The sequence below is a fragment of the Microcebus murinus genome, chromosome 21, assembly GCF_040939455.1.
Source record: "Microcebus murinus isolate Inina chromosome 21, M.murinus_Inina_mat1.0, whole genome shotgun sequence".
NCBI lineage: Eukaryota > Metazoa > Chordata > Mammalia > Primates > Cheirogaleidae > Microcebus > Microcebus murinus.
This window is the reverse complement of record NC_134124.1, coordinates 6,880,486-7,124,278: the sequence shown is the minus strand read 5'-3', so window position 1 is coordinate 7,124,278 and position 243,793 is coordinate 6,880,486. Positions and strand designations below refer to the sequence as shown.

Here is a 243,793-nt window from a genome sequence, read left to right as displayed (position 1 = left end):
GCTCACAGCAACCTCAATCTCCTGGGCTCAGCGATCCTACTGCCTCAGCCTCCCGAGTAGCTGGGACTACAGGCATGCGCCACCATGCCCGGCTAATTTTTTGTATATATATATATTAGTTGGTCAATTAATTTCTTTCTATTTTTGGTAGAGACGGGGTCTCGCTCCAGCTGGTTTCGAACTCCTGACCTTGAGCAATCCGCCCGCCTCGGCCTCCCAAAGTGCTAGGATTACAGGCGTGAGCCACCGCGCCCGGCCTGATGAGGTGACTTTTGATGGGACACTTGAAGGAAATGCTAGAGCAAGCACGGCCTAGAGCGATGGGCAGTCTTCCCTCCCTGAGCAACACTGTGTTGGGAAGAAAGGACACCTGGAAGGACACCAAGCACTGCAGATGCTGTGGGCAGATCCATGACTTGAAGGCAGCGAGAATGACTCTGGCCCTTAGATGTGGTTTCATAGTGGACTTTATTGGGAAAAGTTAGTGTAAAAAACATTCAAATTCATAAAATTTAAATAAGATAGATAGTAAAATTAGACCTTATAGCTATAGTAATTGCTATACTAATCACAAATAAGGTAAAGTCTAAATTATTGCCTAAGCAAACAGTATTTTGTCAGGCTTCTGCTGCAAGCCTAAGGCAGGAAACATTGCAATTATTAGAAGTGAGCCCAATGATGAATTTGCATTTGAAGCTAGAAGAAAGGGAAAAAGCATGTTCTGATTATGGCATTCTGACATTCTAGCCTGCAAAAAGCAACTTTATTAATGTCCTGCAGCAGAGTACATTAGTAATTGTAACCATGCATTAAAATTCTCATTTCATGTCATGTCATCAAGAGTAATCAGATTTCTTCATGATACATTTTGTTTAAAGATCTTTCTAGGAAATTTCCTTCTCCAAAGACTGCTTCCTAAGATGCCCAGATTGCTCACCATGGGTCATCTTTGGTTATTTAGAAGCAGTCAAGCTGCCTGCACCTGCCACCCTCTTCTGAGCTGAGGTCGAGTCAAATTCTCTTCTCTCAGACCCAACCACCACCACTAAGGGAATTGGCATCCCAAAGTGGCCAGAGTGTTACAAGTTAATGTGGGATTCTCTTTGGTTATGGAATTTTTACTTAAGCATATAAAAAATATAGCTAGAAATATGCTCCTGACTTCTAAAAGCATTTTTGACCAACTTAAACACAAATATGTCCTTGCAAAATGTACCACCTGGACAAGTTCAAATCTGACTATTTCCCTGTGGAATCTAACATCAGTGTTCTATTTAGCAAATTCATTTCAGTGAAGAACAATGACAACTCTTCAAGGGCCCTAAAGGGTGGCGGCACCTGGCTCAGGCAGACTTAGATACTGTCCATGGCTTTGAACTCGCTGAGGGCCTGCACTGGGTTCACATGCTTCTTCTGAGATGCCCGTTTAATCTTGGTCTGTGTCTCATCCTGTTTCTCTCTCTTCACCAAGGGCTTTTTCTCAGGTGCCTTCATCTTCCATGACACCGCGGGAAGGTTGAGGGAAGCCATGCCCTGAGACTTCTGGTATTTGGTGGAGGCGACGTAGGATGCCTTCACTGTCTGCACCACCGCATTCATCAAGTTCTTGGCTGCCTGGATCAGGGACATGGCGCTGTCCACCTGAGAAGCAGACAGGGGCATGAGCAGTGCAGGCCTGAGGTCCAGCAGGCCTGGCAGGAGTGCCCCCCACTGCCTGGGCCTGTCCCCAGAGCAGCCTCATTACAGATTAGCCCTCTCAACGGCTGCTCTTATCCAAATTGCCTGCTCTCAGATCCTTCGAAGAAGAAAAGGGAGCAACAAGGAAAAAGCATAAGCACCTTGCTCGCCCCCACCCCTCATTTATTCAAACCAGCTGGATGGGGATCTGTACCTTCCTTTTTGGCTCTGAGTGATCCCAGTGCTAGAAGCACAAGTGCCATGAATAGCTAGGGAGGAGGAGCAGGGATGGAGAAGGCCAGCCGACGTGGAACACCTGACAGCTGCCCCGCAATGGTCTCCTCCCTTCACTTGGAGAATATGGAGAACTGGTCCCTAGAGACCAGGAACATTTATGGTGTAGCAGATGAGCAAACGGTATCAGTAGATGCAGCATAAAAAATACTTCTTTTAAAGGAAATTCAGTGGGATTAAGAGAAGCCATGGGGCCTCAATGGACTCCAGTACACTCCGCAAAACAACTTCTTTTCCCTGCCCAAGATGAGAAGGGCCCAGGACTGTGACCTGGAGAAAGGCACAAGAGGGCTACCGCTTGGACCCTTTGAGGGCCGGAGGGGTTGTGAGAGGGCAGCCTATCTGTGTCTACTTTTTTTGAACAGGCTTAATTCCCCTCTGGGGGAAGAAAGGCAAGGAAGATAAAAATACTCTTTCCCAGCAAGTGGCCAGCCCTTGTAATGGCTCCCAGCTGCCACCAAAAAGAGCTGCAGTTCAGCAAGGAGCAGACAGCGTGCGGACCATGGCCTCCAGGGACCGAGACACAACATGGGGTTTGCACACGCTCCCAGTCCAGGGCAGCTGCGGAGCCTGTGTGGACAAGAGGCTGCTGTCCTTTCTGACAGGGGTCAGCACGTTCACACTGACCAGCCTCTTCCACCCACAGCACTTACCCCCGAGACGACGAGCTCCCCGCCGAGATTCTGCACCTCGGCCTTGACTTTGCTGCAGATGTTGAGCTGGTGGCAGTAGAGGGCGATGCGCTGCAGGTAGGCCAGCAGGTCCTGCTTGCAGGCCGAGTCTGGGCACTGCCGGGAACACAGGCTTAGCACAGGGTACCCCAGGCCTGGCCCCAGCGACACCCCGCCCCCAAGGCTCTTTCTGAATGCCTTTGTGTGGCACTAATGTGCTTCCTCACTTCTGGCTGGAGCAAAGGGTAAGAGAGATGAATTATCCGGTTACCTGCGCACTCTGGTGCCTCGTCTGCTCTGCCCGGGCATGGAGGCAAGTGAGATGACGAAGTCACTCACCGAAGCCTGTGCTGCACAGTAACGACCTGCTGAGCCTGCCTCTGCCTCAGTCCATGACAGCAGGGAAACCACCACTGCCCAGGACTCTACCTCTGCCCCAAGGGCACGTGGAAGCCCGCGTTCCTCAAGGGGATGAAAAGCCTGAGCAAGCGGGAGCCTGGTTATGGGGAGAAGTCAGGATGTTCTGAGCGAGGGAAGATAACCACCCAAACAAACAGCTCTTCTGCTCGGAGGTATTTATCTGCTCACTGCCATGCACACAATAAATGCCTGGTGACAGGAGACACCCACTCTAGGCCAAGGTGCAGGACAAATGAGTAAACCAAAGCAAGAAAAAGAACACCTGTGAATGGTGGAGTCCCGACCAGTCACAGAAAAGGGCAGCCCCTGCCCAGTTCCTGTCTTGCTGCTATCTTAGGCTTTACCCAAAGAAGGAAACACAGAACATCTCTCAAGTGTTTACAGAAAACATTTTCTTCCATTGCAGTTGGGGCACAGTAAATAATAACAAAGAGTGGTGTAAAATGAGGCCTTGGAGACCATATTGGAGACTTTGAAATTTTATCTAGGCAGCCACGGCAGAACCATTTCTGATTTGCATTTTCAGATGACAGTGTTAGTGGCTGTGTGGAGAATGCAATGAAGAAAGAGAGAGAAGGAAATCAGTGTGTGTGTGTGTGTGTGGCGGGGGGTCAGGAGTCCAGGCAAGTGGCGTTGGAAGTCTAGACTGAGCTGGTGGTTGCAGCCAGGAAACGACTGGTTTGTGTCAATATCCATCTGGCCAGTAGAAGCAACAGGGCTTATGATTACTGGACTTCGTGAAAGAGAGGAGAGAAAAAAGGATGACTTCAAAATCTTTGGCTTGAGTACTGAGGGACAGCTGTCACTCATCCTGTGACCCAGATGAGGCTGAGAGTGGATGCTTCAGAGAAATGAGAAAAAGCTTCCCTGGTAAGTCTTGGAGCATTAAAGGAATGTGTTACAAAATTTTGAGGACTAGGAACCACATTTTTGGACCTATGAGTAAGAGGGATGAAGGTGGGTGGTTGAGAATGCACAGTACCAAGGAGGTAGAAGCCTGTCCCCAACTGGGCATGTCTGCCTTAAAGCACTGGCTCAATGGACCCTGTTGGGCCCCGATTATATGTGATGAACCCTTTAGAAGAGACTCTTACACATCTGGTTCCATTTTAAGAGGGTTTACAGAAGCAGCTCCTGCCCAGAGTGGAAGTTCTGGAGAGACTAGACATACACACCTGCTCCCGAGATGGGCTCACATGCACACTGGGCCTAGCTCCTAAGATTTGTCAAAGAAGAAACAGGAGTAAAGAAATCCTTAAAAGTTTATGCTGTTTAAGTAGGTTAGCCAGGTGAGAACAATGTTTAGAGAGGAAGGTCAAGAGTGCTGTGGCCCATGAAGCCCATCATCATAGCCACCGCAAGAAGGGACCAGGCTCGGCTGCCTGAGCTCTCCAGGAGCTTAGAGACCCACGTCTGTCACTTACATGGTCTGCGATGGTACGTCCAAGCTTATCCATCCTGGATCCTGCCTCAGCAATTTTCTTGGCGGCACTGATCACATCTGATGTATTTTTGAGTGGTCCTTTACCTCTGAAAGGAGAGAATGAGGATAATTGTACATGAAGCCCCTCATGTTGGAGATGAGTGCAAATTAGGAGATGTCTTCAAAGCAACACGGCCAGGAAGAAAGCCGCCCGCCTGGCAGCCTGGGGCACTGCTCACCGGGTGAAGTCGGTCATCTCCATCATAATCATGCACATCTGCTTGGCCAGCACGATGATGTCGTTGCCACTGTCATCCCATTTGGACACTTCAGCATCCAGCTTGCTCTTTTCTTCCTGGAAGCTGGCCACCTGTTCCGCAATCTTCGCTTTTTGCTCCTGGGGAAGCTGAGCCATGATCGCCTACAATCAGAAGTACAGAAAGCTCTTACATAAAGAGTATGAAGTTCTCAGAGTGCATTAGCCAGGCAATCTATGACATAGGTAGGATAATGCTTTAATAGGTTTCATTTTGCCTGAAGGGCTATTTCTTCTCATTTTTTCGCAGAAACTTATAGCAGCCTGAATTTCTGACCCACTTTCAAGAACAAATATCAGTGTAGAGGAAAACAAAGTATGAGGGGTAGAAGGTTAATGTGGAAGCTTTGTAATCACTCCTGTGCAGGGTGATAAGCTAGCATAACTTAATTTTTTTTTGAGATAGGGTTTTGCTCTGTCTCCCAGGCTACAGTGCCGTGGCGTCAGCCTAGCTCACAGCAACCTCAAACTCCTGGGCTCAAGCAATCCTGCTGCCTCAGCCTCCCAAGTAGCTGGGACTACAGGCATGCGCCACCATGCCCGGCTCATTTTTTTTTCTATATATGTTAATTGGCCAATTAATTTCTTTCTATTTATAGTAGAGACGTGGTCTTGCTCTTGCTCAGGCTGGTCTGGAACTCCTGACCTTGAGGAATCCGCCTGCCTCAGCCTCCCAGAGTGCTAGGATTACAGGCATGAGCCACCGCGCCCGGCCTAATTTTTCTAGACGGTATCTTCCTCAGGCTGGTCTCAAACTCCTGGCCTTAAGCAATCCTCCCACCTTGGCCTCCCAACGTGCTAGCACTACAGGTGTGAGCTACCACACCTGGCCTATAACTTAAAAGTCTTATCATCTGCCTCCTGTGGTGGCGAGATGAGTGGAGCCTTTCCCTGGTGGGCCCTCAATGGACATTTCCAACTTTTCAAGGTGAACTGAAAGTGGTTTTAGAATGGAAATTTTGAAAAAAGAGGGCAGAGGAGAATTTGCCAAGGAATATCCATTTTAGCTACCTGACGTGGCATTTAAACTGTATTGAAGCAGCACTTGGAGGCCTGTTGCCCACCTAAAGCCCACAGACCCAGGGCTGGGGCTCCTCCCTCTCAGCTTCCCAACATGCTCATGACCAAGTAGGGCTGAAAGTAGGGATATGCTTGCTGTGCAGGATGGAATTCCAAGGAGTGAAATAAAAGACTCCTTAGAAATATTTCTTGGCATCCTCCCAAAAACATAAATGCTATTGATTGAAGATTTAATGACTCAAATGAATGCAGTGGCGTTAACTGGTATTCTTGAATGTACCACTGTTATTTTTTTAAATCCATGAATAATTAAATAGTTCATACCCATGGTATCATTGAGATGGGCAAAGGCAGCAATCTTTTTCAAATTTCACAATCCTTTCAACAAATGTTGCATTGACTAAAATCCCAGGCCTTTCCTGACCCATAAAGCAAAGCCCAAGGGCACAGCTAAGGAGGCCAATGTTTCTGTCCCCTACAGTTGAGAAGACACTTTGGAGGAACCTACAGTTCACTAGCAGGTGCCACGATGTCAGTAACTTCAGCCTGAGAAAGGACAGAATGCTGAGAGTTTTTTCCTGGAAAAGAAAAGGGCAAGGCCTGCAGGGATAAGGAGGGTCTGCAGAAAAGCCACACTGCCCCACGGAGGGCCTCCTTACCCGGGCGCTCTGGCCAGCTATCAGCTGATCATCTTCCGTCTGGACGCTTGTCCTGCTTCTGACATCGAAATCTTCTGTCTCAAAGTCAGAGTCGTCCAACTCCTCAGGGGTCTGGCCACCAAGAGAGAGATCATGAGTCAAATGTATCCCTGGGCCACTCGCCAGAGCCTCTTAGCCAGGGGCAAGGAAGCTCGAAATTCTGGATTTTACTTGCAATGTCCCAGTTGGGTGGGTGGTAACGTTACAATTGCTCATCCTCCGTCCTGGAGCCTCTGCTCCACTGGTGCCTGCTGGGCCCCACACCAGCCCTTCCCTCAGAGCCTGGTTTCTTTCACCACGTGCAGGGCTCAGTTTCTACCATGGAGTCAAGATTCTCTTTGTATCATGTACGGCTTTCACTTTTTAATGTCCTTCCCCAACACTGCAGCTTAAGACAAAGATGAAAATTGTCCTGGGTGGAAAAGATGCTGACTTAAATAAATTAGTATCAGGCCTTCTGTGAGGGTATGAAGGCTGCTTAGAGGAACAAAATAGGCAATGTTTTTCAAAGTATTCTTTTGACTTTTATCAAAGGGAAAGAGGGAGAATATGGAAGGTAAGGGCTCAGTAAATACCAAAGGGACTGATTACTGGTCCTAGCTCTTTGCTTTAATTATGAAATAAAACTCGTATTTTGCACAAACTACTAGCCTCTGGTGATTAGCTACTGACTTGAAACATAATGTCGCTTTCTGGCAGTCGTCAGTAAGGGGGCAGCAGGCGAAACAGCTGGGGTTGGCGCCCAGCCCGCAGGCTGGCCTGTGACAGGGAGGGCAGTGAGGCGAGTCCCTCATCTGCCCAGGACCGAATCCAAGCCCAGCCCCAGGACTTGCTGTGAGGTTAAAATGAGGGGACATGTGAAAAGCGCTCTGAAACCCCAGGAGTGTCTAGGCCCTGTCCCGGGATGGGATGAGGCAAGGGCAGTGGGCGGTCACACACAAGGCACCAGAGAGCCACAGACAGCATATCAGCACAAGGTCCTGGGGTCCTGTTGACTTGGTGGTACAAACCACGACACCAGCACTGGCAACGTTAATGGCGTGTGCCGAGTCTGTTACAGAGCTGTTCAAAGGAGTGCCCACTAACGCCATCTCTGCTTCCTGACCTCCCCACAGCCCATCTTGGACCCAAGAACTGTTCTTGCCAAGAAAAACTAAATAACTCTTTTTCTTTTATTCAAATATTTGTTGAGTATCTGTGTGCCAAGCACTGTTCTGGGCCCCAGAGATACAAAGCGACTGACAGGCAAAATCCCTGCTTCCACAATAGTCTAATGGGAGAAATGACAACAAACCAAATAAGTGAATTATATGACATAAGAAAAGTGATCAGTGCTATAAATAAATAAAGGGGGAAGGCACCCTCAAAGCAGTGCAGTGGCAACATGGAGGGAGCTGTGCATGGAGTGTCTACCCGAGAACCGGATGAATAGCAAGGCGACCACAGAAAAGGGACTCAGCTCACTGCCTCATGTCCCAGGCTCAGCTGGAGCCCTGTGAGCAAAAGGGAGAGTAGTAGGAGAGGAGACCAGAGAGGTGACAGGTTTAGGTCCCAAAAGACCTCATAGGCCAGTGTAAGGACTGCATGGCACGGTGGCCTTTGAAGAGTCTGGTGCAGAGACAGCATGAGCTGAGTGAAGCTTACAGCAATCACGCTGGCTGCCCTGGGGACAATGAGACTGCGGGCACCCAGGGATCAGATTAGGGAAATGAGCTGATAGGTGCTGGGAGCTTGGACAAGGGTGAGAACATGTTCAGATTCTCTACTGTGAAGGTAACACCAACAGGATTTGCAGATAGAGCAGATGTGAGGTGTGAGACAGAGAGAAATCAAGGGAATCCAAGGCTTGGGCCTGAGCAAGGGAAGACGGAGCTGCCATCAGCTAACCTGTGCCAACGGCATGGAGCAAGCTGGGGTTTAAAAGGTCAGGAGCTCATTCTTGGGCATGGTAAGTGTGAGAGGGAGCAGGCAAGTTGGCTGGACAAGTTGGAACTCAGCGTCAGCCTCTAGGTGGGATTCACAAGGGAATGAGTATAGGTGGAAAAAAACAGTCGGACTCCACAACAGGCCGTGTTAATCAGCAGGCTCAAAATATTGGAGAGAAATCAGCAAAGGAGACGGGGTGAGGGGATTTTCTTCCCCTTAAAATGGGAGAAGTAACTGCAGGCCTGGGTAAACGTAGAAGAGGCAGGGGGATCTATTCAGAGTGTCCCAGTGCAAGGCTGGCCGCAGCCAGGAGCACTGCTAAGGGCACCCATGGTGCTAGAGGAAGCAGAGTACATGGCGCGGGGTGGGGGGTTCTAACAGCCTCAGTATCCTCAGTGAAATCAGCAGCAAGGCCAGATTTGCGGGGTGAGGGCCTGCTGCGGGGCACCAGGGGCCCACGTGCAGCCTTACTTCAGCGACCCTAGTGAGGATGGCTGTGCTGATGCCTGCTGCGCTCAGCAGGCGAGAGGCGGAATTCACCAGCACTGCTCTGTGTAAGGCAAGTGCGAGGAAGTCAGACAGGGCAAAGGAGTGATTACACTGCTGAACTACAGACTCAAAGTCATACAAGGAGAGAACCAAGGACCTGAACAGGTCAGAGTGACAATGGGAAGGACACACCAAATGAAGACCGCGGTGGATTCAAAGGATTATTGGGAGTCACAGCACTAGAGGGAATGGGCTAAATGGTGAAACTGGGAGGGGTGCAGACAATGGCGTTGCGAGGGCTGAGGTGTGGCTGTGGAGGCGAGGCTGAAGTCAGGGGAGGACAAGTCATGAAGAAACTGAGAGGCCCAGGAGTTGGAAGGATGATTGTTGAATTAAGATAGGAATAGTGTCAGAGAGCAGGACAGTAAGCAAGGAGGACCACAGGTGCTTCACAGGCCTCTTTCCTTGCTGCAAGCCCTCCGAGCTGACCACAGGCTTCTTCCCGGAGCAGGTGGGACTTGCATTTAGCTATGGGGAGGAAAGCCCGACACTTGGCCGTGAGCCTGGGAGCGTCACCAGGCGCTGCCACAGTCCCTAATCCTCACCCTGAACACCCTGGGGTTCTGGCATCCTGTCTGCCTGCAGCCTCTCAAGGAGGGGGGCACTCCATGTGAAAAATCACTTTGACCTACGGTAACAAAATTCTCCCTTCTCTGAAATTAGCTTAAGAACTCTTTATTTTCTGTAATTTCCTTTCTTACTCAAACTGAAGCCTCACATCATGGAGACTGCCCTAAATTAAATCGTCAATTCATGCTAGTTCCCCTGCTCAGCCCAAGTTTGAGCTCTAACTTACAACTAACAGTCATTTTAGACAACATAATTAAATATATCTCATTCTAACAGCTTTTAGATTCATGGTTTTAATATACTGCCTCTGCATCTGCTGAGCTCCAGAATGATGCATTGCTCAAGTTTAGCAAATGATAAGAAAGAAGCTGTTAAAATGTCTGAAATGCAGTTACTCACCCTTATCATCAACACGGCTTTTCTGATGTCCCGGATGCCATCGTATACCAGGCGGGAGGCATCGATAAACTCGTTCTCATCCATGGGCTGGGCAGGATCTGAGCTGAGGGCTTCCACGGCTGCTTCTACTTGCTCAGTGAAACGTGGCATAACTGCAGAGAAAAAAGGCAAGGCAGATGCCCCAGTCCAGCACACAGCACCATTCCGCCAGCCTCCCTCCATCCCTCCGGCAGACAGAAAGGGGGAGGGGGGCTCATGATGAAGAGCCTCTGCTTCTACCTATGTGAAGGGTATTTATGATTGAAATAAATTAAATATAGTATCTTAGAAAGACTAAAATCATCTTCTTTGTCTCTGGAATATAGGTTTTGGATGGTTAGAACTTGCAATGAGAACCTAAAGCCTTGTTTAGGAAGGGGACCCACATTAATTTAGTATTTATTCACTAATAAGAGACTTAACTCAGAAGTTCATATTAAATAGTATGTTCAGAATTAGTCCCATGATTACTCATGAGATACACATGAAGCAAATATGCCTGTGAAGCCTGAATTTGATCGACCAACTTCTCACAGGTCTGAAGTACCAGGACACCCGAGTTCTGACTGCTTCCTCAGCACAGGGCCAAGGCTAACAGGCTGGCCTCCCCTTCCCAGGCCAACAGTGTATGCGGAGCTCTGGAAAGGGAGAGTGTCCCTGTACCTGTGTTGGACAGCAGCTTAGTGGCTTCCAGAACCTTCTCTGTATAGACTCCTGGCTCATAGTTGTCCATCTCTGAGGTGACCACGTGAATGACGCGGGCTGCCCGGCCTCGAATTGCACCAGCTGTGCGGTCCAGCCCATCCACGTCTTTCTCTTGGAGAGCAATCACACATTTGTTCACATCTTCCAAAATATGATTCTCTGAGGGAAGAACAAGCAAAAAGCTACATGAGGGAGATGGCATTCCATGACAGTTCTAAGTTGGCATCCATCATTCACTGCATGTTTGCTTGGTGCCAGCCACAGTGCCAAAAGCTTTACATGTATCATTTCACTGAAGACACCAGATTAAATGTTCCACAGAAACTCAGCCTGTGATCACCCCCAAGAATAACAATCTTCATTCCAGGTTTTTTTTTTTTTTTTTTTTTTTTTTTTTTTTTTTTTTTGAGACAGAGTTTCGCTTTGTTGTCCAGGCTAGAGTGAGTGCCATGGCGTCAGCCTAGCTCACAGCAACCTCAAACTCCTGGGCTCGAACGATCCTTCTGCCTCAGCCTCCCGAGTAGCTGGGACTACAGGCATGCGCCACCATGCCCGGCTAATTTTTTATATATACATCAGTTGGCCAATTAATTTCTTTCTATTTATAGTAGAGACGGGGTCTCGCTCTTGCTCAGGCTGGTTTTGAACTCCTGACCTTGAGCAATCCGCCCGCCTCAGCCTCCCAGAGAGCTAGGATTACAGGCGTGAGCCACCGCGCCCGGCTTTCATTCCAGGTTTTAAAAAAAGAGAGAGATGCCCATCTTTGAGGCATAGTTGTTTCTGTGAGCCAAGCAGAAAACTCTTATCGTAGAAACCTCTTAGTAACTTCTCTTGAATAATTTCACTGATCTTAAATCCCAAAGTCTAAATTGGAACAAAAGTTCACCATAAGGCTTTATCCATCTTGGCCTTCCCCTCTCCCACTAGGAGATGCTGATGATACTCAGACAATCTATCAGCAAACCCTGGCATAGGAGAAGGTGCTAGAAAGCAGGTTTAAGTCTCCTCTGGAGGGCGCTAAAGGATGAGGCGAAATATTTAGTAACCTTGTCATGGTAGGCAGATAGGCCTGCTATGATATTTACCTTAGAGGGTCCTTAGAGGCAGAAACCCTAGAATCCTGTTAAGCTGACAATGGCTCCTGCCAGTCAGCTGAATTTGGAGGACATACCAAAACTATTTTTCCTCAAGGCAGAAAGCTACTGTATTTTTTGGGAATCCCAGAGCAAGAGGTTCACTTGTTCAACCTCATCTGTAACAGCAAAGTGGAAACAATCAAACTGTTTAAGAGAAGCATGGATAAATGAATTATAGGTACTATGCAGATCTGTAGGGCAAACCTAGAATGGGAGAGGAATGTTCTTACTGACCCAGAACTACAGAGACACTAACAAACAGTCCAAATGATGGGGCTGCCCGGATTCCATGCAGTGGGCAGGCAACACAAAGGAAAGTCCCAGGTTGTCACCTGGCCATTTCCTTCCTACTCACAAAAGAGTTTCTTCAAGACATGTAAGAATTCATAAAAGCAGCAAGACCTGCTCACTTCCTGAAACTATGAGAGTACCTGGCATCATGAGTGAAAGACTCAAGAGCCAAAACAACCTGGGAAATGCAATCTGTTTAAGAAACACATCTGAAAATGTGGTGTATGTACACCATGGAGTACTATTCAGCTTTAAGAAACAATGGTGATATAGCACCTCTTGTATATTCCTGGATAGAGCTGGAACCCATCCTACTAAGTGAAGTATCTCAAGAATGGAAAAACAAGCACCACATGTACTCACCAGCAAATTGGTATTAACGGATCAACACTTAAATGGACATACAGGAGTAACATTTATCGGGTGTTGGGTGGGGGGGGGCATGGGAAATATAACCTTAACATTTGTACCCCCATAATATGCTGAAATAAACACACACACATCTGGACTTTTTTTTTTTTTTTTGCCAGTCATGACTACCTAATGCTTTGACATGTCATTATCCAGGACTGGTTTCTGATTTAATCCACTTCCAGAAGACACTGTCTGTTCCCTCACAACCTTCTTAACATACTCAGCCAAGTCATACTTGACAGTATCTGGAAGGGAGAGAATGAAGAAAGCCACTGTGGTGCCAGACCTCTAGGCTTCCCAATGCCCCGTAGACCATGAGAACTCTCCTAAGTTCCCAACAAACTGCAGGCAGAGACTCTAGAAGGGTCTCTTTGTTTTGAGGCCACAGGTAGGATAGAATAACATGAAAAATCACAATAAGAAAGAAATAACAATGATGTGAAATAACTGAAAAAAGATTTATAGTAAAAACACCTTTCCAGGGAAAGCCAGGAAATAATAAGAATTCCTGTTAGAGAAGTGAAAAAGATATTACTGCAATATAGTTAAGACTATATTTTGGCCTCTATTAATTACAAATTATGAGACTTGCTAGGGTTTACACAATTGCACTACTGAAAGATTAAACATATTAAGCTTCTAGCATAAACAAATTTTAATAGGCTCCAAATCCATTTATTCTTGTAATTGGTTTAAATATCCCTATCATAAGCACCTTTTCTTTTATATGCACATCTTAAACATTTTTTTTAAATATGAACTGTACATACTAATTTAAACTATCTGGTACTGAGCCTGCCCACCATACAAGGCCTCGGATTAAAAACTGCTGCTTTTACTGAATCTAACTGACATGTAAGAAGTAATATGGACTTCACTATGGAAAATAAAGGAGTAAAAAGGAAAAGAAAAGATGCTGCTAACAAAGTATGAACCAATGTTTTCTCATATCATTGATCTGAAGACTCATCCCTGTTTCAGGATTGTTAATACTTGGGGTAGGGGGAGTACATCTTAGAATCAATTAAGTATGGCATTCCTTTTTGTTCATTACACAAAGTAGCCCAAACTTCCACCAAGGACTTGTTAACCTTTGTCTAGACCCCCCTCTGTGGTCTAAAAAAAAAAAAATCAATTTAGACTTTCTTGAATTCAAACTGGCTTTCTAACAGAGAATCCAAACCAGGGAAGGGTATGCCATTTTTTAGTGACACAGGAAGACTTCTATTTCAGGAGGCTGACCAAAGTCATGTTCTCTTCCTTCACAGAACAGCTCTCTAGGAAAGCCACTGCCCAGGATACAGCACCAATCCTGCTCACTGCAACTAAACCCTGGTGGGTGGGGTGGGGAGTGAGGATCCACTGGTCATGTGAAAACGTGGGGGGTCAGGACATAATCACATTAACTGAAACCATAAATCATTTTAGCTTCAATTGAATTTCCAAGGGAACTCAGCATAGGCCCACTGTGAGTAGACACACCAATCCTATGAAACACTATTCAATACAGTCTTTAAATGTAGGTCAGCTTCAAATAGGAAAAAAATTCATACCCACCCAACAATCTATATAAATATGCACAACTACATGTGAATGAATATAAAAGGATATTATGGATACTACTGTCTCTTTTTCACTTGAAAACCTTTCTACGCCTGGCCCTACAGATCCACCTCATCCATTTTAATGGCTGCATAGTACCCTACTAAACAGATGGAGGGACCATAATTTATTTATCCAGTCTTTTCCTAGAATTTTGGTTGAAAAAACTTCCCTGTACAGGTATTCTGGCAAACATTTGTGATATGACCCTGAGGAAAATTTCTAGCAATGAGATTACCCAGTTGCAAGGCATATACGTTCACAGTAGACGTGTGGTACCTAATTGCCCTCCAGGAACCATTCCACCTGGCTTCCTCCAAGAGGCTCTAAGAACCTCAGTCCACAATGTGTGACAGGGCCTGCTCTTTGTGCCTTTTGCCCTGGATATCTTTCAGTGTAGCCTGTGCACATGTAGGAAATGATAATACTTTCATATTTTATGCAGAAGACCTACTATATGACAGACACTAGTCTGAGTACGTGACATTTAACTCTATGGTGTGTTTTTTTTTTAAATCACCATTAATGAAGAAACCGGGATGTGGAAGTTCTGAGTGATTCACCCAAGCTGCACAGCTAGTAGGCATGGAATTCAGAAATCAAACCTTGTAACTTCACCACTAGCTATTATCACTAGATCTGAAGAGAGAGTCTCTGATATACAGTTTTGTGTTTTTGCTATTAAACACACAAAACCAAAAATTAGGTCCAATAATCCTTTTATTTAATGGCCTCCTAATCAAACCAAATTCTTTGGACACACTGACACTTAATGAAGGAGAATACGAATTACCACTCTTATGTGTTGCTCCAAAGTATTTAATGCAATATTGTTTCCAAGAGCATTTGGTAAAAAATGTTAATAAACCCAATTAGCTACTCCAAGCAACCACTTGCATCTTTTTAAAAAGGGAGCCAAAATTTCAACACGTGAATGAGAAAGTAAATAGTATTTCCATGGAAAACATTTATCAAATACAATTCAAATGAAATTCAAACATTCTTTATCACTTTGATAAATTTCAAACCACTCTCCTTAAGGGATCAGTCAATATAAATATATTCTTGGTTTGCTGAATGCTCTCTAGCATCCTAAACCATCTTTAATATTTACAAGGCTGCATTCTGAATAGAATAGCTTGGGGAAGAGGAGATGCTGCCCCACCTTCCTGGAGGTAGCCAGCAAGTCCCTTTTTCATATGCAAATGCCAGGGTCTCATATTTGGCATGCAGTGACCCAAGTTCCCCCTGTCCTACCTACAGCCTCATAAAATGCTGCTGTTGGGGTCTTGGTGGCTGTACCAGATTATACACAAGATGACTATTACAATTTGAGCCACAAATCAGGACATGACTTGAGATGAGTAAGACAGAACTTCTGGAACCAATGTGACACAATATCCAGGAAGAGCAGAGATGAAGCAGCAGAAGGTCCTCAGCCCTATTCCATAAATACCTTCCCCTTGGATGGGAGCTCAGTGACTGGGCAGGGCTACAGCAAATATCTAGGCCTCATGGATTCCAAGAGAATTTGATGGTGTAAAATTATTAGTGGAAATATTCCACAAAACCTCTCATACTGCATTAAAGGGCCTTAAGGCCCCAGGATATAGTAGAAAACCACCACTCCAAGGAGTCAAGGAACATTCTTATATTTCACTTAGTGAAATTCCATGAAGCCCACCTACCTGTAGCTAGATCCTGTGCTGGGCATGTGCCAGGCAGCCCCCTCTATTAAAAAACAAACCTTTCTCACTGTGGGACCCTTGAAGTACCAATGTGCCTCAGGGCCAGGGGAAACTGGCAAATGGGGCAGGTCAGGTGAGGCCAAGACATGGCTTCTTATCTAAATACCGGCCATGACTGCTGCAGATGACAGCTCCCAAGACTGTGTCAGATGAGATGGGGAGACATCTCCAGTCCACCCATATAGAGCTGAAGCTGCTATGGGTAAGGCAGGTGTGTGAGGCTACGAGAGTCTAAATGCTGAAGATTAACTGGTCGTTCCAGTAGGAATCTGCACAAGCATCTGCTTATCTCCTCCCTTCGCCCATGCTCCTAAAACACGCACCATAAAAATCAGAGGCATTATGAATAATAGCCTTTCCCTATTAATTATTTAATTACTTGACATTTCTAGGCAAGTCTGTGACAGAACATTAGAAAAACATACCAGATAGACCTCAAAAATTCAGATGCTCTGAAAACAGCACTTTCTGACAGAGAATTGTTCCACTTTTTTATTTGCTAAATAGAAACTGTCTAAACTCCTTTCCATCAACTCAACCCTCTCTTATACTCTCATACATTTGCATGAAAACTGAACACACTCACTGAACAAATGTGTATCTGTTAAAGAATGTGATTTCTCTTTATCATTCTTCTGTTTTATGTTAGATACCCCAAAGATACTGCCTGGATCCCACTAAATGTTGCTGCAGAACCCATTTTGTTCTCTGATTTGAAGACTGTTGCATGAGAGACATTTGATTTCACTACATTTTATTTTGCTATAAAAAGGACTGAAAACCCCTTGAGAACAAGCCTGAGATATATCCAACCTGATCACAAAAACAGTAACTTTAAGAATGTAGTATATGGGGGGGTGTACATTTAGATTTCAGAATTTGTTGTTTGCTTAAAAGTGTGCTGTGAAGGTGGAATGTTTTTCTCTAAACCTATGAAAAAGAATAATTCAGTATTTCATTGGGAAAAACAACAGAAGGCCAAGATTTCCCAAAAAAGCCATTGCTGCATTTTTGGCACCTGCAAAGATGTGCTTGCAAATGAGTTTTTTGTTTTAAAGTACTAGCACCTGCAATTTGGCAGCCTTGCAGCAACATGGTTCGCCCCTCTTTTTGCAGTTTAGACTGCCTGCTCTCCACTTTCCCAAGTGAAGTCAAAGCGATCAGTCCCAAGGAGAGAGTGCAAAGACAGGAGAGCATTGCTATGCGGAACACATGGTCACCCTTATATAGGTCACCGCTGGAGGACTGTGCTGTGCATGTACTTAAGCCCTGCTTCTGCTTCAAGCCCCATTGCCACTCACATCTCCCACATCCTAGCCTGAGGTTCCCCGGAGTGACAGATAGTTTCAGCCCTAGAAGAACCCAGCCAATGACTGCCCACAGCAACTGGCCTCAGGAAGTCTGGCGCTTTCAGTGAGCGAGCTGCACAGCCAAGGGCAACAGAGGCCCTGTTAAATGGAGAATGCATTTATACTTATTCAACTCCAAGGAGATGGGATTAAAATTTATCTCTGTGTGATAAACACTGAATTGCATTTGACAGACATTTTCTATATGAATGCAATTTACTATGTCATTACCAGTTTATGTTTATATAATGAAATCAACTGTTTTTGTGAGGTGAATTATCTAGATTTATTTTTTGCAAGTTCATAATTAAATGGCACTTAAATATTTCCTCTCTGTTTTCTATCTGTGCATCACACAGACAGAGAGTCTTTGGAAGTAGGCAGTTAAACTACGATCATTTCTGAGAGACAAAAGAGAAGCTCTCCAAGAAGGGAAAAAATTCTTTTAAAAAGAAACTAAAGGTGATGCTGAGAATCCATACTCCTGAGTTTCACAGGCTCACGCCAAATCACCACAGCCTCTACCAGGACACAGGTCAATGCTTTTTCTAGAAACAATAGTAGTACAAGGGGTGGATGGTTATAATGGTGTACAAGTCATGGATGGAGGATCGCATTCTACACAAGCAAGCAAACACCTCTGCCAGCTTTCTAATTCATGCTTTCTAGCATTGGGACCACCCCTGTCACAACAGAAACAACTCCAATCCCACTTCCCATTGCTCAGGAGTTGGTGGTGGCTTTTTTTTTTTTTTAATTAAAATGAAAACCAGCACAATATTATTGCTACAATAATTTACCTGCCCAGACTTGGGGGCTTTAGATTGTCCATTATTATAACTTAGACAAAAGTAATTATGCACCTCCTCACATGCTTCTCTGGGGAACTAGCTCATTACCTGAGACGGCCAAGAAGTCGTCGATGGATGTAATGTCATCAACAGCATCTGTGAGGACACGGACTTGCTTTTCCCACTGTTCTTTAAAAAGATCCATGTTCTCTTGGGCCAGTTTACTCTGTGGTTTTGCTGCTAAAGCTAATGCAGCATTGATAACCTGTAAAAGATATTAAAATTTATTGTTTACTCTTTTTCAGAGTCATGGAAATAAAACATGGGAAAATTTGGTCAGCAGAGTAGTGATGGCCTTGTCTCACATGCATTTCACTAGGAGATATGATATTAATACCATATGATCCACCACAACTATTACAAAGATGAAAGAGAGAATAGGTTTTAAATGTCAAAGTTGAAGTAATACATATTTTATTTGGAAATTATAGACAATTATAAAACAAATAAAAAGTACCTGTCATCACTCAACTCCACAATAGCAACTCAATAATTTTTAACATTAAATTCTAGGCTTTATTCATCTCACCAAAATACATAGGTAAATACATCAAAAACTACATAATTAGAATTATATGCTACATAAAAATGACTACCCTGTTTCTTCTTTTAAATACTTCTCCATATCATTAAATATATGTTAAAAACACTACTGTTTATTATTCCATGTTATGGATGTACTATGTTACTCTCCTATTGTGGGACGTCTAGGTTGTCCCAGGTACTCCCCACTATAAATAATCTTGTGATGAACATGTGACATATCAGGTTCTAGATACAGTGTTAAAATGCATTCATGAAAAATATATTTCCATTCCAAGCATTTTTTCTTTTTAGTGGAGGCATATGTGACATACAAAAAAATCATACAGAAAGTATATAATCTGTTAAGTTTTTTTTTTTTTTTTTGAGACAGAGTCTCACTTTGTTGCCCAGGCTAGAGTGAGTGCCATGGCGTCAGCCTGGCTCACAGCAACCTCAATCTCTGGGGCTCAGTGATCCTACTGCCTCAGCCTCCCGAGTAGCTGGGACTACAGGCATGCGCCACCATGCCCAGCTAATTTTTTGTATATATATTTTAGTTGGTCAATTAATTTATTTCTATTTTTGGTAGACACGGGGTCTCGCTCAGGCTGGTTTCGAACTCCTGACCTTGAGCAATCCGCCCGCCTCGGCCTCCCAAAGTGCTAGGATTACAGGCGTGAGCCACCGCGCCCGCCGATCTGTTAAGTTTTTTAAATATTTTTTTAAAAGACAGCTTTTATATTGAAATATAATTCACATATCATACAATTTCACATATCATACCATTTAAAGTATTGAAATATTGAAATACAATTCACGTATCATACAATTCACCCATATAAAGTATACAATTCAACGATTTTTTTAGTGTATTCACAGTTTTGCAACATTTACCCCATTCAATTTTAGAACATTTCATCACTCCAGAAATAAACCCCAATGTCCATTAGCAACCATTCCCCATTTTCCTCAACTCTCCTTACCCCCATCTCTGGCAACCACTAATTTACTGTCTGTCTCTACAGATTTGTCTATTTATTCTGGACATTTTATCTAAATGTAATCATATATGTGGATTTTCATATCACTTAACATGTTTTAAAAGTTCATACAGGTTGTAGCACATACCAGTACTTTGTTCTTTTTCATTGATAAATAATATTTTATGATATGGATATGTTGCATTTATTTAGCCATTCATCAGCTGATGGACATTTGACTTATGTCTACTCTTTGGCTACTATGAATAATGCTGATATACACATTTTCCTGTGTTTTCATTTCTCTGGAAATGAAGAATTGCTGAGTCATTTGGTAAACTTTTTGTGTTCAACCTTTTATGGAACTGCCTTACATTTTTACAAAGTGGCTGCGACATTTTTCATTCCCAAAAATGTGTATGAAGGTTCCAGTGCCCTATATCTTTACCAGTACTTGCTATTCCCACCCCCCTTCTCTTTTGTTAATTCTAGCCATCCTAGTGGGTACGAAGGGATCTCATTTGTATTTACCTGATGGCTACTGATGTTAGAAATCTTTTCATATGCTTATTGACCATTTGTATTTATTCTTTGGATAAATGTCTGTTCTAATTGATCCTTTGATGTATTCATTGAATAGGTGAATAATGACAGTAGTATGAAAATGAGCTGAAAGAATAATTAGTTGGATTTCTAGGTAGCAGGTGCTTATGAGTTATTAGAAACAAATGTGTTTATAATAATGCAACTTGGAAAGGAAGTAAAGACAAGACGAAACTGATGGTGATAAAGTGGAGATCTGGATGAACATGACTGGAGGCAGAGCTGACCAGAAGAGTTGGGGATGATTTTTTTTGGTGCTTCAGATCATAATTCCCAATTTTTTGGATGGGTATTCAAGAATGTTACTATCTTAGACCCTAAAGGCTGTAGAAGATAACTGATTAAAAAGGAATCAGACCCACTAGATTGGTGCCAGTATTCCTCTTCCTTCCTAAACCATTAGAATTGGTGGACTATCAATTATAGATTCACAGGGATAAGGAACTGAGCCATCCAGTTTATTAATTATTAATAGCCCACCAATTTCATAAGTGTCTGAGTTTGGACAATAATTTGTAGGAAGAGATATCCTGTCTTCCTTTCTCAGATGGTATGGTGTGGTATATCAACATTTTAATACTTATTCATTGCCTCTTTTCCTTCTTGCCATTGTTTTTCCACTAGGTGTGTTCACCATTGTGGACCACTTTCTCCATTAACTCATTAATTCACAAATTTATCAATGTATCACAGTGGAGCTAGACCTTGTAAGGCTGGTGAAAATGTTTACTAACATAGCCAAGTAATCATGGGCAGGGAATTAATTATATGTTTTAAATATTTTCTATTACAAAGAGAAAAGTGCTCTCTTTGTTCTGTAAGGTATCTTATCTCATGGGGGTTGGGAGGAGCACCCGGTCCAAGGTTAACTTGCTTATTTTGATTACAGAACTATGAACTGTCCATGACTCTTACTAAATTTGGAAGATACTCCTTAAAATACTTTAAATAATCATCCAAGATGATACTTACTTGTGAAACTCTAGAATCATTTACCTTAAAAATCAAGGTATTATTGATCAGAACGCCTACCACCACCATGAAATAATAATAGACTTTCTAGCCAATGAAATAAGATGAGAAATGGAAATAACAGAAAAAAGCTGCTAGAAAGGAGATGACCCTTGTTTGTGGAAGAAATTGAAGTGTATCAACTGAAAACTCTTAGAATTAATAAGAGTACATTAATATAACTAGAGACAATATAAATATATCAAAAATCAATACCCTTTCTATGTATCAGAAAAAAACAATACAAAATGAGAGTGTCAATCTTCATAAAAGCAATTAATATGAAATATGTGGGATTAAATCTGTAAAGAAACCAACATGACTGAAGTTAAAAAAAATAAGTAACTCTCAACTTTTCTGAGTTACATTAAACAAGCTGGAATAAATGGAAACATATGCCACGTTTAGGAGTAGGAAGAATGACACATTTATTCACAAATTAATACAGACAAAAATTAATAAATAAGAAAATCACAGGAATAGAGAGCAAAAGTAATGACAGATGGCTGAAATTCAATATAAGGCTAAAGTAATTAGACCAGAGTGATATGAAAACAGAACCTATCACATAGCAGAATTTAGTGCATGATAAAACTGACATCACAAATCAGTAGGGTACACTGTTTTTAAATTTGATGGAGTATTTAGAGAAAAGTAACATTATAGCCCCACTTCATACTTACTTCATTTACTATCTACTTTATCTATATACTAAGTCACCATATGTACCAAGTACATCATACATACTAAGTCATCATTATTCACGTCTTTTATATGCTAAGATTGTTTCTCGGTAATGAATTAAATTAAAAAGAACAAACCTAGAAGAATGTATTTATTAATTTATTGAATATTTAAATAGAAACAATTATCTATGTTTTAGAAAATTCTTTTGTATTTCCAAACAATGGGAGAAGTCGACTTGCAAATTTGACTATATTATGTCTGTATTTAAATATATATTACAGATTAAACATATAGTGTTAGGTAAATCAGTTAGGAGAACACCGAAATACCAGTAGAAAAACAGGGAAAGACATGGAGAGCTTACCTAAGGTGAAGTATAAATAACTAAGAATTAATTGGGGGAAAGTTTACTCATACTCAATTTAAAAAATGTAAATTAATGTTACTCTTTTTGCTCATCAAATTTCCAAGAAGCCCCAAAGTAGGCACTACTACCCTATTGAATGGCAACTTTCATATTGAATGGCAACTTTTAAAATGATGCTATTAACTTGAGCCCCCAGTACAGTGTTGCATAGAAGTAGCAAAGGTGGACATCCTTATCTGGTTTCTGATCATAAGGAGAAAGAATTCAGTCTTTCACCATTAAGTATGATGTTGGCTATCAATTTTTCATAGATATCCTTGATCAGGCTAAGGAAGTTTTCTTCTATTCCTAGCTTACAAAGTGCTTTTATCAGGACTGGATGCTGGATTTTGTCAAATACTATTTTTGTTTTATTTCCATCATTCTGGCTATTTCTTCTTTGTCTCCTTTGCTATCTTCTTCCACTAGTGCTGGAGTTCCTCAAGGCTCAGTCCTATGTGGCCTTCTCTTTCTTTTTTTTTTTTTTTTTTTTTTGGGCATCAGTGTATCATGAAAGGCCTTCTCTTTCTATACCCTGCCCATCCCCAGACAATTTCACCTGGTCTCGTGATTTTAAATACCACTCACTTGCCAATTACTCCCACACCTCCCACCTAGACCAGTCCTTCTAACCCCCAAAGCATATCCCAACCACATACCCAATAGATCTACTTGGATATCTCAGATATTTCAAATAGAAAATGTCCAAAACAAAAGTTATGATTTCTTGCTCCCAACCATGCTGACTGGGTCTCATGTTAAAATTTTTGATCACTCCACTTAAAGTAGACTCTTGAAGTTGCAGACAGCAAGAGAACTGTATTTCCCCTGCTACAGTCATTCTCCCCACCTCCTTCAGTCTGGGCTCTAAATGAGTAATTGTTGTATATCTTCCCCCGAAACCTATATAATGTGTCTGTCAGCATCCTCACTCCAGTTTATAATACTGCTCCCTATTTAAATGAGAAAATGAATGCAATCAAAAGAAAATGCCGTAGATTCCTATTATTTAATACCACATCTACCCATCTACTTGCATCTGTGCCTTGTACTCTGTCTTAGCTCCTTTAATTATGGTTGTTCTCTCTGCTCCCAGCTCAGACCCATCTCTCCACTTGTCTGCTCACTGGATCTCATTGCCCCTCTTCTACTCCAGAACGTTGCTCTAGTAATTTCCCCCTCTACTGAACTATTTCAATCAGCTGCAACAAAAAATCCCAAAACATTCTCACCCCATGTCTGCAGCAGAATCTTTACGTAAAATTTGAAAGAGTTGTTAACTTGCTATATTCGATTCCTTGCTTCTCTCTTGAACCCATTCTAGTCAGGCTTATCTCCCTTAAGTTGTACCTAAACCTCTCTTGTCCAAGGTCATGTATGACCTCTAAATGTTGCTTAATCCAAAGATCAATTCTCAGTTCACATTCTGTAACCACTGGACATGAATTACTCTTCCTAGAGACATTTTTATTTTTTCACTTAGCTTCTAAGATATAACCTGGTATTCTTCTGGTCTCAACCTTACTGGTCTCCTTTGCTGAATACTGCTTATGTCCCCAAACTCTAAATGTTAGAGAACCCCAGTTCAGATCCCAGACCTTTTCTCTCTATGTATACTCACTCCCCGGGTGACCTCATCTAGGCCCATGGCTTTAAGCACCACGTATGTGTGAACGAATCTCACATTTATACAACCTGTCCGGATGGCTTTCCTAGATGTGACACTGTATCTTGCATATCTAGTAATCACAAATTAACATGTCCAAAACTGAGCTCCTTATCTCTTCCCCTAAACCACTCCTCCTCCTCAAAATAAATGGCAATGTTATCATTCCAGCTGCTTAGGCTCAAAACTCTGTTCTTTTCCCCGACTCTTCTTTTTCTCTTACCTGACATCTAATTCTTCAGTAAATTCCACCTTGGAAATATATCTAAACTCTAACCAGTGCTCACCACTTCCACTGCACCCTTGCTTGGATTAGTACAATATCATCTGTCTCCAGTACAATACCATTTTAGTCTCCCATTGCTTCTGCAACAAATTAGCACAAACTTAGTGGCTTAAAACAACACAAATGTATTATTTTAGAGTTCTATAGGTCAGCAGTCTAAAGGAGGTCTTACAGAGCTAACATCAACATATCATCAGAGCTGTGTCCTTCTGCAGGCTCTAGTGGAAAATCCAGTCCTCAATCTCCCCAAATTCCAGGGGCCACCCGCATTCCTTTGCTTTCGATCTTGGCTTCCATCACCACATTCTCGGCCTGAGGCTCCTGCCTCCTCCATATAAGGACACTTGTGATTATATTCAGGGCCCATCTGAATAATCTAGGATAATTTTCACATCTAGAGATCCTTGTTCATGTCTATAAAGTCCCCTTTGTCATAAATGGTAATATCTTCACCAGTTTGGGGAATTTGGGAATGGACATCTTTAGGGAGCCATTATTCTGCTTAGCATGGCTTCCTAAAGGGCCTCTCTGCTTCTCCCTTTACTTACAGAAGTCAGAGAGATCATGTTAAAATCTAAGTTAGATAATGTCACTCCTCTACTCAGAACCCTTCAGAGGCTTCCCATCTCTCAGAGTAAAAGCCAAAGGCCTTACCATAGCCCTACAACATCCAAACTTCTGTCGGGTATTTGTCCTTCCTCAGAGCCTGTGCACTTGCCGTCCCTCAGCTGGGGCGCTCTCCCCTCAGACAGCCTCCACGGCTTGCTCTGCCATTTCCTGCAGGTCTTTCTTGTATCGCTTTCTTGAGGTCTTTCTTGCCTATCCCAACCACACTATTTAACATATCATAATCAAAATTTGTGGGATACAGCTTAAGCAGCACTTTGAGAGAAATTTATAGTATTAAAATGTTTAAATGTTACATTAGAAAAGGAAAAAGTCTCAAGTCGATGATCTTAAAACTTCTCATTTGAGAAACTAGAAAATGGGCAAATTAAACCTAAAGCAAGCAGAAAGAAGAAAATTAATAAAGAGTAGAAATGAAAGACAAATGACTAAAGCTCACTCAAGAAAAAAGAGATAACTTGAACATCCCTATGTCTATTAAAGAAATTGAATTCACCATTAAAAACCTTCCCACAAAGCAAACTCCTGGCCCAGATGGAGTTTATCAGCTACCGAGCTTCACTGGTAAATTCTCCCCAACATTTAAAAGAATACCCATGATACACAGATTTTTCCAGAAAACAGAAAAGGAGGAGATACTTTCTAATTTTAAGGTACAGAAATCAGACTTTACAAGAAAAGAAAACAACAGACCGGTATCAATATGCAAGCCTTACAAAGAGACCACAGTGTCTCTGGGGGCCTGTTAACATGCAGACCTCAGTCAAAGAGGGGTAAGGAGGTACAGACGGTAGACATGGCAGGATATAGAACATGCTCAGACTTTTAGTCAGAAGCATCTCTCTTGAGTTCTTCTATGAAATTGCTTTGTAAGAAAACTAAATTAGAGAATACCAGAAGTGGAAAAGTAAAGTGATTCCAAGGTAGATGATCCCATGATTGTGAAATAGCAAGTGAGTGACAGATGAGGCCACAGGTCTGCCCTGTCCTCTATGCTTAAGGGCTATGTATTTTCCCATCAGCCACTGGCCAGGCCGGCCCAGGTTTATGCTTATTTGACCCTTGTCAAGCATGTTAGCCATGAAAATGATCAGGGTTCCAATGAGCATAATGGGAGAAGCAACAATATGGAAGATAAATCTGGGAAGGCAGAAGAAAGAATGGATAATTTCAGAAGATACTTTTCAATTTAGTTAGTGAGAAGTACAAAAAGAGAAAAATGTAGATAAGCAGTGGCTTCAAATACTTAATTCATCCCTTGTGTAGATTTCTAAGAAAGGCCATGCATTAAACCAGGCTATATGAATTATTAAAGTGCCAGAATTGTATTAACTTAAATGTGCAATTCTCATTCTTGCATAATAAACTAAGAAAAATAAAATATTAAGTGAGATAATCTCCAAAATGCCCTCTTCTGATTTTAAAGACTCAATTGTCAGAAACCTACTGTTACTGGCAAGGTTTGGGGATTTTTCTGGTTTTGTTTCTTCTTCCTGGCCAGCACCAAATGGTTTTGAATTTAAAAACTGAAATGTTTAAAGCAGCTAGTACAGACTAAGACTTGGGCACATCCACAAGCAAGACACAATGTCTGGGCTACGTACAGTACAGATACAGGTCCTTCCTCAAAACATTTTGTAAACTCTTTCCTTATAAAACTTTGCCAGGCTGGGTCTCTCTTCTCTGATGGAGCCAGGTCCCTTTCTGATGAGCAGACTGAGACAGTGTGGCCACAAAGTAGAAGGAAATGCAAACAGAGAGCTGACCTACTTCCTTATATATTAACAATAATAGCAAACCACCAAAAAATGTGGATGTTTCCCCTCCAATGCCAGCAACAAAATATAGCCACTTTCAGGTTTTTCTTCCTCAACTTTAATATCTCAAATATTAGGAGTTAAAGTTGCTTAACTGTGCAAAAGTTGGTACTTTAGAATGGATTTTCCCATTCCTAAAAGTTAATTTGCTACAGAGCAAACTGAAAAATGATGAAAACTGCTCTAGTGGTTGCATCTATCATTTCTCTCCACTTGAAAAGAACAATGAAGTATAGGAGTCTCCAATCTGTGGGTGGGGCCACAGAAAAGAGCCCCCCAGCATGGGGGCTGCCTGGCCTGGGCATGAAGCACAAAAAGCATCCTGGAAACACTGAACATCTATCCTACACTGTGGACAGATATCAACAGTAGCCTTACTACAAAGAAACATGCAATTATTTAATATAATAATTGTTTAGCTACATGCCACAGCATGTAAAAACACTATCTTAAACTCCTGGTGAATTCACTAACCAGCCTAGTTATTTAACTAACTTGTTGATTAATTAACTTGCCTACACTCTGGAAGAGGATAACTCAGGACTAGGACTCTTGGTGCTTGTGATCACAAACCACATCAGGCTGAAGAGGAAGGAGAGGCTTCTACAATCAAAGCCCTCTTCCTCAGAGAGACAGCCATTAGCTGCTTTGAAAGAGTTCCTCTGAGTGAGACCCCATTCCTAAAACAAACAAAATTAAAAACTAGCCAGGTTTGGTGGCACACACCTGTCTCAGCTACTCAGGAGCTTGAGTTGGGAGGATCGCTTGAGCCCACAAGGTCCAGTGACCTATAATCATGCCACTGCACTCCAGTCAGGGAGACAGGAGTCAAAAAACAAACAAAAAATGGAAAGATCAGGCAATAATGGGCTGGAGTGGAGACACAGGTGCCTCACTGAAAAATAAGCATGTGCTGCTCAGTTTGTCATTACCATACCTGCAAACACCTACTTTAATTTGCCATTACTAAACCTGCCCACCCCAATATGCACAGCAGTTTGTAAGCAAGGGTAGGAATGAGCCCAGGTGGGAATAATCACACCTGGAGAAATACTTTTATCCAGGTCATATACCCAATACCAAGTATGGGCTGGGCACTGCCAGTTTTAGCAAAAGAAATGAAACTACAAAGGAGAGGGTGCAATGATGCTTTCTGATGGCAAACTCACACCCGTGTGAAACAGTCTAGCCAACCATGATTTCTGTACACCATCATTTTTATTAGAATCTACTAGACTCTTCTTGTGGTTTTTCTTCCTGGGCTTTAAGATCATTTATATAAATACTCTTGGTAGGTGTGATCAGTGTATGTTACCATCTGTTTCCGCAGATATGTGGAAGCATTGTTGCTTTTCAAGCATTTCAAACCAAAAGGAGAACCAAAGACATTAAAAACAAAGTGTTGATAGGGTAAAATGGCAAACTTGAGGAAAGAAGGCCAAATCTTTAAAAATCCACTTTAAATTTGTTTCATACAACTTGGTCATCCATGCATTTTCTGGAGGTGATTAAATCCACTGCACTTGTTATCTACACAGCTATTAATGACTAGCAGATGTCACAACTCAATTAAGGCTGGAAAAATAGGCTGGGCATGGTGGTTGCCTCTATAATTCCAGTGCTTTGGGAGGCTAAGGAGAAAAGATTGCTTGAAGCCAAGAATCCAAGACCAGCCTGGGCAACATAGCGAGACCCTGTCTCTATAAAGAATTTTAAAAATTAGCAGGGTATGGTGGCACATGCCTGTCATCCTAGCTACTCAGGATGTTGCAGCAAGAGGATTGCTTGAGTTCAGGAGTTCAAGGCTCTGCAGTGAGCTATGACTGGGTCCTAGCACTCTAGCCTGGGTGACAGGCATGTGCTACCATGCCCAGCTAATTTTCATTCTTATTTTTATAGAGACGGGGTCTTGCCCAGGCTGATCACAAACTCCTGGCCTTGAGCAATCCTCCTGCCTCAGCCCCTCAAAGTGCTAGGATTACAGGCATGAGTTACTGCACCTGGCCCCAGTATGCCATTTTAAATGGAGAAAAGTTCTTGAACTTTTACTTCAGTAGCTGCCTGAATTAAGTTATTAATATCTGTACCATAAGGCTGTTTTATGACATTACAGAGTAAAGGGACTAGCTCCAGAATCGGTTCCCTTCAACACAAGAGACCCAAATACTGGCCATTAAAATGCAGTGTGGGGCTGGGCGCTGTGGCTCACGCCTGTAATCCTAGCTCTTGGGAGGCCAAAGCGGGCGGATTGCTCAAGGTCAGGAGTTCAAAACCAGCCTGAGCAAAGCGAGACCCCGTCTCTACTATAAACAGAAAGAAATTAATTGGCCAACTGATATATATATATATATATAAAAAATTAGCCGGGCATAGTGGCACATGCCTGTAGTCCCAGCTACTGGGGAGGCTGAGGCAGAAGGATCACTCGAGCCCAGGAGTTTGAGGTTGCTGTGAGCTAGGCTGACGCCACGGCACTCACTCTAGCCTGGACAACAAAGTGAGACTCTGTCTCAAAAAAAAAAAATGCAGTGTGGGCGAACAGCTGTCACACCTTCGGGAGTTGGGGTAACCATGCTGGTTCCAGGACTGCCAGATGTTGCAGACAGCCCTCCCTCAGGAGGGTGTAGACCAGGCAGTGTGGTCACTGCCACCCCCTGTTCCCAGAAGTGGAGAGCACTGTGGATTTTCAACGTAGGGCAAGGAGGCAGTAACATGTAATCCCCTGAAAAAATGTCACTTAATGTTAAACATAAATGTTTCCAAACTATGTGTGTTCTGTGTCACTGATTTGTCCCCAAGACTTCTATCTAAAATCCTAAAAATAAACAAAATAAACCTCATCTCTACTCTAATCGAGATTCAATTTGGTGATACTGTAACCATTGCCAGTTATACTTTACCTGAGGACAGAGGGCTTCTAACTGGCTTGCAGACATTCGAACAAGTTTTACACCTTCTTCATTGTTTGAGATGGAACAGGCCAAGTTGGCAACCTAGAAACATAAAAAAATCTTTAAAGATTTTTCTCTTTTGACTGCTAAAGAAAACAAGCACATACTTACCCCCACCCCAACCTTTCCAAAACAGATGACAAGAGCACAAATGATGCTTTATCGCTCACGGACTGATCATCTGCTTATAAAGACACATTTTTTTTTTTTTTGAGACAGAGTCTCGCTTTGTTGCCTAGGCTAGAGTGAGTGCCATGGCGTCAGCCTAGCTCATAGCAACCTCAAACTCCTGGGCTCAAACAATCCTTCTGCCTCAGCCTCCCAAGTAGCTGGGACTACAGGCATGCGCCACCATGCCCGGCTAATTTTTTTATATATATATTAGTTGGCCAATTAATTTATTTCTATTTATAGTAGAGACGGGGTCTCGCTCTTGTTCAGGCTGGTTTCGAACTCCTGACCTCGAGCAATCCGCCCGCCTCGGCCTCCCAGAGAGCTAGGATTACAGGCGTGAGCCACCACGCCCGGCCTAAAGACACATTTTTAAACTCTACTAAGCAAGCTATACAGACTCATAATGCACAGCACACTGTAGGGTTGTGGTAGAACCTTCAAAGATCCCAGGGCTTGTAACTCGTGGGTTTTGCACAGCCTCTAATCTACCCACAGTAACTTCAAAAAGAGATTCTTCTGATGTGGATGATAATGCAAGAAAGCAGAGGAACCAGGGGCCTCAGGAAAGAACTGTGGGTATCCTCAAATAAAAATCTTCTGTAGCTGTTCTTGAAGGAAGGAAATCAAAATTCTAACTTGGTATTCACATTTGACAGGTGAGTGGATGCTTAATTTAAGCCAAGATGAGCTTTATTTGAACACAACAATTCCAAGATGGATTCAAGGCCATCATCATAAAAAATGGAAAAGGAAACAGATAATGTTCCATAGTTAAGAGCAAAACTGTCCTTCAACTGAGTTCTCAAAAACACTGACAGCTGGACTCTTTCCTGGCCAATGATGCTTAATCTGAACTAAAATCTTTACCTCCCTATTTGACCATCTCAATGATACGGCTCATGTAGCCAGAAACAATCTTTCCGAGTTGTGTCACACTTCCTTTGCTGAAGCGCTGGCTGTGCTGAGAACGCTGCTGAGGAGGGACTGCTAAGGCTGTGATCACGTATCCATGTTTCTAAAGAACGGGCTTGCCAGCTCCATTAGCAATGCCAGTGCCCAACTGAATACCTGGTGCTGAGACACATCTTTACCCCAGTTGCAAATTGAGTTATGAATGATAAAGGCGTAGGAAGTTGAATATCAGAAGCACTTTCTGGAAATTTAAATGCCAGAGTAAACAAGGGCAATGGCAATAACCTTTGATTTTCACTCCTCCACCCAACATAAGCACATAAGTGCACAAGAAAAATTATACACTATTATAGTAGTTTGTCGTGTTACAGTTAAGGATTATCAGCTTTCTGTAAGACTGCTAACTATCAGAATCCTGTAATGCCTAATCACAAGGAGAAACAAAAGAAGTAACGTGCAATTTAAACATAAAGATGTATGGAAATAGAAAAGTCAGACCTCTAATGTTTATGGGGCCTTCAAAATCACTAACATTTATACTCCCTGAAGCTTACAAACGCACCTTCTACTGTCAACTGGACCTCAGCAAAGAGGCATTTATATGTCTTCAGGATGACAATCTACAAAGATGACTGTAGATTTCTATTTGTTTTGAAAATCACTGCAAAATATGAGCTAAGCTAAATTTTGTAAAACGTAAGACTTAAAAAAAACACACACCCAAAATATACATTTTATGATGCTACACTGAAGGAGAAAGCTAAATTAGATGTGTTCATGAAGAGTAATCTACAACCCCTATTGCTTCACTGCCTTAAAGTGGCATTCTGAAAACAAATATTGATGCTGATCGCTGAATTAACCAACAGTTTGGGACTAACAAAGATCCTCAGTGAGGCAAGTGTAATGCCCACCACTCCACCCAGACCCGTCATTCAAAGAAGCCAGCTGAGGGTCTGATTCCCAACAGTCACTACTAGTACAACCTTACGTCAATTTATATTCTCTCCATTTTATAAATCCTTAAAACTCAGAAATAATAATTAAATTAGGAAGCAAAAGATTATGTAAGTATTCTCTGCTATGAATCATGTCTCAGGCTGACAGTGGCATGTGCCTAAGGCTGAAATGGCTGACTCCTTTAAACTATCTTTTCTGTTTCCTGATACAAATCTAACAGAACAAAGGTTAGGAAAGTCTTGTTCATTATTGTAAAATGCTACTTTAAAACACTTCTGACTTACTGATGAAGCAGTAATGTTCTATAAGGGTACACTGCCTGTTTCGGGAGGCCTGGGAGGAGGAAATAGGGCCTGTCACTGACAGTCTTCTCTGGATGAATGAACTTCAGTTCACCCCCCTAGGGACAGGGCTACCCACTTCTAACAATGACAAATGTGCAAACACAACACCTTGGCCACGGTATTCTGAGAGGCTAACCACACATACTAGTGCCAAGCCTGACAGTAGTGAAGGGAGAGGATGAGGGGAGGGGCTTCCCAAATACCTTTTCCTGTGGAAAATGTGGGGCTCTAGAAATCTATGATAGCAGTTAATACCGAGACTAAAGAAGATTTTGAAGTTTGAATGAAAAACACTTGGAGCAGCTGACTTCCACAGAGACCCCAGCAGAGTTGAGACTTTGTAGAGCAATGAGCAATCTCTAGATTTGTTATGAGAATAAATTACTACATCCTTGCTAACAACAGTTACTTGTGTATTAGCAACTTAAATGTCTCTGGTTCCTGTAAATCCAAGAGGTGGACTAAGAATGACACCATGACCACTAGCTTTCAGATCACGAAGCCCTCTTTTGTATTCTTTGTGCCTGTCCTGTGTATAAATTTGGACCTTGCAGAAGAGTTGATTTCAGAAAACTTGCAAACCTCTGATAAAAAACAATCAGCTTTGTGTTTTGTTTAGCAGTAGCCCAGTAACAAGCTGAGCTGTTGAGGAAACAGCCCAACTGTGTCAGATCAACAAATATGACATCTGTACATGACAGAAAGATAACTTTTCAGTCATTTACAGGAAAGCTGTACCTTTACTCCACAATGGATTGTCTTTACTTAAATAAAATTTATTAAATGGGCCAGGCATGTAGCTGATGCCTATAATCCCAGTACTTTAGGAAATAAGAGGATTGGTTAAGGCCGGGAGTTTGAGACCAGCCTGGGCAGCACAGCAAGACCCCTCTCTCCCATCTCTACAAAAATAAAAAATAATTACCTGGGTGTGGTGGCACATGCCTATAGTCCCAGCTACTTGGGAGGCTGAGGCAGGAGGATCACTGAGCTCAGGAGTTTGAGGCTACAGTGAGCTACTATGATGCCACTGCACATCAACAGGGGCAACAGAGTGAGACCCTGTCTCAAAAAAAAAAAAAAAAAAAAAAAAGCAGCTTATTTGGGGGTAAGTTGTTAAAAATAGTACAGGGAAGACACTTTTATCTCGCATAGTCTGATGCATCTGAACATACAGACCACCCTTGAAACTGTGAGAAAACCAGGCTCAATATAACCAGGCTTACAATTCTTCAGGAATCTAAGATCAGCATTCCGTCCAAAGACATCTGACTTCTTGCATGAAAACATCCTACAGTCCTAAAAAACTTAAGCTTCATTTAATTTGCCTTTTGCCAGAATTTCTGCCTACAGTATCATAGAGAAGCACTGAGAAAATACCCAAGATGTCACGAGTATATAAGGACAGTGTGTATTCAAATGCTCCTTACAGAGCCTTCTTCAAGGCCACTTTGCTACACATTATCAGCACACCACAGAATAAAAGTTATAATGCAGATCATTCAATTTGCAGTTAAAATACACATTTCAAACCAATAAAGCCATAGCCTATGAAGTCCCAGATAATGGGAAATACTGGGGGTGAGGGGCACTTGGGGAGGTACGGAGGTAACAGGTAATGACATTACGGCTCAAAAGCATGCCAGTTACATTCACTTTTTGGATCTTAATTCACAAGGCAGTGAATGAGATACAATCTTATTGTAGCAAATTCATTATAATAAGAGGCACATTTTACTACAATGTCTGTGGCTGAGGGGAAAGGGATACTAAATGATACATGATTTTTTTACAGAGAGGATTTCATGAATGGCATTTTCCCTATTTCATTCTCACAATTCATAAAACTGAAAAGGGACTCAGAAGAGAACAAAATTATAGGAAAAACTGATTGTTCTTCAGCTATTAAGACAATCACAGCCAAAGGAGGTGGGCAAGGAATAAAGCAATTAAAAAGGACACATGGGTGTTGCATTATTGACAAAAAGGTTAATATTTCTGACAGCAAATAAATTTTTCACCTAATACACTTTAAATTGAAGAGCAACATAAAGAAATCATTAACTGGATATGGGAGAAAGAGTCAAGTATAAAGGGTGTTATCATTACCTTGAAGCACAGCTGTGCCATTTTATAAACAGATGAAGGAAAAGCCCTCAGTGCTACTCTGGTAGCACTGGTAAATGCTACTCTTTATACTGGTAAATACTGGTAAATGCTTCTCTTTACCAAAATGGTAAAGAGAAGAAACTCAGCTCACCAACAGTAGCCTTTGGCTGCTGCACCCCCACTCACTGGCCCTGGGGACACACAACATCTATGCAACCTTCACAAAAGAAGAGTGTCTTCCATACCACATGGGGAGTTACTAGATTCAACTAACAACTTTGGTGTGAGGCAGTCACCTAGCCAGACCCGCAGAAAACAGTTAAGAGAGGCCTCATGCTAAATATTCTGCCATTTGCTTTCAAGTACAATCACAAATGTCATTTAGAAAGGATCCAGTAGGCAGCTAGCACCACACAGATTCACTAGCGATAAGTGAATACAACTGAAGGGACTAGAGTGATGAGAGGAATTTGCTTCTGTTGATAAAACCTCAGTAGTCACTATGTGGTTTTTACTCTCGAAATGAATCTTGTATTTCCACAATGGGATATACACAGGAGGCACCATAAAACAATTCCATTTCCTTTTTATTTTATTTATTTATTTTTGAGACAGGGTCTCACTCTGTTGGCCAGACTGGAGTGTAGTGGTGCAATCATAGCTCACGGTAACCTTGAACTCCTGGTCTCAAGTGATCCTCTTGCCTTGGCCTCCCACAGTGTACCACAGGTCCCACATCTAGCAAAACAATTCCATTTCTGAATGGGTGTTATCCCTAACACTAATCAGGAACTATTAGTACATTTGAAGCAACTTTATAAGACACCTCAACTTAAAATACAACATTTTTAGATTATTTTATTTGGTCTGGGGGTAAAGTATTTCCATTAAAGCAATATAAAAGACTTCCAAAAACCAAGTTAGCAAGAGCCAACAAATCTGTTCCAAATTTATTTTGGTCATGTATTAAAATGCTGCTGAAATAACAGCTTTTGCTCAGCTTCCATTTCAAATGCTGATAAAATGGATAACTTTTTTCACATATCACCTCAATATAATTTAAACTACATTATACAAAATACATATTTATTTTGATTATCTCTCTCTCTCCCTAGAAGATCATCTTCATGTGAGTAGGGATTTTTGTCTTATGCACGATTATATCTCTAATATCCAGAACAGTGACCAGGACATATTAGGAACTCTATAAATATTTGTTACAAGAATCCTGTTACAGGCAGGCGTGGTGGCTCACGCCTGTAATCCTAGCGCTCTGGGAGGCTGAGGCCAGTGGATCATTTGAGCTCAGGAGTTGAAGACCAGCTTGAGCAAGGGTGAGACCCATCTCTACTAAAAATTTAAAAAATTAGCTGGGCATGGTGGCTGATGCCTGTAGTCCCAGCTACTGGAGAGGCTGAGGCAGGAGGATCACTTGAGCCCAGGAGTTTGAGGTTGTTGTGAGCTAGGCTGATGCCACAGCATTCTAGCCCAGGCAACAGAGTGAGTGTGAGTGAGAGAGAATGAATGTGTGTGTGTGTGTGTGTGTGTGAATTAAATAAATAAATAAAAACTAAAGTACCTGTAATTCACAAATGTAGCAGCAAGAAAAAGACAGACTCCTCTCTCCTAATAGCCAGACAATCCACCAGGAGAAAGTGCTGCCTCTGGTGGGAGAGCTTCCCGCTGCTGAAGGAGTCTAAGAAAGGCTATGTGACAATAAAGGATGTTACCCAGAAGGGGATTCACACACCAGAGCAAGAATCTATGATTCCATGAGAAAGAACCACTGACTCTGGTGTGAAGAGATGGAGCCAATTCCCTGAGGAGAATAGAAAACATGACTCAGAAAAGAGAGAGAGCTTTCAGAGAAAAGGAAAACTCAAACAAAGCAAACAGCACCAGATAAGAGAAGTGGGAAATGATTGGGTAATAGCTATTAAAAGTATCTACTTAAAGCTGCGGGAAACTAACCTGCCCTGTCTTCCTCTTCCATGTGGTGGTTAGGGCTCTATAGTATGCTAGGCTGGCTTGTGTGGTCAAGCTACCTAAAAATCATGCATTTCACATACCTTCAAGATGGGGTGTGTTGTATATTATATAATTTGTCTAGTCATTATCATGGATTCCTGTGAGGGAACCTCTAAATCTTTGGAATTTCTGTAGTGATAAGAGAATGCCCATTATTCATGGCAGGCCCCGACAGTTTATGCTAATTAGATGACTCAGGAAGGGGATTAAAGCTCTGAGGTCAGCATGCCCTACCTTTGGGGAGGGGAAGGAGATTGGAGATTGAGTTCAACTATACCATTATCCAAGTAATTATGCCTACATAATGAAACCCCAGTAAAAACTCTGAACACTGAAACTCATTGGAACTTCCTAGTTGGTGAATCATCGGTGTGACAGGAGGACACTGTGTATCCTGATTCCACTGGGAGGGCGCACAGAGGCCCTGCATTTGAGACCTTCCCAGACTCTACCCTATGTATCTCTTCATCTCTTGGTCCATACTTGCTCCTGATTTGTATTCTTTATAATAAAGTGTTTTATGAGTTGTCCTATCAAACCTTAGGTGGGTTGTGGGAACCTCACAGATTTGTAGCCAGTTGGTCACAGAAATACAGGTGGCCTGGGGCCCCCTGAACTTGCAGCTGGCATCTAAAGTGAGGACAATTTTGTTGGGGACTATGCCATTAACCTGTGGGGTCTGCACTAACTCCCAGGGGTTAGTGTTAGAATGATATTGCAGTATTTTAGGAGGACCACTTATCCCAAATACATATGGCAGAATTCTCAGTGGCTGCAGAATCTGAGCCTCTCCTTTCTTGCCAGAGATTTATCACTATCAGCCCTGCCTAGCTTTTATATAGCACTCTTACTTCCCTTACACCCCCAGGAGAATGGTAAATGCCCCTAAAACCAAAGTTGGCCTACAGATATTTACCTTCATTTAGGAGGGAGATTAACAAAATATTCATAATTAAGTATTTTATCTTTGCTTAAAACAAATCTTTGACTAGTATCAGAGACTAGTGTCAAAGTGTTTCATTATAATACAAAAGTGGTAGAGAAGGAGAAGCTTTGTCATTTAAGAGTAAAGTTCTGCCTTCAGTCAGGAATTTGAGGCTTCAATAACACCTTAAAAACTCATTTCCTTTTCATGGACACATGCAATTATATACCCTAGTATCTCTATTACCATAAATGTAATTTAACTGTTTGCAGAATGGGACTACAAAGACTGTGGTTGTGCCTCAAGCAATGAAAAGCCCTGTGTTAATACATAGATAATATGTGTGAGGGTGATGGAGGTGGAGGTCACAGAGAGGCGAGAGAGTGAGAAAGCGGTCAGAACTGAGCTAGGATGGGGAACACCAAACCCTAAACTCGAGTGGCTCTCGGTTAGTGATGTTCAGAATAAAATAAAAAGTGGGGAAAAGCTCCCGGAGCAAGGTCTCCAACCCCACCTGGCCCAGCCAACATTTTATTGGGTGTTAAGCTGTCTTAAGCCAGTGAGCTCAAGTACATAGCCCTCACTGTTGGAGGGATGAAAGCCAGGTGGGACTGAGGCAAGTTACTTAACTTCTCTAAGCCTCAGTTTCCTTCCTGAGGAATGTTATGGGAAGTATACGGTATTTGCACATAGCTGGTACACTGCAGGTGCTCAGCAAGTGTCAGCTTGGTTAGGCTGAGATGAGTCAGCCAACCCTAATAAAGGGCCCTCCAGCTCCAGCACAGACAAGGCCTGCCCTCTGTTCAGCTGCCACACAGACCTCTTTACCATGCTGATAACCAAGGCCTGGGCTGGCAGTGTCCTTACTTCCTGCCATGCAGACAAACTTTCTAATACATAGACTACTTATAGGAGTTTGGCTTCCTAAACACAATCTTTGTACATCTGGAGATTATACCTGTGAACAGACAAAAACCCAAAGTCTGTAAAATAATTTAAAGAGGTTTATTCTGAGCCAAGTATGTGACTGGCCCGGAGCACATGACCTCAAGAGGTCATGAGAAAATGTGCCATGGTATCTGCGTTATAGTTTGGTTTTATACATTCGTGAAAACGAGAATCACTCATAAGATCCTAGGTCAATATGTGGAGGATGTACATTGGTTTGGCCAGAAAAAGCAGGATGTCTCAAGGGGGAGGGAGTTAGGGACCTCACAGGTTATTGGTGGGTTTAAAGATAATTTGACTTGTAATTGGTTAAAGAAATGAAGCTCTGTCCAAAGGCATGGAATGTTTTAACCTAAGATAAGGATGTCTGTTAATCAGAGACAAGCCGAGGGCCATTTACCCAAATTCAAGTGATCTGTTAAATAAAGTAAATTGATGACTTTTGGGTGTGGTTAGAGAGGTTTCCAGTATGGCCTTAGGCCTGTTAATGATTTAGTATCTTACTGTTACAAGGAATAACTCCCAAAGGGAAGGGGATGACGTCCCTTCTCTTCAGGGCTAGCTCTAAGGTTTTAGTGGAGATCCCCTTAGCCAAAAGGGGGTCCATTCAGTCTGCTGGGGGCTGAAGGTTTTTTGTTCACATACCTCATGCTGTCATGTGACCACTGTGAACAAGATTATGCTTAATGGAAACACAAAATGAAAGTCTCCCAATTTTAGTACCAAATGCCAGAGTCATTAACTTGAATAGCAGACTGACCTATGTGTTCTGTATATAATTAATTCAGGTCAGAATAACACTTAAATTAATGTCCAAAGAAAACTAGATATAAAATTAGTAATGCATTTAATGTGATTACTGATGTTTTCCTTGGAATATTTTTATGGTATTAACCTGGCCTAATGTCACTATAAATCAAAATGTACAAGACACACATTTTACATAAAGGCCCATTTTCTGTTCTTACATAATGGCCATCTTAGCAAATGCTCTATGGCAGCAGTCCCCAACCTTTTTGGCACCAGGGATCCGTTTCATGGAAGACAATTTTTCCACACACTGAGGAGTGGGAGATGGTTTCAGGATGATTCAAATGCACTGCATTTATTATGCACTATATTTCTATTATTACATTGTAATACATAATGAAATAATCATACAACTCACCATAATGCAGAATCTAACGCCGCCACTGTTCTGACAGGAGGCGGAGCTCAGGTGGTGATGCGAGCGATGGGGAGTGACTGTAAATACAGATAAATCTCCACTCCCTCTTGCTAGCTCACCGCCAGCTGTGTGGCCCAGTTCCTAACAGGCATGGGGACTGGTCCATGGGCTGGGGGATGGAGACTGAAGGTCTATGGAATATCTTTTCTAAATATTAGATATTCTGTATTAAGGTTATAAAATCAAATAACTTGAATATATGTTTATTATGTGTTTTCCAATATGCATTTCCAAAACAGAGCAATAATGAATAAATTAAGCTGTAACATAATTTCAGTTAGTAAAAGGTAGAAGCAAATTTAACTTCCCTGAAATTAAAATAGCTATTCATTCTTTCTTTTTGCTACTCTATAAACTAACCACTTACACACAGATTTCTACTATGTAAACGTATGTAATTAGCAGCAATGTCAGGGCTCAGTTTCTTCACTTCTAAAACAAGAAGATTGGTCTGAGTCTATGTCGTGAGCATAAAGCTAAGCACTTGACATACGCCATCTCTTTTGGTTTTTAAATAATCCCAAGGTAGGTATTATTAGTATCCTCATTTTACAGACAAGAAATGGGATTCAGAAAGGTTAGGTAACTTGCCAGGATGCAAGGGCAGGCAGCATGACTCCTGGGCTCTAGCTCTTAGCCACCACTGCTTTCTAAACTGTCTTTTGAGTCTAGTCATTTCGTGATTTATCTTTATTTGCATTAACATTAAGTGGAGATGTTATGTTTCCAGGATATTTAATCATGTACATAATTAATGTAAACTGACAAAAATGGTAGTGTTAGATAGATGTTAAGAAATGATAATGAAAGACTATCATTTCCTACGTGTCGTATATTAAGGGAGTGCTTAAAAATCGTAGATGATTAAATAATGTAATTAAAAAATTTACCACACTTTACCAAGTTACCTATAGTTAATGAAACTGCTAATACACTTACCTCAATCAATTTGTTGGCATGTTCACGGAAAACTTGGGCATACTCCTTAACTTCTTTCTCATTTCCATTCTTTGCAGCTTCGATCAATACTAAAAGTGGAACGTTGGTTTCCAGGAAAGAATCTGAAACGTGGTCCATGACGGCTTTGCGGAGCTAATAATTACATTGTAAAAATTAGATTTTATTTCTACCAAGAAGCTAGATTCCCTTTTTTCCCTTGCACATTTAAACCTTATATGGAAGCTTATGAGGACCCCTCATGTAAACCATGTAGTTATATAATCTGCGACACAAGAAACATATGATCATGGAAACAATGGTTCCACACTATTATAGTTAGAGCATTTCAGCAACAGAATTTTGGTTTTCAAGACACTATATTTCTTTCTTGGGAATTACAAAACCAAGGCTTACATCTTAAAGGAATAACACAAAGCTGAACAGAAAGCAGCTCTGGGTTGAATTGGCACATAGCCTTGGAATATATGTAATTAGCCTAATTGGCTAAATAAAATGAGAAGAGAGGAAAAAAAGAGTACTTTCTGGCTTATCTAAAAGGGTTAGCACACTATGAACCTTAAAACCTAAAGGTTATCTTTAAAAGCCATTTTTGATACTGTTTCACCAAAAGGAAATTGAATAAAAATACATTCTATCTTTAATTGTTTTATATCAGACATGAGCAATAAAATGTCTCTCCACTAACTCTTAGAAATTGTCTGTATTACAACTTCTTAGGTCTTAATACATCGTTTTATAAATTCAACCCTAACTTCCTTAGAGAAAGACTAAAACTCAATTTGATGTTAACCGAAAATGTTCATGGGGCTATTTATCCTTTTATGAAAAGATCCTTTATACTGTATTTACTAACTTGGAAAATTCAGCACCCTAAATATGTCTATACCTACCACATTTGAACTGGAAACACATCTCCACCAATGATCTAAGGGAACTCTCAGGGTGTAATCAGAATGGGGAAAGTGAAATAAATAACTGGAATTTGTCTCTACTGTACATAGCCAATACACTGTGATCCTTCAGGGTTACTTTCACAGATCCCAAGTCACTTTAAATTGATTTTCCTACCTGTATATCCTTTTCACAGTAAAGTTAATTTATTCAGTCCATCCCAGTGGGACTGTATTATTTTATATCCCCATGAGATTTTTTAGCCATTAAGAAGCTTATTAGCAATAAAACAGAGATAGTCACTTTCCAGTGACAATCTATGCTTTCCCTTGATAAAAAAAAAATATATATATATAGAGAGAGATAGATAGATATAGATATAGATATATAGATATAGCCTGGCATTTATTAAGATTTTAATCAAAACTACAAAATTAAGAATTTAGGAAAACAATCAGCACTTTATTCCAGCTTACCTGCCTACGCAAGTCCCTGGTCTTCTTGGTCATTTTATCTATAGCAGAATTGAGTGCATCACTTCTTTCTTTACGTCCTGCCTGGATTAAAAGAAAGAGATACACATTTGAGGAATTCACAAGGAAACTTAATGATAGCTGATAGCTATTTATGCTCAAATCAACAATGACAAATCAGTACAACTTTTTTAGCCTAAAGCTGGAAAACATTTGGAGGGGGAGCGGGGAGAGTAGGTGGCTTTGTTCATGAAAATCCCACCTTGCAACTCTTAGGCTCCACATTATCTGATGATTGGAATTGAGAGAGTTTTGCCAAAATAAGAGAAGCCAAGAGACAAAGCCCTTTGTTTAAAGTTTGGCTTTCAAAATTAAATTTATATTTTAACTTAAAGTTACACCAATTTGAATAATGAATCAGCTCTTCTTGAACTGCAAGCCAGAACAGGTTACACCTGATTTTGATGAACTCTGAGATTTGAACAATGTCAAAATGTGAAAAATGGCACCTGGCACTGAAACAATGTCAAATAATGGATTTTAAAAACTAAGATGTACCATGTTCGGTCAGAGTTAATAAAGTATATTATGCAGCTCAAATCAGAATGCTTTGTAAGATTACTTCAGCCATATTTTTTAAAAGTCTAGGCTAAGCTTAATGGAGTTGTATTGCACAGAAAAGAACTACTAGCCAATCTTGAAGAGGTATCTAAGACAGTATTTCTTCAGAGATCATGGGGTTGAATTGAGATTTGCCAGGGCAACATTCTAAGCAGAATCAAAATAGATGGCAGTCGAAAGAAAAGGGACAAAGGTTTTTATCCCTGGAAGAGCTAGCTGTGTCCTTGGAAATACCTAGTAAGACACCAAATAGATTAAACTATGAAGTGTGAGTGTGTGTGTTTAATATTTTTATGTTTCTAGAGACAAGGGCTTGCTCTATCACCCAGGCTGGAGTAAAATGGCACCATCAGAGCTCAATAAAACCTCAAACTCCTGTGTTCAAGCAATCCTCCTGCCTCAGCCTCCTTAGTAGCTGTGACTACAGGCGGTCACCACCTTCCCCAGCTAACTATGAAGTATACTAAAAGCTTGTTTTCACAAAACAAATATGAACAACAAATATCTAAAAAACATATTAGTAATCACAAGAGGGATACAAATAGACAAAAGAATCTAACCAAAAGTTCCCCTTTTGGGTACCCTTGAAATATTTTGGTATGGATCTGCTGTCAGTACATAAGCCAGCACAGCAGATAAATGGCAGGGGGTGAAGAAATCTGGTTAGGTGTTTACTAAATACCTTTTTTTTTTTTTTTTTGAGACAGAGTCTCACTTTCTTGCCCAGGCTAGAGTGAGTGCCATGGCATCAGCCTAGCTCACAGCAACCTCAAACTTCTGGGCTCAAGCGATCCTCCTGCCTCAGCCTCCCGAGTAGCTGGCATGCGCCACCATGCCCAGCTCATTTTTTCTAAATATATTAGTTGGCCAATTAATTTCTTTCTATTTATAGTAGAGACAGGGTCTCGCTCTTGCTCAGGCTGGTTTCAAACTCCTGACTTTGAGCAATCCGCCCGCCTCGGCCTCCCACAGTGCTAGGATTACAGGTGTGAGCCACCGTGCCCGGCCTTACTAAGTACCTTTTATGTACACTTGTTACTTTATCTTTTCTCTCCCTATCTATTAAGTGGGGAAAATGCCACCTATCTCTCTGCCCCTATCTCTCTGGACTATTATAGAGAGAATGGAGGGATATAGTTTATTTAGTGAAGGACACAAAGAAGACAATAGTAGACTTATGAATGTTAAGAGTTGAAATATAAATAATAAATTGATATGATACAGTCATTATCAAATCTGGTTAGGGTCTCAATCCTTACCCTTCCCCTCTAGCATTCCTGTACTGCCAATAAAATTAAGCAGTCCCCTAATATTAATGGGGGGGGGGGGAGAGGCTCAACAAAAACTGATTCAGATATGAAGATATCTACCTGCAGGAATAAACTGTGACTTTTCAGGGCCATTGGTCAGAAAAGAACTTGACTTAAGAAGTATAATTAGTTATTGACAATCTCAGAGAACAAAATATCAGGATCTAAGACAAAAGTAGCTAAAACTGATTCAAAATTAAATTGACCTCATAATTAATGCTATAATCAGGAAGTCTCAACCACATTCCTTAGACACTCAAGAACTCACTTCAAGAAAATTTCTCTGAATAAACCCAATAAAGTTTGCCACTGTTCTTAGACTTGATTTTTTTGTGGTGGGGTGGGGAGGGGGTGTGGGAGGGATGTTTCTAATCTATCATTTGCTTCAGAAAACATCTGGAATCTGAATCCCAAAAGTTGGGCTCACAGAACTCAAGAAAGCCCAATCCCCTACATCCTGGAATGCCCAGGAACTTCCTCAATTTGGGTAAAAGGATTTACTGTGAAAGTTATGTAAAACCAAATCCTTAAACTTGACTTTTGAAGGAATTACAGTCACACAGCAAAATTCGTTTTAAGATGCAATGCAACCCACACCATGAATCTGTTAATTGTCTTTGTCAAACTACCCTAAAAATCAATTTGTCTTTCTTGTTATTGCAGGAAATAGAGGTTTATGCCTCATTAATCAGGCGGGGGCACTTCAGGAACAGTTATTTACTAAACCTTTTAGGTTATATTAGACCACTTTTAAATCAAAGCCTTACTTTAAAAAAAACACAGTCCAAATAACAAATTTAGTATTCCAATCCTTTAAAATATAATAGGATGAGTACACATACGTACATATACACACTCAGAACCTGAACATTGAGCTTGATGAAAGTAGAAATCTTGCTCATCTGTAAAACAAGATTTTACTTGTTTTGAAATCAAAGTAGTTACAATTTTTTGTTTCTAGTTTTAGCTAGGAAAAATAAAGTTACTCAAACATAACATTAAAAAAAAGCAATCCTGTAGCATATAACTGTTACCGGACATAGTGAGGAATCTTTAAAATAAGTGACCCTCAGCTCCCACCTAATTGAGAGACTCTATTCCACTGAGCACAGAGACCACCCAGGTTCACTCAAGTTTGATATGTGCATCCCTGCTAAGCAGTGGCAAAGGCCTTTCAAAGAAAAAGATAAGCCATGTTTGAGAATTCAACATAAAGCTTCTCTTCAGCAAGTAAACATCAGCTCAGTTAAGGAGAGGCAAAGCCTCTAGCAACAAAATTCTGAGACAGTGAAGGGGCTCTCAAAACCCATCTTTAACAGAAGCATGATGCCCCAGCCTGGGGGCTCACACCTATAATCCCAGCACTTTGGGAGGCTGAGGAAGAAGGGTCGCTGACCAGCCTGGGCAACACAGTGAACCGCCATCTCTACAAAAAATTGCATTCCTATAGTTCCAACTATTCAGGAGCCTGAGTTGCGAGGATCCCTTGAGTCCAGGTGTTCAAGGCTGCAGTGAGCTATGATTGTTCCATGGTGGTCCAGCCTGGGAGACAGACTGAGACTGTATCTCAAATAAAACAAAAAACTAGAAGCATGAAAGAACTACTCCACCTTCCTCCTGGACAAACTCTTCACTGAGCACCTACTCTGCATTCGTTGGATTGGGCAGGACTAACAATCCTTCTCTCACAGGGTTTGTAATCTGAGATAAAATACTTCTGAGCAACTAATTCAGCATTACCCTCTATTATGCAGAGCTTGACAGGAGTTCCTCATGACAAAATAGCAGGTCACAGTAGTAAGTAAAAATTATACAGAGGAGGTTACATTATAATTTCTTGACTCCACTCCAACCCTTGCCAGTGTAGAAGGGATGAAATATGCAATAGCCAAGAAGGAATGAAATATGTCCCTAGCATTGCTGGTGGCATCTCAAGGTACATTTTAGTCCCTAAATGATGTGACAAAGGTTTTCAGGTGAGCCTATAAAAAACTTCAGCCTACCTGCACAAAACAAACATCATTCCACAATGCTTCCAGGGAGAAAATGCTCTAAATTGAAAAATCCATATAATCTCTTCAGGGCTCTCCTGCCTAAGGCTTCCTTCTCTTCTTATTCTACACATTCTCCTTGGAGGAGCCTGGCTATTCCCATTATTTTAATGACTTTGCTATATTCCATATTTTGGCCCATCCACGTGCATTTTGGTTCTTCAGACATGCCATACTCTCTCTCACCTACTCGAAATATTCTTCACCCCTTCTTCTAACTCCTATCCATCCTTCAGATAAGATACCACTTCATTGTGGAAACCTCCATTGGACAACCTCAGCCCTAGTTCAAGTTCAGTGTCCCTCCAGTGTGCTCCCATAGCACCTCATGCTTCCTCTCACAACTCTGCTCGAATCATACCTTGGGATAATCGCCTATTGACTGTCTCCCACTGGATATGGATGAAATGAGAAACCAATGACCAAGTAGAGACAGTCTAAAAGTCATAGGACTTAGTATGTAATCTCTGTGCCAAATCATTAGTTTCCTGCTTCCTTGTCATTAGTTAAAATATAAGACTTTTCAAACCACACCCTTCTTTAATTTACAGCAAGGCTAGAGAGGGTAGAAGAGAAGAGTCAAATCCAGCGTTTTAACCCTTAGCATTTAAGGACTATTTTAAAAGCAACAGAAAGGTCTGATTAATTTAACAAGAGAATCTCATTAGTGAGATATAAAACCTCCTCAGCCAGCAGAAAATTAAACAAAATAAAAAAAACAAAAAACCATGACATTCTACAATACCCAAGTAATAATGGGGGTCTGAAGCCTCTGTGTCCCCACACAATAGAGAATGGAAGGAACAGAGCAGCATCTTCACAAAAGGGGAAAATCTGAGGTGTCATCCACATGGTAAAAGCCTTCCAATAAAGCAAGGGATGAGGAACTTTAGAAAGGAAGTGATATCCAAGCTGTTGCTCAAGAGCAAGAAGGCTTCAGAGAAGGAAGGGGACTTGGAAGAGAATACCAAGAAAAATACTTAAAAATAAGGGAAATTGCCATCTACTGAAGAGTCACTAGATGTCTTTCAAGAGTAGCAATAAAAGGTCTGCTGTGGGCTGGTCAACACGTTGTCATGCAATATGCATTTAGTGAAAAACATGAGAAGCAATTTGACCCTGGTTGTTCCACCTGGCCCCCAGATGGCTGTTGGGCCCTCTATAAACTGAATATATGACAAGAGTTCCAGGGAGCCTTATGCAAAGCTTAAAACTTTCAATATTTTAGAATACAGTGGTTATATAGTCCTGTGTTCCCATTTCCTTTCAAAAAGTACCCTATCCTTAAATTACAAAGGGCAGAACGGACGCGCGCACACACGCACACACACACACACACACGGAAAACACAGACAAAGTAGCAAGACAGAAGCAGCTCTCATGGGAGGACAGCCTTACACCACTGCTCCCTCAGGCCTCAGCAAGCCTCTCTCAGCAATGTGCAATACAGGGATCAGCATCTCAACAGCACACAGAATGCTGACATGCTGCTATAAACTTTCATAATAACAAATGACCTTGTCCTCTTTGGGCCAAATTTTTTTCATCAATTTTCTTTGCATTGACAACATCACATATTCAATTTCTTTGCTTGCCTTAGCACACGTCACTGTCCCTCCACCCCAAAACCTATTAAGAGGGTTCTCAGAGAATAAGGATTCCAAGCTTCAGCAACCAAAAATGCTAGCACCTAACTAAAATACATGCACATCAACCTCTTTAAATTTAGACAGTTGGGTCAGAGAGCTCACTAAAACTGAAAGAGATTCTTCAAGTAAGTATGAATGGATATCTTACCTCTTAATTCTATCCTTTGCAAAGGGCTTTATAAAGCCCTGGCCATCTATGTAGGCAGGAGGAAACACATCGAAATCAAAAGCTACTCAGAAATGTAGAGAGGGAGAAGTCAGGAAGAACAACCCCAAACTTGGCTATATATTTCAGAATAAAAAGCAACGTTTGCTATACACAGAGGAAGGAGGAAACACAAACACGACGAAGACACTGGCAGAAGAAGAGTAATAATTAATTAATTAATTAGTTAATTAAAGGAGTTAGCCACGTAAGTTCCAGTCTGTGCATTAATCAAGACTTAAGATAGTTTCTGTTATTTTTGCTTTGTCTATGATAGGAGAAATAAAAGATCTTCATGGTATAAATGCTCATTTGCCCAAACTTTTCCTATGGAAAATTTTCCCTCACCTCACAAACTCGGGTATATTGCCCCAAGATTTATTGCTGAATTACCTAATCCTAGGCACAGAATACAACTCTAGCACAAGAGAAGTGGCTGTCCCAGGTGGGCCCTGACACCCACCCCCTCAACAGCAACAACTGCCAAAATGCACATGCCCCCAAAACTAGGTTATGTCCCAAACTGTGTAAGTTGCAGTATCAAAGGAAACACTGTTCACAATCACTGGTGTAACCAGAATCCCTTTCTACTGCTTTCTCAGTTGTTTATTAACAAAAGAACCAAAGGACTTTTAACAATTAAAATCAACAGAGAACAGGGATGGGGACAAGGAGCCTGGCAAAAATGGGAATTCTGGAGGCCTAATGTGGGCATTCTACTTTTGAAAGGAAAGATTCCCTCCTCCTTAAAAAAATAAAAAGCTAGTAAAATACAAGTCTGGATATAACATAGGCCTAAATATGTGGTTGCCAACTAAGACCTTAAAAGGTTCTTAGAAGGGAACATACTCAGACCCACAAAATCCAGGACTGTCACCTTAAAAACAAGGTTTACTTTAACATGCTTCTGCAGAACACCTCTGTGCGATATTCTGGTGCTGGAGTATACACAATTTGTAGAGTTGGGCATGATTAAAGAAACTTCTGACTTTTTAGCATAAAGCAAATAGAAAGCTCCCTCTCTACCACAAAAGAATAGAAAATTTCATGACTATATCTGTGCATTTGCTTGTCCAAGTAGGGGAATAACTCTCTCTAATCAGCAATCTATATCAAAAGCAAACTCTCACTGGGCAGATAGCATGCACCTGTAGTCCCACCTACTAGGGAGTCTGAGACAGGAGGCTCCCTTGAGCCCAGGAGTTTTAGTACAGCTTGGGCAGCATAGCTAGATCCTGTTCTTATAAAAAAAAAACAGAGAGAGAGCGAGCAAATTCTTACATGGAGGAATGCCAACAACCACAGCCATCTAAGTCCTGCAGCTTGACTCGATTTGCTTAAAATTATTTACAGAGAAGGGAGATAGGTTAGAGTTTACTTTTCCTTTGCCTTACCACAAACATCTAAAGCAGTGAAAATTGAAACAAATCATACGGACGCTACCTTCCAGAAGTAGTACTGTGACATTAATTAAGTCAAAGACATATGTATGCAAAAGAAGGCTTCCCTAAAGTGACAACAAGAAAAAGTAGTTCAGAAAGAACAGGGGCATCTGTTTAGCCCTTTTAGATAAAAAGATAAAAGATCAAAAACATGATACAAAATTTCATCAACAGGAACTTTGTACTCCATCAATTTTAATGCAAAAATGGCTTAGGGATTTCTGTTTGGCCTACAAAACTGTCTGAGAACCATGCTTCACTCTGAAACTCTTCTTGTCTAGTCTTCTTTCCTTTCCCTCTCCCTTGACAGGTAACAGACCTACCCTAGGGTCTGAAGACTCTACTGGCCCTCAGGGTATTCCTGCAGCCTTCTCTCTCCCTTTGTATTTCCCAGGCATTTCCCCCAATAAAACTCTTGTACTTCTAATCCTATCTTAGGGTCACTTCTAGGAGAAGTCAAACTACACACCTGCATTGCTGCCATTTCCACAACACCTTTACACAGGGCACTAAGGAAAGGACCTTAGAGTCTTACAGTTCTTACCTCAGCACCACACAAAGGAAAAACTTTACCCAAGATAATTACTTCTTAGACTTGCCCAGTGGAATTAAGCCCTTGTAAGCCAATAGGCCTTGATATTCTTGTTCAACAGACACCATCAGTAGTTTTGCGATTTCTGTCCTCAGGTCTGAGACAAATCCCCATTAAAGGTAAGTGCCAATAATATGGAAGAAATAGGTATGTTGTGTGAAATCAATAAGGCAAGGTATGTAAAAGGCCTTATTACCTTTGTCATGCCTGCAAATATAACACTGACTCATGCTAGAAACATCTTTTGCATTTATACATCACTAAACATGGAGCTGTACATTGATAACCAAAGTCTAAAAAATGATAACATTATTTGACAGACAGAAACTAGAGGCAGGTCAAGCGAAAACAAGCCAAAGCAAAAGTCCTATTCTAGGGTATGGGTGACCTTTCGTATTCAGAAGACAGATTCCGACAATAGTTATTATGAGACTCAAAGTCAGTTCCTAAGTGTGCCAGTAGGAACGAGTTTGGAAATGCTCTATTATGTCAGTGCCACAACCCCAATCCCAGTACCAGCTGAGGCTTTCAGTTAAGGTGTAGGTGAGATTCTGAAGTAAATACAAGGGACTGTTTTCAGAATCAGTCTGAAAACTGCACTGTATCATTTGTCCTAAATCATCTATGCTCCACTGTTAACACTTAGGGCATACGTATTAAAATGACTGTATGAACCTGCCCTTTCCTGCCAGTAGGACATCCAAACATCAACTCAGCATTATTTTTCAATCAGCATGGTGATAAAACATTGTTATAAAATAGGAAAGAGAGGGAGAAATCTTTTAGAGTTCCCTGAAATTTTCAAAGAAAAAAAAAAAAAAATAACCACATGCTCTGTTTTGCAAGTCCCCCCTCCCACCCACTTTATTCTTGGTTTAGGATGTTAAGCTGTTAATGACAAAGAAGCCAAGCCCCTTTGGCTAGTATATCGTCACATCTGAAGCAAATCATATTCATACTTTGATTTTAACCAAGCATGACAACAAGGCAATTGAGTAGCTTTCCCAACTACCAGAGCAGCAGCACAACCTTGCATAGGCTGGTGTTAAATCGGCACTTCATAAATTGTGCAGGCTTCTGCCCATTTAGATGATCCCTCTGTGCAGAATCGGCAGTCTAACATTGGCTCTCACAAGCATTAAAAATCGTCACTCTGCTAACCCAACTCACTGTTCAGACGGGTCTTCTTGAATGCAGCCTTTATTACAACCTCACTGCTGCTTCCTACACTGAAGGAATACCATGTTTTTAAGCCAGGAGTTCTTCTTTCTTGCTTTATTGTAATCAGGGGGTCTTGCAACGACCCCAATGCTGTTACAAAAAGCACGGTGCTTTATAACAGTAAAGCTTCTGGAAAACCCAAACAAAAGACACGTCATCCGGTGACGTCAGCCTATATACAGTTCTGTGTGGTCGCAGCACATAAGCAAATCCATTCTTGTGCCGTTTCTCAGAAAAGCTTTTCAGTAAATGCACTCATGCTGCTCCAGGAGCTCTTCTCTGCAACAAGCCGCCCATCTGCCATCAACAAGTTAAGACTGAGAGAACTAACGGCTGCGGAAAGGGGAGACTGACGCTTTGATTAACCAGCTGAGCAGTTAGAGGAGGAGAAAATAAATAACTTACATTCAAAGCTGATTTAGGGGATCAGAGCGGTCACAGAAAATGAAGTCGATGCTTTCCAGAGGACTATCCTAAGGAAAAAACAACTCACCCTGGTGGATTCAATTTTACTCGGAAAGCCTGAGACACAGAAAACAGGAAACTGGTCAAAGGCTCCTACATGTTAGAGCCTTTTACAGACTCACTGCGTTGAGTCTAATAACCGCGACTGAATGCAGCCTCCAATGTGCTCAGAAGAATGGGTAAGTCTGTGCATTTATTTATATGCCTTTTACAGTCAACAAGGAATCATGCCTTTAAAATAAGCTGCTGAATTCACATCTTATCAGGGAAATCACTGTCACATCTTTGGATTTTGAGGTTTAAGCATACATCACTGATGGTAAGGACATATTTTATCTTCTTTTTAAATGGTTTAAGTTTTGTTCTAGTCACACCAACAAGGTTAATTTTTCTGCAGTAAATGAAAAATAAGTTATATGCAGTAAAATCTTTCGCCATAATGTTGTTTTTTTCAATAGCCCATATGTTCTGCTGAAAAATATCCTATCTTCTTGTTTTCCCTAAATTATATTCTGCAGGCTTACATTTCAAGTGGCCATTAGGGGCCCCTATGCTGGCAGCAATATATGCAATGAGTATGGTTTTAAAAATGCTGCCTGCCCTGGGTATGGCGTGTCCACCCAAATGCCGCTGCGAGAAGCTGCTCTTCTACTGCGACTCTCAGGGCTTCCACTCAGTGCCAAACGCCACAGACAAGGGCTCTCTGGGCCTGTCCCTGAGGCACAATCTTATCACAGAGCTTGAAAGAGATCAATTTGCCAGCTTCAGTCAACTTACCTGGCTCCACTTAGATCACAATCAAATTTCAACAGTAAAAGAAGATGCTTTTCAAGGACTATATAAACTTAAGGAATTAATCCTAAGTTCCAACAAAATATTTTACTTGCCAAACACAACTTTTACCCAACTGATTAACCTGCAAAATTTGGACCTGTCTTTTAATCAGCTGTCATCTCTGCACCCAGAGCTCTTCTATGGCCTTCGGAAGCTGCAGACCTTGCATTTACGTTCCAACTCCCTGCGGACTATCCCAGTACGCCTGTTCTGGGACTGTCGTAGTCTGGAGTTTCTGGATTTGAGCACAAACCGTTTGCGAAGTTTGGCTCGCAATGGATTTGCAGGATTAATCAAACTGAGAGAGCTTCACCTAGAGCACAACCAGCTGACGAAGATTAATTTTGCTCATTTCCTACGGCTAAGCAGTCTGCACACGCTCTTCCTACAATGGAACAAAATTAGCAACTTGACATGTGGGATGGAGTGGACCTGGAGCACTTTAGAAAAGCTAGACCTGACTGGAAATGAAATCAAAGCCATCGACTTGACTGTGTTTGAAACGATGCCGAATCTGAAAATACTCCTCATGGATAACAACAAGTTAAACAGCCTTGATTCCAAGATCTTAAACTCCCTGAGATCCCTCACTACCGTCGGCCTCTCTGGCAATCTGTGGGAATGCAGCGCCCGAATATGTGCTCTGGCCGCCTGGCTGGGCAGTTTCCAAGGTCGGTGGGAGCATTCCATCCTGTGCCACAGTCCTGACCACACCCAAGGAGAGGATATTCTAGATGCAGTCCATGGATTTCAGCTCTGCTGGAATTTATCAACCACTGCCACTGCCATGGCTACAACTTATAGAGATCCAACCACTGAATATACAAAAAGAATAAGCTCTTCAAGTTACCATGTGGGAGACAAAGAAATCCCAACTACTGCAGGCATAGCAGTTACTACCGAGGAACACTTTCCTGAACCAGACAATGCCATCTTCACTCAGCGGGTAATTACAGGAACAATGGCTTTATTGTTTTCTTTCTTTTTTATTATTTTTATAGTGTTCATCTCCAGGAAGTGCTGCCCTCCCACTTTAAGAAGAATTAGGCAGTGCTCAATGATTCAGAACCACAGGCAGCTCCGATCCCAAACACGACTCCATATGTCAAACATGTCAGACCAAGGACCATATAATGAATATGAACCCACCCACGAAGGACCCTTCATCATCATTAATGGTTATGGACAGTGCAAGTGTCAGCAGCTGCCATATAAAGAATGTGAAGTATAATACCTACCCGTCATCAAAAAATCACATCAGATAAGTAACCTATTTTACATAGTAGAGGCTAAATACATATCTAATTTTTACCAATGGTGACATTAAGCCTAATTTTCCAAACTAAGTGGAGACTTAGTTTTTGAAGTGTTAAAGTATTTTTAATTTTTTAAATGAAACCATATTTTAAGTGTTAAATGAAGCAATGCTCACATTAATTTGCACTCCTGTTGTAAAGTCTTTAAAAAATGCTTACTTCAAAATAAGACGTTTCATGTATGTAATTATATAATATTGTGTGTAAACATTTACACTAAAGTCTCCATATGCTATTTTTTTTCTACTGAAAACAGTTTGGAAAGAAGCTATGGAGCAGAAACAGATATGGATCAATACCTGTTTGATCACTGCTCTCCATCCCATGTACCACAACTAGCTAGCTGTTTTAAAGGAGACTTTGCAAAGTTCTCTTGTATGATAATTTGGTATTTACTCAAATCTTCAATCTACTACCAGTGTGGGAAGTAGAATTTCATGTATGCTGAAGACTGGTAAATATTAAACACTCTCCCTTCCAGAGTTTTTGCCTGGGTTAGTAGATATTATCAAAGACCACATCATGAAATCAGAACTCCTTATGTAATACTAAGAAGCTGAGTGACTCTTTAATATATTTAAGCAATGAATCCAAGTGATTGTGAAAAGGTCTCATTACAATGAAATCAATACTAAATAATTACACTGATTTCTTTTCATACATTTCTAGATTGACTTATAATGGACATGTTGATTTTTGTGGCATTTAGGCAACTGTTTTAAACTAGTATTAAAGTACCATTTTACTAATTAATTTACTAAATCCTATATTTACATTTATAATGTGAAAAAAGATTTAAAAATTATTTTGGAGAGAAAAGAGATAAACAGAGTTCATTTAACAATCCTGACATGCTCCCTCCAATTTGAAAGCACACACACAAACACATACACTTTTTCTCTCAACTGTCAAGATCAAAGATGCCTTCACAAAGGGGTTCAAAACCTCTTTCTTCTGCCTTTTCCTGATTTTCAAACCTCAAAGAGCCAAATTAAAAATAATCGGCTAGCAACAGGCATAACACCAATTTTCTTACAATATAAAGGAACCATGAAAAAAAATCACTTTCTAAATATCATAAGCTAAATTTTGACCTTTCAATAAAGATACATATTCATATTATAAACATAGCTCCTTCTAAGTGAAGGGAACATCTTACTGGGGTTAATCTGATGGTGGAACAACTCGACATGCCTATGCAGCCACACAGCGGTAACTCAAAGGCAGCGCGGAGATGAGGGGATGAAAAGGAAAGGCAGATTTTGAGCTCCGACTCTCAGGTTAGCTGAAGTTACAAGGCAGCCAAGAATGATTATACATAATCTGCACCAAACAGGGCAAGGCCTCAGGACCTGCTGCTGAAAAGGCAAAGAGGGAAGGTTCTCCACTGCAAATATAAACATTCCATAATTAACAAATTATAAGGATGACACATTTTTCATGCAGAAAAGACCACAAGTATTCAGTTTCTTCCATTATGATTTTTAAAGAAAAACTATGACATATTTGGGATTTAGATGCAAGTTACCCATTCATACAGAATTTTTCCATAAACAAGGTTCCATATATACATAAAACTGTGAAATCAGAGCTCTAACTTGATTTTTTTTAATGAGCATTTTTATAACTGCCATTTATTATATGCAGAAAAAAGGCATTAACTCCTTAGAGGAAACCACTACCATAAAAAAAAAAAAGTTATCATGAACATTAACATGATATCCTTCATTCAGGGCATATTTTCTTCCAAGGATTGAATCAAAAACATGTTAAGACAGTTTAATACATAAGATTTAATTATAATTTTTCTTTTTTAATATGAGGAGAAGGGTACCTCAGTACCCTTCACCTAACATGTCTCAGTGAAAAGCAGACAAGATCACAAATTACAGTAAAAAATGTGCTCTCTGCATTTTTAAGGGTGGGTTAGATTAGTCTGTCAAAGTCTCAACCCTGTTCGATTCAGTTAATCTTGAGTGGTGAGCATTTCTTCTGCTGTTAAACCAGACCCTGGGCTTGTATGGGCAGAGACAGAAGCTGATTTTACAGCACAGAGAGCAGGGCACTACTTCCCTACAGAGGGGATGGACCAGAAGCCCCTATGACAAATGAGAGCTCCATGAGCTAAAATTTATCAACCCACTTATGAGGATGACCAAAGCCATTTGTCAGGTGACGGACAGCTTGGTCACAACACAACTGTATCCTGAGCACACGAGATTCCATCAGCCCTGAAAGGATAGCAGAAGAGTATTTTCTATCATTTCAAACCACAACTAAGATTAATTCAAACTGTAAGGTTAAGAAATCCCCCTTTTTGGCTGGGAATCCCTACATTAATCCTAAAGGACCATCAGTTGGCAAAATCCTCCATGTATGTGGAAAAGCCAGTCATTTAGTAATTCAGGGGGAAAGCACAGCCAAGGCCACAGAGGCATATTTCCAGTTTGAAAAATAATTGATTTTTCTTTTTTGCCCTCCATTTTTTTGGTAATGCCCTCTGAGAAAAGTGAATGACAGTGCCAAACAAGTATTTTCCTTTCTCATTTAAAACAAAAACTCTTTTAATTGCTTATAGAAGACAGGATTCCATTTAATTTTTGTCTATTTTTTGTTTCGGAATCAGAAAGGTTTGAAGATAAGACTGTTAGTCATCTGTGCTTTCTTTACCAACTGACTAGGGTGGAAGAGCATCACAGCAACACTGCAGATCCTAGCAACTCAATGTTAAGGCTTTCGTTTTTTTGGTGGGGTTTTATTCTCTTCACCACCACCACCCACCACTCACCTCTCCCCCCCTCCCCATTTTCAAGGTTAGAGGAAAATGACCATCAAAAACTGGAAAAATAATTATCTCTCTGGAAAAAGGAAAGCTAAAGAAGACTATGATACCATGCCCACCTAGAAACCAAGAACTACTTTGGAATGATTTATATTCATTTCTGTAGCTTGCCAGGGATTTCAATCACCTTTCTGAAAAGAGAATGGGCTGGTAAATTTGTGAATCCACACACAACTCTGTGAATACCCACTGCCAACATCAAAAAGCAAAGATACTAATTTTTTAAGCCAAAAATCTGTACTAACACATGTAATTTCTTAATGTGCCGAAGTTAATTTCTATATCAATTCAATGAATGAATGGATTGAACTTCCTAACTCCACTAATTATTAAAATCCATCTGCTTATTCCAATGCTAGTCACCAAGAGCTAGACTCCATCTTTCCAATAAAAAATGAGCCCTGTATAGCACTGGGTCTGAATCCTAAAATTCTAAATAGGCATATCATTTTCTTCAGGCATATTTCCTATATACACAGCTATCTGGGGAAAAAGCTATAAATGCCCTGTTCTCTTTCTGAAGTGTGGATATCAATATAAAATTTTTAAAAGAGTATTTTTAACAGCTGACTTATATGATCATTTTTCTAACACAGCAATACAGTAACAGACCTATCTCAAAAGTCTGTTTTGGGACACACTTTTCATATCTTATTGGTTAAAGCCCGTTAGCCAGAAAAAGGCAAAAACAATAAGGCCCTCCATACATAATTAAATATTTCTCTATCTAACCTGGGGCAAACTCAAGAGTACTTGAATAAGGCCAAAAACAAATAGAAAATGACTGTTTAAGCTTTCATTCTGCTATTGCAAACATTTGGAAACTTCTGCAACTCCTCCAACTAACCTTTTCTTCCTTGATTAAAAAAAAAAATCTGATATATAGAATATTTAGTGAACCTTCCTATCAACACTGAGACTGGAAACTAAAAGTACAGTCCAAACACATTGTGTTCATTCACCTTCAAGAGCCATTTTTTGAGGGGTGGGAGGTGGGCAGATGGGTTGGGGTGGGAAAAATATTATTATGCAGGAGGTCTTGGGGGAGGGTAACAAAGTGCAGTGTACAGGAAAGTTTTGTTATTAAAATTGTGTATACTGTAAAAAGTCAATGTCTCTACTTTTTTTCACTTTTCCTTGATAACCTATCAATTTTGACATGTGAAACTTGAAAAGCCATTTGTGACAGATACAGAAATCCTGAATGAACAGTTGTTTTGTACCATGTTCCTCTACAATGCCAAATGTGTCAGTTGAAAAAAAATGGCAGCTAATCATTACCTGTCTTCATTCAGAGAGGCAAAATTAGGCTAAGAAGGAAGTAAAGGTAAAGGGACGGTGGACAGGAGGAATGGAGGGGGCCTAAGCCACCATGCAAATAAGAAGCTGCTCTGTCATAAAACTTAGCCAGTGGACAAACAGCTGTTGCAGGCTCACAGGACCTGGGGGTTGGTTATACCTCTCCCACTCCTCTTCTACACTGGACTGCCACCACAGCCTGGCAAGCTTCAGAAAGGCATCCAACTGCCAGTACCTAGCAAACAGCAACTTGACCTCTGCCTCGGAGGTTAGATCCCAGCAGCACCTTGCATGCCATGCCTAAAAGGAAAGTCCACAGGTGCTGAAGCACTGGGACCGTTAGGATCTTTATATGACCTACTCTACCCCTCATGCCAGCTCAGTGAGTACAATGGGGAAAGGAAGAGAAGATCTTTAACTACAGTTGACCCTTTAAGGATGCTGGGGGTGGTTAGGGATCCCAACCCCCATTCCCCCCCAGAGTTGAAAATCCATATATCTTACTGATAATACAATCGATCAACAAACACTTTGTATGTTATATGTATTATATATTGTATCCTTACAATAAAGTTAGAGAAAAGAAAATGTTAAGAAAATTATAAGGAAGAGAAAATACATTTATTATTCATTAAGTGGAAGTAGAGGATCACAAAGGTTTGTATGCTTAGCATAGTCTTCATGTTGAGTAGGCTCAGGAGGAGGAGGAAGAGGAGGGGTTGGTCTTGTCGCTTGGGGTGGCAGAGGTGAACAGAAATCTGTGTGTAAGTGGACCTGGACAATCCAAACCCCTGTCATTCAAAGGTTGACTGTAATGTCCTTGCTTGGCATAAATAAATACCCTCAGGACAGCATGCTGTACGTGGGCAGCACTAGGGTAGAAACTGCCCTAGCCTCTAGGAGCTGACTGTCAAGAGTCTGCCATACTTGCCAGGACGCACTTTTTGCTTCTCCAGCCCCCAAGCAGCACAGTAAGACCAGATGGGGGAATAAATAAGGCCACCCTTTGTCCAGTGCCCAGAGATGCTGGGATCAGAGAGGCTAAGAGAGTCTTCACACAGGAATTTCAGCAGTAACTAGGACAGAGGCAGGATGCACACCACACAATTTCACTGTCAAACTCATCCTATATGCACTAGAGGGCATAGGTGACGGTGCTTTTAAATAGCACAAAAAGAAAAAATTCCTACACTTGATAGACACTTGATAGAGTTAAAGGCAGAGCTTATTAACATAATTTTCGTACAGTTTAATCTTGAAAATCCCATGTAAAACTACATCTGATTTCTTTATCAGTTATTCTAATTAATTTTGCCTGTATGCCATAGCATTCTCAGGTTCCCACTCAAATATATAATAGATTTCTTCAAGGTCTGTTTAAAAAGATTTTTTCCTTTCTTTAAATACATCTAACCAGCTGGGTACTCAAGTCTCTTTTAGAGAGACAAAATGTATTATAAATTGTCTTTTACAAAGAGAGAAGGGGAAAAGAGGTGAAAGTCATAGCTATTACAAAGATCTCTCAGCATGAGTTTGACCTTCCTCCTCACTAGCGGATGTTCTGGGAACAGTCTTAAGGACAGATCTTGAACCTCCCCTTCCACCATCTGAAACGGATAGTAAAGAGCAAGAAAACTCCAAAGCAAGTATAAGGAGGCACACTATCCTGCAAATCCCACAAACTAAAATACCATCCCTCTATACACAGAGCCAAGAGCAAAGCCTAGCCCAAGGCCTCCAACTCAGGAACTCCTGCTAGAAATCCAGCACCAAGGAGCATCTGGGAACAACCCTGAGACACAGAGGCCAATGGCTCATCCCTCACTTGGGAACCAGATTTTAAAACTACAGCACCAGAGACAATTCCCAAAGCCTCTTTACAGCTTCCCAAGAACCCTGCAGAAGAGACATAAAAATGTCAAACATTAACTTTACTGAATATCCATTCACAATTGCGTTTAGCATAAGAATTCCCTCTTTAGACCCTGGTACCCCCTTCCCCAAGAAAGGAGTTATAAAATCTCTAGGTTGCTTTTCATGGCAAATCATCAGACAAAAACTCTACAGCCATTTATATTAGCCCACCTGTTTCACATTGTGAAGGCCAAAAAAAGTTCCTGAGATGAACAAAAACATTTCCCATTGTTTTGCTGTAAAATACATGAAGAGCAAACACCCCCCAAATCTCTGAAAAACAATGTATTTATCATTTACATATAACCTACTTCTATAGAGTTAAAGAAACTTAGAAAAATACATTCATATGTACAAAATAGTTGAAATAAAGATATAAAAAGATCAAAAGGAGGGATTCTTTACCCCAAGGGTCCAGGATATGTTTCAGAGGATTACGAACCTCTTGACATAACAATGCAATATTATTCGTAAGTCCAGAGCTTTCACCAGATCCTCAAGAGTTTTGATAAATCACAAAATAAGCAATGAAATAGTTATTTCGAGCATACGCCAATTTGGGCCTGATCTTCCTAGTGGCCACTGGCAAAGAATAAAACCAACGGCTTTCATGTGATACAGAAGTAGAGACACTTAAGTGCAAAAGTCTGTGAATTATTTATAAAATGGAACCAGTTGTAGGAAAAATAAGGAAACAAGTCAGAATATATCTCTAAGGAGGTTCTGGAAAAGAAGCAGCCTTGTTCTTCATGTCAGCTCTTGATAAAAGCTCAGGGTACAGAGCCTACACAAACAGGCTGCGTGCTGTGTGATGACCTAACCTTTGTCATGTCCCAAGGCTGGTAAAGACTAGAAAGTGTGCAGGAATGACTGAGCACCCTCTGAGAATAACAGCTCATGTTTCGTCCTTATCACATCCCTGGGACCCAGACTTGCGTGTTCCAACACATAGGGGACACCCAGTAAATATTTACTGTATTACATCACAGATCCTCTAGACTAGGAGTACAATTTAAAATTAAAAACTTCTTTCACTAACTACTTCAGTAACAAACGGAAGCACATATCACACAACATCTCTGGCTGTGCTAATGACAATCTTAAGTCTTCTTTGGGTAAGAATCTATAAGATGATAACTACTTCCTAAGGAAGAAAAATTTAAAAAAAATAAAGCAATTATTGCTGTCTGAAATTTAAATGTCTGTTTAAAACTTAAAAGTCATTCTATAAGCCATTAGAAAAACTAGATTTTTAACAAGAGCAAGTAAAGTAGCATAGCAGTTAGGAGGCCTGCTCCACAGTTGAGCCTGTGACCCTGGAAAAATCCTTCAACCTCTATATGCCTTGGGCCTTTCATCTCTAAAACAGAATTAGCAGCAGTAACAATCATAGGGGGATTTATTCATGTAAAGTCCTGAGGCCAGCACATAGTAAATGCTCAAAAACGTTCACTATTTTTAATTGCAACATGAAGAGAACTAAAAGCTACAGATTCATCAAATAGAGTGTAAGTCACATTCAAGACATGTCAGACCCATGTGTTGCTTCCTAAAACTCCCAACTTTCTAGTCTTCTCTAAGTTTATGTGCAGAATCCAAAATGAAGAGTGATAATTAGCTAGTTTTCAATAAGCCTCAATAGCCTAGTTACACTTTTTACATCTAATACTGATATAAAACTGACCACATTACCTCACAGTCAAGTAATCTGCTTTATAAAATATTAAAATATTAGACATGATATTACTCCAGTTTGGCTTTATGAATCAAGGCTAAATTTCTAAAGGCTTAAAATCTCTAATTCCAAAATTCCTTCTAGATAAGGATTGTCACTGAAAATCAAGTGATGCCTCTTTTCCTTGTTCAATAAAATTACATAGGATGGCCGGGTGCGGTGGCTCACGCCTGTAATCCTAGCTCTCTGGGAGGCCGAGGTGGGCGGATTGCTCGAGGTCAGGAGTTCAAAACCAGCCTGAGCAAGAGCGAGACCCCGTCTCTACTATAAATAGAAAGAAATTAATTGGCCAACTAATACATATAGGAAAATGAGCCGGGCATGGTGGCACATGCCTGTAGTCCCAGCTACTCAGGAGGCTGAGGCAGAAGGATCGCTTGAGCCCAGGAGATTGGGGTTGCTGTGAGCTAGGCTGACGCCATGGCACTCACTCTAGCCTGGGCAACAGAGTGAGACTCTGTCTCAAAAAAAAAAAAAAAAAAAAAAAATTACATAGGAGAACACATACTATTCATTATCATAAATGGATACTATTTCTACAAAAGAAATATTCTCATTCAGCTTCTGACAACTATATTTTAGGACAAAATACATGGCTGAGAATTAAGGATCACTATTTATGTTCCTTTTTACTTAGAAAAAATATACTTTAAGTCTATCACATCTAATTTAGGAAGCAGCCCTTTCAATTGTGGCAGATTTGCCATAATTATTTAGGGGTGTGGGCAAGAGAGGTATAAGAATTTAAAAATACAAAGATAACCCATTAATCCAGTGCATGCACAAGAGAATGTTTCATAGTAACTGGATAGTGAGCCTCCTTATTACCCAAATCTCTATTCAGTATAAAGCTTACTTAGAATTAACCTACCTGAATGAAATACATACAATTCAGCCTGATCAGAACCTACAGGCCTTATACCCCAGATTTTTCAAGTCAAGAACTTAATTCTCGGCATTGTCTTTCCAAGAGCATGATCCAGTTTATCCAATAAGGAAACTCACTTTATCTCCTCCTTCACCTACAATTTTTCTCCATTTTCCCTCATCTCTTATCCTGGGCTTACTACCTGCTTCTTCTTATACCCAAAAAATTCCAAAGAAAACCACCTTACTGAGGAGAAACCATTAGATATAGTATATCAATGGCTGATCAGAGCACCCACTAAGAAATACCTATAATTTACATAATACTCTCCAACTCCACAAAACTAAGTGCTTATCAGCTGCAAACTGATCCATACAATTTGGGAATTACAATCAGAAATACAATCACCCATCTGCATTATCTTCTCAGTCTACCATTCTCCTTCAATAGATTGAAGTACAAAATAATGTTTATTCATTTTGATTTCACTTTTAAATAACCAGGAATACCAGCCATTTAAGAAGTACCCTTTTTGGCCAGCATGGTGGTTCATGCCTATAATCCCAACACTTTGGGAGGCCAAGGCAGGAACACTGTCTGAGGCCAGGAATTCAAAACCAGCCTGAAAAACATAGCAAGACCCATCTCTACCAAAAAATTATATATATTTAGCTGGGCATGATGGTGAGTGCCTATAGTCCTAGCTTCTTAGGAGGCTAAGATGGTAAGATCCTTTGAGCCCAGGAGTTCGAAGTTACAGTAAGCTATTGTTGTGCCACTGTACTCCAGAGTCTGGATGACAGAGCAAGACTCCATCTCTTAAAAAAAAAAAAGTACCCTTTTTGCTTTTAATAATTAGCAGTCACTCTGGCTCTCTGACCAAATAAATTCTTCAATACCCTTTATACCTTTAATATGAATAGCCATTTTCCTGCTTTTATTTGGGAATGAGGAATATGAATTAGGGCATAGAGGACATAGTTGTGAAAATTTTGAGAATGTAGAATTCTTAGGGAAACAATAGGCACTAATCCTTACTTCCATCATCTATGCTCTAAAATTTCATCCCAGTTTTCTCAGGATTCCATAGAACTGGCCACAAAAACACTAGGATCTTTCATGTGAAAGTCTGTTCTGCCATGGTTTTTTAACCAAATAGAGAAAAAGACAGGAAGATCAGGCATTAGTAACTATTCCATGTTAGGACTGCCCATGTGGCTCACATATTAAGAACTGTGTTCATGAACGCTACTTCTCTCTGATCAACCTTTCTACTTTCCCTTGAAATCTACCTGGGGGAAAAATGGCAGTGGGAAAAAAAGGGGAAAGAATCCACCATGCTGAGTACACTCCTACAGGCAACTGGGACAATGCCACATCACCATATCTCCCTCTGATGATCCCTTCAGGCCATTAGTGTGCAAAAGTGCTCTCTGACACTAGCCATCAACTGCCAACAACTAGAGCCCATTTTATTATTGTGTTAAAACTGCCAGTCTTAAGATTTATCTATTACTCTACATGAAAACCTAATAGCAAGTGGTCAGGAATTTTCTTTTTGATGCAGCATTCCTGAAGTGTCAAAAGACATTATGGTGCATAAGCAATATCATCATCTAGACACCCAATTTGTGCTCACTTAGATGTGAGATGAATCACAGATAGATTGTGAAGAACAAGAGAAACTGCAAAAGGGTTTATCTAAAGTCTACTTGACAGTTGCATTATATTTATCACCCTAATTTATAACTAAAATTATTAAACAAATGTTAAAAACATAAATCTACTGGTTTCCCCAAAACAATAATCAATATTTTTAAGCCCTCACCTTTTAAACATTTTACATCAATCTTTAAACACAGACAGACACACACACCCCTCAGTTTAAACTTAGGAGGGAGCCTGGGAAATATAACCTATTTCATAGATATAACCTGTGAAAAGGCTAGACTTCTTATCCTATTATTTGTAACTAGCATTTTAACTAATTGAATTCCAAGACCTGTATCAACTAAGATTAAGATGACTATGGATGAAACACATTGAGAAGGGTAGATATGGGGAACTATTAAGATTCCGTTCGTGACATCTGAAAGGTAGAATATTTGTTAGTTGTCCAAGTAGAGATGACAAGACCAGGGGAAAGGCACAGGCTAGATATATAAATTTAGAAGTCATCATCAATAAATGGAGGTAAGTCACAAGCCTAGATTAGATCACCAAGGGAATGAGTGTAGATGCAGAGGAGACTCAAAGAACCACACTTTTCTCCTAGACCAGTCTGAGGAATCTTTAAATAGTATCTATCAAATGGCAGTCACTGAAAAAAGGATGGGTTTCAGCCAGGCATTGTGGCTCACACCTGTAATCCTAGCACTGTGGGAGGCTGAGACAGGAGGACTGCTTGAGATCAGGAGTTCAAGACGAGTCAAAGCAAGAGAGGCACCCGTCTCTACCAAAAACAGGAAAAATTAGCCAGGCATGGTAGTGCATGCCTGTAGTCCCAGCTACTTGGGAGGCTGAGGCAAGAGGATCACTTGAGCCCAGGAGTTTGAGGTTGCTGTGAGCTAGGGATGATGCCACTGCACTCTACCCAGGGTGACAGAGTGAGACTCTAAAAAAGAGACAGAAGAGGAGGGGAGGAGGGGGGAAGGGGGGGAGGAGGTGGAGGCGGAGGCGGACGGGGGGAAGGGAGGGGGGGAGGAGGGGAGGGGGGGGAGGGGAGGGGAGGGGAGGGGAGGGGAGGGGAGGGGAGGGGAGGGGAGGGGAGGGGAGGGGAGGGGAGGGGAGGGGAGGGGAGGGGAGGGGAGGGGAGGGGAGGGGAGGGGAGGGGAGGGGAGGGGAGGGGAGGGGAGGGGAGGGGAGGGGAGGGGAGGGGAGGGGAGGGGAGGGGAGGGGAGGGGAGGGGAGGGGAGGGGAGGGGAGGGGAGGGGAGGGGAGGGGAGGGGAGGGGAGGGGAGGGGAGGGGAGGGGAGGGGAGGGGAGGGGAGGGGAGGGGAGGGGAGGGGAGGGGAGGGGAGGGGAGGGGAGGGGAGAGGAGAGGAGAGGAGAGGAGAGGAGAGGAGAGGAGAGGAGAGGAGAGGAGAGGAGAGGAGAGGAGAGGAGAGGAGAGGAGAGGAGAGGAGAGGAGAGGAGAGGAGAGGAGAGGAGAGGAGAGGAGAGGAGAGGAGAGGAGAGGAGAGGAGAGGAGAGGAGAGGAGAGGAGAGGAGAGGAGAGGAGAGGAGAGGAGAGGAGACGAGAGGAGAGGAGAGGAGAGGAGAAGAGGAGAGATCTATGATGATGTCACTGCACTCTAGCCTGGGTAACAGAGCAAGACCCTGCTGAGGCCAGGAATTTGGGGGCCTGGGCAACTACCAAAAAAAAAGAACTGTAGTTAATGACACATATGCTGCGGTGTTTAGAGGTGAACAAACAATTGTCTTCAAGTCACTTCTTACTAAAAAGAGTAAGATGGATAAAGGGGATAAATGTCCTAAAGAAAATACGACAAAATGTTAACAGAATCTAGGAAGTAGATAAATATAAGTGTTCACTGTATAATTCTTTCAGCTTCTCTATATGCGTGATAATTTTCATAATAAAACATTGAGGGGGGCCGGGCGCTGTGGCTCACGCCTGTAATCCTAGCTCTTGGGAGGCCGAGGCGGGCGGATTGCTCTAGGTCAGGAGTTCAAAACCAGCCTGAGCGAGAGCGAGACCCCGTCTCTACTATAAAAATAGAAAGAAATTAATTGGCCAACTGATATATATATATAAAAAATTAGCCGGGCATGGTGGCGCATGCCTGTAGTCCCAGCTACCCAGGAGGCTGAGGCAGAAGGATCACTCGAGCCCAGGAGTTTGAGGTTGCTGTGAGCTAGGCTGACGCCACGGCACTCACTCTAGCCTGGGCAACAAAGTGAGACTCTGTCTCAAAAAAAAAATAAAATAAAATAAAAAAACATTGAGGGGAATGAAAAATTACAATTATAATTTATGATATTGGCAATCCAACACACTATTTATCTCAACTAGACCTATAATGTTGCATGGTGGTTAAAGGCTCAAATTTCAGAGACAGACTGGGTTCAAACTGTAGCACTTCTACTTACTAGCTATGAGACCTTGGGCCAGGCACAGTGGCTCATGCCTGTAATCCTAGCACTTCAGGAGGCTGACATGGGAAGATTGTTTGAGGTAAGGAGTTCAAGACTAGCCTGAGCAAAATCAAGACCCCATCTCTACAAAAATAGAAAAATTAGCCAGGCATGGTGGCATGGGCCTATAGGGCCAGTCACTTGGTAGGCTGAGGCAGGAAGATTGCTTGAGCCCACAAGTTTGAGGTTGCAGTGACCTATGGCGCCACTGCACTCTAGCCCAGGTGACGGAGTGAGACTCTGACTCAAAAAAAAAAAAAGAGCAGAAACTAGTTCTGACACCTTGTATAAGTCATTTAACCTCTATACATAAACAGTACCAAATTCATGCTAGTGATTAAAATGTGAATTAGATAGTGCCACCCAGAGTACTGATATTTAGAGAACACAAAGGCACTTGAAGAATGCAGTGGAGAAATGAGCCTTGAGTTTGGTACAAGAGGAACAGCAGGATTTCAATAGGGTTGAGTACAGGAATAGTCAGAGCTACTAATATGACAGATGATGCCAGTTAATGTAGCTACTCTGGATTTGGCCAAAGTAGGACCAAATCACAAGGGGCCCCTGGGGCTAAGAAGGGAGCTTAGATTTAACATGGTCGACAAGAGCAGTCACTCTAGATTTCTGAAGACGGCTAGGATATGATGATCAAAGCAATGACTTAGAGAGATATATTCTGACAATTATTCTTGTTTCCAGAGAAAAATCCGTAACTTCCACTATCAGAAAAAGGCTGCTATGGGAAACAGATAAAGAGAAGAGATTTATTTAAAGGGCAGGCAAAGGATAAGAACCAATGGCCAGTTGAGAAAGAACAAATTACTTTCTTCAGGAGCTTTGCTCAAGAGAAATGGGTAGCAGGTTGGGACATCAGGGAAAAACATGTAAGAAATCATTCATTCACCAGGAAGTACCAAAGAGAGCCTTGGAGTTCTTATGTTAACTTTCAAGTGTTCACTATTAATCTCTAGTCTAACACTATTTTCTGAAAAGCTACATAATTTCTATTTCCATATTTACAGCTTTCAAGTCTCAACAAGAACTTCCTCTCATGAATTAGGCACAGAAAAGGTAGAACGAATTTCTACTTTGTAAAATACAGGGCACAAACACAGGAAAGGCTCTTGCATGGGTCCCATTTACCCAGGTAAATTCTACCTCTTTTTCTAATCTTAATCATGTAATACTCCTTTTTAGCAAGATAAAATTTTAAACTTTTAGAACAACTTCTGGCTCCCTAATGTGGTACAAATATTAAACAGAAATGCAGCAGCACAGTGTAGTGACAACCTGTTAATTTTACTCCCTCACATACTACAAAAGAATCTTATTATAAGGTTTAATTTGTTACTTTCATATATAAGAGGTTCATTAATGGCATCAATGTTAGAAATCTCAGTAGAACTGCTGGTTTTGTTAAAAACTATGTGGAATGGCTGCCAATACAATTTTAATAAAAGTTCCAAGCCATTTTCTACCTCCCATCTTTTTTCTCTTCTTCTTTTTTTTTGAGGTAGGGTCTTGCTGTGTCACCCAGGATGGAGTACAGTGGCATAGATCACAGCTCACTACAGCCTGAAACTCCAAAGCTCAAGTGATCTTCCTGCCTCAGCCTCCTGGGTAACTAGGACTATAGGCGTGTGCCACCATGCCCAGCTAGTTTTTACCTCCCATCTTAATAATAGAAATTGAAGATGAGAAATGACAGCTAAAGGTTACACTTCACAATAACAACAAATTTCAGGATTTCAGAATTCCTTAATTCTATATACAGAAAATACAAGAGCTAGCTGGTTAGCTTGCTTGGTTAAAACACGCATTGATCTTTGTGTAATTAGTCTTTGAGCAGACCAGTTTTGCTCCTCACATTCTAAACTCTTAACATTTTTTTTCTCTCTGAAATGGAAAGTATTTGTCAATGGTTACAACGGGTACTCAAAAATGTGAGATCAGTGAAAATATATTACCAATGCTGCAGGGGAAAAAAATCCCTCAAAGTGTATGTCCCATGGAGTATGAAATACCTCTGCATACACAGGATGACATTATTATATTAGCCATTATTACCCTTTTTAAAGAATAGTACATAGAATATATAGAGAATAGTATGTATTCATGGGAACTCCAATACATAGAATAAGGAGCAACAAAATAGCATGAACAAAATTCACCAAAGAAAAGAGAACTGCAAGATGAATACAGAGAAGCTTAGTGGGAATTTTTTTCTAATAGAAAGGCCTAGTGGGTCAAATCAATTCTGCTCTTAAAATCTTTTATTCTATTTTCACTGCAACACACAATTTCTATATTTTATACTACTGCAGTCTCAAGAGTTTGTCAAATTTCTGTCGTCGTCTTCTCCTACTTATGTTTCTCTTCAGTGTTGCATGGCAGCCCACTCATTCAGTGTTTCGTTCTGTCCTTACGTGGGAGCTCTCAAGTATTTACACTTTTCATTTAAGTCTATATAAGAGAGTGTGTGTATAGACACAAGTATATGAGTTCAGCTGTGGGAAAAATGGAAGCAAACAGCCCCAGATCAAGACAAAATAGCCCCTATTTATCTCAAAGAGAAAGCCATTATTTAGCTCATTTCTTGTCTAAGATTTTTTTTTAACTTTGGCTCCCCCTCTGATTTTGAGTCTTATACTGACTGTTTCTACTTGATTAGAAAAAGAACCACTCACTTGAATATATGTAGAGTCTTATTCATTGCTTGCATTCTGGAACATGTATACCCATAATAATTTGAAGATATCCACACAAATTTTGCAGATGTGGGTAAAAAATAAAAACAAAATAAATATTTTTTAAAGCTATTTACAAGCACAAAAAGCTTGCAGATGTAATGTCAATAAGAATTGTGAAAGGAAGATTTATCACAGAACGGTATAGCAGGAAAAACCCTGAAAACCATCACTAACCCAGCCCTTTGACTGGGGTTCTTCTTCTATCTATCCAGGTCAAATGAATTTTGATCCTACACAATTAAAATGGGCTGTGTGAAAAAGAATTTTTAAAAAGCCTAAAAGCACAAAGTCAGGCAATTAATTATTACCTTGTATTCAATTGACCCATTTTTGCAAAGAAATCTGTATTTGGAATATGCCAATTTATATGAGACCCATATTTGAAATGTGAAGATTCTTTCCTAGAAACACCAAATTGAAGTTTTCTATCATAAAAAGAAAAGCAATAGCCTTGTATAAACTGTTTAATCTACTCTCATGAATGCATAATGTCAAGTCCCTTATATATCTTTCCTATTTGCTCTGCTCCTGTGATTTAACACTGAAGGACATAATAGAATGTGTGTGTGTGTGTGTGTGTGTGTGTGTGTAGATAATCTAAGGTGGGGAAAGACATTTTAACCCAAAATAGGAAACCCCCCCAGCCATAAAACAAGAGATAAACACATGTACGGGAAAATAAAAACAAAACTGTGAGGTTTTTTTTTTAAAAAAACTGTATGCAATGTCAAAAAACAAATGATAGATTTAGAAAAATACATGTAAAGCAGATGGGAGATATTAGGTTTATAGCTATAGTATATAAAGAGCTCTAGCAGGCCGGGTGTGGTGGCTCACGCCTGTAATCCTAGCTCTCTGGGAGGCCGAGATGGGTGGATTGCTCAAGGTCAGGAGTTCGAAACCAGCCTGAGCAAGAGTGAGACCTCGTCTCTACTATAAATAGAAAGAAATTAATTGGCCAACTAATATATATAGAAAAAATTAGCCAGGCATGGTGGCACATGCCTGTAGTCCCAGCTACTTGGGAGGCTGAGGCAGGAGGATCGCTTGAGCCCAGGAGTTTGAGGTTGCTGTGAGCTAGGCTGACGCCACGGCACTCACTCTAGCCTGGGCAACAAAGTGAGACTCTGTCTCATAAAAAAAAAAAAAAAAAAAAAAAAGAGCTCTAGCAAATAAAAAAGATACACATGTCATTAGAAAAATAGGTAAAGAATATGAAAAGGCACTTCACAGAAGAGCAAATCCAATGACTTACAAGTATATGAAAAGATTATTTGAATTCAAGAGTGATCAGGGGAAATGCGAACTAAAGCAATAATGAGGCCAGGCATGGTGGCTCATGTCCGCAATCCTAGCACTCTGGGAGGCAGAGGCGGGTGGATCATCTGAGCTCAGGAGTTTGAGACCAGCCTAAGCAAGAGCAAGACCCCATCCTCTACTAAAAAAAATAGAAAGAAGGGCCAGGCATGGTGGCTGATGCCTGTAATCCTAGCACTCTGGGAGGCTGAGGAGGGAGGATCACTCAAGGTCAGGAGTTCGAGACCAGCCTGAGCAAGAGCAAGACCCCGTCTCTACTAAAAAAAAAAGAAAGAAATTAATTGGCCAACTAAAAATATATAGGAAAAAAATTATCTGGGCATGGTGGTGCACACCTGTAGTCCCAGATACTCAGGAGGCTGAGGCAGAAAGACTGCTTGAGCCCAGGAGTTTGAGGTTGCTGTGAGCTAGGCTGATGCCATGGCACTCTAGCTGGGGCAACAGAGTGAGACTGTGTCTCAAAAAAAAAAAAGAGGATTACCTTTGCCTTTACACATTTTTATATTGTTCATGTGAAAGTGAAGCCTAATTTCTTATGATTATATTAAAGAAGAAATGCAAGCTATATAGGAAGGAACTTACAGTTGAACTACAGGAGTCATGAGATTCACTGGGGCTTAGAAAGATAAGAGACAAATATTTACCTCTCCCTGCCCCTCCCCACATGTGCACATGCACACACACACACACTAAAAAGCAGAAAATGGTAAGTATGAAAGCAGTGGAGAAAAGGATAAACAATGGAGAAGAGGCTGGAATCATTGTCCTGGAACACTGCTCAAGAAATAGGTAAAAGAAAGTACCTACCTGAACTGAGCTTAGAAGCAAAAAAAGGTCAATGCGGAAGGAAGGCATTTGACTATTAGCCCACAGCCTCACTGGCAAGGCTCATTTCCATGGAGATGCCCTGAGAGAGGCACTATTAAAAGTAATGAAACATTCCACACCTCCAACTCAAGTACTTAAAGGGTTAATGCCAAGCCCAGTAGAGGCCAGCTAAAGAGAATAATTATAACATGAAAGGGAAAGTGACCTAGAGACCTCACACTGCCTTGTTCCTTGTCTTTTCTATACTACATAGGCAATGCCTAAACATGCTGCTTTTGGTTATTCAACCAGCTCTAGGGTGTGTCAATTCTCTTAAACAATGAGCTAATGGGCTTATTTTAAAAAGCAGAAAAAAACCTTATTTATAAGAGCTTTTTCCTCTACTGCTAAATTTTTTAAAAAACTGGTGAGAAAATATAAACACGACTTACAGAAAATGAATAAGCAACTACATAGGTAGTTACAGTATTGGAAAAAAAAGACTATTTCAAATGCAATCACCAAATAAACCCAAAATGAGTGGGAAAGAATAATGAAGAGATTTTTATACAGAGATGCATATACAAAATCAACTGAGAGAATGAACACTGATGATCAGAGCCACGCTTCATGCTAGATAACTCAGAATTAACTGTAAAGAAGTATACCAGATCTAAGCACAGTATACATTTTAATAGTAAAGAGAATGTATTATGAATCTGGGAATAAGGCCACCAACTTCAGGCAAGACAGTTAAGACAAATGGAGAACAATAAAATAACCTTTGCAATACAGTCAATAAGGCCACACTTACTATTAATAAAAATTAATACAGTTTTTAGATATTATTACCAGAATGCACATAGAAAGGGGAAAATTCTATAAATGTATTTGACCATTGCTGAAAAAGAAGAGAGAAGGGGAGGGAGAGAGAAAAGCTCTTTTATTCAGCAGAATGGTAAATGCAATTACTCTATAAAATCACTGGAAATCAAAACAGTTAAAAAAAAATAAAGAATTTGAAGTCTGAATAATTCAAATATAAAATAAATTATTAGTTATGGTAATGGTAATAGCAGCAGTAGCATTAACAGCAGTGCTCTACACAGTGCTGTTCTATATGCTCACAACCATGCTGTGCGCATACGCACAAGCACTATCACCATCCCCAACTGGAAGTTGAGACACAGACTTGGGGAAGTTTGGCTAACTTTTCATGCTCAGGACAGCTGTCAAGTACTAGAACTATGTCTCTCCATAGAAAAATCCCTTCAATAACAATTTTATCTTAACCCTCTTAGTGCGGCAGGCCAAAATATCGGCTTTTGCATACAGAGCAAAAAGTGCAGAGGGCCGATATTGTTAACTACGTAGGCGCCGATATATCGGCCCGCCACACTAAGAGGGTTAATGCCAACAATCTATAGGTATTAGTAAATGTAGTTCAAACATCTCTAGAGGGAAAACAAAGCTTCAAATTAGGTAGACTTTATTGTCCCAGAAGCAAGATCACTGAATCTCAGCTAGGCAAAGAGAATTTTAAAGAAACAGAGGAGCCACTTGATTTATCTCTGGAAACAGACAACTTCACAACTAACAAGAGAACACTGGCCTGTAGAATCTCTGCCATGTTCAGTGTTTACCTTCAATCCCTAATTCCCAGATAAAGAAACACCAACTTCATGAATACCAAGTTCCAAGCAGCAACAACAGAACTGGGAGTAGTTGCCCAAACATTTCCTTTTTGTAATAATCAAAAATTTACAGCCAGGTGTGGTGGTTGAGGCCAAGAGTTCAAGATCAGCCTGGACAATGAGACTCCATCTCTACAAAATAAATAAATCAAAATTAGCCAGGCATGGTGCCTATAGTCCCAGCCACTGGGGAAGCTGAGATGGGAGGATTGCTTGAGCCCAATGATTATACCATTGCACTCCAACACTCTGGGCAATAAAACGAGACTCTGTTAGGAAGGAAGGGAAGGGAAGGAAAGAAGGGAAAGAAAGAAAAAGAGAAAGCTTAAGAAGAATTTTTGAAAATTCCTTCTCTCATATGAATTTGTTCTTGGTGCCTATTACAGTTTGGTCTTATAGCAAGCACCAATGGATAAAAGTTACAAGGCATGTAGAAAGTTAACATTAATGAAAAAATCCTGGAAAGTAGTAGTTATGGTTAATATCACCTCTTGTTAGTAGTTTTAAATTATGTACACAGAATGTAGTTATACTCAGTTGTTGCTGGTTTCTAAGATGAAACTGAACAAATGTCTGTGATAAAGCCTCAGGATCCTGAAAGTTGTAAGGAGGCTGCCAAACTGTTAGCAAACACTTCACCATAGAAAAGTCCAGCTCATTGGGTTCACCAAAGTTGACAGATTTGCACCTTAGTACGTTTTGGGCAGCACAAAAACCCCACTGGACCAAGACAAACCTGGCTAGTCTGGTAGGTGCATCACAAAGACCAGGAAAAGCCTGAGTGACAACAAACTGAAAATCCAAGCTGTTGAGCTACAAGTACCACCCATGGAAGCAAAAATAGTAAACATCTATTGTTGTTAAACAAAGTAATTAATGTTGGTTAAACAAGCCACATCATTCACAACTTCTGGTACATCTTTTTACAATTCTTTCAAGTTCAAATGGGCCTAGACTAAAGCTATAAGATACTATTACATGAGTGCCAATAATTCAACCAAAATCCATCTCCCAAACCTTTGACTGCAAAAAATCCAAACAGGTTATGTAATTAACATAAAACTTGGGTCCTTATCAACTTGGCTATCAGAGTTATATAACCACTTTCTACGTGTCTATATGCAGAATCTTCAAATAATAAACTAAAGTACTAAAAAATATGATAATTTAAGGGTCACCAATTTGCATATTGTATAGACCCACAGGCTTTTCAGAGAAGACAAAATAAAAATGAAAAACAGCTTGAAAAGATACCTTTCAATCTGATTTCTGAGTTTCTGAATGATTTTTGATTCAGCAATCCTTAATTCAACATTTTTATAATTTAAATGATGTAGCCACAGAAAATTGCAAGCCATTAGTCTGTTCAATAGAAAGCCAGAAGATTAAAGAGGCCAACTTTGTTGTGCACACTATAGGCTTTTAACATAGCCCATATAATTCTGATGGCCATAACAGACATGGACCATGTTTCAAAATAAAGGAAACAGTCCTTACTTCACATAGGATGAACAAATTGCCTAATCTCTTGTAGTAAATATAATTTAAAATATTTATCACATTAGTAGCATACATACATGTGAAAAAGCATATGAATATCTTTAAACAGCTTCATGACAATATTAATATATAATTATTAAGATATATACTAAGATATCATTCACATACAAATCACCCATTGAAAAGTGTACAGTTCAATGTTTTTCAGAATAGTCACAGATATGTGCAACCACTACCACAGTCGATTTTAGAGTATTTCGTCAACTCAAAAAGAAACTCTGTACCCTTTAGCTATCATTCCTGCATCCCTATATGTGAATATTTAAGTGCTAGATCTTAAATATCCAGGACATGGTAATCATACTTGGTTATAGGCTAAAGAGCTCTAAATTTTTTGTCTTCTCCTTAAAAGTAATTTTTAGTACAAATATGGTCTAAATTTGCTCCACAATCACAAATTTACCCATTCTCTTCCAAAAGGCTCTTCAGATAATTCCTATTTATGAAAAAGGAGACTAAGGCAATCAAAACTCTTTTAAGTATGCCCCTCACATACACCGCTTCTTCCCAGCTACCAATAATTAAATAAAAATGCATAAAGGCGAAACCCATAAACATTTTTAAATGTCTCTCATCCAATACTATCTACAGAACAAGTAACTACTCTTATTCTATGGAACATGCCTTTCTTGGGTTTAGAAAAGTAGAAATGGGCTCCAAGTCCAACTATGCTGAACTTAACAGGGCCTTAAAGAATGTTAGACACTCTCTTCTTCCACCCACATTAAATATACACCCCCTAAAACTGTTGATTCACCGGATTCTCAGCTGCCAAAGAAAGCAGACTAGCTTAGTGTTTGACATTTCCTTTTGGCAGTCATTAGTCCTTAATGTGTCACTGTCTAGAGGCTAAATGCAATAGTTTTATTCATTTCTACTTTAGTAGCTCATTTTCTTGGACCTAAGGAAATGTATCAAAGGCTAAATCTACCCTAGAAGAAAGTTGCCAAGCTAAGATTTTATAGTATAAAAATCCCCTTATCACTAGAGTTTGAATCAGTCCTGGCTTCCTCTGCAATAATTTTCTACACAGGAGCAAATTAAAGGGGGAAAAAACAAACATTTCCTAAAACCTGTGACAATGTCAGTGAGCCACCTACCAACAGGGAAAGAAGATTGCTTCTACCAAGTTTTGCTTATTAAATGGTTCTTCATTCCCACCAAGCCAAGAGGTTTGCTGTCCCCTGCACACTAACTAATTTCTGGTTCTAAATCTTTTATTGTTTCTCCCTTAGCCTACTCCCCAATGCCAATGAATGCCAACCCTTTCTCTGTATATCCCATTTAATGTAAATGTCATGTCTCCTCATTCCCATTTTTGCACCCTAAAAAGAACACCAAAAAAGGGAAAAAAGAGAAAGACAACAATAGATACAATGCTCATACTCAAACAAGGCTCTTTCCAGTAGGGATCATGTCTTTTTAATAACCAACAGCCAAAATTAAGAATTTAAAATCATGCTAGCCAACAAAATAGTGTTTAAGCCATCATACCTGTAAAAGGCAAGCTATCCCCTCACTTCCACCAAAAAAATCCTGATTATTGCCATTTTTGAAACTTCATTCAATCAATGAAAAACAATGTAAACATCACTACTAAATTATATAATAGTTGAGTAGATAAGAAACAAAAAGTTTCTTATTATACATGATAGAGCTTTAAAAATATGACTCAGGGAAAGGCCAAGGCTCTGGAAATGCTTGAAGAATTACACAATGGAGTGCCTAAATGATTGAGCAATGACCATTTTTGACCTTCTGAAAAGGTGCACACTAACAATTTAGCCAAGAAAATTCTGCATCATTCAGTGACTACGGCAGATACACTCCATTTTGGAGAATCCAAGAACCCAAACTAAATCTAGTGACAAAGGGTTTACTTCAAGGACACATGTGCAAAAGAGCTCAAGTACAGCTAGCTGGGCAACCAGCCTTAGGAGTAGTCATACAGGAGGCCCAGGAAACTCCTCTTAGCTGGTTACACCCTTCCCAGATCTTGAATACCTGACCCATTGTCACCCTCTTTGCTGCCCAATCTAATTCGTAGCTGGTGCTCACCCACAAATTCACTTTGCCAAGACCCCTATGAACCCGACTCTACTTAATGGTATCATTTCCTGCTTCAGTTCCCATTGCTAACGGAATCATTTTCCATCATTTACCCACACAAATTCCCAAGAGAATCTAATTGGCCTTAGAAACAGCTTAGGCAACAGCCAGCCTGTGAACTAGGGAGAAGACTGAGTGAGATAAAATAAGGCCTTCCAGGGGTTGTAAAACAGACAAATGCCTTCCTATGAAGAACACATGGCAAGGACTGTGCCCTTAGGCTTCTAAATGCTGGCACCTGCTCAAATGACCATAGGATTTTTTTTAAACTTTTTTTTTTGTTTTTTGAGAAAGAGTTTTGCTGTTTCCCGAGCTAGAGTGCCATGGCATCAGCCTAGCTCCAGCAACCTCAAACTCCTGGGCTCAAGCAATCCTTCTGCCTCAGCCTCCTGAGTACCTGGGACTACAGACATGCACCACCATGCCCGGCTAATTTTTTTTCTATATATTTTTAGTTGGCCAATTAATTTATTTCTATTTTCAGTAGAGACGGGGTCTCGCTCTTGCTCAGGTTGGCTTCGAACTCCTGAGCTCAAACGATCTGCCTGCCTCGGCCTCCCAGAGTGCTAGGAACTACAGGGTGAGCCACCACGCCCGGCCTTTAACTTTTTATTATGAGATTTTTCAAACATGTCCACCAAAAGGATTGACAATAGTAAATGAACTCCCTAGAGTAACCATCACCAAATTTTAACAATCAACTTTCTGTTTTCTTGTTTCATTTATTACCCTTCCATTAATTCTTTTGCTGGAGTATTTTTAAACAAAACCAAGGGAGTCAGGTTTTTTTAACTGCTATGATTAGAAATTTTAATTTTGGATTTTTTTATCTGAATGCTACAAAATTTAATACTGCTTTAACAAAGAAAAATATAACAAATGCCTTCCTAAAGCTTTGAGTTCACATCTCCAATTAAGAAACCTTAATGGTATAAAAAAAACCCAACTGTAAAAAGGTGGGGGGGGGGCGAAAGGATCCTTTAGGACCACAGAAATCATTAAATAGGTTTTCCTAACAATTTTCCTGTATATGGTAGCTTTACCTATTTTTCACCAATAGTAAAGAACCTTAAAAGTAACATAAACAATATGTTCTGCTCACAAGCAACACGTGTATTTATTAGTATGAGCTTTAAAGATTACAGACAGTTAAGTATCACTAGTCAAATATTTATGGAGTTCAAGACCAGCCTGGGTAACATGGTGAGACCCTATCTCTACAAAAACTTTAAAAAGTCACTGGGCATTGATGATGACACATGCTTGTAGTCCCTGGTACTAAGGAGGCTGAGGTGAGAGGATTGTTTGAACTCAGGAGTTTGAGGCTGCAATTAGCTGTGATCCCACCACTGCACCCTAGACTGGGCAAAAGAGTAAATCTTATCTCTTTAAAGAAGAAAAAAAAAAAGAGTATGATTTTTCTAATAAAATATTTCAGGTCATTTTACTCTAGGAAATAATAAGCACTGCTCATATAGACACAAGAACAAGGACAAGCTAAAACATTAATCTTTTCATTCCTAGAAGATGGCTTTCATATTTGAATCTACAAAACCAATAATTCTCTCTCAAAGCAGAGAGAAATCAACACAAGTATGTTCCAGAGTTAAATTTAAAGGACAGTTAGCAAGGAAACCTTAAAATACGATGCTGTATTCTACTTGGTAGCCTATTATAAACTGCAAAAATTAAGATATCTACAACTGGAATTAAACCGGAGTAGGCCAGTCATTTCAACATATGTGAAAATTATATTTGTAAGACAAGTTACTGACCACATGTATTTTAGCATAAAGCAACTCAAAGAAAATAACTTCCTTATGTTTCTAAATTCTACCATTATAAAAAGGCCCTAAAGCCATTTTTAGAATATGACCAAACAGAATCAGTTCAACAGTTTTTGGTTCTATATATCCAATATTCCACTTTAAAATAAATAAGCTATTTAGTGACTGACAAGGACTTAAGTAGCAGTTATCACATAGGAACAGAGATTCAACCCAAAATAAACAAAGAATAAGAACATCCATTCAGAGAAGAAAAACATTATATTCCACAGACTTCTGCCCCTCTACTTTGCATTACTAAGAAATATACCAACCAAAGAGGCAACTTTCAACAGAGCAGGCCTTGAAGTCAAAGCAGAGGAAATTTCCTGCCAGACAGGGCTATTCCTTCCTATGGCAAGGATGGTTTGGAGACTTGGTGCTCACCATAGAACCTGAATTGCCTGCCATTTGAATGGCATCCCTAATATAACTATATTTAATTGAGGGTGGGGAGAAGGGCAAGGCAATGAATAAACAAACAAATAAATAATATTATGACTGGTTTGAGGACAGGAAAAACATGCATACAAACTCAATTTATTTAATCCTAAACTGCATAGTCACAATAAGTTTTTATTTACTGCCTCAAGTCCTCTAGGCTACCCAATTTTTAAGAACATGTTTAAGACAAATGGACAAAAAAATATTAGGGTAGGAAGTTATAACTGATAAACTTTTACATGTTCATCACATTCTAGATAAAAATAAACAGGTGGCTTCCCAAAACTACTGGTTTGCTACATTTAAACAATCACAATATTTTATTTTTTTTTCATTTTCAGGAACTTACTCAGTTTAGTCAAGCAATCACAATATTTTAAATGAATCAATATTTTTCATTATCAACACACAACAACTTTGCCAAAAAGTAAAGCTTACTCCCTGGTCCAGAAAGAATAAATGAAGACGGAGCTATACTGTATTTTCCTTAAAAATACCTATTTGCACATGTATAGCACTTCATAGTTTTATGTCCACATCAAACGTGGCATTACATACACACAAGCTGGGGGGGAGGTGGGAGGGGAGGAACCTTGTTGTCAACTGTGATTAGCTGCCTAAACTACAAAATCATGGAGACTAGAGGTGGGAACTGCCACTTCGGTTCTTTGCTATAGGCAGAGAGCAAGCAATGGAGCTGAAAAGGACCTGCCACAAGAGATATGTCCCTCAGTCCCTGCCTATTTAGATCACCCTGTTCTTTGCTACACTTTATTTTCTGCTCTTTTATTTCAAGGCATCTTGATATTTTTGAAATAACACTACCCATTATGTCCCATCCTCATCATTTTACTTGGTTTTACTTGAGTGGTTCTCCATGCATTTTAACAAGGTCAGGTAGAGAGGCAGCTATTAATGACCCCATTTTCCATTGAGAAAGCTGCCCTGGGGAGATTACATTACTTGATCAAGCTTTAATGAGCTCTATTCCATGGAAGGATTAGCTTATTGCCCACCATCCACAGCATCACATGTGAAGAGCACCACCAGGAGTAGCTCTGGACTAAAAATAAGAAGCCTCAGTTCTAGCCCTAAGTGTTCATAAATGGGTATGGTTATGGCCAAGTTACTTAATTAGTTTCAGGCTCAGTTTTGAAAATAATTGGTTGGTTTTTGGTCCTAGCTAAGATGTAATAAACACATTCCACCCTCTCTACCACACCAAATGTAAATAAAAACTCTGGGCAGAATGCATGGAGTAGCAATCTAAGAATTGAAACAAGAAATAGCCAAATCTGCAATTATAGTTGGAGATTACAACACTCTTTTCTCATTAATTATTAGAAAAATTAGACAGACCCTCCCTTCCAAAAAAAATCAGCAAGCTATAAATCTAAATAAACAATGCCAGCAACCAACTGGATCTAATTGACACTTTCACTCTACAGAAACTGTTATGTAATCTCCAAATACTTGTAAATTAAATAACATATTTCTAAATAATCCATTAGAGAAGACAACTCCAGGAAATTTTTTAAATATTTTGAACTGAACATAAATGAAAATACAACATATCAAAATTTATGGGATGACGATAAAGCAGGGCCTAGATGGAAATCTACAGCACTCAATCTTTACATTTACAGTAAAGAAGAAAAGTCTCAAATCAATAACCTAAATTCCCATCTCAAGAAACTAGAAAAGGAAGAGCAAAATAAACCCCAAACAAGCAGAAATCAGTGAAATTGGAAATATTAAAGGAAAAAAAAAAGATTAATGAAACAAAAAGCTGGGTCTTTCAAAAGGTCCATAGAACTGATAAATCTCTAGCCAGATTAAAAAAGGAAGAAAAAAGAGAAGCAAATTATCAACATTAGTTATGAAATTGAAACAGAGAATACTGCTACAGACCCCAAACATTAAAAGGACAGTAAGAGAATACAACAAACATCTCTATGCATACAAAATTCAACTAACTAGATAAAATGGACCAATTCTTTAAAAGACACAAACTTCCAAAATTTGCCCAAGAAGCAATAGATAATCTAAATAGTTGTACATCTGTTAAAGAAACTGAATTTGTAACTTTAAACCTTCAGAAAAACTAGTTCATTGAACTAGATTAAGAATTAGCAAGTTTCTATAAAGGGCCAGATAGCAAGTATTTTAGGTTTGGGGGCCATATGGTCCTCTTTTCCAACTATGGTGTCGTAGTGGAAAAGCAGCCATAGATGATAAGTAAACAAAGCTGTGTTCCAATAAAACTTTATTTATAAAAGTAGGTGGCAGGACAGACTTGACCTAAGAACTATAATTTGTCAACCTCTGAACTACGTGATAACTAATGTCACTTCCAAATTCTAATTTCACAATTCTATACTTCTCCATGGTCAAAAATCTCTGATATATAGTTCAAGAAAATAATGAAGCCAATGCCATCACACAGAGATAACTGAGGCTGTTTTGTTAAAAATGTATACTATAATTTAAATCAAACAAAAAAACTCACCACTTCAAATTAGTCTTAATTGAATCATTACGTCCAAAGGATGAATCAAGATATAAATATGTGTGGAAAATCTTCACATTTCCTATATTACCAGTGCTTTGGAAATGAACACAGTATATAATTATAAACAAACCAAAACACTAAGACAAAAAAATTAAGGGTCTAAGTTTATTTTTAAACTTTGTGGCATTATCAATATAAAAAACATTTTCAAAAATGTGGGGGGAAATAAAGAAGATAAATTTATACTGCCCATCATCTCAGCACCTAGAGACAATTACTAACATCAGAATGTATTTAGAGGTTATTACCTTCTAAGCTAGAAATAATTTTTAGATATTTCTTTTCAACCCTGCCTGACAGCTAAAGAGCAAAAAGTGATATCAAGGACAGTCTAACAGCAATCTTGAGAAGGCTAAAACCCTATCGAGCCTGACACTGGGCAGGCTGACATCTCTGCTCCATCATCCTGATTTCAAAAAAGACCAGTCCACTAATGCTCCATTAGGCCACCATCATTTCAACAAATACATAAACATGTGTCTTTCTGTGTATAAAAGGTTAAGAACTTGCCTGTTAAATATTGTAATTCATAATGCCAGGCGAGCATATAGATAGGAAGTGCCTCAAATCTCTTAGAAAGAAATAGAAAATACATATGGGCTGAGATGTCTTTGTCAGAGTTAACAAGGTCTTTTAAAACCCTTATCTTGCATCATGTAAAAACCATATGTTAAGGCCAGGCATGGTGGCTCACACCTGTAATCCTAGCACTCTGGGAGGCTGAAGCGGGAGGATAGTTTGAGCTCAGGAGTTCGAGACCAGCCTGAGCAAGAGCAAAATCCCTGTCTCTACTAAAAAAATAGAAAGAAATTAGCTGGACAACAAAAATATATATTAAAAAATTAGCTGGGCATGGTGGCACATGCCTGTGGTCCTGGCTACTTGGGAGGCTGAGGCAGAAGCATCACTTGAGCCCAAGAGTTTCAGGTTGCCGTGAGCTAGGCTGACACCACAGCGTTCTAGCCCGGGGCAACAGAGTGAGACTGTCTCAAAAAAAAAAAAAATCCAGGCCGGGCGCGGTGGCTCACGCCTGTAATCCTAGCACTCTGGGAGGCCGAGGCGGGCGGATTGCTCGAGGTTGGGAGTTCGAAACCATCCTGAGCGAGACCCCGTCTCTACTAAAAATAGAAAGAAATTAATTGACCAACTAAAAATATATATACAAAAAATTAGCCGGGCATGGTGGCACATGCCTGTAGTCCTAGCTACTTGGGAGGCTGAGGCAGGAGGATCGCTTGAGCCCAGGAGTTTGAGGTTGCTGTGAGCTAGGCTGACGCCATGGCACTCACTCTAGCCTGGGCAACAAAAGTGAGACTCTGTCTCAAAAAAAAAAAAAAAAAAAAAAATCCATACGTTAATTTCTGACAAATAAGGTTTCCAAATTAAATAAATGCGGCTCTGCAACAACATGGATGAACCTGGAGAACATTATACTAAGTGAAATAAACCAGATACAGAAGGAAAAAATGGCATGATCTCTTACATGTTCTCTAATACTGTGGTCCCAAACCACCCACAGAGCCACAGACCACTGCTGGTCAGTTTCCTGTTAGGAACCTAGCCACACAGTAGGAGGTGAGTGTCCAGCAAAACAAGGAAGCTTCTTCTGTATTTACAGCTGCTCCTCATCACTCACGTCACTGCATAAGCTCCACCTCCTGTCAGATCAGCATTAGATTCTCACGGGAGTGCAAACCCTACTGTAAACTGCACATGCGAGGGATCTAGGTTGTGCACTCCTTATGAGAATCTAATGCCTGACTATCTTAGGTGCAGCTGAGGCGGTGATGCTAGCACTGGGGAGTGGCTGCAAATACAGATTATCATTAGCACAGAGGTTTCACTACAAAATAAATGTAACACGCTTGAATCATCCTGAAACCATGCCCCTATCCCCACTATCCCTGGGTCTGTGGAAAAATTGTCTTCCATGAAACCCATCCTGGTGCCAAAAAGTTGGGGACTGCTGACTCTCTAATACATAGAAACAGAGAGTAGAAAGGTGGTTACCAGAGGGTGGGGTTGGGGGTAATTTATGTCAAAGGGTACAGAGTTGCAGTTATACAGGATGACTAAATCTAGAGACCTAATGTACAGTATTGTACATGGGAAATTTGCTAGGAATAGATTTTAGGCCCTCTTACCACACATATACAAAAAAGATAACTCTGTAAGATAATGAGTATCTTAAATGGTTTAACTTGGAAAAATGCACAATGGTAAAAGTATTAAGAGCTCAGATTTTCTGGTCAGATTTGAGTTCAAACTGTATTTGTATGCACATGTACTTTTGAGCAAGTAACAAGTCAATAGGTTATTGCAGGGGTAAAATAGGCAATAATGTATGTCTCTCAACCCAATGGCTGACACATGGTAAGCAGTATAATAGTAATAGTATGGACAATCCTTACTAACAATAAAGCTTTAAAAAGGTAAGAAAAGAACAGATAGAAGTATATGTACCCACATATCCAAAATTAAGTCTGGAATGCTATACACAAAAATGAGTGGTAGGATTACAGGCAGTATATAATGAACACAGAATTTTTATAACCAGAAAAAAAATTAAGCTATTCTAATTGTGAAGATAAGAAAATGCAACTACAAAATAATGCAGTAACAAGTTCTTCACAAAGTCCTTCAAAAGCTGGGAAGCTCTGGCTCTGCTAAAGAGATTCCAGGAAGGCATTTGCAAAACTGAGAAAGGATTAGCATCTAAATTGAGTGCTTCCCTTCACTACAATAATGATAAATCTTTTCAAAAGATCTTTGAAAGTGAACATTAACTGCATACTATTCATATATTCCCTATCAAACTATTACCCAAATAAATTAAAATTTTATACCTGATATATTAACATAATCAAATTCTTCAAACATATGTCTAGTCCAATTGAAAATATGTCTAGTCATTGCATTCTTTTGGGATCCTACAACCACTATGTCCGACTTTTTTAGGCAAAAACAAGATAATATTAATCCTTAAGCACCATCATCCTTACTAGGTCATAAGCTATACCAATTTTCTGTTGTCTAAAACTACAGTTGTCGGTATAAAAAAATACAACCTGTAGGCCGGGCGTGGTGGTTCACGAACCTGTAATCCTAGCACTCTGGGAGGCTGAAGCAGGAGGATTACTCAAGGTTAGGAGTTCACTCAAGACCAGAACCAAGAGTGAGAACCCATCTCTACCAAAAAATAGAAAGAAATTAATTGGCCAACTAAAAATATAGAAAAAATTAGTCGGGCATGGTGGCACATGCCTTTAGTCCCAGCTACTTGGGAGGCTGAAGTAGAAGGATTGCTTGAGCCCAGGAGTTTGAGGTTGCTGTGAGCTGGGCTGAAGCTATGGCACTCTAGCCAGGGCAGCAGAGTAAGACTCTGTCTCAGAAAAAAGAAAAATAAAGAAAGATAAAAAATTTTAAAATTTAAAAATAAAAAGAGTGTGTGTGTGTGTGTGTGTGTGTGTGTGTGTGTAACCTGTAATGGCTACTGTGCACAGATTACTACATCATTCTGGACATTCAATGAAGAAGTCAATGCTAAACTCTTATCCACTCACTTAGTTGGTTAGTTATTCCATCATTAGAACTATCCAACAAAAATGTAATGCAAGCCACAACTTGAACCATGTATATATTATAGTTTGTATAATATATAATAAATTATGCAATTTCTCTAGTAGCCATAAGTAAAAAGAAATCAGTGACTATAAGATTAATCATAGATTTTACTTAACCTAATTATCTAAAATAATTATTAAGGTATTATTGAGATATTTTATGTTGTTTTTATGTATTAAATCCCTATGATCTGGTATGTAGTTTGTAGCTACAGCACACCTCAATTTGGACCTATCACATTTCAAGTGCTCAATAGCCACACATGGCTAGTGGCTACCATATTGAACAGCACAGCACAGAGCTAGAGCTTCTCAAGCCCATAGCATGTGCTTATTCTCCACAATTATAAACCCTAACTCCAGTCAGTCACACGTGACCATGAACTGTTGGGCAAGATTGGTGTTCTTATATGTTTTAGACATTGCATGAGGTGTTTTCAGATATTCAGTTTCGGGGGTGAGGGGGTAATTGTATGTGTTTACTGGGGGGTCGGGGTTGAAGAGGGGGTTGTAATAGAGACAAACAAGCTTGGTTCCAGTAAATTCCACTACTGGAAAAACACATGCCCTAAAAAAGGGAGAAAGGAATACATTAAGGGTTTGTATATCCCTGAGCAGAATGAATTACATAAAATAAAGAATTCAACTATATAAAGTGTAAGGTTCTTCAGAAAGCATTTTCACTAGCACTGAAATAAATTCAGAGAACATTATAACTCACAACTGGGCACCCGAGTCAGCTATCCACTTAAGAAACAGAAATTTTAACCCTTAACCTGATAGCAAAGTGTTTTAACCCACTCACCTAATAGTTTAAATCCTACTTCTGTGGATATTTCATGTTTACATGTGGAAAATATTGAGGGTTAAAATTCTTTTTTAAATGCTTATATAGAGGAAAGAAAAAAAAAACCTAGAAATAGATATCCCTAAATGTTAATAGTAGTAGTGGTTCAGTAATTTAATGAACATGTATGACTTTCAGTTATAAGAAAAATAAACAAAATGGCAATAACTTTTTTCAAATTTAATTACATTTCATTTTAACTTCAGTCCATTCACTCTCAAGCCTTTGAAGATGATGACACCCAATCCAAAGCTGTTTTTCTTTCTTAAGAGCCCTCAAAGGCAGAGCAACTTTAGCTGATACAGCAGAAACAAATTAAACTTAACCACAATAACCAGATTTCATTTCAAGGAAAACTTGAAGTCATTTGTGAAACTACAAGGATCTACTGAAGGGTTGAAAAACTTCTACTGTTATGCATCTGTAGCATTTCCATAATGTTAAGTAAGCAGGGGTCAAATGCATTATTTTTATATCAGCATCTCTTATAGGCCCTACAGTAAGTTAGCTATAGAGCCAAGACTATCCTGCAACTCTTCAAATCACAATGCTAGCAGGAACATTAAGGCTGCTGGCCTCCTGAGCCTTAGAATCTTTAAAAAGGAATTCTGCCCTCACCTGATGAATTAAAGTTAATTCCACTCTGATTTAAGATATCATTTTCACTTACTTCAGAGTACTTGATTTAATTTTTTTCCACAAATGTCATCTGTATACTGAAAGCTCTACAGGAAGTAGAACCCACAACCTCCTCCTCTACACTCCCTAGAATGTAAGACCCATAAGGGCAAGGCTCTTTGGTTTTTTCCCCCACTAATGCATCCTTAGCACTATGACTATCCAAAATTCTTCATTTTGTTCATTCTACCAAGTCAGCATGAGTTCATTAAATAAGCATTTACTGAGTACCATTTCTAGCATTATACTAGATCATGAAGGAATATTTTTAAATAGTTGCCAGCTTTCAAAAGTTTAAAACCTAGTTGCAGAAATTACATGGATAAAAGAAATACAATTAAGCAACAATTCAAGGAAGTACAGTTAGGTACAAAATTTCAAGCACCAAAGAAATAATGTAGGATTATGTAGTTTGGAATGGCCTTCAACAGAGATAAAAAACAAATATGGGCCTTGAAGGAAGAACAGATTAGATTTAAATAGGTAGGAATGGAATTCAAGAACACAATGAACAATGTCCTACTAAAGACAGGAGCTCAGCCTTGCCTGGGCAGGCATATCAGCGTAGAAAATAGAGAAAGTGAGAAGAGCTTGAACTAAGGAAATGGCAGTGGGGACAGAAAGGGACAAATGGAATAAACCATCAGAGCAGTTTCTCCACCTTAGTTGCAAATTGGAATCACCTGGGAAGCTTTCAAAATTAGCAACTATGCAACTGATACCTGGATCTTGACACAGAGATTCTGACTTAAATTGTTCTGGGGGACAGCCTAGACACTAGGATTTTTAAATTCCCCAGACACTCTAATGTGCATCCAAAGTTAAAAATCACTACCTCAGAGGAAAAACCAGTGGACCTGGTAATTGGCAACAAATGATGAAGACGGAAGAATCAGAGATTATGACAAGACTTTAAGAATTTGTGTCTATAAAAATAACATTAATGATAGAATCCAGGAAATGGGAAAAGTGAAAATATGCAAGCCCTTCTAGACTTTACCATTCTATCTACATATAATAAACAAGTTTTAATTAATGCATGTCCTTTGAATTCTCCAAATACCAAATTTATTCATCTAATATTTTTCAACAAAAATAAACAAACTTAGGGCCGGGCATGGTGGCTCACGCCTGTAATCCTAGCACTCTGGGAGGCCAAGGCGGGCGGATTGCTCAAGGTCAGGAGTTCAAAACCAGCTTGAGCAAGAGCAAGACCCTGACTCTACTATGAATAGAAAGAAACTAACATATATAGAAAAAAATTAGCTGGGCATGGTTGCGCATGCCTGTAGTCCCAGCTACTTGGGAGGCTGAGGCAGTAGGATTGCTTGAGCCCAGGAGTTTGAGGTTGCTGTGAGCTAGGCTGACGCCACAGCACTCACTCTAGCCTGGGCAACAAAGTGAGACACTGTTTCAAAAAATAATAATAATAATCAAACTTAAAGTGAATCATATTTTTAAATCAAGGTAGAACTCAACCAAAAGAATATAAAATAAGTCTTCTAGAAACCCTCTTAGATTTCCCTGCTAGAAATTATCTCATCCTCCCTGTAATTCCCATGGCCTTTTAGCTGTACTTATAACGAGGCACACTCCCATTAAATGTTTTGAGACCCCAGGCTGTTACAGAGGGAGGGATCGATCAGAGCCTCATTCCTCCTCTTATACTGTGCCTAGCACACTGCTTTGCACGTGCCACATACTCAATACAAACTGAGTGACAGGCAGACATTGCTGGTTACATTCTGATTGTCACTAATGTTTTTAAATGCTTCATAAAATAAGCAAAAATCAATCCCAAGTTGTTTCTGCTGCTTCTACAGACCCACTTACAATTCTAAACTTTAAGTGTGCTCCATTGCCTTCCCCCTTTATCCTCACTCCATCGCTTTTTGACAGGAGCAAGGCCTGTTCACTGTTAGCTGAGTCAATAAAAGGAAACCAAAGATTTTTACCTTTAGAAGAAGCATACCCAGAAACCATCTTCTAAAATATATTTCTAAATCTCAAAAAAATTTCCTTTAAGACCATGACAATACTTAAATTTCAGACTAACATGAAGAATTATTCTAGTTTTCACTTAAGAATGCTATTATGATCTCCATGTCTTCAGTTTAAATTCATGGCATGAACAAAAAGTGCTATTTGTATGGCACTTTAGGGAGAAATCAGAAGGTTTCTCATGACCAGGGGTGACTGGGCCCAAGAGTCTGACCAACCCCAAGACTCAGGAGATATCTTATAGACTGGTTAGGAAGCTCTAGAATGCAGCAATCAGAACAGATTTATCACATCTTCTTCCCCACCAAAGTCTGTTTTCAAAGTGGTTACCTAATCATAACTACACTGGACACTCCTATACCATTTCCAGCACTACACCATAGCAGATGACTGATCCATATATATACGTGAGTCTTTACTCCCCTGTTTAAGACGGCAACATTGTGAGCCTTTCTTCAACTTATCTTTTCATATTTTTTAATGTTCAAGCTTAGACATAGATTTTTAAATGTGTTCCACATTTTCACTGTGACTTATCAACCACTTTTTCCATTTAACTAAACCTCTAATCTCATTTTTCTTAGGTTGACTGCCTATGATCAAAACATGGCAATGGCTTAAAAAAATTCAATATGCTTCACTAATTTCACAATATGGTAGAAACAAGATACACATAGGAAGGCATTCATCTTCACTGTAGGGATTTCCATCATGACTCACCATCATCTATTCACTTACATAGGCTGTAAGTGAACAAACAAGAAGAATGGCAAATGAACAAATGAGAAAGGACCAAGATCTCTTTTTGAAAAGTATTAAATAGGCAAAAACACTAGTGATGACAACTTCATATTGTCCCTCTTCCCTTTGAAATGATTTTATATAATTTTTATTTGATTGCTTCTTTGCCACAGTAAAATATTAGGTACAAGGTCTAAATAACAATCACTCTAAATTAGCATTAATTAACTGTAATGGAAGAGAAAGTATAAGGGAAGGAAAAAGAAAAACATACCAATAGAGAAAAATCAACAATTACAGTATTTTCTTCGGCCAAAACAGAAAAAAGTCAGGTGTCGAATTTTATAACTCTGGTTTTTAAAGACAAAACTCAAAAAACTGAAAAACACTACTGAGTTTGCCTCATACAGCTCTACTTGGTAATTATCTACTCTTACAACATTCTATACTATTCAGGAAAAAATTTCATAAACTACAAATATTAAAGAGATAGGTTTTCAGCATTCCCTTTTGACCAAAATTAGATGGCCACCCAGTTATGATAATGCCATTTTTGTGGTATAGTAGGTCATTATACTTTGGAGAGGCATGCTAAGGTATTTAGAGGTGAACCATCACAACATCTACAACTTCCAAATTCTTCACAGAAAAAAAAGTGTGTGTTGGTATATATAATATACATATATACAAATGCACATGTATATATGTGTTAACTGGTGTATCTAGATAAATTTTTTAGGTGCTCATTGTATGACTTTTACAAGTTTAAAAAAATGTTAAATATAAAATCAGGGAGGAAAGGGCCACTTAGCCATTTATCCACACCTTGAAAAATTTGACCCACCCAAAAATGTCAAGAGTCAAGGACATATTTGATATTAATAATTAAAACGTCTCAGACCCAACATGTTACGGAAAACTCCCCAGGTATAAATATCTTACTTCAAAGAAAAGTCTGGACACTCACATTGCCCATGTACTCTGAAAGCAGGTCCTGCAGGGCCTGGCGGACGGCGTTGCACTCCGCCACGATTCGCTCACGCCGGTCATCACGTGTGCAGGACGAATCTGCCATCAGGGCAGCCCCGCTAATGATGCTCTCCAGACGCTCTTCCAGGGAAGGCCTGAAGCGCTCCTCACTGAAGCTCAAGGGGTCCACGATGATTTGTTTCTGCAGGGGAAGCATTACTAAATGTTAGTGCTCATCTCTGTTCCTTCCATTATTCAAGAAGGTAAGGAAAGTGTCGATTAGGAATATCAAGAGTTAACACAAAAATTCCAACATCTGAAAGTTATTCTTCTTGGCAGATGAGTGGCCATCCCATGTAAGTTGGCCTATGTTTGATCACTTCTCAAAGAAGGCACTGGAAGCCATACTATCCAGGCAAACAGCACCTGGGTAAGGTGAGATATCACAAATGCAAATACAATTTGCAAGGAAAAACTTAAAAAACAAAATGCACCCCATCATATTGGTTCTATAAAGCAATGCATCTCTACTTATGAAAGGATGCTAGCCACTTGAAACACAATTCCCCTTTAATATTTTTTTTACATTTGCCCCAACAGTTAGCTTTAAAAATAAATAAATAAATAAATAAATCTATTAAAAAAATCTTAAGCTGCTGCCATCTACTGGAAGCCAAGAGGCATTGTGGGTAGCAATTAATAACACAAAACACACCCCAAAAAATTAACATTACAGTTGTATACACAGGATAGATCTAGGGCAATGTCTATTATGAAAGGTAATAATATAGCATTATGGTAAGAAAATACTTTAATCCCAAATTTGCTTCCACTTTATTAAATTTTTGTTCATTATTCCAATTTAGTCACTGAGAAGTATTAATATATCCACGCAGGCAAGTAAGATTAAGAAGATGGCACTTCTGTTGCAGTCACACATAATGTTTCTTAATCTCCCAATAGATCATGAGCCCCTGGCAGGGGCAGACCTACATGTACTTGTTTCTGTGTCTCCTATAGCTTCACATATGCCAAAAGTCAAAATCTTGACTGAAAAGAACTAACCTCATATCCTCAACAAAGAATGATCTCATAGGAAACATAAACTGCATAAAAGAAACCAGAAGTTTAACCCAAATTATTCATAGAAAAAAGATAAATGCTTTAGGCCAAGTTAAGATCAAGTAGACTGATGATTCCTAATTTCTTACAGCTTAGATTGCAAATCTAAGTGGAAACTGAGCTATCATCAGAAGCCTTGATCACATTTCCCCATGAACCTGTTATCTTTTGGGGGATGGTAAATGCTTGAAATTTCCTCTCAAGAATAACTTACATCAAAGTTATTGAGCGCATATGCCAGTTCTCCTCCACCTCCACCCGGATGCTGGGAGGCATCATCTGAGGCGGTGGCCTGGGCTGCGTTGGAAATGCCTGTGACCGCCTGCTGCAGCTGCTTGTATATCAGGTCCCTGTTGGCCTTATAGGCGGCGACATCAGGGTGCTGTAGGCATGCCTGGGATGCCGTATACAGGATGGGAACATTTTTCTGCAGGATTCCTCTGGCTGCAGCCATCTGATCACGATGGCCAACGTCTTTCAGTTCCTATAAAAGTAAAATAAGAAATTGGAGCACTCTTTATATGGATTCTGTTCATACAAAAATTTGTCAGTACATTCTGAAAAGTTAGAGTTTCTACTAATTAGACACATTGTTTTTATCAACAATCTGAGTTAAAAGTTAATCACACTGGGAGGCCGAGGCGGGCGGATTGCTCAAGGTCAGGAGTTCGAAACCAGCCTGAGCAAGAGCGAGACCACATCTCTACTATAAATAGAAAGAAATTTATTGGCCAACTAATATATATAGAAAAAATTAGCTGGGCATGGTGGCACATGCCTGTAGTCCCAGCTACTCGGGAGGCTGAGACAGTAGGATTGCTTGAGCGCAGGAGTTTGAGGTTGCTGTGAGCTAGGCTGATGCCACAGCACTCACTCTAGCCTGGGCAACAAAGTGAGACTCTCAAAAAAAAAAAGTTAATCACAAAGTAAGCAGCATGATATGATTTTGAGATTTGAAATCACACAGACCTGGATTTGAATCTCTACTTCTACTTTTTCCTGGCTATTTTGTGACCTTATTTTAAACTCTCTATGCTCAGTTTCTCCTTCTGTAAACATTATTTCTCTTATTGTTTTAAGAATTAAATGGGATAATACACATAAAGCACCTAGCACAGCACTAAATAAAAGACAAAACATGAACCTCCCTAGCATCTTGATTAACTCTATATATAGATGTATGTACCTATTCCAAACAAAATAGAAACATCATGCAGAGACACATCAGAACAGACTAAGGTTCATTATGAGGATTTGTTGAGTTACACAAATTCATTATGAGTTTTGTGAAATTTGGGACAAAATACTACAGGTCTGCATGAACAACCAGGTGAGGATATGACAAGGCTATTCTCACAAGTACACAACTCCTCTCTTCTCGCCAAAGACCACCTTAGGACACAGAACCATGCTTTCCTAACACAGTACAATCAATGAGTTCACAGGTCATTAAGCCATAAAGCTGAGGCGTATGTGCTTCATGACTTCAATCCATAATTATAATATTCTGTTTAGATGTGGTTTTATGTAAGCTGTTCTTTTTCAATTTTCTCCACCCCATAATTATAATCCACAGTTAAAAGGATTTGAGGTTTCTGGCATTGCTTCCACTAATGGCATCTACTTGGTAGGCTGGGTGGATGTGCTAAGTATTAATAATAAATAAGCGATACCAACAATAAGCAAGATTAAAAACAGGTATTTCTGGCATCTCATTGTTACTTAAATTACTCAGAGAAAAAAATACAAGTCTTTTAGTAAATGTGGATCACTACCACAGAAGAAGAATATAGGTAATAACTCCTAAATGACCACATCTATCCCTTTACTTTATATGCGACCAGAAAATTTCAATATTAATGTCACCACCTGAATCCGAGAGTATAAATTTAAACATTTTGAATATTGTATGTGTAAACAGTAAGAGAAAAATGTACTAAGTTAGAAAGGGTAAAGTCAATTAATTAAAAGTCTGACTTACCTATTTAGTGGCTCATCTTTCTAGATGAGTTCCTAATTAAGCATTAGAGACACCAAGCTGGCTTCCTTTTTTTCTGAAACTTCATCTCAGTATATATTTTAGGTTTGCATCTTTATGCAAACCTTGTATAATATGACAGCTTACTTTTCCTCCTAGAATTCCTTTCTCGTTTGGAATCTAAATTTGCAAGTAATAGCTCACAGCACTCCAAATGCCCTATAGCACAGTACATTAGGCTAAATATTCAGAAACAGGACCCTGTGGATTTAGAGAATCAGTGATCATTTTAAGACTCAAGCTACAACAAGGAGCTATGACTAACCATTACACTTAAACAGCTGGTGCACATGTTTTGTGTGGCATTTTCTAAATGTCTTGCCCTCACCACAATCTTAGGGACTCTTAAGTCTTTTAGGGAGGCATTTGTCCTTAAGCACTTAAATTATCTTCTGTTTATAAAATGCTTTGCAATCAGCTTTGGCATTCCTCCTAAGTATCAATAGCCTAAATCAGCACAGCCTCTTATAAAGCTTACCAAGACACTCATGGTCACCTAAAGTTAACAGGTGCCAGAATTACTATTCAACATCCGATTTCTCTAAGTCACTGCTTAGTCCGGCATGATACACTACTTTTCCAAAGACTACATTAGACTAAATATTCAAGAACGGGACCATGTGGATTTACAGAATTGGTGATCATTTTAAGATTCAAGTTATGACAAAGGGCTAGGACTAACCATTACACATAAATGGTGGCTGTACATGTCCTATGTGGAATTTTCTAAATGTCTTGGCCTCACCACAATGTATCTGTGATAGATTTCTATTTACCAAGTATGGGGGATATATTTTAACCTATGATGAAAATGACAACTAAATATCATCATTTATTCTAAGTGCTAAAGAGTTCTATTTTCTCTCTTTAGAACTGCTTTTGCTTTAACACAAAGAAACTAGATTTTGTTACATAAAGAAAATGGACACTACCACAGGGCAGCACTATTCATTGTAATAAGAATAATGATCAATCAAAAGTATTATTTTCAAGATATACAGTGCTGATAAGTAATCTAGATTACTGAGAAAAGTAATCTATTAAACAATGTAATAGATTACTTATGAAATTAGAGTCCTTTGGTCTACTTTAGCCTTCATAATTCCCCAACTTCACCAATCCAGTTACAGTTCAAGCAGACTCAGAAATGGCAAGACAGAAAACCTAAACAGAAAATGACTGCTTTCAATGTAATTTGAACTATCCATCCCATGCAGTGACCAAGAAATAGAAGCTAACTTCTAAGCAATCTATAACACTATCTGAAGATAGTGAGAGCTGAAAATTCAAGTGAAAGTTTCCTCTCATTTCCTTCTTAACAATATAAAATTATAGCCATAGATATATTTGAAATTAGTGCTTGGTCAAACCACCAACCAGTTCAGTTTGTTTACAAATAATAACACAGTGCCATTACCAATGCTTCTGTTCAAGTTGGTTTGCTGGGTATGTTTGTTTGTTTAAGACAGGGTCTCACTCTGTCCCCCAGGCTCGAGTGCAGTGGCCTGATCATAACTCACTCTAGACTCAAACTCCTAGGTGCAATCAATTCTCCCACCTAGCCTCCTGAGCTGCTTGGACTACAGATGCACACCACCACCCCCAGCTTATTTTTTTTATTTTTTGTGGAGAAAAGGTCTTGCTACATTGCCCAGGCTAGTCTTGAACTCCTCACCTCCAGTGATCCTCTTGCCTTGGCTTTGTTCCAGATTTTAGAAAAAATAATCATGAAAGTCAAGAGTTCATAGACTAGGTAAGAAATTAGAAGCATTAAGTTCTCACTAAATACTTCAGCAAGCTCTCTATACATGGGTGGATAGAATGTAAACATCAAAGCACTCTAGCATGTTGGGAAATGAGAGTTGACAATGTGAGGCAGAGGTGGTCCTTCTCATAGGAACTAGGGGTGCTGCCAGCCCATCATTACCTCTGCCATCACTTTTACACTTACAGTCAAAGAGCCTGGAGGCTAATGGAAATACAACACTTGTAGTCAGCATATAATATTCCAGCCCAAGAAAGCAATTGATTAAGGCCACATTTAGAATCCCATTCCAGGATGGATCTGCAGTACAGCAAAGTGGCTTGTTCACTCATTTGTTAAACAAATATTTATTGAACATTACCATATCCAGGCAATGTTCTAGACCTAAGAGATTACAGGAGCAATTAAAACAGACAAAATCCCTGCCCACTGAAGCCAGACAACCTGGGTGCAAATCCTAGCTCCACCACTTACTAGATGAATGACTGTGCAGGCTTATATAACCTCTCTGTGTTCACAGTTCCTTCATCTACAAAAATTAATATGTGACAAATAATATCTAATTTATACTATTTTGTTAAGATTAAATGAGTTTACATTTACAAAGAGTTTATAACACAGTGACATCAGTAATATGGCCAACTAGAAGCCCCTAGCACTCTCCTCTGCTTACAAAGACAGCCAAAACAAAGAATATAAACAACTACATTTTAATAAAAATAACTAAGGGCACTCCAGCCTGGGTGACAAAGCAAGACTGCCTTAAAAAAATAAGTATAATAACTAAGGGAGAGTGCTGAAATGCATCAGAGCAGTTATAGGAACCCTGGTGAGGACAGAAACTCAGGGTGGCCACACAGAGAATGGAAGAAAATGCCAGGTCTCCACCATCATCCCCCAACCAGCACCAACTGAGAACTAGGAGGAACTTCTCCCTCCTATACAGAGGTAAGCAAAAGAATCCCAGAAACCCCCAACAACACCTTGGACACCTACAGACCTCACCTCTGGGGTCATTACTGGCTGGCACTAAGCCCAGCTGAGGGAGCTGCCTGGAGTCCACATAGCTATGCTCCCTCCAAGAAGGAGCTGGCATTGTGCTCTACCCTCTGTCGCCTGCACAGCTACTGCACTACACCATCTTGGAATTCTAACTATGGCTGGAATGTGTCTTGCTCCACGGCAAGTTGTCACAGATTCCCTTCATCACTGAGACTAAGCTGACACCAAACTCCACTAGCCCAGTGGACCAACATCCCCAACGTGAGCTGTTATACCCTTCCCTGTGGGGCCAAAGGGAGGTGGTAGCACATCTATCACTCCCCAACCCTTTCAGGTGGGAACTAAAGTGGTACCTTACCTCCTGAGAAAACACTACTATGGCCATAAGCACATGCCCCAGTGCCTAAACTGAAGAAGTGTCCTGTACCCAAGGAAACCATATCCAAAGTGGTCATGTGCCCAGGCACCTTAGTTGAAGTGATTCCCTGCATCCCAAGGATTCGGTGTCTGGGCCACACAAAACAGTTATACCCCCAGGCCTGAGCTAAAGTAGCACGCTGTCCCCGGGGGAATTGGTGCCTTGGCTGAGCTGAACAGCTTTGCATCCCAGAGCTGAGCTGACATAGTACCCCACCTCCAAGAGAAACTGAGCAGCAGATGAGCTGAGACACCCTGCCCTATGGGCCAAGCAATTCTTAGTACCCTGCTTCCCTAGAACTAGAATACCCCTCCTAGAATCTGAGACATGGAGACACCCCTTTCCTTCCCCTCCCCAGAGCCCAAACAACAGCTGTATTCCACCATTCTGGGGACGTGCTGCTGCTGCATCTGGCTTCACAGAGTGTAGGATACTGCTGAGCTCCACCATTCCAGGGTCTAGAGTCACTGCTACACAATGCCTAATCCTCTGAGCCCCAAGCTGCCACTGAGCCCTACTGGCTCAGGTTCCTGAACTGCAGTCATACCCTGCCCTCCAGACCCAAATCTTCAGAACTCCCCTTCTTCCCCAGAGTCAGGCCAGTGCTATGCCCTGTCTTCTAGGGGTAAAATCACAGCTACAACCTATCTCCCTGGACTCAAGCTGCTAGGGAGTACCTCAGAGTCAGAGATCCTGGCTTTGTGGGCAACCTACATCCAACTCTGCCACAGAGAAGAAACCTACAGTCCAAGACCCAGGTGCCAGAATAACTTTGCAAGACCCTGAGCCTAGGACCCTGGCCCAACAGCCATTCTAAGCACCTGCACCCTGAATCCTGCACCGCTGCAGCTACTTACATGCCACATCAGAGCTAGCATAAAGAAGAATCCCCTCAACTAAGTCTCCCTATTATGGGAAAAATGAGATAGGAGGACCCCAAAAGCCCTTGATCCCAAGGACATTAACAACCTATGCCACTGCAGCCATGCCACAAACTTCTACAGCCTATGCCACTGAAGCACCAAGTTACTCTTGATGTTGAATACAGCTCAAGAACCTGCATGGAGACTATACCACTGTACCTATCAGAAACAGAGTCACCACATACTTCCTAACCAGCACACAAAACCCAACTGCAAGTGAAAGTCTTCCTCTATACAAGCCACTCCAAAAAGTTTGGAAGAGGCTATTGATGTACAGACATCAACACAGGGACATGAGAAACATGAAAAAGGTCAGGCACAATGGCTTATCCCTATAATCCTAGCACTTTCAGAGGATCATTTGAGGCCAGGAGTTTAAGATGAGCCTGAGCTAGAGCAAAACTCCATCTCTACAAAAAATAGAAAAATTAGCTGAGTCTGGTGGTATGTACCTGTAGTCCCAGATACTCAGAAAACTGAGGCAGGAGGATCACTTGAGCCCAGGAGTTTGAGGTTGCAGTGAGTTGTCATGACATCACTGCACTCTAGCCCAGGTGACAGAGTGAGACCTTTCTTTAAAAAAAAAAAGAAAAAGCAAGGAAATATGGCACCACTAAAGGAACAGAATAGCTCTCTAGTAACAGAACCCAAGGAAAAAGAAATCAAAAAATTGCCAGAAATGGAATTCAAACTAATGATCTTAAGGAAACTCAACAAGATACAATGAAATACAGATAGACAATGAAATCAGAAAAACACTTTGCCATATGAATGAGAAATTCAACAAAGAGATAGAAAGCAAAAAAAGACCTTAACAGAAATTACACTGCCAAAGAAGTGAATGGAAAAAATGAAAAAATACAATAGAGAGCTTCAACAGCAGACCTGATTGAGCAAAAGAATGAGTTTCTGAACTTGAAGGTAGGTCATTTGAAATTACCCAGTGAGGGGAGGGGAGGGGAGGAAAGAGAAGAGAGAGAAAAGAAAAGAAGAATAAAAAAGAGGTGGCTCACGCCTGTAATCCTAGCACTCTGGGAGGCCAAGGCGGGTGGATCGCTCAAGGACAGGAGTTTGAGACCAGCCTGAGCAAGAGTGAGACCCCATCTCTACTAAAAAATAGAAAGAAATTATCTAGACAACTAAAAAAATATATACAGAAAAAGTTAGCCTGCCATGGTGGTGCATGCCTGTAGCCCCAGTTATTGGGGAGGCTGAGGCAAAAGGATTGCTTGAGCCCAGGAGTTTGAGGTGGCTGTGAGCTAGGCTGACACTACGGCACCCTAGCTCGGGCAACAGAGCCAGACTCTGTCTCAAAAAAAAAGAGTACAAAAGCCTACAAGGTGTATGGGACAGCATTAAGTGAATAAATATACATATTATGGAATTCCAGAAGGAGAAGGGAAACAGCGAAGAAAACCTATTTAATGAAATAATAGCTGAAAACTTCCCAAATCTGAGATGTCCAGGTGCAGGAAGTTCAAAAGTGCCCAAAGAGATTCAACCCAAAATGTCCTCCCCAAGACACATTACCGTAATTGTCAAAAGTCAAGGACAAGTCTAAAAATAGCAAGAGAAAAGTGTCAAGTCACATTAGACTAACAGCAGATTTCTCCACAGAAACCTTACAGGCCAAGACAGAATAGGATGATATACTCAAAATGCTGAAAAAAGGAAAAAAAAATGTCAGACAAGAATACTAGCGTGTTTCCCCAAAAATAAGACAGGGTCTTATATTTATTTTTCCTCAAGAAGACACTCTAGGGCTTATATTCAGGAGATGTGTTATTTTCCCCTCAATGTCTCAGCTTACAGAATGCACAGGATGGCTGGGAACTGACAGGGGGAGCCCACCTTGTTGGTGGGGCTGTCCACACCTTTCCGGTCACCTCTGGGATAGTAGCTGTCACGATGGGGCAGATAAGAACGGCTACTTATCTTCTTTATCGCTCCACCATGAAATGCATGGATTGTGCAGATACGCTGTGTAGCCACGCCCATCACTAGGTCTTATTTTGGGGTAGGGCTTATATTGCACAAATGCTTAGAAATCCTGCTAGGGTTTATTTTATGGGTAGGTCTTATTTTCGGGGAAACAGGGTATACCCAGCAAAGCTATCCTTCAGAAATGAGGGAGAAATAAAGTACTTCCCTGACACACAAAAACTGAAGGAATTCATCACCAATAAACCAGACTTATAAGAAATACTCAAGGGAGTCCAACATCTCGAAGTGAAAAGACAATAATCACTACCATGAAAACACACAAAAGTATAAAACTCACTGGTAAAGCAAATCCATAAGGAAGGAAGGTGAGAAAAAAATGAAACTTTAGTACTAGAGAAAACACCAAACCACAATAATAAACAATAAAAGAGAAAGAAAGGAACAAAAGATATACAAAACAACCAGAAAACAATTAATAAAATGACAGACGTCCTTGCCTATTAGTAATAACCTTGAATGTAAATGGATTAAATTCCCCACTTAAAACATACAGACTGGCTAAATGAATTTTAAAAACATGACCCAAGCATATCTTGCCTACAAGAAGCTCACTTCACCCATAAAGACACCTACTGACTGACTGCAAGTGAAGAGATGGAAAAAGATATCCAACAAAAACAAAAACCAAAGCCAGCAGGAGTAGCTATACTTGTATCAGACAAAACAGACTTTAAGTTAAAAACTGTAAAAAGAGAAAAAGAAGGTCATTACACAATGATAAAGGGATCAGTTCAGCATAAGGTTAACAACTGTATATATGTGCACCCACATATGTAAAGCAAATATTAGCCCTAAAGAGAGAGATATACTCTAACACTATACAATAATAGTTAGAGACTTCAAAACCCCACTCTCAGCGCAGAACAGATCTTCTACACAGAAAAAATGGCAAAGAAACACTGGATTTAAACTGCACCTCAGACAAAATGAACCTAACAAATATTTACATAACATTTCATCTAACAGCTGCAGCATGCACATTCTTTTCATCAGACATGTACCATTCTCCAGGATAGAGCACATTAGGCCACAAAATAAGTCTGAACAAATTTAAAAGAAATAAAATCATATCAAGTATATTTTCTGACCAAAATGAAATAAAACTAGAAATCAGCAACAAGAGAAAATTTTAAAATAGTACAAATACATAGAAATTAAACATGTTCCTGAATGACCAATGAGTCAATGAAGAAATTAAGAGGGAAATTTTTTAAAATTCTTGAAACAAATGAAAATAGAAACACAACATACCAAAACCTATGGGATACAGTAAAACAGTACAAAGAGGGAAGCTTTTAGTAATAAACACCTACATCAAAAAGCAGAAAGATTTCAAATAAACAACCTAACACTGCATCTCAAAAAACTAGAAAAACAAGGTCAAACTCAAAATTAGTACAAGGAAAGAATAAAACTCAGAGCAGAAATAAGTAAAATTGAGACTGGAAAAAATACAAAACATCAACAAAAGATGGTTTTTTGAAAAGATAAACAAAATCTAAATTTGCTTAGTCTAGCAAGGCTTAGAAAGCAACTGAAGAGAACACAAAAAATGGAAAGACATTCCCTGTTCATGGATTGAAATATCATAAAAATGACCACACTACCAAAAGCAATTTACACATTCAAAGCAATCCATATCAAAATATCAATGATATTCTTCACAAAAATAGAAAAAAAAATCCTAAAATTTATATGGAACCACAAAAGACCCAAAATAGCCACAGTAATCTTGAGCAAAGCTGGAGGTATTAATATCACACTACTGGACTTCAAAATGTACTACAAAACAAAATGTATCCAAAACAGCATGGCACTGGCATTAAAAACAGACATATAGAACAATGGAACAGACTAGAGATCCCAGAAATGAATCCACATGTTATTTACAGCCAACTGATTTTCACCAAAGGCACCAAGAACATTCATGGGGGAAGGGATAGTCTCTTCAATAAATGGTGCTGAGAACACTGGGTATCCATATGCAGAAGAATAAAACTAGGCCCCTATCTCTCACCATATATAAAAATGAACTCAAAATGATTAAAGACTTAAATGTAAGACCCAAAACTATGAAGTCTTGAAACTATGAAACTACTAAAAGAAAGCACAGGGAAAATGCTTCAGGACATTAGTCTGGACAAAGATTTTAGGAAGAGGACCTCAAACACAGAAGCAAAAATATACAAATGGGATTACATCAAACTAAAAAGCTGCTGTACAACAAAGGAAACAACAGAATGAAGAGAGTTGCAAAATGGGAGAAAATATTTGCAAATTATTTATCTGATAATGGATTATATCTAGAACAAAGAACTCAAACAACTCAACAGCAAAAAGATCAAATAATCTGATTTAAAAATGGGCAAATGAGCTGAATAGACATCTCTCAAAAGGTGGCATACAAACAGCCAACAGGTATATAAAAAAATGCTCAACATCACTAATCATCAGAAAAATGAAAGTCAGTGCCACGAATGAGTGATATCATCTTATCTTAGTTAGAATGGCTATTATCAAAAAGACAAAAAATAATGGCCAGGCATGGTAGCTCATGCCTGTAATCCTAGCACCCTGGGAGGCTTAGGTGGGAGGACTGCTTGAGGTTAGGAGTTTGAGACCAGCTTGAGCAAAAGCAAGACCCTGTCTCTACTAAAAAAAATAGAAAAAAAATTGGCCAGGCAAATAAAAATAGAAAAAGTGGACTGGGTGTGGTGGCACACAGCTGTAGTACCAGCTACTAGGGAGGCTAAGGGAGGAAGATCACTTGAACCCAGGAATTTGAGGTTGCCGTGAGGTAGGCTGATGCCATGGCACGCTAGCCCAGGCAACAGAGCAAGACTGTCTCCAAACAACAACAACAAAATTATTAGGGGGGGAAAAAAGATAAAAAAGAAAAACAGAACAGTCATGTGATTCTGCAATCCCACTACTAGGAACATAGCCAAAGGAAAGAAAATCAGTATGTCAAAAAGATACGCTCACTCCTGTGTTTACTGCAGGACTATTCACAATAGCCAAGATATGGAATCAACCTAAGTTCCATCAACAGATGAATGGATAAAGAAACCATGGTATTTATTCACAATGGGATACTATTTAGCCATAAAAAAGAATGAAGTTCTGTCATTTGCACAAAAATGGATGATGCTCGAGGACATTATGTACAGTAAAATAAGCCAGGAACAGAAAGACCAATATCACATGTTTTCACTCATATGTGGAAGCTAAAAAAGTTGAACTCATAGAAGTAGAGAGCAGAACAGTGGTTACTAGAGGTGGGGAAGAGAAGGAGGGAGAGTGGGCTACTCAGTGGATTCCCTTGTAAGAGACTAAGGCTGAAGGTTAGAGAATTAGCCCTGAAAACTACAAATGACCATGACTGACTTATAAACCCAAGAAAATGAAAGCATGTACCATTCAAGATCACAGCAGAAAAAAAAGATAGTAAAATAAAATTGGGTAATTCAAAGACAGTTTATAGACTATATTAGAAAGGTATGGGCAAAATACAGAGAAACCATAAGGCTGTTAGGAGCACTTAGACAAGCAGGAGACAGCAGTAAGCAGAACCCAGGGAGCAAGATGTATAGAGAATACCACGCAACAGAAGCCATGACTTTCAGCAACCCAGGGCAACCAGCAGGAAGGGAACCTAGGAATAACACTGCAGCCTCAGTCTCCTATCTCCTCTAATATCCTGCTGGTACTTCCACTTGACAAACACAAGAAGGAACCAGAGGGCAAAGGAGACTATGGATGCAGTCAAGACAGGTGTGGCTCCTGGGTCAGAGAATAGGGTGAACCAGGGTGAAGAACAGATATGAAAGGGCAAATAGAAGATTATCTAGCATGTACCTAAGAACTCCAAGATTTTTTGTGACATTTCAGAAATGTTTGACATTTACTACTACATTTTTCTAAACACATCAGGGATTATGCACAGGAATTCTTAATGGATTCATGGCACACAGAATTAAAACTCAGGCAGCATTACTTTCCAATAAGTTTCTCCAATAAGACACAAAATTATTAACTATTATTATATTTTACCTCAAGAACACCATCTATTTACTTATTCCACCATTCTGCAATGATGCACAATAGTTGGTGGCAATCTAAACATTCTTATTTTGCCTAAATAATAAGTCTTCATAAACCGAGATCAGATTAGATTTTAAGATAGAAGGACTATTCACCAAACTGTATATTTTAAATATAACTTAACATTTATTTTACTTATTCAAATGAGAGTTTACATCAAAACCATTAAGTAACATAAACTGTGAACATAATTTGGCCAGCTTTACATATTTATAGAATTACCATTTTATTAAAGAAGTTCTCAGGATCAATCAACCCCAGCAAAAAGAAAAAAAACCTTATAATTTATGTGATAAAGAAGACTAAGCCAATACAAGTATAAATGATAAAAGCACAATGAATCTACAATAATGCAATATACCAAATCTAGCTATATTATCATATATAATATTAAGTACTAAAAATGTACAACCAGGATCTCGAATGTACAGAGTTAATTTTATGACCTGAAATATGAGCAATAAACTACTATTCACCAACTGCCCACTGAGGAGGACCTTTTTAGTGCCTGGCACTACGGAAAATATTGCATATACATTATTTAAATTAATCCTTTCAACCCTGTGGCCTAGGTATTTTATACTAATGTAAATATAACCAAATGACTAAGAAGTCTCCAGTGCTGAGACTATCATTTACAGTACTAACCACCATATTCCCTTAACGAAAGATATCTACAGCAATCATAGTGGGTTACCTACCCAAATCCATTCCTCACTCTACTCAAATCCATTATCCTGACCCACTTCCTCCTGCCTCTCAGAGCTTTTGTTGGATGTTCCTGTCCTCAGGAAGGCTACCTCTATCCCAAAGCCGAAGGCGGATCCTGATTACCAAGTCAGGCACAATAACTCCGTTCCTCTTGCCAATGATAAATTAAGAACAGACATGTTGCCCAATTCACCTAGGGACTTCTAGACTGTTTGCTTATAAAGAGAGACATACGGAAGAAACAGTCCTTTATTCTCACTGGACATACTGATGTGTGCAAATGTCATCCCTAGAGCTTCTGTAGCTATCCAGTGTCAAGCACACTAAAGATGGTAACGCTGAAAATGTAAAAACCTGGATCCTTGAATGATAATGCAAAGCCCTTAAATTTAACAACCCTGAAGTCACTTAACCTAATTCAGAACTTCTAGTTAGAAAACAAATCCTCCACAGTTCAAGCAGTTTGGAAGCTAAGTTTTCTGCAAGCTACAGCACAGGTATCCTAACTGATACAAGTATTAGCTAACAATTCATCTTTTCAGGGCTTGTTTTAAAATATGAATTAAAAGTATAAACTTGATCAGGACTATGAAGCTTTTAAGAAGCTGGATAGCAACATGTGTATCCTCCTTGTAGAATACACCCCTAAAACACACAGCATCCAACAGAAGTGCACAGGAAGGGTTTCAAAGCACCCCAACAGTGCAAACACTAAAGAGTTGTTGGTGCTTGGAAAAATAAGAACACTCACCCACATGTCAAACAATGGAAACCAATAATAATAATACATAATAATAAACAGTTAAAAAATGACAAAACTCAAGGCTCAGAGATACAAGGATGGAGATACTTTCTGATATAGAGATAACTCCAATGTTTTAAGTGGTTTAAGTTTTTAAAAAATCTAAGTTAAACTCGACCACCAACTCAGGTTAATCCTTGAACACACATAACAATGACCTATCACCTCTCCAGATACTACCTTCACTATAAATTGTAAAGCTACTTAAGATAAAATTTTTATAAGAATTAAAATAGGAGCATCACATGAATGCAACCTAATTACAATTTTATTAACAGCACCAAACTGAAAAGACACCTCTTAGTTTAAATGTTTCTTTTTTTTTTTTTTTTTTGAGACAGAGTCTCGCTTTGTTGCCCAGGCTAGAGTGAGTGCCGTGGCGTCAGCCTAGCTCACAGCAACCTCAAACTCCTGGGCTCGAGCAATCCTGCTGCCTCAGCCTCCCGAGTAGCTGGGACTACAGGCATGCGACACCATGCCCAGCTAATTTTTTCTATATATATTAGTTGGCCAATTAATTTCTTTCTATTTATAGAAGAGACGGGGTCTCGCTCTTGCTCAGGCTGGTTTTGAACTTCTGACCTTGAGCAATTCGCCCGCCTTGGCCACCCAGAGTGCTAGGATTATAGGCGTGAGCCACCACACCGGGCCAATTTAAATGTTTCAATGGAATCATATTGGCAGAAGAAGGAAATGTAGCTTCAGAAACAGGCTGGATAATAAACAACTTTAATATATCCCCAAATCATAACTGTACCTGTTGTCTTTTGGCTGCCATAATGTTCAGTTTATCCACTTCAGGTTTCAGGGCTTTATACTGTATTCCTAAGTCTTGTTCATTGCCAGCATTCCTCAGTTTCAAGATACCATCTTCTACCTATAAAACATGACCCCAAAAAACAAAAATTCTGAAAAATATACGTCTGTATATTTTTTATTCCTTTTAACAGCTACTCAAAAAGCAACCCACAATCCAAACTTCAGTGTTGTGAGTTTGCATGGCCCTCAAACATTTAGGCAGCTATTACATGGGATCTTTATGGGAGGTGGGAAAGATATTATCATATTGGCCTCTACCTAGAAGTACCCAGTTTCATGCATCTTGAGTTTCTCAACCCTGGAACTCTACTAATACAATGAAATTTTTAATCACTACTGCAAAAACAGAAGGAGTCAAAACACTATCTTTGCTACAAGTTCTTCATTAGAATCAAGACAATGCTGGCTCACAATAGAGCCAGTATCATCCAAACTTGGAGTAGAGGAATAAGTGGAAATTAAACAAAATCATCCCTAGTCCACTGAGATAAACCAAGTTCAAAACCAAACTAAATCCTAAGGAATGGGGAACTAAGTATGGCCAGTAGCAGCCTTACTGTGATAGACAAAATTATAGACATAGGCCTATACTTACAACTTTCAGCTGAACAAGTAATTTGTAGACATCTGCCATGTCAGCCAAAATCAGCAGCCGGGTAACAGCAGAGAGCAAAGCTCGAGCTGCCCGAACCATGTTGCCTCGCTTCACAGAAGAGCAGGGATCATCTGCAAACTCTCCAGCAGCACTCTTCATCAAATCACCTATTTTACAGAATGAAAAACAAACTCAGCAAGAATGATCCCAAATAACTGAGCTATATTTAAAAAAAAAAAAATAGTTCAAACTTTGTATATCTCATGCACAGATTTAGTTTAAGGGTTTTCATTTTTTATTGTTGTTTGCTTTTATTTTGTTTGTTTTATAGCTGTCACTAAAAAAAAGTACCCTCATATATTACTGGTGAAAGTATCTAGAAAATGACTTGACACTATGTATCAAGAGGCTTAAAGAGGCTTTTATCTGATAATACTTCTTCAAAAAAGGAGTATTATGTGTATCCTTAAAAAAAACAAACTCAAGATTTGAATGGGAGAATAAAATGGATCTAATGCAATCTACCTTCACATCCACAGAATAATACAGAAACAGGGCAACCATTGTGTAGGACCACCACACCTCACTAACCATCCCAACTATCCAATATGTACAACCTTAATAGAGACTCATTGGTATATGAAATGACAAGAGTTCAGCCACTGACTCATTCATTTCCCTCACAGTAAAACACTACCAAAAGTTCAAGTGCTCAAAAATAAGCATCAAGTTAATTATGGTGTAGTCTACAATTGACTATTATGCAAAGATTAACATATATATGAAAAAACGTTAAGGCTTATGATGAAAGCTTAAGCAGAAAAAAGATGAAATTATAAATGTTTTTTTAAATAGAGAAAAGATTAGACTCAAAAGGTAAATAATAGTTATCACTGGGTTATAAACTGTTTCTTTACATTATTTTGTACTTATTAAAAAACCAATTTCGGCCGGGCGCGGTGGCTCACACCTGTAATCCTAGCTCTGTGGGAGGCCGAGGCGGGCGGATCGCTGGAGGTCAGGAGTTCGAAACCAGCCTGAGCAAGAGCGAGACCCCGTCTCTACTATAAATAGAAAGAAATTAATTGGCCAACTAATACATATAGAAAAAATTAGCCGGGCATGGTGGCACATGCCTGTAGTCCCAGCTACTTGGGAGGCTGAGGCAGCAGGATTGCTTGAGCCCAGGAGTTTGAGGTTGCTGTGAGCTAGGCAGACGCCACGGCACTCACTCTAGCCTAGGCGACAAAGCGAGACTCTGTCTCAAAAAAAAATAACCAATTTCTATAATTCACAGGTATTCTAGCCATAATCAAAAAAACAAGATAAAAACATGTAAAATAGATTTTACCATAGTTACTAAGAATATCCACCTTATACGATCCCGAGTTCAAGAATTTATTTATAACATTTTCCTGGTAACTTGTGCTACTAATATCTCTTGTCATTCATTCCAGTTAATAATCATTTGTAGCAGTCCCCAACCTTTTTGTCACCAGGGACCAGTTTCATGGAAGACAATTTTTCCACGGACAGGGGTGCATGGCAGCGGAGTTCTGTGGCCTGATCCCTAACAGGCCACAGCCAGGTACCAGTCAGTGGCCCAGGAGTTGGGGACCACAGATTTAGTGTGTCTACTGTTCCTCTTGTCTCATCACTGGAAGCAACTAGAGGGCCAGGACTGTATCTTGTCCACTAGTTATACAGACAGGGCCTACATAGTCCTCTTTGGATTCCTGGAAAAGCAATTTCTCCCTTGCCTGAGTGTGCCCACTTCAGATTAAGGCCTAAAGGCCATTCACTCCCTCATCTCTACCATGAATTTGTTTAAAAAAAAAAAAGTGGGGGGCACTCTTAAGAAGCCTACCTATTTCTCAACAGACCTATCAAATTTCTTCTAGCTCTTATCTTTAGTTGAACAATAAAGCTTAAAGGGGAAAAACTTAAATTCACTTCAGATTCACATATTATTTAGGCTTAGAAGCACTACATAGTACTAGGAGTAAAGATAAGCTCTGCATATTTTTCAGGTCAGAAATAACTTGCAATAAAGAAAAGGTTAAAAGGTTTTCCTGGATCTAACATAGTCTTTCCTTATATGTTTAGGAAGATACAGACATATAGCAATTGTCATGCGGATTCATAACATTAACACTGATACAGTATTTAAAAGATGGAGCTCATTCATTCTTTTATTTAATTATTCAACAAATATCTCAGCACCCACCATATGTCAAGGACTATATTAGGTGCCTGTGATACAGTACATATGAAACAGCCTATGCCATCATGGAGCTCTAGGGAGGGAGGGAAGACAGACAATCAAACAATTAAGAGCTGATTAAGACAAGATACTTGTATTGAAAGGGCTCACAAATTGTAGAGTATTACAATGCAGTCAAAATTATAACAGCCTTGCAGACAAGGTGCAACCAGAATATGATGGGGAAAGCTATTTACTCAGGAAAGAATTCATCTAGAAAGACTTGCAGAAAGAGATATTTGCCTTAAACACTATTAACACTATCTTAAACAATATTATTATTAAACAAGAGTAAACAAGAGATATTGGCCTTGTACAATAAATAGACTTTCACCTACTTACTGAGCACTTATTACACACTCAAACAATCAAATCCAAAGCCAGGACACAAAGCTGAACAATACCATCCTTGCCTACAAATGACTTATAATCCAGAAAAGACAATGCGACTATGCAGAAATTATGTGGCATTTTAACATAAAAGCTGTAAGAAAAGCACAAAGTATCATGAGATTTCAACGGAGTTAACACTAACAACCAGTTTAGGGAAGAAGTAAAATGCCAGCAATAGCTTTACGGAAAGCACGGTATTCTGAAATGGAATCATCCCTCGAAGGACAGGAAGGATTTGGGCAGGAGAGTTAAGGGAGTTACCTACCACCTCAAGTAGAAGTTACAGCAACATAATAACGTCCAACATCTATTAAATGGCTACTCTACGGCTCTATACATATTTTATTTAATTCTGTCAACCACCTAAAAAGTAGATGGTATTAGCTTTTCTTTACAAATGAGACAACTAAAGCCTACACAGATTAACTAACTAAATCACTGCCACCTAACTATTAATAGTAAATGGCAGAGCCAGGATTTGTAAGGCCAATATTTATGCTCTTAGAACCACTTATCAAGCTGAAGTATATGATAAGAAGGCTAGTTTCAGGCCTGAATTCTCTAGTTTAACTGAGAAGTGAGGGATGTGTTTAGAAGAAGAGGAAAAGGGAGTAAAACAGTCATGAACAAATAGAATTCAATTCCCTGTGCCAGAGGGAAGGCAAAGTAATAGGTACAGAGGATTAACCTATCAACAGTATATAAAATAATCCTGCTCAGAGAGATGGGTCAGAAAGAAGCTACAGTGAGAGCCCAGAAAAAAGTAGCAATAAATTACAAAGGCAGGGGTCAAAAGATCTGATAACTTTTTATTATAAAGAATAAAGGAGAAAAAAAAGCAGTATACATTACTTAAAGGTTTCAAGTTAGGGCTATCCTGAGAAGGAGAAGGAAACAAGGGCCAAACTGTTAAAAGGCACATGAATTGGGAAATATTAAAAAAAAAAAGTTAGCACCTTTGAGACTGGTTCTAAGACTAAGGGGAGGAAGATTCTGTAACAAGAGAAACAAAGAGAACCATGTCAATGCACTGTTATCAAAAACAAGAAAGCAAGACATTCTAAGAGAAAGCTGGTCAACCAAATCAAATGTAGAAATATATATTAATGGACTAGGATTGAGAATCCAGAAATATAATCAACTGATTTTTAAGAAAGGTGCCAAGGCCTTTCGATGGAGAAAGGTATTTTCAACAAATGGTGATGGGACAACTGCAAAATGCAAAAGAAATAAAATGGACCCTTACCCCATACCATATACTTACAAAATGGATTGAAACCTAAGTATTTCTCAAAAAGGAGAGCAGGATGTAAGAGAGGAAAAAAAGAGAGACCTAAATATCAGAACTAAAATTATAAAACACTTAGAAGAAAACACTACTTGTAAGTCTTCATGACCTTTGATTAGGCAATGGTTTCTTAGTTATAATACTAAAAACACAAACAAGCAAAAATAGATAAACTGGACATCATTAAAATTTAAAACTTTAGTGCTTCAAAGGATACCACAAAGAAAATGAAAAGACAACCCACAAATGGAAGAAAATTTCTCAAACCATATATATGATAAGGCTCTAATATACAGAATATACAAAGAACTCTTACTGTGCACAGTACTACATGCCTGTGGTTCTAGCTACTCAGAAGACTAAGGCAGGAGGATCACTTGAGCCCAGGAGTTTACGTCCAACCTGGGCTATGTAGTGAGACCCCATTTCGTGTGTGTGTTTGTGTGTGAGAGAGTGTGTGTGTGTGAGAGAGAGAGAATCCAATTTAAAATAAGCAAAGAATTTCACCAGATGTCTCTCCAAAGAAGACATAGAGATGGCCAATAAGCACATCAAAATATGCTCAACCTCATTAGCCATCAGGGAAATACAAATCAAAACCATAATAAGATAACACTTCATACCTACTAGGATGGCCTATAATCAAAAGTACAGATAATAGCAAATGGTAAGGATGTTGGGAAATTAGAACTCTCATAACCTGATGTTGGGAAGTGGGAATATAAAATGGTACAGCTGTTTTAGAAAATAGTCTGGGCAGATTATATACTAATTATATATTATAACAATCTGGGCCGGGCGCTGTGGCTCACACCTGTAATCCTAGCTCTTGGGAGGCCGAGTCGGGTGGATTGCTCAAGGTCAGGAGTTCAAAACCAGCCTGAACAAGAGCGAGACCCCGTCTCTACTATAAATAGAAAAGAAATTAATTGGCCAACTGATATATATATAAAAAAATTAGCCGGGCATGGTGGCGCATGCCTGTAGTCCCAGCTACTCGGGAGGCTGAGGCAGGAGGATCGCTTGAGCCCAGGAGTTTGAGGTTGCTGTGAGCTAGGCTGACGCCACGGCACTCACTCTAGCCTGGACAACAAAGTGAGACTCTGTCTCAAGAAAAAAAAAAAACAAACAATCTGGTAGATTATTATAAGGTAAAATAAGATAAGAAGATAGAAAAGGTCTTCATTGTGTTTTGTGAGTATTCATCTGTTCAGCAGGGACCTTCAAGAGTATTCATATCGGCCGGGCGCTGTGGCTCACGCCTGTAATCCTAGCTCTTGGGAGGCCGAGGCGGGCGGATTGCTCAAGGTCAGGCGTTCAAAACCAGCCTGAGCAAGAGCGAGACCCCGTCTCTACTATAAATAGAAAGAAATTAATTGGCCAACTGATATATATATAAAAAATTAGCCGGGCATGGTGGCGCATGCCTGTAGTCCCAGCTACCCGGGAGGCTGAGGCAGAAGGATCACTCGAGCCCAGAAGTTTGAGGTTGCTGTGAGCTAGGCTGACGCCACGGCACTCACTCTAGCCTGGGCAACAAAGCGAGACTCTGTCTCAAAAAAAAAAAAAAAAAAAAAAAAGAGTATTCATATCTTCTTTCAACAAATATTTACTGACCACCTTCTATGAGCCAGACACTATTATAAGTGCTTGGGAAATGAACCCACCAGACAAAAATCTAAATGAATCAAAACTCTTCAAAGATTAGCTTATATTGAAATAGCTAATACAAGCAAAAAGTCTTAGAGATGATTTTCAACAATCATTTAACCTTGCCATACTTACTAATCCCCAAATTTTTCACTAACTCTAATCACTCTTTAAATCAAACCTCCTCTTTCCTCTAAATTCTCACTCCCACCCAGTTTCCTCTTAAGTAGTCTTCATGCCTTCTACAGCTATTATGGTATCATTCCAAAATAATATCAGATCAAATGACAGCAAACAAGTGGAACTGGAAGAAAGAAACAAAGTAAATTAAATATACTCACATCTACCCTAATCTTTTAGCTTATAGGCATAATGACAAATCCTTAATTTCATGGCTAACATATGGTATTATTAATAGTAATGAAAAAATACATCAGCAACATGCTATATGACAGATTAAAACATTCGAATTCTCTCTATTCACAAAACTATAAACAAACATGTAAATAGGCCTATAGCTATAAATAAGGTCCTCAAATTTCTTTTGAATGGTCATCCCTGTAAAACAACACTAAGATTGATTTGAGATGTTTATGACATTTTCTTTTAAAATTAAATGCAGAAAAGAATCAAGAATCCTTAAAAACTAAATAACTATCAATTAGTTTACAGAGCTAATTTCTAAGTCTTTTCAAAAGAACTCTTTCTACACACAGAAGGGCAAAATGGGGAAACTGAGGCAGGCAAGTCACATGGTAAACTGTAAAAACTCAAACATAACTGGGTGTTCTAGCTTTGTCTCAGCTATCTCTAGTCAACTATACAACATGGACTATTAACTAAGAAATAAAGGAGATGAAACTTAAGGGACTCACTACTACTGCACCATCTGCCAAGAAATCAGATCTGTCATCCTGGTATTCCCTCATAACTAAGCTGGGGATAAAATTTAAGCTCCTCTGGAGTTCAAAACAAAGACAAAGGGCAATTGTAAAGGAAGCAGACCAAAACACCCCACAGTTCTTTATTAGAACAAGATAAAATCAAGGCCTTTCTGAAGCATCAAATATCTTGAGTAAATTCTCCTCAAAGCAATCAAACTTTACAAAATTACAGGGAAAGGATGGGCTTGAAAAAATATGGCAGGGGGTGGATAAAAAGAAGACAAGGTTTTTTTGTTTTTTTTTTTTTTTTGAGACAGAGTCTCGCTTTGTTGTCCAGGCTAGAGTGAGTGCCGTGGCGTCAGCCTAGCTCACAGCAACCTCAAACTCCTGGGCTCGAGCGATCCTTCTGCCTCAGCCTCCCGAGTAGCTGGGACTACAGGCATGCGCCACCATGCCCGGCTAATTTTTTATATATATATCAGTTGGCCAATTAATTTCTTTCTATTTATAGTAGAGACGGGGTCTCGCTCTTGCTCAGGCTGGTTTTGAACTCCTGACCTTGAGCAATCCGCCCGCCTCGGCCTCCCAAGATCTAGGATTACAGGCGTGAGCCACAGCGCCCGGCCAGGTTTTTCTTTTTTAACTTGAGCCTAAGTGGTATGAGATATCCATTATGTTGCTCCTTTAAAATAAAGAATGTTACAGAGTAATATTAGTGATTATATACTACCTTTCTCCCAGAACACTACTAGGTGTAGATTACAAGGTATTGGAACTGAGTGTAAATCCCAGCTCGCTATTTGGTGGCTGTGTTACTTTGAGTTGCTTTATCTGTGCCTCTGTTTTCTCTTCTATAAAATAAGGAAACCATCTTCCAGCTCGCTGGGTTGTTTTGAAAATTAGAGGAGAAAATATATACAAAGCTCAACAAATATTTCCATGCCCCCTTCCACTTTCCCATCTACTTTTTCCAATCCACAAACCTATTTAGAACATGGTTATTAGCACACACCACCTGTTTCTTATATTTTTAGAAATAAAGTCATGCTGGCAAGTTTCCTAAAGGATAGAGGAAATGCTGGCTTTTAATTTTAAGTGCTGAAGCAGTAACAAGGAGGGGGACCTCCGTCATGTCAATCTCTACAGCTCAGAAAGTAGAAAAACTGGGGCTTTTATAATAATAGTGACAAAGAAAGCTTGACTAAGTTTATGGTGCTGAGCCTTAATTTTTTTTTTTTGAAACAGAGTCTCGCTCTGTTGCCCAGATTAGAGTGCCGTGGCGTCAGCCTAGCTCACAGCAATCTCAGACTCCTGGGCTCAAGTGATCCTTCTGCCTCAGCCTCCCCAATAGCTGGGACTCCAGGCGTGCGCCACCATGCCCAGTTAATTTTTTCTATATGTATTTTTAGTTGTCCAGATAATTTCTATTTTTAGTAGAGACAGGGTCTTGCTCTTGCTCAGGCTGGTCTTGAACTCCTGACCTTAAGCGATCCTTCTGCCTCAGTTTAAAAACTTTTTTTCTGAGGTATAAAAATCCCATGGCTACTATTTCACTTCAAAAATGAAAAAGTAAAATCAGCACACATTACCTTTTTTTAAAAAAAGCTTATAAAATCAGCTACCTTGCTTGAGAGGCTTTTCCAAAATATGAGTAAGCCAAATGATAAAATAAGGGGGTGTCAGCAGCCTCAATCTCATGGTTTTTGTTTTTTGTTTAGTTGCTGTAGGGGAAAAGGTTCAACTATTACACAGACCATAGGTAGACATTTCTTGAACAGAACATTTTATGAAAGCTTATTGTTTGTTATCAACTGCCAAATCCAACAGAGAAAAGATATTTTAAGACATCCACCTGAATATGCTTTGGCAAACCAGCAAAACAGTCCTGTGCTAAAATGACAAAAGCTTCCAGAAGAAGAGTTAAACGTCATCAACTATCTTAAACATATTCAAATTATTCATTTGAGGATGAGTTTCATGGCTATACATGGAATTCTGACTCCCCCACTCCCACTGATTTCCCAGATGACCTTGCTCAAGTCACTTTGCTCTCTTTATCTCAAATTTATTTTGTCTAAAATCTCTTTTCTTCTCAGGTATCTCATACTTGTTAATGATGGTAGCCTTCAGTCTTTAAAGTAAAACACTGTCATTGTAAATACTTACTATACTCCTTTTAAAAATACTCCTTTTAAAAGTTGAAAAGTGAATAAAATTCTAGCCATAACAATATTAAAGAGAAGTCTTGGCCAGGCAAGGTGGCTCACACCTGTAATCCTAACACTCTGGGAGGCCGGGGTGGCAGGATCATTTGAGCTCAGGAGTTTGAGACCAGCCCGAGCAAGGGGAGACCCCGTCTCTACTAAAAATAGAAAGAAATTAGCTGGACAACTAAAAATATATAGAAAAAATTAGCCACGTATGGTGGTGCATGGTTGTAGTCGCAGCTACTCAGGAGGCTGAGGCAGAAGGATTGCTTGAGCTCAGGAGTGTGAGGTTGCTGTGAGCTAGGCTGACACCACGGCACTCTAAGACCAGGCGGTAGAGCAAGATTCTGTCTCAAAAAAACAAAAAAGAGAGAGAGAGAGAGTCTTTAAGTTGCTGGTGCAAAATAATGTCCTTAAATCATATTATTTCATATAGGATATTACTCAGCCATTAAAAATTATGTTGTAGGACAATACTTAATGATACCGAAAGATGTTCAGGATCCATTAAGTGAAAAATCTAAATGACATAATTGAGTGCAACATATTTCCACCTACATGAAAATATTCATAGAAAACAAACAGGAAAGGTTTAGAAAAAAAATGTTAACCATTAGTTTCATCTCTGGGTTACAAAATTATAGGTGATTTTTATTTTTATGTCTTTTGTTTTTACTATCAAAACACATATTCACTGCAGAAAATTAACTTTTATTTTAAAGATGTTTTTAATTCTATGCAGTGAATAGACAGAAAAAGAAAAAAAGGAAAAAGAAGAACAAGCAACCAACATCATAAGGCAAGCCTGTTATAAAACTGCCCTGTACTTAACAGCTTGGCATCTTTTTACAGTTTTTTCCGAAGTAAAAAACATTCAGCTCTGGATTTGAATGAATACCTAAAACTTCCCATGGGATTCCTAATTCTTGAAAGTTACTTTTTTTGTGCTTTAGCTCCACTGCTAAATCTACTTCATATCAAGTCTCCTAAATACATCTCATTAAGGGATCTGACCAAAAAGTGATGTAACTACCTTCATCTCTTTGTTATCATTCTACCAACTCTCATTTTACAAAATAATAAAATGAGAGGACCAAGACTTCACAAAATTTTTTGCTAACTTCAAGATACTCAATACACATTTCCCACCCCATCCTATCCCTGCCCCACCCTAAATTTTAATTCATTTTCTATGATCTGATAATAAGACATTTTCCATACTTGTCAATGAAGATAAACTGGCAATATAGTTGCAAAGATTAACAGACTTCATAACATAGCCTTTATGAGAAGGAACCAAATCTGGCATAACCCACCCGCCCTGTGACATGAGGATGAAGCAGAATAAAACACTTCAAAATCCTCTCCACCTTAACCCTTCTATTTATCAACGAAGAGATATTTGGCAAAAATCCCTGACCCCTAGATAATAACCCCCATAATTATGGATAAACTGACAATGATTCCAAGAATCCTTGACAGAAGCTTTATGAGAACTTTCTGGGATGCTATTTTTATAATCCACTAAACTTTTTATCTTTTGAAAGTTAACCCAGGAAATAAACATTTATTAATTATATCAAGTTATTTAAATACTGTAAGACCATCTGAATCAGATAGAGTCTGGAAAACCTCTCAACTTACCCGTTCCCTATATCCTGCGTGTAAGGAAAGCAGCTTTGAAATTTCTACTTTTTCCAGTTGACAGACAGAATGGATTAAAAAAAATGTTAAAGTACCACACATATTCATGTTCTCATTTTCCTTACTAATTCAAGAGTGCCCTGCTGCTATTCAGAAACACTCCAAAGAGAGGCACTTACTTCCTGATTACACATTCAAATAAATGCATAACATGCATTTCAACTTGGAATCACTTTCTTAAGAAATTATCTAGTAAAAACCACGTTACTGCAATATCATGGTTGAAGTCATGCCAAAGCCAAAATTTTAATACCTAAAATAACTTCTTCGGCTATACTGTACAGATACATAGAGGCAATAATATTACCAACTGTAACTTAGAAGTATTATTATCCTGTTTGTTTATTTTTGTGAGCTAAATAAGATAGACTTCAAAAAAAAAAAAAGGGGGGGAGCAATTTCAAAATGTCAGGAAACATTAGAATTTAATAACTTCACTCTTCTTTCCTCACTTCCAAGCTGGCTACACCAGAACCAAGTCTCTGAAAGTAGCATATGCTCACACAAGGGTAGTGATCCAGAAGCAGACAGCATCCTTGACACATCCTAAGTCAAGGAAAATATAGCCTCCACCCTACAGACTTATGGTTCAAATAAGACAGACAACTTTAAAACATAAAACTCCCAGATGACAACCAGTTAATGATTTTTCAGAATTTATATTTTGCTTTTCCTGCTCAAGTTAAATGAAGAGAAAGAGAAAATGGATTAAATGATGGGACTGGAGGAATGGGGTCAATAACAAATAATTTCTAAATTAATTCCAGTCCTCAGTAACATATAAAGGGTAGGAATCAGAGTGGGAGCACTTCTAATAACAGACCAAGCCATAAGGGGAAAAGAGACAATTCACAAAAACAAGAAGAGAAAACAGGATGAAAATTCTACTAAGATGACAGGGAGAAAAGGCAGAATAACAAATGAGAAACCAGAACTCAAAGCAAGAATATGAGAAAAATCAGTTGATTTCTTATTAGAAAGTTCTTATACGCTAATATAAAAACCTAATTAACTTTAATCTTTTTCAAAATGTTAAATGTTCCCCTGTCATTGCTCTTCCAGAGCATCATTAACACTTTTTGAAACCTATACTCAACATTCCAAAGTAGGAACACTTGTCATTTTTCTCCTGTAAAAAATTAAAAAGCCCATATGTAAGATCAAGCTCATGATCTCTACCTGATTAAAAGCACACTAACCAGATCAGACAAATTAAAATGCAATCTCCCTCACACACCTACACAACGCTCCTCAGAGCTGTGTTTTAAGTCTTCACATTATGAACTCAGCAAACCCACAACTCCACTCTGCCTCCTGTCTACCTAGCAAACCCCACTGGAAACAGCTTTGTCCTGATCACATCTGCCTTTTAACATCTATCTTCCAGAATGCCTATATTAGATGTGGGTACATTAGTCTAAAGCTGTCAACATCTGCACTGGACAGGAGACCAATTTTCGCCTCCTTCAATCTGACTCTAGTCAGTTGCCAGGGAGAAAATTACGCCTCAAGAACCTGACAGCTTGTGCTCAATATCCTTTTGTCAGGGATGAACTACATCACTGTTTCCCTTTAAACTGCCTTGCCAAGATTCACAATGAAAAAATAAACTACACACACGTACACGTGTGCATATACATTTTATCTCCCTATATACAAATCATTCAAGCGGTACCAAGGAAGATGGCACCTATGTCCTCAACCTCATTATACAATTCCTGAGATCAATAAAAGAACATCTCTTAATTAATACCAATTAAAAACCCTCATTGCCCATTGCTTCTTTATGACAATCACCTAAGAGACTATCAGTTTTATATGGTTGGGTAATTCTATGCTTTCAAGGTGTAAAAGAGCTGAGAAGATATTATACCATTAGAGCACACTCACAAATCAACTATTGGTACTAAGATGACCCAGATGCTACCAAATCCACAAGTTTTAACCCTATTGTTTAGCAGCCAACAAATATTGCTTTCTGGTTCCAAAAAACAAGACATTTTTTACATAATAACTGAGATTTAGTATTGAACAACATTGTTTGCTTTCAGTAAGTTGAAGTCTTACTTCCACTTAAGGACAATGCACTTGTGCTATCATCAAAGTTTGCCCGAAATGGAATAATGATCTCAAAGCCAGAACTTGAAATGTTCCAAAGAAATCTTAACACAAATCTACCTGAACATAAATAGATGTGAAAGGGGGGAAACTATAAATCAAATATTAAGGTGTTTGCTTTGTACTTAAAACTGGACAAGGATATTTAGTAAAAAAAAAAAAACAAAACTTACTCTAACTTCTAGGCATCTGGGGGAGAAGGGTTGTATAATTGTCACTAGTAAATGTTTTTTCAATATTAGAGAAGAGGCAGCAGTGAGTTATCCATGAAAATATGTATACATGAGAGATGACTGGCTGTGGTTAGTGGTATGATAGTTACAAAATGAAGATTAAACCAAACGGTCCAGTAGACAGTAAGAGTCACTGACATTAGCTACAATCCTTGCTTTATTCAGCAAAACTCAATCACCTTTATCAGGATCTACCATAATTTTGACCCACCATTAAAACCAAAATTACAGACACACATAACCATTTCTTGATTTTCTCCCCAAGGTAATTCTACCTCTTCTATGCCAATAGATTAGTAAAGAGAAATTTAAAAGATCAGCATCTCCAGCCATGTCTCAATTTTTTGAAAACCTGGTGGAATTTCAATCAAAAAGAAAAATAGGGCCAGGTGTAGTGGCTCATGCCTGTAATCCTAGCACTTTGGGAGGCCAAGGCAGGAGGGTCACTTGAGGCCAAGGGTTCAAGACTAGCTTGGGGAAGAGTGAGACCCTGTCTTTACAAAAAAATTGGCCAAGGCATGGTGGCATGCACCTGTAGGCCCAGCTGCTTGGGAGGCTGAGGCAGGAGGATTACTTAAGCCCAAGAGTTTGAGGCTGCAGTGAGCTATGATGACACCACTATACTCTACTCCTGGTGACAGAGCTAGACCTTGTTTCAAAAGAAAAAAAGAAAGAAAGAAGAAAAATAACAGGGCTTCAACAAAGGAGCACAAATGTTTACAGATACCTATCACTATGCCTTGGGAACTCTCATGAGAACGATGATATTTCAGAAACATTAACACATAAAAAGGGTTCAACATCTATTACAAACCTATAATGCAAATATTTTAAAAGGAAGCATTTTACACCTATAAAGAACCTAGAGTTCTTAGTAGCACACACTGCCTCAATTTCACCATAAACGTTTCAAGTCACAGGAAAATAAATTATTACAATTTTTCACATACCAAGCCCATTAGTTTTATCTATTGAAAAAATCAGCTATTTGCACAGGCGAAGCTGGCAGTTAACTTGCATGACAATTGGCCAATTCTCCCTTTCCATTCTCTGTTACAGCAGTCCCTTCCTCAACAGCTGCATTCCATCCCCCCACTACTATGAGGGTCTCCAGACTATAGGTCCTGCCTCTAGACTCTCTCCCAACACCTTTGACCCTTCCTGCCCACAGCAGAGAGACTAATCTCCCCCAAAACATCATTTTTCCTCATATTCTCTGTTGCCCAGATGGCAGAACTTCTTAAAACAGGAAGAAAATTAAAGACACATATTTTAGTTTAAGGAAAAAAAAGCTTTAAAAATAAACACAAACCAATACTGGAAAGAGCTGCTTCCTGAGGTGTTGAGTCCTGTATCACTTGATATATTCAAACTCAAACCATCTAAGCTGTGAGGCCTAACCATAGAATTCTGATTCTACATCATTTCCCTAATAGTCCTCCCTTCTTCACTTGGCATTCTAAGCCACCCTCCCAATCTAGCTCCAAACTAGATTAAACCTCTCCTGCCAGCAATCTCAACATGACTAGTACCCCCCTCCAGTTAGGGTCCTCATTGTTGCCAATGCCCATCTTACATAGTCTGTTATTCTTCTTACCTAGATGACTTCCACACTCCCTTCTTCCACCTTTCAAGACCCAGTGCAATCTCTAACACCTTCAGGAAGCTTTTCCAATCCTATGTTTACCCTTCCATTCCTCTGTCACTCATGCTAATAATTTTTTTTTTTTTAAGAGACAGTATCTCATTGTATCACCCAGGCTGGAATGCAATGGCACCATCATAGCTCACTGCAGCCTCAAACTGCTGGCCTCAAACAATCCTCCTGTCTCAACCTCCAGAGTAGCTGGGTTTATAGGTCTCTGTTGAAAACTGAGGCACATGTACACCTCAGTTCATATAAGGTGTTCATATTAGTCATTACTCAATGACTAATTTAAACTGATTAGTAGTATAATGAAACTCCTAGATCACAGGAATTTGGATGCCATGTTTGGTGACTGGCTCCTATCCAGCAGGCTAATGAAATGGCTTATTTGGCCATTTTATTACTCTGGAGGTAAAGTGACCCTGAGTTTTGTGTATGCAGATGTCTTTTTACCTCACTTACGGCATTATGGTAAAGTTATAGTGCACTCACAAATGTTCGTGTTTATTATTCATATAATCAGGGACCAATACCAAAAGAAAGTTAATTTATGCAGCAAAAACTGTACACATTCAAGTTTCTGGTTATTAGTTATGAGCACACAGAAAGCACAGGACACGTAACAAACCCGAAGATACAGAAGGTCTAATTTTTGGCTCAGAAGTGCTATTTTTTTACATACATAAATAAATGCTACTTTGAAAACAGTAAGTTCATATGTTTAAGAGCCTGGGAAAACCCTAGATTTGGGTTAGCAAACCATAGTCTATAAGTCAAACCTGGCCTACTTCATGTTTCTGTAGGTAAGTATTAGACTATAGCCATGCCCATTTGTTTATATATTGTCTATAGTTGCTTTCCCAATACAACAGCACAGCTAAATAGTTTCAACAGAGACCTCATGACCAGGAAAATCTAAAATACTTACCACCTGGCCCTTTATAAAAAATTTGCAACGCCTGTCCTAAACAAAAGTAGTCAACACTGATTCAGAACAAAGAAATCTCACATATCCATTAACAATTAAGTGTTTCAAGGTGGCTCATGCCTGCAATACTAGCACTCTGGGAGTGCCAAGGCGGGCGGATCATTTGAGCTCAGGAGTTCCAGAGCAGCCTGAGCAAGAGCAAGACCCCAGGCTCTACTAAAAAATAGAAAGAAACTAGCTGGACAACTAAAAGTATATATATAAAAAATCAGCTAGGCATGGTGGCACATGCCTGTAGTCCCAGCTACTTGGGAGGCTGAGGCAGGAGGACGGCTTGAGCGCAGGAGTTTGAGGTTGCTGTGAGCTAGGCTGAAGCCATGACACTCTAGCCCTGGTAACAGAGTGAGACTTTGTCTCAAAAGAAAAAAACAATTGTTTCAGTGTATAAGCATATATTTTATAAACCTAACTCAGAAAAGTTAGGTCAGGATTTTGAATAAATGCTCAGGACCACTGAAGCCAGCCCAGGGAAAATTATTTGTATAAATTTTCTTTAGCTGCCTAACAAATTATTCCAAAAATTGGTAGCTTAAACATTTATTATCTCCCAGAGTTTTCTGTGGGTCAGAGATTCAGGGTTGGCTGGGCCTGCTGTCATCTGAAACTTGACTGTAGCTGGAGAATTTGCTTCCAAGGTGGTTCACTCACATGCTTGCAAATGTGTGCTGACTCTTGGTGGGAGACTTCGGTTCCTCTCCCCTGAGTGTCCTCATGACATAGCCATCAGCTTCCCCCAGAGTGAATAATCCATGAGAAAAAGCCAGGTGGATACTACACCCTTTTTATAACTTTGCTCCAAAATAGATATAATCACTTCTACCACATTCTACTCATTACAGAAATGAGTCACTAAGTCTGACCCACATTTAAGGGTTAGGCTCTACTTTTTTAGAGAGGGTGTCAAAAGAATCTGCAGACATATTAACGCCACTACAGGGTTTCAAATGATGAGTAGACAGCTTCAACAACATAGTCAACAAGTCTTGGTTGATTAAAGAATTTGTGCTCAGTCATTTTCATAATATGTATTTTGTTCTATTTATGATAGGAAAGTGATTTCATCACCATTTGTTAAGATTCTCCAAAGAAAAAAAGTAAGCCAAGAGAAAAAAGGAAGGCATTTCAGCTTTTCATATCTGATGCAATAATGATGATGAGAAGCAGTTATATTTTGGTTTGGGCTTTCTTTTTTTTCTTTCGAAGAGAAGGCAAATTATGGTGAATAGATCATGATCATAAATAATTGCAAAATTGGACTAGAACAGACAAGTCCTTATGATTCAGAACCACATAAAATTGTCAAATGGCTGGGCTACAAAAAAAATTTTAAAAAAAGAACCACATAAAAGATTTTCATACATATAAACAAAAATAACAAGAAAAGAAAAATTCAGATATGCATTCAAAATTGTGGGGGCTTTTTTTGGGCAAAGGGGGTGTATACTGTACTATGGTTGCCATGCAGATTTACATCAGAGAAACTTCTAAAACAAGAAATAGAGAGTGAAATAAAACAAATATATTTTGAAAATAAATGTCAGTCACTAAACTTAGTGAACACTTGGCCAAAGTCATCTGTTAATTTAATTGTGAGTTTCATTACAGGAGACAAGAAGGGCTGAGGAGCAGAACACTCCCATATAAAGCAACAAAGTAATAACCATCCTGATTTCCTCAACAGGAAGCTCAAAAATTGTCCTAAACTGGAACATTAAACTGCTTTAACTGGGTCGAATGGTATCTCCCAGAAATTCATGTCCACCCAGAACCTGTGGATGTGACTTTATTGAAAATAAGGTCTTTGCTGATGATATCAAGTTAAGATGAGGTTATACTAATTAAGGTGGGCCCTAATTCAATGACTCATATCCTTATGAGAGAGAAATTTGGACACAGGGACATTGTACAGAGAGAAGAGCATGTGACAACAAAGGCAGAGATTGGAAAGCCAAGGAATTCATACATTCCTTGCATTCCTACAAGCCAAGGAATGCCAAAGATTTCCAGCAACCACCAGAAGCCAGGAGAGAGGCATGAACAGATACTCTCTAAGCCCCAAGGAAGAAGTAAGCCTGCCAATACCTTGATTTCAGATTTCTGGCTTCCAGAACCATGATAATAGATTTCTACTGTTCTATGCCAGCAAGCTTGTAGTAATTTATGTTACAGCAGCCTTAAGAAACTAATATACCCAACTAGTTATTATTATGAAATTTTAATAATTTTAACGTTTGCAATATTAGAAATATTTATCTTCATCCTGAAAATTGAAAAAAAATATTTACCATTGAAGGTCACTGGAGATGTCATCTCCATCTATGGCACTGCCAATAATACTCCATTGGACTTTGCTGTCAAGTGCCAGAGGTCTAATGAGGTTCTCCCAAAGGCCAGTAAAGCACCTGTACATAACAGGAGCTCAGTTCACCCTTAGGTGATATCGAATGACCTACCAAAAACCTACATTTTTGTTGAAATCCTCCTGATGGAACAGAAGTCTAACACAAAATTACAGGTTTCAAGAAGTCAATCCTCCAGATTTAAAGTCTTCTTTTCAAATCTGTAACATGATGATGATGATAATTTTTTCTAAGATTAATTACTGTAAGCGGTGGATTCCCATTTTACTTTCTATTAATTCTGAGTTTCCCAAAACATGATTCCTTTAAGCTCAGATTTATTTATGTCACACTCAAACCAATGCAAATATGCATGGCTGACTAACATATACCGACTGACACAATAGGGCAATTTTTAGGGTATTTTCAGATTGGCTAGATATTTTTCCATTTTATTACCCCATATCTTCAGCATTAACTGAAAAGCTATCACATAGGATGAAAGGTAAAATTCTGTCCCATTTATTTTTTATTCAATTGTGTTACCACATTTCTAATAACTATTACTTGAAACACCCAGGAGTAGTAGATTCAGATCCTTCAGAGATGTTCCTGTGTAAGTATCTCTCAATTAAAATATGAGCCAGTACAACATAATTCATCTCCAATAACTGAATATTATTAAGCAATTGGGAAGCATGAAAATGAGAATACTGATCACAAAAAAGTTTTCTTCAAAGAATTGATTTTCTAGAAAGACCTGCATCTATATAAAAAGGCAAAATTGACCTACCTTGTTTTCGAACATCTTCCACAGCAGCTACAAGCTCCTCCTTGAGAAACTGACTCTCCTTTGCAATTTTATCCCCCTTCTCCAAGAAATTCTCAGTTGCTTGTTCAACAGATGCAGCCAAAACATGGGCCTTCTTAGAACGACCTCTCTTCTTATTAGAGGGCCCCTTACTATTGGTGTTTACCAGAGTTGTAACCTAAAAGTTTCATTTTTAAAAATTAAACTGCAGTCAGTTAAAATGAAAATGATAGGGAAAACATCTTTAAAGATAGTGAGACTAAGTTATTAAGGAAATGAAACATAACATTTATGAAATTCCACTAAGTATTAACAAATATACAACTCTCTATATTTAAGATATACAGTAATGATACTATAGTTAGGTTCTAAAATAATTTAGTTTTTTCAATGTGTAAGATAAGAAATATAAGACACATTTTAATTCCTCAAATATGATCATTAGGTTTGATTTTACAAATTAAAAAATGATTAGAGAGCCGGGCACAATAGCTCACACCTATAATCCCAGCACACTGGAAAGCCAAGGAAAGAGGACTGCATGAGCCCAGGAATTTGAGGTAAGCCTGGGCAATGTAGCGAGATCCTGTCTCTACAAAAAATTTTTAAATTAGCTGGGTGTGGTGGCATGCACCTATAGTCTCAGTTACTTGGGAGCCTGAGGCAAGAGGATAGCTTGAGCCCAGAATTTTGAGGCTACAATGAGCTATGATGTCACTACCACAGTCCAGCCTAGGCAATACAGCAAAACTCTGTCTCTAAAAAAAAAAAAGACAAGTTAAATTTCTCTACTATATGTCACCAAGAAGTTCCAAAAAGAGGTTAACAATGAACTTAGCTATATGTTGAGGTTACATTTTGCTACTGTTTTCAATCTTTGCAAAATGTTTTAAGACCACTTACTTCTAATGTCTTTTCACAGTTTATTCACACAAATCTCAGCAATTACTTAATAAAGGAATAATAAATTCCTTAATAAAAAAAACAATGATTGTCCAAAGAAGCCTACAGGGATGATGCTTTATGTCCCAGAAAATTAACCATCATTAGTACACAGAATACCACATATCTGTAGGTTGAAGATAATAAAGGTTTGTTATATTGTAGACTTGCCAAAAGACTAATTTTCTTTCTCTTACATAACATAAAATATACATACATACATAAACATGTAAAATATATCAAAACACTAAAAGTACATGGCTAGTTGCTAACAGTTAATGAAATATCATACCACATGATACCTGTATTTGTAATAAAACATACCAAACCCTTGAATTGAGTTACCTGCTAATTAATCCTACTCAACAAAAGGTGCGTTAAGCAGAGTGAGAAATCAAGGTTCCGAATCCCATCTTTCTTGAGTTTTCTCTCTAAAGAAGGGTGAAGTATCTAGGAAGTGCAAACATTTACAAAGTTGCACTACATACCACTAACCCCAGTTACTGGCAATAAGACTGAAGAAAATAGCAGTAGTGTGTTCTAAAGGGTTAAATAAATCCATGCATCAATATTTAATTACTAGTGGAGCCAAATCGTCTAAGTACTATCAACCTAAACTCAACCACTTGAAATAAGTTTCTGAACTAAATAATCTTGCTTTTCTGTTTATTACCAGGCCTATTGCTACAAAAACATGTTACAACAAACTATGTATCTGTGTTTTCAGATGCTTACCTGTGTAACAAGAGGCTCCAACAGTCTTTCAACTGCCAGAGTCCTGATCTCTAGACTTTTGGGATCCCATTTGAAGTTTATATTGCCTGTGTGGACAGCAGTCATTTCTAAAATTGAAACAAAAAGCCAAAGTCAGGCAAACATCAAACACAAACATGAAATATATAACAAATCTTCTCCTAAAGACTTTTACATCAGGAAAGCTACATTCACCACAGACAAAATACTAACTACGCTGCACATAAGGGCACGGTAACTCTTCTAACCCTCTTTTTTGGGGGGAGGGGGGTGTGGGGGGGATAGAGTCTCGCTTTGTTGCCCAGGCTAGAATGAGTGCCGCGGCCATCAGCCTAGCTCACAGCAACCTCAATCTCCTGGGCTCAAGCAATCCTATTGCCTCAGCCTTCTGAGTAGCTGGGACTACAGGCATGTGCCACCATGCCTGGCTAATTTTTTGTATATATATTTTTAGTAGGTCAATTAATTTCTTTCTATTTTTAGTAGAGACGGGGTCTCACTCCGGCTGGTTTCGAACTCCTGACCTCAAGCAATCTGCCCACCTTGGCCTCCCGGAGTGCTAGGATTACAGGCGTGAGCCACCATGCCCGGCTTACAACCTCTTATATTTAAAGATTTTGAATTTACAGATATTAACACTAAGGGAACTATAAGAGGGCATTCCCAAACACACAGAACTTTGTCCCTTTGGGCTTTTCTGTTCTACTTCCAGTTTTTCCACCCTGCCTTTAGAAGCAAGACAGAAAGCTAAAGTGAATAAAGCCTACTTTAAAAGAAATTTCTTCAAAAACTAATACAGAAGATCCTGATTTTTCTTACTCTACAACATTTATACTACAGTATGAACTAAAAGGTATACCTCACTTCATTTTTTTGATGGATTCTTAGAGAACATCTTGTCTTACTCTATTAAAACATAATGCTTAAATCTGCTGCCCTCTGCACCTACAGCTATTGTCGTCACTCATAGCCAGAAGAAATTTCAAGTCACAGTCTAATATCACTGTATCAGTGTCAAGGGAAACTTCCATTAGACAAAGGCTTTAAGACAAAGGGAAAAAAATCATACGAAATACAAAGTAGTGTTTTCTTCCAAAAGTAATGCCTTCAATACTTAAAAAGAAAAACAAACAAAATACAGGAAAGGCATGCGGTTGAGGTAAACACTAACATAAATTTTCTAGACAACAAACTTGGTAGAAATTTAAAAGCTTTAAAAAAGGCGCATTTTTATGACCCAAAATTCTACTTCTAGAATTTTATTCTAAAGGAAAAGTTAAGGTCATATAAAAACTTGGATATTGGATACATCCTGGTCTTGTTTTGCTAGAGGAATTTAAAAAAAAAAAAAAAACTTGGATACAATATTCACAGGAGTACTGTATAGAATCATTAAAAATTACAACTACCAGCCGGACATGGTGGCTCATGCCTATAATACCAGCACTTTGGGAGGCTGAAGCAGGAGCATCATGTGAGGCCAGGAGTCCCAGACCTGCCTGAGCAACATAGAGAAACACTGTTTCTACAAAAAATACAATAATTAGCCAGTCATGGTGGCATGTGCCTATAGTACCAACTACTCAGGAAGTTGAGGCAAGAGTATCGCTTTAGCCCAGAGCTTGAGGCTACAGTAAAATATGACATCACTGTACTCTGTAGCCCTGTCAATAAAGCAAAATCCTGTCTCAAAAGAAAAAGAAAGAGAGAGGAGGGGGAGAGGAGAAAGAGTCAAATTTTCATAAAAATAAAAAACAGTGTTGTTAGTACCCGGGTCTTTATTTCTATTAAATACCATTTCCTGTTGAAAGGACCCAGGGATTTTTGAAAAAGGGCTTATTCCAGGTCTGAGGCATCCTACTATGAAGAAAGCAAGTAAAGGCATAACACTAACAAGATCATTTTTAAAAAGACACAAGGACCAAGAGCTCCCACTGGCCAAATTTAGGACAAGTTAAATATCAAAGAATAATGACGGTAACTGTCTATAATTAACCAACTAAATATCCTTATGACCATAGGGATCCTCAAAAGAAAATAAAGGGGGTAAGGAGGGAATTTCTTCGCCATGAATATAGACTAGTATTAGAAAATGATCATTTTGCAACCCCCACTGATCCAGGTGAGGATGATCAACAAATGTTAAAACCACTAGGTGAAAAGCTATCAGGAAAAAGGATTATTTGTGAGGTTCCAAAGAATCAGCCAACAGGTTACATACTAACAAAGGGCAAGATATATCTTTTAATGTTGAGATGTAATGGTCCCCCCTTAAACAAATAACTAAACTTAGCATTGCTAATAATGGGACACCTGGTATTATGTGCCTAATATTAATATGCCATATGAAGTACCCTTTATCACCTATAAAGTATTCTTGATTTAAAAAAATATATTTTTGCTGTGAGCTAGCCTGACACCACAGCACTTTAGCCTGGGCAACAGAGCGAGACTCTATCTAAAAAAAAAAAAAAGATTTAAATGTTTAACCCAAGTCTAACGAAGCCTACACCTGGTAATTCAAAACCTTTTTTATGCCATGGACCCCTCTGGCATCTCATGAAGCCTACACACCCACATTGTCCAAGAGAAACAGAATATAAACCATATATGTAATTGAAAATTTTCTAGCATCCACATTAAAACAGTAAAAAGAACCGGTGAAATTAGTTTTAATAATAATTTTATTTAACCCAAAATATTATCACTTCAATATATAATCAATATTTTTAAAATTATAATATTTTACATACACATATGTTCGAAATACGGTATATATTTTATACATACGGCACTTTAAATTCAGACAAGCCACATTTCAAATGCTCAGTTGCCACATGTAGCTAATGACTACTGTATTGGACAGATACAGACCGTTTTTCAGAATGTCTTTTAAATGCATGAAATACAGTTCAAAGGATTAAAAGGAAATACACATACTGAAATATAGTTATAAAAATATTTTATAAACAATGAATGTGTGATACAGTAACATGTGATTCTTTCTTCACACATTAAATAAGATCTGGCAAAAGGTCAACTACTTTGAAGTAATAATGAACATGTACTTTTTTTCAAGATATCATATAACCATTGTTGCAGATATGAAAAGCACTGAGATTCCTACTGGCAAGCTGAATTTCCCACTTACAGCTGAAAATTATAGTTTGTTGTCTACATTAGTAATAGAAGGAAATGCTAATTTCCTGTTAGAAGGTAGCAAAACCAAAGACAAAATTTTTCCAATACAAATTTACTTACTCCCAGTTAAGAAACCCTAATCTAGACTAAATTTCGAGTTCATAGGAAAGACAGAGCATACAGAAGCATGTTTAGCAATACCATGAGAAAATAGACAAATCAGAATGTAGAGCTCTCTATAAGACAAAGTGGCCTCAACTTTCCAAAGAGTCAATATATGGTGGAAGGAGTGGGAAATCTATTCCAGATTAAAAGACTCGAGAGATATAAGGATCTAGGCCAGGTACAGGGGTTCACACCTTAAAAATGACTGAGTCTCCAAGTGCATTTGTTTATGTGGTTCCATCTATCAATATCTACTATAATAAAAATGAAAACTGAGGCCAGGCATGGTGGCACACACCTGTAATCCCAGCACTTGATAGGCCAAGACGGAAAGATCACCTGAGGCTAGAAGTTCAAGATCAGCCTGGGCAACATATTGAGACCCCATCTCCACAAAAATGAATAACAAAAAAGCTGGGTGTGGTGTCATATACCTGTAGCCCTAGCTACTTGAGAGGCTGAGGCAGGAGGATTGCTTAAGCCCAGGAGGCCGAGAGGCTACCATGAACTATGGTCATACCACTACACTTCAGCCTGGATGACAAAATACAAAAAAAAGAGAGAGAAGGATATAGAGATAATAATCTAATGTGCAATAAATGTACCTTTGTTGGGCTCTGATTTAAAACAAACAACTCTAAGACATTTGTAGGAAACTGGGATCGGGTTTGATAATGGAATTGTGGCTATGTAGAAAAATGACTTTATTTTTAAGAGATGCATGCTCAAATATTTGGGGTGAAACATCAAAATATCTGCACCTTTCAAATAATTCAGCAAAATTAAATAATGTATATATAAAGATCAAGGAATTATAAAAATATATTTAATATTAATAACTTGACTCTAGGTAGAGGACATATAAGTGAAGTTCACAGAATTATTCTTTTAACTTCTCTATATATCTGGAATTTCTCATTTTCAAAAATGGGGAAAATGTTGCAGAAGTTTATGAGTAAATGTCCAAAATACATACTAATGAATATGGAAAAGTGATTTCAAAACAATCTAAAGTATAACAGAAGTAAGGGCATGAAAATAGCAAATGTATTATAAGTTGATTCTTTAAAAAAACAAAAACAAAAACAAAACACCCACTCTTTTTGGGAATTAAAATCTGCACTCCTGCCCAAGGCCAGTGATCAGAGGGGCAGGGGAGTGTTCTTTGTACCACAGGAGATAGCTCAACGAAGTTGTCTGGGCAGAGGTCACCACATCAGAGATGCTATAGTTAAACAGCAATCACCTAAAGCTGGAAATTCCCTTTAAAAGCTCTCCATTTCTATTTATAGATAGGATGGTGGTTTTTTAAGATGACAGTCTACCATCCTCCTCATTTGCCAGCAAATTAATAAACTTCTTTCCTTCTCCTCAAACCACTTGTCCTTGTTCTTCTTTCATGCAAGTGCATAAGGACCCTGAAGGGCCAGGAGATAAAAGTGGGAGGGAATTAACCAGGTTGGATCACATGAGCCCTTTACCCACTCCCTCACCACCAGTTCCCCACCCACCAGGGAAAGTGCCACAGGTTCGGCCACGCTTGAGCTCATGCTGCTGGAGCTCATGCTGCTGGGGCTCTACTGCCCCACCCCTGAGGCCACCACGGGAGGCCCACAGCCAGCCCGTGGGAACGCCCCACATGGAGCCAGGCCTGAGACAACTGCCACCGCTGCCCCCACAGCCAGCACCATCTTTGCACTGTGAGAGGAGTGTGGGAGGGCACAACTGGAATTAATTCTTCAGTACCATGCCCACTGGGTTATGACTCAGGAGTGGGAATGGTTCCCCTAAGACGCAGCAGGGAACTCAATTAGCCATAGAGCACCCATAGCCAGGGCAAGGCAATTTCCATCATGGCAATATCAGATAGGGAGCTTGAATGCACAAGGATGGCTGGCTGGGTATTATTGGACTTACACAAATTGGGATCCTAATGCAGGTGCAGACAGTGTGAGAATAAGTCATTACCAAATGTATTCTGCGGGCCTGTGGAAGGCAGTGCCTAGATAGAAACGTTTAAACAAGGTCCAAGAATTACAACAAAAACCTAATGAAGATCTCTCTGAATTTCAGAAACATATCTATCAAGCATATTGGAAATATACAGATGCGGACTAAAAGCCCCTGAAGGACCCAGTACTTCAGATATAAGGAGGAAGCTACAGCCTAAGGAAGAAGCAATTGGCATGAATCCTTTGCAGCTTGTTGATATTGCCTTTAAAGTATATAATGCTAGAGAAAAATAGATAGTCCAGGACGCAGATGATGACGGAGGGGCCCTGGGGCCCCATGCCTCACTACTGGCTCCAATCCAAATATCCCCATAGAAGCCCCAGGTACAATTAACAGTGGGGACTCTCAATTAGTGCCAAGCCACATGGGCAGAAGTGGTCCAGAGGCCTCCCCTGGCCACTGCCCCAGCCCCCAGCACCAGCCACACAGGGCACTCCACAAGCCAGGCTGGGGCAGAGACCAGGCAGCAGCAAGGCAGCCACACTCATCACTGCAGTCCCAGGAGGCAGGCCCTGGGGAGCTGCTCTCGCCTCTTGCATCCTCGGTGGCCATGCTTGACCTGGGCGAGCAACGGGAGCACTGGGAGCTGTTCCAAAAGCAGCAGAAGCTCATCTCCAAGAGTACCGCCAAGCTCCTGCTGGATGAATACCAGGGCCTAGTGAAGCATGCAACAGACTGCCACTGTGGTGCAGTTTGCTTTGCAGTTTGGGCCTCAGCAGACTTGCACGTTGTTGTAGCATTTGCAAGAAGAAAGCTACCAAAAAGTGAGTAAGGCCACGTAGGCTGACTGGATCCCACGACCTACAGAAAGAATCTAAAGTCCCCATACCAACGAGTATAGATTCTGATTGACTATGAATGGTGGTACTCAGCTGCATTTAAATGGAAGGATCCTGAGACTAGGGTAGCCTCGAGGCACTGCTAGACTCTGTTGCCTCTGGGGTTTAAAAAGGCTTTCCTGCCCTGTTTGGTGAGGGCCTAGTGGGAGACATGCAGAACCTGCAATTGGACAGATTTGCAAACAGCAGGTTACTTCTCTGGGATTCCAAATTAGCAAGGGAACTCACGACAACTGCACTGGTTCCTAAGAATAGCAGAGTTTGGTTGCATCTGGATCCCAAACTTGGACTAACAGCAAAGCCCTTGTACAGAGCCCTTAAAGGAACAGATGTGGAACCACTGATCTGGACCACAGACTGTCAAAATGCCTTTTAAAAAAACTAAAGCAGAGCCTTATGACTGTGCCTGCTTTGGGGTTGCCTGACTTGCAGAAAGAATTTAAATTATATATTCATGAAAAAGAAGGATGAGCCTTGGAGTCTTACTACAGACGCTGGGAGACGTCCCACGGTCAGTGGTATACTTGTCAAAGCCACTGGACAATACTGTGAGAGGATGGCCTCCTTGCCTCCAGGCAGCAGCAGCTACTTATAAGTTGTTATTAAAGACTGTGTCTATTCTCAATCCTGCCATCCTGTTACCAGCCTCAGAGAATGAGCCTTTGCAGCATGACTATTTAGAGGTTCTGGAGGCTGTCTATTCTAGCAGAATGTATCTGTCAGATCAGCCAATGCCTGAGCCAGACTGGGATCTTTTCACCAACGGGAGCAGCTTTACAGACAATGGACACCAAAGGGCTGGATATGTGGTGGTCACAGAACAAAGGGCACTGGAAACAATAGCCCTGCCACCTGAGACTTCAGCCCAGAAAACTGTGCTGATTGCTTTAACCAGAGCTCTTCAATTACCCGGGGGCAGGGGGAGGTAAACATTTATACAGACACTAAATATGCTTTTATGGTTATGCATGCTCATGGTGCCATTTGGAAGGAAAGGGGGCTCCTGAGGGCAGGAAATAAGGATATTAAGTACACCACTGAAATAATGGCTCTCATACGGGCCATGGCTGAGCCTGAGTGGCCATCATGCAGTATCCTGGTCACAAAAAAAAGTGAGACACTTACATTGCAAAAAAGAAATCAGGACACTGGCAGAGCTACTAAGGAGGCTGCTGAAGGTGATCTGTTCCTCCGGGCCTTGAAACCACAGGATTTAGACTTAGATTTAGATCCCCTTTAAAGCTAAAGACTTGGGCTCTGACATTTGAGATGGCACAGCCAAGTAGAGAAAGAACTCTCATGGACTCATTCTCCTCCCAAAGCCTTCATGTGGCCTTTCATGAGGCACCTACATGAATGCATACAATATGGGTGTGATGCCTTAATGGATTTGGTGGGACCTCATTTAAGAGGACCTCATCTGCAACAAACTATTTATGTGCTCAAAACAATCCAAAGACAGAAAAGCAATCTGCTGCACAAAGAACTCAATATGTGGGGACCCACCCTTTCAATAAGTGGCAAATTGATTTCATTCAGATGCCTAAACTTGTATTAGTAGATAACTTTTCAGGCTGGGTAGAGGCTTATCCTACCAGAATGGAGAGCATCTGAAGTTACTAGAATCCTTATGAGGGGACTCACTTTGAGATGGGCTCCTACCAGGAGTTGCTGGCCTGGGACAGGGCTTTCACCAAGTTCCTGTGCATGTATGCCAGCGAGGAGCAGGAACAGGTCTCAGAAGATAACGAATGACAGGCGTCAGCAGTCCAGGGAAAGAGGCCAAGCAGATGGAGAATGGCGTGCTAGAGATGGACGCTGAGGGCAGACAGCTGCAGAGACAGCTCAGCAGCTCCTCCTCCTACAGGAGGACGTCAGCAGGCACAACAGCAGCACCACCAAGCTGCGGAAAGCTGAGGCCAAGAAGGAAGAGACCTGGAAGCTGATGGAGGCAGACAAAGCTCAGACAGGGAAGGTCAAGCTGTCCATGTCCTGGGACTACATGAAGGGCATTAGGACTGTTCATCTCCTTCCTGAACATCTTCCTCTTCTTGTGTAACCACGGTGCCACCCTGGCTTCTAACTACTGGCTCAGTCTCTGGACTCACAACCCCATTGTCAGTGGGACATAGGAGCACACCGAAGTCCAGCTGAGTATCTACAGAGCCCCAGGCATTTGGCAAGGTATCACCATGTTTGGCTACTCCATGGCGATGTCCATCAGGGGGATCTTTGCTTCCCATCATCTGCACCTGGATCTGCTGCACAATGTCCTGCAGTCGCCCATGAGCTTCTTAGAGTGGACTCCTAGTGGGAACCTGGTAAATCACTTCTCCAAGGAGCTGGACACGGTGGACTCTATGATCCTGTAGGTCATCAAGGTGTTCATGGGCTCCCTTCCAACATACAGAGTGATAATGGAGCCTCCTTTACGTCAGAGATAATAATCCAGCAAGTAAGCAAAGTCCTACATCTAGAATGGAAATTGCATGCATCCTGGAACTAACGCCAGAAACCCATCTGAAGTGGTGATAAGGTATAGCCACTTGCTCTACTCCAGATAAGGGTAGCCCCTAAGAAATAGTTTATGAGAGACCCTAACACCTCGAGGTAAGTAGGTAATATAACCATAAGTGGGGAAAGCAATATATCAGATACTAACCATTATGCATGAGCTTGCCTCTTTCAGGTCCCCACCCCAGTTGGAAGCAGAGAAGTAAAAGGGACCCTATGAAGTATCTCTAACAATTCACACCTCATTAAAATTGTCCGGAGTAAAACCTTTGGTCCATCATACCCAGAGTAAAGAGGTCTCCCATGGAAGAAGAGGACCCAAGTCCCCAGTAGATGGGCCAGCCTTTAGGCAATCTAAAATATCTATTTAATAAGAAAGAAAAATGAAAATGTTGATATTTTGACTAAACTTTCTTTGGTTATTTGTTCTGTCTATAGCATGAAGGGGCAACTCCTTAGTAAGAATTTCCTGACTATCACCTCTTCTGCTGATCTGTCTCACTGCTGGGTTTGCTATCCTAAACCTCATTCAGTATTTCTGTACATGATTTCTGAATTTACAGAAGCCAGTCTCTCAGATCACCTACAGGGCATGACCCATACTCAGAGGTCCCATGTTTCTTTTCTCGCACAAACCTATATCAGACATTACATACATAGTGACAGTAAGGACCCACCCCTACCTGTGTGTCTCAGATACCCAGCAGGGTAAAATCTCTTATCAGATATCCTTTATTTCACCTTCTCGGTCCTCACAGTTGAAGTTGTTGCTTGTGCCCTTTTTCACCTGGTAATCTGTTGCATTCTTTATTTTTGTCAATGGAAGGCCAAAGCTTTGCAATGGCATTAATAACTATAAACCTTCCATCTAAAACATTGCCACAATTCAGCAGGAAGTAGCTTGATGACTATGTTGCTCCTCTTCCCATAGATAGGGAAGGGTAAAATGACAGTGGGGAATATGTAACACAAGTGAGGGCCTGGAAAAGAGCAAACTGTATTACAAGTTGTCTCTTTAAACCCCTCCACAACTCTTTTTTGAGAATTAAAACTTGCATTAAAACCAGTGATTAGAGGGGCCTTTGTACCATAGGAGATGTCTCAACAGAGTTGTCTGGGCAGAGGTCACAAGACTGTGTTCACTGGAGATGCAATAGTTAGTAATAGCCCAAAGCCAAAAAACTCCCTTTAAAAGCTGTGTTTCTGCTTATAGATAGGATGGTGCATTATTTTTATTTTTAAGACAGGAGTCTACCATCCTCCTCATTTGCCAGCAAATTAATAAACTTCTCTTTTCTTCTCAAACCACTTGTCCTAGTTCTTCTGATGCAGCCTTGGGGACAAGTGCCGAACTTTCAGTAACAAAAGTATGGACATAGAAACCAAAACACTAAGAGTGATGTTATCGCTAAAGGTTGAGGATAACACCATTGTGGGTGGTTTTAACATTCTTCTTTTTGCCCAACTGATTTTCTGATATTATAAAATTACACAGGTATTTAGAAAAGGTTATTTTTATAATTAATAAAAGTAGAAACTTTATCTCACGAGCTATAAGGAAGACAATAGAATCAAAAGACAGGCTTAGCTGGAGTATGGTGGCACTCACTATAGTCCCAGCTATTCAGGAGATCACTTGAGCCCAGAAGGTAGAGGCCAGCCTGGGCATCATAGAGAGAGATCCTGTCTCTTAAAAAAAAAAAAAAAAAAGGGCATGCTTGATCATCTTAACTACTTTGAACTCATTTCCTCATTTGTAAAGTAAGACTACCAACCACCACTTTGTTCAGAAAGCTTTTGCGAAGATTAAATTAGATAAAACAAATTATGGTTCACTGAATAATGCATGAGTCCATGCTAATATGAACAGAGAAGGAAAAGTTCTTCCAAACAATAAAAGACCAACTAATAGATGTAGAAAAAAATAATGTATGTTGGCCGGGCGCTGTGGCTCACGCCTGTAATCCTAGCTCTTGGGAGGCCGAGGCGGGCGGATTGCTCAAGGTCAGGAGTTCAAAACCAGCCTGAGCAAGAGCGAGACCCCGTCTCTACTATAAAATAGAAAGAAATTAATTGGCCAACTGATATATATATAAAAAATTAGCCGGGCATGGTGGCGCATGCCTGTAGTCCCAGCTACTCGGGAGGCTGAGGCAGAAGGATCACTCGAGCCCAGGAGTTTGAGGTTGCTGTGAGCTAGGCTGACGCCACGGCACTCACTCTAGCCTGGGCAACAAAGCGAGACTCTGTCTCAAAAAAAAAAAAAATAAATAATGTATGTAGAAAAATCACCATTTAGGAACCATCATAATAATAATTGATTCAAGCAAGAATCATCAAAGAATGTTAACCAAGGAGATGAAAGTTAACTGAGAAAAATGAATATTTACATAGTATCACAGTAACTCCCAACAGATTGTTTACTTATGACAAAGGGGAAAAATAGTAACTTTACAATTCAGAAACCTGCAGACACCACCTCAACCAAGTAATCAAAATTAACATACCCAATCAGGGCACAATGTAACATAGTGTACCTGAAGGAGCTCAGGAAATTTTACCCCAAAATATGACTTCATGATATACAGTGTATTTTGAATTACAGGGCCTTTGAGATAAAAAAAAAATTGGAACCGGCTTTCCCTCTATCTGCATAAATCCACCTGACAGATCAAAAGAACAATGGTTCTCTTTCTTTCCTTATTATCTCAATATATTCCTGGAAAGAAGATCAACGATGCAACCAGACCTGGCCCAAATTATTTAAAACATGATACCTGTCTCTCAGGTTAATTTTACAAGTCAATCTGTTTCCCCCATCCGTTCATCCTGCCTAGCAACCATTTATTGCCCCTAAACAAAAATCTATACTCCTCATATCCACCCCCTCCAAAAGGAGTGTATAAAAATATCTGAATCCCATTGAGATACTGAATAATCACTCGGTGACTCTCCCTATGTTCATGGTAAATAAACCTTTCTCAGGCGTGCGCCGTGGCTCATGCCTGTGATCCTAGCACTCTGGGAGGCCGAGGAGGGAGGATCACTTGAGCTCAGGAGTTCGGGACCAGCCTGAGCAAGAGCAAGACCCCATCTCTACTAAAAATAGAAAGCAATCAATTGGCCAACTATAAATATATAGAAAAAATTAGCCGGGCATGGTGGCGCATGCCTATAGGCCCAGCTACTTGGGAGGCTCAGGCAGAAGGATCGCTTGAGCCCGGTTTGAGGTTGCTGTGAGGTAGGCTGATGCCATGGCACTCTACCCCGGGAAACAGAGTGAGACTCTGCCTCAAAAAAAAAAGTTTTTTTTTCTTAATTTTCATCATTACATTACGGTTATCCAAGCATCAAAACATTCCAGAATCACTAGAGATGGGGTGGGAAAAGGAATTTGGGTTTGCCCAATCTGGCAACAGAGTATGCCAGTTTCCAAGGAATGTTTCAGTGCAGGTTAAGCAAATTTGCTCTCTACACTCATATGTCAGACTTACACTTTGGTTTTTAAAGGTTATTTGTCCACTAAACTGATCAACCCAAGTCAGTAAACAAGAGATGGAATGCTCCAGATTGCTAAAGGGCTGACGACAGTTCAAGCAAATGTCATCTAATGTCACAGATAAGACATTTCAGAAGAAATTATTTGCCCCATGGATCCTACATATCCTAGCATTCCAGAGACTCTGCATTAACACATATAAAACATAGAACCTTTCAGGACTGTAGAGGGAGGGAACCAAGAAGTAACCTAAGTGAAGCTAGCTGCAAGTAGACATTTAGTTTCATGTGGCCACATTTGCATTTTTTTTTTTTTTTTGGGGACACAGTCTTGATTTGTTGCCCAGGCTAGAGTTAGTGCTGAGGCGTCAGCCTAGCTCACAGCAACCTCAAACTCCTGGGCTCAAGCAATCCTGCTGCCTCAGCCTCCCAAGTAGCTGGGACTACAGGCATGCGCCACCATGCCTGGCTCATTTTTTATATATATTAGTTGGCCAATTAATTTCTTTTTATTTATAGTGGAGATGGGGTCATACTCTTGCTCAGGCTGGTTTTAAACTACTGACCTCTAGCAATCCACCCGCCTTGGCCTCCGAGAGTGCTAGGATTATAGGCGAGAGCCACCATGCCAGGCCAACACATTTGCATTTATTAAACAAGTACAATATACACCAATTCACTTTTCCAAAGAAACTCACCCTTCCATTTTTCTTAAAATAAAAGGCCTTCCTGGTCTTTTGTTTTCTTAATTTTGATATTTTGAAATACAAAACAATTTCACTTCCTTCTTAACTTTAAAAAAAAAAAAAAAAGTAGAGTATAATGGGGGGGGGTGGGAACCAAGACTACAAAATCAGGAAGCTTGTACCCAGTTGCCCACCAACTCCAGGCAATTTTTTTTTTTTTTTTTTTTTTTTTTTGAGACAGAGTCTCACTTTGTTGCCCAGGCTAGAGTGAGTGCCGTGGTGTCAGTCTAGCTCACAGCAACCTCAAACTCCTGGGCTCAAGCCAACCTGCTGCCTCAGCCTCCCGAGTAGCTGGAACTACAGGCATGTGCCACCATGCCCGGCTAATTTTTTCTATATATATTAGTTGGCCAAATAATTTCTTTCTATTTATAGTAGATACGGGTCGCTCTTGCTCAGGCTGGTTTTGAACTCCTGACCTCGAGCAATCTGCCCACCTCGGCCTCCTCCAGGCAATCTTGATCATGCAAACCCAGAGTGAGATGGTAATCTGACTTTTCAAGAGGCCAGGGGTGCAGATTTTTACAAGAAATCTCCCAACTTTAACATTAGCAATAACTTCCAAAAATTCTTACTATGAAAGACAAACATATCCAAGTACTATCTGCCCTGTTGGTCACCACTTTGCAACCTCTGAACAAGATTCTCCCCTAAACTCTCTTCCAGTTCCAGAACTCCACATACTCTTAAGTAATGTCTCTGAGGGAGTCACCTTATTCACTCTTAAAAATTTATCAGACTCAGGCCCGGAGGAAAGGGGTTAAAGCAAAGGACTCACTCACTTACATTGAGAAGCTTGAAATATACTGAAAATTGAGAATTCATACAGTGTATTTCAAGATTTTCAATAACCACTATGGAAACCAAATACCTGTGCAGCACCTTTAATCAAAAGTGCTAAGGAGCTTCTTTTTGTTTTTTCCTTCATTTGATCTTACTTTGTTCCAAACGCACTGGCCTTATCTTTCTCAGTCCTTGAAGATACTGCCTCATCTCCGTGTTACTTCTGCCTGGAATGCTCTCTTCCCCCAGATACTCACTTGACTGGTTCTTTCTTTCAGATTTCAGCTCAAATGTTATCTAGACAGAAAGGTCCTTCAAGAGTTCTAACCTAATTCCATTATCATAACTCTGCTTAATTTTCTTCCTAGCTCTGTATTGTCTTCTTGGTTTACTTATTTATGCCATTAATACTGTGTAAGCTTCATGAAGGCAGGGCCTTGCCAAGAGTGACATCGAACACTATTAAACTATACTATGGGGCCAAGTTATGCCTTTGGTGACCTCAATCTTAAAAGATTAAAAAAATAAAATAAAAACAGAGTTTACACGCCTGTAATCCTAGCACTCTGGGAGGCCGAGGCGGGCAGATTGCTCGAGGTCAGGAGTTCAAAATCAGCCTGAGCAAGAGCGAGACCCCGTCTCTACTCTAAATAGAAAGAAATTAATTAGCCAACTAATACATATAGAAAAAATTAGCCAGGCATGGTGGCGCATGCCTGTAGTCCCAGCTACTCGGGAGGCTGAGGCAGAAGGATCACTTGAGCCCAGGAGACTGAGGTTGCTGTGAGCTAGGCTGACGCCAGGCCACTCACTCTAGCCTGGGCAACAAAGCAAGACTCTGTCTTAAAAAAAAAAAAAACAGAGTTTAAAATCTAAAAAGAAGGTGCTCTACTGGCATGTGATACCAGCTTTGTCACTAACTTATTCTCTAACCTTTGGCAAGTCACTTCACTTTTCTGGATACTTGGTTTTACCATCTACAAAATGAAAGAGGTTGAATTTTAAACCCCAAGTCTTTCCAGCCCTGAAATTCTAGTGCTCTTTTATGTTATCTCTCAACAGCCTTTGAATTGTTTTATTAAACTTAATTAGTTTTCTCGGGTTTAGCATATGATCTTCCTAGCTATATTTTAAGTTTAAGGATGATAACTATGCTTATGCTTCTTTATATCCCTTAAGTTGTCAGCTAGGTGCTTTATGCAGGTCAGACACAGTATTAGTTGAACTAAATTTATACAACATCATTTGCAAATATTTACAAGCCTACCAAGACAAAGCTCCTGCCTTAATCTTAGTCATATCTTCTGGTTCTCTACAATTAATGGTATTGTTCAGAGTAACTAAACAAATAACTTTTAAACTCTTGGCAGTTTCTAGTTTTCCAATTAACTTACAAGAGCATTCCTTCACAAGATCTATGACAAAACTTAGCCAACCTTAATGAATTAAAGCAACCTTAGGTTTTTTCAGGAGGTATCATGTTTAGCAGAACTAAATAAAAAGCTAAACTGTAGTTATTCAGTCTTCATTACCTTATAAATGGCAATCCTGGCTATAAAGCAAAAGTTTGCTATAAATTCAGAAAGGGGCAGAGATGCAGTTGTTTGATAATAGAAAGAGAAATAGAGAAAATAAAAGCATAGTTCCATCAGAATCCAAGGAGACTGATTATTAGCAAACTGCCTCATTTGTGCAAAGAGCAACACACCTTCTCAAAAGACATTAAATGTTCATTTACAACAGAATGGCCACATCATCCTTAAAATGTGCCTGCTCCAAAGTTTTAGACTACCTTACCATGTTACTCGACGTCAATTTTTTCTAACAGCAAGGTTAATGAAATGTTAGGATGGTTCATTTAAATGCAAATCAGGAAATTTAGAAATTAAAAGTACCCAAAGCAAAGTTAACTGTCACATTGCACAAGACATAGGACTGTGAATTGCTCAGTGCTGTCACAGCACTGCCAGGTTGCATCTACATTAAGCAGAGTTAACACAGCTGTCAGAACCTCAACTCTCAAATTTCCTGGTAACCTCAAAAACAAAAAATCAAGGTAACACTTATAATTACGACATACTCTGAGGCCCAGCACAGAGGCTCATCCCTGTAATCCTAGCACTCTGTAAGGCCGAGGTGGGCGGATCGTTTGAGCTGAGGAGTTCAAGACCAGCCTGAGCAACAGCGAGACCCCATCTCTACTAAAAATAGAAAAAATTAGCCAAGCATGGTGGCACATGCCTGTAGTCTCAGCTACTGGAGACGCTGAGGCAGGAGGATTGCCTGAGCCCAGGAGTTTGAGGTTGCTGTGAGCTAGGCTGACGCCACAGCACTCTAGCCAGAGCAACAGAGTGAGACTCTGTCTCAAAAAAAAAAAAAAAAAAAAAAAAAGACATACTCTAAAAACCAAATCCTGCCTATCTGACTAAATTCCTCTACCCCCAAACTGTCACCTTCTGAACTATAAACCAGATTGGGACTGAGGTAAGAGGTAAGAAAATAAGAGGTATAAAAATGCAGATGGCGCAAGTAAACAAAAAGAAAACTTTTCCCCAAAAAATATGGTCTCTATTTCTAATCATAATTGCAATATCATATAAAAAAAAAAATCTTAGTCTTGGTCAAACCTGAAAGCCAAAATATAATAACAGTAAAAGGTTTCCCATCTACTGCAGAGTAACAAGATTAAATGATCACATCATTTGTATGTCATTTTGTCTCTGGCATTTATTAATATATGGCACAGAGAAGTTGTCACTCTCCTTCCAACTTTACAGACCTATGGGAAAAAGGATACTTAGCTAAATCTTTAAAAAATAATAATCATAATAAAACATTTAAATCATTCTTATTTTTTTTTTTTGTTTCTTTTCTTATTTTCTTGAGGGCACCAAAGGTAATGGGAACAACTGAATGAAAGAACTGCCATGCCACAAGCATCAGGAGACACAGTGATTGTAAAAAGCACTAAACAAAAAACAAAAGGTAAACTTAAAAAAACAATGTTCAGTCAACTATTAAGCCATTCACCCAGGAAATACTGATGTCCCTCCTCTGTACAGGCACTATTCCAGATGGCAGTAACCAAGAAAAAAAAGGATCCTGCCTTCATGAAGCTTATACTGCAGTAATGGCATAAATAAGTAAACCATGAAGACATTATAGAGCTGGGAAAAAAATTAAGCAGTGCAACAGTAATGGAATTCGGTAGGGCCCTTAGTGCACTTTTCTGTCTTAATAATGTTTGAGCAGAAGTCTAGGCCAGCGAGGTGGCTCAAGCCTGTAATCTTAGCACTCTGGGAGGCCGAGACATGGTGGAATGCTTGAGGTCAGGAGTTCGAAACTAGCCTGAGCAAGAGCGAGACCCTGTCTCTACTATAAATAGAAAGACATTAATTGGCCAACTAATATATATAGAAAAAATTAACTGGGCATGGTGGCACATGCCTGTAGTCCCAGCTACTTGGGAGGCTGAGGCAGCAGGATTGCTTGAGCCCAGGAGTTTGAGGTTGCTGTGAGCTAGGCTGATGCCACGGCACTCACTCTAGCCTGGGCAACAAAGTGAGATTCTGTCTCAAAATAAAAAAATAAAAATAAAAAAAGTCTAAAAGAACCAGTCAAGTGAGTATCTGGAGGGAAGAAAGCATTCCAGGCAGAAGTAACCTGGATGAGGCAGTATCTTCAAGGACTGAGAAAGAGAAGGCCAGGGTGGCTGGAACAGAGCAAGAAGAGATCAAATGAAGAAAAAAATAAGAACAAGCTTGTAAGGTGAAGTGACTGTTTGCTATATGGACCAGCAATCTATGTTCATTTACTTAGCTTCCATCACATCATGGCTGAGACTGTTAACAATAGAAGAGTGTTTAATACAAAGCTATGTCAAGCCCTCATGACAGACAACTGATTATGGATGCACAGGAAGTCCCTGTTTCCATAACAGACTAGATGACTAGTCTGAAGAGCAAAGAATATAAAACAAGCATTTGGACTGGGGGCACAAGAGAAAAGAAAGACAACATGAAAAGGAGGTTTTTGTTTTAAAACAATGTGACTAAAAGGCAGAGAAACTTTTCACACAGTTGAGCAGAAGCCCACAGGAAGAGTAAGGTACTTCTCTTGGAGAGCTAGGCAAAAAGATGTCTCCACTTTACTAGAGAGTCTGGGAAATTACCCAGACCCAGCGAAAAAATAGGAAAGAATTGTATCTAAAACTTTTATTTTAGTATATACTTTTGATGACCTATTTTGTCATTCATTCATCAATGACTAACCAATTACCATGTTCTGGGGGACAGAAAGACTAATTATAAATCCCTAGCAGATCACTGTTGCAATTAATTAAGTCCAAAAGGAAACAGGTGTCTTTGTAACAAAGCAATCTGGCAGATGCTACCTTTTTTTTTTTTTTTTTTTTGAGACAGGGTCTTACTCTGTCACCCAGGCTGGAGTATACAGTGGCCTCATCACAGCTCACCGCAACCTCAAACCCCTGGGCTCAAGCAGTCCTCCTGCCTCAGCCTCCCAAGTAGCTGAGACTGCAGGAACGCCACCACTGCTTCCAGCTAATTTTTTCTATTTTTTGTAGAGATGGGTCTTGCTCTTGCTCCCACCTAGTCCTCCCAAAGTGCTAAGATTACAGGCATGAGCCACCATGACTGACTGGCCCTCAATGCTACTTAATCAAGTGTTTAAAGTTAGCATCATCACCAGTGCAACAACCTGACAACCTGCTGCAATCCCCTAAGAAAGAAACATCAAGCTTGGCATGGTGGCACATGCCTACGGTCCCAGCTGAGGCAGGAGGATCACTTGAGCCCAGGAGCTCAGGATTGTAGTGTACTATTATAGCACCTGTGAATAGCTACCGTACTCCAGCCTTGACAATATAGTAAGATGCCATATATTTTTAAAAAATATATGGGCCGGGCGCGGTGGCTCACGCCTGTAATCCTAGCTCTCTGGGAGGCCGAGGCGGGCGGATTGCTCAAGGTCAGGAGTTCAAAACCAGCCTGAGCAAGAGCGAGACCCCGTCTCTACTATAAATAGAAAAAAAAAAATTAATTGGCCAACTGATATGTATATAAAAAATTAGCCGGGCATGGTGGCGCATGCCTGTAGTCCCAGCTACTCGGGAGGCTGAGGCAGAAGGATCGCTCGAGCCCAGGAGTGTGAGGTTGCTGTGAGCTAGGCTGACGCCACGGCACTCACTCTAGCCTGGGCAACAAAGCGAGACTCTGTCTCAAAAAAAAAAAAAAAAAAAAAATATATGTATCATCATGTATCAGACAAAGCCAAACTGTGGAACATCTGCAAAACCGGCCTAAACTCTTCAAAACTGTCAATGTCATGAAGGGTGTGGAGGGAAAGACTGGAAATCATGACGAAAAAGACATGACAACTAAGTGCAATATGTGATCTTTTACTGATTCTTGATCAAAGAAAAAAATTAAAGGATATGACTTGGAAAACTAGAAGAATTTGAATATGAATATGAACTATACACCAGATCTGTACTTCTGGGGATCTTGTTAAGAGATTCTGATTCGGGCCGGGCGCCATGGCTCACGCCTGTAATCCTAGCACTCTGGGAGGCCGAGGCAGGTGGATTGCTTGAGATCAGGAGTTCGAAACCAGCCTGAGCAAAGAGTGAGACCCTGTCTCTACTATAAATAGAAAGAAATTAATTGGCCAACTAATATACATAGAAAAAATTAGCCAGGCATGGAGGTGCATGCCTGTAGTCCCAGCTACTCGGGAGGCTGAGGCAGTGGGATTGCTTGAGCCCAGGAGTTTGAGGTTGCTGTGAGCTAGGCTGACGCCACGGCACTCACTCTAGCCTGGGCAACAAAGCGAGACTCTGTCTCCAAAAAAAAAAGATTCTGATTCAGTAGGTCTAGGGTAGAGCCTAACACTGTATTTCTCATGAGCTCCCTGGAAGAGCTGAGGCTAATCCTCAGACCACTATTTGAAAAGTATTGGACAGCTAGGTGCAGTGGCTTATTCCTGTACTACTAATACTTTGCAAGGCCTAGGCAAGAAGATCACTTGAGGTCAGGAGTCCGAGATCAGCCTGAGCCAGAATAAGACCCCCATCGCTACAAAAAAAATAGAAAAATGAGCTGGACATGGTGGTGCACCCCTGTACTCTCAGCCACTTGGCAGACTGAGGTGGGAGGATTGCTTGACCCTAGGAGTTTGAGGTTGCTGTGAGCTATGATGACACCACTGGACTCTAGCCTGGATGACAGAGTGAGATCTTGTCTCCCAAAAAAAAAAAAAAAAATGGTATTACATAATGTTACTGTATCAATGTAAAAGTTCTTGAGTGTAATAGTAGTACTATGGGCATATAGGGCCATGTCCTTATTCTTAGGAATAACATGCTGAAGAATTTAAGAGTGAAGTGCCTGAGGTCAGCAGTTTACTTTCAAATAAGTCTGAAAAAAAGTTTATATAAGTAGTAATTAAGAAAATTTGAGGCCGGGCGTGGTGGCTCACGCCTGTAATCCTAGCACTCTGGGAGGCCGAGGTGGGCGAATTGCTCAAGGTCAGGAGTTCGAAACCAGCCTGAGCAAGAGCGAGACCCCATCTCTGCTATCAATAGAAAGAAATTAATTGGCCAACTAATATATATAGAAAAAATTAGCCGGGCATGGTGGCTCATGCCTGTAGTCCCAGCTACTCGGGAGGCTGAGGCAGGAGGATCACCTGAGCCCAGGAGTTTGAGGTTGCTGTGAGCAAGGCTGACGCCACGGCACTCACTCTAGCCTGGGCAACAGAGTGAGACTCTGTCTCAAAAAAAAAAAAAAAGAAAAGAAAATTTGAAAAATGTTAACAATTGGTGAATCTAGGTAAACTGGTGCATCAAGTGCTCACTGTACCCACTCGTTCAACTTTTCTATAGGTTTGAACATTTTCCCCAAAAAAGTTCGGGGAAAATGTTCACAGGTTGTACAGGAAAATAGCTATAATACAATAGAAGGAGTAAAGTTGTAAAGTGCTCCAACAGTGGACAAGAGGAGCTCCAAGACCACCCATAAGACACTATCCAACTAGTCAGGGAGGCCTCACTAAAGATCTGACATGTTATGTGAGGGCAGGGAGGCTGTTTCAGGTTGTGAAAAACAATGGCACCAAAGAACACTGGCACCTTCCAAGAACCATGGTGTAAGTGAAAAATAGAGATGCACTAGAAGGTTGACAGATAAGCTAAGAAATTAAGAAGGCATTAGAGGTTTGGACTTCTTCCACCCTAAATTAAAAATACTTGGAACGGGCCAGGCACGGTGGCTCACGCCTGTAATCCTAGCTCTCTGGGAGGCCGAGGCAGGTGGATTGCTCAAGGTCAGGAGTTCGAAACCAGCCTGAGCAAGAGCGAGACCCCATCTCTGCTATCAATAGAAAGAAATTAATTGGCCAACTAATATATATAGAAAAAATTAGCCGGGCATGGTGGCTCATGCCTGTAGTCCCAGCTGGGACTGGGCGGGAGGATTGCTTGAGCCCAGGAGTTTGAGATTGCTGTGAGCCAGGCTGATGCCACGGCACTCACTCTAGCCTGGGCAACAAAGCGAGACTCTGTCTCAAAAAAAAAAAAAAAAAACCAACATAGGCCCCAAACCAAGCATACCTACCCACCCACCCACCCACCCCAGCCTATTTCTTCTGTGGGCTTCCCCATCTCCAATGACCAAAGATCCACCATACTAGGTCCCTTAGAAGGAGACTCCTTTCTCCCCTCCTCCCTCCTCTTCCTCTACACCTTAGTAAACACCTCACTTACTCTTTGAACCCTTCCTATTCAGTTCTCTAGCCTAGGTCCTCATTATCTCTAGTTTAGAGCATCTAAGAGTCTTCAAATTTCCAATCATTCTCCCAGCAGCCCAGTAATCATTGTCATTGGGTTACTCCCTCTGAATAAAATGGGATTGCCTACCCACTACAGGCAAGATGTAGCCAAAACTCCTGCAAACAAACCTCATCTGCACTAGCCTGTCAGCCTTATCACCTATCTCCACTCCATGAAAATATTCCCCAGTGCACGTGCATGCCCCTCCAGATCTTTATACAAGATCTTTCTTCTGCCCAGAGCACCCTTCCACAGAATTTTCCAACTGGAAAGCTACTCATCTTCCTTCAAGACTCAGACAACAATGTCATCTCATCTGCCTCACAAAAAGAGGCTAAGAAATGTCTCATTACTGATTAGCAACAAACTGCTAATTCTTACCTATCAGTAATATCACTAAACCTAAATCAATCATGAAGTTTGTAAACTTCATGAAGTTTGTAAACTTCATGAGATAAGAAATAGTGACTTACACATTCTTAACATTTCCCCAGCACCTGGCACAATACTTTCCAAGGCAGAATTTTATAAACATACTCCATTTAAGTGAACCCTTCCCAATGTAATTAAGACACAGTAAACTAAATACTGCCTTAGATTCTGACTCAGTTAAGCTACCTAGAAAACATCACATCTTTCACTGATCTTAAAGACCTCCAAATAAACTTAAATTTCTCTCAAAGGTTGCCATCTTCCATTTCCTTGGATTTTTTCCCCTCCCAAGGGATCAAGCTTACATTTCACTTAGTAACCTCTCTGCAAAATGACAGGTTTCTAAAGCTATACCTCACAGTCAGTCCAAAACTTTTCTGAGAACATGATGACTCCAGGCCCAGGGAAGCAAGAGAATGGTAACAGATGATTATAGGAAACCTTTGCCAATTTAGAGATCCCCAGGAATACAAAACCCCATAAACACTGACTCATGAGTAATAGTAACTTACCTCTTCCTTTAAGGTTCTAGCTTATTCACTACACTATCATATTTCACAAACCAAGATCAAGAGTCTGGAATTAATATTGAAATATTTAACATAATGAAATATTCAACATACCGTGAGAGAATGGAAACAATACATCTTTGCATGGAAAGAAGGGCAGGGCAAATAGACTAATAGCAAAAGCTCTATCCTTCACGTCACTTGAAATGGGCCACACTGAATGTGTTTTCTGAGTTATGACAGCATTTTCAGTTGCAAGAACAGTCTGCAGTTTAAGCTGCCTATTACTAAAGAAAGTACCAGATTATATAACCCGATAATTAACCAGGTTTCCAACTCATATCTTCAGTTCAGAATATCAAATACTAATAAACCATAGCAACATTAAAACATTTTCAAGACAATTGATGGTCCACTTTTTTTTTTTTTTTTTAGACAGAGTTTTACTCTGTTGCCCGGGCTAGAGTGAGTGTCATGGCATCAGCCTAGCTCACAGCAACCACAAACTCCAGGGCTCAAGTGATCCTCCTGCCCCAGCCTCCCGAGTAGCTGGGATACAGGCATGTACCACCATGCCCAGCTAATTTTTTCTATATATTTTTAGTTGGCCAATTAATTTCCTTCTATTTTTAGTAGAGACAGGGTCTCACTCTTGCTCAGGGTGATTTCCAACTCCTGACCTTGAGCAATCCACCCACCTCGGCCTTCCAGAGTAGATGGTCCACTTATTTTTGAAATATTTAATAATGAAACCTCAGAACAAAAAAAATGAAGGAAATTCATACCTCAATATAATGGAAGAAACTAGTCAAAACTAAGCAATCCAGGAAAGAACTAGCCTTAAAATTAACAATTAAGGAATAAGACCAATTATTTAATACTAAGATTAGTCATCACAAATTTTTATGCAAAAGATACATTTTTCTTCTGTAAAGCCCTTTAAGTCTTTTAAAAAAAGTCTCAAAGATGAAAATTATAATAACTTCCATAGTATAATTTCATCCCTTCTTTTAATAAAATGGAAAACATGAAAAAGATGACAGATATTTTAAAAATCACATCACACTACTCATATAACATTTGTTTCAAATGATCAAATAAATCTGTTAGAAATATTTAGAACATCTGAAGTTGCCCTTTGAACTGTATTTACAGTATATGCATTACTGCAAACTTGCAGCCTGTGAAAAAACACAAATTAAATCCCAATCAAAAAGTGGAGTTGATCGATGGTAGTCTATCAACAAGTAAATAGAAATGCATGCTAATTTCAAGCTCCATTAGAAATGGAGTTGGGCCATACTTGCACATGGAGAAGAAAAACTTTCATAGTTATGAAAAAACTAAAGAAAATAATGAACATTTAAAAATTCCAACAGAGAAAGTGGAATGTTGGCGTTTTATTTTGAGGTGTGGTTATTTCTACACACTTTGAACTTTCAGTAATGGATAACTCACAAAATGAGCAAACAGCGTGAAACAGGGCAAGTCAAGCCAGACTGTCCAATTCCCCACACTGATTCATTCAATCCAGGCCCACATCGAATGGGGAGAGGAGCAGAACATCAGACTATACAAGCAACATCCTCCAGGACTGGAAGAAGGCACACTAGCACCTGGGCAAGTTTCCAAAACTGCTATTCTGGGAAATTTCCAGATGCCTTATGTGTTTAACTTTTTTCCTTAAGAGAAAACAGAAGGTGCTAATAAGACTTAAATCCTCCAACATGTACAATATAACCAAAATTTCTTTAAGACTTCAAAGTGTGTGGCTTCATAGTCACTTGGGGAAACAAATGATATGGGCTAAGAAACAAGAAAGGATAACTCAGTTTGTGATTTTTACTACTTATCTCCATATAGAAGGTCAAATTCACCCCCAAAAATATTTTGGAAAATTGATTTTTTACTTATTCATTTTTTTACTTTTTACATGCAGTAAAATTCAGTTTGGTATACAATTCTAAAAACAGTTATGGGTCCGGCGTGGTGGCTCACGCCTGTAATCCTAGCACTCTGGGAGGCCAAGGCGGGCAGATTGCTCAAGGTCAGGAGTTCAAAACCAGCCTGAGCAAGAGCAAGACCCCGTCTCTATTATAAATAGAAAGAAATTAATTGGCCAACTAATATATATATAGAAAAAATTAGCCGGGCATGGTGGCGCATGCCTATAGTCCCAGCTACTCGGGAGCCTGAGGCAGAAGGGTTGCTTAAGCCCAGAAATTTGAGGTTGCTGTGAGCTAGGCTGATGCCACGGCACTCTAGCCTGGTCAAAAAAAAAAAAAAAAAAAAAACAGTTATGTTGTCACTTCCACAATCAATACATAGAAAAGTCACATGAAATTTATTTTTTATAACAGCATGTACACACAATTAAACCACATAATGTAAATTACAAAATATTATTTACTCAGACCCCCTGCTTCAATAACTAAGTCGGCATCAACCTCTGAAGAGGAGGAAGGACTATAGGTGAAAAGGTAGATCCATAACCATCCCTGACAAGGAGGTTAAACATTGCTGGGCAGAAATTCAGTCCAAACCCTTTCTAGATGACACAGCAACACCAGCAAGTGGCCTACAAGGACTTATTATATACCTAATCAACCTGAGACATTTCCCCCTCTATCCTAGGAGCCTGACCTGCCATCCAAACCATCCTTTCAGCTTCATTCAACTCAAATGATAGAAAATGTTTAAAGTGGAAAATACCCTGATACACCACAGATGCAGATAGAGTACATTTCTGGAGGGAAAACTGGCAAAATTTTAAGAGCTACAAAAAATAGCATACTTTGGAAACGATACAACTGTCCATCAAAAGATGAATAAACAAAATGTAATATGTATATATATATATATATACATACAATGGAGTATTATGCAGCCTTAAAAAGGAAGGGAATTCTAGGAATGGATTCTAAGACAACAGAGTTAGAAGATTACAAAAGAGCACATAAAGTAAAATCTATTTTTTATAAAAATTATAGTCGATATACATGCCTAGAACAAAAGATTAAAGGGTATTTACTAAAATGTTTATAGTATTTATCTCTACATGGTAAAATATGACTTTTATAAAAGAAAATTTTTAATAAACTAGATGTCAAGCCATGTCTCCACCCCCACATTAACTTGGCACAATCCTATACATATCGTAAGTATATCTACTATAATTAATTCAGTATTTATTGACTAGTATCTGCTATGAGCAAAGAAATGAGTCAGCTATCACAGTAAACAGAAAGATACAAAATAATAGAATTGCCTTGAATGAGCTCAGCACCTAGCAAAAGAATTTATGGTCTAGAAGAGTTTCAATGACAGTAAGTCAGCAACTTAATGATATTTACATGCTGAACTTGTTAACTGGTTTTACTCCTAAGACAACCAATTTAATATAGATAAAAAACATATCCTGTTCCACATTCCCTAACTGAAAGAATTAGCATTTTCTCACATCAGAAATTAAAATAAATACACTTTATAAATCATCATATTCATTACATAGATGACAAAATTCAAATTCTCAGACTGAATTTCTTAAATTTAAAAACTCCTAAGAGCATGTTATCATCATAATTCATCAGATAATGGACACATAATCAATGAAAAATTAACAGTAACAGGAAACATCCCACTACATAACTGTTTATTATGACCTTTTAAAAATTACATTTTTAAGCCGGGCGCGGTGGCTCACGCCTGTAATCCTAGCACTCTGGGAGGCTGAGGCGGGCGGATTGCTCGAGGTCAGGAGTTCGAAACCAGCCTGAGCAAGAGCAAGACCCCGTCTCTACTATAAATAGAAAGAAATTAATTGGCCAACTAATGTATATATATATAAAATTAGCCGGGCGTGGTGGCGCATGCCTGTAGTCCCAGCTACTCGGGAGGCTGAGGCAGTAGGATTGCTTGAGCCCAGGAGTTTGAGGTTGCTGTGAGCTAGGCTGACGCCACGGCACTCACTCTAGCCTGGGCAACAAGCGAGACTCTGTCTCAAAAAAAAAAAAAAAAAAAAAAAATTACATTTTTAGAAAATTCTATATTTCCTCACTATGTGCTCACTGTGTGGGAGGATTAAGTGACTACAACAGTAACTTAATTCCAGCCCTCAAGGAATCCATAACATAGCTGATGAAAAAAAAAAAAATAGGGGAAAAGCTCCATGACACTGGATTTGGCAATGATTTCTTAGATATGACACCAAAAGTACAGGCAACAAAAGAAATTAGCTAAGTTGGACATCATCAAAATTAAAAACTTTTGTGCACTAAAAGACACTATCATCAGAATGAAAGGGCAACTCATAGAATAGGAGAAAATATTTGCAAATCATGTAAGTATCTTTAATATCTAGAATGTATGAAGAACTCCTACAAACTCAATAACAAAAAATCCAATTTAAAAATGTGCAACCTGAATAGATATTTCTCCAAAAAGATACACAAATTGTTAATAAATACATTAAAAGATGTTCACATCACTAATTATTAGGGAAATACACATCAAAATCACAATGAGATCCATCAGGATAGCTATTATCAAAAAAAAAAAAAGCTGGGCACAGTGGCCATGCCTGTAGTCCTAGCTACTGGGGAGTCCAAGATGGGAGTATCACTTGAGTCAGAGACCAGGCTGGGCAATACAAGGAGATCCCATCTATATATTTTTTTTAATTTTTAAAGGAAAATAACAAACATTGGTGATGACATAAAGAAACTAGAACCCAGGCCAGGCACAGTGGCTCACACCAGTAATCCTAGCACTCTGGGAGGCCGAGGCAAGAGGACCAACTGAGGTCAGGAGTTTGAGACCAGCCTGACCAAGAGCGAAATGCCATCTCTACAAAAAACATAAAAAATTAGCCAAGAGTGGTGGCCCGTGTCTGTAGTCCCAGCTACTTGGGAGGCTGAGGCAGGAGGATCACTTGAGCCCAGGAATTTGAGGTTTCAGTGAGCTATGATGTTGCCATCATACTCTAGCCTGGGTGACAGAGTGTTTGTCAGAAGGAAGAGTGTTTGTCAGAAGGAAGGGAGGGAAGGTGGAAGGGAGGGAGCAAAGGACGGAGGGAAGGAGGGAAAGAGAAAGAAAAGGAGAAGAAAAGAAACAGATACCCTTGAATAGGTGCAGTTGCCCACACCTATAATATCAGCACTATGGGAAACTGTGGCAAGAGGATCAATTGTGACCAGGAGTTCAAGACCAGCCTGAGCAACATAGCAAAACTCCACCTCTATAAAAAAAAACTAAGAAAAAATTATCCAGGCATGGTGGTACATGCCTGTAATCCCAGCCACTTGGAAGGTTGAGGCAGGAGGATTGCTTGAACCCAGGAGTTCAAGGTTCCAGTGAACTATGATCACACAACTGCACTCCAGCCTGGGCAACAGAGCAAGACACTGTTTCAAGGGAAAGGGAAAGGAAAAGGGAAGAGAAAGGGATAGGAAAGGGAAAGAGGAAGGGGGAGGGGAAGAGGAAGGGGAGGGGAAGAAGAAGGGAAAAGGGAAAAGGAAGGGAAGGGAAAAGGGAAAGTGAAGAGAAAGGAAAGGGAAGAGAAAAGGGAAAGTGAAAGAGAAAGGAAGGGAAGGGAAGGGAAGGAAATTGGAACCCTCCTACATTGCTGGTGGGAATGTAAATGGTACAGCTGATGTGAAAAACAGTATGACCCAGCAATTCCACTTCTGGGTATATTCCCCAAAGAATTGAAAGCAGGGATGTGACCAAGTATTTGTATATTCAATTTCATAGCAGTATTATTTAAAACAGCAAAAAGGTAGAAGCAACCCAAGTGTGTCCCTCAATAAATGAGTGGGAAATGGAATATTATTCAGCCTTAAAAAGGAAATCCTGACACATGCTACAACATGGACAAACTTTGAAGACAGTATGTTAAGCCAGTCACAAAAGAACAAACACTGTATGATTCTGCTTTTATGAGGTACCTAGAGTAGTCAAATTAAAAAAAAACAGAAAATAGAACGGTGGTTGTGGGGGAAGGCGAATAGAGAGTTATTGTTTAATGAGTACAAAGTTCAATTTGGGAAGATGAAGAAGTTCTGAAAACGGATGGTGGTGATGTTTGCATGACCATGTGAATGTACTTAATGACACTGAGGCATACAACACTTAGAAATAGTTTAAATGGTAATTTTTTTTTTTTTTTTGAGACAGAGTCTCGCTTTGTTGCCCAGGCTAGAGTGAGTGCCATGGCGTCAGCCTAGCTCACAGCAACCTCAAACTCCTGGGCTCAAGCAATCCTCCTGCCTCAGCCTCCCGAGTAGCTGGGACTACAGGCATGCACCACCATGCCCGGCTAATTTTTTCTATATATATTAGTTGGCCAATTAATTTGTTTCTATTTATAGTAGAGACGGGGTCTCGCTCTTGCTCAGGCTGGTTTCGAACTCCTGACCTTGAGCTATCCGCCTGCCTCGGCCTCCCAGAGTGCTAGGATTACAGGCGTGAGCCACCGCACCTGGCCTTAAATGGTAAATTTTTTACGTCTATTTTGCTAACAACAACAAAAAAAAGGATAGTGAGAATATCATATATCAGGTGTAAATTTTAGGAATTCAGATGAATTAAAAATCATTTCTAAGAACAGTGATCAAAGTTTCCATGAATAAAGCATATTATCAGCTTTCAGAGATGGACAGCATTTGTTAGAGAATGATGGAGCAATCCCACTGTGAGCTATGATCACACCACTACACTCCAGCATGGGCAAAAGAATGAGACCCTATCTCTTAAGGAAAAAAACAAAAACGATAGAACATTCCATTAAAATGGCAAAGGAACATAAGTGCAAATGCTGGCAGATGCAGAGGACTAGCAACAATTTACAGTTGAAAATGAGTCTGAAAAATTAAGTTAGAGCCAGAACTTAGAAGATCTTGAATGTCAACCCCAGAATCTAACCAATGCAACAATATAGCAATAAGTTTCTCAAATAAGAGTGAAAATTTTGCTTATATGTAAGACACTGGATGGCAGAGGCCAAGATAGGAAGAAATTCAACTAACTTTGGCAAACACTATTGAGCAACCATAATACTCCAGATCCTGAGATAAAAACTGTAGGCAGCGGAGGGGCAGGTAGCAACCACAAAGGACGAAAGGGATTTCTGGAGAGCTGGTAATATGCTGTTTCTTGGTCTGGGTAGTGGATATGGATGGTGTTTACTTTGTGAGAATTCACTGAGCAGGTGTCATGATCTGAGCACTTTTCTCCATGTGTATTATACTTTAATTTTTTAAAAAGTTTTAAAAAATAAAGGCCTAGACCCCACTTTCAAGAAGACACAGATGGAACAAAGTCATCCACAAAAATATTTAGTAAAGACTACAAAAGATGCAACCACAGATGTACAAGGTACCCAAGAAGCACTGAGATACAAGAGAGAAACCAGAAGCAGTGACATCTAAGGTGGATCTGTCAGATGGGTAAGAGAAAGAAGGGTGGTCCGGGAGAAGGAAAAGTGCACCAAAGCAAGCAATACAACAACAATTTATCCAGACAACCACGAATAGTTTCCATAGTTCAAGGAAAATAATATAAACTAGAGTGGAAGTAGAGTACAAAAAAAAGGAATATGTGTAACTGTATGAAAGAGGATTTCATCACTGATTAGATCTGGGTGGAAAAGAAGAAGAATGGGTTGGAGATGGTTCTCAATTTGCCCAAAACAGCAATTTTCGTATTTGAAGCTATCCATAACCTGACTGTTGCCTTATCTGTCATTTTTCCATCCACAAGACACAATCCAGACAGAAAAGATTTTCCTCCTTCATTCGACAAGCATCTAATTTTTCCTCCATGACAGATAAAAGCCAAGAGCCAAAGCTATCAGTCCCTGCTTTCAAGGAGTTTACAAGACTCACTTTCTAGCAGGAAAAGCAAACACAGACACCAACAGTAAGACAGAGCACAATGTAATACACTACCTGGTGCTAAGAAGTTTGCTACCAGAAATAAAAGTGCCGAGTCTTGAGATATGACCAATAGCTCATCATGAAAGTGTGTTTGGGGTTGAGGGGAGAGTCACTAAGGAAACAACTTTACAGAGAAGCCCAGGCTCCACAGTTTAGTCCAATCCATAGTTTAGTCTCATTTCTCCAAAATACAGCTTCCTTCATCCCTACTTTTACCCCCCCCATCTTCCTAGCTCAACTCCCTGCTTCCACATGCACACAAATACAAGCCCTTTCCAAGCACTAGCAGGAGCGATTGTCTCAAAAAGGAAATCAGATCATGAAACAATAGTTTCTTACATCTCTAGAATAAAACCCAAACATGGCCCTCTGTGACCAGGCCTCTGCCATCTCTGGTAATCTCATGTGAGGTCTTTTCCCCTGCCCCCAGGGCATTCAAACTACACAGTCTTCTTTCAGATCTCTAGAGTCTTTCCTGTCTCAGGACCTTTGCACATGCAGAGAACCCTGGTCCCACTATCTAGATCTTCACCAGCACACACACCACCACCACCACCACCACCAATAAGGGCTGTCACATCCCACACTAACGTTATTTTCTCAAAGAAATTCCAAGACCCTGGCAGTTACTCTGGATCTTCACATCTGGTTTAGGTCTCTAGAAGATAGATAAAGGAGACCCATTTTGGACATGTTGTGTTTGAGAAGCTCCTGAGACACTCAAGGAGCTGCTCAGTGCACAGGTAACCATGTGGGTCAGGAGAGACATCTGCACTCAAAATAAAGGCTTGGACTTTTGCACGTAAGGTTGACAAGGAGACTGCACAGAGCAGCTATTCCCACCTTGGGGCACCCAACCAAGGTGAGAGCACCCCTCGCCTCTAAGTCACTATATGGAATGAGATGCCACTGATGGGAATGAAGGTGATACTGTATCAGCAGACCAAGATACTTTGGAGAACCGTGGGTATGAAAAGACAGGGTCAGAAGGAGAAACTGAGATGAGCTAAAAGTAAAGAAAAACCAGGAGGGCCATATCACAACTCCTCAAATTCATGGGTCCTTTTATGCTTCTCATTACTCTCTCCCTTCACTTAATAAAACTCAAATCACGGTTCATGCAGTTTGAAAGCCACCACCTCCCAGAAGAAATAAAACGTATTAATCCCCTCTCCATGTTCACAAATTTCTTTTGTTAGTATCATATAACATTTGATACATACATAATAGTTTCTCATTAGTACTGTTATGGCACATAAGTCTGCTTTGTACTACACCTGGTGTGTAGTACCTTCCCTACTACACTGTGAATCCTTAGGGGCAGGGACCATCTCTTAATCATCTGTGAACCCTTAAGAAAGTGGATAAAAAATTATATTCTCAATAACATCAAGAAGGGTTAAATAATTAGGCAGAGGCTATGGATAATTTCTCCACTCGTTCCTCTTGTAAAACAAAATAACACATCTTAATTAATTTGATTTACAAATTAATTGCATTTCTTAAAGTAACACCCATCTGTACAGTCTTTAAAAATCACTGCTCAACCCAAAATATCCTCTCATCAAAATGCCTATCCTGTCACAACAAAGCAATAATGTAAGCATTTCCTTTATCAAAAAAATATAAAAGAGCCTTAATTTAGTTGGAGACTTCACCTATCTTACTCTTCTCTAAATTGTTGTACATTCCGCACAAAACAAACACAAAGTTACAAAGTAGCCGGGGGACATAAGAGGGTGTCAATCCTGGATTGGAGCCAACCGCCGCCTGCATTTTTGGGAAGCCACTCACTGCTCCCAAGCAAAGGTTAGGCATTCGGTCAACATGTTTTCCAACAAGTGCTCTGCGCACGCACGCACGCACACTCGTTTAAAAGTCAACAACCACCAAAAACAAAATTTCTCTCATGCCACCCCTGTAAACTAGGACCAAGAGCGGAGTGCGTCCAATCAACCCGCAGGAGGCGGCTGAGTAATCCCGAGGTAAAGGTGAACGCCTAAAGTGCGCACGGGTGTGGCGCACCTCACGGGCCGGCCCGCGTCGGAGAAGGGAGAGCTGCGACTTCCAGGTTCGCCGCGGCGCGGCCAACGTCCGGCCGGGCACACCGGGAAGTTGCGGCGGCCGGGGAGGGGGAGGGGGACAGAAACCACAAAATCACACAACAATCACTTCCCTGCGAAACTCCGCTCCCCGAGCGCACCGCGCCGACGCGCCACCAAAAGGCAGGCGGCTGGGGGGGCCCGGCGCGGCGCGGGCGCGCGCGCGGAGGCCACTGAGACAAAGTTTAGAAACCAGGAGAAACTTTTCTGAGAGGAAACGCCGCGGCGGCGCGGTTCTTGTGGCTTCTCCCCTCTGCCCGCCGCGGCCCCTCAACTTCCCGAGCGCGGGGAAACGCCGGCCCCGCCCGCCAGGGCCCAGGCCTGCGCCCGCGGGGTAGGGGCCGCCGGCCGGACGCCAGCCCCGCGCCCCACTCCGGGCGGCGTCGCGGGAGAGGTCGCCCCCGCCCGCCCGCCCGCCCGCGGGTCCCCGCTCGGCGCGGCCCGGCCTGAGGGGACCCTCTCTGGCCGGCGGGGAAGCCCGCGCCCGCGCGAAGGGAGGTGCGAAGAGAGTTACCTGCGGCGAGCGGGGCGAGAGCAGGGTTCCGGAGGCCCGAAGCGGACGGCCACTGCTTTGTCTCCCTCCCGGCTGGCTCTGAGGAGGAAATGGGCCGCCAGGCGCCCCCGCCCCCCGCCCGCCCGCGGCCCGGGCCCCGGCCCCGCCCGCCCTTCCCGGCACCTCCCTCCGGCTCGCTCTTCCCGGCGCCTCCCGCCGCCGCCCTGCCCGCTTTCCCGGCCTTTCCCGGCCCCGCTTTGGGGAAGAGCCCCCGCCGCGAAGAGAGCCCCGCCGGGCCAGGCCCCCCGGAGACTGCCTTCTCCGCCCCCACCCCAGACTCACTTCATGCCAGGCCCCTACTTGGCGCTTGGGCCGGGAGTGACCCCGAGAGGCAGGAGGAGCGGAGACTCCGGGAACAGCCCGCGAGCGGGGGAGGGCCGGGGGAGGGCAGGTGAGTCACCGCTCCGCTCGCAGGTGAGTCTCGGGCGCGCCCCGGCGCAGGCCCGGCCCCCGGCCGGTGCGGCAGAGCCGGAGCGCGGCGACGCCGGGTCCTGGGCATGCTCCTCTGAAGAGTGTCACAGGTGGCCCGGAGTCACAGGCGCCTAAAAAAGTAATCTGAGCCCACTCGCTGGCCTTACAGGAGAAACTGGAGCTAAGGAAAAGCCCCACGGCATGGGGCAGAGAGGAACTAGAATCCGACCCTGGGGACCTCTTATAATATGAGGTGAAAGCGTCTCTGGAAATCACCTGACTCATCACAGGTGAAACCCAGAGCCCTCCTGATCCAGGACAAGAGGTGCACTACAGTAGGGTCCCCTCCTGGGATTGTTCTCGCCCCCGCCCCCCTCACACACACACAAATTAGAGGGACCTGACTTCTATCCCTATTCCTTTGGCCATTTAGGGAATTTTATTCTCACCCTACCTTCGTTATCTTCACGGTGAATACTCTAAAAACAAAACTATAAAACAAACAAAAAATACTACAGACTATCAACCTGGTACAGAAAACTCCAATGATGTTTTACCCTGGTCACGGGGTGATGAATAAGATCAATTTCAGTATTGACCTGAATCCAAAACAATGTAAGACAACAATATCCACAGCTGTCTTTGTGCTGAGTAATGAGCAAGGTGCTAGGGGAGACCTACCCTCAACATATTTACCCTCTACTCTTCACATCTCCCTCTCCCTGAAGGAAATACAAGCTCCTAGAAGACAGGAGCGTGTCTCCTACAGAACCCAGCACAATGCCTATCCCCTAGGGAGTGCCCAGTGACCATCTGGGGGTGAATGTGTCCACTGTAATTCAAAGCACTATGAGGTTGTGCTAGTTAAGCGATGCTGGCAAAGGGCAATAAGACCATGAAATAGGGAAAGAACAACCTCAAAGAGAAAGAACCCTTGACAAGACCATTCCTGTCCAACTACACCCCATTCTGCTTCTGGTTTCGGGGTCCTCACTCCTATAGTCCCATCTGCCTAGAGTGGTAGTAGCTTCCTCCCACTTCACCTGGCTATCTCTGAACCTAGTAATCAATCAATAAATATTCGAAGTAACAAGACACAGAGTTAAAAGGATTATGCTTCATACCTTCGTATATCCAGGACTTCATTCAGGGCCACCTACTTAATTTGCAAAGTCTCTCGTTCAAACATTATTAACCACTGCAAGATGGCAACAGTAGAGCATTAAAATCACACATAGGGCATGGCACTGTTCTAAGCCTAGGGCACTCAAGATGAAAATGCAGGGTGTGTTTTGGAAAACAAGGGTAAAGTAGGGCTGGGTGCAGTGGCTCAGAAATATAATCCCAGCACTTTGGGAAGCTGAGACAAGAGGATCACTTGAGCCCAGGAGTTTGAGGCTAGCCTAGACAACATAGTGAGAACCCATCTCTAAAAAAATTGTTTTTAAATTAGCCAAGCACAGTGGTGTACACCTGTAGTCACAGTTGCTTGGCAAAGCTGAGGCAGGCGGATCGCTTGAGCACAGGAGTTCAAGATTACAGTGAGCTATGATCAGGCCACTGCACTCAAGTCTGAGTGACAACAACACCTTGTCTCTTAAAAAGAAGAAAGGAAGGGAAAGAGGAAGAAAGGAAAGAAAGAAAAGAAAAAGTGTCAGGTGATATAATATGATGAGAGACTTGAGACTTGCAGTGTGCCCCTTAAACTAAAGAGAGTCAGTCTCCTACCTTGAGAAATTCCAACAAGCTTATGAGGGAAGAATGGAGCATTCACTATGTGCCAGGCACTTGCTATACACTGAGGAAGTGAATAAAAACAAAACTGGGCCAGCCCAGTGACTCATGCCTATAATCCTAACAGGAGGATCACTTGAGGTCAGGAGTTCAAGACCAGCTCTGAGCAAGAGTGAGACCCCATTTCTACAAAAAATAGAAAACCTAGCTGGGCATCATGGTGCAACAATAGTCCCAGCCACTCAGAGGATTCCTTGACCCCAGAAATTTGAGGTTGCAGTGAGCTGCAATGACATCACAGCACTCTAGCCCAGGTGACAGAGTGAGACTCTGTCTCAAAACAACAAAACAAAACAAAAAGCAAAAAACTTACATAAATAAGAGCTCTTAGAGATCCTCAAAAATTTTCAAGAGTGCAAAGGTGTCTTGAGATTAAAAAGTTTACGAACTACTTTTAGTAGTATCCCGGGGCTCCATCCTTAGACCTCTCTTTCTGGCTGCTGTCAACCCATTGATGCCAGTCTTTTGACTTTAAATATGCTGACAAATGCAGCTTTGTATCTCCAATCTGAACCTTTCCCTTGAATTTTTTTTTTATATATACAGAGTCTCACTCTGTTGCCCAGGCTAGAGTGCTGTGGCATCAGCCTAGCTCACAGCAACCTCAAACACCTGGGCTCGAAAGATTCTCCTGCCTCAGCCTCCTGAGTAGCTGGGACTACAGGCATGCACCACCATGCCCGGCTAATTTTATATATTTATTATATATATTTTTTAGTTGGCCAATTAATTTCTATTTATAGTAGAGACAGGGTCTTGCTCTTGCTCAGGCTGGTTTTGAACTCCTGACCTTGAGCAATCCACCCGCCTCAGCCTCCCATAGTGCTAAGAATACAGGCGTGAGCCACCGCACCTGGCCTAGGCAATCTGAATTTTTAACACATTCAGCTCCCTATTGATATCTTCACTTGGATATGCAATAAGCATCTGGGCATCTCAAAACTGATTTCCGATACCTCTGCCCAAACCTGCTTATCCCACAGTCGTCTTCATTTTCTCCAATGGCAACTCCATTCTTGTCATTGTCTAGGCCCAAAACCTTGGAGTCATCCTTGATTATTTTCTTTTTCTCACATATTTCATATCTAATTCCTCAGTAAGTTCTGTGCTTCTGCCTTCAAAATATATTCCAAATCCACCAGCTTTTTACCATCACCATTGTTACTGTCCTAAATCGAGACATCATCGCACTCTGAGAGGTGAGGCAGGTGGATTGCTCGAGGTTAGGAGTTTGAAACCAGCCTGAGCAAGAGCGAGACCCCGTCTCTACTATAAATAGAAAGACATTAATTGGCCAACTAATATATATAGAAAAAAATCAGCCAGGCATGGTGGCACATGCCTGTAGTCCCAGCTACTCTGGAGGCTGAGGCAGCAGGATTGCTCGAGCCCAGGAGATTGAGGTTGCTGTGAGCTAGGCTGACGCCATGGCACTCACTCTAGCCTGGGCAACAAAGCAAGACTCTGTCTCAAAAAAAAAAAAAGACATCATCATCTCTTAGCCTGAAGTTCACAGGGGGCTCCTAGCTGGTCTCCCTCCTTCTGCCCTTGCCTGCGTCAGTCTGGACTCAATTTAGCAGCCTGAGCGATCCATGTAAGTCCAAACACGTCACTCCTCCTCTGCCCAAAACTTCCAGCAGCTCCCATCTCACTCAGAGTAAAAGGCAAGGTCCTTATAAGGGCCTCCAGAGCTCACCTGCTCCCACACACTTCCCTGACACAGTGGCCTCTTTACTATTCCTAGAATGCATCAGGCAGGCTCTCGCCTTAGGACCTTTGCTTTGCCTCTGCCTGGAATGCTGTCCTCCAAGTAGCTGCCTGACTCACCCCTTGCTGCTGCCAGGTCTTTGCTCAGGTGTCACTTTCCCAGTGACCACCCTATCTAAAATTGCAGCCCCTTTCCCAACATCTCATTCTCCTCTTCCTTGCTTATTTTTCTCCTTAGTGTTCATCACCTTCTGACATATAAGGTCATATTTTTAAAATATATATTTAACATGTATATATTATGGGCCTGGCGCGGTGGCTCACGCCTGTAATCCTAGCACTCTGGGGGGCCAAGGTGGGCCGACCGTTCAAGGTCAGGAGTTCAAAACCAGCCTGAGCAAGAGCGAGAGCCATCTCTACTAAAGATAGAAAGAAATTAATTGGCCAACTAAAAACATATATAGAAAAAATGAGCCAGGCATGGTGGCACATGCCTGTAGTACCAGCTACTCGGGAGGCTGAGGCAGAAGGATCGCTTGAGCCCAGGAGTTTGAGGTTGCTATGAGCTAGGCTGACGCCATGGCACTCACTCTAGCCTGTGCAACAAAGTGAGACTCTGTCTCAAAAAAAAAAGAGTATATATTATGTATAATTATATATAATATATAGCTTATACATATCATTTATTACTTTTTCCTGTCTTCTTCCTATTATAATTTAAGTGACACAGGGCTAAAATTTTTGTCTATTTTGTTCATTGCTATATCTTTGGTGCCTAGAATAGTGTTTGGCACATAGCAGGCCCCTAAATAAATATTTGTTCAATGAATGAGTGGGATCTAGAGAAGATATTGACAAATTAGATAGGGAGGGAAGGAAAAAGCTTGATTCTAGACTGGGGTAACAACCAAGTTAGAAGGCCACGAGTCCCATTCCAGGAAAAACAAGTTCCATGGTTTGGGAGCTGGTGATGTGGGCAGAGACCAGACTAGTGAGATTTTATAAAGTTCTAGACTTCACTGTTAGGACAATGGGGAGTAACAAAAGGTTTTTCGGTTTTTTTCAGTCAGAGTCTTGCTCTGTTGCCTGGGCTAGAGTGTCGTGACATCAGCCTAGCTCACAGCAATCTCAAACTCTTGGGTTCAAGAGATCCTCCTGCCTCAGATCCCAAGTAGCTGGGACTAGAGGCATGTGCCACCATACCTGGCTTCTTTTTTCTATTTTTAGTAGAGACAATCTTACTCTTGCTCAGGCTGGTCTTGAACTCCTTACCTCAAGTGATCCTCCCACCTCAGCCCGCCAGAGTGCTAGGATTATAGGCGTGAGCCACTAGGCCAGTCCCACAAAAGATTTTAAACAAAGGGATGACAGGCTCTTATTTCATTTTTTTAACAATTTACTTTAGAGAAAAGAACCTGTAATCCTAGCACACTGGGAGGCCGAGGCAGGAGGATTGCTTGAACTCAAGAGTTTGAGATCAGCCTCAGCAAGAGCAAGACCCCATCTTTCCTAAAAATGGAAAGAAATTAGCTGGGCAACTAAGAATAGAAAAAATTAGCCGGGCATGGTGGCATGTGCCTGTAGTCCCAGCTACTCAGGAGGCTGAGGCAGAAGGATGGCTTAAGCCCAGGAGGAGTTTGAGGTTGCTGTGAACTAGGCTGACGCCACAGCACTCTAGTGTGGGCAACACAGCAAGACTCTGTTTGGAAAAAAAAAAGAAAGAAAAAAGAAGATAATAAAGCAATACACAAAATATCCCATTTATGTTTGAACAGTGTATACATACTCATATTAATGCTCTTTTCTCATAGCAGCTTAGCCATTTAAAAAATATCACTTTTCTGTTCAAAACCCTCCACTGCTTCTCATCTCAGTCTGAATAAAATGTACACGGGCCAGGCGAGGTGGCTCACGCCTGTAATCCTAGCACTCTGAGAGGCCGAGGTGAGCAGATTGCTCAAGGTCAGGAGTTCAAAACCAGCCTGAGTGAGACCCCATCTCTACCAAAAATAGAAAGAAATTAATCGACCAACTAAAAATATATACAAAAAATGAGCCGGGCATGGTGGCGCATGCCTGTAGTCCCAGCTACTTGGGAGGCTGAGGCAGGAGGATCGCTTGAGCCCAGGAGTTTGAGGTTGCTGCGAGCTAGGCTGACGCCACGGCACTCACTCTAGCATGGGCAACAAAGTGAGACTCTGTCTCAAAAAAAAAAAAAAAAAAAATGTGCACAATCTTGCCCAGTCACCTCAGACCTGTCTTTGGCTTTTCCTCTCCATCTTTCCACTCAAGCCCACATCAGGGTCCTAGACATTTCTATAAGGTAGCAAGCACTCTCCTGCCTCAGAGCCTTTGCATTTCTGGTTCTCTCTGCTTGGAATGGTCTTCCTGCTGATAGCCTTAGTCACTCCAGCACTTCATTCAGATCTCTGCCCAAATGTCACCTTGTCCTACAGGCTTTCCGTGAGCACTCTGTAAAATAGCACCAGCACCCACTTCCCTTTCCTCCCCTCCCCATTTGAGTTCCTTTTTCTACTGTACTTCAGAGCACTGATTACCATCTAATACATTATATGGTTATTTATTTACTTATTGTCTGTCTTCCCTCGTAGAATGTAAGCTTCATTAATGCAGGTATTTTTCTTCTGTTCACTGTCCTAACTCCAGTACCTTAAACAATGCCTGGCAGGTACTCAACTGAATGAAGGAGCAGTTATAAGTCTGCTGGAGTTAAAATGTTGGAGTGGTTACATGCAGGGAGGGGAGTGGAGGGGACTTTTGTGGTTTACAGTACATAGTGTAGTATACAGTATATAAGTATAGTGGGGGTGGAAAGAAGGGGGTAGATTTGGGAGCTATGCGGAAGAGAGAGGATCCTAGGCATTCTTGGTGGGGTAGACGTATGTGTTGGTTCTGAGGAAGGAGAAGTCAAGAATGAGCCTCAGATTTCTGATTCAATCAGCTGAGGAAACAGTGGTGCCATTTACCCAGATTGAGAGCCCCAGAGGAAAAGCTAGTGGGGGCTGGGTGGAGAGTAATGTAGACAGTTGCTCATGTCATGCTTAGTTTCAGTGCCTACCAAACATATATGAGGAGATGTTCTCTAGACAGGGGAATATCCAAATCTGAGCACAGGAAAAGCTAAAGATATGGAAATCTTCTGCGCTTAGAGAATGTGTGGGGAGAAGAGATGAAGGTCCAGGCCCAGCATTTAATAGGAAGAGGAGCCAGAACAGGACACTGGGTTCCCCTCTGCAGCCCAGAGCCTCCTTTTATTTGATAAACTAAACCAATTGCTTACCCACATCAGGGTCTTTGCAATCTTGGAAATCTCTTTGCCTTAATTCTTCTTCAGCCTCACTCATTCTCATTCTATTTCTTTTTTTTTTAAGAGACCAGGCCTTGGCCGGGTGTAGGGGCTCACACTGTAATCCTAGCACTCTCTCTGGTGGCTAAGGGGGGAGAATCGCTTGAGGTCAGGAGCTCCAGATCAGCCTCAGCAAGAGTGAGAACCCATCTCTACTAAAAAAATAGAAAGAAATTAGCCAGGCAACTAAAAATAGAAAAAATCAGCTGGGGGTAGTGGCACACACCTGTAGTCCCAGCTACTTGGGAGGCTGAGGCCACAGGAACCCTTGAGCCAAGGAATTTGAGGTTGCTGTGAGCTAGGCTGACGCCACTGCGCTGTAGCCTGGGCAACAGAGTGAGACTCTGTCTCAAAAAAAATAAAGAAAGAAAGAAAAAGAAAAGAAAAAGAGACCAGGTCTTGATCTGTCACTCAGGCTAGAGTGCAGTGGCATGATCATAACTCACTGAAACCTCAAACATTTGGGCTTAAGCGATCCTCTTGCCTCAGCCTCCCAAATAGCTCGTACTACAGGTACCCATTACCATGCCCGGCTAATTTTTAAATTTCTTGTAGAGATGGGATTTTGCTATATTGCCCAGGCTGGTCTCAAACTCCTGGTCTCAAGCAATCCTCCCACTTAGGTCTCCCAAAGTGACGGGATACAGGCATGAGTCCCTGCACCCAGCCTTCTTCTCATTTTTGAAGGTCTTGAAGGTCAATTTCTATATCATCTAGTCAGAGAGGCCTTCCCTGACTTTTTTATTTTTCTGCTCCTAATTTAGCAGAGTGCCTGGAACATAAAATACACTTTAAAAATATTTGCAGATAAATGGACATAGATATAGGAGGAAAAAACAAGTGTCCTTGAAGCCAAGGACTTGGTCACTGATGTCAATTGTTGGCACTTGAGTTGGAACTTCAGGTTTCAACTTCCTTTAGGTTGCTGAACTTAGTGCATATACTCACCAAGTTTAAGGCTGTACCAAGAATATTAAGGAAAAAACAAGCAAACAAAATGTCAATCAGCAGAACTTTATGGAGTATTCTAAAAACTAACAAAAAATAATAATGTCAGTTATTTTAGAAATTCTCTACATCATGAAGACTTCATTATTATTTACCTACTTGTCATTAGTATTTCATTATCATGCTGGTAAACAGTTTCACAGTTTACAAAGCACTGTCCTGAGGTTATCTCATTTGGGGCACTCCAAAACCCTTAAGGAAGGTAGAACCAAAATGAGTAAAGATCCCAGAATGATGAAGAGAAGAGCCAACTTGGCAGCTTTCTAGTGAAGGTTGGAAAATCTTTACTTCTTAGTGTAGCCAGGAAGTAATGAGCACCTCCTTCCCCCCATTAAGTCCCATAGAAAAGATCAAATGGACTCCTGGCTTAGCCTGGGCAAAGCCACCAAAGGAGGTTGGACTTGGACAAGAGTCAGTAAAAGTAAAAGGTAAAACCAGAGTGTGAGACCACATCAGGGTCAGGGAAGCCTCATGGCCCAGTTCCTTTCCAGAGGGGCAGGAGGAAAGCCACAAAGGCCTGCCCACCTTAGGAGTTTTTCCATTAGCTTAGTTAACACTGGGGTGTTTTCCTCGTCTCTGGAAAGCTCAGTAATTCTCAACTCTGGATTCTCATGATCATCACCTGGAGAGCTTTTGAAAAATATAATACTTGGGCACCACCCCCAGAGGCTTGGGTTCAATTGCTCTTGGGTAGGGACTTAACTTTTTTTCTTTAAATGTCCCTGGGTGATTCTTATGTGCAGCCAGGGTTGAGAGTCACTGATACTAACCGAAGCCTGAGCAGAAAACAAAGTACAGTCATGTCTACTTAAAACTCCCTAATGCATTTGCTCGTACAATAATAACTGTTTTAACACTCTCGATGACTAAAAACAACAATAGCTCATATTTACTAAGTCTTTAGTGTATGCCAGGCTCCGTGCTAAGAGCTTCATGTTTCATCCTAGCCTGTCAACAACCCTAAGATAGCGTTCTATAAATGAGAACACGCAGGCTTGGGTCATACCGAGAACACGTGGCAGCACTGGGGCTCAGATCTGTCAGGATCCAGAACCACAGTCTTAACCACTTCTACTTAGCCTCGGAAATGTCAATGGCTTTTTAAAAATCTCTGCTGAAAAACCACATTCAAAATAGACTCTACCGTGATGGAGGTAATTTAAATGGCCCGTCGTTATGCTGCATACGTTTTTGTCCTTTTGCACAGCTTCAAGCAGTCTGACAAGTGGAGCTGTTTGGGGACTTTGGGGGGGTCCCAGGACAGGGGCTCACTTGCATCCCTTCCAGGCCTCCTCTAACAGAGGATGCCGTTGGCTTTAAACAGTGAGTTAAATTTTAAATAAGAAGAACCAAACTTAAGCCCTTGACACTTATGAAAGATGTGTGAGCTTCTCTTTAGTTCATGTTATTCATCTTCCCTGTAAAAACTGGAATCAAGATTTAGTTCTTAAAAATCAGTCATCAGTGGGTGTTCATGATTCTTTCCTCTCTGATATGATCAAAGATGTGTACATAAAAACAAACACTTTCCGCCCCTTTCATGCTCATATTTTTGTTGATAACAATGGGGAAAGAGAACCTGGGGGAAAAACATCAAAGACTGTGACAACCAAGCAAAATTATATCTTAAAAGAAGTAATTTGAAAAGGGGAGGGGGGTAGAGGAGGAAGAATGTGCTTTTTTTCCTTCTCTTTAAAGTATCAGTGGGCTTTATTATGGAAACCTGGCTCTTTGTATTCACCATTCTAAAAATTCTTTTTTTGTCTGGCATTTTCAGATTTGTATAGGAGTATGAAAAGTGCTATCAAAATAAGAATTGTCTCATTGTAATATAAACCGAATTAAATTAATAGATTTTAGATCTCAAATGTATTGGTGAATGAGTCATCTGTCTTCATTCATTGTTTCTGTTGCCTAACAACAATTTTTTTTTTAATTCCAAGAAACTTGAAGATAAAGAAAACCTGTTGGAACAGAGCAAGTAGATACAACTGCCAGGAATCTTTACATGCTCCCGTAGGTCCCTATTTGGAGACCTTGAATTCAGGAGGACTTAAAGTAGAAGCCAGGGCAGCCTCTGTTTTTGGTTTACCCATATTGAATTTGATTCTAGGTTGACTGGAGTCAGGCAGGCTGAGTTAGCCCTGGGATTCCCAGACCCCCTGAGCTCACAGTGGAGCCTGGTAAATCTACATTCCAACCTGGCTCCCTCCATCAGTTCTCAGCAGTTCAACTTCTTTAATCATAGTAAATCATTCTTTGCCTGTGAGTCTGGCAGGACCTGCCCTCCATCACAGAAGGAAGGCTATTGTCGTATTCATTCATCCATCCATATGTTTGCTCAATCAACATGTATTTTGAGCACCTACCATGTGCCATGTGTTGTATTAAACCAGGAGATACAGTGGTGGACAACCTTCATGATATTTACATTCATGAAATGCAGAGAAACAGAAAGACTGTAAATAGGTAACAATTAAAGAACAATATGACTTCAGATAGGGGCCAGTGTTAGGAGAAATGGGGAGGAGTACTCAGATAGAAGGGTCAGGAAAGGCTTACAGAAAAGGTGATGTTTAACAGCTGAGCATGGCAGAGTGAGCCGGTAGTCCCAGCTACTGGGGAGGCTGAGGCAGGAGGATCACTTGAGCCCAGGAGTTTGAGGTTGCAGTGAGCTATGATGATGCCACTGCACTCATCATAGCAGCAACAGAGTGAGACTCTGTCTCAATAAACAAAGCAAAACAAACAAAAAAAAAATGAAATGTAAGAGAACATTAATGAATGCCTATCATTATTTATCCATCTATTCAAAATATTTTTCGAGGCCAGGCGCGGTGGCTCACGCCTGTAATCCTAGCACTCTGGGAGGCCCAGGCGGGCGGATTGCTTGAGTTCAGGAGTTCGAAACCACTCTGAGGAACAGCAAGACCCCGTTTCTACTATAAATAGAAAGAAATTAATTGGCCAACTAATATGTATAGAAAAAATTAGCCGGGCATGGTGGCGCATGCCTGTAGTCCCAGCTACTCGGGAGGCTGAGGCAGTAGGATCACTTGAGCCCAGGAGTTTGAGGTTGCTGTGAGCTAGGCTGAAGCCATGGCACTCACTTTAGCCTGGGCAACAAAGTGAGACTCTGTCTCAAAACAAACAAACAAACAAACAAAAAACCAACAAAATATTTTTCAAGTGCCTAACTGCCAGGCAATGGACCAAGCACTGGAAAATCATGTGGCAAAATATCGTTCCTCCCCTCAAGGAGCTTATAAGTCAACTGAGGAGACAAAGAAGTATATAGGCCCTTATAGTAAGTGCTGTGCTAGGGGTAATCTCCACTTGACATGGGAGCCAGAGGAATTCATTCATTCATACATATAGTACATATTTATGTGCCAGGCTCTTGGGATGCAATGGTGGACTAAGCAGACAAGGCACAGGCCCCCACGTTGATTACAGAGTAGTGTAGGTCTCCCAGACCCTGTCATTACCCATTGTGATATGAGTTAAAAAAGAAAAATAATGTGAGAGTGTATAAGAGTATTAAGAGAGGAGTCTGCTACAGTTTAAGAAGACTCATGACAAGCTGTTTGAGCTGATGTATGAAAATGAGTTGCAGGTAAGTAGGTAAAAAGAGAGGGGTACTGTTACATAAGGGATTAGGGAAAATATTTTTAAAAGAAAGAAAGGGAAGGGAAGAGTACTTTGGGCCTACTGAGCTCCAGCCCCAGCTCCAGCTCTGTAGGTCAGAAAAGACTTTCTGACATCTAAGCTGAGTCCTGAAGGATGAGTAGGAGTTAGCCAGTCAAGAAGGAGTTGGAGGGGAAGGAAAGGCATTCCAGAGCAACGGAATAGCCTGTGCAAAGGCATGGAGGCAACAGAACCTAGTGGATTGGGGGGGGGAGGGGAAAAGCAAGTGTTCATTATGGCTGAACTATCGAGTGGGAAGGCACAGAGTGATCAAAGAGAGTGGAGAAATTAGCAGGGTCAAAATCCCACTGTGCTAAGAAATCCTTTCAAACTTCATCCTGAGGGAATGCTAACAGATTTTAAGCAGGAGAGAGACCTGGCCACATGGGATGGTAGAAACTGCTCTGGGCTGGGCGCGGTGGGTCACGCCTATAATCCTAGCACTTCAGGAGGCTGAGGCAGGATGGTCACTTGAGCCCAAAAGTTTGAGGTTGCAGTGAGCTGTAATGATGCCACTGCACTCTAGCCTGCCCAACAGAGTGAGAGTTTTTCTTTTTTTTCTTGAAGAAAAAGGAAAAGGAAAAGAGAAGAAACTGCTCTGGCCACAGGGAGGAGGCTGGGCTGGGCCCCCACAACATGCCCCACTTTATCTAGCACAGCAGATCCCACCAAAAGTGGGCATGATGCCCTCAGTGAAATCCCTTTTGGGCATTTCTGGGTTGAGCAAAGACAAGTTTAACAAATGCCACTGGCCACCCCATTACTGCCTCTCCCCACTGTCCACAGCCCAACCCTGGACCCGGAAGGCATCTGCCTGCTGTGCTGAGCAACCACCCATCATTCCCTTCGGAACCGGGCAGCCAGAGACACCAGTTTCCTTGCCTAATGGACCATAATGTGATAAGCAGTGCAAGGTCCCTGTAGATATCAGTGGCTTATTCCTTCTCATTAATTTGCTGAAAGTAAAGGCTGTGACCCCACCGACTACCACCATTTGCCCTCAGCAGTCTTGCTCTCACCTTGAACTTTCAGCCTAACGGTTGGCTTTCTGGACCAAAGCCCTGTTTATCTTGTGGTGAGCAGTGTCTGCACTTTAGGTTTAGGGGGTGGGGAAAAAGATATCCTGTGTCTCCATGAAGGCTGAAGCTCAGGAAACCAAGGTGAGATTTCTAAAATGTGACCAAGCAGGTCCTTCCTGCCTGACTCACATGCCTTCCCATTGTTACCAGGTAAATCTTAACAATTTAGTCTGGTCTAAAGCAGCAGGGCCTTTGGGGATCTGCTCCTTTCCACCAGCTGTCCCCTTGCCTATAGGGCTCTTCCCTGTGTATCTCCCTGTGGCAGCATCTTCTTATCATTCAGGTCTCAACTCAAATATCACCTCCTCAAAATGCCCTTCCTAACTACCCGATCTAAGGTGTCTGGATAGTCACTCTCCATCCCATCACCCTGTCGTATTTTCTTCCCAGCACATGTCACCGTCCAGAATTATTTGTTTGTCTACTTGCTTATTGCCGGTCCTCTTCAAGAGCAGGGATCTTGCTTATTGTTGGTCCCTGACAGCAGGGACTTTTTGTCTTTTTCACTGTCTATTCCCAGCACCTAGAACAATGTCTGGCGCACAGTAGGTGCTGGATGGATGGTCCTGGACTATATTTCCAGCCTATTTCTATTCCATTCCTGCACTCACTCCCTGAGTTTTAGAGGAATAGGGGTCTATGGAGGTCTTTGGACCTGCCTTGCTAACTGAGGCCCTAATACCTTCCTCCTGGAATGTCTTTCCTCCTCTCCTCACCACCTACCTCCTTGCCCCCATGCTTATTTTCTTCCAGATTCTGAAATCCTCCCAGGTATTCAATCCTGGTACGCACCTCTGTCATGGCTCATCTCGCTGTGTTGCAATGACACATTTACCTGACACCTATGCCACCTGTCTGTGGGCTAAAGGAAGACATGGAGGACATCCTTTCACTTCCTTTTCCTTGGCACTCACACAGTAACCAGCACACAGTAGGTGCGGCACTAGTGTTTGTTGACTGACCAGATAGCAAGATGTGGTTTAGGGAAACATGGATTAGGAAACTGTGGTCATTTTTATAGCAGCTGTAGGAGGAGTGGTCATAAACCTAAACCTATAGCAGAAAGGCAAGCCCTTCCTGTGGGCCAAACCAGGAAAATAACACCATATTAAATTCTGATAACTAAGAGCAAAAGGAAGTAGATGTGGCTGGAAAGACCCTGTTTCTCACCACCCATGGACTCCCCAAGTGGGAGAGAGCAGTTAATTCGTGGGTGAGAAGTACAAGAGCATTCTCGTTATTAATTCTGGCAGGATCAAAGAGGCCCAGAGAGGTGCCAGCTAAAGTGTGCACAGTGCTTCCCACTCTACCAAGCATGTCGTCCACGCTTGTCTCACTGGGAGCTGGGGGGGGGGGGGAGGGAAAGGAGGTTTTATCTTATCCATGTGTCTCAGAGAAGCCCAGCAGCCTGCCCAAAGAGACAGCCATGGGAGTGAGATGCTCTCTGGTTGTCCCTTTATTCTGCTACTTGGGAGCCCTTAACATGCTCATCCAAGCTTCAGTTGCTAAGCTCCTAGAAGTCTGGGTAATTATTGTCTAAAATATAGAAGAGCAGAATGTGTAATTAGTTGCTTTTAATAAAAACCATTTTGGATAATACAGACACTGATAATGCTGAAGATGATGGCAATTTTGATACCGATGATGATGAACACGCCATCCCTGAAGACGAAGGCCAGGAGGGAAGCCCTACCTTAACGTGGAGCCAGACCAAGGGTCACGGGCCAAGGGCTGGTCAGGATGGAGCATTGCCTAGCCGTTGAGCTGGACCCTTGAGTTGGGCCACTTGTGACCTCCTCAGGGTTCCACTTCTTACCGGCTGTGTGGTCCTGCCAAGCCTCAGTTTCCCCATCTCCAAATGGAGAAACTATGACCTGAATCGTAGAGTCGTTGGAAAGCTCTTTTGAAGCATTATCTGTAAAGCATCATCACAATGCCTGTACCACAATAAATGCTTCATGGCAATAATAAGCAAGTCCTTACAGACAGCATACTTTCTGACAACGCTCTAAGAACGTTACATAGATCAGCTCATTTATGCAATATGAGCACCATCACCTCTATTTTATAGAGAATGAAACTAGGGCACAGGGAAGTTGTGTAATTTGACCATGGTCACAGATAGAGTACCAGAGCCAGCTGTTGAACCCAGGGAGTCTGAGTGCAGAGGCCAAGCTTGTAACCACTGCATCACACAGCTATGGCACCTGTGGGGCTCGCTGCTCAGATGTCACTTGAAGGGAACGTTGCTGGGAGCAGAGCTGACTGACCTTGGAATCCATCGTGGTGGCGTACACACAGGGATGTTAGAGCCGGATCATCCCTGCCCAACATGGAACTTCTCTGACAAGCAGCTTTTTTTGTGCATGCGGCAAAATACACATAACATAAAATCAACCATTTTAACCACTTTTTTTTTTTTGAGACAGAGTCTCGCTTTGTTGCCTAGGCTAGAGTGAGTGCCATGGCGTCAGCCTAGCTCACAGCAACCTCAAACTCCTGGGCTCAAGTGATCCTTCTGTCTCAGCCTCCCAAGTAGCTGGGACTACAGGCATGAGCCACCATGCCCGGCTAATTTTTTCTATATATATTAGTTGGCCAATTAGTTTATTTCTATTTATAGTAGAGACGGGGTCTCGCTCTTGCTCAGGCTGGTTTCGAACTCCCGACCTCGAGCAATCCACCCGCCTCGGCCTCCCAGACAGCTAGGATTACAGGCATGAGCCACCGCGCCTGGCCCATTTTAACCACTTTTAAGTGTGCAGTTCAGTGGCATAAAGTACATTCAAATTGTGGTGCGACCATCGCCACCATCCATCTCCAAAACTTTTTCATCTTCCCAAACTGAAACTCCATACCCGTTAAACAGTAACTCCCCATTATTTCCTGCCCCCACTAGCCTCTGGAAACCATTGTACTTTCTCTTTATGAATTTGAACTCCTGACCTCCTTGACCTCCCAGAGTGCTAGGATTACAGGCGTGAGCCACCATGCCTGGCCTCTCTTTATGAATTTGGTTCCTTTAGGAGCCTCATACAAGTGGAACCACACAGTACTTGCCCTTTTGTGGCTGGCTCATTTCACTTAGCATAATGCCTTCAGGGTCCACCCATGTCATGTCATGACTCAGAATTTCCTTCCTTGTTAAAGTGGAATAATGTTCCATGGCATGTATGTACTACATTTTGCTTATCCATTCATCTGATCGGCAACCTTTGCTCAGTGGCTCTCTTCCGCCTTGCGGAGACTTTTTCAGAACTGCACTTCACTCTGAAGTTCTTCCTACCAATCTTCCCCTACTCCCCACCTCCTTGCACAGATTGCCAAACCTGCGTGACACTCAGTAGGCTGTCACCACCCCGTCCTGCTCCTGCCCCTTACCCTTTACAGATGCTCCCCCAACTAATATCTTGCATACCCAGTCTCCTCTTGGTGTTTGTTTCTCAGAGGACGATACTGACATAACAACCTCTTAATAAACATTATTTATCATTATTATTATTTTTGGAAAGGAGAAGAGGTATTTAAAGCAAGTTCGTAAAAACAATTTAAGACAGTTATATAGAATAATTATGTGTGGTATATTATTTTTTAATTTCTTTTGATATATATGCAAATATTTGTATATAGGTAGCTATTTCACCATAGAAAAATTAGAAAACATAGATAAGTAAAAAAATAAAATAAAATAAAATTCACCTGTTATTCCATTACCTCAGATTTTCATTTTTGGGTGCATCTCTCTGTGTGTTTCTGTCCACATATGGAATGTCACTTTCTTTTTCAGAAGACTGGCTTCTCCCATTGGAAGAATTGAGTAGAGTTGACTCTGTGGAGCTCGGATTCTATAAACTGAATTGATTTAGGAACACATTCATTCATCCATTCATTTAACAATTATTGGCCGGGGTGCGGTGGCTCACACCTGTAATCCTAGCACTCTGGGAGGCCGAGGCAGGCGGATCACTCGAGGTCAGGAGTTCGAAACCAGCCTGAGCAAGAGCGAGACCCCGTCTCTACTCTAAATAGAAAGAAATTAATTAACCAACTAATATACATAGAAAAAATTAGCCGGGCATGGTGGCGCATGCCTGTAGTCCCAGCTACCCGGGAGGCTGAGGCAGAAGGATTGCTTGAACCCAGGAGTTTGAGATTGCTGTGAGCTAGCCTGGCACTCATTCTAGCCTGAACAACAACGTGAGACTCTATCTCAAAAAACAAACAAACAAACAAACAAAATTATTTATTGAGCACAAGGAACACAAGTCAGATAGAACTCTTGTTAGTGGAAAGCCTACAGTCTAAGGGAGACTCTCCAGTCAATTACAAAACATTACTGTGCAGACTCAGAGCAGGGCAGGCCAGCCCAACCTGGCTTCTTGGAGAAAGTAGTGTTTAAGGAAAATGGTGTTTAAGTCCTGAGGCATAGCAAGGAGTTAACCGGGCAAAAGAGGGGAAAATTTAAGAGACATTGTAGGGCTAGAACCCAAGCAAAGGGGACCATATATATAATAGGTTTGGTTGCCTAAGGGACAGATGACTCCGTCCACAACCATCAAACACGATTAATGACTGTGTGTGCGTATGTCTATGTCTGTGTGTGTGTGTGTGCGTGTATGTGTGTAGCAGCCACTCATACTGAGCAAAGGAAAAGACCTTAGCCAGCCAAGAACTCTTAGACTGTCAATGGAGAAAGGAGATACCCAGGTACACACCAGAGGAGAGGAGCTAATTGATCTGTAACCTTAGACTGGAAACATTGGCCAGGAATTAACCTCTCTGAGCGCAGGGATGCCTGCTTCTCCACCTCTGTGGAATCTGTAGGCCCAAGACAAAGCCATGTACAAAGAGGCCCCCTCTCCCTCCCTCCCTCCTTTCCCTTCCCTCCCCCTCTTCTCTCCTTCCCCCTACCTTGTTCTCCCCTGAAAAAAACAAAACGAACCAAAGCCATGTACAAAAAGGACCCGCATCTTAGGACTCAATCAGAAAAGACGATCCTAGGTTGTGACCGGTGCCCATGGCATCGTTGATTCTCAGCCTAAAGGGGTCTCGGGCAACAGGAAGACGGTTTGAACAACTCTGGCACCATCACAAGTCACCTGTGCTTAGGAGTGCAGTTGGTCCTACACAAAGCATAGAGTCTGGGGGTCTTGGAAGGGAGAGACCAGCCTTTCCCTGAGTCCACCCGTATTATTTACCAACATCAGCAGCAGCCCATCAGCCCATCACAGAATTTCCAAGAAAGGTTTTAGGTCAGCAGGAAATAAATATTGTTTCAAATATTGTTTTAATGTTTAATATTTTTTTGATTGGCACCAGTCAACATCTTATTTTCTGCATCCTATAATTCTTGTTGGCCAAGTTCTATTTTAGCATATAAGTATAAATAAAATTATTCAATGAGATAATATCAAAAGGGCTCTAAGTGTTCTGACAGGCACCACCATCTCATTAAATGTGAATATCTTTACTTGGTTAAAAAAAAAAAAAAAGAGGTAGACAACCACGGTGTTGTATTTTTAGGAACGTAGGTGAGGCAGGCGCCCACACATGCCACCACATCCCTCTGAACGACGAAGACAGACGGCTCCTGTCCTCCCAGGCTCAGAGGGGATGGGGCTGCGATGACCTGGCAGTACTTCCTCCGTGTCACCTTTCTCGAGAATCAGCAGGCCCCCCACTCTCATCTCCAAATCTAACGCTTGGCAAAGCAGCTGCCAGCAAGTGGCAGAGGAAGTCGAGGCCCATCTCCGTGGTCAGGGAGGCCTTGGCACCAGGATGGACAGAAACATGCCTAGTCCTGGTGGCGGGACCCCTTAAGCCAGGTGGCCACAAAGACCAGCACTGCCCAGGGTCTGCATGTCCTGCTCCTGAAAGAAATGTCACCACCTGAGGCCGGGCGTGGTGGCTCACACCTGTAATCCTAGCACTCTAGGAGGCCGAGGAGGGAGGATTGCTTGAGCCTAGGAGTTCGAGACCAGCTGAGCAAGAGCAAGACCCGGTCTCTAAAAATAGAAAAAAATTATAAAAAGAAATGTCGCCACCTCCCTCAGGAACAGGCCCGGGCGGGGGTCGTCACTGGGTGGGTGAACACCCACTGGTCCTCTCTGCCAATTTGACAGTCGGGATAAAAATAACACCAGTCGCATCATTTTCCAAAATTAAGGGCGATGCTATAGCAAATGTATGCAGATGTATACAGACACAGATGGGAACAAGTGTATTTAATTGTAAATGAGTCAGAACGGAGCAAATGAGATTTCCCTTATATTTGGGTTCCAAAAATTACAGAGAAAATGTGCCTGAGGCAGAAACAAACCAAAAAAAATGGGGGTAGGTTATGTAGGCAGGAGCCACATGGGAGAGAACCTTCGGCATCCAGAGGGCTGGGGGGGCTCTGGTTTCCTCAGGGGCTATGAAAGTGGCCTGGCTCCAGAGATCCTCCTCCCAGGGGCCCTGAACTGGCCACAGTGCTAATGGGACGAGCACAGGCACAGAAGAGCAGGACTCAAGGTGCCTCAGCCTCATGTGGCCCATCAGTGCCAGAGAAAGTAGGGAAAGTGGGGGCTGTAATGGGACTGTCCCCACGGAGGGAGCCAAAGGCCAGCTTTTGTGTCCTCAGGGAAAAAAGCTGAGGCAGAGAGAAAGAGCAAGGGAGAAAAACATCTCTGCCCAGCCCCATGTGGCCAGACAGGGGGAGAGAGAGACGAAGGAGGACGGAATACTGCGTGTTTAGAGAATACTGTTTCTCTTTAACAGCTTTGAGGAAGGTATGCAGTGGGGTGCCGGGCTCTTGGGAGACATTCAGTAAATACTGGAGGAAGGAAAGGAAAGAGAAAGGATGGAAGAAAAAGATGTTGTCCTACAAGTTCCTCCCATCCTGTGGACTGAAGAACTGCAGAAGCAGCAAGGCAGGTCACCCAAGCGAAAAGGAACACCCTCCCTGGGGGCTGGAGGAATGTAAGGAATGCCTGCACCCTGTCCCCAGGCTTCCCACCCCGCAAGCTCCTCCCCTCCTCAGACAGCTCACCCACCCCTGTGCCTAAGCAACTGTAATCTGCCTCTCAGAGAACAGAAAACATTGGTTTTACCACAGCAGGAGGCCCAGCCCGGCCAGGGGCAGCAATCTGACACCAAGTTAGGAAGCTCCATGCATCTGGGCAGCCTCTGAGCTCAGCCCAGGTCTGGCATGTCTTGGGCATTTCATAAATGCCTGATAGCAGATGGACATATGAATGAATGCACGCATGAGTGAATGAATGTAACAAAGAGTTACTCCCCACCCTAAAAGGGTCTTCCTCTGTGGTTTGGACCCTTTACTTCTCCCTCCCCAGGCTGTTTCCTCTGTGTACTGGTGACTCTACCTCCCAACTGGAGGAGCAGCAAACCCAGATTTTTCCCTCTGTCCAGCTCCCCTGCCTAGAGGATTCCAGGAAAGCACGAAGCACGAAGGCTTCTCTCTCGGGGAAAGGGCAAGGGGAGCTTTCATCCCCAGCCAACACTGCCGTTCTCTGGCTGATGGCTTTTGCAGCCCTGGCCTTATCTCCCCAGAAGGCCTGGAGGGCGAGGTTGGCCTGGCTGACATTTGAACCCAAGGCTACCCTTCAGCACTCCCCCACTCCCTGTATTTTTGCCTTGAAGAAGCCAGTTGCTGTGTGTCTGATGTATGCAGCTTCTGCTGGGGGTGGGGGTGGTCCAAGTGCTCCGAGGACGGCACAGGCCTCAGCCGGCAGGTCCTCTGAGCCTCCCCTCTCAGCACCCACCCTGCCAGTTGCCAGTGGATACAGAAGCAAAGGAGGAAAATGAAGAAACAGCGCTCACAGCATCGCTCATCAGAGCTGTGTGCAATCCAGCATCGGCACTGCAGCTCCAGTCGGCCACACTGCAGCCTGGCAGAAGGGTTTCCTTAAAGCGAAGTCAAAGAGAGCTGGAGAACCGCCTCTAGGCAGAGCCCAGGGTCTGCTGTTCAAAGGCCTGTTTCCAGCACTGGCTTCCTACAAAAGCTCAGTGTGCGAGCTCCTGCCACTTGCTTTAACCTATTCCCCTGGCTGCCCTGGCTTCCTTAGTCTGACTCTGCACTCCATGTTCTACTTTTTTCTTTTTTTTTTTTTCCTTAAGAGACGAGGTACCTGTCGCCGAGCCTAGAGTGCGGTGCCGTAACCTCGAACTCCTGGCTCAAGCAATCCTCCTGCCTCAGCCTCCTGTGTAGCTGAGACTAAAGGTGCGTGCCACCACACCCAGGTAATTTTTCTATTTTTTGTAGAGACGGGGTCTCGCTCGCCATATTGCCCAGGCTGGTCTTGATGTTCTACTTTTTAGTGCTCCCTCTTCCTTCCACTTATTTTTCTTCCTCCTCCTCTTTCTTCTTCTCACCTTTGTCCTCGCCTGTTCCATTTCTTCAGTTCTTTACAGTTTATGAAGCTCTTTCAAGTATGCCCAATACGATGAGTTCGGTGACATATGTGACAGAGTGGGGACTGTAGCATATACCAAACCAGACGAGTAGCAGGTGGATTTTAGATGGAGAGAAGACAGAGGATATCCTACTGTTAGGATAGTAACCACCAGGGCTATATATTAATAATAGGGGGAAAAGCATCTCGTGGAAGCTTCATCCTGACTCTGAGCTTTGGCAAAGCAGACCCTTAATAAGCTTGGTATACTTGAAAAAGCCTCATAAAGTCCTTAACAAATGGAACAGGCAAGGAAGAAGCAGAGAATAAGAAAGAGGAGGAGGAAGAAGAAGAAAAAAAGTGGAAGGAAGAGGGAAGGCTAAAAAGTAGAACATTGGCCGGGCGTGGTGGCTCACGCCTGTAATCCTAGCACTTTGGGAGGCCGAGGCGGCCGGATTGCTCAAGGTCAGGAGTTCGAAACCAGCCTGAGCGAGACCCCGTCTCTACCAAAAATAGAAATAAATTAATTGACCAACTAAAAATATATATACAAAAAATTAGCCGGGCATGGTGGTGCATGCCTGTAGTCCCAGCTACTCGGGAGGCTGAGGCAGTAGGATCGCTGAGCCCCGGAGATTGAGGTTGCTGTGAGCCAGGCTGACGCCACGGCACTCACTCTAGCCTGGGCAACAAAGTGAGATTCTGTCTCAAAAAAAAAAAAAAAAAAAGAAAAAAAAAAGATGAAGTAAAAAGTAGAACATTGAGATCAGCCTGGGCAATACAGCAAGACCCCTCTCCTTCACGTCCTCCAGGCGAGACCTAAAGACTGACATCTGTGCTGGTGTTTTGGGAGACATCTGTCTTGATTTGGGTTCTCCGAAAGAGACCCTGAAACAGGGGTTCGAGTACAAATAATTTATTTGAGAGGTGACTCCAAGAAACTCTGGCTCACGCCTGCACTCTCCCCCCACCCCAGATCATTTGCTCTGGGATTCGGTTGCCATATTGTAAGCAGCTCTGTGGAGAAACTGGGACCTTCAGGAAACAGCCACATCAGCAACTCATCTTAGAAGAAGATCCTGGCCGAGTGCAGTGGCTCACATCTGTAATCACAGCACGTGGGGAGGCTGAGGTGGGAGGATAGTTTGAGGATAGGAGTTTGATACCAGCCTGAGCAACATAGCAAGACCTCATCTCTACAAAAAATTAAGAAAATTAGCCAGGTGTGGTGGTGTGTGCTTGTAGTTCCAGCTTCTCAGGGGGCTGAGGCAGGAGGATCGCTTCAGCCCGAGAGTTTGAGGCTGCAGCGAGCTCTGATCTTGCCACTGCACTCTAGCCTGGGCAACAGAGCAAGACTCCATCTCCAAAAAAGGAATAGATGATCCAGCCTTAGTCAAGCCTTCAGCTGGCTGCAGCCTCGGGCAATGCAGCCCAACCTTATGGGAGACCCAGTAGCAGAACCACCTTACTAAGCTCCTCCCCAATTTATGACCCTCAGAAATTGTGTGAGATGATGTTTATTTTTTAAGCCGCTACTTTTGGGAGTGATTTGTCACCCAGCAATAGATAACCAATACACCACCCTTCACCCTGTGCCCTTCCTCCCAATGTTCAGGGCCTTTCTCTTTGTCTCACGCAGTTCCCTGTCCACCTGCTCACCAGGGTCTCTCGGTAGGCCCTGCAGGGAGGGGCCCAGAACAGCTCTGAAGCTGCTCTCAAAGTTGGCTAAAGCGCTACATACTTTTCTTTCCCTTGGCAGTTTTTTTTTTTTTTTCTTAATTTATGTTCCCATTTACAATCAAAGGAAAAAAGAAGCCATAATTTCCTGATTCATTTATACTCCCCTCTTCCCTGCGGCTTTGTGAGAGTGATTTGACATGAGATAGGTCTTTCTTTTAGCCCCTTAAAGCTTCTGCTCTCTTTGAGAACAAAAGAAGTGAGCTTGCCAAGAATAAATGGAACTTGGACCTCAAAAGGTTGGAGTTGGATTTTAAATCCAGAATTTGTGTTCGCTGAGTGGGCTCCAAACGTGGCGGCTTCCTTGCCCTCCTCTGATCCAGCCCCCTGCCTGGGTGGGCGGCTTTCTCCATCAGAGCTGCACACGCACTTCCCAGGGCAGCGGCCTCGGCGCCTTCCATGGCGGAAATACACACTCAGACACAGACTGCCTTAATGCCATCACGCAGGGCTGGGCACGCTTGGCACTGAATCACAGGACTGGATTCAGCAGAGGGTTCGAGCTCTAGACCTTGGTTTTCTCTTTTTGTTTTAATTTTCTATCCTGAAAAGCAGCTCTGAAAATTCCCGAGGAGCAATAATCTACCTACCTGCCCCAGGTCAGCAGCCTAAGATTTACCACTGAGAAGACTATTTCTCCAGACTTTGTGATAGTCCAGAGTAGGAGATAAGAGAAAGAAAACAGGAAAGCAGTTTTCATTATTTTGGGCAGCTTTGGTTGTGTTGCTCTCCTTTGGAATGAGTGCAAATTGCTCCCAAGGGCCTGAGGAGTTGGGAGGATTCAGAATATTACTTACTGAGCCGTTACTATGCACAAGATTTTTATTTGTCTTATTCCTCACACGGACCAAGTGAAAAAGGACTTGATGGCAACTTCAAAACATGGCTTCAAATTCTTTGACCCTCCTCTCTTCAAGTGGTGTGGTCTATTCTGTGTCCTCTCCCCTTGAATCTGAGCAGGCTGGTGACTTCTTTGACCACAGAGTATGGTGGAAATGATGCTATGTGACTCCCAAGGCCAGGTCATAAAAGGCCATGAAGCTCCTGCCTTGTTGACTGGGACACTCACCCTTGGAGCCCAAAGTCACCATGTAAGAAGTCCCAGTGGCCACGATGCTGTGAGGAAGCCCAAGCCATTTGGAGAGGCCAGAGATGCTCTGGTCAATAGTCCCAGCGGAGCCCAGTTCCAAGTCATCCTAGGCTTGGCACCAGATACACAAGTGAAAAACCTCCAGATAATTAGATAATTCTAGTCATTAAAGTCACCTATTTGTTCAAGGCATCCAGCTAAAGCCCTAAACATCATGAACCAGAAACAACCTACCCCCGCTGTGACTTGTCCAAATTACTGACCCATAGAATCTGTGAGCATAAAAAATTGATGTTTTTTTTGTTTGTTTGTTTGTTTGTTTGTTTTGAGACAGAGTCTTGCTCTGTTGCCCAGGCTAGAGGGCCATGGCGTCAGCCTAGCTCACAGCAACCTCAAACTCCTGGGCTCAAGCGATCCTCCTGCCTCAGCCTCCCGAGTAGGTGGGACTACAGGCATGTGCCACCATGCCCGGCTAATTTTTTCTATATATTTTTTAGTTGTCCAGCTAATTTTCTTTCTATTTTTAGTAGAGATGGGGGTCTTGCTCTTGCTCGGGCTGGTCTCAAACTCCTGAGCTCAAATGATCCTCCCGCCTTGGCCTCCCAGAGTGCTAGGATTACAGGCGTGAGCCACCGTGCCTGGCTTTTTTTCTTCTTTAATGCTACTAAGTTTGAGATTCTTACACAACAAGAGATAGCCATAACAGTATTGTTATTCCTACTGTCCTGATGTGGAAACTGAGACTTGGAGAAATAAAGTTTTAAGGCCAGTAAGTGACAGAAGAACAATTGAACTCAGGTCTGTTTGACTATCAAATCCACCATTTTTCCATGAGAGACCTAATCAGGGACAGGGTGAAGGGACTAGCTGGGTTGGGCAGCAGGTCATACTGCTGTGCTTTCCCTCAGCTGAGCCACACCCTGAGTCTGTACTCGCCTCCCCATCACACGGCAGACCTGCCCACATACTTCAATTCCTGGGGACATTTGGCAAAGATCAGTCCTGCCTCCCTGACTGGCTGTTGGCTGCTGCTGAGTGAAGAGAGCTGGGGCAGGACCCCTGGGTCTGGAGGCCTCATTCCCAGCAGTGCAGGCCTGTGTGAGGGTGCCGTGTTGACCCATTTTCCGACGCTACTGCTCTCCAGGAGGTGCCCTGAGCCGCTGTCAGAGAACCAGTCCGTAGCCCTTTGAAGATCAGCCTAAAAAAATATGGGTCCACTCGTGGGGCGGAGGTGAGATGGGATGGGCCTTTTGTTTCCTACAGAGAGAGGATATGGGGTCTGCTTTCCCCTCTTCCCTATTTACAACAGTGCTGAGGTTTCATTTCATTAGCCTTTCTAAAGTCTCTGGAGGGTATCAGGTGCCAGGTGCTATAATAAGTGTGAAATTTAACTACTTTTTCATCAAGGCAAAAAATTCAGCCCACGGAGATTCAAGAGCTGGGAATCTGCTTGTAAAAGACAGGAACCCTATTGTCAACTTTAAATAAATTGCAGCTGAAGCATGATCAGCACTGAATTATCACAGCTCGTCCCCTCGGGAGCTTTTGCTGTCCGGCAAGGGATCAGCAATAAGGATTTGTTCCAGGAAGGGGTTCAAGTTGAAGCCACAGCCCTGCTACCTCTCCTGGCTGGGGGCTTCCAATGGACTGTTATTGTTTTTTTCCAGAATATACCATTCTCACATCTATTGCCATACCACCCTGAGCGCGCCTGATCTCGTCAGAATATACCACCCTCCCTGCAGAGGCTCACCATCCTACCCCACGGGCCTTCGACACACTCCCCACGTCCTCCCGGCCCCACTTCCCCACCTCCTCCTGTCGCAATTATTTCGGGTGAGCACTGCTGCCGGAGTTCTCCAAAGGTACAGCCCTGGCCATTAACCTTTAAAGAGCAAAATGCCAAGAGTTCTGCGTCATAGGGAGCGTGTCTTCTATTTACAGCTGCTTTTGCAGACCACAAGGTGCTAGGCAAAGAGAGAATTTTGCTTTAATAACGAGCAGGTGCTTAGAATTAATGCAGGGGAGAAAAAGCCACGAGGAGATCTGAGCAAGCAGAGGAGAATCCAGGTCAACCCCGAGGGGACGTTGGGGGCACAGTGCATGTCAGTTCCGGGACCAAAGCTACTAGGAACCTCTTCAGTCAAGTCCATGGAGAAGGGAAATTACTATTTACTGGGCTCTTACTATGTGTCTGGTGCTATGTAAGATAGTTTACATAGAGGCGGTGGGTGTTGGGGAGAAAAAAAAAGATATTTTACATATGTTATTTGGTGCTCATTACACACTTGTGAGGTGCTATTCTGTGAATGAGTAAACTGAGGCTCGAAAGAAATAATTAACGGAGGTGACTGTCCCCACATCACACAGCTAGTATGGGAGGGACCTGGGAGTCAAACCCAGGAGCTCTTTATCCCAACTCCACATTCCTTGTTTGACCTACCGCTGGAGACAGGCATTTACTGTCCTTGCCTTGGCACAGGAATCCCCCAGTGGGTGACCCTCACCCTCTTCAGAAAGAAAAAAAGAAAGAAAAGGTTAAAGACTATTCCTAACATGTTTCTAGAATGACCTGAATGAAAGGATTTTTTTATACCCCTTGAGAAGGCTCCAAAAAAAACTCTGAACATTGACTGTTGGGCTCCGAATCTGGAGTCTGAGCCATAGAAACACCCACCGTTCCCCACTCTGCTGCCGAATCCTCACCCGCCCCTCCCAGTGGAGCCCAAACACCATGCCTTCCCCAGCGCTTCTCAAATTCCTACGCTTCCCTTGGAATAACTTAAAGAAGACTCCCATACCCGGCTCTTGAGGCTGACAGAAGACTGATGCCCAGCCGTTTCAAGCACCCCACCAAGCTCAGCGTCTTAGGCAGCGTAATGCATGCTTTTCTGCTCATCTGCCACACAGGCCACCACGGACACACCTGTCATCCCAACCCATGTGTTGCTTTGGGGCCAACTTGGGGCAGAGGACTTCGGGTCCAGCCTCCCTGTGTGCTCCCTGGGCAGGTGCTGCCAAGGAGTCGGGTTCAGGTGTGCACCGCTCAGAAGACCCTGACTGCAGCTTCCTTCCCGATCTGGCCGCCCTCCAGAGTACCCTCCTCTCTCCCCACGCACCCCAGGACCCTAACACAGTCCCATTGGTGAATTTGGGATTGGAAGGGAAGCAAACCAATACACCACGGAAACTTTTGGCTCCTTCTCCATTATTTCCCATTGCGGGAAATGAAACCACCATTCACTCAGTTGCAAGCCTAATAATTTTCAATTCCTTTCTTTCTCTTACACCCTATAATACCCAATCCATCAGCCTGCTGCTCTCCTACCTTCCAAATACATCCAGAATCTAATCACCTTTCAGCACCCCCAGTGCTGCCACATCACTCCGGCCCCATCACCTCTTATTTGGATTCTTACACACCCAACTGGTCTCCCTGCTTCAATTCTTGCTCCCTAATAGTCTATTTTCTGCAAAACATCTAGAACTGCACTGGCTATTTATTTTATTTTATTTTATTTTATTTTATTTTATTTTATTTTATTTTTTTTGAGACAGAGTCTTGCTTTGTTGCCCAGGCTAGTGTGAGTGCCGTGGCGTCAGCCTAGCTCACAGCAACCTCAAACTCCTGGGCTCGAGCGATCCTTCTGTCTCAGCCTCCCGAGTAGCTGGGACTACAGGCATGCGCCACCATGCCCGGCTAATTTTTTATATATATATCAGTTGGCCAATTAGTTTCTTTCTATTTATAGTAGAGACGGGGTCTTGCTCTTGCTCAGGCTGGTTTTGAACTCCTGACCTTGAGCAATCCGCCCGCCTCAGCCTCCCAGAGAGCTAGGATTACAGGCGTGAGCCACCACGCCCGGCCTGCACTGGCTATTTAGATTCATTAAAATTTCATTTTCTCACGCATACTTGCCCCATCTCAAGTGCTCCATAGCCACATGTGCCCAGTGGCTACCAATGCTGGACAGAATGGACACAGAATGTTATCATCATTGCCAAAAGTTCTGTTGGACAGAATTAATCCAGAGTGAGCCTTTTAATATTTCAGTCAGTTCATGTCTCTCACCTGTGCAAAATGCTCCAATGACTTTTCATTGCAGTGATTTAAAAAAACCACACACTTGACCATGACCTACAGACATTATGTGGCCAGGCCCTTTGCTATGCCTCCTGTCTTATTTCCTATTGCTCTGTCTCTCACTCAGTTTCAGCTACTGGCCTCTGACATCTGTTTTGTTTTTTGTTTTTTGGTTTTTTTGGAGACAGAGTCTCACTCTGTTGCCTGGGCTAGAGTGCCATGGTGTCAGCCTAGCTCACAGCAACCTCAAACCCCTGGGCTCAAGTGATCCTCCTGCCTTAGCCTCCCGAGTAGCTGGGACTACAGGCATGCGCCACCATGCCCAGCTAATTTTTTCTATATATATTTTTAGTTGTCCAGCTAATTTTCTTCCTATTTTTAGTAGAGACAGGGTCTCACTCTTGCTCAGGCTGGTCTCGAACTCCTGAGCTCAAAGGATCCACCTGTCTCAGCTTCCCAGAGTGCTAGGATTACAGGTGTGAGCCACCGCACCCAGCCATCTCTTGAATATACCAAGCAATTCTTCGGGTTGTATATGGTGAAGAAAAGAAGAAAAAATATATAAAATAAATAAAAGTAATTATATTTTTAAAAAATATATATATATATATACCAAGCATTCTTCCTCCTCAGGGCCTGCACACTTGCTGTTCCCTTTGCCTTGAACGCTCTTTCCTTAAATAATCACATGGCCTACTCCCTCACTTCATTTAGATCTCTGCTTAAATGTCCCCTCCCCAGCGTCTGAAAGGAGTCACATCCTCTGCCTGCACTCCCAGTCACTCTCTCACTCTCTAGCCACTCAGTCTGCTCTATATTTCTTTCTCTTTTTTTTTAGAGACATGTTCTCACTCTGTCACCCAGGCTGGAGTACAGTGGCCCAATTATAGCTCATTGTAACCTCCAACTCCTAGGCTCAAGCAATCCTCCTGTCTCAGCCTCCTGAGTAGCTGGGACTATGGGCCTGAGCCACCATGCCTAGTTGATGTTTTAATTTTTTGTAGAGATGGGGTTTCACTATGTTGCCCAGGCTGGTCTCGAACTCCTGGCCTCAAGCAATTCTCTTGCCTTGCCTCCCAAAATGCTGAGATTATAGGCATGAGCCACTGTACCTGGCCTCTATATTTCTATTTATTTATTTATTTATTTTTGAGACAGAGTCTCACTTTGTTGCCCAGAGTGAGTGCTGTGGCTTCAGCCTAGCTCACAGAAACCTCAAACTCCTGGGCTCAAGCAATCCTCCTGCTTCAGCCTCCCAACTAGCTGGGACTACAGGCATGCGCCACCATGCCCGGCTAATTTTTTCTCTATATATTAGTTGGCCAATTAACTTCTTTCTATTTATAGGAGAGACGGGTCTCGCTCTTGCTCAGGCTGGTTTCAAATTCCTGACCTCGAGCAATCCACCTGGCTTGGCCTCCTAGAGAGCTAGCATTACAGGCGTGAGCCACCGTGCCGGCTACGGGTTCTATATTTCTTTTAGCACTTCTTACTGCCTGATGCTGTATTATACATTTATTTTTTAATTTTCTGTGTCTCCCACCAGAACCCATGCTTCATGAAGGCAGAGTCTTTGTGGTTTCGTTCATTGCTCTATCCCCTTGTGCCTAGAACACTGCCTGGCACACAGGAGGGCCTCAGTGAATGTTTATTGATTGACTAACTGAATGAATGAATGAATGAATGAATGAATGAATGAATGAATGTTTTCTGTTCTGCAGATGCCCCTGAGGCAAAGAATTATATAAGACTTGGCTACCTTCTTGGAATGAAGAAAAGGAAAAAAATGTAGAGAGAACAGACTAATATCTTAATAAATTATCCTGTTGCGAGCCTATATTACAGAATTTCATGTATACACTGTGTCTTATGCTTCTATAAGGCTTGTTTTGAAAATGTGAAATTGTTCCAATGTGATTGATATATTAGGGAACAATTTGAGCAAAAATGCAAATTTCACATTTGCTTCTGCACAATTCATCTGCTAGAAACACTGAGTGAGTGCCGAAAACCGCACCCAGCTGCACCAGCCCACGTAGGAATACACAAACCCTCCACAAACACCACACACAACACATCTGCATCTGGTGTTACAACTTCCCAACAAATTTCAGATAATTATTCTTCCACTGCTTCACAATAGCTCACAAGCTGCAACTTTTCTGACAACCACTTCTATGAGCAAACTTCAGTTCTTTTTCAAGGTTAAGTGACATATTTACTACAATATTTATTTGTTTATTTTTTAATGATTTAACATCTGTAAAACTGTGTGACCATTTTTATTAGGTTCTTTTTTTTTTTTTTGACAGTCTCGCTCTATAACCCAGGCTAGACTGTAGTGGCATCATCATAGCTCACTGTAGCCTCAGCTCAGACTCCTAGGCTCAAGGGATCCTCCTGTCTCAGCCTCCTGAGTAGCTGGGGCTACAGGCATGAACCACCACGCCTGGTTATTTTTTTCTATTTTTGGTAGAGACAGGGTGTCACTCTTATTCAGGCTGGTCTGGAACTCCTGACCTCTAGAAATCCTGATCTTCGCACCTTGGCCTCCCAGAGTGCTAGGATTATAGGCGTGAGTCAACTGTCAGGCTGGGTTCCTATTTTTTTTTTAATGTGTCACTGATGAAGTTTTCAGGGTTGTGCTCAACCCCATTTTTCTCATAAGCCCTGAGGGAGGTTGCATAGCTCAGTGACTTTTAGATGCACGCACATTACCTTGTAACAGAACCAACAGTACTTGGTTACATCTACCCTTTCCTCCAACTCCCAGCGAGATGGAAAGCACCTTAAGGACCAGGATTATGTTTTATTCCTTTTTGAATCCCCAAACCCCTAGGACAGGAACCAGGCCTGTGACAGATGCTCGTGACTATCTGTTGCCCGGTTGATTGTACCCTAGCCTCGGTCAGCTTATCCTTGAGAAACCGAGCTTGGAGCAGGGCTGGCAAGAAGAATTCTGAAAAAATTCTGCCCAGGGAAGCTCTTTGCCCTCCCAGAGCTTCTGCAGAGCAGCCACTGCCCAAGCCCCGAGAGGTGCAGAGTCCCCAGGTCGTGGAGGAAGGGCAGGCCCAGGGTCCCAGCTGTCGTGCCAGTAGCACCCTGCTGGGAGGCCCTCCCAAAAAATATATTAACATCACAAAACTTAATGGACCAGAAAGGGGGAAAATTAACATAAATTACCTACGGAGCTTTCCTTGGCAGCCACAGAACAAGGAAAATCAGGCCTTGGGAAGCAGTGGCCTTGATGGGCTAAAATGTCACCTCAGGCCTTCCCCCAAAAACAATCACTCCCCAGTCATCTGGGCCTAGTAACAAACTGTGCTGGGTAAATGCTGCCTTCTGGCTAGTCCTCTGTCCAGCGAGGGTTTTGTGTAGCTTTTGCTGGGTGTGCAAAGCTTTTCACGGGGAGATGGTAACATCTCTCAGTCTGGGGAACTGTAAGGACATCTGTGCCTCTTGCCAGGCCTCTCCCGTCTCCTTGAGTCCTGGTAGTGAGAGAAGCATCTTTCCTAGAAAACCACCTCCAATGGCCGGGCATGGTGGCTCACGCCTGTAATCCTAGCACTCGGGGAGGCTGAGGCTGGTGGAGTGCTCAAAGTCAGGAGTTCAAAACCAGCCTGAGCAAGAGTAAGACCCCATCTCTACTAAAAGTAGAAAGAAATTAATTAGCCAACTAAAAATATACAGAAAAAATGAGCCGGGCATGGTGGTGCATGCCTGTAGTCCCAGCTACTTGGGAGGCTGAGGCAGGAGGATTGCTTGAGCCCAGGAGATTGAGGTTGCTGTGAGCTAGGCTGACGCCACAGCACTCTAGCCCAGGCAATAGAGTGAGACTCTGTCTCAAAAGAAGAAAAGAAAAGAGAAGAGAGGAGAGGAGAGGAGAGGAGAGGAGAGGAGAGGAGAGGAGAGGAGAGGAGAGGAGAGGAGAGGAGAGGAGAGGAGAGGAGAGAAAGAAAAGAAGAGAAAAAAGAAGAGAAGAGAAGAGAAGAGAAGAGAAGAGAAGAGAAGAGAAGAGAAGAGAAGAGAAGAAAAGAAAAGAAAAGAAAAGAAAAGAAAAGAAAAGAAAAGAAAAGAAAAGAAAAGAAAAGAAAAGAAAAGAAAAGAAAAGAACCTCCAAGGCCTCTTTGGACGAAAGAGCCATATCTCCCAGCCAGGTCGCCCCGCCGTGCGGGCCTTGATGGGCTTAGGAGGGGCCTGAAGAGAGAGAGCGTTTCCAACGTGGGGCGGGGGAGAGAGCGGAGAAGTGCGAAGGTGGAAAGCAGGTGTACACAGAAGGCAGCAGCTGGCGCAGAGGAGAGAAGTGGCTGGGAGATGCCTAGTGGCAGGAACGACCGGGGGACTTTGAGGAGCAGCGATGCCCAAGACAAAATTTGAATCCGCTCACTGAGGCGTGTGGTATGTAGAGCCTTCTGCTTCCCTCAAGCTTGTAGTACGCGTCTTCCACACAGAGCCTTGAATGGGGATGCTTGGAGAGCGGCGACAGGGGCAGCATGAGAGGAGAAAGGGATGAGCACACGGCAGGTCAAGAATTCAGCAGAAACAGGGAAAAAGATGAAATTTTTTTTTTTTGAGACAGAGTCTCGCTTTGTTGCCCAGGCTAGAGAGAGTGCTGTGGCGTCAGCCTAGCTCACAGCAACCTCAATCTCCTGGGCTCGAGTGATCCTTCTGCCTCAGCCTCCCAGGTAGCTGGGACTACAGGCATGCGCCACCATGCCCGGCTAATTTTTTGTATATATATTTTTAGTTGGTCAATTAATTTCTTTCTATTTTTAGTAGAGACGGGGTCTCGCTCTTGCTCAGGATGGTTTCGAACTCCCAACCTCGAGCAATCCGCCCGCCTCGGCCTCCCAGAGTGCTAGGATTACAGGCATGAGCCACCGCGCCCTGCCTAAGATGGAATATTTTTATGGTACTTACGGAGCAGCAGATACAGTTCTGAATGCTTTTCCTATACTACTGGTAGTTCATTTAATCCTCATAGCAATTCTATGAAGGAGAAAGTATTATCATCCCCAGATTTTATAGGCGAGGCACAGAGAAGCTAAATAACTTGTCCAAGGTCAAAACACCAGCAAGTGTCAGAGCTGGGATGTGAACCCAGGCTCCAAAGCCATCCTCAGACTTTACACACGCCTAGCTGGGCACAGTGACACGTACCTGCAGTCCCAGCTACTTGAGAGGCTGAGGCAGAAGGATTGCTTGAGCCCAGGAGTTCGTAGCTGCAGCTAGCTGTGATCATGCCTGTGAATAGCTGTTGTACTCCAGCCTGGGCAACACAGCAAGACCCCATCTCTAAAAAAATAAAAATTAAGGTGGGGAAAGGGCATTTATTGAAACCTTAAAACTTGTACCCCCATAATATGCCGAAATAAAAATAAATAAATAAATAAAAATTACACACTTCTGCCCTTCAAGAAACCTCCAAGACACATAGAATTCAGGACATGGATTCCCATGGATATGGGGTGGAGGCAGTGTGAGTCCTCTGGCTGGACATGAAGGGCGACCCCAGGAGGCTGGGAGACTTGGGCAAACCCAAGAGTCTGATAGTTGGGCTGCATTTAAGTCAGGGAGGGCCAGATGATGCCCAAAGTTCTTTCCTGCATTAAAGGGGTCTGTGAGACCAAGACAGGGGTCCCACCTAGAAGTTGTGATGTCATTATAGACGGGACACGTATCCCGAACAAGTTGAGTGGCTCTCTATGGACGTCAGAGAGCCTACAAGGCAACAAGGTAGAAAAGGGCTTTGGGTCAAGTGATACATGCCAGATGAGGTGCTTTAGGGAAAGAAAAAGGCAGGGAGACTTCATGGAGGAGGTGGCATTGCTTCACCAGTAAAGCCTCCTGCAGACCAGGGGGCTAGGATCTCAAAGCTCTGGAGTCTCATGTCAAGCATTTCCCACTCCTAGCCTCCTTTCTTCAGGCCCCTTCCTCACTCTCTTTCCTTCCATTTTCTAGCCTTCCTCTTATCAAGCCAGCAAAACACAGGGCAGCAGGGTGGTCAAAGGCTGGGTGGGTCAGTCAGTCAGTAGAAAAGGCTCTGGTTCCTGAAAACAGTCCACAAAGTGAATTTGGAGGGAAATTTAGACTTCCCATCCCAAATTATCTTTGCTTAACTTTTAGTTTTTAATTGAGATATAATTCACATACTGTAGTATTCACCATTTGAAAATGTACAACTCAGTGGTTTTTAATATATTCACAAAATTGTGCAACCATCACCACTATGTAATTCCAGAACATTTTCATCATCTGAGAAAGAAACCTTGCACCCATTAGCAGTCACTCTCCATTCTCTACTCCCTCCAGCCCCGACAACTACTAATCTATTTTCTGTCTTTACAGATCTGCCTATTCCAGACATTTCATATCAATGGAATCTTATGCTTATGTAGTCTTTTGTGTCTGGCTTCTTTCACTTAGCCTGATGCTTTTCAGTTTCATTCATGTTGTAGCATGGATCAGTCCTTCATTCCTACTGGTTCCTGGCGCCAGCGGCTTCTGCTTCAGGTAAACTGATCTGGATTCACCTGTCTCTCCAGTTTTCAGGGAGGCATTTTGTCCCATGGCCTCAGGTCTCTGATGGATCTAAGAAAAGCTGATTTTCAGCTCATCTGACTTTTTCCTTATTTAAGGAAGCTGGGATTTTGATAGCAACTGTGTTGAATCTGTAGATCAATCTGGGGAGTTCCACCATCTTTATAATATGAAGTCTCCTGTGAATATGGGGATGTCTTTCCATTTATTTAGGTTTTCTTTATCTTCACTCAGTTTTGGGGGATATTTTTCAGTGTACCTTTGCATTCCTTTAATAGAACCCTGGCTAAGCTGCTGCAGAGCTGAAGGGTTAAGATGTGAGAAGGGGTGGAGGGGTTGTCACCATTGTTCACCCAAGGGGAAGGCAGGACTCCTCTGGGATGACCCACCTGGTGCTGGGCAGCTACCAAAGGGCTTTCATCAAAGTACTGGGCGCAGCAGCTGGTCTGCCTGCATTTGGCTCTGTCCCTGTCTGGGCCACTGTCAGCTCACTAACTGTCAGCTCTTGAATGCTGAGGTGAGGAATCTCGCAGGCTCATTATTCCAGGAAATCATCTTGTAGGGCCAGCCATTGGGCAGCAGCCCCAGTGACCCTGAAGTCTGGTCCCCAGCTCCTATCTGTCTTTGGAATTTCTTCTGCCAGGAAGGACAAGGGGCTGTCTCCAGGAATGCCATTGGCAAAGAGGGCTGGAACCATGCAAATTATGTTTCCAAGCCTTTCCCTAATCACATCAAAGTCCTTTTCAAGGAGTCTTCTGGCCTAACTGGAGTTTGATAATTACAAATTATTTCTAGCAGAAATGCTGACTGTGGGAAAGCAGGTTAGAGCAAATTTGATTCATATTAAAGCCATGGTCAGATCATCATGAACCTTCAGGGTATTTATTTTTCCATCAATTCCTCCCTGGTTCCCTCACCTCCCTCTTTGGCCTGGCTGAGCTGGAGACTCGCCTAATACAAATAACTGCATTAAAATAAAATCATGTGAAAGCTCAGGGGAACACGCCTGAGTAATGGAGAAGATAATAGGCTTGGACAACCACCCGGCCCTCTCTCCTTACTCCCTTGAGGCAGGAGAAGTTTCACGGACTGATTTGGGATTGCTCCTAACAGTAAACAGGAGGGAGGCTAGAGCTTAAGTGATTTCAGGAAAAAATTGTAATAATGTAGCAGATTGCTATCACTCCACTGATCCTCAGTCCCTACATCTCTAAAGTAATTTCCACTTTCTAAATTATGATGGGAGGAGCTGTGGGTGTTTAACAGCACAAAGTAACAAAGCTATGAGAAACAAACACAGAGATAGTTCTGTTCACTCATTCATTCCTTTTTCCTTTCATTTATCAAGCGTTTGAAGCTGACCCTGTCCCAGGAATATTGGTGGCTGCAGGAGAAGCAGAGATGGGGTGGGGGCGGGGGCAGTGGCAGGGGGGGAGGTGGGGACTTTGCTCTTAGTACAAGGGGGAAGCAGATGTATAGCCAGATAGGCCATGCCACCTGCAGATTTGTTGCTTCCAAGAATCTGCCCCTAAGACTCTTTCCCTAGCTTGCTTTGGCCTAGGGACAAGGAGGGTGATCATCGTCTCACCATTTCACCTTTGCCTCTAGGAGCTGGAAATTAGAGCTCGCTAATCTATCTTTTTTTTTTTTTTTTAAGAGACATAGTCTCGCTCTGTCACCCGGGCTGGAGTGCAGTGGCATGATCATAGCTCACTGCAGCCTCAGACTCCTGGGCCATCATTTTAAAAAGAAAGGAAGAAACGAAAGAGAAGGAAAGAAGGCAGGGAAGGAGAGGGGGGCAGGAGGGTTGTCATTCCCTACAGGAGAGCTTTCCCACTGATCCAGCAGCTTTGGAAGGGACAACTCTCTTGGTCTCAGAGGTCCAATCCTTTGGAGATAGGGTCAGGCCCCGGAGGTGAGGGAGATGATCGGGAGATCATGAAGAAACACCAAGAAGAGTACCTGAACCTGAAAGGTAAAGTTGGGTAGAAGCTGCCGCCAATACCAGGGAGCTCCTCCCTGCCTGCCCAGCAGCTGGTGAGAATAAGAAGGGGCCGAGAAGGGTCTCGAGGCCCATGGCGGAGAAGCATCTGGGGGCACAGCTGTCATCCATCAGCAGCAACAGTGACATTCCACCGAGGGGCAAACCACTTGGGAGCAGCTGGGGACCGCTTTGCCTCATGACCACAAAAACTCTACAGTTTTTTTATTGCTGGGCACAGTGGCCATGTTTTTGGCTCCTCCAGGGCCCGGGTTTTTGGTGACAGTCATCTCTCAAATCTTCTCTCAGTGTGAAATGGATTGCTGCGTTTCCAGGGCTTAATTGTCCGCACCAGCTAAAAGCACTCTGCCAGTAATGAAAATACATCCACTCTTTTTATCAAGAAAAAAAGGATAATAACTGAGCCAGCTTTAGCCTACATTTTATTGAACAGCAGCCTAGCTTGTTTCCAAGGACAGCTCTGATATGAAGCAGAGAAGGCTGATGGGGGACTCGGGGCTGCTGGGGAATGAGGGGCCAAAGGGTGCACACGGCCAAGGCCGCCCTCCTTACTCCCTCAGAGAACACAGCTTTCTAAAACGACAGGCACCCCTTCTCAAGGAGCTGGAGGATGTAACTACCCAAAGCTTAAAATCTGTTTGCTTCTCATGGAAAATGAACAGCAACAATAGCGATCACAATAACATTGGCATGTCACAGTTTTCAAAGAACAAAGAAGTGCTCCTTCATTTGATCCTTACAACCTCCCTGAATGGCTAGCAGGACAAATGTTATTGCATCATCTTTTTATAGATAATGAAACTGAGATGTGAGGAAGGAAAAGTGACTTAGCTGGGCAGTCTTTCAATAACTCTGCACCCAGAGGTGGGGCAGGTTCTGGAAGGTGGAGGCGCTGGCGGGAGTTCCTGGTGCAAAATGGGGTGATGGCCTTAGGGCAGGGGTCCTCAAACTTTTTAAACAGGGGGCCTGTTCACTGTCCCTCAGACCGTTGGAGGGCCGGACTATAGTTTAAAAAAAACAATGAACAAATTCCTATGCACGCTGCACATATCTTATTTTGAAGTAAAAAAACAAACAGGCAAAAACACCCGCATGTGGCCTGTGGGCCATAGTTTGAGGACGCCTGCCTTAGGGATTTATGAGATCCGAAAGGCTGCATTCACAGAACCCAAAACAAGCTCTGCATTTCCTCAATCCCATCTCCATAACCTCATCGGACAACAATGCTCCAGCCACATTGACCTCCTGCAGCCGGTATTCCTAATCGCCTACTTGCAGCAGACTTTCCCTCTTTGCTTAATGAAGCCTAGTTTTTCACTCAGAGGTCTGTTTGTTTGTTGTTTGTTTGTTTTACCAGAAATTGAGGGCATTAGTTCTTCGGTGAAGTTCTGTACAAGCTAGGCCTCTGCCCTGGCCAACTCTAAACCAGTGGTAGGAATTTCATTCCTTTTGCTAATGACGAGTTTAGGGTTTTCTAATGTTATGAAACGTGAAGGGAAATCTGTGTAGGATCGTGGGAATGGTTGCCTGGCTCTGAGGAGGTGAGGATCTTCTCTATCCCTCTCTGCCTCTTTGCACAAGGACGAGGAAGTTGTGTGGGACGGGAGCTTTGGCAGCCATCTTGGGATCCAGAAGGAAGCCAGCCCAATAGGGTGGCTGAGTAGAAAGAAGGGCTAGTCTGGCCTTTGATGCTGTTGATTTGCTAATTGACCAATCCTAGAACTCTGCCCCATGGCCCCCCAGTCTTCTTTCTGTGAGGTAATAAAATTCCTTCTTGGCCCCGTGTGGTGGCTCACGACTGTAATCCTAGCACTCTGGGAGGCTGAGGCAGGTGGATTGTTTGAGCTCAGGAGTTCGAAACCAGCTTGAGCAAGGGTGAGACCTTGTCTCTACTAAAAAAAAAAAAAAAAATAGAAAGAAATTAATTGGCCAACTAATATATAGAGAAAAAATTAGCTGGGCATGGTGGCGCATGCCTGTAGTCCCAGCTACTGGGGAGGCTGAGGCAGGAGGATTGCTTTAGCCCAGGAGTTTGAGGTTGCTGTGAGCTAGGCTGACGCCACGGCACTCTAGCCCGGGCAACAGAGTGAGACTCTGTCTCCAAAAAAAAAAAAACTCACTGCAACCTTAAATGCCTTTTCTACCAGATGTTCCCATGGCTGTCTCCTTCTTATCACTCAGGCCTCACCTCAAATGTCACTGCTCCAGTGAGACCTTGTATAATCTACCGAATTGAAACCAGTCTTCCAGTTACTCTGCTTTCTTTACAGTATTTATTAGTATCAAAACACATCCTGTTATTTTTATTGATTTTTCTTCCATGCTGGTCAAGTGGAGCAGTGGGAGTGGAGAAGGAACACAGGAATCTGTAACTGGTTGTGATCAATTAGTTGTAAACACCACTGTACTCGGACCAACCAACACGTTCTTTTATTTATGTTCACTTGTTCATCATCTGTTTTCCTCACTAGCGTAAAAGCTCTATGTGAGTAAGAGCTATGCCTGGTTTGCCCACCACAATACTTCCAGCAACTGGCACAGGGCCTAGCACATAGGAGGTGCTCAATAAGCATTTGGTGAATAAATAAATGAACCCCAGAGACAATCTCACGATGCTGTTTGGGTAGGGTGTCTGTACCCTTGGCCTTTCGTCAATTCCTTTTACAAAAAATCTAAATCTCAGGACCAGAAAGAAGTGAAAAGGCAGCAGAGAAGGAAAACACCATAAAAGCAAAATTATTTTAGGTTTAAATATAAAAGGAGAGCAGGCTGATTGCATAACATATGTAGATCTATGCAAATTACCACGCAAGTTAAATAGAGGAGAGGTTTGAAGTGGTGGGAAATCCAGAGTCCCATGTTGGGTGTGTTTTCCTTCTCACTGGGAAGTGGTATCAACTTCTCAGCCTCAGAAAGTGGGGATGCAGACATACAGGGACAGAAAAATCAATTGCGAGTGACACAAGTGACAAAGAATTTAATTTAGCCGTTGTGTTTTTCCAAGAGACAGAAATCAAAAACATCAAATCCATCCACTTTAAATAGTAGGAATAGGATGCCTAAGTCGCCATTCAGTTTTACATGATGGCCAACTAGGATTAGAGGAAGAGGGAGAAAGAAAGCCTGGAAAAGAAGAGGAAGGACAAGAGAACGGGATACAACCCCCGGGTTACCCCAGTCCTCCAGAGGCAGGGACCGAATCCGTGTAATAATGAGGGTTTGTGTTTTCAGAGTTTCTTACTAAAATTGTTTAAATTCCTACCTAAAACATAGGAGAAATGGTACTCATTTCATTCTTCAACAGCTATTTTTTCAATACCCTGTTCAGGATGTGGGCACAGTACCTGCCCTAATGGAGCTTGCATTCTATCAGGTTCTCTACTTTTCAATGCCAGAAACACGCTTTACTTGCCTTCTCTTAAAAAAAAAAAAAAGATTATCCATCTCAATTTACAGAAGAAAAAGTCCACTTTGGGGGTACCACATTGTGGGCAATCCGTGTGCTACTGTTAAGAACTCGAAGCCAGGCGCGGTGGCTCACGCCTGTAATCCTAGCACTCTGGGAGGCCGAGGCGGGCGGATTGCTCAAGGTCAGGAGTTCGAAACCAGCCTGAGCAAGAGCGAGACCCCGTCTCTACTATAAATAGAAAGAAATTAATTGGCCAACTAATATATATATATAAAATTAGCCAGGCATGGTGGCGCATGCCTGTAGTCCCAGCTCCTCAGGAGGCTGAGGCAGAAGGATTGCTTGAGCCCAGGAGTTTGAGGTTGCTGTGAGCTAGGCTGACGCCACGGCACTCACTCTAGCCTGGGCAACAAGCGAGACTCTGTCTCAAAAAAAAAAAAAAAAAAAAAAGAGAACTCGAGGGCCCTGACTCGACTTCCCGGGGCCAAGTGCCAATGGGATTGCCTTCGGCAAAGATCTCAAGGGGATACTGACCTTCCCCGCTGGATTTTCTAGCATATTGCTGATTTCAAACATTAGGAGCCAATGTGCCCCATGTCTCCAGCTCCTCTGCTGCCACCGCCTTGTCTCACTTCAGTTCCCACAACAGCCTCGGGACTTGTCTCCCCCTGCCCAGCCTCACCTTCCTGCAGGCTGTTCTCCACACAGCGGCCCCAGCCGCCTGTTAGCACGGAGGACAGAGCTTTGCTTTTCTCTGCTGCAAACCCTGCACTGGCTTCCCCGTCACTTAGAGAATGACCCAAGTCCCCGCAATGGCCCAGGGGCCTAGAGCCCTGGTCCTCGGGCCTCACCTCCTCCTCCTCCTCTCCCTCCTGCCCACTCAGCTCCGGCCACGGCCACGCTGGCCTCCCTCCTTGCTCCACACGCCACCCACAGGCCCACGCGAGCCTTTGCTGCGGGCATCCCTCTGCCCCCGCGCTGCCCCCACGCTGCCCCCGCGCCCCCACGCGCCGTGGCTCACTCCCCACCTTTTTGGGTCCTGACTTCGTCCTCACCTCTCATCTAGGCCTCCCCCAACAGCCCTATTTAACAGCACAAACTGCTCTGCCCTGCACACTCCCTCTCCTCTTTCCCTGCTTTATTTTGCTCCGCGGCGCTTATCGCTGTCTAACTTATTGCATTTTTCACTCATTCGTCTTGTTTATTGTCTGTTTCTCCCCCGTGGAATAAAACTCCAGGAGAGCAGGGATTTTTTTGTCTGTTTTGTTCCTTGCTGTATCCTCCATCCCTTGAAGAGTGACCGACCAATTAAGCACTCACAAGGTATTTGTGACAGTCCTTTAATGTGAATTAATTTAGTCTTATAGAAAAGTGACGAACATCTTTCTCATTTTTGTCATTTTATAGAGGACCAGTGAAGGCTCCTTCAAAGGTCCAGACTGGTCATCACACTCCTGCTTAAGCCCTCGCCCAGTGGCTGGAAGTGCCTGGAGACAAACCCCGGTTCTGAACCCCCAAATGAGTCCCCGAGGGGTGGGCCCTCTTTGACACTCAGCTCACATCGGCGAGGTGCCTGAACAGCAAATGTCAGAGCCTCCTCCTAAACGCAGGCAGATTTACTTTGCAGACGGTGAGGATGCATTTTAATTTGTTGATGTGAAATCTTAATTGAACTAAACTGCTAGAGGTAGGCTCTGTTCTCTGTCATAGTCTTAATTTAGTTGGCAAAACAAGATATCATCAGAGGAAAATCACAGGCAAAGACGCCATGCCCAGAGGGCTCGGGGAACACCCTTCTGCCTTTGGAGGTGGGCTGGCGTGTGGCTGGCACCAGCCTGCACCCCATCCACACACCTTAGGATGCCAGCTTGGCTTCCCAGGGACCCTCAGGCAGCATCACAAGGGCTCAGACACATGGCCCACCCCCCACCAAAGCAGCCAGGCTCAACACGACTCCCTGTCATGTGTTCACTGTTCTATTTTTAGTGTTAAGGCAGGAAGGAGAGGAGGGATTTCTTACCTGAAGTTACAGAAGTGTAGGAGGTGGCAGCTCCATCACTCACTTGCTGCGAGACCTTGAGCAGGATACTTCCCCTACCTGAGCCCCAGTTTCTCCATCCCGGCAACAAGGAGGCTGGAATCCATGTCCCTAAAGGGCTTCCATTGTCAACATACCATGCATGACTCTTCCAGGACTCTCAGGCCTGTGTCAGTGTCCAGTCTGAGCTCCTAACTCCTACCCTCAAATCCCTGCCGAGCAATCTACACAAGCTCTTGACCATGGCGTCTGCTCACACCACTGGCCTCACATCCTCCTGCAGGGGTCAGCCTGCAGGCCTTTCACTAAAGTGGCCCCATCCCTGACTCACAGCGTCACAGGTTGCCATTGCCTTGCCCTGGGAGGGGACCTTAGGAATCATTCTCTTGGTGACAGGTGCCCAATCCCCCCTTTGCCAGACCTCTGCCCCAAGGGCCTTCTATACAAGCTGCTGGTTCTACGACAGCAGTTTCAGTCCACCAGGCTTGTCCCTATCTGGAAAAGACCCTGCTGGGGTCTTGCTCCAAGCTCACCCTTGTTGCAGCGCCCGCAACAGGCAGGGGCAAGTCCCGGTCGGTCGTGGCTGGCAGGAACCGGCCCCCTGGGCAGTACAGGCAGGATTCCTGCATTGTCTTGTTCCAAGGAAAGCCTGTGCAAGGGAGTTCCCAGGGAAGTGACTCAGGCCTTGGTATCTCCTCTGACACGCAGCTGCAGGAGAGCTGGGGGCAGCTTCCTTGACGGATAGATGCCTGAGCTGGCAGGTCCTCACCCTGCCGACTCACTGGCTGGAGCAGGAGGGCTGCAGGTCCCAGGTCCCAGTCACCTACAATTACTCACAAGTTCTCACGCTGGGAACCAGGTGCCAGGAGGTTTAGGAAAGAGGCAGTTCCATGTAGAAGAAAGAGCACAAGGCCGGGCGCGGTGGCTCACGCCTGTAATCCTAGCACTCTGGGAGGCCGAGGTGGAGGACTGCTTAAAGTCAGGAGTTCACGATCAGCTCTGAGTAAGAGTGAGACGCCTTCTCTTCTAAAAACAGAAAAATTAGCCAGGCGCAGTGGCACGCCTGTAGTCCCAGCTACTTGAGAGGCTGAGGCAGGAGGATCACTTGAGCCCAGGAGTTGGAGGTTGCAGTGAGCTAGGCTGACAAGCCTGAGCGACAGAGTGAGACTGTCTCAAAAAAAAAAAAAAAGGAAAGATCACAGCTTTGAAACAGAAACCACCTGTCAAATCCCTTCTGTTCACTGAGCCTATTTCTTCATCTGTTAGGTGAGGATAATGATACATCCTTCGGAGAGCCGTTGTGAGAGTTAGATGACATATGCTTGTGTAGTGCCCAGCACTGGGCCTGGGCCACAGCCCGCACTCCCCACATGGCAGCAGCTGATGGCGCTCTTTTCCTGCTTCTCCTTCTTCTTTTTTTTTTTTTAAGAGATGGGGTCTTGCTAATGTTGCCCAGGCTAGATTCAACATCCTGGGCTCAAGCGATCCTCCCGCCTCAGCCTCCCAAGTAGCCACGATTATAGCACATGCCTCTGTGCCTGGCCGATGTTATTATTAACGCCCTAGCACAGTGCCTGGCTAGGAACATGCCCAGCACGTGGAATTGTGATCGGCATCCACCAGAGGACACACAGAGCTGCAGAGTTCCTGTCAATTCTTTGGAGACGGTGGCCACCTGCAGACCACACAGACACGTCCCTGCGGCCCCTTTCTCCCTCCGTCTCCTGTCCTGCTCTGCTTCCCTCTCAGTCTGGGAGGAGGCCGGCATCAGGGAACTCTGAGGACATTTGGGAGATAAACTGTGAGCTCTTCCTCCCTCTACTCTTGGTGGAAGCTGGAAATGGCCTTCTGCGAGCACAGGGTGGAAGGTTCGAGGATGCGGAGCTACAGTCAGCAGGGCTTCTCGCATGGGAAGGGTGGGAAGGGCCCGAATTTGTGAGCAGCCTTCTGCAGGACGGCGTCCTTTGCAGAGACTAGGTTCGGCCTTTGTTTAAGTTGCACTCTTTCTACTGAAAGTGGCAGAAACCTCCCTCAAATTCTCTCTCTTTTTATTTTATTTTATTTTATTTTAGCATATTATGGGGGTACAAGTGTTAAGGTTACTTATACTGCCCATGCCCCCCTCCCCCCCTCTTTTTTTTTTGAGTCAGACTCTCACTCTGTCACCCAGGCTAGAGTGAGTGCTGAGGCATCAGCCTAGCTCACAGCAACCTCAAATTCCTGGGCTCAAGCAATCCTCCTGCCTCAGCCTCTCCTGTACCTGGGACTACAGGCATGCGCCACCATGCCTGACTAACTTTTTCTATATATATTTTTAGTTGTCCAGCTAATTTCTTTCTATTTTTTAGTAGAGATGGGGTCTCTCTCTTGCTCAGGCTGGTCTCAAACTCCTGAGCTTAAGGAATCCTCCTACCTTGGCCTCCCAGAATGCTAGGATGACAGAGACAAGCCACTGCCCTCTGTCAAATTCTTAAGCGAAAATGGAATGCATTGATTCCCAGACCAGACTAGGAAGAATTCTAATCAAAGTGTCCAAGGAAAAAGTGATGATTTAACAATATATTTTTTTAAGGTGTCCAAGGAAGGAAGAGCTGCCAGAACCAAGGCCACAGAGACTGGAACCAGGGACTCCCCGTGCAGGGAAATGCTCTCCTGTGAAGAAACACAACCTGGCAGTGTGGCAGAGACTGGGCCACTGTATGTAGGGAGGTCATGATGGATGCAGCAGCCCCGGGCAGAGGTAAGAGCCAGTGCAAAGGTCCTGCGGTGGGAATAAGCTTGTTCAAGGTCCAGAAGGAAGCCTGAGTGGGAAAGCAGGGAGCCAGGAAGAGAATGGCGGGAGATAAGAACCACAGGGAGGGCCAGGCGCGGTGGCTCATACCTGTAATGCTAGCACTCTGGGAGGTCGAGGAGGGCGGATTGCTCGAGGTCAGGAGTTTGAAACTAGCCTGAACAAGAGCAAGACCCCATCTCTACTATAAATAGAAAGAAATTAATTGGCCAACTAATATATATATAGAAAAAATTAGCCGGGCATGGTGGCACATGCCTGTAGTCTCAGCTACTTGGGAGGCTGAGGCAGGAGGATTGCTTGAGCCCAGGAGTTTGAGGTTGCTGTGAGCTAGACTGACGCCACACCACTCACTTGCACTCTAGCCTGGGCAACAAAGTGAGATTGTCTCAAAAAAAAAAAAAAAAAGAACCACAGGGAGGCAGGGGACATTGGTTTCCACCCACAGCTCCTGGATCACAACGCCCACAGTTCTTGTTATGGTCTTTTCCATATTGTTGAGGCACATTAGGCCTCAGATAATGGAATCTCTCTTTGACCTTCTGCCCTCCTTATATCTTCCTTTTTCTTCTCAAGGCAGTACTCTAACCTTCACCAGCCTTTCTGTCTTGGAACTGGCCATAAAGAAATTCTCCGACCTACCTTGTCTGATTATAAGGCATAAGACCCTCATTTCAGCATTTCAGAAGGAATCCTGCCCCACACCCTGGAGGAAGGAACGCTGCACAGAGAGGCCAAGAATCAATAGACTGAGCTGGGCTTCCCTGCTCAGTCTATTATCAATAATATTACAGCTGGGCCGGGCGCTGTGGCTCACGCCTGTAATCCTAGCTCTTGGGAGGCCGAGGCGGGCGGATTGCTCAAGGTCAGGAGTTCAAAACCAGCCTGAGCAAGAGGGAGACCCCGTCTCTACTATAAATAGAAAGAAATCAATTGGCCAACTGATATATATATAAAAAATTAGCCGGGCATGGTGGCGCATGCCTGTAGTCCCAGCTACCAGGGAGGCTGAGGCAGAAGGATTGCTTGAGCCCAGGAGTTTGAGGTTGCTGTGAGCTAGGCTGACGCCACGGCACTCACTCTAGCCTGGGCAACAAAGCGAGACTCTGTCTCAAAAAAAAAAAAAAAAAAAAAAATAATATTACAGCTGGATGGGAGGAACAAGTTCCAGCGTTCTGCAGCACCGTAGGGTGAACATGATTATAGTTTATATTTTCAAAAAGCTAGAAGATTTTGAACATTCACAACGCATAGAAACGATAAATGTTCAACATATGGATATGCTAATTACCCTGGTTTGATCATTATACATTGTATCAAAATATCACTCTGTATCCCATAAATATGTATAATTATTATGTGGCAACTAAAAATAAAAGAAAAAGAATTTAAAACAAAGCAGCAAAGTTCCGTTCTGGTCATGTTACATTTGAGATGCCTATTAGGTGCCCAGGGCTGCTGCCACAAATGACCACAAACTGCATGGCTGCTCTCCTAGTTTCTGGCGGTTGCCAGTAATCCTTGGCTCACAGACACATCACTCCGACCTCTGCCGACGTCTGCACATGATGTTCTCCCCGTGTGCTTCTGCCTCTGTGCCTTCTCCTCTTCTTATAAGGACACCAGTCACATTGGACTTAGGGCCCACCCTAATCCAGTATGACCTCACCTTAACTTGAGCGCATCTGCAAAGTCCCTATTTTCAAATAAGGTCATATTCACAGGTGTTCAGGGTTAGGACTTCAACATATTTTCTAGAGGACACAATTCAACTCATAACAGGCATCAAAGGGTACGTCAAGCGGGCTGATAGGCACACAAGGCTGAAATTCAAGGGAGAGGTCTAGTTTGGAGGTATTAATTCTGCTCTGATGGAAAAACAGTCATGAGACTAGACGTAGATAGAGAAGAGACCATTTAGTGGTTCGGCAAAGGAGGAGGAGGCAGCATAGGAGACTGAGAAGAAGTGGCCAGTGATGTAGAAAACCAGGAGAGTATAGTGTCCTGGAAGCCAAGAGGAGATCATGGTCCCATGCTATTGAGCATGTTCTAGAATAGCAGATGGCCATTCGATGGGAGCGGGGCCACCCAATCCAATGTATAAGGAGGAAAGGCAGGTTATTTAAATACACATGCAAGTAAATAAGTAGAACTGGTACTAGGAAATGAGGGAGAGTTGGTGCTAGGATAATAGGGGTGCTAGGAAAATGAGGGAAAATAGTTGCTTCTATTTTCTCTGTGAGGCGTGAAGCAAGGCCATCGGCTGAATGAAGGGGTAAAGAAGGTGAAGGATGTTTGCAGAGACAGGGGAAGGTATGAAGTAGAAGTTTTGAAGAGTGGGAAAGTAAATATGTTAGAGGAATGTTGGAGGGTGACCCAGCAGTGTGAGTGCCCTCTTGAGATTCCCCTTCCATACTTGGGACTCTTTCTTGACATCTTTCTTCTGGGGCTGCACGTCATCTCAAGAAAGGACTCTGATTGGCCCTGTTTAGGTCATATGCCTATCTCTGGTCCAATCACTGTGTGCAGAAGATGAGCTACTGTGATTGGGTAGACGTGAGTCACACCTACTCCTGTAACCGGTGGGGCAGGGTTGCAATTGGCCAGATTGGTTCTGGTTCTACCAGAACCACATGGAATGGTGGGAGGGGTAGTTCTCCCAAAAACACCCAGAGATGTTAGACAAAAGGCAATTGATATTCATTCTCCCCTATTGTTCTTCCAGGGCTGTCCAGAGGCCCAGTGAGACAGCCAGCGTTGGTGAGACTGCACTGTGGGTTTCATAGCATTGCGCAAGGTGAGGGTTTGTTACACTGGTGCTTGGTAAATGCTGGATTCATTTATGTAGTTAGTCTCTCAGTAAACAGTTGCTGAGCCTCTAAGCGAGGCTTTGTGCTAGGTTTCTGAAGGATAAGAGATAAATCATGAATCAGATGTGACCTGCCCCAACACAAGGCTTGCACTTTAGTAAAGATGCATTAGTCAGCTTTTGCCAGGCCGTGCTGTGATAACAAACAACCCCCAGTTAGTCGCGGTTTATGGCAACAAGGGTTTATTTCTTGCTCACCAGCTTCAAGTTAGCTTCGGCTCTGCTCCTAGTGTCTTCACTCTAACACGTGCCAGTCCGGTGGCAGACAGTAAAGAGAGCACTGTCATGGCTCTCAAAGCTTCTGCTCTGATCACTCTCATTCTCATTTGATTGAGCAAAACGAGCCACACAGCCAAACTGATAACCAATGGGATGGTGAAGTATCTTCTTCCCCCAGGGAGGTATTAATAATCACATGGCAATATGTGGCAATCCATAATACTTTTGTAGAGAGAAGTGAATGATTAGAAAAATAATATAGTCATCACAAAGGTGCAGAAGTACAGTGATCAGAGTCATATGACTCAGAGCATTAGGAGTTCAAGAGGAGAGCAATATTTTCTAGTTGGGGCGATCAGAGAAGGCCTCTCGGAGGAAGTGGCATTTGGGCTGGGACTCAAACTATATTAGAGGATCTGGATGGTTACAGAAGGTGGGGCATTCTAGCAGAGGGACAGCATGAGAAAGGCATAGATGAGGAAAGGCAGAATGCTTAGACAAGAATGATAGTTGATTTACTTAGCCTGAAGTAGAAGAATTGAGAGGAAATAATGGAAGAATGAGACTCCATCATGAGTCACCTGCTGGCCTCCAAGAGGCCACAGAGGCTCGCACCCCACCTCAGCAATCCACCTGCCCAGCAAGGGGTTCCTGGACTGGGGGAGCGCTTGCCATTGCTGGTAAATGAGTCCAGAGCAGGCAGGCTTTTGACTGGACTCTGCTGTCCTTCCTGTGTTGATCAAGCCCAGATGCTAGCCCAAGGTCAGTTTCTTTCTCTCAGTGCCTCTCTCTCGAATTCTTGTTGGGAATTGTGCTCCTAATGTTCTTACAAAGGTTTCTATGAATTTTCTGTTTGTTTCCTCTGCCTGCTTCAGCCAGCCTGCTATCCAGAGGACACTCTCAAACTAAAAGATGTTAGAATCCAAAAAGAGGTCTTCCCAAAGGTGGCTGGATAGACCAGGTGCGGTGCCCATAATTGTAAAGGAAGCCTCAGTCTCTGCCCTGCAGGCCTCTCTCTTCTGTGGTAGCAAAATGAATTTTTTTTTTTTTTTTTTTTGAGACAGAGTCTCGCTTTGTTGCCCAGGCTAGAGTGAGTGCCGTGGCGTCAGCCTAGCTCACAGCAACCTCAAACTCCTGGGCTCGAGTGATCCTTCTGCCTCAGCCTCCTGGGTAGCTGGGACTACAGGCATGCGCCACCATGCCCAGGTAATTTTTATATATATATATCAGTTGGCCAATTAATTTCTTTCTATTTATAGTAGAGACAGGGTCTCGCTCTTGCTCAGGCTGGTTTTGAACTCCTGACCTTGAGCAATCCGCCCGCCTCGGCCTCCCAAGAGCTAGGATTACAGGCGTGAGCCACAGCGCCCAGCCGCAAAATGAATTTTTGTTTTGTTTTCCTGTAGAACAAGATCCTGTAGCTGACTTTGTTCTCAATGTCATAAAAGAAAAACATAATGGCTCTTCACAGTTACATGCATTACAATATGAATTTCATTGTCTTTTTGGATTCAGCTTATTATTACAGCAATGATTTAGGTTAAATGCTTATGTAACAGAAACTTTCTGTTTCTTGCTATGTGATAAGAATGTAATGATCAGGTAAATTAATTTGATAACAACCTTGTTTGTTTTCTTTGTACTTATCAAATCCGGCACACAGATTGGAAAAACTTTGTGAGGGTGGGTGCTGGCTTGTTGGAATTAATGAGCTGCCCACATGGTGGGCATGTAGCCTAATTGATACTGGCCCTGGGCAGGTTTGCACTTTTAATCATTAATGCCCTGCAGCCTGCTGGAAGCATGGAAAGAAACAGGCTGACTAGGATGTGTCAGGAGACAGGCCAGAGCCACAGAGAGGCCTCCCACTGCCCAGGAGGGGCCTGCCTGAAGGCACAAGTGGAGCTCAGGACCCTGCTTCTGGGCACAGACGTTGGTGGTCCTGCCTGAGGGGAGGCAGGGAGCTCTCTACCTTGGTAGCCTCCAATGTAAAAATTCTCGGTAGGTGCCAGGGCCCATTTCTGGCCTGAGGGCAAGTGGGGGTTGCATGTCACCCATTCCATCATTCATTTGCTAAAAAATATGTATTAAGCACCAAATCTGTGCCAGGCACTGTATGTAATAATAAGCAAGACAGACAAGCCTCCTATTCTTTCAGAGTTTCTCCTAATCTGAGAAGCAGACAATAAACAAGTTAAGGAATAAATAAGCCAGATAAGGTAAGTAATAGGTGCCTGAAGACAATAAAAGAGTAGTGTGATAAGAGTATCGGCGTAGGCTTACCCTAGATAAGGTGGTTGGGAAAGGCTGCTCTACGAAGCTGGCATGGATGCCAAGACCTGAGACATGGGAAGGAGTCAGCTTTCCCAAGTGCGGGGGGGAAAAGCATTGTAAGTACACATTGGGAACAGCAGGTGCAAAGGGGGAATGATTTGGAGATAAAGGTCAGAAAGCTGAATAAAGGTCAGATTATGCAAAGTTCTGTAAAGCCAAGTATATTAGTCAATGGACAATCAGGAAACATCAGAAATCACTCTAGGTATTTCAAGTAGAAGGAATTTAATTCAAGGAATTGGTAACAAACATGTTGGAAGGCCTGGAGGAGAAAACAGAGCAAGATGAGGTTATCTAGAGATTAACGGTAATAATTACAGGAAGTCACATTCTGTCCTAAGGCGGGAAGAGTGAAATGGTGATAATCATAGTCAATTGCTGAGCCACTGAGGTTGCTTATATAGGAACTGAACTGTGTGTGCTGGAACCCAAGAGCAACTCATGTGGCCACGGCTAGAGATGCCAACAAAACACAGCAAAGAAAATGGTTCCTCCTTCACTCCTGCCTTCCAGTCTCTGGCCAGTGGTTGCAGTTGGCAGAAGCTAACAGGGAGCCAGATCTCCAGGGAATGGAGAAAATGTGGATTGTGGGCCCCCTGGTCTAGGAGAGAAAGTGAAACAGGGCAGAAGTGGAGCTAGAAGACAATGCTCTCCCGCACACCAGGGTGAGGGGTCTAGATACCATTCTACCTGCCTCCTTCGTGAGTTCCTCATTTGGTATGCGGAACAGACTGCCAGGGCAATCTGACTACTTCACTCCACATCTGTAAAATGGGAACAACAATAGTCATAGGTTTGTTATGAGGATAATATATGTAAAATACTTAGCACAGTGCCTGGTACTTATGAAAGGTCTCAATAAATATTAGCTATGTATGAGTCACTGCTCCTGGCCCATTCAGGCCTTTTTTTTTTTTAGACAAAGTCTCACTGTGTTCCCTGGCTAGAGTGCAGTGGCATCAGCCTAGCTCACAGCAACCTCGAACTCCTGGACTCAAGTGATCCTCCTGCCTCAGCCTCCCGAGTAGCTGGGACTACACTCATGCACCACCATGCCTGGCTAATTTTTTCTATATATGTTTAGTTGGCCAATTAATTCCTTTCTATTTTTAGTAGAGACAGGGTCTCGCTCTTGGTCAGGCTGGTCTCGAACTCCTGACCTTGAGCAATCCGCCCGCCTCGGCCTCCCAGAGTGCTAGGATTACAAGCGTGAGCCACCACGCCCAGCCCCATCCAGTCCTTTCTAATGAGAAAAAGGAGGTCTTAGTACTTGGAAAGGTTGGGAACCAAGGATCTTAGGAACTCATTCTATCAAATTGATAGGATCAGGGAATCTCTATTACCACTTTGTTTCCCACAGGGCACACACAAGAGACCTTTGCTATGGTTGGCTTCTGCAGGATCTCTCAAAGTATTCAGAGGGTGGTGGAGGCTGAAGGAGTCTAATGGAAGAGTGGGCTGCCAGACAAAATACCATGTTTCCCTGAAAATAAGACCTACCCATAAAATAACCCCTGAGGGCTTATTTTAAGCGCTTGCGCAATATAAGCCCTACTCCAAAAATAAGACCTAGAGATAGGTGTGGCTACGCAGCAGCGCATCTGCACAACCCATGCATTTCGTCCTGGAGCGGTAAAGAAGACGAGCAGCCCTTCTCATCTTCCCCGTGAGAGCTCTATGGCTCGACATGAGAGATTGGGCCAATGGTTCTAAAGGAAGTAGAGTCGCAAGAAATTCAGGATGGAATTCGGAGTTTGGAGAGTTATGATGATGTTCCAGAAGAAGATGACTTAACTATATTTGAATAAATGTGGACTGTTGTATTGTACTTAAAAAAAATAACGCATCCCCTGAAAATAAGCCCTAGGGTGTCTTCTTAAGGAAAAATAAATAGAAGACCCTGTCTTATTTTCAGGGAAACACGGTAATAAGCATTGTTCCAATCATCTATTGCTGTGTATCAAAATACCTGAAAGCTTAGAGCTTAAAACAATCATTTTTTGTGCTCGGATCCTCTGGGTTAGGAATTTAGATAGGGCACAGTGTGGAGAGGATTGTCTCTGTCCATGGCCTCGGCTGGTAAAATTAGAAGGACATGGGTCTCTCAATATCTGGGAACTGGAATCTCTGAAAGGTTAGTCACTGGCATGTCTGGTGCCTGGGCTGGGTTGACTGGAACATTGGGACTGCAGGCCCAGTGCTACACACACTTCCCTATATGGTTTGGATTCCTCACAACATGGCGGCTCAGGGTAGTCAGATTTCCCATATGGCAACTCAGGGTCTCAGCATGAGTTTTTCAGCTGCCAAGGTAGAAACCATGTCACCTGTTTAAACCAAGCCTCAGGAGTATCTCAGCATCACCTCTGCTGCAACTTAGTTATAAGAGAGTCACAAGCCCACTAGACTTAAGCAGAGGGGAACTACACCCCCATCTCTTGATGGGGAAAAGACAAGTTTCTAGAAGAGCGAGTAGGATGGGAGATATTATTGTGACCATCTTTGGAAAATATAATCTGCTATAGGCATGTGGGTTAGAATTCACACTTGCCATGGGCCCTGCCTGCCATCCAGGAGGGTTAGGTCTGAGCTCCCTGAGGAAGATGAGGCCAAAGGCACTTGCCCCGTCTGTGCTCTGCTGTAACCTTCACAAGCCTCCCCAAAACCCAGAAAGGGAGATCTGAGGCCCAGAATGAGTCCTTAGAGTCCCCTGGTGAATACTCAGTGGGTATTTATCACATTTAAGAGCAGGAAAGCTGGAAACTGTGGCAGAGGGTCCCATCTCTTATGATGCCGGATAATGATGATGATGAGATATTTATTGAGTGCCTATTTGGAACTGGGTACTTAAATGTATTTCTTTTTCATTTAAGCCTTCAGAAAGAAAGGTATAGCCTTAAATGCACATCTTAGAAAAGAAAAAAAGATTGAAAATTAATGATCTAAGAATCTATCTTAATAAGTTAGAAAAAAAATATAGCAAAATAAACTCAAAGTAGAAGGAAATGACAAAGTAGAAAACAGAAACTGAAGAAACAGAAAACAAATATTCAACAGAGAGGATCAGCCAAGCCCAAAGCCAGTTCTGGGGAAACTGGTAAATCTCTGGTGATAATGATCAAGAAAAAGTTGAAAGAAGATAACAATAATTCAATGTCAGGGATGAAAAAACAGATATCACTATGGGTGTTTCAGGCAGTAGAAAGAAAATAAGAGGATATCATGAATAATTTTGTGCCAATAAAGTTGAAGATATATGGAAAAGAGACAAATTGCCGGAAATACATAACTTAGTAAAACTGACTCATCTTGAAATAGGAAATCTGGATAATCCTATAACCATTAAAGAAATTGGATCAGAAGTCAAAAAAAAATGTTCCCATGAAGAAAACCTCAGGCTCTACTGGCAAGTTCTAATTCTTAAAACACTCCATGAGGCCGGGCGCGGTGGCTCACGCCTGTAATCCCAGCACTCTGGGAGGCCGAGGCAGGAGGATCACTACAGGCCAGGAGTTTGAGACCAGCCTGGGCAACACAGCAAGACCCCGACTCTGCAAAAAATTAGCCAGGTATGGTAGCGCGTGCCTGTGGTCCCAGCTACGTGGGAGGCTGAGGCAGGAAGATTGTTCAAGTGCAGGAGTTGGAGGCTACAGTGAGCCATGATTGCTTCACTGGACTCCAGCCTAGGTGAGTGAGAACCCCATCTTAAAAAAAAAAAAAACACCCCATGAGAGTATTATGACTCTTTCTTTTTTTTTTTTTTTGAGACAGAGTCTTACTTTGTTGCCCAGGCTAGAATGAGTGCCGTGGCGTCAGCCTAGCTCACAGCAACCTCAAACATCTGGGCCCAAGCAATCCTCCTGCCTCAGCCTCCCGAGTAGCTGGGACTACAGGCATGCGCCACCATGCCCGGCTAATTTTTTCTATATATATTAGTTGGCCAATTAATTTCTTTCTATTTATAGTAGAGACGGGGTCTTGCTCTTGCTCAGGCTGGTTTTGAACTCCTGACCTTGAGCAATCCGCCCGCCTCGGCCTCCCAGAGTGCTAGGATTACAGGCGTGACCCACCGAGCCCGGCCTGATTCTTTCTTTAAATGAGGAAATTGGGGCTCTGAGTGTTCAAGCTAATCTACCTAAGGGCCCAGAGCTAGTTAATGTCAAACGTAAAATTTGAACTCTGGGTGGCCTGGCTCCAAAGCCAGGAGGCTTAGCCATTACCTTCCCCAGCTTCCTCTTCCAATGTTATAAGTAGCAGCATATATGTGACATCGAAGGACAAGGCTCTGGTCCAGAAGCCCTAGGAACAAGGTATCTGATTATGTCCACTCAGAGAAGGAACCTGGAAATTATCCCCAGGTCCCCACCCCACCATCCTTCAAGACCTCTTCAAATGCCACCACTGCTTCTCTTTAGAGCACCATTAACCCCACACGAAGCCCCCTAGCTGCCCCAGCCTCCCTTACCCTTGGGCACCTGTAACACTGTCCCTGTGCCCCTTCTACATACTGTCTGCTCTGCACCGTTCTCACCAAGTCCTCCAGCCTGGCAACGCGGGGCTCCCTGGAAACACGGGCCCTAGTGTGAGAAAACTGCGCTGAGAAGTTCAGCGCCGGCACTCTAGCTGGCCACCCGGGCTCTGAAAACCACAAGGCAGCTGCCACAGTCTTCTTGACCATCCAGTGGATGTTCTTATTCAAAGGCATCTTAAGATTTTCACTAAAAAAAAATTAGCCGGGCATGGTGGCGCGTGCCTGTAGTCCCAGCTACTCGGGAGGCTGAGGCAGGAGGATTGCTTGGGCCCAGGAGTTTGAGGTTGCTGTGAGCTAGGCTGATGCCACAAAGCCTGGGCAACAAAGTGAGACTCTGTCTCAAAAAAAAAAAAAAAAAAAAAAAATTAACAACAAGAAATAATAAATAAATAAGATTTTCACTAAAATAAAAACTAAAAAATTTAAATATTCTCATAGCAAACTTTGTGGTCCCTGAAGATAGATTTTATAACAGGCATGAACTGCTCCACAACATAATACAGCATTTCATTCTCTCTCTAAAACAAAATTAAATGCAGCCTGAGTGCTGTGGAACAGCAGATTATACTTCCGTCTCTTTGCCCCCTCCTGGGTAACAGGATTATATGTCCGCGTTCTTTGCCAGGTAACTTTGCAGGTTCCGTACCTGACTCTGGGCTCGGCCGTGTGGTTTCCTTGCCCGGCCGCATTTTAGCAGACATGACACAGCAGAGGCTTGAAACGGGCTTGCACACGGGGCCGCTGCGCTGCTGCTTCTGCCGTCTCCGGGAGGGAACATCCCCTGGCTGGGCTGCTGGTCCTGAAAGGAGGGTGAGGGACGCGGAGTGGAGCCACGCCAGCCAAAGCCGGCCTGTAGCAATGAACCCCCAGCTGCTCCCCAAACACACGAGCTAAGAAAATGGTGACTGTGGGCCAGACACAGTGGCTCATGCCTGTAATCCCAGCACTTTGGGAGGCTGAGGTGGGAGGATCGTTTGAGGCCAGGAGTTCAAGGCCAGCCTGAGCAGCATAGGGAGACCTCATCTCTACAGAAAAGAAAAAGAAAGATTAGCTGAGCATGCTGACACATATCTGTACTCCCAGCTACCTGGGAAACTGAGGCAGGAGGATTGCCTGAACCCAGGAGTTAAGAAAAAGAAAAAAGGCCGGGCGTGGTGGCTCACGCCTGTAATCCTAGCTCTCTGGGAGGCCGAGGCGGGCGGATTGCTCAAGGTCAGGAGTTCGAAACTAGCCTGAACAAGAGCGAGACCTCGTCTCTACTATAAATAGAAAGAAATTAATTGGCCAACTAATATATATAGAAAAAATCAGCTGGGCATGGTGGCGCATGCCTGTAGTCCCAACTACTTGGGAGGCTAAGGTAGAAGGATTGCTTGAGCCCAGGAGTTTGAGGTTGCTGTGAGCTAGGCTGACGCCATGGCACTCACTCTAGCCTGGGCAACAAAGCGAGACTCTGTCTCAAAAAAAAAAAGAAAAGAAAAAGAAAATGATGACTGTTGCATGCCACTGAAATTTTGTGATTGTTACACGGCATAACTGTGGCCAAAGTGAACCGACACAAGCCCCTTCTTACCAAGATTACCAAGCCCTTGGTTCATGCCAGGGCCATGGCTCATACTCCCTGTCTGGCTGTGAGGCACAGCTGCAGGGTGTGTGTGTGTGTGTATGTGTGTGTGTGTGTGTGTGCAGCTCCATCTCCTCTGTAACAGGGCCAGCCATGGTGACCTACAGGAATAAAGGCTCCCAAAACTATGACCCTTTGTGCTCAGCCCTCACAGGTAGCTATGGCCCTCAGTGAAGTCTGATCATTGATAGGTTCGTTTCTTGGATCTATAATCCTGGGAAATTCATTTAATCTTTCTTTGCCTCATCTGTAAAATGGAAACCAAAGTACCTACTTCATAGGGTTCTTATAAGATATGTGAGTATATACAAAGTGCTTAACACAGTGCCTGGAACATAGTAAGTGCATAATACATGCTGGCTATTATTATTATTATGTATTTGTTCACCCAAATTTCTTCTTCCTAAGTCCTCTCCACGTGTGCTCAGGTCTCATACCTGAGAGAATTCATACCTTCATTCCCTTTCTAATGAGAGTTCCTATGAACCCTCTTGAGTTGAAACTATCCCTCTTTAGTCTCAGAAGCATTAAACCTCCAATATTAGGCTGGGTCCAGTTGCTCACGCTCCTGAGCACTCTGAGAGGCTGAGGCTGGAGGATCACTTGAGGACAGGAGTTTGAGGTTGCAGTGAGCTATGATGATGCCACTGCACTCTACCCAGGGTGACAGAGCGAGACTATCTAATAAATAAATAAATAAAAACCTCCAACTTTTTTTTTGAGGCAGAGTCTCACTCTGTTGCCCCGGCTAGAGTGCCGTGGCATCAGCCTAGCTCACAGCAACCTCAAATTCCTGGGCTCAATAGATCCTTCTGCCTCAGCCTCCCAAGTTGCTGGGACTACAGGCATGCACCACCATGCTCGGCTAATTTTTTCTATATATTTTTAGTTGGCAAATTAATTTCTTTCTATTTTTAGTAGAGACGGGGTCTCACTCTTGCTCAAGCTGGTTTCAAACTCCTGACCTTGAATGATCCACCCGTCTGGGCCTCCCAGAATGCTAGGATTATAGGCATGACCCACCGCGACTGGCCAAAACCTCCAATCTTAATCTTTCTTTTTCAAAGAAGCCTGCTCGGAAGTTGTCTTCTGGGTAGCCAGCTGCGTGCAGCTTGTCCTTTCTACTCTGCAACACGCCAGGCTTCATGCGGGTCAAGAAAGTCCAAGCTTTAAGGACAAAAGGTCTGGCTCCTCCCTGGCCGGGAGTGGAAAGCCTTTCATTCCTCTGAGGTGAGCCTGCAGCTGAGAAAAAGCAGACAGGGTTATTTTCTCAATAGGTCATTCTGCTACATTTGCTTTTTTTTTTTTTTTTTAATTTTAAATCAAGAATACAACCAGATATTCTACTACATTTAATTCTCAATAAATCTTCACTACTTGACTGAGAACTTCTCAGCTGTATTTTATTCTGTGTGCACCTCCACAGCGCTTAGGACAGAACCCACACTTAGGAGGTCTTTGAAAAACACTGGGTAGGCCGGGCGCCAGTGGCTCACGCCTGTAATCCTAGCACTCTGGGAGGCCAAGGCGGGAGGATAGCTCGAGGTCAGGAGTTCGAAACCAGCTCTGAGCAAGAGCAAGACCCCGTCTCTACTATAAATAGAAAGAAATTAATTGGCCAACTAATATATATAGAAAAAATTAGCCGGGCATGGTGGTGCATGCCTGTAGTCCCAGCTACTCGGGAGGCTGAGGCAGGAGGATCGCTTGACCCCAGGAGTTTGAGGTTGCTGTGAGCTAGGCTGACACCATGGCACTCACTCTAGCCTGGGCAACAAAGCGAGACTCTGTCTCAAAAAAAAAAAAAAGATTCAAGCTGGGAACCCAATCCTTAATCCTGCCCAGAGCGACTGCCACACCTTGGGGGGCAGGAGGAACCCCCTGCCATCTGCAACTCCCCACCCACAGCCAGGCGCCCAGGCACAGTAGGATCTGGAAAGCGGCCTAGAGTGACCTAAGGCTAATTACCATTCCATTAACTGTCCATCAGAGTGGTTCCATCGTGACATCTGAACCCTAGGACGGCCCAATCTGGACAGTATAGAGCAGGACCCCAGACCATAACCAGAGCCTCTTGTCATGGTTACAGCATGGGCCCATTCAGTCATCTGTGGTGAATTTATCTTGCTCTTGCTCTGTAAACCTATCTTGCTCCTCCTCAATAACCCTCATTTTCGTGTTTACCTTGCTTTCGGTGTATCTGGCCGTTCTTTGGCCAAGAGCACACAAGGACCAAGAACAAGATTGCTGACCGACAGTAACAGGGCAGAGACCGGCCTACCCAGGAAAGGCCTTCAGCCAATGAGAGGCCCCCTGTCCCCAGCTGCCTGTCAGGGTGGGTTCTCTCCGCTTTACTCTGCCTCAGTTTCTTCTGCTATCTTAGCCTGTTCCTTGTCCTCTGAAAGAAAAACAGGCAACTCTGTTCTCCATGGACTCTTTCTAGCAGGAAAGCTGGGGCCCCCTTTATAACCTACTGCTAGCTGTCTTCCACTTACCTCTTCCTTTGCCTAAAGATAATCCTTTTTTCTTCCCTCCCACCCCACCTTCAGAGCATGGTGGGGAGCAGGGGGAAAGATTGGGTACCTCTCTGAGCCCTGCACTCCCGCCCTCGGTTTCCCCAGGAAGCAGCTGGCAGGGGCAGGCCCGTCTCAGACTGAAGACAAGACAGATGCTCGTTAGGGAGGCTGAGAACGGAGGGAGGTGACTAATGGTGTCAGGAGCAGAGCTCAGCGGGAGCAGAGAACTGAGCAACAGGATCAGAATCAAATGTGGGAGAAGAGAGGAGAGGAGAGGCGTCCGTGCCCAGAGCCAGCAGGGCTCGCACTTCCAGATGATTCTCTTAGCATGAAACAAAACCAGCCTCGTCCCGCAGCCTGACCCTCACCCTCCCAGGAGCTGTCATCTTGGAAGAGGTGACTGCTCTGTCACCTTGTGTGGGGGGAGGGGGGCATGGATACCGACAAGGATGTCTATTCATTCATTTCACAAGCATTAATTGAGTGCCTACTATATGCAGGGTGCCAGCAGGAAATCAGAAAAATATAATCCCTGCCCTGATGGAGCTTATTGTCTGATGCATTTAAAATGCAAACACCCTACTGTGGCCTATGAAAGTGGGAAAGGCTTGTTGGAAAGTCCTGAGGAGGGAAAGAGCAGAATAACTGAAAGGAAACCAGTGTGGCCCGGGAGCAGGGGAGGGACTTATCCTGAGTTCCCCTGAGAGCAGCACCTCAGACAAAACGCCCCGATCCAGGGAGCAGGGGTGCAGCACAGGGGCGTGAGGCAGACTAGGGGAGCCCTGATGAGAATGTGTTTTTGAGTTGGTCACAGCTTCAAGCAACCAGGGAACATTCTGGAAAGCTTTATGAAGGGTCTCAGCATTGTCCACATGGGGGAAGAAAGAGGGAAAAGCACTTGTCCAGTGGCTCCCAGCCCTCTGTCAAGAGTGGCCCCAGCATGCACTGCTCCCCCGCACCTCGGCTTGCCCCAGCAGGAGAGCCGAGCGGGCCAAGAGAGCACATGGGGCAGCTGGGGAGAACGCAAGAGGGCAAGGTCGGTGTCCTGAGGGTGAGGTGCTGCCAGGTCACATCCCATGAAGGGTGGAAGCCAACGCAGAGCTGGTTGTCACAGCAGTGACTGGAATAAGAGGTGGGAATTTTAAGTGGTCCACAAGAGGCGTCTGATATGGCAACAGGGACACAACGTGAGGCTGCAGAGGGGCTGGAGATAGGAGGGGCGAGCCGTACATGACGAGAAGAGGGGGGACACCGGGCAGGAGAATGTTCCCAAGGCAGGTGCAAAAGTGAGTCACGGTCCGTCTGAGGCCCTGGACGGCGGCATCTCCTTTGTGTGGGGTGCCCACCCAGGCCCCTGCCCACCCCGTCATGTCGTGAAGAGGCCATTTCTCACTTTTAGGGGGATTTACTGGCTATCCCATTGCAGGGGGAGGAGGGAGGGCACTGGCGTGTTTCTCAAGGTGACCTATGTTGGGTGAGAGGCTGGGGTGGGGGGTTTCTCACAGTGTTTATCAGGAGACCCTGGCCAGGTGCCTAAGTGTGCACATTCACTCAGTAATCAGTACCTATTAATACTTACTGAGCATCTACTATGTGCCAGCCACTGTCCCAGGCGCTGGGGACCTGGCAATGAACACATCCTGCCCTCACTGAGCTCACACCCCCGTGGGTGACAGGCAGACTTGTGTGTCTCCATGTGCTATCCTGTGGGCCCTGCGATGCCACCTCCCTTCCTCCATCCGCACCTGCACGCCCGCTGCCTTCGCCCATCCCCACGCAGACGGCCCCCCGGGCAGGGGAGCCATTCCCACCCCCTTATGCTGGGGGCCAGCTCATTCTGATTTCTCAAGAAGTTTAATTTTGCCAACAGCCAGAGGCAATGACAGCAGCTCTGGAAATCTGGCTGCAGATACTCTGGGCTGGGACCGGCAGCCCAGAAATAATTGCCTCTTTGAGAGCTTTATTGGAATGTGCACGTGCTTCCTGCTCTGTGGGGGCCGTTCCCTCCCGGGGCCCTTCTTAATGTGAGGAAGGAATGGGGCCTGTGAGGCTGGTGGGGGCTGCTTCTGGGAGGGTGGGTGGGCCTCGGGGAGGTTGCTCCATTCAGCCCCTTTCCCCCAAAACCGCAGTACCCAGGCAGGGGTTTGGAGAGCACCGGCAAGCTCTGTTTGCCACAAGCACAAAAGCCTCAGCCCTTGTGGTCGTAAAGTTTCCGCCAAGGTCGTCCTCAAACCCGCACTGTGCCGGAAGCGCCTCCCTGCACCGGCGAGGGCGGGTGGCCCTGAGATCAGGGACCTGAGCTCTGAAGGCCGCTTGGCTCCTGGCGGCTCCCCCTGCCGCCGTGCTTAGCCAGGGTGCCGCCTCTCCTCGCTCGGGGCAGAGAAACAGAATGCTAATGATGATGAGTCCAGATTTTCGCCAGTGTGGAACCAGTCAGATGGATCCTAACGCCACGTCCTGGCTTCCGTGCCAGACCCGAGACTGCACGAGATGGCCGCCTCTCTGCAGCGGCTGCCGGCAGCCAGGGCGGGCAGAGAGAGAGACCAGAGGACAAGATTTCATTGCTATCTGCCCCAAACCTGGCGGGTCTTCCCAAGGTCATCCAGACTGCCTCCCTGACTCCAGCCCATTCAGGGCCTCCCAGCCTCCCTGGGGAGCCCAGTCCACGCCTGACTCGCAGGGCACCTGGCACCCTTGGCTGGGTCAGTGGGCCTGGGGGAAGAGGGGCTCCATCTCCACGCAAGTATTTCAGCTCTGTGATTCAGCTGCAATCCCCTGAGATTGCAGGCTGTTAACTATATTCTCTCTAAAACATAACATGTATTCAGGTTACGAGATGGTGCTGAGGTACATGCAAGAATGGCTGTCAGGGTGGGTGCAGGGAACCGCAGCCCTGTTTAAGAACACAGTGACCTCGGGGCCCAGGAACCCCTGCTGATGCTGCTCACAGCTCTAGTCCTCCTGCAGGCCCACAGAGGAGCTGCGCCACGTCCCTCCTTCCCAGTCTTGGCTCCTGCAAAACTCCTGCTCATCCTTCAAAATCCTGATCAAAGATCACCTCTTATGTGAAGCTTTCCCTGATTCCTTTTTGGGCCTAGCTGATCACTCTCTTTCAAGTCGATACTTCATTCACTCTGCAAATGGCCTGGCAGTGAACACGTTACTAGTGATTCCGGGACCTCTGTAAAGCGGGGGTGATACGTCCCTCACAGGGTCAGGGAGGAATCAGGGATCAAGTAGCTTTAAAACCTCATGTTGTACCTGGCACATGGTTGAAGCTCAGGAAGTGACAGTTTTTGGAATGATGTTGGCCTGATCACACTTTTCCAGTGGCCTGTTTACACCTCCTGCACCTCTCATAGACTGTGAACTCCTCAGGACGAGGGCCACAGCCCAGTCACTGCTACATGCACACGCCCTGGCTGGCTGAGAGTGGGCACCCAATACCGGGTAACAAATGTCAGCATCGCCAACAGGATACTTAAGATAATACTAACTGGCCTCTAATGAGTGTTTTCCATATGCCAGACGCTGTTCCAAGCAATTTACCAAGATTATCTCACTTAATCTTCACAACAATCCTCTAAAGTAAGAATTATCACCCCCATTTGCAGATGAACACACTGAAGTTTATCAAGGTTAGACAACTTGCCTGAGGTCGCGCTGTCAGGAGTGAGGGTTGGGGGCAGTTTTTGAACCACATCAGTCTGGCTCGGAGTTTCTGACCACCTGCCCTACTAGACTGCTGAGCGCGGTCTATGCTGTGTCGCAGTCCTCGGACCACCTGTCTTTCTCTTCTATCCGACACCAGGAACAAGGTTGGTGTTATTTCTGTAGCCCCTAAGCCCTGCACAGGTGCCGGCACACAGTAGGCGCACACTCCGTGTTTCCAGGATCACACTCCTCACCTGGCACCACCACCCCGCCAGCCGCCATCCCCAGTGCAAGTGCCTTTGCAAGGCTGGGACCTTGGGAACAGACCGCCGCTCATAAGAGTGTGAGCTGAGGGCGCAGGTGGTCCTGCCTTCCCAGGTAGCTCCTTCCCACTCCCAGGACCCCTGGCCCGAGTGGGGGGAGACAGGGAAAGGTCAGCAGCACGTTTCCTTAGCGAGCCAGCATAGAGGAGAAGAGGAGGCAGCAGCAAAAGTAGGCAGCAGCATCTTTGTGTCCCAGGAGACTAGACGGGGTGTGGAGTCCAGGGAGTCACCCCCTCCCTGAACCCAGCATTCAGGACCTGACCTCATTCGGGAGGGCTGTGGCCCAGGGAAGCCAGTCTTTTTTTTTTTTTTTTTGGACTTTTTTTTTTTTTTTTTGAGACAGAGTCTCGCTTTGTTGCCCAGGCTAGAGTGAGTGCCGTGGCATCAGCCTCGCTCACAGCAACCTCAAACTCCTGGGCTCGAGCAATCCTCCTGCCTCAGCCTCCCGAGTAGCTGGGACTACAGGCATGCGCCACCATGCCCGGCTAATTTTTTTATATATATATCAGTTGGCCAATTAATTTCTTTCTATTTTATAGTAGAGACGGGGTCTCGCTCTTGCTCAGGCTGGTTTTGAACTCCTGACCTTGAGCAATCCGCCCGCCTCGGCCTCCCAAGAGCTAGGATTACAGGCGTGAGCCACAGCGCCCGGCCTTTTTTTTTTTTTTCTTTTTATGTTTTTTTTTTTTTCTTTTTGCTACTCCAACCCACCTGCAGAAAGCCAGTCTTGTTGGACGTAAACCTCTCCTGTGCGTGGGTGGATGAGCCTCTGCTCCTCGTTGTCCTGCCAACACCCTGGGGAGGGGTGTGTGGGAGGGGCCTGCCCAGCTGACCTCAGGGCCAGGGTCACAGGAACCCTTGCTGGCCGCCAGGCCCAGCTTCTTCAAGCCCCGTTGGTGCTAGCGAGGGAGAGGGAATTTTTAATTTCTATTTCTCTGCTTGATTCACAGTCTGGGCAGCAATTTTGACTGCTTCACTGGAATATTCTTTAATTTTGAGTTTCTTTTTCTCATTACGGCTCGAAAATTAAAATCCCTCTGCCTTGGGCAAGTGCAGACTGAGTGAGGAAGGGCCGCCGCCACCACACATTTCTTATTTAAGTCAATTTGGAAGCGCCGAACGCTTTCTCTCAGGGCAGGTGACCGAGACGGGAGGACAGGGCAAGAGTTTAGCCTTCCTCCTTCCAGCATCCTGGGCATTAATCCTCCCATTATTCCTGCGGTCCTCGCTGACCTGGCCTAATCACGATGTTAATGACACCCTGCGCTGCAAAGCGCTCCGCCTGCGCTCTCTCCAGCTGAGCCGCACGCAGCCCTGCGAGGAAGCAGGCAGGTGTTCTTGTCTCTGCTTTTATTAACAAGGGGACTGGGGACCCAGCGCGTTTGGCAGGTGAGAGGTGGAAGCCCCACAGCTCCTTGAGGAGGAGCAGTGGGTGGGGGTGTGGAAGCTGTGCCCCCTGCCCTGCAGGTCCCCTTGCCTCTGAGAAGACAGCCGAGGCAGGGCCGAGTCTTCTCATTGCCCCCAGAAAGCTGAATGGGGGACCCGCTCAGGGGCGGTGTGACCTAGGGCAGCTGCTGTCCACCTTCTGAGTCTCCACTTCCCTGTATTTAAGAGAGGGGCTGCCCTAAATTATGCCTAAAGCCAGTGCTTGTGTCCAGACCCCAGGGAAGAGAAGATAGTCGTTCTCTGTCCTTGGGAGGCCACTGCTCGTCCCTGCGTGAGCACATCCCGCTGACCTTGCCCTGCCCTTTTCTTTGCATGGATCTCTCCCTGTTTGCTTGCAGACTCTCAGAGAGATATCTGGTCCACCTGGGGTCTCCCAGTGGCTTCCAGAACATGCCTTTAGAGAGGAGCCCAAGGTGGCAGTCTGGGGGAAGGTGGCTTTGAGAAGGCCACCGCAGCACGCTGTGTTTATCAGGAGGTGCCTGGGGGCTTCCAAGGTCTGAAACTGGCTCCCCTCGCTGAGGGAACAAGGTCTAGAAAGGAAGGCTGCATCTGCTTCAGTGTTAGAAGTTGTGCCGGCCCTGTGGGCAAATAACAGCACCGGTCTTCTTAGCAACACAGATTCTAGTGGAAAAGGAGTTCTTATTACATCTTGGCCCCATCCTTAGCTCCCTCAAGGAGCTGGTAGTTTTCCACATTCTTCCACTCCCATTTGTGGGGCTCCAGAGCTTTGCCAGGTGTCTCCCCATGGGAACCTGCACCCAGGGCACCAGGTGACCCTCAGCTTAACCTCTCCAGCAACCTCATGTTGTTCCTGGTGTCAAATGACAGCCAAGCTCACCTTCTTCTCCTCCTCCCATAAGGAAGAGAGCTGGGTGCCAGGCTGCTGTCTTCACCGCCTCAATCCCCAGGGCCACGAAGGAACTCAAAGTCAGACCTGAGCCTACAGGAGACCCAGCCCAGGCCACCAGGATGGCACAGGCAGGAGGGAGAGCTGCAGTAGGGAGAAGTGGATGGACACTTCCTGGAGAGAGAGGCTTTGAATTGCACCTCACAACCCAAAAGGAGGAGGATGCATTGTTGAAGCAGGGAAAATAAAAACAAGCAAAGTGGGTGGGCGCGGTGGCTCATGCCTGTAATCCTAGTACTCTAGGAGGCTGAGGCAGGAGGATCACTTGAGCTCAGGAGTTCCAGACCAGCCTGAGCAAGAGCGAGACTCCAACTCTACAAGAAATAGAAAAATTACCCAGGTGTGGTGGTGTGCACCTGTAGTCCCAGCTACTGGGGAGGCTGAGGCAGGTGGATGGAGTAAGCCCAGGAGTTTGAGGTTGCAGTGAGCTATGATGACACTACTGCCCTCTGGACCGTGTGACAGAGCAAGACCCTGTTTCAAAAGAAAAAAATAAATAAATAAGCAAGTGGAAAGCCAAGGACTTGGAATCAGACAGTTCTAGGTTCAAATTTCATTTCCATCTCCAGCTGTGAAATCTTGGGCAAACTCTGGAATCCTCAGTTTCCTCCTCCACATGCCACAGTGGTGATTACCCCACGGCATCGTTGCAGGCTTAAATGGGATAATGTATCGAGATACTTACCAAGGTCTCTGGCATGTACTAGGCAATCAGTAAATGGTTGCTACAATTATTATTATTGATACCACTGTTGTTGTTGATGGTGATGATGAAGAAAGAGGTAAGAAGTGGGGATTGAAGAACGGACTTTCCTGTCTGCAGAGACACTCAGCCACAGCGAGTAGGGGAAGAAATCCCCAGCCTGGGGTCTCTACCAGAAGCCATCTATGGTCTCCTGAGAGTCTGGACCTGGTCTTAGCCCTCTGGTGCCATCTTGATGACGCCGACATAGACATAAAGGCTTTGATTTCCTCGGGGCAGCTCACTTTACACTGGGAACAAGCAGCACTGGGAAATTAGAGACACAGAGACTGGGCCGAGTCTCTCTCACTGTCAAATAAAGGGGCCCCTGTTCTGATTCCCGTCAGTGACAAGGGATGACGCTCAGGCTGCCGCTGAGCACAAGGGCCAGGCCAAAAGGAACAATGGTTGGGCAGGTGCCAAGGTCCTGGGAAAATCTGAGGTCCCGAGACAGAAACCAGAGCTGCCCCAGTGGGCACTGCCTTCCTTTTTGTCCCTGCCACTTTTCTAATCCCCCCCAACACCCAGTTCTGACCAGGAGGGTGGGACCAAGCTGAGACATCTTAGGGTAAGTGGGTATATCACAGACATCGGGGGTCCTCTCCCAGGGGAGCTGGTTAGTGTTAGGCTTCCTCCTATATCATTAGATCTGGGGGTCCAGAAGAGATTGAGGGGCCAAGAAGATGGGGTAGCAATCCTAAGATCTTGAGAAAGGAGAGTCCACAGCTGTCAGCCTCACCTCACCCTGCTCTCTTCTTCCATCCCAGTTTCCTACGTCTTCTCTCTCTCTCTTGCTCTCTCCTTTGCCTCCTCTTTTTTCTGCCTGTTCCTCAGACTGGCTGTGCAAGTTTTCAACTTCTGCTCCCAAACTCCTTTCACATACAGAAGAGTCTCTCTTTGTTTCTCCTGTTCCCTTTCTTTATCCGATTGCCTCACCCATATGCGGGGATTCCTGCCTTCTCTGACAGAGGCTTAAAGCAGAGAGAAGGCCCAGGGCTGGGACAGCTCTGGCTCCTCAGGGGCACAGGAGGGCAGGGACCAGGCCACGTGGAAAGGGAAAGCACGAAGTGGCTCAGGAGGGCATAAAGATGACAGGCACCGTGGCGCATGCCTGTAATCCCAGCACTTTGGGAGGCTGAGGCAGAAGGATTGCTTGAGCCCAGGAGTTGGAGGTTGCAATGAGGTTGCTGTCGCCACGGCAATCCAACCAGGGTGACAGAGCAAGACCCTGTCTAAAAAAAGGAGAAGATGGCCTAGATGAATGGAATGCAGTATTGATTGGACTCTGTGACTCACCACCTCAGGGGAGGGATCTGGGAGAGTGATGTCATTGCTGGAGCTGATGGTGACACTGGCAGCTGCACCCCATCCCTGTCCTGAGACCTTTTCTTGCCTTGCTGGCTTCTTTTCTGCCTCCCCATTAAGGGCAGGGCTGTGACAACAAGTTTCACCTTTGATGACATTTAGAACCTCAATGTGGTTTCCTTAAACCGAGGCCTTCCTTCCCACATCCTCACCTCCTCCTCCTCGGCCTGTCTTGGAGGATGTACTAGCGCGCACGTGGGCATTCATTGTCTCACACATGCGTGCACACTTCTCATATGTGTGTGCAGCTCACGTGCACGCACGCACACACACACACACACACTCACACACACTCCCACCTGCCATCTGTTTCCGCCAGTCATGGGAATCACAAAAACTGGGCCTCCAAACAGTGCTGGGGACTTGAGGGGGCTGATTCTCCCTGGGGGTGATCTGGGGAGGAAGCCCAGCACTCGGGTGTGTCCTGGAGACTGTGCGTTTCCAATTCCATAATCAGAGGAGAGCTGGGGAGGAATTAGATTGTGTGGGGGGGCAGGGGATATGTGGAGGAGGACGATTTGGGTAGGGCCAGAGACTTTAGAAACTGACTCCAAGACAAATGTCGTCATTGTCCCCTCTACCACCCACCCCTGAATTGAATGTGTCTTTCTCTCCCTCTCCATTTTGGGAATAAAGTTGCATCTGACTTGGGAACAAAGTCCCAGAAATCCAGCTTAAGCTGGGCAGAGGAGAGCTTCCAAAAACATGAGGGTGAATATTAATGCTATGTAAATCTCATGCAAATGTGTCAAAAGCAAAGATAAATAGCTGATGGGTCTTGAAAAAAGAACAATTAGCCTGAGGTGAAGGCAGTGGAGGAGCCGCAGCTCGGTAATGGGGTGACTCCCAGGGTCTGGGTGGAGGGTGCAGCCCACTCCTGGCCCCTGGAGAGCCTGGCCCTGCTGTGGCCAGTAGAAATGATTTTGACCATAGGCAACTAAATGAGAACTCTTTTTTTTTTTTGAGACAGTCTCACTCTGTCACCTGGGCTAGAGTACAATGGTGTCAGCCTAGCTCACAGCAACCTCAAATTCCTGGGCTCAAGTGATCCTCCTGCCTCAGTCTCCCAAGTAGCTGAGACTACAGGCATGCACCACCGCGCCCGGCTAATTTTTCTATTTTTAGTGGAGACGAGGTCTTGCTCTTGCTCAGGCTGATCTCAGACAAGTCTTTATCAAACGTCCACGTGCAAGGTAAATGAAACTCAGGTGTCAGTGCTCCTCATTGGTACAGGTCCCTTTCAAAGTCTGCACTTAATTTCGTATTCATAATCTTGTATTCTTCTTCCTAAAGAGGGCTCCCCAAATTGTATAAGCTTTGGTCCCCACAAAACCTGGGTTCACCTCTGCAATGACGGGGATAATCGTGTGAAATGCCGACAAGCTCTCTGCTCTTAGCTTAATTAGCAGCCTCCTTGGAAATCATCTCTATCAGACTTGTCTGTGTGCTCAGCCTCATATAACCCTTCCCCGGGTCGAATCCATTCCTCCCTGAATACCACCTGTAAATGTTTCGAGCTCGGAATTCTCGCCTCATATTCTGGCATCCCTAGCGGGGAGGTTCAGGCTCTGAGCCGTCCCCCACCCCCCCTAGTCCTCATTCTGACGTCCCAGACCCCAACTGTGGTGGGAGGAGCAGCGGAGAAGCTAGAATTGGCCTCTCAGATTGCTTCTGTCTCCAGGATTTCACAATTTTCTGCCTAGAGGCTGGTGTAGGAGTAGGATTAAGGTAGCTTAATCCTTGTTGCTAAAGGTAAGGTGGCCCTCTTGCCCAAACCCTGAGAAGCCCAAGGAACAACTACCTGATAATAAATAACAATAATACCTGACATTTGTACAGCCTTGGAGTGTTTATAAAGGGAATATGTCATTTGATCTTCACAACTCTGAGGCGGGAGAGATATTGTGGAGATTTGTTACAGACAGGGAAACCGAGGCTCAGAGATGTCTAATTATAATAGCTTACAAGCACAAAGCTTTTGTAGCGGCGGGGACAGTTACATGTATTCACTCATTTAATCTGCACAACAAACGTTATCAGGTAGGTGCTATTATTATCCTCATTTTAGAAATAGAGCTACTGCACAGAGAGGTTGTCACTGGCCCTAGCCAAACTAAAGGGCAGCTCAGCCAAGATCTGAACTCAAGCGATCTGGCTGCAGAGTCCTTGCTCTCAATCAGTGCACTGCTCAAGTACCTGTGCATGGTCATGGATCAGAATCCAAACCTGGATCTGTCTGATCCCAAAGCCCTGTCTCATTACCATACCACTAAGCGCTGCCCGCTCAACTCTGAACCAGGAAGTGCACGGGCCTGGCGGGAGGGACAGGGGATTGGTCCTAAGGACCCGGGTCTGGCCATGGAAATGGTCACTCAGGAAAGAGGAGTACAAGTGTTCCTCCTGGGCTGATCGCTCAGGACAGGAGGTGAGCCAGCAGCCAGCAGCCTGCCGAGAGCCTGGCGAGACAGAGAGGCTGGAATTTGTTACCTCCTGGGCTCTACAGAACCAAAGTTTGACTACCTCTCCCCGCTGCTGGAATTCCCAGACAAATGAAATCAAGATTATGGTCAGAGGTGTGTTTGGAGAGATTACCATGGCAACAAAGTAAACGACAGTGGACTGGGGGTGGGGGGGCGGCAAGCCAGAGGAGACCAGTTGGGAGATGGTGGCGAGACTCCAGGTGAGAAGGGATGAGGCCCTGATGAACCGAGGCGGGGGCTGTGGTGGGGAAGAGAGATGCTGCAGGGGCGGGTGAATGAAGGGAGGGCAGGGGTGTCTTCTTCAAATGACACAGCCCACACGCAGGCCCCGGTGGAAGAAGGGGGTAGAGAGTGGAAGGGGGGGATAGGAAGAGCGGCCCCTGGAAGCTGCCGGAGTCGCCCAGGACGTCTCTTGGTCCTGCTCTCCGTTGCCGGTCAGTCAGGCTGGTTCCCCCTAGGCCGTGTGTGTGTGTGCGCGTGTGTGTGTGTGTGTGTGTGTTTGCGTGTGCATGGGGGGAGACGTGTCAGCCCTGGGCTCTGGGGCCACATCACAGGGAGGCGAGCGGTGGGGAGCATCGGGCAGCGTGATTTAGGGCCTCATTCCCACTGGCCTTCGCTGTGCGGCAAGGACAGTTCAATGTAATATGCAATTGCCGCCGCCCCACAAGGCTGCACTGCACGCAGAGCTCCCCCCTCCCCCGCTGCCTCCCGCCTGCCTTCGCACCATAAATCAGTTCTCAATCCTGAATGCTACCTGTAAATGTTCAAGCTCGGATCCTCGCCTCGCATCCTGGCGTCCCTGGGGGCTGGCTCAGGCTCTGAGCGGGGGCAGGGGCCTCCCGGGTCCTGACTCCGACATCTAGCCCCTGATTGATGGTGGGAGGAGCAGCGGGGAAGCTGGAATTGGCTCTAGGGTCTCTGGGGCCCAGGCTGGGGGAGTGGGGACGGGTGGTTCTGGGTCCACCTGGACGCTGCCAGGCGTTGCGGCACTGTGGATGGGCTCTGGACAGATTGACACTGACCCCTCCCAAAGACTGGCAACCGCTTCCCAGCCCTGCAGGATGTGCCGGCGGGACGCAGGTGGGCACCTGCCCTGGCGAGTCTCCAAAGCAGCGCCCGCCGACACCACGCGCTGATGAAGAGGCAGCAGCCACGGCTCTCTGCTGAGCTGCGATGGGAAATCCCATGGTGCTCCTTGGGGGTGATAAGAGGACAAATCAAGAGAGGAAGTCTTGATTAATTCCTAGCAGGTACCTTGACAATGTTGATCCTCTCTTTTAATAAACAGAAGTTTTCCTTCTTCCCTTCTTACCCCCTGCTTGCTAGCATGACTGCAGTGGCCTCCTCGCCGGTCCACCTGCACCCACGCGCCCCTCTCATGCATCCTCCTACTGGATGGGGTCAGATCGTGCATCTGCCTCCTCGGGTTAAACCTCTCTGTGAGCTTCCCTCCTCTCTTACAATAACACCACATTCCTCACCACAGAGGGACGGGCCTGCCCCTGGGCCTCTTGGCCACATCCAGCTCATCAGCACCCTCCTCCCCTCATCACCTCACTCTGGCCACGACACTTTCTGTTTCTCCGGCACTAACGCATAGGCCCAGCCTGAAAGCTCTCTCCCTGGCCCCTAATCTTCCAGGTCTGTCCATGTGTCACCATCCTTCACTGACCACCCCATCTGAAGAAGGTCCCCTGGCTCTGACCTACTACTGTCTTCACAGCCTCTGTTCACCTTATAATACTTGTTATAATTCATAATTCTATCTTATTATCTAGTTTCCTCATTTTGTGTGGGTTTTCACCCCTAGACTGGAGTCTCAGTGAAGGCAGGGGCCACATTGCCTTATTCAACATTACATTCTAGGAACTTATCATCAAGCCTCACACCACATCCTGGGTGTTAATAATCAATTACTCTTTGAACAAACTGAATGCATGGCAGGTGGGGGAGTGGCTGCCAAAGAGAGAGTCTTAGAAGCTGAAGCTGCCTCTATGTCCCTATGACACCTCCTCTGCAAATAGCAAACAGCCAGTCAGATTTATCCTTCCCTGCTAGATCAGTCTTGTGCCACCTGAGGGGCCCAGGACCTTGGTCTTCCTCCCTCTCCTTAGGGAAAACACCTTCAGCTGGGGCCCCTCCTGGCTGTCCCTGGAGCTGCCCTATGGGGACCAGGGGTCAGGACCAGTCCTTACCTCCTCCCACTCCCCATCCAGATTCCTGGGTTGCTGGGGGGCTTGGCTCAGCCCAAACCCGTACTTAGTGTGGGCCAGAGACTCAAGCTGGGGACAGGATTCCAGGGGGGCCAGGAGGAAGCTCCTCCATGCATTCTGATATCCACAAGTAAATGCAAATGAACTGAAAGCACCTTTTGAATAGCAGCTTTTATTGAGGGAGATGCTCTAATCCCTAAATGGCTTTGCTGACAGGGAGGAGCCTCCTGGAGGTGGAAGGGGTGGGAAATGGGGACGCTGCTGTCAGGGACCGACTGCAGCGCCCTTGTCGCTGCACTTCTAGATTCAGGGCACGCGTCTAGTGACTAATGGAACTCGGAGATCTCTAACCTCGGCTCCCACCTTCCACTGCCGAGCCCCGCCCCAGCCCCAGCGTCTGCGGAGCCTGGCCTCTGTGTTTGCAGGAGGCTGAGGCTGCTGGGCGCCGGGGCTCAGTGGGTCGTGGCTTCCAGTGTGGAGAGTCTCCAGGACTGTAAGCAGCAGCGTGTGGCTGCAGTGACGCAGCTCTGGGGGCTCTCTGGTGACCATGTGAAAAAACACCCCTGTGCCTGTGTGTCAAGGTGTGTGGCTGTGTGCACCAGTGGGTTTGTGTCCATTTACACACAGCCTGGGAACAAGTGCAATTGTGTTGTCTGTCTGTGCATCTGTGTGTCTGTCCTTGTCCCCACATCCCCGTTCATGTGTGTTCCTCCTCAGGTTGCAGGGGAGGGGTGGGGGCCTGGCCTTTTGTCTAACTTTGATCAGGATGGTAATGAACTGATGACATACGGAGTGACTGGGGACAGAGTGGGGGCTGGCAAGGGGCTCCCCAGAAAGCCTGTGTCTCCCAGAAAGGCCATTCCAGCTCTGTTCAGCTTTTAGAGGGATTAGGGTGAGGACAAAGAAAACCCAGGGGATGTTGGAAACATTCTCCATATCCCTCACCTGTCCTGCATCTTTCTGAACCCCCGTCCCCTGCTTTGCTGTCTCTCTTGCCCTCCCCGAGCACTGGCCTTGGCTGTGGCACCGTGAGGGCTAAGGCTGGTCCTGCTCAGAGGTGGAAGGAGGGGCGGCTCCTAGAATTCTGAGCGGGAAGAGACACATAAGTGGCCTGGGCAGGCCTTGGAGCAGGGGAAACTGGAAAGCTGCCCCTGGGCATGGAGCCTGTCAAGGCTAATTGGCCTCAATGTTCTTTCATAATGGATTTAGGGCTCTGTATGTTGTCACTGGGGAAAGGAGAGTTCAAAAGCTCACAGAACATCCTCACCAGAGGGACTTGGGGAATCACAAAGCAGGAAGCCTCTCCTTGGTCAGAGGAGATAAATGCTACTGCCCCTCCGAAAGGTCTCGGAGAGCCTGCAGCATGCGGGGGGCTCCCTGGGAAAGCTCCCCCAACCCCACTGCAGAGAGGCAGCCACCTCTCCCCAAGCCAGAGAACTCGGGCCCTCTTAGCACGGCCTGGCACACAGCAAGTATTCAATAAATATTAGTTGTTGTGAATATTAGCATAATCTCCCAGGGGAAAGTCTCTGCCGGTGGTCCCTGCAGAAAGGGCTCAGCCTCTAGGACCCTGGGAGTCAGAGGGGCAGGGGGGCAGGGCAAAGCAGGCAGGGTGCCAAGGTGCTCAGCTGGAGGACCGAGGAGGCAGGCACCCTGGCCTCCACTGTGACCTCTCCTTCCCCTGCCCTAGCCGTCCTCCCTCTGGGGCCTGCAGGGAGTCCTCCCTCTGTCCCAGGCAGGCCCAGTGACCTTTCGCTCAAGTCTGCAAATATATTCTTGGCTAGTCTTAGAAATGAAATTGTGCTCAACATTTGTACAGGGCTTTTCCACCACCCAGCCCTTTACAGACATTAGCTAATTAAATGGAGGAGGAGGAGGAGGAGGGGAAGGGGGAAGAAGAGGAGGAGGAGGAGGAAAGGTAGTAGTAGGAGGAGGAGGCAAGGGGCTTTGCCCCTGCAGTCAGGGACTCTAAGCCCTTCTGACCTGGCTGGTTCCAGCCTCTCTCCTCCCTTCTTCTTTCCTGCCAGACAGGACTTACTCTAAAGAGGAAGCAGCTCCTAAGGAGTCGCAGCTGAGTCAGGAAGCAAGGGAAGGAGGGAGCTTGGTAAGATGTTGAGTGGGTAAGGGTCTTGCTGAGGTCACCCTGTCCCGTGGCCAGCCAGACCTGGCAACTGGCTCAGTCTGAACATGCAATGATGCGTCTGCTGTGAATGGGTCGGCTGCTTTCACTCCCTTTGGAGAAGGAGACAGGACAGATAGCAACTAGAGACAGAGCAGGTTGTCAAAGCTCTCTCCCAGACGCTGGGGGTCAAGGCACAAGCTCTTCAGCCTGGTCCAGAGGCCAGGGCTGGCCTCTCGCCCCACGGAGAGTCACAATCATAGACGGTAGCTCCCAGCCCGGAGGGAAGCACATGAGCCTCTATCCCCATGCTCCTCGTGGCCATGAGGGTTGGAGGGGCATGTCTGCACTGCCTGCTCTCACCCCCGTCTAGCTCTGCCATCCTCCGTGGCAGCAGTGAGGCCGTGAGTGGACCTGCCTCCAGCTGGAGCAAGTCACCTCCCACCTGGGGAGGAGGGAGAGACCCAGGGCCAGGACTGCAGGGAACGAGAGAGAAACGGAGACCAGTTATGGAGACTGACATAAGAAGGAAATCATATTTTGGACTGAGACTATGGGAGAAAAGAAAGGAAAGAGACTGGAAGGAGAGAGGGGAGAAAAACACAGCTCCACAGGGCGCCAGTGCTATGAAAGATGGAGGACTTCTTGGCACAGCCAGAGGCAGCCACATGTTGGACTCCCCCCGGGAGGCCTGAGAGAGCTGCCCTAGGCCCCTAGAAGGAGAACCACACCTGCCCCCTGCTGCCCCTTCTCCTTCATGCTCCCAAAGGACAGCATCGCAAGCGCTAGCCTCACAGGCCTGGGCCTCCTCGAGAGGCAGGCGGAGCACATTCTCCTCCCTTATCTAGTGGCACCCCAGGCACTAGAAGTCGGACACTCGGCCTCTTTCCATGGCCAGCTGCCCCTGTCCACCCTGGCCGGTCAGTCTGCTTGTGCTGCTCAGAGAGTCAGCGCCGCTGGGGGACCCGCCAAGTCCAGCAGAGGAGGGCCTGACCTCCTCTCACCGTAATTATCTGTCCCATAAAAAACAGCACTGAACTCCATAAAACCAATTAAGACTACAAGGCCAGGTCACGGGAGTAAGCAGGAGTCCAGGCAGCTCTCGTGACAGTGGGAGCCCACTCCAAGGACAGGTGGAACAGAAGAGGCTGAGGTCAGACCCAAGGAAGGACTGGCTGGCTGGCAGGGGCTGTGAACACTGGCATGGTTTCTTCCCTTTGGTAACAGGCAGGCCAGCAGAGCCTGGTTCCTCGCTCCACAGCCCTCTCTGGTTCCAGAAAACCTCAAGAGGATCCCATCAAGTTACCAAGGCAACCACAGCCCTGCAAGATTCACAGTGAGGATGGAGGGAGAGAGAGCAGAGACTGACGGGAACCCCAGACAGGATGCCAGGGTGGGGGAACACATCTGAGAGTGAGCAGGGAGGCAGGGGCTTCAAGCCAGAGCAAACAGCCCCTGCCTCCCTGTTTAGCCTGTTCCAGGATCCGTTTCCTGCAGGTTACGGGTTTGTTTTACACAGCCCAGCCCCATGTGGGTGAGAAAATAGCATCAAAGCTTCCCTCTCTGGCAGGTGGGGATGAAGGGGAGCACTGGGGGGCACCTCCCCAACTTCCCAGCCTGGCAGCGGGGAAGGGCCAAGGGCACTGCTGCTTGGAAAGGCCAGCGGGACTGTCTTCCATAGCCACCTGCTCTCTCCACAGCAGCCCCTTGGGAGGTGGCGTTGCTAAGGGACCACAAGCACAGGCTGCAATGGAATTGGACAGAGGTGTGTTTGGCTCTCGGCTTGGTCATTTTCTAAGACTCCATGTCCCCAGGGAAGTCACTTCTCTCTCAGACTCAGTTTTCTTAGCTGAAAATGGGGATAATATAGTGAATTTCCAGGATTTAATAATAGTGTCAATGTTATGTGCTTGCACAGTGGGCACTGGCTCAATTTTTTTAAAAGCTATTAAAATTTTATCATTACTATTTTAATTTTTATCGTCGTTGTGTGTGCTTCTGTCTACTCATCTGTAAAATAGGAATCATGATTAGACCTAGTTCAATGAGTAGTTTGCAGATAACATGAGAGAAAGCGTGTGAAATGCTTAGACCAACACCTCAGCCGTGGAGAGCGCTTACTGAATAGGATAATCCCTACCTTCCCCTCCGTCCCCCGCCCGAGACCTTCAGATTATATACCAGGGAGCCGTCACCACACTGGACCAAACTCCCAGTTCCCTAAGTAGTAGGTTTCTGGAGCTGTAGTCGGGGGAGTCCTTCCTAACAGCAATGCCAGTGAACTTCTGACTCACATCTGGACTAGGAGTAAATCTCTGATTTCTGCGATTCTTCATTTTCATCTTAGGAGCCTGAAGTTCCCTAAACAGGCTGACGTCCAGCTAATGCCCAGCGTCCAGGAGAAAAGGGAAAAATGGCAATTTATTTTATTTTTGAGACAGAGTCTCACTCTGTTGTCTGGGCTAGAGTGCCATGACATCAGCCTAGCTCACAGCAACCTCAAACTCCTGGGCTCAAATGATCCTTTCTGCCTCAGCCTCCTGAGTAGCTGGGACTACAGGTACGTGCCACCATGCCCAGCTAACTTTTTCTATTTTTGGTAGAGATGAGGTCTCACTTTTGCTCAGGCTGGTCTCGAACTCCTGACCTCAAGCAATCCCTCCCGCCTTGGCCACCCAGAGTGCTAGGATTACAGGTGTGAGCCACCACACCTGGCCAAAATAGTGACTTAGAATGGAAAAACTCACTGAGTTTTCCCTTTATTAAAAGGATTTGTTCTATAAAATTTGGATTCAGTTAAAAGGCCGCACCCAAGGATCCAGAAGACCACATGTGGCCCCAAGTCTGCAGGTCCCCCAGCCCTGGATGGTCCTGTCTCTTGTTGGTCCAGCCGAGGCCTTATTTCAGCAAGGAGATCTCAGACATGGCTGAGCAGGGCAGACTGCTCCCAATCCTCAATCTTCCACCCTGAAAACACCAACAGTCCTCCAGGCCCAGTCACACTTCTGACCTTTGGGATGGACAAAGAGGCTGATTGTGATGTGTTTTGGAAGTGGGCTTTGGAACAGTCTTCCTCATCCTCGGCCCTTCCTGCAGATCTGAACCCCCCTGGTCCATTCCTTTAACCGCTGCACAGGCAGGCGTCCCGGGAGTGTGCAGTGAGTGCCACACGCCAAAGGGTGGACTAAAGCCGCAGCTAGAACAACTTATGTGAGACCTGAGGACAATGCCCTGCTTGTAAGAGCTGAGAGACACAAAGAGAAAGCTACAGGCCTACAGAACTATGCAATTTGCTTCTCTTTAGATTTTCAACCATGGAAGGTCTCATCTCTACCTGCTACTGCCCTAGACAGCGTGAGAGGTAAGGCCTCAGTGGGGCTGCAGTGGGGCTGGGACTGGTACCCACCCACCGATATCGAAATCCCCAGGGCACTGAGGAGGGTAGGACAAGCCCCACTACCCACAAGGCAAACATGTGGCCTGCGGGATGAGGGAGACGTGGAGGCCTGGGAGTTCCCTTCGAGCCAGACTGTAGGGGGAACAGTGACTCCAGGGGGAACTGGAAGGGGCCAGACCTGAAGACCACTCGGGTATGTCCCCCCAGAATGAGTTCACGGACTCCAGACACAGGCCTGTGCCCTCAGCTCTGCCTTCAGCAATTCCTTGGTCTCCTGCCTAGAGGTCCCTTCCTCCGTTCCTGCTACCACACCTATCCTTAGGACAGTGAGAATTTGGAGGTGCTACCATGTTTCCCCGAAAATAAGACAGGGTCTTATATTTATTTTTCCTCAAAGACACCCTAGGGCTTATTTTCAGGGGATGTGTTATTTTCTCCTCGAAGCCTCAGCTTGCAGCACGCACAGGATGCCCGGGACCTGACGAGGGAGCCGAGCTTGTTGGTGGGGCTGCCCGCACCTTTCCGGTCACCTCTGGGATAGTAGCTGTCACGATGGGGCAGATGAGAAGGGCTGCTCATCTTCTTTACCGCTCCCGACGACGAGATGCATGGGTTGTGCAGATACACTGTGTAGCCACGCCCATCACTAGGTCTTATTTATGGAGTTGGGCTTCTATTGGGTAAATGCTTAGAAATCCTGCTAGGGCTTATTTTATGGGTAGGTCTTATTTTCTGGGAAACACGGTAGAAGCCAAAAGTCCAGGCTTTTCTTCTGGGGCCGTGTAACCTGATCCAGGTATCTCATCCCTAACCCAAAGCCTGCGCAGGCAGGCCCTGTTACTGGAGAGGAGAAACCCCTGAGGGTGGGATGGAGGTTTGGGGTGGCAGGGTGGGGATGAGGAAGCTTGAGGAAGACAGCCAGAAAGAATGCAGGGGCAGGACCGTGGGCAGCCTCCCTGTCCTGGCTTCCCATAGGGCAGCTGCCACCCAGAAAGCCCATGACTGTCAGCCCAGGGTCAGCAAGTGCTGTGTGCTGCCCCCACTGACCTGCCCACATGCCCTGCTCAGCCCGGCCCCGCCCGAAAGGTCCACAGAGGACTGCTACATCTGGAGAAAGAGAGAAAGTCATGTTTTTGTTCCACGATAAGAGTCTAGTAGTGAGGTCACAGGCAATAGCAACACAGATCAATCTGGAAATGATTCTAAAGAAAACTGAGACAGTCAGCTCCCCCAAGATAGCCAAATGAGGGGCAGCCCCTGGGGGCTGGCAAAGGTTCAGAAGTTAACCTGTCCCCAAATGAGGACCCAGCCAGAATGTGCCCCACTGGATGATGTCCTGGAGGCAGAAATCAGGTTCCTTCTAGGCCAAGGAGTCTCAGACAAGTCATAAAAGCCAGTCACGTCTCTGCCTCTACTTGCTAGAAAAAAAAATTGCTGTTAGGGTCTGCCCCATCACCTTCAAATTGACAGATGGACAGACAAGAGTGCTCATGTTCTGTGAGCCAAGGCGAAGGCATCAGCCCAGAATCCTCTCCTGGGATGACCCAGGAGCGCCCCCTTCTGTCTGGTTTGGCTGAAGCCAGTTCAGGGTCGGGGGCGGGGGAGTGGGCGGAAGGAGGGACTGGTAGAGCAGGTTCTAGAAGTAGAGCCCAAAGACAGCTGCTCCAGGAGCGCCCCACATCACCACAAGGGCCCACTCTCAGCTGCCCCCTGCCTCCACAGCCTGAGCCTGAATCAGAGCTGGCCTTTCCCAGGGGCCATCAGCGACCCAGCAGGGGAACGTCCAGAGAGCAGTGGACCTGACAGAAGGACGCCTAGGCTGTCACACCCAGGCTCTGCAGCCCAGAGCTCTGGAGGGCTGTCCAGACTGCGGTGTCCCCAGCTGTAGGAGAAAAGTCATGGTCTGCGTAGCAAAACCAGCCTCCTCAGAGCTGCAGAGAGAAAAGGCTGAGACACACTCAGTGAATTCTCGCAGGGCTATGGGTGCATGGTCGGGGATCTGCTAGCCATGGGGGCCCAGCAGGGGAGACACCACAGGGCCAAGGGGACGCGTTCCCAAAAGGACCTCTAGCTTCTTGTCTGTAAGTTCAGGAGAGATCCGCAGATTTCTCAGTTCTGTAGTTCTAACATTCTCTGAGCCTACAGGATTGATTCCACAGCCCCCCGCCCTGGGGGCTGCCTTCTCTCCAGGACCATCCACTACCCCCTATTCCCAGTTCTTCCTTCGATCTGATTTAAATCCATTTTGCTGCATCCTAAATAGTGGCAGCCAGAAGGGAGGGTCTTCTCTCTAGCATCCCATTTTTAAGATCAGAGATAGACAGGGAGGGAGGAGAAAAGAGAGAAACTGAGGGAGGCAAAAGCAGCAGCAAGAATGAGGAGTGGTGAGGACTGAACAAGGCCCCAGCAAATATCTGAGAGGAGCGATCTGACCGGTGGAGAGGTAGAAAACAGCTTCAGCATGGTCCCTAGTCATTCTCCCCCCTCAACATTCGGTAGCTGCAAGCCTGTGCTCTCTCTAAATGTAGATGTGGACACACACACACACACACACACACACACACACACACACACACCCACCCACCCCACACACTCAGGCTGTGGGAAAGGCCTGGCTCTGTGTGGGGCTGGAGCGGGCATTTGTCCTCTCTTGCCCCAGTGAGCTCCACCCCCACCTGCATAATTATCTTTCCCTCCTCTCATCCCACCCAGACCCCACCCCAGCCTCCCAGCCTTTTATCACTAGGTCTTTGTGCTTTCAAAATAGCTTCCTCCCAGAGTGCCACCTCCAGGAAGTGCTGAGCTGAAGGAGTGGGGGATGGAAGGAGTGGAGCCAGTCCTCTTCCCTCCCGGCACCCCTCCATCAAACAGCCCCACCGCCCTCACCTCCACCGCCATCATCACCGCCACGGACAGCTCTGCAAACACAGCCCCACACCCTGAGCACTGGGCTGTGGGGATGCGTCTAGTTCCCAGTACAGGAGGTGGCTTGTGGGGGTGGGGCTAGAGACGCAGCATCCCCCATGCTGATACCCTCTGCCTCCCTTCCATGATTAAAGAAACAAAAAGGAAAGCCCTCCCAACCAGTGCCTTGCCAGAGCAGTCACCCTAGCTTTCCAAACTCCTGGCCCAGGCTGCCCCCAGCCCCGCCCTTCCCCAGGCAGCATGCGTTCCTCAGACCTTGGAAAGTTGCTCCAGGATATCTCACCCTGAAAGACAGATCCACTCTTGGAATGCAGCGAGACAGTGATGGATTCGCCCACACACTAGCAACCTACTTCCATTAACTCCTATGTCCAAATAATTCCTTTAAATCACCAAGGACGAGGCTAGGGAGGGGAAGGCAAGACTGTGACATCAATCTCCAGCAGGGATTCCTCTGTCAAACCTGGCCAGAGCCAGGCAGGAGAAATACCCAGCACACACTTGTGGGGCAAAGCTGGGGGAAAGAGACCCCGCACCACACTGCCACCCCGCAGTGACTCCTCTGACCTAAGTTCTTGTCCACCCCCTCCCTTGGGTCTGTGGAAAGACAACACAGAGACGGGCTCGCCCACCCCCTTCTGGAGGTTTCAGGGCTCTGGCTGCTCCAGGGGCATCCAACCTCTCTGGCAGCCAAGACAGCACCTCCTGCATGACTAGCACCCAGGAGAACCCAAAGGGGCAGGGATGGGAAGGATGGCGAAGGTCTGTATTGCAGTGCCCCGCTCACAAATTCCTTGTCAAATCGTGGTGATTACTGCTCTCTCTTTACAGATAAGCAAGGGGAGACTTGGAGCAGCTGGGGACTGACTTGCCCAAAGCTAGCAGCTAGAAAGGGACAGATTGAGTCAAGTACAGATCTTCCACCTCCAAAATCTGCCTTTAGGGAGATCATGTCCTAGTAGGGAAGGGGGCTAGGAAGTAGGTGACATTTCAATAGCTAAGTGTTCCTACTCACCCTTGGCTCTGGGACATAGGTTCATCAGCTCAGACTTAATTCTAGCCCCTGCCCTGCTTACCTTGCCTTCACTGAGCCACCCTCCAGCTGGGAGGTTTATACCTCCCAGGTATAAACACACCTGGCTGTGATGGCCAGGTGTGGCCTGGAAGGTAGCAGGGACAGAAAAGGGAAGAGCTGGCATTTCTACAGGGCCCAGGAGCAGGCAAGGGGAAGAGAGGTGGGCAGAAGGCTGGGCCTTGGGAAAAGCAAAGGCATAATGTGGCCTGGCTGGAACACAGCGTTGCCCAGTTGGCGATCTGAGCACTTCTTGTTTCCTCCATTCTCCCCGCATCACTCCAAATTGTCTGCTTCAGATGTGATTCTTTCCAAATGGGCACCCTCGCCCCACAAAGGGTCTGGCACGCGGAGGGAAGCTGCGGACTGACTACTAACATCGCAGCCTTCTTCCAAGAGCAGCAGCAGGCTGGGGAGCTGGCGGCCCAGACCACAACAGGAGCAGTTTGTGACGTTCTGTTCCAGCAGACTGGAATGCACCTCCTGAAATGCATGGCTCGGACCTGAGGCTGAGGAGCCAGAATGGTAAAAGCAGGAAAGAGGAGGCCCCCAAGCTCTTGGCCAACCAGCTGGCTTGTTGGTGGCCTGGAATACAGGTGTCCATATGGGCTTTCCCTGCCTGGAAGGAAAACGCATTGTCCACCCCTGTGATTCTGATGACAGTTGGGGCTCCGTGTTGGGGACCCCCTTAGAAGTGCTCTCATTCTTCCAGGTCCTGAAGTTCCCAAAAAATTAAGAGAAGGTGATCAGAAACCAGTCACTGATCCTCACGGGCTCCTTCCAACCTCCGTGTATCTTAGCAGCAGAGACTCACCTCCTCTCCCAAGTATTTCCTTGTGTAGGGCTGGGTGCAGAATATCTTTCCCTCTCAGCATCTTGTAGAGCTGCCAGGGGTTTGAGCTGTCGATTGGGATTATCTTAGTTCAGGCTGCTATAACAAAATACCATAAACTGGATGGGTTAGAAACAACAGAAATTTGTTTCTCGCAGTTCTGGAGGCTGGAAGCCCAAGATCAGAGTGCTGACATGGTCAAGTTCTGGCAAGGGCTTTCCCGCGTGTTGCAGATGACCTCCCGCTCGTTGTGTGCTCAGACAGCTGAGTGCAGAGAGAGGAAGCAAGCTCTCTTGTAACTCTTATATGGGCACTAATCTCATTCCTGAGGGCTTCACTCTTAGGAACTCATCTAATCCTAATTACTTCCCAAAGGCCCCACATCCTAATATCATCACTTTGGGGGATGTGGTTTCAACACATGAATTTTTGGGGAGACACAAACAGTCTGTAACAGGAATCAAACACATTATGAGATGTCAAGAGGAGCAAGAGACAAATACTTCGAGATTGACCTTGTCTCTGAAAATATTATCTGGTTACTTTTTTTTTTTTTTTTTTTTTTTTTGAGACAGCGTCTTGCTGTGTCACCCAGGCTGGAGTGCAGTGGCGTCATGATAACTCACTAAAACCTGGAACTTCTGGGCCCAAGGGATCCTTCTGCCTCAGCCTCCTGAGAAGCTGGGACTGCAGGCACACACCAACCATGCCTGGCTAATTTTTCTATTTTTTGTAGAGACGGGGGTCTCACTCTTGCTCAGGCTGATGTTGAACTCTTGGCCTCAAGAGATCCTCCCACCTCGGCTTCCCAAAGTGCTAGGATTATAGACAGCAGCCACCGTGCTCAGCCTGGTTACTCTTAAATGAGGGCACACCAAATGCTCCTTCGGGAGATCACAGCTACAGACCCAACTCTACAAGAGTGGCTGCAGAAGTAGCCGCTGACACAGAATCACAGTCTTAGAGCTGAAGAATCCTAGGGTTCCCCTAGATTCCAGGCCAAAGGCCCTCACCACCTATTTGGTGACATACTAAAGTATGATCTTTTGGATTTTGAAGGGGGCAGCCGGTGGTTCAGGAGAGAGTCCTTCATGCACAAAGATGCTCAGTAGGCCAGGTGTGGTGGCTCATGCCTATAATCCTAGCACTCTGGGAGGCTGAGGCGGCAGGATCGTTTAAGCTCAGGAGTTTGAGACCAGCCTAAGCAAGAGTGAGACCCCAGCTCTACTAAAAATAGAAAGAAATTAGCTGGACAACTAAAATATATATATATATATATATATATATATATATATATATGAGAGAGAGAGAGAGAGAGAGAGAGAGAGAGAGAGAGAGAGAGAGAGAGAGAGAGAGAAAGAGAGAGAGAAATTAGCAGGACATGGTGGCACATGCCTGTAGTCCCAGCTATTCGGGAGGCTGAGGCAGGAGGATTGCT

The 243,793-nt window shown here is 43.2% G+C and overlaps 2 protein-coding genes across 4 annotated transcripts; one reads left to right on the top strand and one right to left on the bottom strand.

Annotated features, from left to right (window-relative positions):
• Window positions 1-449: 449 nt before the first annotated feature.
• On the bottom strand, window positions 450-159,952 carry CTNNA1 (catenin alpha 1). Of its 3 annotated transcripts, none has more exons than XM_075996095.1 (18): window positions 159,933-159,952; window positions 126,555-126,661; window positions 124,860-125,055; window positions 106,352-106,518; window positions 105,695-105,814; window positions 91,385-91,654; window positions 90,047-90,250; window positions 41,613-41,693; window positions 40,225-40,377; window positions 29,607-29,699; window positions 18,147-18,303; window positions 10,666-10,866; window positions 9,964-10,115; window positions 6,481-6,591; window positions 4,725-4,906; window positions 4,487-4,592; window positions 2,625-2,759; window positions 450-1,641 (listed from the first exon to the last, which is right to left on the bottom strand). In XM_075996095.1, exons 2-18 carry the CDS (start codon window positions 126,657-126,659, stop codon window positions 1,354-1,356), a joined length of 2,721 nt encoding a protein of 906 aa, XP_075852210.1. In that variant the 5' UTR covers window positions 126,660-126,661; window positions 159,933-159,952; the 3' UTR covers window positions 450-1,353. The 3 variants fall into 3 exon arrangements, with proteins under 3 accessions (XP_075852210.1, XP_075852209.1, XP_012604265.2); XM_075996094.1 differs by lacking the exon at window positions 159,933-159,952 and adding an exon at window positions 159,612-159,746; XM_012748811.3 differs by lacking the exons at window positions 90,047-90,250; window positions 91,385-91,654; window positions 105,695-105,814; ... (2 more) ...; window positions 126,555-126,661; window positions 159,933-159,952 and adding an exon at window positions 50,650-50,850.
• On the top strand, window positions 50,883-57,147 carry LRRTM2 (leucine rich repeat transmembrane neuronal 2). The gene is made up of 2 exons (XM_012748809.3): window positions 50,883-51,344; window positions 51,684-57,147. The coding sequence occupies exons 1-2, from the start codon at window positions 51,341-51,343 to the stop codon at window positions 53,228-53,230; spliced, it is 1,551 nt and encodes a 516-aa protein (XP_012604263.2). The 5' UTR covers window positions 50,883-51,340; the 3' UTR covers window positions 53,231-57,147.
• Window positions 159,953-243,793: the final 83,841 nt, after the last annotated feature.

What these genes read in the sequence shown, in the direction of transcription:
- CTNNA1 (XM_075996095.1), bottom strand. Translation starts at nt 126,659, where the DNA reads ATGACTGCTGTCCACACAGGCAATATAAACTTCAAATGGGATCCCAAA. An exon ending in CCAGGGACTTGCGTAGGCAG is followed by an intron (nt 40,378 to 41,612) that starts GTAAGCTGGAAT and finishes TGTAATTATTAG; the next exon opens with CTCCGCAAAGCCGTCATGGA. An exon ending in GGGAGCTCGTCGTCTCGGGG is followed by an intron (nt 1,642 to 2,624) that starts GTAAGTGCTGTG and finishes TCTGCTTCTCAG; the next exon opens with GTGGACAGCGCCATGTCCCT.